The sequence below is a fragment of the Indicator indicator genome, chromosome 30, assembly GCF_027791375.1.
Source record: "Indicator indicator isolate 239-I01 chromosome 30, UM_Iind_1.1, whole genome shotgun sequence".
In the NCBI taxonomy this organism is placed as follows: Eukaryota; Metazoa; Chordata; class Aves; order Piciformes; family Indicatoridae; genus Indicator; species Indicator indicator.
Window position 1 is genome coordinate 11,341,361 of NC_072039.1, and position 258,278 is coordinate 11,599,638.

The 258,278-nt window shown below is 57.3% G+C and overlaps 11 protein-coding genes across 14 annotated transcripts in view; 5 read left to right on the top strand and 6 right to left on the bottom strand.

Moving 5' to 3' along the window:
* The window catches only part of GAS2L2 (growth arrest specific 2 like 2), a 5,086-nt gene extending 780 nt beyond the window's left edge, over nt 1–4,306 (bottom strand). Inside the window, exons 1-6 of the mRNA XM_054394235.1 lie at nt 3,949–4,306; nt 3,061–3,299; nt 2,460–2,567; nt 1,817–1,913; nt 1,154–1,427; nt 1–415 (exon numbers count right to left, since the gene is read on the bottom strand). The exon at nt 1–415 is cut by the window's left edge and continues 780 nt beyond it. Of these exons, the coding sequence (XP_054250210.1) occupies nt 1–415; nt 1,154–1,427; nt 1,817–1,913; nt 2,460–2,567; nt 3,061–3,299; nt 3,949–4,306 (1,491 nt within the window). The remainder of the gene's footprint in view (nt 416–1,153; nt 1,428–1,816; nt 1,914–2,459; nt 2,568–3,060; nt 3,300–3,948) is intronic.
* Nucleotides 4,307–7,368: 3,062 nt separating this feature from the next.
* On the bottom strand, nt 7,369–8,970 carry LOC128976848 (basic proline-rich protein-like; the record flags this gene model as incomplete). Its single annotated transcript, XM_054394236.1, has 1 exon — nt 7,369–8,970. A coding segment is annotated over exon 1 (1,602 nt), but the record flags the coding sequence as incomplete, so codon positions are not given.
* A 5,294-nt stretch (nt 8,971–14,264) lies between these two features.
* Nucleotides 14,265–31,722, bottom strand: MMP28 (matrix metallopeptidase 28). Its single transcript, XM_054394335.1, has 8 exons — nt 31,702–31,722; nt 28,442–28,521; nt 26,617–26,780; nt 21,094–21,315; nt 18,615–18,860; nt 18,056–18,205; nt 16,797–16,964; nt 14,265–14,659 (listed from the first exon to the last, which is right to left on the bottom strand). The coding sequence occupies exons 1-8, from the start codon at nt 31,720–31,722 to the stop codon at nt 14,265–14,267; spliced, it is 1,446 nt and encodes a 481-aa protein (XP_054250310.1).
* A 15,448-nt stretch (nt 31,723–47,170) lies between these two features.
* Nucleotides 47,171–74,807, bottom strand: TAF15 (TATA-box binding protein associated factor 15). Its single transcript, XM_054394237.1, has 17 exons — nt 74,804–74,807; nt 73,706–73,742; nt 72,216–72,264; nt 71,483–71,485; nt 70,962–71,052; nt 70,766–70,883; nt 66,863–67,146; nt 65,914–66,028; nt 56,823–56,857; nt 55,977–56,009; nt 54,536–54,645; nt 53,848–53,977; nt 49,457–49,546; nt 48,133–48,217; nt 47,955–48,040; nt 47,764–47,866; nt 47,171–47,264 (listed from the first exon to the last, which is right to left on the bottom strand). Exons 1-17 carry the CDS (start codon nt 74,805–74,807, stop codon nt 47,225–47,227), a joined length of 1,413 nt encoding a protein of 470 aa, XP_054250212.1. The 3' UTR covers nt 47,171–47,224.
* An 8,451-nt stretch (nt 74,808–83,258) lies between these two features.
* Nucleotides 83,259–92,181, top strand: RHBDD2 (rhomboid domain containing 2). The gene is given in 6 exon segments (XM_054394414.1): nt 83,259–83,267; nt 83,269–83,500; nt 84,636–85,037; nt 86,066–86,216; nt 91,767–91,877; nt 91,920–92,181. Coding segments are annotated over 6 exon segments (1,167 nt in total).
* Nucleotides 92,182–114,083: 21,902 nt separating this feature from the next.
* On the top strand, nt 114,084–140,911 carry LOC128977004 (NADPH--cytochrome P450 reductase). 3 transcript variants are annotated; one of them, XM_054394445.1, is made up of 16 exons: nt 114,084–114,254; nt 120,845–120,854; nt 122,497–122,540; nt 123,774–123,902; nt 126,508–126,657; nt 128,800–128,924; nt 130,463–130,552; nt 131,697–131,795; nt 132,992–133,108; nt 134,353–134,471; nt 136,608–136,789; nt 137,271–137,420; nt 138,428–138,695; nt 139,220–139,365; nt 139,604–139,689; nt 140,767–140,911. In XM_054394445.1, exons 1-16 carry the CDS (start codon nt 114,084–114,086, stop codon nt 140,909–140,911), a joined length of 2,031 nt encoding a protein of 676 aa, XP_054250420.1. The 3 variants fall into 3 exon arrangements, with proteins under 3 accessions (XP_054250420.1, XP_054250419.1, XP_054250421.1); XM_054394444.1 differs by lacking the exon at nt 120,845–120,854 and having other exon boundaries at nt 114,084–114,256; nt 122,492–122,540; XM_054394446.1 differs by lacking the exons at nt 120,845–120,854; nt 137,271–137,420 and having other exon boundaries at nt 114,084–114,256; nt 122,492–122,540.
* A 2,034-nt stretch (nt 140,912–142,945) lies between these two features.
* TMEM120A (transmembrane protein 120A) lies at nt 142,946–153,577 on the bottom strand. The gene is made up of 12 exons (XM_054394447.1): nt 153,503–153,577; nt 150,821–150,939; nt 150,279–150,395; nt 149,796–149,855; nt 148,346–148,441; nt 147,549–147,638; nt 146,976–147,041; nt 146,244–146,305; nt 145,215–145,307; nt 143,998–144,062; nt 143,331–143,399; nt 142,946–143,237 (listed from the first exon to the last, which is right to left on the bottom strand). Exons 1-12 carry the CDS (start codon nt 153,575–153,577, stop codon nt 143,124–143,126), a joined length of 1,026 nt encoding a protein of 341 aa, XP_054250422.1. The 3' UTR covers nt 142,946–143,123.
* Nucleotides 153,578–156,909: 3,332 nt separating this feature from the next.
* On the bottom strand, nt 156,910–177,319 carry STYXL1 (serine/threonine/tyrosine interacting like 1). Its single transcript, XM_054394238.1, has 9 exons — nt 177,220–177,319; nt 174,738–174,799; nt 173,284–173,410; nt 172,359–172,412; nt 169,320–169,465; nt 167,745–167,890; nt 166,449–166,543; nt 162,580–162,689; nt 156,910–157,041 (listed from the first exon to the last, which is right to left on the bottom strand). Exons 1-9 carry the CDS (start codon nt 177,317–177,319, stop codon nt 156,910–156,912), a joined length of 972 nt encoding a protein of 323 aa, XP_054250213.1.
* A 250-nt stretch (nt 177,320–177,569) lies between these two features.
* On the top strand, nt 177,570–190,838 carry MDH2 (malate dehydrogenase 2). 2 transcript variants are annotated; one of them, XM_054394216.1, is made up of 9 exons: nt 177,570–177,641; nt 181,410–181,578; nt 182,909–182,992; nt 184,696–184,805; nt 186,060–186,185; nt 186,794–186,871; nt 187,816–187,915; nt 188,333–188,484; nt 190,545–190,838. In XM_054394216.1, exons 1-9 carry the CDS (start codon nt 177,579–177,581, stop codon nt 190,674–190,676), a joined length of 1,014 nt encoding a protein of 337 aa, XP_054250191.1. In that variant the 5' UTR covers nt 177,570–177,578; the 3' UTR covers nt 190,677–190,838. The 2 variants fall into 2 exon arrangements, with proteins under 2 accessions (XP_054250191.1, XP_054250192.1); XM_054394217.1 differs by lacking the exon at nt 186,060–186,185.
* Nucleotides 190,839–208,831: 17,993 nt separating this feature from the next.
* Nucleotides 208,832–237,327, top strand: SRRM3 (serine/arginine repetitive matrix 3). Its single transcript, XM_054394408.1, has 14 exons — nt 208,832–209,055; nt 214,551–214,652; nt 221,687–221,821; nt 221,911–221,991; nt 222,362–222,391; nt 222,771–222,839; nt 223,364–223,399; nt 223,918–223,968; nt 224,073–224,174; nt 224,768–224,942; nt 232,914–233,233; nt 234,037–234,264; nt 234,501–234,638; nt 237,111–237,327. Exons 1-14 carry the CDS (start codon nt 208,832–208,834, stop codon nt 237,325–237,327), a joined length of 1,908 nt encoding a protein of 635 aa, XP_054250383.1.
* A 4,101-nt stretch (nt 237,328–241,428) lies between these two features.
* Nucleotides 241,429–243,986, top strand: HSPB1 (heat shock protein family B (small) member 1). Its single transcript, XM_054394369.1, has 3 exons — nt 241,429–241,789; nt 242,875–242,938; nt 243,649–243,986. The coding sequence occupies exons 1-3, from the start codon at nt 241,429–241,431 to the stop codon at nt 243,806–243,808; spliced, it is 585 nt and encodes a 194-aa protein (XP_054250344.1). The 3' UTR covers nt 243,809–243,986.
* The last annotated feature ends 14,292 nt before the right edge of the window (nt 243,987–258,278 follow it).

Consider the following 258,278-nt stretch of genomic DNA (forward strand, 5'->3'; position numbering starts at 1 on the left):
CCTGCTCCCCTCCCGCCGGCTTTTCTGGCTCTGTGAATCTCCCTGCCGTGAGGAGGGGGCACAGACCTTGATGGGGCTGGGGGCACGGGCTGGCACCGCAGCGGGGACTCCCCGTTCCTGTGGCCTGGCAGCCACTGCAGACACTTTGCCTCCTTGCTGGGTGCTTTTTGATAGCGCTGGAGTCAGTTGGGTGCTGAGTGCCACGGCCCTGCCCCTTGTCGGTGTCACAGGGGTTTTCCCTGGGGTGGCCCCAGGCGTCGCCCTGGGGACCCTCGTGCTGTTCTGCGTGCTGGGGGCCAGGCGGGAAGGGGTGGGTGCCCGGGTGGGTGCCTGCCCTATCACCCTGTGGGCAGGGGAGCTGGGTCGAATGGGTGACCTGGATGGTGCTGGCTGCCGGCCTGTAGACTCCCGTGTCCTGCAAAGAGAGAGCAGAGAGGGTCTGAGGGGCTGCTGTGTTCCCCCATCCAGCCTGGTGCTGAGCAATGCCAGAAGGGAAGGAAAATAACCAGGGATGCAAGGAAAACTGCTCTGAAATCAGATGGTTTGGAGCATGAAGAATCTCTACATCAGCAGTGTGAGCAGCAGGACAAGGGAGGGGATTCTGCCCCTCTGTTCTGCTCTCATGAGATCCCACCTGGAGCACAACAGCCAGATCTGGTGCCCCCAGCACAAGGAGGACATAGAACTGCTGGAGAGGGTCCAGAGGAGGCCATGAAGAGGATCAGAGGGCTGGAGAACTTCCCCTATGGGAACAGGCTGGGAGAGTTGGGACTGTTCAGCCTGGAGAAGAGAAGGCTGCAGGGAGACCTTAGAGCAGACTTCCAGTGCCTGAAGGGGCTCCAGGAGAGCTGGGGAGGGACTTTTGACAAGGGCTGGGAGTGACAGGATGAGGGACAATGGCTTTGAGCTGGGAGAGGGGAGATTGAGACTGGAGATGAGGAAGAAATTCTTGAGAGAGAATGTAGGGAGACACTGGCACAGGTTGCCCAGGGAGGCTGTGGCTGTCCCCTCCTTGGAGGTGTTCAAGGCCAGGCTGGATGAGGCCTTGAGCAACCTGGGCTGGTGGGAGGTGTCCCATGGCAGGGGGCTGGAACTGGATGATCTCTGAGGTCCCTTCCAACCCAACCCATTCTGTGATTCTGTGGTCACTCACCTGCCCAAAGGGACCCTCTGGCTCTGCACTGGCTCCTGGCCAGGGCTGGCACCTGATGAGTGACCCAAGCCATCTGGTGTGGGGGTGGCAGGGGCCCGGGGGCCAGGGGTGACTTTGCCCCCCCAGGTCACAGGGGGCAGGGGACTCTGCGAGCGGCTGACCAGCAGCGAGGGCCGCGGGGGTCCGCGGGTGGCTGCCCTAGGGGCTGGGCACAGCCAGACCTCGTGTTGCACTTGCTGCTGGGGGATCCTGCTCCTCCAGGCCTGCTTGTGAGCTGTGGGGAAAGGCGGGGGGAAAGGCAGCTCAGCTCCCGATCCACAGCCACTCACCCCCCGGTGCAGCCCACCCAGCGCTCACCCAGCATCCAGCACCCTCGACCCGGGGCTGCTGCTGCAAATCTGCGCTCCCAGCAAAGGGCTTGTTGGGCATGGGAAGCCGGTGAGAGGGCGGAGGGGGGGGGCTCCATCCCAAAGTCTGCTGTGACCTCTAGTGGCCACCAAAGCCGAAGAGAGTTCCCCAAGCCCAGACAATGCCCAGCAAAGCAAGGAGGCATCTCGCCCCACAAGGCTCCAGTTCCTGCAAACAGCCCTGGGAGCAGCGAGCCCCGTGCGGGACCTCCCCCACCAGTTCAGCCCAGCCCAGCCGCGGGTTCTGGGGACTCACAGAGCGAGGTGCAGCGGCAGGGGTCGTGCTTGTCCAGGTAGTGCTCCAGCGTGTCCCAGCCGCCCCCGACCCGCACCATGACGTGTTCCCGCAGGATCTGCTCGGGATGCCGTGTGCCGTCAGGGCGCGGGGTGCACCCACGGCACCCTCACCTCTTTTTAAGCAGCCTGGGGGTGCCACGTTCAGATAGGCTCCAACAGCCGTAGGCTTGCCCTAAGTGCCACCAGGCCTTCCAAGGGACAGCTTGGTCCCCAGCTGAGCTTCCCCGAGGCAGGGAAGGTGTCAGCTCCCGCTGCCATCCCGACAAGCAGGTTTCATCATCCCAAGGAGGTGGGGGGAGCCTTTGGAAAATCCCTCTGCATCACCATGTGCTGAGCCCTTTGGGAAGGCCAGGGCTAGGGACAGATCCAGGCAGGGACAGAGCATCCCAATGTTCCCACTGCCGGGTCCAGCTTGGCTCTGGTTTGGCACGGGACAGCAGGTTTTGTCCTGGAGTCATCCATACAGCATACCACGGAGCCAAGCTGCCCTGCTGTGGGATGAGGCAAAACACCTCTGGGGATGGATGATGGCAGAGGCTTGGTGGCAGCAGAGCAGGATCCCTGCTGCCCGTGCCCCAAGGGCAGGGGTGGAGGAGGCTCACCCGGACAAAGATGAGGCTGTCAGAGTCTCCAATGCGGTATTTGCCGTCAGATATCTTGACCATGGGGAACTGCACAGGGCAGGTACAGCGACTCACTAGGTGCTGGACCTGCGGGCAGGAGGGATGGGTTCTGACTAGGGCAAAGGTCCTGGGGTGGCCATTCCATCTCCATCTCTAGCTGCATTCCCATCTCCATCTCTACCCCCATCTTTATTTCTAGCTCTGTCTCTGTCTCTGTCCCTATCCCTATCCCTATTTATATCTCCATCCTCATCTCTATTTCTATCCCTATCCCTCTCTCCATCTATATCTCCATCCTCATCTCCATTTCCATTTCCATCCCCATCCCCATCCCTATCCCCCTCCCTCTCCCTATCCCTCTCCCTATCCCCCTCCCTCTCCCTATCCCCATCTATATCTCCATCCTCATTTCCATTTTGATCCCTATCCCTATCTGTATCCCTATCCCTCTCTCCCTCCTCACCTCCATTTCCAATCACATCCCTATCCCTATCCCCATCATCATCCCCATTCTCACCTCCATCCCCATTACCATCTCCCTTACCCCCCCATGCCCACCCTGCCCCCTGCCCCTCTGTACCATCTGGTCGAGGTTGTGGAGGTCCCGGGGCTTCCTGGTGGGCCGGGGCAGGGAGGTGTCTGTGGGGGGCAGGGCCAGCTCCTGGCGCATCTCCTCCTCGATCTCCTCCTCCATCTGCACCAGGGTTGGGGCACGCATGCCGAAGCGGGCAGCCCGGCGTGCCAGCTCCAGCAGGCACAGCACGAAGTTCTTCTCGTTCTTCCTCAGTACCAAGTCCTCTGTCTCGAACATCAGAACGTCTGGGGCAGGACAGGGCTGGGCTGAGCCAGGGCAGGCATGTGGGTATGGGCACAAAGGGGACATGGGGCACAGGTGGAGGCAAAACCCAGCCAAAGGGATGTCACTCCCCAGAGCCATCCCCTGGGATTAAGGTTGGGTCCGACGTGAGCTGGGGTCATTTAGTGGAGGAAGAGGGAAGGCCCTTGGACATCTACAGGCAAAGGCAGCACAGCTCTCTGACAGCAGCCCAAAGCCACACACCCTGGTGGCTGGCTGTGCTGAGGCCCTGCCCACAGCCTTCCAGACACCCGCTGGTGGTGGGGACAGGGTGACAGACTCTGCTTGGGGTCAGGACCACTCCTGACGTCCTTTCAGCTGACATCATGCCACGCATGGCAGGGTCAGGCTGCAGCAAGTCCCCTGCCCACATCCAACCCCTAGCCCACATTTGCACCCAAGCAAACGTGCCCACCATGTGCCACACTCTGTGGAGCTGCTGCTGAGCCTGGAGGAGCTTGTGCAAGAAATCCCAGTTCAGGGAATTCTTGTGTGCATGGCACTGCCCAGTGCTGGGGTGGCACCAGCTTTGGGGGATGCATGGGAAGGCACATGGAGTGATGCCAGGAACAGCTGGAGGGGAATTGCCCAGAGAGGCACCCAGCATCCTACCTTGAATGTCCATCTCCTTCCTGCACCACTGGATGAAGTTGGAGATGTTGTCCCTGGCCTGGAAGGTGCCCGGCTGTGCCGTGAGGTTGCAGGTGACACCGGCGGTGGGCAGGGGGAGGTGGCAAGCCACGTCTGGGCAGGCACGGGCGAACTCCCCGGCCACGTGGGTGACGTTGTTGGCATGGGAGCAGAGCACGGCCCCCGTCTCCAGCACCTCCATGAAGGTGCCCACCTCGATGTCCAGGTCGTACATCTCCTTCAGCCACTCTGCCAAGTCCTCCTTCATGGCGTAGAGGTACTGCTGGCTGGACTGGTAGGGACGGATGCTGCGCACCGCCGTGCCCGGCGTGCCCCACATTGTGCCATAAGACTGGGAGGAGATCGAGGGAGCTGATGAGGGACGGGGGCGAAGGGGACACGGGGAGCTGCTGTGCCCAGCAGCCACACTCACCCGGTGCCACTCGCTCGCTGCCCTCCGGCGCGGTGCCGCCGTCCTGCTGCAGGGAACCCTTCTGGGGTCCGAGGGCTGTAAGCCAGGCGGGGAGCGGAGCTCGCCCTCCCGGGCACTGGGTGTTCTGTTTCCTTCCAGGCGCTGTTCCCCTCTCCTTGGTGACAAGGGACGGGCTACCAACACTCCCCATTAACCCTTCAGCACCTGCAACCTTGCTCCTTCCCCGGCCACCCCAGCAGTCCCCGGCTCTGGGGCAGGAGGGGGTTACAGAGCAGCTCATCAGCATCCCGAATTGCTCACAGCCCCAAAAGAGGGGGATTTGTCCCCTCCTCACCACCCCTGCACCTACCTCACCACAGGGGGGTGACCTGGGGGTCCTACAAGATGCAGCTCCAGGGCTCGGGACCCCTCAGTTGCAGGCCTGAGGCAGCCACCTTTCCACACCCATTTTACCGGCTCGGATACTCTGCCGAGATGCCCCCGCACGCTGTGCAAGCCCAGACCACAATGAGGAGTCCCACCTGAGCATGCTGCCCCAGCAGAGCTTCCACCTCCCTGGCTGCGGTGTCCAGAGGGACGGTGAGAGGAAGGGGATGATGTTCAGAGCAGTTCCAACATCCCCTGCCCTCCCCCTGAGCAGCGCTGGGAGCTAAAAAAACAAATCCCAAGGTGAGAGTTTCCACCGGGATCAGGGCAGAGATCCCTTTAAGAGAGCTGCTCCTGTTTGTGGTGGAACTGTTAAAGTCCTCAGCTCAGCTGTTCTTGAGGGTTCCTGTGCAACCAAGAAACGTCCCAGCAAAGAGAGCTGGAGGAGTCGGAAGAGGCTGAAGGGCTGCGAGACGTAGAAGGTATCAGCAGAGACAGCTCTGCCATCGCCTGCTGTGCAGTTCACACCAAGACAAGGCCCCAGGAGCTGGTCTGCGAGACCATCAGCCCCGGACCCTCATGCTTTGCCCACCAACTCCTCCTCCACCAACTCCTCCTCCAGCAGCTCCTCCTCCAGCAGCTCCTCCCACCCCCAGCCCCGGGGCAGCACTCCCAAGGGAACACCTTGTGCTGCTCGCCGGCATCCCAGCACCTTCACTCAGCCTCATCGCTTTCTTTCACCTCCTGGTCAAAACGTCAGTGGCAGCCCAGGGAATCGTGGAATGGCAGACTGGGGTAGGCGGGAAGGGACTTTGAAAGCTCATCCAGTCCAACCCCCTGCAGTCAGCAGGGCACAGCTGCAAGCGGAGCAGGTTGCACAGAGCCCCAAACAGCCTGAGCTGAGTGTTTGCTGTAAAACCTCTCCCTCGGCTGTAAATCACTGCACCCAAAGACAGGCTCATCCCCTGATCCCTCTGTGGGGAACAAATGGCTCTTGTCAGCTCCAAAGGCTGGGGGCCAGAGCATGTCCCCACAAGGACCCTGCTCCTTGGGAGCTCCTATTGCTCAGGGGCTTGAGACTCCCAGCCCTGCAGTTTGTGAAGTGTCAGAGCTCAGCCCAAGCTCTGAGGAGAGGCAGCCCAAGCTCTGAGGAGAGGCAGCAGCTCTACCTGCAAATCACAGCACGAAGCCCCCAGCCCTGGCCCAGCCTCTTGCTGAGAAAGAAAGAAAGAAAGAAAGTAAAAACAGGGAGTGGGAGGCATTTGCACCCCCACATTTGGGGGGGAGGTGTCTCTTCCCAGCACTCCCTTGCAAACTTCTTCCTGAACTGCACATGACAATGACTCCAGGAGCTGATCTCCATGGATGATGTGACTCCAAGAGCTGATCCCCAGGGATGGTGTGACTCCAGGAGCTGATCCCTAGGGATAGGGTGACTCCAGGAGCTGATCCTCAGGGATGGTGTGACTCCAGGAGCTGGGACTTTAAGAGAATAACCACAGAGGTGGGTGGGCACTATTGGGAATGTTGGAGACTTCCTCCCTAGGCCAGGGCTTGTGGGGCTGCCCCAGCACCCAGCAAATCCACCCAGGGCCTGCCCACACCTTGGGACTGAACCAGAGCCTCTCATGGGCCAGGAGGGGCTTCCTGCTGTGTCAAGAGACTCTGACCTCTCCCTGGAGCCAGCTGCTGATGCTCACTGCTGATCATGGCCCAGCTGTGGCATTTTGGGGGAGGAGGTGCAAGAATCCCAGCAATTCCCCTGGGCTGGGCAAATGCCTGGCAGGCTGGCCAGAGGAGTCTGACCCTGGCAGGAGAAAAGGGGGGGGGGGGGGGGGGGGGGGGGGGGGGGGGGGGGGGGGGGGGGGGGGGGGGGGGGGGGGGGGGGGTGGGGGGGGGGGGGGGGGGGGGGGGGGGGGAGGGGGGGGGGGGGGGGGGGGGGGGGGGGGGGGGGGGGGGGGGGGGGGGGGGGGGGGGGGGGGGGGGGGGGGGGGGGGGGGGGGGGGGGGGGGGGGGGGGGGGGGGGGGGGGGGGGGGGGGGGGGGGGGGGGGGGGGGGGGTGGGGGGGGGGGGGGGGGGGGGGGGGGGGGGGGGGGGGGGAGGGGGGGGGGGGGGGGGGGGGGGGGGGGGGGGGGGGGGGGGGGGGGGGGGGGGGGGGGGGGGGGGGGGGGGGGGGGGGGGGGGGGGGGGGGGGGGGGGGGGGGGGGGGGGGGGGGGGGGGGGGGGGGGGGGGGGGGGGGGGGGGGGGGGGGGGGGGGGGGGGGGGGGGGGGGGGGGGGGGGGGGGGGGGTGGGGGGGGGGGGGGGGGGGGGGGGGGGGGGGGGGGGGGGGGGGGGGGGGGGGGGGGGGGGGGGGGGGGGGGGGGGGGGGGGGGGGGGGGGGGGGGGGAGGGGGGGGGGGGGGGGGGGGGGGGGGGGGGGGGGGGGGGGGGGGGGGGGGGGGGGGGGGGGGGGGGGGGGGGGGGGGGGTGGGGGGGGGGGGGGGGGGGGGGGGGGGGGGGGGGGGGGGGGGGGGGGGGGGGTGGGGGGGGGGGGGGGGGGGGGGGGGGGGGGGGGGGGGGGGGGGGGGGGGGGGGGGGGGGGGGGGGGGGGGGGGGGGGGGGGGGGGGGGGGGGGGGGGGGGTGGGGGGGGGGGGGGGGGGGGGGGGGGGGGGGGGGGGGGGGGGGGGGGGGGGGGGGGGGGGGGGGGGGGGGGGGGGGGGGAGGGGGGGGGGGGGGGGGGGGGGGGGGGGGGGGGGGGGGGGGGGGGGGGGGGGGGGGGGGGGGGGGGGGGGGGGGGGGGGGGGGGGGGGGGGGGGGGGGGGGGGGGGGGGGGGGGGGGGGGGGGGGGGGGGGGGGGGGGGGGGGGGGGGGGGGGGGGGGGGGGGGGGGGGGGGGGGGGGGGGGGGGGGGGGGGGGGGGGGGGGGGGGGGGGGGGGGGGGGGGGGTGGGGGGGGGGGGGGGGGGGGGGGGGGGGGGGGGGGGGGGGGGGGGGGGGGGGGGGGGGGGGGGGGGAGGGGGGGGGGGGGGGGGGGGGGGGGGGGGGGGGGGGGGGGGGGGGGGGGGGGGGGGGGTGGGGGGGGGGGGGGGGGGGGGGGGGGGGGGGGGGGGGGGGCGGGGGGGGGGGGGGGGGGGGGGGGGGGGGGGGGGGGGGGGGGGGGGGGGGGGGGGGGGGGGGGGGGGGGGGGGGGGGGGGGGGGGGGGGGGGGGGGGGGGGGGGGGGGGGGGGGGGGGGGGGGGGGGGGGGGGGGGGGGGGGGGGGGGGGGGGGGGGGGGGGGGGGGGGGGGGGGGAGGGGGGGGGGGGGGGGGGGGGGGGGGGGGGGGGGGGGGGGGGGGGGGGGGGGGGGGGGGGGGGGGGGGGGGGGGGGGGGGGGGGGAGGGGGGGGGGGGGGGGGGGGGGGGGGGGGGGGGGGGGGGGGGGGGGGGGGGGGGGGGGGGGGGGGGGGGGTGGGGGGGGGGGGGGGGGGGGGGGGGGGGGGGGGGGGGGGGGGGGGGGGGGGGGGGGGGGGGGGGGGGGGGGGGGGGGGGGGGGGGGGGGGGGGGGGGGGGGGGGGGGGGGGGGGGGGGGGGGGGTGGGGGGGGGGGGGGGGGGGGGGGGGGGGGGGGGGGGGGGGGGGGGGGGGGGGGGGGGGGGGGGGGAGGGGGGGGGGCGGGGGGGGGGGGGGGGGGGGGGGGGGGGGGGGGGGGGGGGGGGGGGGGGGGGGGGGGGGGGGGGGGGGGGGGGGGGGGGGGGGGGGGGGGGGGGGGGGGGGGGGGGGGGGGGGGGGGGGGGGGGGGGGGGGGGGGGGGGGGGGGGGGGGGGGGGGGGGGGGGGGGGGGGGGGGGGGTGGGGGGGGGGGGGGGGGGGGGGGGGGGGGGGGTGGGGGGGGGGGGGGGGGGGGGGGGGGGGGGGGGGGGGGGGGGGGGGGGGGGGGGGGGGGGGGGGGGGGGGGGGGGGGGGGGGGGGGGGGGAGGGGGGGGGGGGGGGGGGGGGGGGGGGGGGGGGGGGGGGGGGGGGGGGGGGGGGGGGGGGGGGGGGGGGGGGGGGGGGGGGGGGGGGGGGGGGGGGGGGGGGGTGGGGGGGGGGGGGGGGGGGGGGGGGGGGGGGGGGGGGGGGGGGGGGGGGGGGGGGGGGGGGGGGGGGGGGGGGGGGGGGGGGGGGGGGGGGGGGGGGGGGGGGGGGGGGGGGGGGGGGGGGGACCCTTGCAAGATTTCCAGCCTGGGCACCCAAGTGGGGCTGACTGCATGGCTCAGGGTGTGACTCCATCCCTCACCAGCCCCATCCATCCCCCACCAGCCCCATCCATCCCCCCCCCAGCCCCATCCATCCCCCACTAGCCCCATCCAGCCCCCCACCAGCCCCATCCATCCTCCACTAGCCCCATCTAGCCCCCCTCAGCCCCATCCATCCTCCCCCAGCGCCACCCAGCCCCCCCCCAGCCCCATCCAGCCCCATCCAGCACCCCCCAGCCCTATCCAGCACCCTCCAGCCCCGTCCAGCCCCCCCCAGCCCCATCCAGCCCCCATCATGCTACAGGTCCCTCAGCCAGCAGCTGCCAAGGGCCCTGGAGAGATGCAGCTCTTGGCAGGGATGTGAGTGTGGACAGAGGCAGGACCAAGCTCCACCAACACTGGGAGCCTGTGCAGGCAGCAGGGGCAGGGTGTCCCAGTGTGTTGTGACATGAAGGAAAGCCAACAGGAGCAGCAGGGAACGGTTTGGGTGCTCCCTGTCCCACAGGAGGCAAGGACCCACCTTCACACACCATGATGGGCTGGGCTGGAGGTGGAGGCCTGGAGGACCCCATCAGCATGAATTCACCCTGGGGTAAAAAGGTATTACTGTATCCCAGGGGGTGGAGGAATCCTCAGTAATTTGGGATGAAGCAGGGAAGAGACTTCCCATGTTTTCAGCCCCATCAATGAGTTTTCAGTGGGATCTATTCCCCCACAGGGACAATGGCCTGAAACCAGAGCAGGGGAGATTTAGATTGGACATTAGAAAGAAGTCCTCCTTGCTGTGAGGGTGGGGAGACACTGGAACAGGTTGCCCAGAGAAGCTGCAGCCCTGGAGGTGTTCAAGGCCAGGTTGGATGAGGCTCTGAGCAACCTGGGCTGGTGGGAGGTGTCCCTGCCCATGGCAGGGGGTTGGAGCTGGATCACAGTCTCACAGGATATCAGAGGTTGGAAGGGACCTCCAGAGATCATCCAGTCCAACCCCCCCTGCCAGAGCAGGATCACTGAGGGTTGTCTGCACAGGAATGCATCCAGGTGGGGTTGGAAAGGCTCCAGAGAAGGAGACTCCACAACCCCCCTGGGCAGCCTGCTCCAGGGCTCTGTCACCCTCACTGGAAAGAAGTTTCTCCTCATGTTGAGCTGAAATCTTCTCTGTTCAAGTCTGAACTCATTGTTCCTTGTCCTGTAATGTGCACCACCCAAAAGAGCCTGGCCCCCTCCGCTTGACCCCCACCCCTCAGCTATTGATAGACATTGATCAGATCCCTCTCAGCCTTCTCTTCTCCACACTAAACAGCCCCAGGGCTCTCAGTCTCTCTTCACAGGGGAGATGCTCAAGTCCCCTAAGCATCCTCCTGGCTCTCCCATGGACTCTCTCCAGCAGGTCTCTGTCTCTCTTGAACTGGGGAGTCCCAAACTGGACACAGGATTGCAGCTGTGGTCTCAGCAGGGCAGAGGAGAGGGGAAGAAGAACTTCCCTAGCCCTGCTGGATTCACCCATGATGCATCCCAGGATCCCACTGGCTCTCTTTAAGGTCCCTTCCAACCCAACCCATTCTGTGATTCTATGATTTGATCCAGGCCAAATTCAGCTCCAGCCCCCAACAGCCTCCCCCCACCTTAAATCCATCCCTCCCAGGAAACAGGAGATGGACTTTAAAATAAAACCACAACAGTGTGACATGAAAAGAAGCAAAACCCTCAACACACCTTATCTAGAGGCTCCTTTTATTTGCCATCAGATCTCCAAGCCCATGGGACTCTCATGGAGCAACATCACCACATTGTCACTCAGCTCAGACCACAAGGGATGTGGCCTGGTCTCTTTGGTAACAGAGAAAGTCCCCTGAGATTCTGAGCCAGGAGCTGAAGTCCCCAGGTCAGTGTTGCTGCAGGAAGGGCTCCCTCACAGACACCATGACCAAGGCACAGAACTGCTTCTGGTGGCTCTTGGCACAGCACTCCAGGGTGCAAATGCCTCCCACTCCCTGTTTTTACTTTCTTTCTTTCTTTCTTTCTTTCTTTCTTTCTTTCTTTCTTTCTTTCTTCTTTCTTTCTTTCTTTCTTTCTTTCTTTCTTTCTTTCTTTCTTTCTTTCTTTCTTTCTTTCTTTCTTTCTTTCTTTCTTTCTTTCTTTCTTTCTTTCTTTCTTTTCTTTCTTTCTTTCTTTCTTCTTTCTTTCTTTCTTTCTTTCTTTCTTTCTTTCTTTCTTTCTTTCTTTCTTTCTTTCTTTCTTTCTTTCTTTCTTTCTTTCTTTCTTTCTTTTCTTTCTTTCTTTCTTTCTTTCTTTCTTTCTTTTCTTTCTTTCTTTCTTTCTTTCTTTCTTTCTTTCTTTCTTTCTTTCTTTCTTTCCTTTCTTTCTTTCTTTCTTCTTTCTTTCTTTCTTTCTTTCTTTCTTTCTTTCTTTCTTTCTTTCTTTTCTTTCTTTCTTTCTTTCTTTCTTTCTTTCTTTTCTTTCTTTCTTTCTTTCTTTCTTTCTTTCTTTCTTTCTTTCTTTCTTTCTTTCTTTCTTTCTTTCTTTCTTTCTTTCTTTCTTTCTTTCTTTCTTTCTTTCTTTCTTTCTTTCTTTCTTTCTTTCTTTCTTTCTTTCTTTCTTTCTTTCTTTCTTTCTTTCTTTCTCAGCAAGAGGCTGGGCCAGGGCTGGGGGCTTCGTGCTGTGATTTGCAGGTAGAGCTGCTGCCTCTCCTCAGAGCTTGGGCTGAGCTCTGACACTTCACAAACTGCAGGGCTGGGAGTCTCAAGCCCTTGAGCAATAGGAGCTCCCAAGGAGCAGGGTCCTTGTGGGGACATGCTCTGGCCCCCAGCCTTTGGAGCTGACAAGAGCCATTTGTTCCCCACAGAGGGATCAGGGGATGAGCCTGTCTTTGGGTGCAGTGATTTACAGCCGAGGGAGAGGTTTTACAGCAAACACTCAGCTCAGGCTGTTTGGGGCTCTGTGCAACCTCAACCTGCTCCGCTTGCAGCTGTGCCCTGCTGACTGCAGGGGGTTGGACTGGATGAGCTTTCAGGGTCCCTTCCCGCCCACCCCAGTCTGCCATTCCACGATTCCCTGGGCTGCCACTGACGTTTTGACCAGGAGGTGAAAGAAAGCGATGAGGCTGAGTGAAGGTGCTGGGATGCCGGGGAGCAGCACAAGGTGTTCCCTTGGGAGTGCTGCCCCGGGGCTGGGGGTGGGAGGAGCTGCTGGAGGAGGAGCCGCTGGAGGAGGAGTTGGTGGGCAAAGCATGAGGGTCCGGGGCTGATGGTCTCGCAGACCAGCTCCTGGGGCCTTGTCTTGGTGTGAACTGCACAGCAGGCGATGGCAGAGCTGTCTCTGCTGATACCTTCTACGTCTCGCAGCGCTTCAGCCTCTTCCTCCTCCACCGATTTGTTCCCCACAGAGGGATAGAAAGAAGAGCCACCTACACCCACTGCTGGGCTCCAGGTCCTGGGGGAGCCACCAGCAAAGCAGCAGCCCCCTCCCCAGGTCCCCCCTCCCCACCCCCAGCATGGTGAAAATCCCCACAGGTCTCAAATTTTTAGCAGGCTGAGCCCTGTCCGGGGCAGCACCAAGCTCAGGGAGCCAGCACTGCTGGCAGAGGTGAGGGGTGGCTGAGTGCACAGCAGCCAGCAGCCTTTCCAGACGGGGAACCTGCCCGGGGAAAGGAATGAGGAGCATGCAGCAGAGCTGTCCTGGGGAGCCTGCATGCATGGACATGTCTGTCTGTCCTGCCACCTTCTCCTCTTCCCCACCTCCCCCACGACTTTGTCAAACCTGTTCATCCAACTGTGCCAGAGGGGCACAGGACTCAAGAATGTGTTGATCTCATCTCTTGCAGAGACAGAGCAGAGGGCAGATACTTTCTCTGCACACAGGAAAGGTGGATAGGTGAGCACAACCCTTCTTAGACACTGTAGAAGCCCCTCCCAGCCTTCCCCAACCCAGCAGAAAGCCAAGCTGCAATGCTCCTGCTGCCCTCCAGCTGCACAGCACAATTCCACAGCTGGACCTCCCCAAGCCCCTCACCCAAAAGGGGCTCCTGAACCAAACCCTTCTGCTTACCCCCCCCCCCCCCGCCCCCAAATCCCACGGTCTTGGTGTCTCGACCTGGGGCCTCATCAGAGAGCTGGGCTGAGAACACAGCCAAGCAAAGCACCTGCAGGGGATGGGGTCCTCTGTGTGCCAGCCACCCAAGCATGGGGCAAGGGAGGAGGCAGGAACAGGAGCTGTGTGCACACAGTGGGGGCAAAGCTCAACAGGGACCTCTATTTCTGTCCAAATGTCTCTTATATTTTCATTTTAACCAGGAAACATTCTCAGTCTTGTGTCCAGGTGGCCAAGAAGGTCACCAGCATCCTGGCTTGGATCAGCAATGGTGTGGCCAGCAGGAGCAGGGAAGTGATTGTGCTCCTGAACTCAGCACTCCTGAGGCTGCATCTCAAATCCTGGGTTCAGTTTTGGGTACCTCACTCCAAGAAGGACACTGAGGAGCTGGAGCAGCTCCAGAGGAGGGCAACAAAGCTGGAGAAGGGTCTGGAGAACAGGGCTGGGGAGGAGCAGCTGAGGGAGCTGGGGGTGTTCAGTGTGGAGAAGAGGAGGCTGAGAGGAGAACTCATTGCTCTCTGCAGCTCCCTGAGAGGAGGCTGGAGCCAGGTGGGGACTGGGCTCTGCTCCCTAGTAACAAGTGACAGGATGGGAGGAAACGGCCTCAAGTTTTGCCAGGGAAGGTTTAGGTTGGACATGAGGAACAAGTTCTTCCCCTTGAGGGCTGTCCAGGCCTGGCCCAGGCTGCCCAGGGCAGTGGTGGAGTCTCCATCCCTGGAGGGGTTTCCAAGCTATGTAGCTGTGGTGCTGAGGGCCATGGTTGAGTGGTGCCCTGGCAGTGCTGGGTTCATGGCTGGACTCAATGATCTTGGAGGTCTCTTCCAAACCAATTCCATGATTCTGTTCTGTGATTCCAAACCAACCAAGGCACTTCTTTCCCTGGTGGCCGCAGCAGCTGAAGCCCCCATGAACACCAGTCCCAGGCTGGAGACATCTGTGTGTCCATCTCCTGAGCATTCAACAAGCAAGGGGGAAGGGGATGGCTCATGGCTTGCATCAGTTTTTGTGCCCTTTGTGTGCCAAAGCAGGAGGCAGCTGGGCTGGCAGCTGCCCAGTGCCGGCTGCATCCCTGCTGCACCAGGGCATCGCTCCACCAACCACCACGGCTCCAGCTCCACCCTGCAGGTCCCTGCTGACCCCCACCCAGACAGAATCCAGAGCCCAGCACAGAGGGGTGTGGGCAGTGCAGGGCCAGGGGGGGCTCAGCCACCCCAGCACGCTCTGCTCAGAAGAGGACCTGCCCGGCGTTGGCATCCCAGCAGCCCATCCAGGGCAGCTGGGCAGCCCATTTGCCAGTGGCCACCACCCGCAGCTTTGCCCGGTCGAACTGCCAGTACTGATCGTCCCGGAAGAAGTAGAGGAAGCCGTCGCGGCGGGTGAGGGCCCCCGCGGTGCCCGGGGGCAGGCCCTGCCAGTCTCGCAGGCTGCGCGGGTAGTAGGGCTCCACGCTGAGGGTCTCCTCGCTCACCACGAAGTACTTGGAGCCTTTGAAGAGGACCAGGCGCCGCAGCTGCTGGAAATAGAGGACGGTGTCGGGGTGCCGCGGCAGCCCGCGGGCGCTGCACTTCTGCGGGAAGCCTGGCTCCAGCCTGGAGCCTCTGTAGCACCAGCAGCGCCCACCTGGGGGGAGCAGGGCAGAGGGTTAGCGACCATCCTGGCAGGGACCCCTCCAGGATCAGCGCCAGAAGACAGAGGACTCTGCCATGGAGCCAGCCTCACACAGGGGCACAATCCCTGCCCTGCTCCTGCTGCCCACACCATTGCTGATCCAGGACAGGCTGCTGGTGACCTTCTTGCCCACCTGGGCACTCCCTGGCTCATCTTCAGCCACTGCTGATCAACAGACCCAGGTCCTTCTCTGCCAGGCAGTTTCCAGCCACTCTGCCCCCAGCCTGGAGCCTGCCTGGGGTTGTTGTGACCCAAGGGCAGGACCCAGCACTTGGCCTCGTTGAACCTCATCCCACTGCCCTTGGCACATCCATCCAGCCTCCCACCTTGCCTCGACAGGATGAATGCCATGGAGCAGGAACAAGGAACACTGCACCACACTGCCTCATCTTCAGCTGCTGTCAGCCAGTACCCCCCAGGTCCTTTTCCACCTTGGTGTCATCTCCAGACTTACTGAGGGTGCCTCAATTCCCCCACCCCAGATCACTGCTAAAGACATTGGCCCCAGCCCTGAGGAACACCACTGGTGACCATCACCAGCTTGAGTTAACTCCACTCCTCACCACTCTTTGGGCTCCACCATCAGCCACTTTTTCACCCAACCCAGCATGTGCCTGGCCCTCCAAACTTCCCTCTTGCTCCTGCTGGGTGAATGGGACAGACAGACACAGACCTGCTGGGCTGGGACGGGCAGGAGAGGCAGCACAGCAGCAGGACCTGCCACCAGGGTGGGCAGAGCCCTGTCCCCACGAGGCAGGCAGACAAAAGCCTCTTTCTACTCACGAGCCACAGCCAAACCCAGCCCTGGGGAGCAGCCGAGGGCAGGGGAGGGAGAGGGGCTGTTGGCCCCCACCCAGGCACAGGAACAAAGCCCCTTTCTGAGGAGCCACCAACTGCTTTCCATTAAGTTGGTGCTGACCCTGGCAGCCTTGGCTGCCTGGTTTGACCTTCCTATACCAGTCTGGCTGTGACATTTCATCTCCCTGAGGAGCTCAGCCACAGCACAGGGAACCATGAGAGAGCCATGAGGGAACCATGTGAGCCATGAAAACATGACCTCATCTCAGCTCCCTTCTGGCCACAGGCCAGCAGGGAGCAATTCCTACCACAGAGTCCAAAGGGTTTGATGCCTCTGGGTCTGTTTTCAAGCACAGGTGAGCTCTGCTGTCCTGGGTGGGCTGCTGGGGAAGCAGACATCAGGGCAGGATGCAGCTGCTGGGGTGATAAACCCAAGGTCATACAGAACCCAGCATGGAGAGGTTGGAAGGGACCTCTGGAGCTCATCCAGTCCAAGCCCTGCTCCAGCAGGGCACCCACAGCAGCTTGCCCAGGAGCACAATGCCCAGGGGGGTTGGAAGCTCTCCACACAAGGACACTCCACAACCTCTCTGGCAGCCTGATCCAGGCCTCCAGCACCCTCACAACAAACAACTTTCTCCTCCTCTTCAAACAGAGCCTCCAGGGTTCCACTTTGTGCCCTTTGTTGCCTCTTGTCCTGTCCCTGGGCACCACTGAGCAGAGTCTGGCCCCAGCCTCTTGCCCCCACAGCTCCTTTAGCTCTTGCTGAGCATTGCTCAGCTCCCTCTGGGGCTGCTCTTCTGCAGGCTCTCAGCCCCAGGGCTCTCAGCCTTTGCTCCTCACAGAGCTGCTCCAGGCCCCTCAGCATCTTCAGAGCCCCAAACTGGGGAGCCCGGAAATGGACCCAGGACTCCAGCTGTGACCTCCCACAGTAGAGGGGCAGGATACCCTCCCTTGCCCTGCTGGCCACACTCTTCTCCATGCACCCCAGGACCCCATTGGCCTTCTTGGCCACCAGGGCACATTGCTGCCTCATGGGGAACTTGTCCCCCCCCAGCACTCCCAGCTCCTTCTCCTTGGAGCTGCTTCCCAGCAGGTTCCCCCTCCCCTGTCCTGCTGCAGGAGGTTGTTCCTCCCCAGGGCCAGGACCCTGCACTTGCTCTTGGTGACATCATGAAGTTCCTCTCCACCCAGCTCTGCAGCCCACCCAGATCAGGGGTCCTGCAGGTTTGACCATCCTGTAGGGGTGTTGGCAACCCAAGGACTGCTGAGCTGCCCATGTCTCACCCACCTTTGAAGAAGTAGAACTTGCCACTGAGCTGGGACCAGGTGGCGGCATCGATGCTGGCAGGGAGGCCAGGCCAGCGGCTCTCCAGGCGCTGCGGGTCACTGGCATTGCCACTCGCTGGCACCACCCAGACGTGGCTGCCCTTGAAGATGTAGAGGGTGTGATCTGCATCTGCAGGGCAGAGGGAAGGGTGAGAAACCTCATCCCACCTCCCAGCCAGTGCTCCTTGGCTTTCCTCTCCTCCCATCACAGCTCCACAGGGCTTCAGGGATGCTCAGATTTTGGAGGATCCCTTCTGGCTCTGCAGCCACCTCAGCTGTCAGAATCCACAGAATCATGGAATGGGTTGGGTGGGAAGGGACCTCTCAAGACCATCCAGTCCAGCCCCCTGCAGTCAGCAGGGACATCCCCAACCAAAGCAGGTTGCTCACAGCCCCACACAACCTGACCTGCACTGCTGCCAGCCATGGGGCAGCTCTCACCTCTCTGGGCAGCCTGGGCCAGGCTCTCCTCACCCTCAGGGTCAAACATTTCTCCTTCTCTCCACTCTCAATCTCCCTCTTTGAGTTCAAACCATTCCCCCTTGGCCTGTCACAACAGACTCTGCTCAAAGCCTGTCCCCAGCTTTCTGATCTCCCCTTGAAGCACTGAAAGGCTACCAGAAGGTCTCTGTGGAGCCTTCTCTTCTCCAGGCTGAACAACCTCATTCATTGCCTCCACTCCAGCCTGGAGAGGACAAAAGCTGACCACAGCTCCTGCTCAAGGCCTGTCTTCCATAGCTGAGTTCCTGCAGCAAACAAGCCTTGCCACAGGCCAAGTTTTAGGCTGCTTTGCCCTCTCACAAGCCATTGCTGTGTCCTCTGCAGCAGTAATGTGGTGGTGATGCCACCAGCCCCAGAAGCACACATGGGGCTGGGCACCAGCCTGACCCATGGAGCTTACCAGCACAGGCAGCTGCAACAGGGGGTGAGTGGCATGGAGGCATGATCTGGGAGAGGGTTGCACTCACCAGCACCCAGCAGCACCCAGCAGCACCCAGCAGCACTCAGCAGCACCCAGCAGCACTCAGCAGCACTCAGCAGCACCCAGCATCACCCAGCAGCACCCAGCAGCACCCAGCAGCACTCCCCAGCAGCACCCAGTAGCACTCAACAACATTCAGCAGCACCCAGCATCACCCAGTAGCACCCAGCAGCACTCAGCATCACTCAGCAACACCCAACAGCACCCAGCATCACTCACCAGCACCCAGGGGCACCCACCAGCAGTTATGGCATCAAAGAAGGAGTGGCAGTAATAGGCACTGAGGCTCCCCTGCTGCTGGTCTGCGCCGTAAGGACCTGAGCTCCAGTCCTGGAAGTGAGTGAAGACCTTTCCCGGGAGCTGGATGGCTGAGCCCTTGGAAGGCTTCCCTGGCATGGAACAAGGATTGGTGAGTCATGGAGACAGGGCAGGGAAACAGCCTTCCCAAGAGCTCTATGTGAGCACAGGGCTGAGGAGCTGTCCCAGAGCTCCAAACACTCCTGTCCCACTGTCTGGCTCCTCTCCCCCTCTACGTGGTGGTGGCAAAGACCCCTTGGTACCACCAAAAAGCAAACAAGCAAGCAGTTAGCCAAGTCTTCCTTGCCCTGGAGGACTTGGTGCCCATCTCTACATGCTCTACCACATCTCTTGCCCATCCACAAAGAGGTGGGGCCCATGCCCACCATGTCCCTTGCATACAGTCTTCTCCCCTTGCAGAAACCATCCCTGCTCCTCACTCTCCACCCCAAGGAACAGCCCTGGAGGAACCAAGGAATACCCAGAGAAGCTCAGGCTCACCATACAGGTTCTGGACAGCCAAGATGTCATCCCAGCTGAGGACAAAGTCCTTGCCGAGCTTCTTGTAGTAGGGGGACATCAGGGCACTCTTGGCAGGGGAGTGCTGGAGCCCCAGGGTGTGGCCAACCTCGTGAGCCACCACCACGAAGAGGTTTCGTCCTTTGCCGCTGCGCAGGGACCAGCGCTCGGCGCTGTCGAAGTGAGCCTCCCCCCGGCGCGGGAAGAAGGCATGAGCCAGGGCACCTCCTGGGGACACAAGAGCCATCAGGGACAATGGGGTAGGACAGGACCTCAGCCACGAGCTGAGGGCTGGGACAGCAGCTCTGGTGGTGTTTAAACATGCAGCCGCTGTAGCTCTTTGGGAAGCCTCCTGAGGAAGAACAGTAGCTCCCTGTCAGCAACTATCGCCTGCAGCAGGTGAAACCCAAACCAGTTCTGCCTTCTCCTGAGGCTGCCAGGAGCTCAGGAGCTGCTTTGTAGTTCATGCATTTGGTTTCTTGCTGGGCTCAGACCAAGGATTGAAGGCACTGCAGTGACTCGTGATGGGCAAAAAGGTCAAGAAAGGCAATCTGGGCTTGGCTGGTAGTGGCCAAACAGAAAGGCTGAGGTGGGAGGAAAGAGCTCAGGTTTGGAGGATGCTGTCAGGGTGTCCTCCTCAAAGGTCATCAGTGTGAGCCTATACTGAGGATCTCAGCCACCTCACTGGAAGATCTCAGAGTTTGGAAAGAGGAGCCCAAATCAGAAAGCAAACTGGGTAACAGATTTGCAGATTGCTTTGGGTTGTAAGGGACTTTCAAAGGTCATCTAGACCAAGCCCCCTGCAGTGAGATCCCCAACTAGATCAGGCTGCCCAGGGCCTCATCAAGTCTAATTTTGAATATCTCCAGGAATGGGACCTCAACCCTGGACAACCTGTTCCAATGTCCCACTCTCACTCTAAAGAATTTCTTCCTACTCTCCGGTTTCAATCTCCCCTTCCAGGTCTAAAGCCATTGTCCCTCATCCTGTCACTGCAAGCCCTTGTCAAAAGTCCTTCCCTGAGCTTCCTGTAGGTCCCCTTCAGGTAGTGGAAGGTCGCTCTTAGGTCTCCCCAGAGCCTTCTCCAGGCTGCACAGCCCCAACTCTCTCATCCTGTCCACACAGGGGAAGTTCTCCAGCCCTCTGATCATCTTGGTGGCCCTCCTCTGGCCCCACTCCAGCAGATCCACATCAGAGGGACAGCTGGGTGTGATGGTTTGAAACCGTCTTTTAAATTTTTCTTCTCAGAGTTCAAGCAGAGAAAGCTAAAGAATGTCAATAAGTCACTACTGGGTGTGAGAAGGCAAAAATAATGATTGTTCTGAACACTTCCATTGGAGAGATAGAAATGTTTAAGAACCACTTCTCAAAACAGAGTTGGGGCAGTCGGAGTGGGGAGTTTGCTTCCTTGCTGGGCTGTCTGGCTGCTGCTTCTTCTCTTCTGGCTGGAGATAACACACTGACCTTGGTGAGCTAAGTTAACAACCTCTTTGCTTTTAGCTAACTCTGCTTTCTGCCAGGGGGGCCTGGGGGGAGGAGACCCCCCCTGGGAGAGAGCCCCCTTGGGAAAGTCCCCTTTGGGGGGGTGTGATGGTTTGAAACTGTCTTTTTAATTTTTCCTTGCAAAGTTCAAAACAGAGAGAGTGAAAGAATGTAAATAAGTCACTATTGGGTGTAAGAAAGCAAAATAACGATTGTTCTAAACACTTCCATTGGATAGATAGAAATGTTTAAGAACTATTACCCAAAACAAAGTAGGCACTCTGCACATTCTGCGTTCGGCAGTGGGGGCAGTTGCTGGGCTGTCTGGCTGCTGTTTCTTCTTCTCTTCTGGCTGAAGATAACACACTGACCTTGGCAGCTAAGTTAACAATTTCTCTGCTTTAACTAACTCTGCTTCTCTGTCCAGGGGGGTCTGGGGGGGAAGCTCCTGGGAGAGAGAGGCCCCTTTGGGAGGGTCCCCTTGGGGGGAAGCAAAGGGAGCTTGGTTGTGCTTTTCTGTTGATTGTATATATTTGTGAATGTTGTGAATTTTGTATATTTGTACATATTCATTGCATTTCATCATAGATTGTAGATTCTGCTTGTAAATACAGCTTTCATTTGCTTCCAGACTGGGCTAGCCTGGTTATTGTCGGTGGGGGGGGATTTCAGCTCACACTGACACAGGGGGAAGCAAAGGGAGCTTGGTTGTTGCTTTTCTGTTGATTGTATCTATTTGTAAATGTTGTGAATTGTGTCTATTTGTACAGATCCATTGCATTGCATCATAGGTTGTAGATCTGCTGGTCAATACAGCTTGCATTTGCTTCCAGCCTGGGCTAGCCTGGGTATTGTCAGTGGGGGGGATTTCAGCTCACGCTGATACACTGGGGCAGAGCCTCACCTCCATCACCCCCAGCCCAGGGGATTAGAGCCCAGGTGGTAGAAGAGAAGCTTACGAGGGGGAAGCGACCAGCACCTGGTCCGTCGAAGGCGTTGCCGCGGCCGTCGTTGTGGTCGCCGTGGAAGAAGGTGAGGCGGATGTCCGCGGGGCCGTCCCACACCTCCCAGAAGAGCAGGGCTGAGACGTTGCTCCAGAGCTGGAAGGCAGCCCTGACGGCCAGGCGCAGCTCGTGCTGCGGCAGGTACGGCGGCCAGTTCACCAGCCGGTAGCTCAGCTGCCTCTTGTGCCACCTGCCCCCTGCAACAGGGGCACCCTCAGCACCACAGTGGAGTGTGCTCTCCCACACTCCCTGCCCTCCCACACCCAGAACAATCGGCTGGAGGAAGGCTTCCACAGGATCACAGAATGTCAGGGGCTGGAAGGCACCTCCAGAGATCACCCAGGCCAAGCCCGCTGCCAGAGCAGGGTCACGCAGAGCAGCTCACACAGGAACACATCCAGGTGGGTCTTGGATGTCTCCAGAGAGGGAGACTCCACAACCCCCCTGGGCAGCCTGTTCCAGTGTTCTGTCACAGTATCATAGTCTCACAGGATATGAGAGGTTGGAAGGGACCTCCAGAGATCATCAGGCCCAAGCCCCCTGCCAGAGCAGCATCACCCAGGGTAGTCTGCACAGGAATGCATCCAGGTGGGGTTGGAAAGGCTCCAGAGAAGGAGACTCCACAACCTCCCTGAGCAGCCTGCTCCAGGGCTCTGTCACCCTCACTGGAAAGAAGTTTCTCCTCATGGTGAGCTGAAATCTTCTATGTTCTAGTTTGAACCTCTTGTTCCTTGTCTTATCACTGTGCACCACCCAAAAGAGCCTGGCCCCCTCCTCCTGACACCCACCCCTCAGATATTGATAGACATTGATCAGATCCCCTCTCAGCCTTCTCTTCTCCAGACTAAACAGCCCCAGGGCTCTCAGTCTCTCTTCACAGGGGAGCTGCTCAAGTCCCCTAAGCATCCTCATGGCTCTCCCATGGACTCTCTCCAGCAGGTCTCTGTCTCTCTTGAACTGGGGAGCCCCAAACTGGACACAGGATTGCAGCTGTGGTCTCAGCAGGGCAGAGTAGAGAGGTAGAAGAACTTCCCCAGCCCTGCTGGACTCACCCTTGATGCACCCCAGGATCCCATTGGCTCTCTTGGCCACCAGAGCACATTGTTGTTCCATGGAGAACACGTCACCCTCACAGGGAAAAAAATCTTTCCTCCTGTTTCCATGGAGCTTCCTCTGCCTCAGCTTCCACCCCTGTCCCTTGTGCTGGCATTGGGCATCACCCAGCAGAGCCTGGCTCCAGCCTCTGGGCACTCCCCCTGCACATCTTTATCACCAGCAATGAGGTCACCTCTCAGGCTCCTCCTCTCCAAGCTAAAGAGCCCTCAGCTCCCTCAGGCTCTCCTCATGAGGAAGATCTTCCACTGCTTTCATCATTTTTGTGGCTCTGTGAAGTTCCCTGAGGTCCTTCTTGAACTTAGGGGCCCAATCTAGGACACAATCTTCCAGATGTGGCCTGACCAAGGCAGAGTAGAAGAGGAGGAGAACCTCTCTTGACCTACTGCCCACAGCCCTTCTAATCCACCCCAGGATACCATTGACCTTCTTGGCCACCAGAGCACATTGCTGGCTCATAGACATTGATCAGATCCCCTCTCAGTCTCCTCTTCTCCAGACTAAACAGCCCCAGGGCTCTCAGCCTGGGCCAGGTCTCCTGCTCAGAGGCTGCCCAGAGAGGTTGTGGATGCCAGCTTCACAGCCAGATGATGCAGCCCAAGAACTGGCTTTCAGGGAGAGACAGCAAAGCCACCTCTGAAAACAAGTGGCCAAAGGCAGGGTGGGAAGGGCTGGTTCCTCTGGCTGGTGCCAGCAGCTGCTCCCTTTGGTACCTCTGCACCTTCTGCAACAAGCTGCAGGGACACCAGAGCCTGGGACCACAGAAGGTGTGTGTGCAGGGCTGGGGCTCCCCAGCACCCAAGGCTCCCCTGGGGAGAGGGTCTTCTCCCTGTCTCCCCTGACTTCCCTCTCTCAGCCCCAGCCTTGGCTGGCTCCACAGGAGATCTCTTTTCTGTCTCTGTAGATCAGAAGGCAGCAGGTAGGGAGCCAAGGGGAGGCCCAGGAGCTCCCCAGGGGCAGGGTTGTCTTTCTGCTGGTTTGAAGGACACCCTGAGCACTTCTGCCTGCAGATGCTGCTGCCTGGCAGCCCAGCTGCTCACCATTCATTTTAGAAGTGACCTTTACCAGCACCAAAGATCTCACTGCCCAGAGCACCCCTGAAAGCTCTTCCAGACACTCAGTGCCACCAGGGCAGATGGTGACAGTGAAGGGGACAAGCCCATGAGAGCTTCCCACACTCCCCACCCTCCTCTCACCACACAAATGTACTAAGCTGTGTGTTCCTGCAGCTGTTGCAGCATCACAGCCCCCTCCTCCTCCTCTTCCACCTCCTCCTCCTCCTCCTGTTCCTCCTCCTCCTCCTCCTTCTTCTCCTCCTCCTCCTCCTCCGGCACCCCTTGGCAGCTGTGGGAACCCTGGGGCCCCATGATTACATCTGGCCAGGGGCATCCAAGCTCTGGGGCCGCTCTGGGGAGATGCAGGTGCCAGAGCTGGTGCCAAGGCGTGGGAGCAGGGACAGCCCTGCAGTGGTGTGCCTGCTGCAGATGTGCTGGAAACAGGGGGAACAGAGCCAGCAGCATGCAGGGGCTCACTGCTCCGGGGCTGAGCCAAGCTGCTGGCAGACATCCTGCCCCATCCCAATCTCATCCCATCCCATCCCAATCTCATCCCATCACATCCCATCCCAATCCCATCCTATCCCATCCCAACCTCACCCTATTCCATCCTATCCCATCCTATCCCATCCCTTCCCTTCCCATCCCATCCCACCTCTGTTTCCTTCTCCCCTCTTTCTGAGCAGCCCCTGGCAGAGCTGTTCCCTCTCCTGGGGGCAGCAGCAGCTCCCTCTGCTCCTCAGTGCAGCCACAGCCTCCAGCTCCAGAGGGTCACAACTGCATTGCCACCAGTCAGGACAACCTCACATGGCAAAGGCTGAATCCCTCTGGGGTGGCTGTGCCCCAGGATCACAAAATCACAGACACAGTGCTGCAGATGTCTGGAGTCACAGATTGGGCTGAGTGGGAAGGGACCTCTCCAGGCCATCCAGTCCCACCCCCTGCAGGCAGCAGGGACATCCCCAACCAGAGCAGGTTGCTCACAGCCCCACACAACCTGACCTGCACTGTTGCCAGCCATGGGGCAGCTCTCACCTCTCTGGGCAGCCTGGGCCAGGCTCTCCCCACCCTCAGGGTCAAACATTTCTCCTTCTCTCCACTCTCAATCTCCCTCTTTGAGTTCAAACCATCCCCCCTTGGCCTGTCCCAACAGAACCTGCTCAGAAGTCTGTCCCCAGCTTTCTGATCTCCCCTTTCAGCACTGCAAGGCCACCAGAAGGTCTCCCTGGAGCTTTCTCCTCTCCAGGCTGCCCAAGCCCAACTCTCTCAGCCTGGCCTCACAGCAGAAGGCTTCCAGCCCTCCCTGCATTGCTGTGGCCTCCTTTGGTCCTGCTCCAACAGGTCTCTGCCTGTGCTGTGTCTGGATGGATGAGACCAGCAGGTAGGGGCAGAGCTTCTGCACTGGAGGGGGGTGGATGGCACCAGTGGGCAGGGCTGGGTGAGGCAGTTGTGGTTGGCTCTCAGGAAAAGCACAGATGGGCACTGCAGCCACTGAGCTCATGGAGTTCCCAAGGGAAATTCCAGGATGCTGGCTGCCCAAAACTCTCTGGCTGAGGACAGCAGAACTCTCAACCACCTTGGGGACAAGGCAGGAAGTCCTCTTCCCAACACCCTCCACTGCAGCCCCTCTTATATCCCCACAGACCTGGTCCCCAAACCCCTCCAGAGAGCAGAAAGCTTTGGGCTTTGCCTGCAGCAGGGAGGTTTTGTTTAGGGGCACAGGCAGGGGTGGATGCCCAGACCCCATCCCACAGAGGGAGCTGATCTCCACTGCTCTGGGACTAGCCCTGGGAGCAGCTGGAGGGATGCCCTCCCCAGCCACCACTGCTGTTGGAAGCAAAGCTCCTCCAGGGCTGGCATTTGCCCAGGTGCTGGGGGCTGAGCATACCTGGAGCTGGTGAGGTGGCAGCCCTGGTGGCTGCCCAGGGAAGCTCTGGCTGGCAGAGGGGTGGGGAATTGGACAGCAAAGCACTTGGCTGGCTCAGCTGCAGCAGCTTCCTGCTTTCTGGAGGATAAACAGCCAGCAGAGCCTTCCTGGCTGGTGCCACCCAACTGCAGGCACTGATATGGCCTTGCTGCCATCCCCTCTGCCTGCTGCTGCTGGCTGCTGTGTGGGAACTGCTGGCACCACAACACTGGTACTGCATGGAGCCCTTTCCAGCCTGGGCTTGTTGCTGCTGGGCTTCTCTTGCTACCCACAGACCACAATGCCCAAGAAGGAGCCTTCTGAGCCACAGGGCACAGGCTACCTCTTTGCCCATCTCCTGCTCCCAGAGAGGTCAGGGATTGGCAGAGGCTGCCCAGGGAGGTGGTGGAGTCCCCATCCCTGGAGGTGCTGCAGAAAGGTGTGGCCATGGTGGTGCTGGGTTGGTGGTTGGACTGGGTGATCTCAGAGGCCTTTTCCAGCTGAAACAGTTCTGTGATTCCATGATCACCCTCCTGCCTGGGGCACAGCAGACCCTCTGCCCAGGCTGGAGCCTGCCAGGGCACTGTGTGCATGTCAGGGCTCTGCAAGGGAAGCCAGGGACAGGAGGGGGACACTGAGGCTGTATTCTGGAGCTGTCCCCTGGGGTCATCCATCACCAGCCCTTCCAGATGCAGACAGGCTGACAGAGCACAGAGCCCTTTCTTAATCTCCCCTTCATTTTTCCCATGTCCTAAGAGCAGCTGGCCCCAGCCCTCTTGCTCTCTAGGAATCCAGTTACTCATCTCAGGCCCAGGAGGCAGCTCGTGAGGGACAAGAGGCCCAACCCTGGACACACAGGAGCAAGAGAGGCTGCTTAGAATCACAGAATGGTTTAGGTTGGAAGGGACCTTAAATTTAGATCTCCCAGTTCCAACCCCTGCCACAGGCAGGGACACCTCCCACGAGAGCAGGTTGCTGGAGGCAGCCAGCAGCAGCAGGGTTGGTGGTTACTGCTGCATGACTAAGATACACTAAAAGTCTCAAGGCTTAGCAGAAAATGGAGATGACCTTCCTGTGTGCCAGCCCCTGCCCTCCAGATCATGCAACCAGGGCTCTGTCCAGGACCTAACAGCATCCTGGCAGATGTCCTTTCTCCCTCGACAGCAGTAACCCCCCGTGAAGAGCTGAGCTCCCCCAGGAGTGGGAGCTGCATCTCCCTCCCCACTGCTGACTTCCAGCCACACCACTGAAAATAAAGCAGCTTAAAAATAAAGCAGTGCACAGCCCAGGCGGGTCCTGGGGTGGGCACTGTGCCAGCAGGGCTGCACTTCCCACCCACAGCAGCATCTCCAGGAGCCAGGATGGGGGGAGCTGGGCCATCAGCACCCCAGAGCCCCCCTGGGCTGCCCGGGGTGGGTGCTCACCGTGGTGCGTGGTGCGCCTGCGGCGCGGGGCGGAGCCTGCCCGCCCTGCCTGGCCAGCCTGGCTCTCCCCATCGCCGGTGCCACACCGTGGCAGAGCCATCTGATGGAGCGTGGGGGCGTCCAGCACCCCGCTGGGGGGCAGGTGGGTGACCTGCTGGAAAGCCCTGGAAAAGGGAAGGGAGACATCAGCAACCCACAGCTTCCCCGGGGGGTTGGGTGGTGTCTGTGCTGAGTGCTTCACAGAGTCACTGATTGCATCGGGTAGGAAAGGACCCTCCAAGGTCATCCTGTCCAACCCTCCTGCAGGCAGCAGGGACATCTCCAGCTAGAGCCCAGAGAGCCAAGCAGAGCCTGGGCTGCATCAGGAGAAGTGTGGCCAGCAGGGCCAGGGAGGGGATTCTCCCCCTCTGCTCTACTCTGCTGAGACCCCACCTGGAGTACTGCATCCAGTTCTGGAGCCTCTGTTACAAGAGGGATATGGACATGGGGGAAGGTGTCCAGAGAAGGGCCACCAGGATGAGCAGAGGGCTGGAGCTGCTCTGCTATGAGGACAGACTTTTGAGGGTGTCAGGGAGTGATAGGACTGGGGGGGATGGAACAAAGCTGGAAGTGGGGAGATTCAGGCTGGATGTGAGGAAGAAGTTCTTCCCCATGAGAGTGGTGAGAGCCTGGAATGGGTTGTGCAGGGAGGTGGTTGAGGCCCCATCCCTGGAGGTGTTTGCAGCCAGGCTGGATGAGGCTGTGGCCAGCCTGATGTAGTGTGAGGTGTCCCTGCCCATGGCAGGGGGGTTGGAACTGGCTGATCCCTTGTGATCCCTTCCAACCCTGACTGATTCTATGATTCCATGATTCTAGAGCAGGTTGCCCAGGGCCACATCAAGTCTGATCTTGAATGTCTCCAGGGATGGGGCCTCAACCACCTCCCTGGGCAGCCTGTTCCAGTGTCTCACCACCCTCACTGTGCAGAACTTCCTCCTGATGTCCAACCTAAATCTGCCCTGCTCCAGTTTCAAACCATTGCCTCTCATCCCCACAGGCCTTTGGAAACAGTCCCTGCCCAGCCTTCTTCTAGGTCCCCTGCAGATATTGAAATGCTGCTCTAAGGTTTCCCTGGAGCCTTCTCTTCTTCAGGTTGAACAAACCCTACTGTCCCAGCCTGTCTTCATAGGAGAGCTGCTCCAGCCCTCAGATCATCTTAGTGGCCTCCTCTGGACCTGCTTCACAGCAGACCTGTGTCCCTCTTGTACTGGGGGGTCCCATAGCTGGATACAGGACTGGCAGAGGTGTCACCAGAGCAGTCTGACCTGAGCCATTCTTATCACCCAGCCAGCTCCATGCACACAGGGAATGCAGCTGGGTGATGAGACAAGGAGGATTTGGCTCTGAAGCCACATCTGACCAGCATCCCAGCTCCTAGCAGGGTAAAAGGAGACAGGAGAGCTTAAAAAATGCCTTTCCCAGTATTTAACTTTAACTTTGCATGGGGTCAGGCCAGGGATGCTCCCAGAGCCAGAGGGATCTCATTAGGAGGATTCCAAGCAGAGGTTGGCAGCTTGGCCACCCCTGACACCTCCCAGCAGTCCCCAACCTCGGCCTCACCAAAAATATTATTGCAAGGGGAGCACAGGGCCATAAAAGGCAAATAAAGCAGCACATGAGGAGCAGGGCTGCCAGCAGCCAGCTGGGTATGGAGCAGTTGTGCTTCCTCACTGCACCGTGTGAGAGAGAGAACCTCTGGATGCAAAAATCCTCCCCAAGCACCAGCAGCTTCCCCACAGCCAGAGCTGCTGGCTTGCTGCTGGGGTTTTCAATCAAAGACTCCTACCTCAGGGCCTGGGTGAACTCAGCAGGGCTGTGTGTGCCAGGCCCCAGCTCACTGAAGTATCCATATTTCTCCAGGAACAGCTGCAGGGAGAGACAGGGAAGAGCAGCTCAGAACACAGGCAGGAGTTTGCACTTCTTGGCTTGGGAGGGGTTGGTGGGGGTAATATAGAAAAAGGAGATGAGGTTGGAAACAGCACAGCAAAGCCAGGGCTGTGCAGTAATTCCCAGTTCTGCTTTCCCTGACACCAGCCACAGTGGGTGCTCTATGTTTGTGTTGTGGGACTTGGGCAAAGCTCCTCCAGGCTCATCCTTTTTTTTTTGGTGGCTCTTGAGGTTTTGGCCACGACATGATGGAGATGCAGGAGGAAATGTTGCTATCAACAGATCCAAAAAAACCCTGCTGCCATGTCACCTGCAGCCAGAGGCTGCCAAAGCCACTCCAACCGGCTGGGATGGATGGAGGCAGTGATTAAAACAAAGGCCAAAGTGCTGCGGGACACAAGCAGGGTGGGGTCAGATGGGGTCAGGCTGCAGCCTCCCCCCCTCCCCACGCAGGATGTGCTGCTGCAAAGTGGAGACACTCCGGGGGCAATCTGCTCTGCCAAGCCATTCTTCTTCTTATCGGCCACGTCCACGGACAGGGATCGTGGCTCTGAACTTGCTCCAACACGTAAATTGCATGTTAAAGAAAATAAACGGCTTCCCTCTGCCCAGCCCGGCCCCGGCTCTCCCAGAAGTTCATAGCCAGGGTCTAGGAATGCTCCACACCCTCCTTCCCCGCCCCAGGCACAGGGGACAAGAGACAAACAGCCGCTCGGCATCCTGTCAGAGCGACGGAGCCGGGGTTAAAGGCATCGGCAAGAAAAAGTGAAAGCGGCTGCTTTGCTTCCCACATCCCCAAGGGGAGCTGGGCTGAGCACCGGGAATGCCGTGGACTGCCCTGGGGCAGGGAGAAGGGATTGGTGTTAACCTGAGTTTAGCGCTCGATTCACACACACCCCAGCATCCTTTCCGGGCATGGGCAGCGCTGAGCCCCTCCCGGGCATGGGCAGCGCTGAGCCCATTCCGGGCATGGGCAGCCCTGTGCCCCTCCCGGGCATGTGCAGCGCTGAGCCCCTCCCGGGCATGGGCAGCCCTGTGCCCCTCCCGGGCATGGGCAGCGCCGAGCCCCTCCCGGGAATGGGCAGCGCCGAGCCCCTCCCGGGCATGGGCAGCGCCGAGCCCCTCCCGGGCATGGGCAGCCCTGAGCCCCTCCCGGGCATGGGCAGCGCTGAGCCCCTCCCGGGCATGGGCAGCCCTGTGCCCCTCCCGGGCATGTGCAGCGCTGAGCCAGCCGCACGTTGCTGGTTGCCTGGTGGGGACTGGGAATTGTTTCTCGATGTGGCAGCCCCAGGGTGCACGAGGAATCTCTCCCTGTCTTCCTCCAGCCCAAATCCTTCTCTTGCCATTGGCCTTCACCTCACCCCCAAACATGCCATCCTCTGTCCTGCCACCTCCCCAAGTGCAGGGTGGGCATTTCCACAGGCTCTCTGCCCACTGCTCACCCCTTTGGAAGCTCTCCCTACCCCCTTCCCAAGCCTCATTTCTCCAGCGATGCAGCTGATCTCCTTTCTCCAGGGAGGATTCCCTCCTGGCTGCAGCACGGCGAGGACCGGCACAGCTTCCTGCCGGGACACGCTCTGCATCCAGCCCCAGCCAAACGCTTCTGTCCTGTTTCCCATCAAACACAGCTCCCAGCTGCCTGCCTGGGCTGGAGCCTGCAGCATCAGACTGCAGCCTGAGCATGGCCAGAGCCACCCAGACACACACACAGGTCCCAGTGAGCCTGCATTAACCAGGCATGAGGGCATCAGCTGGGCAAGCTGCAGCACCTCTGCCCAGGGAGGGACCCTACAGCCTGGGCATGCCATCTCCAGAGCCATACAGGGATCATTGTCCCTTTCCATGGGCACCGGGGGGCAAAACACAGGGATGCTCACACAGGGGAGGGCAGTACAAGGATGGGGGAGCCTCCTGGGGACAGGGTGGCAGAGAGGTTTGGTAGCCCTGAGGGGCAGTCAGGAGAGGAGGAGGCATCTGGCTGTCTTTGACAGCTGTTGTGTTTTCAGAGTGCTCTCCTCCAGGGTTAGAAAATCACCAGCTACAAGTATGGAGGGGGTGGGAGGGTGACAGTCCCCAACCATTACATCACCACAGACTAATGTCAGCTACAAAGCACCCAGAAAGCCCCAACCCATGGCACAGCCCAAAACCTTTTCTACCACAGTTTTGCTTTCACTCAGCTTCTAAAACATAACAACTCGAAGCTCCTTCCTCCCATAACCTAACCAAATTCCATTCTTAAAGCATGGAAATGGTTTTTCCCCACCATGATCTCACAAAGGTTTGAAATCAACCCCATCTGGACCAGGCAGGCTGCACAGCAGCGAGCAGGAGCTACCACGGCAGCTGCTCTTGAGCAGCACCAAAATGTTCCCATTGGCTTGGGAATTCCTGCCTGGATCTCCTTGAGCTCTGCAAGCCCAAGCAGAGCAGCAGTTGCCCTGTAGTTCCCAGCTCGTGTCATGGAGTTCTCACACACAGGCCCCAGCTCCCAGCTGCCAAACATGCAGGAGAAATGTTATTCCATGTCCTAGACAGGGATATTGTGAGCTCCAGGTGAGGCTAGATCTGGAAATACAGAGCTAGAGCTGAGGGGTGTGCTGAGCCTCCCCTGCACGAGGGATTTATCCTTGCTCCCCTTGCAGCAGAGCATACAAAGCCCCTTGGACCAGAGGATTTCAGGGTGGCAGGGGAGCCCAAGAGCCCTCTGCCATGGTGCCCTGTGCCCAAACCAGCGCTCAAGACCCCTCCCAGCACTGCCTGTGCCCTGCACACCCCCAGAGACCAGCCAGGCTCTGGCAGGGCTGGCTGGAAGCTGGCACCAGCCTGATAAACCTCTGCAGAGGCTGGGAAAACCCCCTCCCTCCTGCCCCAGATAGGGAAATGCTCTGCTCCATACAATGGGGAAAGAAAAACAGCAGGAAACCAAGAGCTGAGCACCGACATGAAATATGCCCTGCTCTGCTCTGGGGGGAAGGGGAAAGGTCTGGCTGCCCCAGAGCCAGTGCTGGGGCAGGAAAGCCCTGGGGGGGCTGCATGAGGGACAGGGGGAGGAGAGCTTGAGGGAGGTGGAGAGGCCCTTTTCACCTCAGGGCTCTGACAAGGAGCTGGTCACAACTTGGAAATCATCTCTGCTGAGAGCTAGAGCCAAGGAAACACCTTGTCCTCAACCACAGGCATCCCAAGTGGAAGAGAGCCAACAGTAAACACAATCAGACCTCCCTCTCTGGAAACAGGGATAACAAAGTACAGAGGCAGCAGGCTCCAGTCCTGCCCTGCTCCAGACACTCAGCTCCTGGCACATTTCCACCACTTAAGTACCAGAGAAGCTTCATGCTGGGTTCCCAATGACCACAGTCAGCTCTGCTCTGACTGGACAAAAATCCCATGTTTCCCCTCTATCCCATCCCATCCCATCCCATCCCATCCCATCCCATCCCATCCCATCCCATCCCATCCCATGGTGGGCAGGAGTCCTGTGCAGCCAATACAGAGGATGCCATCCACAAGCTGCACCTCCAAGGTCTTCTGTTTTGAATCAGAAAATGACAGCATCTCAAGTGGGTCCTTCATGACCACCAGCCTCAGCTCCATCCTGCATCATTTCACCACTGAGATGGACACAGGGGAAGCCAGGCTCTGGCTTTCCAGCCTCAGTTTCCCCTCAAGGCACAGACACAAGGAGAGCTGAGCCCTGAGCAGGTTTTGGCTTGCTGCAGAATGAGTGGAGCTCCTCCTGCCCATCAGGTCCCCCAGGAGCTGCCTGCAGAAGATGCCAAGGCATTTAGCACAGCTTGTTTGCCTGGGCTCTCCCAAGCCACATTCCTGCCTGCAGGAACAAAGCCCTGGGCAGAGCCCTTGTGTCTTTTGTCCAGGTGTATGGATGGGTGTCTGAATAAAGAACACAGAGACACCCAAGAAGGGACTTTGGCAGGTACTTGGTTGGCCAACAAACACAGCAGCTAGTCCTGCACCTTAATGATGGAGGCCCCTCTGGCTGCTGTGCTGCTCCCCTGCTGTGCCCCATCCTGAAGGAGTCTCCTCTCCCACCTTAAATCTACTTTAGCTGGAAGATGATAATTTCCAGGTAAAGATGTGGGGCTGGGGAAATGCTGTTCCCAGCAGCTTTTAAGCTCCTCTACTCCTCAACCTTGAGCAGAGAAGTTCTGCAGGCCAGGTCCCATCCAGAGGGACCTGGACAGGCTGGAGAGGTGGGCACAAGCCAACCTCATGAGGTTCAACAAGACCAAGTGCAGGGTCCTGCAGCTGGGTCAGGGCAATCCCAAGCACAAACACAGGCTGGGCAGGGACTGGCTGGAGAGCAGCCCTGAGGAGAGGGACTTGGGGGTGCTGGGGGAGGAGAAGCTCAACAGGAGCCAGCAGTGAGCACTTGCAGCCCAGAGAGCCAAGCAGAGCCTGGGCTGCATCAGGAGAAGTGTGGCCAGCAGGGCCAGGGAGGGGATTCTCCCCCTCTGCTCCACTCTGGTGAGACCCCACCTGGAGTACTGCATCCAGTTCTGGAGCCTCTGTTACAAGAGGGATATGGACATGGGGGAAGGTGTCCAGAGAAGGGCCACCAGGATGAGCAGAGGGCTGGAGCTGCTCTGCTATGTGGAGAAACTGAGAGAGTTGGGGCTGTTCAGTCTGGAGAAGAGAAGGCTCTGAGGTGACCTTCTTGTGGCCTTCCAGGATCTGAAGGGGGCTCCAAGAAAGCTGGGGAGGGACTTTTTAGGCTATCAGGGAGTGACAGGACTGGGGGGAATGGAACCAAGCTGGAAGTGGGGAGATTCAGAGTGGATGTGAGGAAGAAGTTCTTCCCCATGAGAGTGGTGAGAGCCTGGAATGGGTTGTGCAGGGAGGTGGTTGAGGCTCCATCCCTGGAGGTGTTTGCAGCCAGGCTGGATGAGGCTGTGGCCAACCTGCTGTAGTGTGAGGTGTCCCTGGCCATGGCAGGGGGGTTGGAACTGGCTGAGCCTTGAGGTCCCTTCCAACCCTGACTGATTCTATGACTCTAAGTAAACCCACTCCCAGTTTCAGTATCACAGATCTGCAGGATGCTGAACTGGAGCTAGATCATAGACATCACAGACCATGGATCACAGATCACAGAATCACCTGGTTGGAAACAGACCTTAAGATCCTTGAGTCCAACCATAACCTAACATCTCCCTGTACACAACTCTTACACCGTGGCCCTGAGCTCCTCATCCAATCAGCTTTTAACCCCCTCTAGGGATGAACACTCCACCATTGCCCTGGGCAGCCTGGGCCAGAGCCTGATGACCTTTTGGGTGAAGAAATTTTTCCTAATATCCAACCTGAACCTCCCTTGGAACAACCTGAGGTCATTTGTCCTCTCACTTGTTACCTGGGAGAAGAGCCCAACCCCCACCTGGCTGCAACCTCCTTTCAGGCAGCTGGAGAGAGCAATGAGGTCTCCATTCAGCCTCCTTTTCTCCAGACTAAACCACCCCAGTTCCTGCAGCTGCTCCTCACAGGATTTGTGTTCAAGATGATTCACCAGCTTCATTGCCCTTCTCTGGACCTGCTCCAGCTCCTCAATGTCCTTCTTGGAGTGAGGAGCCCAAAACTGAAGCCAAGATTCAAGGTTTGGCCTCCCCAGTGCCCAACACAGAGGCACAATCCCTGCCCTGCTCCTGCTGCCCACACCATTGCTGATCCAGGCCAGGCTCTGGTGACCTTCTTGCCCACCTGGGCACTCCCTGGCTCAGCTTCAGCTGCTGGCAACCAGCACCCCCAGGTCCTTTTACCCCAGGCAGTTTCCAGGCACTCTGCCCCCAGCCTGGAGCCTTCCTGGGGTGGTTGTGACCCAAGGGCAGGACCCAGCCCTTGGCCTTGTTGAACCTCCTCCCATTGGCCTTGGCACATCCATCCAGCCTCCCCCCCTGCCCCAACAGGATGGATGCCATGGGGCAGGAACAAGAAACTGCATCAGGTGAAAGGAAGCAGACATCAGGGAACACTCTGGGCTTGGTGCTGCCTGCTGTGGGGCTGGTGGATGGCTCTGGTTGTGTGTTAATGACAGTGGTTAGCTTGGTGTGGTGGGGTTGTGAGCTCTGGGTGAGCAGTTGGACCTGATGAACTCAAAGGTCTCTTTCTCTCAGCAATTCTATGGTTCTAGTAAATGTCTCCTGCACTTGAACCCAGCTCACAGCTTTGCCCTAGCACCTTGGGTAGCTGTGGGTTACTCCCCCCAGCCTCAGCTGCAGCAGCACCCAAGCTCCCTGAGCACAACCTGAAGCACCTGGGGGAAACACTGAGCTTGGCCAAAGCTTCCCCTGCAGATAGCAGAGCAGCTGAACCAGTCTGGTCTTGCAGCCTGGTTGTGCTCTCATGGCTGAGGAGAGAGAGGAAATGAGGAGCTGGGCTTGGCCCTCGCCGGGATGGGGAGCAGGGCTGGTGGTACCATGCCAGTGGTGCTGGGGGCAGGGGCCAGGAGGGAAGTGGCACTGCCCAGGCTGCCAGGGCTCCTGGGGCTCTCCAGGGCAGCCCAGGGTGCTCAGATCTGCTGCCACATGCCTGCTGTCAGCAGCGACTCAGAGCCATGATCTCATCCCAGGTGTTACCCCAGCACTGCCTGCAGGGTGACAGCTCTTGAGTCATCCCTCCTCTTCCTCCTCCTCTCCCCCACTCCTTGAATCATCACAGAATCACCTGGTTGGAAAAGACCTAAAGGTGACTGAGTCAGTGGTGGAGTCAGCATCCCTGGAGGTGTTCAAGCAGCCTGTGGACCTGGCACTTAGGGACTTAGTGCTGACCCTTCAGTGCTGGGTCAGGGGCTGGACTGGCTGAGCTCTGAGCTCTCTTCCAAGCAGATGTTTGCTGTGATCCTGTGATTGAGTCCAGCCATACCCTAACACCTCCAGAATGAACAATGCCACTTCCCTCAGCTGCTCCTCACAGGACTTGTGTTCAAGAACCCTCACCAGCCTTGTTGCCCTTCTCTGGGCATGCCCCAGCACCCCAATGGCCTTGGAGTGAGGAGCCCAAAACTGAACCCAGTACTCACCAGTGCCCAGTTCACGGGGACAATCCCTGCCCTGCTCCTGCTGCCCACACCATTGCTGATCCAGGCCAGGATGCTGGTGGCCTTCTTGGCTGCTTGGGCACACCCTGGCTCATCTTCAGGTGCTGTCAACCAGCACCTCCAAATGCCTCTCACCCAAGCTACTTTCCAGCCACTCTGCCCCAAGCCTGGAGCATTCACAGGGCAGCTGTGAGTCAAATGCAGGACCCAGCACTTGGCTGGTACTTGCACTGCCCTGCTGAGGCTGAACAGCAGCAGTTTTTCCCAGGAGAAGGTTTTCTTCCTCTTACTTCAATCAGAGTGGGTGTCCTGGGACACAGGGGTGCCCCACCACAGGCTGGTGGAACCCCAAGTCCCTTGCTCCAGCCAGGCTGCACTCAGCATCCCAACTGGCTGCCTGCTTCCTAGGGAGCTCATCCAGACACTGAAGCACTTCTCAGCTCAAACACAGCTCAGAGCCTCTGCTGAGCCCTTGGGTTGCTGAGGAGGAAAAGTCAGAGGGCACTGCAGGAGAGGTAGAAGGGCAGGACAGGAGAAAAAAACATCCAGAATAAACCCAAGCTGTGAGTGCCTCAAGCCCTCAGCCTCACTCTCCATTTCCAATCCCCACTCTTCTCAGATTTCATCCAATTTTTCTCCCCATCACAGCAGACCTATGGCTTCTCACTCAAACCACTACAGGGGCTTCATTGTCCTTTATTTTCTTGGCACCAGCAATGCTCCCTTAGCCACCACAGGGACAGGTCCCACATGCCACACATCTTACACCATTCCCCCGGGACCAGGGAGAGTAGGACACTGCCACACACCCAGCCCTGGCCCAGCCAGGCCTGCCAAGCAATGGGCTGGCTACCATCAAACCTTCTCCCGTCTGGAGCCTGCAGATAATAAGATGATTTCACAGACAAATGGTTCAACTTAAACTTCCAAACTTTTCTCCTTTTTATTTCCCCCCCCCCCCCCCCCCCGCCACCCCGCCTTGGACCTGCAGCTGATGGAAATGCAGTGAAAACCAGGGCACGAGCCAGGGAAAGAGCCCAACTGGATGTGTTCTCAGACTCCTGCATCTAAGTTTACACAACTCATTGTTGCTCACTCTGGCTGCTTTAAAAGCAATTTAAAAAAGCTTTAGAAGCCAAGGCTGGCAGTGCTCTGCAAGCCACAAGTTACCAGAGCGGATGTGATGGGAGGGTTTCAGTGTCCTCTAAAAGGAAAATTCACTGCTCAGTTCAGCTAGGCAAGGTTTCCTACCCCAGGTACGTTCACAGAATCCCAGAATCCCAGCATGGAGGGGTTGGAAAGCACCTCTGGAGCTCATCCAGTCCAAGCCCTGCTCCAGCAGGGCACCCACAGCAGCTTGCCCAGCAGCACAATGCCCAGGGGGGGTTGGAAGCTCTCCACACAAGGACACTCCACAACCTCTCTGGCCAGCCTGCTCCAGGCCTCCAGCACCCTCACAACAAACAACTTTCTCCTCCTCTTCACATGCAACCTCCTGGCTTCCACTTTGTGCCCCTTGCTGCCCCTTGGCCTGGCCCTGGGCACCACTGAGCAGAGCCTGGCCCCAGCCTCTTGCCCCCCACAGCTCCTTTAGCTCTTGCTGAGCATTGCTCAGCTCCCCTCTGGGGCTGCTCTTCTGCAGGCTCTCAGCCCCAGGGCTCTCAGCCTTTGCTCCTCACAGAGCTGCTCCAGGCCCCTCAGCAGCTTTGCAGCCTCCCCTGCACTCTCTCCAGCACTTCTCTGTCTCTCTTCAACTGGGGAGCCCACAACTGGACCCAGCACTCCTGATGTGATCTCTCTAGGGCAGAGCAGAGGGGCAGGAGAACCTCCCTTGCCCTGCTGGCCACACTCTTCTCCATGCACCCCAGGACCCCATTGGCCTTCTTGGCCACCAGGGCACATTGCTGCCTCATGGGGAACTTGTCCCCCCCCCAGCACTCCCAGCTCCTTCTCCTTGGAGCTGCTTCCCAGCAGGTCCCCCCTCCCCTGTCCTGCTGCAGGAGGTTGTTCCTCCCTAGGGCCAGGACCCTGCACTTGCCCTTGGTGAACTCCATGAGGTTCCCTCTGCCCAACTCTGCAGCCTGGCCAGGTGATGAAGACAATTCCATGAGGGCACATTTTACAGTCATACAGTGACAGGACCAAGGGTGATGGCTTCAAACTGGAACAAGCTGGATTTATATTGGATCTTAGGAAGCAATTCTTCCCCATGAGGATGGTGAGGCACTGGCACAGGTTGCCCAGGGAGGTTGTGGAGTCTCCAAGGCTGGAGGTGTTCAAGGCCAGGTTGGATGAGGACTTGAGCATCCTGGGCTGGTGGGAGGTGTCCCTGCCCATGGCAGGAGCTTGGAATTGGATGAGCTTTGAGGTCCCTTCCAACTCAACCCATTCTGTTATTCTATGAAATCCAAAGAGCAGCAATGGGTACAGCCTGGTGAGAGGCAGGGCAGAGGAAGGCTGCTGGCCTCTCCTGACCTGCTGGGAGCTGGGGAGGTGTTCTGGTGCAAGAATTGTTGTAAGGCAGGGGAATTGCAGGGGGGGCTGTGGGGACACACCCTGGCACCAGCAGACATGGGTACAGAGCTGTGCCACCCTGCACACACCTGTGGCACACAGGGCTCAGCCTTGCCATCTGTGGGCACACACCTCTGCCATGCACACTGGATGTGAACCCCCCAGGCACTCATGGGCACGCCCCTAGGGTGTGAATGTACCTTAGGGACATGCACACACCCCTGGCATGGGCACACCTACAGCATGGGCACACAGCTATAGCAGGGGCACACATCTCTGGCACACACACAGAGAAAGCAATGGCAGAGGGACACCCATGGCACATCCCCCCTCTGTGGCACAGGCACACCGGGGCACACCCGGGGCTCACTCACCCCGCGAGTGCCGGTCGCAGGCCGGCGGGTGGCAGCTCCCGGTCCCTCCCCGCTCCCGTTCCCGTTCCGTTTCTGTTCCCGGTGCCATTCCCGGTCCTACCTCCGCCTTCCGACGCTGCCTCCCGACCGGTCCAAGCTGCGCGGCGGTCAGCAGCCCCAGCGCCAGGGCTGCCCTCAGCGCCGTGCCCGCCCGCGGCCCCATCGCCGCCTCCGCTCCGCTCCGCTCGGCACCGGCTGGGCACCGGCACGGCTCAGCTCTGCTTTCCCCGCCCCAGCCCCGGCCCCGGGGGCGGCCCCGTCCCGCCCTAGCCCCAGCCCCAGCCCCGACTGAGGGGAGGGCTCTGGCGCGCCGGGAGCTGACCCTGCCCCGAGGACGGAGCTCGCAGCGCCCCGGTGCCCCCTGCCTGCCCCATCCCTGGCACCACTGCAGGTCAGGTTGTTTGGGGGCTCTGAGCAACCTGCTCCGGTTGCAGATGTCCCTGCTGAGCGCAGGGGGTTGGACTGAATGACCCTTAAAGGTCCCCACCCAGCCCAGTCCGCGGCTCTCCCTGCCGCGCATCCTTTGTGCCTTCTCCATCCCCTTTCCCAGCAGGGCGATGCCTCCTCCCTCCAGTTCCCTCCTCCACACGCACACAGTTGGTGAGTGAGAAGAAAGAGAGCTTCAGACAAGTGACAGCTGTACCGTGGGGACAAATTCCCCGTGGGATCTTCAGCCCCCCACAGTCCCAGCCCCACCCCACGCCTTGGAGAAAGGCTGCCCAGGGGCTCCTCAGCACACAGGGCAGCACCGAGGGTGGATCCTTATCCTTGGTCTCTTTCCTCTGCAGCATCCCTGCCCTGCTCCCAGGCCGGCTGGGCACCACCACCTCACCCACCCAGCACAGAGCAGGACGTGCATGGTGGCCATGTCAGGATATGTCCCACTGTGAGCATCATCCCTGCAGCTGGATGGGGAGCAGAGCACCAGTCCCAGCACCAGTGAGGGTACTGGGACAACCCCTTGCTAGTGGGAGCACCCAGGCTGGGGCTCTGCTTAGTTTGAAGCTAGGGGCAAGAGAATCAGAGAATCATGGAATGGTTTGGGTTGGAAGGGGCCTTCAAGATCATCCAGTTCCAACCCACTGCCATGGGACACCAGCCCAGCTTGCTCAAGGCCTCATCCAGCCTGGCCTTGAACACCTCCAGGGAGGAGGCATCCACAGCCTCCCTGGGCAACCTGTGCCAGTGTCTCCCCACCCTCACTGCAAAGAATTTCTTCCTCATCTCCACTCTCAATCTCCCCTCTCCCAGCTCAAAGCCATTGTCCCTCATCCTGTCGCTTCCAGCCCCTGCCAAAAGTCCCTCCCCAGCTCTCCTGGAACCCCTTCAGGTACTGGAAGGTTGCTATTAGGTCTCACCAGAGCCTTCTCTTCTCCAGGCTGAACAGCTCCAGCTCTCTCAGTCTGTACCCATAGCAGAGGTGCTCCAGCCCTCTGATCATCAAGAAGAATAAAGCAAGCCTAGGACCTCCTAAACCTGCACTCACTGTTGATCCAGACCAGAGGGATGAGAGCTTGGACACAGGAGTCCCTCTGACAGCAGCCAGCAGCACCCACCAGCAGTGCAGGCAGCTGGACAATGCCCACTCCCTCCACGGGTCTGCTGAAAACCACCCCACATGTATGAGCTGCTCTTCATCCTCCACACTCTTGAGTTTTACACAGCTCAGGGCTGCTGTTTGCACTGTTGTGTTTGAATATCCCTCCCTGAGCTGGGACTCAGTCACCCAGGGACAGCAAGGGGCTGTTGCCACTCCAGGCACCAGGACCCACCTGTGCCAGCACTGCAGCTGGCATGCAGCTGATGGCCTTGTGGTCACCAGTGACAAGTTACCAGCTCTGTTCCCTCCCTGTTGTATTTTGTTTGGCTGTTTTGTTTTCATCTGTCTAAAGCCAAAGGATGTTTGGATTCTGCTTCAGTTTGGGGGGGGGAGGGTGGAAATAGGATGTGACTCCTGTCTGCTTTTGTTTCCATGCCAGCTTGAGCCACTCACTGCTTTTAAAGCTCACAGGCCTCTTCCTCTCCTTTTGAATTGTGCCAAAAGCTGCACTTCCAGCAGCAGCTTGCAGGGATCAGGGATCAGGGATCAGGGAATGCAGGCAGGATTTGAAGGAGGCACAGAGAAACAAAGAAGTGGCTGAACCACGGGGAGTACAATACCCACGGGAGAAATGGTGAGGGATGGCTGGGCCAGGAAGGGCTGCCTGGGGGCTGCTGGGAGGGCACAGTGGGCACTGGCAGGCCATGAGGGGCTGGTGCCCAGGGAATGCCCAGCCTTGCTGCACAGCCCCACAGGGCCAGGCAGGGGTCAGCCCAGTGCTTCCTCTCCAAACAAGAGCAGCTCTGTCTGCAGGCTCTGGTGTTTGGGTCGTAGCTAGGAAGCGACCGATCCATCTGCTCTTCCACTTAAGATTATGGATGATGAGAAAGTGGCTGGCTGGGCTCCAGGAGGAGCAGGAAACTCCCTCCTCTGCTCATTGCAATGCGGGGAAGAGGCTGGGAGGGCACCTGCAGCCCCCAGAGCAGCTGACTTCCCGACCTGGCGCTTCCCAGAGCTGTTGCTGCTGTGTTAGCCCTTGGGGGTTTGGGCATCAACAAGAGCAAGGGCAAAGTCCTGCAGCTGGGTCAGAGCAATCCCAGGCACTGATATAGGCCGGGCAGGGACTGGCTTGAGAGCAGCCCTGAGGAGAGGGACTTGGGGGTGCTGGGGGAGGAGAAGCTCAACAGGAGCCAGCAGTGAGCACTTGCAGCCCAGAGAGCCAAGCAGAGCCTGGGCTGCAGCAGGAGAAGTGTGGCCAGCAGGGCAAGGGAGGTGATTCTCCCCCTCTGCTCAGCTCTAGTGAGACCACACCTGGAGCTCTGTGTTCAGTTGTGGAGCCTCTATTACAGGAAGGATCTGGAGGTGCTGGAAGGTGTCCAGAGAAGGGCCACGAGCATGAGCAGAGGGCTGAGCTGCTCTGCTATGGAGACAGACTGAGAGAGTTGGGGCTGTTCAGCCTGGAGAAGAGAAGGCTCCAAGGTGACCTTCTTGTGGCCCTTCAGGATCTGAAGGGGGCTCCAAGAAAGCTGGGGAGGGACTTTTTAGGCTATCAGGGAGTGACAGGACTGGGGGGAATGGAACAAAGCTGGAAGTGGGGAGATTCAGACTGGATGTTGGAAAGAAATTCTTCCCAAGGAGGGTGGTGAGAGACTGGCACAGGTTGCCCAGGGAGGTGGTGGAAGCCTCATCCCTGGAGGTGTTTAAGGCCAGGCTGGATGTGGCTGTGAGCAACCTGCTGTGGTGTGAGGTGTCCCTGCCCATGGCAGGGGGGTTGGAACTGGCTGAGCCTTGAGGTCCCTTCCAACCCTGACAATTCTGTGATTCTGATCCAGGTAGAGCCCAGCCCTGGAGGTGCCAAAGCATCATTCTCTGCAGTTTTGGATCAGGATGTTTGTCCAACTGCTGCAATCAGATTGATGTCAGGAACTGAAAGCTGGCCTGGGGAAAGGTGAGCAGATTTCCAGCTCTGTCAGCTTTGGTTCAAAGCTCAGAAGTGGAGCAGAGAAAGAGTCTGAGTCCTTGGAACTTTTCCCCAAAATTGAAAGCTGGGAAGTTCAGCCTGCAGCAAAGAGCTGACAAAGAGTTACTGAGAAAGCCTGATGAATGAATCCATCCCAGCTCTGAACATTCCTCATTTCTTGGGTTTCTAAACAAACTCCTATCTCAGCACAAAGCTGGGTGGAAGTGCTGAGCTGCTGGAGGGCAGGGAAGCTCTGCAGAGGGACCTGGCCAGGCTGGATCCATGGCTGAGGCCAATGGGATGAGGTTCAACGAGGCCAAGGGCTGGGTCCTGACCCTGGGTCACAACAACCCCAGGAAGGCTCCAGGCTGGGGGCTGAGTGCCTGGAAACTGCCTGGGGAAAAAGGACCTGGGGGTGCTGGTTGCCAGCAGCTGAAGCTGAGCCAGGGAGTGCCCAGGTGGGCAAGAAGGTCACCAGAGCCTGGCCTGGATCAGCAATGGTGTGGGCAGCAGGAGCAGGGCAGGGATTGTCCTCCTGTACTGGGCACTGGTGAGGCCACACTTTGAGTCCTGGGTTCAGTTTTGGGCTCCTCACTCCTAAAAGGACATTGAGGAGCTGGAGCAGGTTCAGAGAAGAGCAAGGAAGCTGGGGAGGGGTCTGGAGAACAGGGCTGGGGAGGAGCAGCTGAGGGAGCTGGGGGTGTTTAGAAGAGGAGGCTGAGAGGAGAACTCATTGCTCTCTACAGCTCCCTGAGAGTTGGTGGAGGCCAGGTGGGGATTGGGCTCTTCTCCCAAGGAACAAGAGGAACAGGACAAGAGGAAATGGCATCAAGTGGCACCAAGGGAGTGCCACTAGGATGGGAAACCCAGAAGGGTTGTCCAGGCCTGGCCCAGACTGCCCAGGGCAGTGGTGGAGTCCCCATCCCTGGAGGGGTTTCAAAGCCATGGAGATGTGGTGCTGAGGGCCATGGCTTGGTGGTGCCTGGGCAGTGCTGGGTTCATGCTTGGACTCTATGATCTCTGTGGTCCTTTCCAGCATTAATGATTGTATGTCCCTTGAATGTGACCCAAAAGGTCTCACTGCTGTCAGCCAGCTTGAATCCTAAACCCTTTCCAACCATTTGGGAGATCCAGAGGCTGCCATGAGCACATTCACCTGAAAACAGCAGGGAGTCTGGAATGGGGCAGGGCTGTGTGTGGACAGCAGAGCTGTGCAGAGCTGCTGAGCACTCCAGGTCCAGCTGAACCCCCAGCAAAGTGCTGGCAGAGGTGAGCTCCAAGAGTTTATAAATCAAGGTTGTGAAACTTCCCTTCAGTGACGTGGGCTCTCTGGGAGCAGCTCTGTGTTTACCCCAGCTGATAAGCAAATAGCAACACCATGACTCCTGCATGGCAGCTTCTGCCCAGGCTGGATGCAAGCTACAAGAGCTGCCAGTTCCAACCCTTGGATGCTTTGCTCCAAGAACATGTTCAGGTTGTTCCCTTTCACCCACTCGAGACACAGCCTTTGGAGAGCAGCCATTCTTCAAATAGCTGCTGCTCAGCAGCAGTTGCAGCAGCTGGGGAGCAGCAGGGTGGCTCCCCAGGTGCCACCTTGTGCCATGCTGAATGTCCAGAGGCACCTGGGCAGGCTGGAGAGGTGGCTGAGGAGAACCTCATGAGGGTCAACAAGACAAAGTTCAAGGTACAGCACCTGAGTGTGGCCTATCCTAGGTACCAGTCCAGGCTGGGGGATGAGGAGATAGAGAGCAGCCCTGGGGGAAAGGACTTGGGGTGCTGGGGGGTGAGAAGCTGGCCAGGAGCCAGCAATGGGCACCTGCAACCCAGAAGGCCAAGGGCAGCCTGGGCTGCATCCAAAGCAGTGTGGCCAGAGCTGGAGAGAGAGGATCCTGCCCCTCTGCTCTGCTCTGGGGAAACCTCACCTGCAGGGCTGGGTCCAGATCTGGGGCCCCCAGCACAAGAAGGACATGGACCTGATGGAGTGTGTCCAGAGGAGGCCATGAAGATGATCAGAGGCTGGAGCACCTCTGCTGTGAGGATAGGCTGAGAGAGTTGGGGCTGTTCAGCCTGGAGAAGAGAAGGCTGCAGGGAGACCTCGGAGCAGCCTTCCAATACCTAAAGAGGCTCCAGGAGAGCTGGGGAGGGACTTTGGACAAGGGCTGGGAGTGACAGGATGAGGGACAATGGCTTTGAGCTGGGAGAGAGGAGACTGAGACTGGAGATGGGGAAGAAATTCTTTGCAGTGTGTGTGGTGAGACACTGGCACAGGTTGCCCAGGGAGGTTGTGGCTGTCCCCTCCCTGGAGGTGTTCAAGGCCAGGCTGGATGAGGCCTTGAGCAACCTGTGCTGGTGGGAGGTGTCCCTGCCCATGGCAGGGGGGTTGGAGCTGGATGATTCTAAGGTCTCTTCCAACCCAGCCCATTCTGTGATTCCATGATTTTTTTTCTTTTCTTTGAGAGGCCATGGCCATGGTCCAGCTGTGTCCAGCTATCCCCACTGTAGCTACAGCCCTCAGGGACTTGCAGTATTATACCCAGCAGAGCACTGGCTGTCCAGATGTTCTCCCCTGGAGCTCGTGGTGAACAGGCAGCAGCTGACGGTGGCAGTGCTTCCTTCCCACCAAGCCACCTCTGCACCCTGCAGAGCCCCAGTCCCAGGAGAAGTGATAATGAACTTCTCACATCCCTTCAAACCTTGGCCTCAGAGCTGAATCCAAACCACTTACAACATCTACAGAGCCTTGGCTGCAGCTACCTCACAGAGGAGCCACAACACTTACTTAGAGAATCAGGGAAGGATTGGGGTTAGAAAAGCCCTCGAAGATATTTGGCCACCTCAAAGATTTTTGGCCACAGAATTAGAGAATTGTTTAGGTTGAAAATGCCCTTGAAGATCATTGAGCCCAACATCAACCCAGCACCACCATGGCCTCCAAACCATGGCCCCAGGTGCCATGGCCACGCCTTTCTGCAACACCTCCAGGGACAGGGACTCCACCACCTCCCTGGGCAGCCTGTGCCAATCCCTGACCACACTTGAAGCAAAGAAATTTTTCCTTATCTCCAACTTAACCCTCCCCTGGCACAATTTCAGGCCATTTCTTCTCCTTCTATCTCCTGATCCTAGGGAGCAGAGCCCAACCCCCACCTGGCTCCAGCCTCCTCTCAGGGAGCTGTAGAGAGCAATGAGTTCTCCTCTCAGCCTCCTCTTCTCCAGGCTGAACACTCTCAGTTCCCTCAGCTGCTCCCCCCCAGCCCTGTTCTCCAGACCCTTCCCAGCTTTTTTGCCCTTCTCTGGACCTGCTCCAGCTCCTCAGTGTCCTTTTAGGAGTGAGGGACCAAAACTGAACCCAGGATTCAATGTGTGGCCAGTGCAGAGGGATGATCCCTGCCCTGACTGCTGTCACCCAGTGACTGCTGTCACCCAGTGCCAAAGCAGCAGTTCAGAGGCACAGCAATGTGTAGCACACTACAGTTTGTTTTTTTTCTGAGCCATCCCAGCTCAGTTTTTAAGCTGGCCTGGCCTGCACACTGCTCAGTCCTTGGAGCAGAACACTGCTGCCATCTGCCTGCTCCTGCTGAAGGAGCATGAGCCAAGGCACAGGACAGCAGGCAACCAGGATTCCAGGAGCAGAGACAAGTCTGGGACAGAGGGTGTGGAGAGCAAGCAGGCTCAGCCCCCACTGACCACAGACTGCTGCCAACAGGCTCAGAGCAGCAGGGGCACCCCAAGCAACCCTTTTACTACTTAGGTCTCAGGATGCATCAGGCTGGAAGGGACCCTCAGAAGTCCTCTTGTCCAATCCTCTTGCAGGCAGCAGGGACATCTCCTACTAGAGCAGGGTGCCTAGGGCCACATCAAGTTTGACCTTGTATATTTCCAGGGATGAGGCCTCAGCCACATCTCTGGGCAACCTGTTCCAGTGTCTCCCCACCCTGGTTGTACAGAGATCTTCCTGATGGCCAACCTGAATCTCCCTGCTCCAGTTTCAAACCATTGTCCCTCATCCTGTCACCACAGCCCTTCTGAACAGTACCTGCCCAGCCTTCCTCTAGGTCCCCTTCAGCTATTGAAAGGCAGCTCTAAGGTGTCCCCAGAGCTTTCTCTTCTCCCTGGGCACCCTGTGCCAGTGTCTCCCCACCCTCACTGTAAGAATTTCTTCCTCATCTCCAGTCTCAATCTCCCCTCTCCCACCTCAAATCCATTGCCCCTCATCCTGTCACTCCTAGCCCTTCTCAAAAGTCCCTCCTCAGCTCTCATGGAGCCCCTTCAGGTACTGGAAGGCTACTCCAAGGTCTCCCTGAAGCCTTCTCTTCTCCAGGCTGAACAGCCCCAACTCTCCCAGCCTGTTCCCATAGGGGAAGTTTTCCAGCCCTCTGATCCTCTTCATGGCCTCCTCTGGACCCACTCCAGCAGGTCTGTGTCTCACTTCTATTGGGGGTCCCATATCTGGCCCCAGCCCTGCAGGTGAGGTCTCCCCAGAGCAGAGCAGAGGGGCAGGGTCTCCTCTCTCCCGCTCTGGCCACACTGCTTTGGATGCAGCCCAGGCTGCCCTTGGCCTTCTGGGCTGCAGGTGCCCATTGCTGTCTCCTGGCCAGCTTCTCACCCCCCAGCACCTCCAAGACCTTTTCTGCAGGGCTGCTCTCTATCTCCTCCTCCCAGCCTGGACTGGTTCTGAGAGTTGGCTCAGCCTGGCTGCAGGACCTTGCAACTTTGCCTTACTGAACCTCAGGAGGCTCTCCTGAGCTCCCTTCTGCAGCCTGTCTAGGCCACAGTATAACAGGGAATGTGCAAGGGGAGGCCTGCAACTGAAGGAACTGTGACCCAGCAAGATTTCACAAATAAAACAGTCAGCATTTATTGTTGTATTACAAAACACTTCATAGTTTGGCAATATTTTACAGTTTATCCTTTTTTCTTCTTAGGGCCTGTTGAAAAGGTATGAAGGGGAGAGGAGGAGGTAGGGAGAGGAGGGGGAAGAAGGAAGAAAAGAGGAGAATGTTGAAATGGAGATTAAATTTCAATGTCTTGGTTAAAAAACAATCCTCCCATACCCTCCCATACCCCCAGTCCCTCCCAGCAAAATAAAAATCTAGTCACTCAATTCCCACTATCTGAAGAGGCCATGGGTGAAGCTGCAGGCAAAACTCTGTCAATTTCACTATCAAACCATCAAGAAGACAAACCAAAACAATTCACAGTGGTCTTCAGTATGGTCTGTTGCGTTGGTCGTTCCTGAAATCATTTCTGCAAGGGAACAAACAGCAAGTCACAAAGAGTTCCTGCAGTGGAAAGAACATCTCCACCCCAGCTCACAGGATCACAGTACATTAGAGGTTGGAAGGGACCTCCAGAGATCATCCAGTCCAACCCCCTGCCAGAGCAGAGTAGTCTGCACAGGAATGCATCCAGGTGGGTTTGGAAAGTCTCCAGAGAAAGAGACTCTACAACCCCCCTGGGCAGCCTGCTCCAGGGCTCTGTCACCCTCACTGGAAAGGGTTCTCCTCATGTTGAGCTGAAATCTTCTATGCTCAAGCCTGACCCTGTTGTTTCTTGGCTTATTACTGTGCTCTGCAGGCAGCCTTCCCCCAGAACGCTCCAAACCCACCACACTCAACAGACAACCTCTGCCCTGGCAGCTCCTGTCTGCGGGCAGTGCTTTCACAGCACAGAGCACACACACAACACTCTTTTCCTCTGGTCCCTATGGATTCCACAGCCAAGCAAGGGCAAAGCCACCACTCACCTTCCTCCCATCTTCCCCCCATAGCCACCTCCCCGGTCGCCGCCTCTGCCGCCGCGCCCTCGGTAGCCTCTTTCTCCTCCATAGCCACCTCTGCCACGGAAATCTGGAGGGACATGGAAAGCCAACACATCAACCAGGTGCTTCAAAGCTGCAGGTGTCACTTGAGAAGAGACACAGCTTTTTAAACACACCTCCTGAGGGACGGGAATCCTCCGGTCTGGGCTCACCACACTGGTTGCAGGAGTTCCTGCGAGCGAAGTTCATGTTGGCGCAGGACCTAGGGGAGAGAGGAGGGACCCAGGCTCAGCTGCTTAGGGAGCTCAGAGAGACACCCATCAAACACCCCTGCCCAGTGACAATGACACTCACGGGTTAGGACAAACCCAATCACCATTTTTGGGTTCCCCACTTCTACCCTGGAAGCCTCCACCTCTTCCGTAGCCACCTCGTGAACCTGTAGAGAAAATCAGAAGGACAATAAAGGAAGTGTCCAGGACCTGCACATCAGAAACATTCAACAGGGACTGTCACGAGGCACAGACTGCTCAGAGTCTGTAAGGTAAAGATCTCCCCACTGGGCAAGCCTCTGAGACCACATAAGGAGCTCTGAAAGCAGCAGGGACAAGAAAAAGGGCCCTCTGCAGAATTCAGAAGTCAGGACTTGGCCAAGTGAGCCCTGGGCAGCCACCAGAAGGTTCAACCACCACCAAACCTCCACAGCTTTGAGGATCTGAAGCTCCTGTGTCTGCCCAGCTGCAATCCATGTTCATATGGACAGGGTTACAACTGAGGCAGAGGAGGAGAACTGAGGAGGAAGAAGAGCAGGTGGTGGCTCCAACACATCTTTAAAAGTCTTCTTCATCAGGAAAAGGGAACGTGATCTGCTGGAATTGCCACAGGGTGAACACAAAGCTCTCTGTGTGTGTGCTAATAACATTGCAGCAAGATGTAGCCATCTGTAACATCAATCAGATGTGGCTAGATAAAAAAATAAATCACCCCCAAAACAAGATCTGTGTGGATTAAAGCCAGGCTGCAGCTGCCCCTAGGCTGAGGGCCACCACAGCTCTGCCTTTCTGCAGCAAGAACTTGGGCACCACTTGAAGCTCTTGAAGAATCATTTTTAATTAGCCTGCAAACTGTCTTAAGAACTGAAATCTGCTGACAGCCACCACACAGAGCTTGCTTCTGTTCAGTGTAATTCATAAGCAGTGGGCCACTGGCAAAGCAAAAGGAGCAGGGAGCTCAATCTCTGTTTAATGAAAGGTGCCAGACAAGGGACTGCTGCTCTGTCTGGGGCAGCTCAGCAATCCCCCCTGCTTGGTACCCTTGTGGACACAGCTCAAGGCTTTGCTGCAAGAAGCAGCCAGCCACTGGAAACTCTAACCTAGGGTTGTGGCACCTGCACAGCCTCAGCACCACCATCACACTCTTTAAATGCAAGCTGGGGCAGTGCTGGAGGCTCTCCAGATGCAAAGCAAACCAGAAAGGCTGTGCTGTGCCCCAAGAGATGCCGGATTTCAGGTTGCTTCACTTGATCCAATCCGTATTGCTCCCTTGCATGGCAGCATCCCCCAGGCCCAGACACTCTGAGGAATCACTGCTTCAGAAGCAGCTTCCCTGCTCCCAAGCAGCACCAGTGCAAAAGCATCAAGCTGTGCAAACCCAACAAGTCCCCAGGCTTCAGTCCCACCTCGACGGCCACCACCTCCGCCTCCTCTCATGAACTCAGGCCTCCTGGTGGCAAAAGACACTTTGATAACGTTGCCATTGAATTCTTTTCCTGTGAGAGGATGGGGAGAGAGAAAGAGAAGGATCACAGAATTAACCAGGTTGGAAAGGATCTCTGAGATCATCAAGTTCAACCTCTCACCCAACACCATCCAATTAGCTAAGCCACAGCACTAAGTGCCTCATCCAGGCTGTTTTTAAACACCTGCAGGGATGGTGACTCCACCACCTCCCCAGGCTATTCCATTCCAATGGCCAACCTCTCCTTCTGGGAGGAATTTCTTCCTCACATCCAGCCCAAACCTCCCCTGGAGCAGCTTGAGACTGTGTCCTCTCCTGTCACTGTGTACCTGGGAGAAGAGCCCAACCCCCACCTGGCTACAACCTCCCTTCAGGTAGTTGTAGACAGCAATGAGGTCTGCCCTGAGCCTCCTCTTCTCCAGGCTAAACACCCCCAGCTCCCTCAGCCTCTCCTCATGGGGCTGTGCTCCAGACCCCTCCCCAGCCTTGTTGCTCTTCTCTGGACACCTTCCAGCACCTCAACATCTTTCTTAACCTGAGGGCCCCAGAACTGGACACAGCACTCAAGCTGTGGCCTCAGCAGCACTGAGCACAGGGCAGGATGACTTCCCTACTCCTGCTGCCCACTCTGCTCCTGATCCAGGCCAGGATGTCATTGGCCTTCTTGGCCACCTGGGCACATTGCTCAATACAGCTTCAGCAACACAGCCAGCTGAGAAGAGGAGTGACTTGCACATGCAGACTGCAGAGAAAGCTCCTAAGGCACCAGAGGCTGCAGAGTTTAACAGCAATGCTGCAAATGTGAGCTGGCAAACACTGAGGCACTTGCTGGGCTCTGCAGACTCAGATGTTTCTCTTAGCTTAAACACAGTTTGTAACCTGCAATTTAATAAACACCTCAAAGATTTTTGGCCATAGAATCACAGAATTCTTTGGATTGGGAAAGGCCTCTAAGATCATCCAGTCCAACCATCAACCCAGCACCACCATGGCCACCAAACCATGTCCCCAAGTGCCATGGCCACACCTTTCTGCAGCACCTCCAGGGATGGGGACTCCACCACCTCCCTGGGCAGCCTGTGCCAATCCCTGACCGCTCTGGAAGCAGGAGATGGGCAAAGAGGTAGCCTGTGCCCTGTGGCTCAGAAGGCTCCTTCTTGGGCATTGTGGTCTGTGGGTAGCAAGAGAAGCCCAGCAGCAACAAGCCCAGGCTGGAAAGGGCTCCATGCAGCCTGGATCTAGATGTGAACTTAGAATCATAGAATGGTTTGGGTGGGAAGGGACCTCCAAAGCTCATCCAGTCCAACCCCCCTGCAGTCAGAGGGACATCCTGCACTAGATCAGGATGCTTAGAGCCTTGTCCAGCCTCACCTTCAACATCTCGAGGGATGGGGCTTCAGCTACCTCCCTGAGCAACCTGTTGCAGAGTTCCATCAGCCTCCTGGTGCAGAACTTGTTCCTCATATCCAACCTCAATCCTGCTCTGCTCTCATTTCAGACCATTGCCTCTCACCCTGTCCCTGCAGGCCTTTGGGAACAGTTCCTCTGCAGCCTTCTTGTAGCCCCTTCAGGTACTGGAAGGCTGCTCTGAGGTCTCCCTGGAGCCTTCTCTTCTCCAGGCTGAACACCCCCAGCTCCTTCAGCTTGTCCCCATAGCAGAGGTGCTCCATCCCCCTGATCATTTTCATGTCCCTCCTCTGGACCCAGCCCAGCAGCTCCAAGTCCTTCCTGTGCTGGGGGCCCCAGATCTGGACACAGCACTGCAGGTGAGGTCTCCTCAGAGGCCAGGGCGGGATCCCCTCTCTCCATCTCTGGCCACACTGCTTTTGCCTGGCACATGGATTAAGCAGTTTGGATGTTGGAACTCTGCCTGTTCACCCCCCAGGGCAGCTCTTTTGTAATTCAACAGGCAGGAGAAAATGAAAACACTCCCAGAACAGGTGACAAACATGAAATGCTTCAATAGGCAGTGCCAGTTCCTGGCCACGAGGTTCATCATGGGGCACACAGCAGTGTCTGTGTGCCTGACACAGCTGAATTTGCTTCACCCTCCTGCATAACAGTCATTTTGCATTTCATTAACAGAACCCAAAGCACCAAACAGCCAGCTCAGGCTTTTTATCCCTGATGCCACACCAGATGCCAGCTATGCCCTTCTGTTCCTGCCCAGTATAGTTCTCTGAAGACAACAAGGTCCCAGCAGCAGGCACCTCTCCCCTGTCTCAGGTGACCACTACAAAGCCTGATCTCCTCTCTGGCTGAGTGGATGAGGGGCAAGCTGTGGATGTTGTTCACCTGGACTTCAGTAAAGCCTCTCTCATCATCAGCATCCTGCTGAAGCTGGCTGCTCATGGTTTGGCTGGGTGGATGCTTTGCTGGAGGAACACTGCCAATGGCCAGGCCCAAAGAGCCTGGAGTCAGCTCCAGCAGCTGGCTGCTCACCAGGGGTGTTCCCCAGGGCTCAGTGCTGGGATCAGTTCTGTTTAATGTCTTTATCAGTGGTCTGGGTGGGGGGATTGAGGCACCCTCAGTTTGCAGATGACACTGAGTCAAGAGTGGCCTCCTGCTTGAGGGTCAGGAGGCTCCACAGAGGGACCTGGGCAGGTCAGTGGGATGAGGTTCAACAAGGCCAAGGGCTGGGCTCTGACCTTGGGTCACAACAACCCCAGGAAGGCTCCAGGCTGAGGGCAGTGGCTCAAAACTGTCTGGTTGAAAAGGACCTGGGGGTGCTGGGTGACAGCAGCTGAAGCTGAGCCAGGGAGTGCCCAGGTGGACAAGAAGGTCACCAGTAGCCTGGCCTGGATCAGCAATGGTGTGGGCAGCAGGAGCAGGGCAGGGATTGTCCCCAGACTGGGCACTGGGGAAGCCACAGCTTGAGTCCTGGGTTCAGTTTTGGGCTCCTCACTCCAAGAAGGACATTGAGGAGCTGGAGCAGGTCCAGAGAAGAGCAATAAAGCTGGTGGAAGATCTGGAGAACAGGGCAGGAGCAGCTGAGGGACCTGGGGGTGTTCAGCCTGGACAAAAGGAGGCTGAGGGGAGACCTCACTGCTCTCTACAAATCCCTGAAAGGAGGCTGGAGCCAGTAATAAATGACAGGACAAGAGGAAATGGCCTCAAGATGCCCCAGGGGAGGTTTAGGTTGAACATGAGGAACAATTTCTTCCCCTTGAGGGTTGTCAAGGCCTGGCCCAGGCTGCCCAGAGCAGCCCCTGGTGGAGTCCCCTGGAGGGACTGAAAAGCCATGGAGATGTGGTGCTGAGGGCCATGGTTTAGTGGTGCCCTGGCAGTGCTGGAGTAACAGTTGGACTTGATGATCTGAAAGTTCTCTTGCCACCGAAACAACTGTAGGATTCTGAAGGAGTATCCCTGTATTTCCTGCATCAAGTCTGAAGAGTTTTACATCAGTGTGTGCCTGGGATCTGCCTTCTCAGCCACTGAACCACTGAACCCATGATGTAGAATCACAGAATCCCAGAATCAGTCAGGGTTGGAAGGGACCTCAAGGATCAGCCAGTTCCAACCCCCCTGCCATGGCCAGGGACACCTCACACCACAGCAGGCTGGCCAGAGCCTCATCCAGCCTGGCTGCAAACACCTCCAGGGATGGAGCCTCAACCACCTCCCTGCACAACCCATTCCAGGCTCTCACCACTCTCATGGGGAAGAACTTCTTCCTCACATCCAATCTGAATCTCCCCACTTCCAGCTTTATTCAATCCCCCCCAGTCCTGTCACTCCCTGATAGCCTCAAAAGTCCCTCCCCAGCTTTCCTGGAGCCCCCTTCAGATCCTGGAAGGCCACAAGAAGGTCACCTCAGAGCCTTCTCTTCTCCAGACTGAACAACCCCAACTCTCTCAGTCTGTCTTCACAGGAGAGCAGCTCCAGCCTTCTGATCATCCTCATGGCCCTTCTCTGGACACCTTCCAGCATGTCCATAGCCCTCTTGTAACAGAGGCTCCAGAACTGGACACAGTACTCCAGTACAACAATCTTGTTCTTCACTGCCTACACCCAAAGCACTTGGCACAGGGTTGCCATAACCACTGCCAAGATGCCACCACAGCCCCAGCAGCAGCAGCAGTGCCACTGCAGGAAATCCCTCCAGCTGCCAGCCCAGATGACAGCTCTGCTGGGCTGAACAGCTCGAGACTGTCCCGAGTGACACCAACACCCTCTGTCAGGCTTTGTGCTGTACCTGCTGCTCCACCAAAGGTGAGGGAAAGCCAGCACACACTCAATAGCCAGCCAAGAAGTGGCTTAAGGTTACTGATTTGCTTCTTGCAGTGCTTGTTTGAGTGCTAAATAAGCAGAAGAGGAGGTTTGCTCACCCACCATCAAACCAGTCAATCGCTGCCTTGGCAGAGGGAGGGTCATCAAAGGACACTGTGGCTTCTCCCTTTGGTTTGCCAGTGTCCTTATCTGTGTAAAGGTTGATCATGGGCTTCCCAGTCTTCTTGTTGGTCTGAAAAGAAAGGTTGGACACTTGGCACAGGGGAGCTACTGGTAAAGGAACTTCAGAGCTTCAACTTTAACTGTACTATTAGAAGGAAGATTCAGAGCTGGCCTGCAGAAACAGGAGCTTTGGACTGAAAAGCAGAGTGGCTGCTCTCTGTGAAGTAAGGATGGGCTCAGCTTTGACAATGGCAGGAAGGCCTCACTTGGAATTGCAGAGCCAGAAGCAGCAGCTGCACAACACAGAGGCACAGCTGCTGAAGGACGAGGGTGGCACAAGGGACAGAGAGTCAGTGCTGAGGGTTACAAAAACTGAAGAAGAGACAGGGAACAATCCAAACATCACTAGAGACAGGGAGCAATCTAAACAGCACTAGAGACCTTTTACAGTGAGAGGTTTCACACCAGAGACAGCTCACAAATGAGCTGCCCTCTGGGAAGCCAGATAACCACATTAGCTGCTGCTGCTGGGGAGCCAGAGCGAGGCCCTGCCTGCAGCAACAGCACTGCCTCTGCCAGGGCTCTGCCAGGGCTCTGCCTCTCACCAGGGCTCCCTCGGGCCACATACCTTTATGATGCCAATCTGTTTGAAATAGTCTGCCACCTGGTCTGTTGAAACATCCTCTCCAAGTCCTTGCACGAAGATGGTGTTGTTGTCAGAGTTGTCAGACTCTGAGTCTGTGAAGAAACAAACCACCTTTGTTTGTTTGCTTGTTTGTTGTTTGTTTGCTTGTTTGTTTGTTTGCTTTGCTGCAGGGTGCAGCAACAGAAGCAACAGCTCAAGCTCAGGTCCCAGCAGTGGGGCCTTGAATCCCACAGACCTCTTGCAGGCAGCACAGTACTGAACACCATCAGGTTCAACAGGGCATGCACAGCACCTTCAGGTGGGGCAGGACATCAGAGAGCAAACACCTCCTCAGTAGCTGCCTGCTGCACACTCAGTTTGTCCATGCAGTCAGGACACCCCAACCCAGCAAGGGGGCAACCACAGAATGGGTTGGGTTGGAAGGGAGCTCCAAAGCTCATTTAGCCCAGCTCCCAGTGTGGGACAGCAAGACCCAGCAGAGACTTTGCCTACCAAGGCAGGGAGAGCCTGGATCTAGATGTGAACTTAGAATCATGGAATGGGTTGGGTTGGAAGGGAGCTCCAAAGCCCATTTAGCCCAACTTCCCTGCAGTCAGCAGGGACATCCTCCACTAGAGCAGGCTGCTCAGAGCCTTGTTGAGCCTGACCTTGACTACCTCCAGGCATGGAGCCTTAACTACCTCCCTGGGCAAGCTGTTAACTCCACTTTAGAAGATGGCAGTGAAAGCAGCTGCTTGGCTCAAGCAGCTTCAAAGCTCATCAGCAAATTCTTGCTGCATGAAAAGGCATCCACAAATCCACACACACTTGAGTAAAGTGGATTCCTCTCAAGGAAGATGAGCTTTAGCTAAGTTTCTTTTGAGCCATGGGAATCCTAGAATCACAGAGTGTTAGGGGTTGGAAGGGACCTCTGGAGATCATCCAGTCCAACCCCTCTGCCAGAGCAGGGTCACCCAGGGCAGCTCACAGAGGAACACATCCAGGTGGGTTTTGAATGTCTCCAGAGAAAAAGACTCCACAACCTCTCTGGGCAGCCTGCTCCAGCCCTCCAGCACTCTCACACCAAACAACTTTCTTCTCCTGCTCAGATGGAACCTCCTGGGTTCCAGTTTGTGCTGTTGCCCCTTGTCCTGTCTCTGGGCACCACCAAAAAGGGCCTGGCACTAGATGATCTTTGAGGTCCCTTCCAACCTGGTATTCTATGAATCTATGAATCTTGACCCCCACCCTTCAGATATTTACAGACATTGATCAGATGCCCTCCCAGCCTTCTCTTCTCCAGACTGAACAGCCCCAGGGCTCTCAGTCTTGCTTCACAGCAGAGAGAGGGAACTGCAGCCACATCCCCCCCTCTAGTCATGCATTTTAAAACCAGTGACCTCAGAGCCTCAACCCACTCCCACCCACTGCTTTGTTTCCTTACCAGCATCTGATCTGGGTCCATAGTCCCTCTGACCTACGAAACAGAGGGGTGAAAAAAAAAAAAAACCCAAAACAAAAAACCAAAACAGAACAAACCCAAAACAAACAAAAAAAAAGAGAAAAAACTCTTTTCAGCAAAAGGTTTTTCAAAGTGCTCATTTTAGAAACATCATTTCAAGTCTGTCTGCAATGCAGCTAAGATCTAAAACATTCACCAGGGCTTTAGAGAACTGATCTAGATTAAAACATCCAACAGAAGGTGTCTGTAGGACCTTAACTTGGTGATCTGTCTTTTTTAGCTTGCAGCACGTGGCAGCTGCCACACTTGATGCCATGCTGGTGTTGCCCATGCTGGTTGGTTGAGCACCCAGCAGTTTCCCACTTTTGGTTTGGTTTTTGCTTTGGTTTTGTTTGTTTGTTTTTGTTGTTGTTGTGTTTTTTTTTTTAACCTCTAGCACCTTTCTAAAGCAGCATTTTGTAACCAAAACATAACAAAAGGAAAGTAAAGAAGACAAACAGAATCCAGGTGCAGGGCATTGGCTGCACAGATTTCATGCAATTTGACAAAGCAGAAATCCAGCTTCTTGCTACCAATTTGGTTGTGGTCAAAAGCTCAGCAAAAGACACCACAAGGCTTTCTATCTAGGAAAGGTCTAACAAGATATTGGTGGCTTTCTTTTTCTTTCTTTTTTTTCTTCTCTTTTTTTTTCCTTTTCTTTTTTCTTTCTTTTCCCTTTTTTCTTTTTTCTTTTTTTTTTTCATTTTTTCCTTTTTTTTTTTTTTTTTTTTTTGGCCTTAGCTTTATAAAGAATTTCCACTGAAACATTTGTGGATACTCAGCACTTACCACCGTAATTTTTGAAGCCACCACGGTCACCACCACTGCAGAGGAAAAATTGAAGAAATGATTTCTTCCTTAAGTCTCTACATGCTGAGCCCAAGGCTCCATCTACAGTTAACTGATCACAAGTTGAGAGTTACTGGCTGGCAGAGCCTCAAGCACCATCTCTAGGCTCTCCCTCACTGCTCCCTTCGTGGGCCCACAGTACCTTACATGGGTGTGAGGAACCTCTCAGGGTGCTGCACGGGAGAAGAGAAGCCCTAAGGAGGGTTTGAAACTCACCCCCACACATGGCATTACCTCAAGCCTCCTTCCCATCATAGAATCATGGAATGGGTTGGGTTGGAAGGGACCTCCAGAGGTCATCAAGGCCAACTCCCCTGGCAGGCAGCAGGGACATCCTCCACTGGATCAGGTTGCTCAGAGCCTTGTCCAGCCTCACCTTCAATATCTCCAGAGATGGAGCCTCAACCACCTCCCTGAGCCTCAACCACCTCAACCACCTATTGCAGAGTTCCAGCAGCCTCCTGGTGCAGAACTTCCTCACATCCAATCTCAATCTGCTCTTCTGAGCCAAAATGAGTGCTGCTGAAACTTGGGGCTTAAACCAGGAACCTGCTTCTCACGCAGATTAAGAGGCTTTCATTAGAGAAGTAATTGCTGCTTTGGGATAATTCATGCTTTAGTTCTTTCCTGGAGGTAAGAGGAGCAGGAGTTCCTTAATCTCATTTGTTATGCATTTCTCCAAGGGGAAAAGTGAGCAGGCTGAGCCATTCTCTGAGCAAGGGGCTGGGGGGAGCTGCTGCAGGGGTAGGAGGGGGCATTAGAGAGAAGGAAGGTGTGGGGGGCTGTGGGGTGTATGTGAGCTTCAAAAGCAGAGGCTGTGCAGTTTTATGTCATTCATTCTGCAGCCTGTGGCACAAAATGCAGACCAGGTTAAGAGATAACAGACATCAACTTTCAGAGGTTAGAAGGGGGTTTGAAACAGGACTCTGTGCCTCAGGCATCTGCAGGAAAACAAACCCTCAGTCCTTGCAAGGGACATACAGAATCACAGAAACATTCAGGCTGGAAAAGACCCTCAGGGTCACCAAGTCCAACCCAAAACTCTGCTCCACAAGGGTCACCCCTAAACCATACCCCCAAGCATCACATCCAAACCACCTTCAAACACATCCAAGCTTGGTGACTCAACCACCTCCCTGGGCAGCACATTTCAATGCCTGACCACTCTTGCTGGGAATAAATTTTGACTCATGTCCAGTCTAAACCTCCCCTGGTGCAGTCTGAGGCCATTCCCTCTTCTATCACTAATTACCTGTGAGAAGAGACCAGCAGCAGCCTCTCCACAACCTCCTTTCAGGCAGCTGGAGAGAGCAAGGAGGTCTCCCCTCAGCCTCCTCTTCTCCAAACTCACCATCCCCAGCTCCTTCAGTTGCTCTTCATCAGATTTGTTCTCCAGGCCCTTCACAGCTCCCCTGCCCTCCTCTGCCCTGGCTCCAGCACCTCCACATCTCTCTTGTGTTGAGGTGCCCAAAACTGGGCACAACACTCAAGGTGTGGCCTCACCAGAGCCAAGTCCCAGGGGACAATCCCCTCCCTGCTCCTGCTGGACACAGCATTGCTGATCCCAGCCAGGATGCCTTTGGCTTTCTTGGCCACCTGGGCACACTGCTGGCTCCTATTCAGCTGCTTTTCCATGAGCACCCCCAGGTCCCTTTCTGCCAGCAGCTTTGCAGCCACACTGCCCCAGTCCTGCAGCATTGCTTGGGGTTGTTGTGACTCAAGTGCAGGACCTGGCACTTGGCCTGGTTGAAGCTCCTCCTGTTAATGTTGGCCATGGCTCCAATCTATCCAAGTCCCTCTGCAGAGCCTCCCTACCCTCATGAAGATCAACACTCCACCTAACTTGTCCTCTGCCAACTTACTGCTGACACACTCTGTGTCTTTATCAAGGTCATCAATAAAGATGTTGAAGAGAAGTGGTCCCAACACTGAGCCCTGAGGAACATCACTTGTGACTGGCCACCAGCTGGATTTAACTCCATTGAGCACCACCCTTTGGGCCCAGCGAGCCAGGGCTTTATCCAGCAGAGTGTGGTAGCACCAAGGGGACCTGGTAGCACCAAGGAGGACTTTCCACACCAGCATTTGCAATTGCACTCATGTTTGAGCAGGAGGTCATCAGCCCTCAAAGCCTGCAGGCAAAGCACAACCACTGCATGCTCCAGAAAGGCAGCAGCAAAGCCTCACAAAGTGTCTCCTGCTGCCATGTGCTGCTGCCTGCCTGCCCTCCTCTGCATGGGGGGCACAGCTGCTACCTGCAAACTGGGCAGCTCCACCTCATCCTGAAAGCTTCCCCCTCAGCCAGTCTAAGGCCAGAGCCTGCAGCTGCTGTGCCAGCAAGCAGACCCTTCACCAAAGTGCTTCTTGTCCAGCAGTCACTCCAGGCTTTGTGGAGGAGGCACAAAGGTGGGGCACAAGCAACCCAGGAAAAGGCATGGAGATAAAATGAGGGAGTGAAGTTCTCTGGTGCTCTGTGTGTCTGTTTTCTCTTACACCAAGTGCAAAGTCATGGAGCTGCTTGCTGAACACTGAGGAGATCAAACCTGCCCCAAGTGTGGGACAAGAAAGAACCACAGAATGGAGGGGGCTGGAAGGGACCTCCAGAGATCACTGAGTCCAACCCCCCTGCTAAAGCAGGACCACCTAGGGCAGGTCACACAGGAACACATCCAGGTGAGTTTGGAATCTCTGCAGAGAAAGAGCAGCCTGGGCAGTCCCTGGGCAGCCTGCTCCAGGGACTCCAGCACCCTCACAGTGAAGGAATTCGAGCAGTGTGTGGACCTGGTGCTCAAGGATGTGGTTTAGTGTGGACCCTTCAGGGCTGGGTGGAGGGTTGGATGAGCTTTGAGGTCTCTTCCAATCAGATATAGTCTGTGATTCTGTGACTGTTAAGGTGGACTTTCCTGTGAGTTTATGTCCATCGCCCCCCATCTTCTCACTGTGCCCCAAGATTTAATTAGTTTTTAAATGACTGTCTGTAGAAACCTGGATTTGCTTCATTCAGCATCTTACCTTCTGCTTAAGTCTCACACTGGGTTGGCCAACCCAACCCAGCCCTCCAGCACATCACTGACAGGTACTTTGATGGTAGTTTAATGCTTCCCTCCACTTTAATTCCCATTTCATCTGTAATTTATAAAGCTGTGGTGTGTGACCTGCCTGAGATTGCTGGGCAAAACCCCTGAGATACCCAGGAGGAGGCTTGTGGATGCAGTGCAGCAAGGGAAGCCAGACAGAAACTGCCTGCAAGCAGCTGAGGCCCCAGTCTCAGATTTACCCTTCACTGAGACTTGAATTTTGGGGCTCAACCTCAGCCACTGAATTAGTTTTGTGGTCACAGAATGTGCAGAGAACAGAATTGGGGAGTTCCCAGCCTATGGCTTTCCCAGCCCAGGTACAAGGGTGACCAGATGGAGTTTGGGCTTGTAACATCCTGGGCTGGACCCGTGAAAAGGGAGCTAAAAATTCAGCAATGCCACCAACAAAGATAAGCAAAGACTGAACTGCAAAGAGCCAGAATGTGCAGGGGGCACCATCCACAGGGACAGAAACTTACTGCTCTGAGAGAAATGTCACCAGGAGCTCTTTTCTCCTATGCTGGGATACGTTTCAACATCACTGCCTCAAGTGCAAATGGAGTTTGTAGGATCAGAGAATTGTGTAGCTTGGAAAAGACCTCTGGGATCATTCAAGTGCAACCATTAACCCAACCCCACCATGGGCACTACACCATAGCCCCAAGTGCCATGGCCACACCGTTCTTGGACACCTCCAGGGATGGGGACTCCACCACCTCCCTGGGCAGCCTGTTCCAATCCCTGACCACTCTTGAAGCAAAGAAGTTTTTCCTCATCTCCAAACTAAACCTCCCCTGATACAATTTCAGGCCATTTCCTCTCCTTCTAGCACCTGATCCTAGGAAAAAGAGACCAATCCCCACCTCACTGCAACCTCCTCTCAGGGAGCTGTAGAAAGCAATGAGGTCTCCTCTCAGCCTCCTCTTCTCCACACTAAACACCCCCAGCTCCCTCAGCTGCTCCTCCCCAGCTCTTTTCTCCAGACCATTCCCTAGCTTTGATGCCCTTAGTTCATCTGAACCCTGCCTGCTTCAGCTGGGAAAACTCCTGAAATGCCAGGCACAGCTAGAGATGGAGAGCTGAAGGTGACAGAGACAAGGAGCACACTTTAACATAGTGATCAGATGTTGGCAGAGGCAGCCCCAAGAATTCAGGAAGCAAAGTTCACCTCCAACACACATCTCCATCCCAAGCATGTGGGAGGCACACGTCAGGAGGTATTTTTGCAAACAAGAACAGAATGCTTGGTGCACCAATGAAGCCCTGACAGATGGCTGGGGAGGTTTTGCTGCCTCTGTTTCTTTGCCTCTTCATGTTTTCTGACGTCTGTGGAAGGCTAAGCTCAAACATCTACAGCACAAACCAAAATACTCAACTCTGAACACAAACTGCACTGCTGTAGAAGCCACAGGCACCGAGTTGGGAGTTTCTTGAGAGCACCAAAACTCAATTCCCACTCAATAGCAATCTAACAGTTGAGCTGCAGAGGTGACTTTTGGTTATAGATCATTAACACCTGATCCACCTAAAAGGGAAACTAAAAGACCCCAAAGATCTGTGCTGAGCAAAGCCCTCAGTGCAGTGGTAAATCCTTGCCCAAACTGGATCTGTGCAGCTCTGCCAGCACCGACTGCAGGAGCAGCTGCAAAGGCAAAGCCTCTCCCATTTCATCCCCAGACACTGAGAGGGCAGTGCCACAGGGACCAGCTGCCTGAATGGCTTCCCAAGGGGAGAGAAACAAAGCTGCTTTGGTTTGCCACTGCACTGCACAGGGGTTTGGAAGGGACCTCTGGAGCTCATCCAGGCCAACCCCACTCCTAAAGCAGGGCACCCACAGCAGCTTGCCCAGCAGCACAATGCCCAGGGGGGGTTGGAAGCTCTCCACACAAGGACACTCCACAACCTCTCTGGCCAGCCTGCTCCAGGCCTCCAGCACCCTCACAACAAACAACTTTCTCCTCCTCTTCACATGCAACCTCCTGGCTTTCACTTTGTGCCCTCTGCCCCTTGTGCTGTCCCTGGGCACCACTGAGCAGAGTCTGGCCCCAGCCTCTTGCCCCCCACAGCTCCTTTAGCTCTTGCTGAGCATTGCTCAGCTCCCCTCTGGGGCTGCTCTTCTGCAGGCTCTCAGCCCCAGGGCTCTCAGCCTTTGCTCCTCACAGAGCTGCTCCAGGCCCCTCAGCAGCTTTGCAGCCTCCCCTGCACTCTCTCCAGCACTTCCCTGTCTCTCTTGAACTGGGGAGCCCAGTACAGGACACAACAGATGTCCAGTTACCATTTACATGCTTAACAGAAACAATTTAGTCCCACAGCCACAATGAGCAGTGACCTCCTCACCTTCCAGATGAGGATTCTTACCAAAAAGCTGGATTCTAAAAGGAAAGAATTCTCAAGACCTGCTGTACCTGCTTCCTAACCAAAAGAGCTCCAAGATGAGCTCCAAGCTCTAATATGAGACTGAAGAACAAAGAAGAGATTTTGCTTCTGAGTCAAAATACAAATGAAGGAGTTCATTCTTTTCTTTTAAGCTTCAGAATGGAAAATTCCATCCAAGGCCCCAAAGATGCAATTCCAAACCATTAAAAACTAATCTGAAGAATCATTCTGAAACCTGAGTAAGAGTAAGAAGTGAACATCTGATGCTTAAGGAAAGGATTCTCCTCTATCATGGCATCATCATCAGGGAATTGGAGCAGCCATTGCTCAAAAGATGTTTTCTTCTCAGTGCTGCATGATGAGGGAACTGAGGCACTCTCAGTCAGTTTGCAGATGACACCAAGCAGTGTGGCAGTGTTGATCTGGTGGAGGGTAGGGAGGCTCTGCAGAGGGATCTGGCCAGGCTGTATCAATTGTCTGAGGCCAGTGGGATGAGGTTCAACAAGGCCAAGTGCTGGATCCTGACCTTGGGTCACAACCACCTTAGGAAGGCTGGGGGCAGAGTGCCTGGAAACAGCCTGGGGGTGTTGGTTGACAGCAGCTGAAGAAGGCCACCAGCAGCCTGGCCTGGATCAGCAATGGTATGGCCAGCAGGAGCAGGGCAGGGAGTGTCCCCTGGACTGGGCACTGGTGAAGCCACACTTCGAGTACTGGGTTCAGTTTGGGGCCCTCACCCCAAGAATGACATTGAAGGGCTGGAGCAGGTCCAGGGAAGAGGAAGGAAGCTGGGGAAGGGTCTGGAGAACAGGGCTGGGGAGAAGCAGCTGAGGGAGCTGGGGTTGCTCATCCTGGAGGAGGCTGAGGGAAGGCCTTCTGGCTCTCTACATCCCCCTAAAGGAGGCTGCAGTGAGGTAGGGGTTGGTCTCTTCTCCCTAATATAGGGCGATAGGAAAGGAAATGGCCTGAAATTGTGTCAGGGGAGGTTTAGGTGAAGACGAGGGAAAATTCCTTTGCTGCCAAAAGTGGTCAGGGATTGGAACAGGCTGCCCAGGGAGGTGGTGGAGTCACCATCCCTGGAGGTGTTCAAGAGATGTGGGGACATGGTTCAATGGTGGGTTGAGTTGATGGTTGGACTGGATGATCTTAGAGGCCTTTTCCAACCCCAGCAAGTCTGTGATCCTCTTGACTTTGCACAGGCAGGAAGCAAAAGCAGTGCTGAAAGCGTTTTGCAGCCCAGCCAGGTCACTCCAGCTCTCACCATACCAGCTCACCCCTCAGCATTACCAGTTGTATTTGAATACCTTTATAAACATACTTCAAAAGAAACCAGAGCTCTCAAAACTCGAAAATGCTCATTTGATGCTGCCCCAAGGCCTGCAGGATAATATTTTGCTCTTAGAGGCCTCTTTGCAGGGTAAGCTTGCACAAGCCAATGCCACTCGGAAGAACCTCGCAGGAGAGCTGCAGAGATCCATTCCCTGCACTTTCAAGGCAGACATTAAATATTTTTTTGGGGTAGTGTGAAGGAACAATGTTGTGTATGTGTTGCTACAACTCCTGTACACCTTCTCTGCTAATCACTCTAAGTGGTTGAGGCTCCATCCCTGGAGACATTCAAGGTCCAACTCGATGTGGCCCTGAGCAGTCCGATCTAGTTGGAGGTGAGCCTGCTGAGTGCAGGGGGTTTGGACAAGGTGACCTTTGAAGGTCCCTTCCAATCCCATGCAATCTACGAGTCTGAAACACCTCAGAGGCAGACCTCTCCCTCCCAAGGACACTGGAAGCCTGCACAAACATGTGGGACACTGGAGCCTCAGGCAGAGTTCCACTGCACACAGCTCTACAGGCTGCATCCCTGCCCAGAAGCAGACAGACCTCCCAGGAACTGCCTCCACACTTTGCTGTCTGTCCTCCCCCATTTCTCCACCTCCATTATTCTTCCTTTTCAACCCAGTGCAGTGCTATTATCCACATGGATCTGTGAGCAGCATTTTCCTTACCCTTTGGAAAAACATGGGAAGAGGCTTTATTTTCACAGACAGAAACTGAGCTTACTTCAGCTTGCCAAGAGAGGAGATTGTTTCAAAGTAATTAAATCTACCACAAGTGTGGCTTTGGAAGCTCACATTCATTCCTCTGACTGGAAAGGGCTCAGCTCTAACTTTCTTTTTTATCCTAGGCATGTGGAAAACCCTCATTCAGGTAGAAAAGCTGATTTTAAAATAAGTTTTAATTGAAAATTAACTTAGAAGTTAACCCCCAGGAACAGACAAAACTAGAAAAGATATTAACATAGATATTAAAGATATTAATAAATAGAGAAAATATATAAAATAACCAATAATTAGCTTTTGTAATTGTAATTAGGAGGGATGGGGTCCACCTACATTTTGATGATCAAGTCCAATTTGGGACCACATGAGGAGCAGGCAAGTTTTAAATAGGGTTTGAAAGAAATCCTTACAGAGTCTTACTACACTGTTGGGTTATTTGATTTAAATTAGATCAAATAATTAATTAAGGTTCTTCACCTGGAGTTCTAGAACTGCCTAGAGAAGGGTAAGTGGTACTGAGGAGCAACAATTCAAAGCTCACTGCAAGTTTCTCACTTTGCATCAGTGAGGACTCCACAGGCCCAAGCACCTCACAGAGGTCCATCAGTGAGGACTCCACAGGCCCAAGCACCTCACAGAGGTCCATCAGTGAGGACTCCACAGGCCCAAGCACCTCACAGAGGTCCATCAGTGAGGACTCCACAGGCCCAAGCACCTCACAGAGGTCTATCAGTGAGGACTCCACAGGCCCAAGCACATCATAGAGATCCATCAGTGAGGTCTCCACAGCCCAAGCATCTCACACAGGTATATAAAGAGAAGCCAACTGTGGTAGTTTATTAAGAAATAATAATGTTACCAGCCCTAATGCAATAGGAATTAATAAGCAAAGGACCCAGGCTCTCAGACCATCATCTGCACAATATTTTGGGGATGAATTTGCTGGCATAAAAGGTAACAGAATTGTTAGCCCTGAAATCTACCTAAAGGAAACCTGTTTAGACTGTCAGCTAAGCCAGTAGTGAAAGTGGACTCTGATGGCCTGCACAAACCAGTACAGCACAACTGCTGTTCTTATTAAATGACTCCTGAATCATTTAGAAAGCAGAAAGGCAATTAGGCAACCTCAGGGCAATGGAAAGTCAAAATCATTCCCTGCTCAACTGTTGGCTACCTGAGCTAGGAAGTTTACAAAACTCAGCCCCTGGCTGCTGGATCTCCTGTCACAGGCTTTAAAATACCTTATTGCAAAGGCTGGGCTCAGGCAGGTATTGCATTGCAACTCCTGTAAAGAAGCTCATCTGAGCAAAGGCCTGCTCTCAATCTGCCTGAAGCTAAAAGCTTTTCCCTGGCAAAAGGCACTTCTGTGCAGTGCAGAAAGGTTTAGTTTTAGAAACCTTCCAGGTTGGGAAATCTAAATCTGAACGACATCAAGAACAGGCACGGAGTAACCAAAAAGGAAAAGCAGCTAAGTAGGAAGAAAGGAGGGTAAGGAAGTGCAGGCAGTGGAAAGAGCTCACTTACCTATATCCAGACATATGACCTCTTCCATCCATGTCATAGCCCCCTCTACCTCCTCCCTGTGACCCGCCATAGCCTCTATTATCTTCTCCATACCTACTCTTTTCACGACGATCATCTGGAGGAAGGAGTGAAACAGAACAAAAGGTGAGCAAACTGCACTGCAAGCTGCAGTGCAAAGAGCAGTGCAGTGCCCATTCCCACCCTGCCTACCACTTATCCTCCCCCCTCAAGCCTGCCAGGTGAATGTGGAAAGCATCAACCCCTGAATCTCTCTTATGTTCTCTAGGACACAAAGTAATAAAGCAAAGTTTGGGCTTTTCCCTGCTCTCTGCCTTGGCTTCCAGAGCCAGGAGGTGCGCAAGGATGTCAAAGCTCTGTGCATTCATCACACTCCACTTTCCAAACAGGTCTGCTCTAAGATACAGTTTGCATTCTACTTCCATGTAGCCTTTCCAGGTTGGAAAAAGACAGAACTGGAAACAGGACAAGGAAGGGGAATGTGGGTTGTGTGAAGCTGCTGCAAAATAAGGACTGATCTTAACCTTCTCATTTCCTTCCCTCTCGGAATTCACCCACACAGCACAGAGCTGGAGTGTCAAAGGCAAGAAGCTCTTGATGACTGATCAAGACACGTCAGCCTCGTGCAGGGAGAAGGTTGAAAACAACTTAGGAGACAATTCCAGGCTCTGCAGAACACAGTGGGCATGGAATCTGCACAGCTGCCTCCAACAGATGCAAAGTGACAGTTTTGGGACCCCAACAGTTTTTCATCTCTGCATAATGTTTTGGAAGTCTTACACAAATAAAACATCCCCCAAGGAATACCAACATGGAAAAAGGGTTTTAGCTGTGCAGCAGCTCAGCTGTCTGTGGAAGGAAACCCAACCATTTCACAGCCTTTCTGCCCAACTTGATTCCCCCAACGCTGCCTTCAAGCTGTGCACTTTACCTTGGCTGCCGTGGCTATAGCTTCCCTTCTGAGACTGGTAGGACTGCTGGGAGTGGCCATAGGAGCTTTGGTGCTGGTTATAGCCTGACTTTTGGTCATAGGAGCCCTGGTGGCCGTAGCCTGACTGCTGGTCATAGGAGCTTTGGTGGCCATAGCCCGACTGCTGGTCATAGGAGCTTGACTGCTGGTCATAAGAGTCTTGGTTCTGTCCATAGCTTGACTGCTGGTCATAAGAGCTTTGGTGCTGACCATAGTTTGACTTTTGTTCATAAGAGCCTCTTCCACTTAAAACAAACAGAATTTGTATTAATACCAAGATGTTCACAGCAGAGAGAGCAAAACAATGGCTGGACATGCAGGACAATGCCAGCACTTCCTAGGCTGTCACCTCCCAGTCACCACTGGCACAGGGATATGAGAAGGGCAACAAAGCTGAGGAAGGGTCTGGAGAACAGAGCTGGTGAGGAACAGCTGAGGGACCTGGGGGTGTTTGGTCTGGAGAAAAGAAAGCTGAAGGGAGACCTCATTGCTCTCTACAACTCCCTGAAAGGACAATACAGAGAGGTTGGTGCTGGTCTCTTCTCACAAGTAATTAGTGACAGAACAAGAGGGAATAGCTTCAAGATGCACCAGGGGAGGTTTAGGCTGGACATCAGGAAAATTTTTTTTCTCCTGCAAGAGTTGTCAGGCGTTGGAACAGGCTGCCCAGGGAGGTGGTGGAGTCACCAACCCTGGAGAGGTTTAAAGGTCATTTAGATGTGGTGCTTGGAGATTTGGTTTAGTGGTGAACTTGGCAGAGTAGAGTCAATGCTTGGTCCTGATGATCTCAAGGCTCTTTTCCAACCTGAATGAGTCTATGAATCTTAACTCTTCTTCAACTACTAACAACTCTCATAGCAACCAGGAGGAAATCTCACCCACACCACAGCCACCTTGGCTACCTCAGTGTCCAAGGTAGAAACAAAAGCATTCAGCAAACCTGGCTATAGGAGAGCCAGCTCCAGCTGGGTTAACTCTTCCATAGCAAGACATGGTTGAGGAGAAACAAATCACAGCCAGGAAGCACTGCCTGGTACTCAGACTTTTGTTTTCCCCCTGGGTACTCAGTTGTGGCTTAGCTGTATACATTTTTTTAGTGACTGAAGCTAATCCCTGGCCTCTGCCACCCTTTCTTTTCTTCCTCCTCCCTGCTCTACCCTTTTTCAAAAGGTGAAGCACAACATTTTCCCCTCTCCACTCTTTGGCAATCTTATTTGCTAGGCAAAATGCCTCAGAAAAACAACCCAAAGAGAAAACAAATATCTAAGAGCCCACAGAAAGCTTCCACCAGCTTCTCAAGGCACTCTAAGATGAAATCCATTGAGTCCAAGCAACCCCAAAACATCCCATCCACTGCCTGGTCTGCTCTCTTCCAGTTCTAGCCTTGATCTTAGCTTTAGTGTGCCTAATCCCAGTGGCAAAGAGCTTGAGAGGATAATTTTAATATCCTCACTTCAAAAGAAGTAAGCTCCACTTGAGCTCTCCCACCACCACCACTGTGGAGAGCATCCACTGGTTTTCCTTCCTTCCCTCTCTTAGGATGTGACAGCTGCAGTTTGGTGTTCATCCTCTTCAAAGCTGCTATCATTTAATTTCTCCTTCCTTCTTACAACCACACATGGAAAAGTTTCCCTCCAGTGCCTCTTAATCATGGTCTTGAGCAAACCCAACATGTTGGACACTCCATGCTCTGTGGCATTTAAAAGACTGAGGCACTTGGGGCTGTTTAGTCTGGAGAAGAGAAGGCTAAAAGGGGACCTTATGATGGCTACAGATACCTGAAGGGTGGCTGTCAGGAGGATGGAGCCAGGCTCACAGTGGTACCCAGTGAGAGCACAAGGGGCAAGGGATGTCAACTCAGTCACAGGAAGTTCCACCTCAACTTGAGGACAAACTTCTTTCCTGTGAGGATGCCAGAGGCCTGGAACAGGCTGCCCAGAGAGGTTGTGGAGTCTCCTTGTGTGGAGAGATTCCAAACCCATCTGGATGTGTTTCTGTGTGACATGCCCTGGGTGATCCTGCTTTGCAGGGGAGCTGGGACTCAATCTCTGAAGGCCCCTTCCAACCCCTAGCATTCTGTGATTCTGTAGCTTTGCACAGCTCTAATAACTGCTCAGAAAATGAAGCAAAGCAAAACCTATCACGTGCCTGCCTTCCATGGCTGTGAAAGACACTCCCAGGACAGCAGCACCTTCTGCTGCCAGGTCAGCCCTTGCCTGTTTGAGATGGTTTGTTCTAACAACTACAAACCCAGGAACCCAGTGCAGGTTTGGTAAACCCAGATCCTTTTATCAGCTTGCAAAAGGAACACAAACCCACTTGGACCTTGGACATAAAGGGGAGGGTTTGTTCATGACTGTATTTAAAGAGGCCACTGCCCTAAGGTGAGCAGTAACCTTGGGCTGCGTGCAGGGAGCTTGTAAATGAGATAATTGAGGTGTTCCAGTGCCAAGTGGCCTCCTAAGTCCTTAAGGGAAGTGGGGCTGCATGTCCTAACCTGCTTGCCATGCTGTGCCACTAAACCCCCTGAATGTGATTGGAGGACAACAGCACTTCACTAAAAACCCCACCTGCAGCAGCAGGATGTGCTGCATCAGAGTGCAGCAGGCACACTGCAGTCACTGCTGGGGATATGAAAACCTGGTGTGTGGAGAGCCCTGCTGAGCTGGGGAAGGAAAAGAAATCTCACAAATGACAGCTGATAGATTCATAGAATCACAGAATGGGTTGGGTTGGAAGGGCCCTTAAAGGTCATCCAGTTCCAACCCCCCTGCCATGGGCAGGGACACCTCCCACCAGCCCAGCTTGCTCAAGGCCTCACATCCAGCCTGGCCTTGAACACCTCCAGGGAGGGGACAGCCACAGCCTCCCTGGGCAACCTGTGCCAGTCTCTCCCCACCCTCACTGTAATAATTTCTTCCTCATCTCCAGTCTCAGTCTCCCCTCTCCCAGCTCAAGGCCATTGTCCCTCATCCTGTCACTCCCAGCTCTTGTCCAAAGTCCCTCCCCAGCTCTCCTGGAGCCCCCTCAGGCACTGGAAGGCTGCTCTGAGGTCTCTCTGGAGCCTTCTCCTCTCCAGGCTGAACAGCCCCAACTCTCCCAGCCTGTCCCCATAGGGGAAGTACTCCAGCCTGTGATCAGCTTCATAGCCCTACCCTGGACTCAGTTTGATGTCCCCTTCATGCCGGGGGCATCAGAATCAGGCCTTGAATAGTTCTGAGTCCTTTCTTCTTCTTCCACCAAGAAAAGCCATCCTGAGTCAGGTAAGAAGTCTGCACATCTAGGAACTCCCTTGCTACCATTAATTGAAGTTAATAAAGGGGCACTAGGAGTTTATAGAGAAGAATCTGGTTGGAGATGTTCTCAATGCATCTTTTTTCTTACCAAGGTCATTTTCATTTCACTAACCAAACACTTCCTGAAGTGTATCTACCCACACAGACCAGCTTGAAAACAACTGCATCCAGCCTTCTTAGAGAAAGAGTCACAGAATGGGTTGGGCTGGAAAGGACCTTCAACATCATCCAGTTCCAACTCCCTGCCATGGACAGGGACACCTCCCACCAGCCCAGGCTGCTCAAGGCCTCATCCAGCCTGAGCCTGAACACCTCCAGGGAGGGGATATCCAGAATTCCTCTGGGCAACCTGTTCCAGTGTCTGACCACCCTAAGAGCAGAGAACTAAGGAAGTGTTCTTCCCTTACCCCCTTTTCTTTCAGGCATTAGAAATGTCTGAAGAATGTGGATGATGTTCAGATGTTTGTCCTTTTGTTTAGCAGTGACAGCAGGTTTCTTACAGCTCCAGGTAAGGATGTGCACCCACCAGGCAGTACTTTAGAGATACTCTGAATGTGAGCTTCCTTACCCTCTGGAGGACCCTTTCTGCTGCCCATGACTGCCATAAGACTGCTGGTTGTAGGAGCTCTGATTCTGATTTTCATAACCAGATTCATCATCATAGCCCTGGGAGTCTTGTCCATAGCCTGCAAAGTGAGGAAGAGGACTTTCAGTAAGCATCTACCTTTTCATGACTGCCAATGAATGTACCAAGCTAGCCAAACCTGTTTGGTTCTGTCCATAGCTCCCATGGTAGCTGCCATAGTTCTGTCCATAGGAGGAGTTGTCTCCACTCTGCCCATATCCAGAGTATCCCTGCAAATTCAACAGCATGCTCAGGTCAGGGCAACCTCCACAGCAGGAGCAACTTCCCCTTTGCTAGACAAGGCTGCAACCAGGACAGCTGAGAATGGACCTCTCCTGACCCAGAGTGATGACCCAGGAACAAACAGTGCTGCTCAAAGAACATCTGCTGTGCTCCCTAGGGGCCAGCACTGGGGCCAGTCTTGGTCAGCATCTTCATCAATCACCTGGATGGAAGGGACAATGTCCCCTCAGCCAGTTTGCTGATGGCACCAGACTGGGAGCAGTGGCTGACAGCCCTCAGGCTGTGCTGCCATTCAGCCTGACCAGCACAGGCTGCAGAGTTGGGCAGAGGGAACCTCATGGAGTTCACCAAGGGCAAGTGCAGGGTCCTGGCCCTGGGGAGGAACAACCTCCTGCAGCAGGACAGGGGAGGGGGAACCTGCTGGGAAGCAGCTGCAAGGAGAAGGAGCTGGGAGTGCTGGGGGGGGACAAGTTCCCCATGAGGCAGCAATGTGCCCTGCTGGCCAAGAAGGCCAATGGGGTCCTGGGGTGCATGGAGAAGAGTGTGGGCAGCAGGGCAAGGGAGGTTCTCCTGCCCCTCTACTCTGCCCTAGGGAGGCCACATCTGGAGTGCTGGGTCCAGTTCTGAGCTCCTCAGTTGAAGAGAGACAGAGAAGTGCTGGAGAGAGTGCAGGGGAGGCTGCAAAGCTGCTGAGGGGCCTGGAGCAGCTCCGTGAGGAGCAAAGGCTGAGAGCCCTGGGGCTGAGAGCCTGCAGAAGAGCAGCCCCAGAGGGCAGCTGAGCAATGCTCAGCAAGAGCTAAAGGAGCTGTGGGTAGGGGGCAAGAGGCTGGGGCCAGACTCTGCTCAGTGGTGCCCAGGGCCAGGCCAAGGGGCAGCAAGGGGCACAAAGTGGAAGCCAGGAGGTTGCATGTGAAGAGGAGGAGAAAGTTGTTTGTTGTGAGGGTGCTGGAGGCCTGGAGCAGGCTGCCCAGAGAGGTTGTGGAGTGTCCTTGTGTGGAGAGCTTCCAACCCCCCCTGGGCATTGTGCTGCTGGGCAAGCTGCTGTGGGTGCCCTGCTTGAGCAGAGCTTGGCCTGGATGATCTCCAGAGGTCCCTTCCAGCCCTTCCATGCTGGGATTCTGTGAGGGACAATGATGGTTTTTCACCTTACCTGTGTCTGTCCATAGCTCTGACTGCTCTGACTCCCATAGGAGGAATAGCTGCAAGAGAAAAATGCATTTAGGAAATGTTTCCAGGGCCCTCCATAAGGGTAGGGGACTAAAGGAATTTCTGGTGCTCATTCTGAGTTTCTTTTCATTCCAAAATAGATGTTTAATCCAATCCTGTTCTTCAGGTATGGTACAACCACTCAGCAAACTAATGGCTACCACAGCTGGCTGTCAGAAGGCAGAAGAGCTTGGGTTTATTTCTGCTCTGTTTTAAGTGTGACTTCAAGGTCCAGGGAAGTTAAGCTTCCTGCAGTTTGACAGATCCCTCAGAATCACAGAAAACTTTATGGAATGAACCCAAGGCATCTGTATATTCTTACAAGTTAATGTTATTTCAGCCACTTAGTGTCAACTTGGTATTTGTTTGGCTATTCCACAGTAAAATCAGCATCCAAACCCACACTGCCTTTGTACTCCTCATTATTCTGCCACCTGAAGACTCCATCAACTGACAGCAGAACCCTGTGCTGCAACTTGAGCAGCCTGGGCTAGTGGGAGGTGTCCCTGCCCATGGTAAGGGGTTGGAACTGGATGATATTTAAGCTCCCTTCCAATCCAAACCATTCCATGAACCTCTGAACTCACACTCTGATAGAAATTCAGCCTCACACAGTGCTGCATGCACAGAACCTTCTGCCTTTCATGATCACAGGCAGCATTAGATGTCATTTGGATCCTTCCATAAAGGAAGGATTGAAATAAATACAACCCCCCCAAAAAATGCAGCTATTTTATGAGCTGGCTTTTAAATGTCACAGTTCTGAACAGTTATTGTAACAGGTTTTGATAAAAAGTTCCCTCCAGTGGGAAGATAAAATGGAAAATAATTTTTACATCGATGTGGTCCATCATCTGTACATCTGTGTGACCTTCAGTTGCAGAAGGACAGATTTAGGGTGGATGTGAGGAACAAGTTCTGCACCAGGAGGCTGCTGGAACACTGTAACAGTTTGCCCAGGGAGGTGGTTGAGCCTCCATCCATGGAGATATTGAAGGTGAGGCTGGACAAGGCTCTGAGCAACCTGATCTGGTGGAAGATGTCCCTGCTGACTGCAGGGGGTTTGGGCTGGATGAGCTTTGGAGGTCCATTCCAATCCAAAGAATTGTATGATTCTATGATCTTAGCTTGGCAGATGCAAAGTCAGTGCAGGGAGGACCCTACCAAAGCTCTCACTCTTCAAAGCTGTCATTTCCATTTGAACCTTGTTGCCTTCCCTTCAGAAACAAACATTTTTCCCCTGGTTCAGAAGGCATCCCAAGCTTTCAAGCTTTCTGCACTTGTACCTCTAGAACAACATCAACTCTTCATCATTCCTCAAGATTCAAACCCCATGCTGGGACTCCTAAATGCTTCCCCACCCCCACCCCCTTTTTTTTTTTTCTGGATGATTTAGTTGCTAACAGCAAAAAAATAAACCTCACAGATACATACCTCTGCTGGCCCCCAGACTGACTGTAACTTCCAGAATCTAGAAAAAGAAGAAAATCACACTGAGAGCTTCCACATGACACTTTAGACCTCTGCTCATTGTCCAAAGGAAATCTTTGGGGAGAGGGAGAAAGGTTCAAGCCCGGTGGAGAAGGGAGCTGCTTCCCCTGCAGAATGGGGCAGCTTCCTCTTCATTAAAACAGGAGAAAACACTAAGAGTAGAAAGAGAAGCAGAGGGAACACAACACAGGTGTCACCACTCTGAACTCCCTACAGGTCCAGGCTGGGAGAGTTGGGGCTGTTCAGCCTGGAGAAGAAAAGGCTCCAGAGAGACCTCAGAGCAGCCTTCCAGTACCTGAAGGGCTCCAGGAGAGCTGGGGAGGGACTTTGGACAAGGGCTGGGAGTGACAGGATGAGGGACAATGGCTTTGAGCTGGGAGAGGGGAGACTGAGACTGGAGATGAGGAAGAAATTCTTTGCAGTGAGGGTGGGGAGAGACTGGCACAGGTTGCCCAGGGAGGCTGTGGCTGTCCCCTCCCTGGAGGTGTCCAAGGCCAGGCTGGATGAGACCTTGAGGAAGCTGTGCTGGTGGGAGGTGTCCCTGCCCATGGCAGGGGGCTGGGACTGGATGATGTTGAAAGTCCTTTCCAACCCAACCCGTTCTGTGATTCTATGACTGTTACTTTTGAATGTTCCTTTCAAGGCATCTCCTCAAATATTCAGATGGCAAACCTCTTCTAATGGCTATTGACCACTGTGCCATCATCAATGAGCAGAATGCAGCAGATGAATTAATTAACCAGGCCTAATTAGGCCAGTCCCATTGAACCCCTTCCTGGGACACCCTGGGAAATCTCTGTCTAGTAAAGGGCACAGAGAGATTGGAAATTTAAAACCAGGGGTAGAGGAACCACAACATTTCCCTTCTCCCACACTGCAAAAGAAGAAACACTGCTGATGGCTGAAAACATTCAGAATGCTTTGAGCTTATCACTGAGAAGGAAAAATAGACTCATCCCCACAGCAGCTGGCCAGGCAGGAATAATCAATATCATTTCCAATGAATGCAAACATCAAATCTCACAGAAATGGATTCCTGACCCATGCTGGAAAAACAGAGATTTCAAAATAGGTCCTCAAACTTGAAAAAAAAAAAAAAAACAAACAAACACAAACAGCAGCACAGAACACAGCAGCACTGCTCCATGAGCCTGGGACCCTCCAGAGCTCACACTGACATCAGCAGGCTCAGCAGCAGCACTCCTGGAGCTGCTCTACAGCTCACCTCAGATTCCAGAATCCCACCATGGAAAAGCCCTCTGGAGCTCATCCAGTCCAACCCCCTGCTCCAGCAGGGCACCCACAGCAGCTTGCCCAGGAGCACAATGCCCAGGGGGGGTTGGAAGCTCTCCACACAAGGACACTCCACAACCTCTCTGGCCAGCCTGCTCCAGGCCTCCAGCACCCTCACAACAAACAACTTTCTCCTCCTCTTCACATGCAACCTCCTGGCTTCCACTTTGTGCCCCTTGCTGCCCCTTGTGCTGGCCCTGGGCACCACTGAGCAGAGTCTGGCCCCAGCCTGTTGCCCCCCACAGCTCCTTTAGCTCTTGCTGAGCATTGCTCAGCTCCCCTCTGGGGCTGCTCTTCTGCAGGCTCTCAGCCCCAGGGCTCTCAGCCTTTGCTCCTCACAGAGCTGCTCCAGGCCCCTCAGCAGCTTTGCAGCCTCCCCTGCACTCTCTCCAGCACTTCTCTGTCTCTCTTCAACTCAGCAGCCCTGAACTGTTGCCAGTACTGCACATGTGGCCTGAACAGAGCAGAGTAGAAGTGGAGGAAAACCTCTCTCAACCTGCTGGTCACTCTCCATGCACCCACCAGCTCCATCACCACAGGGGCTCTGTCAATCCCAGTTCCTAGGCAGGATTTTCAATTCCTCTTGACGGTTTTGATTCAAATTCCCACGTTCCTGTCAAAACCCCAACACCTCCTTCCCTTCCCTGCCAGCCTCACCGCTGCTGGCACTCTGGGTAACAGCCCTGTAATTTTCCTGCTCCTTTCAAACCACCTCAAGAGCCTGTACAAATATTGTGGTGCTGTGGTCTGATCCAAACCATCAGGAACCTCCCTGGGTTCAGTCCTTCCCCCATGCTCTCTCTCCCCTCTACATACAGAAGTGACTTAAAAGCTGAAACCATGAATGGATGACCCTGCAGGGTGATGTCCTCGATTATGAACCACTGCAACCATTTTCCAATCAAAACACACATCAAAGGGTCATTGTCCCTGCTTCCAAAGCCAGCCTGCCAGTGCTTACCACAGACACTTAACCACCTGCACACACACTGCAGGCTGAGAGCTGCATCCAAGCTGTGGGGCCCTGAAGCAGCATCTTCATACAATCACAGAATGGGTTGGGTTGGAAGGGACCTTCAACATCATCCAGTTCCAGCCCCCTGTCATGGGCAGGGACACCTCCCAGCAGGTTGCTCAGGGCAGCACCCAGCCTGGCCTTCAACATCTCCAGGGATGAGGCTTCCACCACCTCCCTGGGTAGCTTGTGCCAGTGTCTCCCCCCACAGGCACTGTAAGAATTTCTTCCTCATCTCCAGTCTCAATCTCCCCTCTCCCAGCTCAAAGCCATTGTCTCTCATCCTGTCACTCCCAGCCCTTGTCCAAAGTCCTTCCCCAGCTCTCTTGGAACCCCTTCAGGTACTGGAAGGCTGCTCTGAGCTATCCCAGAAGCCTTCTCTCCTCCAGGATGAACAACCTCAACTCTCCCAGCCTGTCCCCAGCCCTCTGATCATCTCCATGGCCTCCTCTGGACCCTCTCCAGCAGCTCCAGGTCCTTGTGCTGGGGGCCCCAGAACTGGAGGCAGTGCTGCAGGTGGGGTGTGAGCAGAGCAGAGCAGAGGGGCAGAATCCCCTCCCTGTGCTGCTGCTCTCCCTGCTCTGGATGCAGCTCAGCACTCAGCTGCCTGCTGGGCTGCCAGGGACCATTGCTGGCTCCTGGGGAGTCTGTCACCAACTGACACCCCCAAGGCCTTCTCCTCCAGACTGTTCTCAAACCACTCCTTGCCCAGCCTGGATTTGTGCTTGGGATTGCCCTGACCAGGGTGTAGAACCTGGCACTTGGCCTTTTTAATGATAAGTATCTCCACAAAGCAACACAAAGCATCATCCTGCAAGAGGAACACTGACCAGAAGCTAAGAGAAGGTGAAGTGAAAATTGCTGTCCCTCAAGAGTCCATACTGAGACTAATGTGTTCAATATCCTTCTCAGTGCCAGTGCAGAATTGAGGCACCCTCAGCAAGTCTGCAGATGACACCAAGCTGAGTAGAGAGGCTGACACAGCTGGGGATGGGATTCATCCAGAGGGACAGGAAGATGTTCAAGTGGGGTTGTGAGAACCTCATGAGATTCAACGAGGCCAAGTGCAAGACCATGGGTCAGGGCAATCCCCAGTATGCATCCAGGCTGGGGATGAAGGGCTGGAAATAACATGCAGTGCTCCAGGCTGGGGTTTTAGAGACAGGAAAGTTGCCTGGATGAAAAGGAGCTGGGGGTGTTCCTTGACAGCCATTTGAAGAAGAGCCAGCAGTGTGCCCAGGTGGCCAAGAAGGCCACCAGCATCCTGGTCTGGCTCAGCAATGGTGTGGCCAGCAGGACCAGGGCAGGGATCATGCCCCTGTGCTCAGCACTGGTGAGGCTGCACCTCAAATCCTGAGTTGTTTTGAGGCCTTCATGACATGAAGAACATTGAGGGGCTGGAGCAGGTCCAGAGAAGGGCAACAAAGCTGGGGAAGAGCAGCTGAGGGAATTGGGGGTGTTTAGTGTGAAGAGAAGACACCTTCTGGATCCCTACAACTCCCTGAAAACAGGTTGAAGCCAGGTGGGGGTTGGTCTCTTCTCCCTAGGATCAGGTGCTAAGAGGAGAGGAAATGGCCTGAAATTGTGTCAGGAGAGGGTTAGGTTGGAGATTAGGAAAAATTTCTTTGCTGCAAGAGTGGTCAGGGACTGAAACAGACTGCCCAGGGAGGTGGTGGAGTTCCCATCCCTGGAGGTGTTCAAGAAACCTGTGGCCATGGCACTTGGGGCCATGGTTTGGTGGCCATGGTGGGGTTGGGTTGATGTTGGACTGGAATATCTTGAAGGCCTTTTACAGCTAAGACAATACTATGACTTTTCCCATGCTTTGTTGGACCTCTTAGACTACAGGCTTCTGATCAATTGATTTTGGTGGGCTCAATGGAGACAAGAGCTGGTAAGCATTTTCAGAAAATAAACTCAGAGTTTTTTCTGGACTCCCTGGGCATAGAGATATCTCAATGTTAAAAAACAGCAGGGAAGAACTTCTGATGAATGAATTGGTGCACAGCAGACTGGTCAGCTTACGACTGTAATGCAAGGAGAGGTCCTCACATTAAAGGATGAGTGGAGAGGAACCTCATGAAGCTCACCAAGAGCAAGTGCAGGGTCCTGGCCCTGGGGAGGAACAACCTCCTGCAGCAGGACAGGGGAGGGGGGACCTGCTGGGAAGTAGCTCCAAGGAGAAGGACCTGGGAGTGCTGGGAAACAGCAAGTTCCCCATGAGGCAGCAAAGTACCCTGGTGGCCAAGAAGGTCAATAAGGTCCTGGGGTGCATGAAGAGGAGGGTAGCCAGCAGTCTGAAAGAGGTTCTCCTCCTCTGCTCGGTCCTCATGAGGCCACATCAGGAGTGCTGGGTCCAGTTCTGGGCTCCCCAGTTGAAGAGAGACAGAGAAGTGCTGGAGAGAGTGCAGGGGAGGCTGCAAAGCTGCTGAGGGGCCTGGAGCAGCTCTGTGAGGAGCAAAGGCTGAGAGCCCTGGGGCTGAGAGCCTGCAGAAGAGCAGCCCCAGAGGGGAGCTGAGCAATGCTCAGCAAGAGCTAAAGGAGCTGTGGGGGGCAAGAGGCTGGGGCCAGACTCTGCTCAATGGTGCCCAGGGACAGGCCAAGGGGCAACAAGGGGCACAAAGTGGAAGCCAGGAGGTTGCATGTGAAGAGGAGGAGAAAGTTGTTTGTTGTGAGGGTGCTGGAGGCCTGGAGCAGGCTGCCCAGAGAGGTTGTGGAGTGTCCTTGTGTGGAGAGCTTTCAACCCCCCCTGGGCATTGTGCTGCTGGGCAAGCTGCTGTGGGTGCCCTGCTGGAGCAGGGGGTTGGACTGGATCATCTCCAGAAGTCCATTCAACCCCACCATGCTGAGCTTCAGCGATTCCTTGAACACATCTTGCCTTGGTTTGATTCTCCATCATTCATGTATGACATGCAAGAGAACACTACAGCAGCTCAGCCCTACCAAAACATGGCTCACCCTACAAAGCTCTTCCCTCTCCCATCCCAGGTACACCACCTCCCCACAGAGCCACAGGGGCATCACTGCTGGAACCAAAATGCTTTTACCTCAAATGGCACAAAGAAAACAGCAACACAACATGCTCCCAGAAGCCCCAGCAGAAGATGGGCTGTGTCAAGCTGTCTGGGACAGCAGGCACTGTCTCCATACTCCACTAAAGAACTCCCTTGGGCAAAGAACCACAGCGGGTGCATTTGTAAGGCCACAGCAGGGGGGCTGTAAACCACCACCTTCCCTCAGCAGGGTGGGGCTGGTAGAGCAGAATTCAGAGCAGATGGGACACATAGGTGGGTCCTGATCTGGGGGGGCAGGGAGGGTATGACCCATGGGAGGGGGTTGTTTGCATTCCATGGGGAGTGCTCACCCAGAGGCAAAGCAGAAGAACCCTGCTGCAGGGAGTGGAAGGACAAAAGGCAGGTTCACATCTCACACACAGGGGAGGGTGGGGACAGATATGGGGGGCCCACACTGGGGAATGAGGATGACCAAAAAGGGGGGGTTTACAGCTTACAACAGGAGGTACCTGAGCCAAAGGGGGGCCTGCACTGGGAGATATGAACCAAAGTGGGGTTCACATTTCACATCAGGAGGGTACAGGACCTATAGTGGAGACCAACAGAGGGGAACGACCATGACCCCAAAGGTGGGAGATTGCATCTGACACTGATGGGTTCACACGACCAAAGGGTAGATCCACACAGGGGAAGGACCATGGCACCCACTGGGGAGTCCCGACCCAAAGCGAGGGCCCTCACTGGGAGTGATGAACCCAAACGGGGGGCACACGACTCAAAGCGGAGGACAGCACCAGCAGGCATAAAGCACATTAGGGTCCACGTCCCACCCCGGGAGAGGGCGGCACAACCCAAAGGGAGGCTCCCACACGCAGGGGACCCAGCGGGTGACTCCAAAGAGACTCTGGACCCTCGCCCCTGCCCCACCGCCGCACGGGGGGCGGGGCCGGCTTAGCCACGCCCAAACCACAACGGGGCGTGGCCGAGCTCGCGGCAGGGGGGGCGTGGTCAGGCCCGGAGGGGGCGCGGCTCCCCTCCCCCTCAGCGGGCGGCAAGAGGCGAGGGGGGCGTGTGAGGGGGGAACGGCAACGTCTCTCCCCTCTCCCCTAACATGGCCGCGGCCTTTTCCACCCCGGCGTTCGCCCACCCTCCCGCGCCCACCGCAACGCGGCGTTTGACTAACGGGGAAAAGCAGAGCCGCCGCGAGGGCCCCCCTCAGCCCAGCGGGGCCGGGAAGCACCTACCCGAAGCCATGGCGGCCGCCGCCCGGGCTGAGGGGACACAGAGGCAGGGACCCACCGAGCGCCGAGCCGGCCGCGCGCGCACTGAGCCCCCGCAGCTCGCGCGGACTGCGGGGCCCGGCAGCCAATCAGCGTGCGCGGCGCCTACCACCTGCGTACAGAAAGCGGGGGAGCGAGCAGGGTCGTACCAAGGGACGGCGGAGGGAGGGGGGAAGGTTGGATCGAGGCGCGGAGGGTGCTCGGCGCAGTGTGGGGGAGATAGGTAGAGGAGCTGTGCAAGGAGGAGGGGAAGGGATTAAACGATTAAATTAGTTGAGTTAATTAACGCACAGCATGGTCGGCCTGCAGAGGTGGAACCGGGGCGAGGGGGGGGGAGGCGCTGCTACACCAGCATCCTCTCTGCTTCCATATCGACTCCCCACTTCTGCATCGCCATTTGGGCTGGAAAGTGTTCACCACGCAAACCCTACAGCGGCCGCGGAGGAGAGGCCTTGTCCCTTTCCAGACGTGAAAAGAATCGGGGAATTCTAGATTGGTTTGGCCTTTCCAGACCATCCAGTCCAGCCCCCTGGAGGTGCTTAAGAAAAGGCTGGATGAGGCAGTTTGTGCCGTGGTCTAGTTGATTAGTTAGGGTTAGGTGATCAGTTGGACTTGATGATCTTGGAGGTCTCTTCCAACCTGGCTGCTTCTGTGATTCTGACATCCCCAACCAGAGCAGGTTGCTCACAGCCCCACACAACCTGACCTGCACTGCTGCCAGCCATGGGGCAGCTCCCACCTCTCTGGGCAGCCTGGGCCAGACTCTCCCCACCCTCAGTATCAAACATTTCTCCTTATCTCCACTCTCAGTCTCCCTCTTTGAGTTCAAACCATTCCCCCTTGGCCTGTCACAACAGGCCCTGATGAAAAGTCTGTCCACAGCTTTCTGATCTCCCCCTTAAGACCTGAAAGGCCACCAGAAGGTCTCCCTGGAGCCTTCTCCAGGCTGAATAACTCCAACTCTCTTAGCCTGGCCTCACAGCAGAGGGCTTCTAGCTCTCACATCGTTGCTGTGGCCTCCCCTGGCCCTGCTGCAACAGGTCTGTGTCCTTCTTGGGCACTAGAGTTGGATAATTAGAGTTAAAGAAAGCATCCAAAATCTGGACCCAAAAAGAGATTTTCCCACGGGTTCTGTTTCTTAAAAAGCCAAATACTGACTTGGTGAATGGCTTTCTAAAAGAAGGGATCATCCTTAGAGCCACTGCTCTGAACAAAAGACATGAGGAATGAACTGAAACAGCAGCAGAAGCAACATCAGTGATTCAATCTGGTTGGGTTTTAGGGGTTCTATTTTTTGTTTCAGATCAAGCTGCCTTCTTTGAGAGCTGGGAAGTTAGCAGCAGCACAGTTTGTGTCTGGTGAAAGCCTGTGAGTGCACCAGCTGGAGAAACGGCGAGCGCTGCGAGGTTTTACCCTGCTCCATTGACAAAGGCACTGCAGAGAATTCTCTGATTTTAGCTGGATTGTGCAGATTTGCACATAAGTGGGGCCTGTCTTTCCCTCCTCGGCAAATCCCACTGCCACAGCCTAAAATAAATTTCTGCAAAACAAGCAGCGTCTGGAATTATCAGTTTAAGAAAGGAGAAATCGAGCTCGCAGCCCTTTTGTTTCTCTTTGAACAAACTTCCACCTCCTCCAGCTGTGATACCTCCTCCTGAGCCCTCCTGTGTGTGCAGCAACCTGGGCCCTCTCACAAAGGCAGCATCGGGATTAGGGCAAATCCCAAACAATGCTCTGTAGCCAGGGGCAGGGCAGGGGAGGTGGGGGGAGGTAGAGCCCGCAGTGCCTTTGCATTCCTTGGAGACTGAAGGATTCTCATACATGGAAAATGGCTTTGAGACAGTGACAAGCTCACTGGTGTGTTTGCCTGACGATTGATCTGTGCTGTGTTCTCCTCTTGCTTTTGAAACACTTTGAAGCTGGTGTAGGGAAAAGATGCAAAGGATGCTGGCTGCCCAACCCTCTGCTTATCGCCTTGGGCTAGAAGAGATCACAGTTGCTTCAAACTCTTTCCTCATGTTGCAGAATCAGAGGAGGTGGGGGAAGATGCTGTTCTTCACATCTTTCCTATGTAGAGGAGTCCTCATGGATCTCGCATTAGACTTGATCCAGCAGCCAGTGACTGGGGTCATGTGTGGAGGAGGAGCTGGTGTCAGGGAAATAATTCTGTGTAGCTGTCTATGACAAATGGAGGTGGGTCCAAGCACCTGGAACTGGGCAATGCCAGGCACATCCTCTGCTCACTGCTGGGGACTTCCCACCACCCTTGGAGCAAAGGCTCTGTTTCTGCCTGCTTCTCCATTTTTTTTCTCTGTGCCACTCTCCTCACACAGAGGCTTTTCAGAGTGAGGGGCTCCTGTGCTGAAGCACCCCTCCATCTGTCATCTCTCTTCAGGCCAAGGTGTACAATAGTGTAAGCAAACAGCAAAGCTAAAGCCATTTCATCAAGTTTAGCCTGGTTTGTAATGCACTGTCACAAAGTCTTTGGGCAACCCTCCATTTGTTCTGGCCTGGGCTGGTGGCTGTGGCTCCGGTGCAGATCCTCCTCACCTCTTCTATCTGTCACACCAGAAGGAAAATGCTTGGCCCTTCCAAGCAGCTTAACCCCGGGAGACAGCAGCGGGGTGTGGACAAGGATGTTCGAGGCCTTCCCTGCTCGGTGGGGAGCAGACAGGGATGTTCGAGGCCTTCCCTGCTCAGTGGCGCCTCCATCCTCCCGGCCTCGCTGGGACTGGGTAAAGGGCTGGGACTGGCCCAGCCTGGGGGAGAGCTGCCAGCCACAGCTCACCCCTCTCCCCAGGGAGATTGTTCACTTCTGAAAAGGGCGGGGAGGAAGTAATAAAAAATACAAAAGGCGGGCCTCCCCCACCCCCCTACACCGCCCGCCCGTCGCCATGGTAACGGGGCCGCCGCAGCGCCTCGCGTTGCCGTGGCAACCGCGCAGGCCTTCCGGTGGTGGCCGGAAGCGGGCGGTGCGCGGCGGCAGCCATGGCGGCGGGGCTGAGGCCGCCGCCGGTCGCGACCGTCCTCATGCTGCTGCTGTCGATCGGTGTCTCCGCGCCTGGGCTGCTGCGGGGTCCGGCCACCGCCCGCTCCGCCGCCTCGCTGCGGGCCGCTGACCTGCATGCGGGGGAAGGTGAGCGGGGGCCGCCGCGGCCCTCCGTCTCTCCCCGCCCCGGCAGCCCCCCGCTTCTGGCCTCCCTCGAATCCCGCACCGAGCTTTTGCTTCCGCCCTCTTCAGGCCTTCCCCGTGTCCTCTCCTGAATGCCCTAAGCCTCCTCATCCTCGGCCCCCAAACCTCGCACCGAGCCTTTGCTTCTCTCCTCTCTGGACCTTCCCCGTGGCCTGCCCTGGACGCCTTTGCTCCCCCTGTCCTGAGCTCTCCTTCTGGGCACTTCCTCAGTCCCTCACCCAGCCCTCTGCTCCCTCTGCGGGCCTTGCCTCCAGACACCCGCAGTGCTCCTGGCTTCCTCTTCTCTGGGCACTTCCATGATCTGCATCGAGCGTGCCGAGCACCTATCAGCCCCCCAGCATGGGGCTGCTCCCCTCTCAGCCCCCATCTCTGGCCCTGGACACCACACAGAGCAGGGTTATGCTGCTAGAACTTGAGGCATTTGCTTCCCTCAGGCCCTGGGACATTCCCAGGATGATTTTTATCACGCTTCTAATTACCATCTTCCTGCTCACCCCCATTCAGTGATTTCTTTCACAGCCCAGTGGTCTGTGCTGGTGGTCAGCTCCACCACCTCACAGGTCTCCAGCAGAGCAGGCAGGTTGTGCTGATTTACTCAGCTGCTATTTTTCCAGGCTATTGGAGGAGGTGGAGGGACTCTTGGCCTCAATGAGAGCCCAGAGTGCCTGGGAGCACTCCTGGGTTCTAATAACCTCCATGTGTTTGTTTTTGTTTTGTTTTTTTTTTTTTTTTTGGTGAGAAAAACCAGCCTTCCAGCAGTGTAAGAAGTGTTTTGAGCAAATTGGTTACCCTCACACTCATTCTTTTTGTGTGTGTGTCTCTTTTAATGAGACTGAAGTTTACTTCAGACCCAGCTCCTTTTTTCCAGGCAGCTTCCCAGGAAGCAGCAGGAGCCAGTCCATCTGGCTTCTTGTAACTGCCTTCGGTTGGTTCTGCCTGGTTTGAAAGGCCCTGAGCTCCTTCTCTTCTACACCAAGCTGTTAATGAGTCCCATCAGCTCCCTCCCCCTCTGCTCCAGGGCATCCCTGTAGCTCGTTCACAGGAGGTCGCTGCTTGCCTCATGTGCTGCTGTGCTCAGTTCACAGGCTGCTCACCTACATCTTCCTCTATGAAGACCTGGCATCCCTGGCCTGTGGTGCTGTTATCATCTGGTACTTTGCTGGCAGCTTTGAGAAGCACGTTGGCACGGTGAAGCACTGCTTCCTCACCAGCGCCTTCGCCGTCCTCGCCGCCCTCCTCTACCTCCTGCTCGAGGCCTTTGTGTCGAGGCTGTCAGAGGTGGAAGATGCCAAAGGGTTCATGCCTGTGGCCTTTGCAACCTTGGGGGTGTCCACCACCCGCTCCCGGATGAAGAGGGCTCTGCTGTTCGGGGTTCAAGTTCCGGTGGTGCTGGTGCCCTGGTTCCTGCTCTGCTTGGTGTGGTTTGTCCCCAGCTCTTCTCTGCTGAGTAACCTGTGTGGGCTCCTGGCAGGGGCAGCCTGTATCCTCTCCCTGCACAAACCCTGACTGGAGTGGGATCACTGAATGGGTTGGGTTGGGAAGGACCCAATTCCAAACCCCCTGCCATGGGCAGGGACACCTCCCACCAGCCCGGGTTGCTCATCCAACCTGACCTTGAATGCCTCCAGGGAGGGGACATCCACAGCCTCCCTGGGCAACCTGTTCCGGTCTCCCCACCCTCACTTTCAAGAGTTTCTTCCCAACCTCCAGTCTCAATTTGCCCTCTTCCAGCTCAAAGCCATTGTCCCTCATCCTGTCACCCCAAGCCTTTGTCAAATGTCCATCCCCAGCTCTCCCTCTTCAGGTACTGGAAAGCTGCTCTAAGGTCTCCTTGGAGCCTTCTCCAGGCTGAACAGACCCAACTCTGATCATCTTTTGGCCTCCTCTGGACTGACTCCAACAGTCCCATACCCTCCTTGTGTTGGGTGCCCCAGAGCTGGATGCAGTACTCCAGGAGAGGTCTCAGCAGAGCAGAGGGGCAGGCTCCCCTCCCTTGTCCTGCTGACCACACTGCTTTTGATGCAGCCCATGCCACGTGTGCCTCTTTGGGCTGCCAGTGCATGCTGCCAGCTCCTGCCAGGCACCTCATCACCCAGCACCCTCAAGTCCTCTGCAGGGCTGCTCTCAATCCACTTATCACCCAGCCTGGATTTGTGGTTGGCATTGTCCTGACCCAGGTGGGATGCTGGTTCATGACAGGGAGGCTGTGCTCTGGGTCCCATTGCTTTTATGCTGATGGTGTTTCCTGGGCTCTTGCTCTGCAGTCAACTCTCACCAGCTTTGCCTCATCACACCCCACTTTGGTTTTCACCTCCTGCTTCCATTTTTGCCCTCAGTGCACACAGGGAACATGGGGCTGAGAAGGGAGATGTTCTGTGAAGGTGATGCTGGGGAGAACAGGGAGAATTCTCCAGGGGAAGGAAGGGGTTTGTGGCCAGGGGGGACTGTGTGGCTGTGTTAGAAATGAGTGTGCTTTGTGTGTAGTCCTTAACGTGCTGCTGACCTCAGATGGCCTTGGCTACTGCTCCTGCTTGGATTTCCCAGAGCCAGTGGCCTCCAAGCTGGACCAGATGTTGCCTTTCAGCCTGCTGAGGAGGATACCAGGACTGAGATACATCCCAGGGTCCTCAGCAGAGAGAAGAGCCTTTGAAAGCTGCAAGTAAGTACAGGAGTTGCTGGGAAATGTGCTGCAGGGGAATTTTGAGGCCTAAGTGGAGGCCTAAATTGCCTTTAAAAACTGTATTGTGCCTGTCCTGCTCATACCTGGGTGTCAGGGGGAGCAGAGTGACATCCCTGTGACTGACACACTCACACACTAACTCAGCCAGGGCTTGCAGTGAAAGCTAAGCTGAGGTGAAACTCATCTGCTGCAAGGGTGTGAAGGGATTGCAGCTCAGCTGCCAGGAACCTTGAGCTGCACAGTTCTGCCCTAGCACTGGGATTTATGGCATTTGATCCTGGCTGAGTGGTTCCCTGAGGCATGATCTTTATCATGATCTTTACGGTTCTCTGCTCCACCTCACCTCCCAGGAATGCTGTGAAGTGAGCTGTCTCCAAATCTCTGCAGGAGCAGAGCTTGGTGAGTTAAAGATGTGCCTTGCCAAGCTGAGTGTAGAGCTCTCAGTGCACATTTGCAGTGTCAAGGCAAGCTTGCTTTGCCCAAAAGAAACCCTGAGGCCTGTGGCTGATGTTCAGGAGTGGTTTTAAATTGGTGTCTGTCACAAGCCTGGAGAACAGGAAATGCAGGTCAGTTTTTTTCCCCCTGGTCTAAGATGTGTTTTCAGTTTCCCAGAAGAAAGATAGTTCACAAAATCACACAGAATGGTAAGGGTTGGAAGGGATCTCTGGAGATCATTCAGTCCAACCCCCCTGCCAAGGCAGATTCACCTAGAGAAGGGCACACAGGAACACATAAAGGCAGGTTTTGAAAGTCATCAGAGACAGAGGCTCCACAGCCTCTCTGGGCAGCCTGTTTCAGTGCTCTCTCACCCTTAAATTAGAAAAGTTCCTCCTCATGTTTAGATGGAGCTTCCTATGTTCAAGTTTGTGCCCATTACCCCTTGTCCTGTCACTGGGTGCTACTGAATAAAGCCTGGTCCCACCCTCCTGACAGCCACCCTTTTAGTATTTGTAAGCATTGATGACATTTCCCCCTCAGGCTGCTCTCTTCCAGACTAAGCAGCCCAAATTCTCTCAGTCTTTCCTCATCAGAGATGTTCCAGGGCCCTCAGCATCTTACTGTGTCCAGTTCTGGGCTCCTCAATTTAAGGACAATGAGATGCTTGAATGTGTCCAGAGAAGGGTAACGAGGCTGGGGAGGGGTCTGGAGCACAGCCCTGTGAGGAGAGGCTGAGGGAGCTGGGGGTGTTCAGCCTGGAGAAGAGGAGGCTCAGGGCAGACCTCATTGCTGTCTACAACTACCTGAAGGGAGGTTGTAGCCAGGTGGGGGTTGGGCTCTGCTCCCAGGCACCCAGCACCAGAACAAGAGGACACAGTCTCAAACTGTGCCAGGGGAAGTTTAGGCTGGAGGTGAGGAGAAAGTTCTTCACAGAGAGAGTGGTTGGCCATGGGAATGTGCTGCCCAGGGAGGTGGTGGAGTCACCATCCCTGGAGGTGTTGCAGAAAAAGCTTGGATGTGGCACTTGGAGCCAGGGTTTAGCTGTCAGGAGGTGTTAGGGATTAGGTAGTAGGTTGGACTTGATGATCTCTGAGGTCTTTTCCAACCTGGTTGAATCTGTGATTCTGTGGTCTTTGTAGCCCTTTGCTGTATTCTCTCCTGTCCTTCTTGAACCAGGGAGCCAACACTCTGGCCTCACCAGAGCAGAGTAGAGGTGGGGGAGAACTTCCCTTGCCCTGCTGGCCACATTCTTCTTAATACATTCCAGGAGACCATTTGCCTTCTGGGCCAGCAGGGCACTTGCTGGCTCATGGTCACCCTGTAGCAGTTTTCTACTAAGGGTTAAGCTCTGTATTGTTTTAGCTATCAACTCATCCTAAAGCTTCTTAGAAGTGAGATCATTCCCAAGTGTTTGCTCACCCATGGGGAAACTATGGAACAAACTCTTCCTGCAGCAGGGGCATACCCCAGATCCCTTGGGACACTCAGACCCAGAGTGCCTGCAGGGGAGGCTGGACAGATCCACCACAATTCCTGGTTTTCCTTGCTGCCCTCTGTGTCACTGCTGCTTTGGGGAAGAGGCTGAGCTTGTGTCTGCTTCAGCCTCTTGTGCACAGCAGCACAGCTGGGTCTCCACACCTGCTTTCTGTAGGTGAGGTGACACAAAGAGGTGGCTGAGAGGTGTTCACATAAACATTTGTCTGACAAGCAGGGTGTGGGAAGGTGTTTCTAGGATGTTTCCTTTGCTGCAGCTAAATTTTTATGTCTCAGTCTCAGGCACAAATTCTCTAGGTGCTAAGATTTTGATCCTTATTCCCAAGTAAGAGCTCTCTGTGGTTTGTGCCTTAACACGTTTCCATCAGATTTCAGGTATTAAGTTGCCACCAAACATTTCTACAAGCTCCAGCCTTTGGCACCCTATTTGTGCCCACAATAAAAAGCCCCAAACCAAACAAAAAAAAAAACCCAAACAAAACTCAAACCCACATCCCCCAAAAAATCCCAAGCCCAACCCCCCTGGAAAGAGGTGCTGGGAATGTGGTGGTCATGGTCTTCAGGGAGCTTGTCTTGGTTAGCAGCACCCATCTCAGGGGGGTGTGTGGGCTGGGCAGTACTCCTGAAGCCCCAGGGGCTTTTGGCTTCTAGGCAGATTGCCTCTGTCTTGGTGTTTGGCTGGGCTGAGTCATTCCTTCTGTTTCTAGCCCATTCATAGCATCACAGAATTGTTTCAGTTGGAAAAGCCCTCTAGGATCCCCCAGTCCAACCATCAACCCAGCACCACCATGGCCATTAAACCATGTCCCCAGGTGCCATGGCCACAGGTTTCTGGAACACCTTTATTCACAGCTCACAGGAGGTTAGGGGTTGGAAGGGACCTTGGAGATCTTTGAGTCCAACCCCCTGCCAGAGCAGCATAGAATCCAGCACAGGTCACACAGGAATGCATCCACACAGGGCTGACAGAGCTCCAGAGAAGGAGACTCTACAACCTCTCTGGGCAGCCTGCTCCAGTGCTCTGTGACCCTCACAGTGAAGAAGTTCCTCCTCATGTTGAGGTGGAACCTCCTGTCCTGGAGTTTATCTCCATTGCCCCTTGCAGAGCCTGTCCCTGTCCCTGTCCTTTCCTTCCTGAGCCCCAGCCCTCAGATATTTACAGACATTGATCAGATCCCCTCTCAGCCTTCTCCTCTCCAGGCTAAAGAGCCCCAGGGCTCTCAGCCTTTCCTCATAAGGCACATTGGTGGGGACTCCACCACCTCCCTGGGCAGCCTGTGCAAATCCCTGACCACTCTTGCAGCAAAGAAAATTTTCCTCATCTCCAACCTAACCCTCCCCTGGCACAAGTTCAGGCCATTTCCTCTCCTAGCACCTGAGACTAGGGAGAAGAGACCAACTCCCACCTCACTGCAACCTCTTTTCAGGGAGCTGTAGAGAGCAATGAGGTCTCCTCTCAGCTTCCTCTTCTCCAGCTCCCTCAGTTGCTCCTCCCCAGCCCTGTTTTCCAGACCCTTCCCCAGTATGCCACTCTTTCCTTCTTCCCTTTCCACTCCAGACCCTTCACTCTTCTCACACCAAGGGCCTTTAAAGCTTTGTGATCACAGAATCATAGAATCAACCAGGTTGGAAGAGACCTCCAAGATCATCAAGTCCAACCAATCACCCAACCCTAACTAATCAACCAGACCATGGCACCAAGTGCCTCATCCAGTCTCTTAAACACCCCCAGGGACATCAACACCACCACCTCCCTGGGCAGCACATCCCAATGGCAAATCTCTCTCTGTGAAGAACTTCCTCCTAACATCCAGCCTAGACCTCCCCTGGCACAGCTTGAGACTGTGTCCCCTCCTTCTGCTGCTGGGTGCCTGGGAGAAGAGCCCAACCCCCACCTGGCTACAACCTCCCTTCAGGTAGTTGTAGACAGCAATGAGGTCTGCCCTGAGCCTCCTCTTCTCCAGGCTGAACACCCCCAGCTCCCTCAGCCTCTCCTCACAGGGCTGTGCCCCAGACCCCTCCCCAGCCTTCTTGCCCTTCTCTGGACACCTTCCAGCACCTCAACATCTCTCTTGAATTGAGGGCCCCAGATCTGGCCCCTTGGTTGCTGTGACTTCTCCTGATCCCTCAGCAGATGTGGGGTTTGGTGAGGGCAGGGAGGACAAGCAGGCAAATCTTAAAGTGTGTAGCACTTTGACCTGGGTATTCCCTGCACAAAGGGACTTGGGGTCAAGGATCGTTTGCAGCTCTACTTTTACCTAGAAAGGTTGGAGCAGATGATCTTGGGGTCCCTTCCAACCTGGCTTTCTGTGATTCTGTGAGCCACACTCCTTCACTGGGCATGAATCAGACCCTTCCCCAGCTTTGTTGCCCTTCTCTGGACCTGCTCCAGCTCCTCAATGTCCTTCTTGGAGTGAGGGCTCAAAAACTGACCCCAGGATTTGAGGTGTGGCCTCACAGTGCCACTGGACTGGGGTACAGTCATGTACAAATGTACTCCTCATGCTCCACCACATCCATGGGCTCCACAGAGGACTCCTGGAATCACCCTGTGCTCTGCACTCCCTGTTTCAGTGCCATCAGCCAGCACAAGATGCACCTGGAAGAAAACCCAAGAGCTTTCCTGGTACAATGTCAGGTTCTCCAGGGGAGAGCAAACTCCCATTTAGAATCATGGAATTGTCAGGGTTGGAAGGGAACTCAAGGCTCAGCCAGTTCCAACCCCCTGCCATGGGCAGGGACACCTCACACTACAGCAGGTTGCTCACAGCCACATCAGAGCCTGGCTGCAAAAACCTCCAGGGATGGAGCCTCAACCACCTCCCTGGGCAACCTGTGCCAGTCTCTCACCACCCTCCTGGGAAAGAATTTCTTCCCAACATCCAATCTGAATCTACCCATTTCTAGTTTTGCTCCATGCCCCCCAGTCCTATCACTCCCTGACACCCTCAAAAGTCCCTCCCCAGCTTTCTTGTATCCCCCTTCAGATCTTGGAAGGCCACAAGAAGGTCTCCTCAGAGCCTTCTCTTCTCCAGACTGAACAGCCCCAACTCTCTCAGTCTGTCCTCATAGCAGAGCAGCTCCAGCCCTCTGCTCATCCTTGTGACTCTTGTCTGGACACATTCCAGCACCTCCAGGTCTTTCCAGTAACAGAGGCTCCAGAACTGGATGCAGTACTCCAGGTGTGGTCTCACCAGAATGGAGCAGAGGGGGAGAATCCCCTCCCTGGCCCTGCTGGCCACACTTCTCTTGCTTCAGCCCAGGCTCTGGTTGACTCTCTGGGCTGCAAGTGCTCACTGCTGGCTCCTGTTGAGCTTCTTTCCTACCAGCACCCCCAAGTCCTTTTCTTCAGGGCTGCTCTCAAGCCAGTATCTCCCAGGGGCCCAGCCTGTATCTGCCCTGGGGGGCTGCTTGTCCTGTTTTCACTCAAGTGCTGCTTATCATCAGAGCTTCTCTTGTTGTAGTGAATCTCTGATGGATTGCAGTGACCTTTCTGAGCACTGGCCAGGAGGAAATCTGCCCCTGGGGCTCTCCCAACACTAATGGGGCAATGCCAGTTCTGGGCTCTGTGTAACCTTCTGTTTTCTTCCTGCCCAGGCTGATGCCCACGCCCGGCACCTACCCCACCCAGAGCTATCACTGCTCCTCGCCTCCAGCTCTTCCTGCTTCCCAGGTGCAGCATCCCAGTGCCCAGAGACAGGGCTTTCAGCACAGCTCTGCTGCAGGGTACAGCTCTGCTGCAGGGTACAGCCCTGCTCTGGGGCAGAAGGCATCTCAGCAGCCCCATGCTGCAGGACACAGCCTGGCTGGAGCCACCCTGAGCAGTGCTGGAGCCTACCCTGGGCAGTGCTGCCAGCTGGCTGGCTTCCCTCCACAACAGCACCTGTGCCCACCTCAGCCACAGACACCCACAGGCCTGGGCCTCCTGGCTGGGGTTCAGCAGGTGTCAGGCTGCCCAGCAGCCACAGTGGCTTCTGTTCCAGCAGAAGTGTCCAGAGTCCAGGTGTACTGACCCTCCAGAAAGCAGTGGGACTCTCAGGTGGGACCACTGTGTAGTGCTAAACTGCAGCAGCTGCTCCATCACTCAGTGACCCCTCCCCAGAAAAGAGGGATCAGGAAAAGGAGAAGATAGAACCAAAGAATCACAGATTTGTTTCTGTTGGAAGAGACCTCCAGGATCATCCAGTCCAGCCATCAACCCAACACCACCATGGCCCCAAGGGCCATGGCCACACATTCCTGGAACACCTCCAGGGCTGGGGACTCCACCACCTCCCTGGGCAGCCTGTGCCAATCCCTGACCACTCTTGCAGCAAAGAAATTTTTCCTAATCTCCAACCTAAACCTTCCCTGGCACACTTTCAGGCCAGACACTCATGTGGTGAAAAGAAAATGGATTTAATGAAACAGCCAAACTAATCCCAATCTGGAGTACAAAAAGTAAGCCAAATAAATGTGCAGTGGTCACAACAATCAGGAAAGCAGAGTGCTGACTGAGCCCCTCCAGGGATGTGGGAAAGCAGGAGAACCTTCTGTCCTCAGCAGACTTCACAGAAGGCAGCTTGGCAGGGGCTGGAAGGGACCTCTGCAGGTCACCCACTCCAACCTCCCTGCTCCAGCAGGGCACCCACAGCAGCTTGCCCAGGAGCACAATGCCCAGGGGGGGTTGGAAGCTCTCCACACAAGGACACTCCACAACCTCTCTGGCCAGCCTGCTCCAGGCCTCCAGCACCCTCACAACAAACAACTTTCTCCTCCTCTTCACATGCAACCTCCTGGCTTCCACTTTGTGCCCCTTGCTGCCCCTTGGCCTGGCCCTGGGCACCACTGAGCAGAGTCTGGCCCCAGCCTCTTGCCCCCCACAGCTCCTTTAGCTCTTGCTGAGCATTGAGCAGATCCTCCCTGGGGCTGCTCTTCTGCAGGCTCTCAGCCTTTGGGGTCCTGTGGCTTAGACCTCAGCTGCACATCAGTTACAAGCTCTGCTCACAAAGGTGCCCCTTTGGGGGCTTTCTCCAGGAGAACACAGCAGCTTGGAAACCAGCCTGGAGCTGGTGGCCTGCTCCATCTCATCCCTCATTGCTGCAGTCCTGCATGGGATCACAAAGGGACTTGGTTTCCTGGTTTCTCCTGGTTTTCCTGACAGCAGTTGCCTTGTTGTGTGGTCAGTGCAGAGCAGGGCCAGGCTAAGAGGCTTGTTTGGAACCCTAAAGAATGTTTTCAATGCTAGGAAAGAAATGCCCCAGGTTGGCATTTGACATGTTGACTCTCCTCTGTCTTAGCACCTTGATGTTGCCTCCTTGTGAGATCCTCATCTCCACCCCTAGGAATTTTCTCACTGGTTTTCCCAGAAGGGTGGTGAGGACTGGCAGCAATCACAGGTGGTGGTCACCTCCACTCTGTCAGCTGGGAACTCAACCTCCAAGGCCAACTACTGAGCCTCCTGCTTTGCTTTCAGGTGGGGAGCTGGAGCACGTCCTTAGGGGGGGTGGGCTGGATGCCATGGGGGCTGTGGGGCAGGCTGTGGGTGCCTGGTGGCAAGGACAAGGACACACACTGGGCATGAATGGTGCTGCCTGGTGAGGCTGGAAGTGGGATATTTTTTGACTCTTATTCACGGATCTGGTCAGAGATTGGCTCTCCCTGCAGAGCTGTCCAAGGCATGGCATGTTCCCAGGGCAGGAGCTTCAGGGCTTTGCAGCAGGAGGGGAAGCTCTGGCCTGTGAGAGTCACTGTAGGGTCACTTTTGGGGCAGAGTGGCTGAAAACTGCCCACCAGAGAAAGACCTGGGGGTGTTGGTTGACAGCTGAAGATGAGCCAGTGTGTGCCCAGGTGGCCAAGAAGGACACCAGCAGCCTGGCCTGGATCAGCAATGGTGTGGTGAGCAGGGCAGGGATCATCCTCCTGGAGCAGGCACTGGTGAGGCCACATCTCAAATCCTGGGTTCAGTTTTGGGTCCCTCACTCCCAGAAGGACATTGAGGGCTGGAGCAGGTCCAGAGAAAGCAGTGAAGCTGGGGAAGGGTCTGGAGAGCAGGGCTGGGGAGGAGCAGCTGAGGGGGCTGGGGGTGTTAAGCCTGGAGAAGAGGAGGCTGAGAGGAGACCTCATTGCTCTCTGCATCTCCCTGAGAGGAGGCTGGAGCCAGGTGGGGGTTGGGCTCTGCTCCCTAGTACCAAGCTACAGGACAAGAGGAAATGGCCTCAAATTTTGCCAGGGGAGGTTTAGGTTGGACATGAGGAACAATTTCTCCCCCTTGAGGGTTGTCAAGGCCTGGCCCAGGCTGCCCAGGGCAGTGATGGAGTTCCCATCCCTGGAGGGGTTTCAAAGCTGTGTAGCTGTGGTGCTGAGTGCCATGGTTTTGTGGTGCCCTGGCAGTGCTGGGTTAAGGGTTGGACTCCATGATCTGAAAGGTTTCTTCCAACCAAAAGAAATCTGTGATTCTATCTCCCTGGGGCTAAAATGCATCCACCACTTGCAATGTGTCATTCCTGTATTCAGTGGCCTTCAGAGAGATGTTTGCAAGGATAAAGATGACTTCTAGCAAGGTCTGTTCCTTGCCTTTCCTGAGGGCAGCTGTTTCCCAGCAAAATGCTGTCCTATAAATCAGCTGAGGACCTTCAGCTACCCCAGCAGTGGAATCCAACCAGGTCCCAGGGTCCCCAGAGCTGGTGGCAAACTCAGAACTCCTTGCCTAGGGAAAGGAAGTTGCTGGGAGGGGTGGAAGGGGTCAGGACGAGACATTTGAAGGTTGAAAAGAGGAATTCAATTTGTAAGGGGGGAGGTGAAACTCCTCAGCTCCTTGGGCTTTGGCCCTTGGCTTAGCTGCCAGCACCGCTTCGGATTACAGTCTGCAATACCAACACATGGCCTTGGAGGGGAGGCAGAGACTCGCAGTTTCTGAAGGAAAAAAGGAAAATAAATCTGTAGCCACCAGTTCCGTGGGATGGCTGCCCTGAGGAACAGGATGTCCCTGCAGCTTTGTTGTTTTGTGCTTTTGGTGTTTCCAACAACGCTGGCACTGCTTTGGAGGTCAGGATTATTGCATCTGTCCCTGGGGCAGGGTGCTCCATGAGTCCAGAAAGCTTAGGAGGTCACTGCAGAGTGATAGGAGTCTGGGAGCAAGCACTGGGAGCTGAGCTGCCCTTTCTCCTGCTGTGACATCCCAGTCCTGCTGCAGGATGGACGCTGTGGGAGAGCCTGGCTCCTTCCCCTCTACTCTTCCACAACCACTGTGGTGTGAGATAAAAGTCAGGGGCACATGGGGAAGCAGGAACAACTCTGAGCTCCCTCACCAGCCCAGCTGGGAGCAAGGACAGGTCACACAGCCTGGGGAGGCTTGACAGGACACACTGATGTTGGAGGAAATATGGATCTGCATTCACTGTGCTGCTGCTCACTGATCTGCAGCAAAGCACACCCAGGAGGTGTGCAAGGCCAGGCTGGATGAGGCCCTGAGCAACCTGGCCTGGTGGGAGGTGTCCCTGCCAATGGCAGGGTGGTTGGAACTGGATGAGCTTTAAGGTCCCTTCCAACTGAAGCCATTCCATGATTCTGTGATTCCCCTGCCTTGGGTCCAGGTGAGCTGTGCCAGGGCCATGGCGCTGCCAAGCACCACCTCTAAGGCTGTCCCAGGGGGTCACAGCTTCTTTGCCAGCACTGTGGAGGCTCCAAGCTCAGCCCCAGCCTGTGCCAGGGGGGAAGGAGAGCTGCAGATCTGTGAGCTCATCCTGCCCTGTGTGGAGGTGAAGCACCAACACAGCAGGTTCCCTGCAGGTGGTTCAGGCTGGCTGTGATGAGAGCCCAGCGGGAAGCAGGCCAGAATCTGCTGTGCCATAACTCCTGCCCCTGCTCTGGGCACCCAATGGGCTGGAGGTGACCCCAAACCATGAACCAGCTCTGTCCTGCTGTCCCCTCAGGGCTGGTGCAGGCAGGTCTTGGCCACTGTGATCTTTAACCCACAGCCATTCACCCCATGAGGATGGTGACCAACCAAGGTTACCCCAAGGAGCTCCTGCAGGGTCAATCCTAGAGCCAGTGTGGGTGGCAGCGGTGCCCAGGCAGCCCTGCACCCTGAGCCCTCTGTTTGGATGCCATCATGAAAGTGTCTGCAGGCCTGGGCATCACTGCCCCAAAACTGGTGCTTTCCAGGTATGTGTCCCCTCCCTGCACCCTTCCTGGCCCCTTGGGTGCCTGCTGGCCCCAGCTCAGCCAGCACAGACTTTGTACCTTCCCTGAGGGTTTTATTGATTGAAGTGAGCGTCACCACCGTGATAGGGACAGGACCATGACCTCGGATGTGCCAGCTCCAGGCAAGCCAAGGGCGAGCAACCAGCCCTGGGGTGACCCCAGGCACAATCATAGAACCGGAGAATTGTTTCAGCTGAAAGAGACCTTGAAGGTCATCCAGTCCAACCCTCAACCCAACACCACTGTGCCCATTAAGCCATCTCCCCAAGTGCCATGGCCACAGGTTTCTTGAACACCTCCAGGGATGGGGACTCCACCACCTCCCTGGGCAGCCTTTTCTATGATGTTGGGGTCCTGGCATGGGGCAGCTGTGGGGCTGCTCAGCAGGTGCTGGGGCAAGCTGTGCTCCTGCCTTTGGCTACGTAGGGCTTGGTGGAGCTGTGAGCCAGCCTCACAAAGAAAGCAGAGAGGACAACACCAGTCCCCCTCTGCCCACAGGAGCTGTGCTGTGGCAGTTTAGTGAAACCTCTCCCATTGGGACCACTGGGGCCAGAGCTGCTTGTGCAAGTCCCCCACAGCAGCAGCAGCATGAGGGTTGTGAGAAAGGCCTCCTGAAAGCATCTGCCTCGTTGGGCTCAATGAGGAGCATTCACTCGCTGTCAGCTGGCCAGCGGAGCAGCCCCACATCACCCACAGCTGGGTGCCAGCCTCCATCCCGGGCACCTCCAGCCCACTGTGGGCCCTGCTCTGGGAAGTGGCCTCAGGAGGTCTGGGAGCTCCCACACCTCTACCATGTGTACCTGGGCACTGTACACAGCCACAGCTGGAGGTCCTGGCTCTGGGGGTCCTGGTCAGACAGGGCCTGTGGCCACAGCTGCTTCACACTCTGACCACACTGTGACCCCAAACCTGACCCTGCCTTGACACCAAACCCAGACCCCACTGTGACCCCCACACCTGACCCTGCCTTGACCCCAGACTATGACTCAGTGACCCCAAAGCTGACTCTACCTTATCCCCATTCCTGACTCCACCTTGATCCCAGTGCTGGTCCCAGTCCCGCCCCCTCACCTACAATGTTGGCCCCAACCTTAATCCCACCCCAACCTGGACCCCCAAGCTTCAGCCTAGACCCCCAAGCTTGACCCAACCCTGATCCCTCCACCTTGACCTTTCAGCTACCCTTGACTCCAGCTTACCCCCTCTGTGCCCTCTGATCCCCCAGCCTTGACCACCCTGCACCCCATCCTACCCCGACCTCTACCCCAAGCCTCCTCCCCGGGCTCCTCCTGGGCTCTCCTCCCCGCTGCTCCTTTGCCTTTACTGCCGCCCATGGCCGGGCGCGGCGGGGCCGTACCAAGCGCAGTCGCAGGGGGGGGGTCGCCACGGACGGGCGCTCTCTCAGCCCATTGGCGGGCGGCGGGGGCGGAGCGTGTCCCCCCCTCGCCTGTGCCCGAGTGGTGGCGGCCGCCCTACGTGCCGGCCGCGCCGGGCTGCGGGGCCGCCAGCAGCGTCCGGGGGACTGTGCCGAGCTGGGTGCTGCGGAGCGCCGGAGCCTGGGGTTCGTCCTTGGCGGCTGAGTGGGGCACGGGGCCCCTGAGCATGAGGCCGGGCCTGGGGATCTTCTCTGGGTGGGGGGAACTTGGGCCTGGGGTCTCCTGTGGGTGAGGGGAGCTTGGGCCTGGGGGTCTCCCGTGGGTAAGTTGAAGGCCGGGCTCGGGGTTCCCCTGTGGGTGAGAGGAGTTTGGCCTAGGGGTCCCCTGGAGGCGAGAGGAGCCCGGGCCTGGGCAGGTCTCAGTGGCTGATGAAAGATTGGCCAAGGAGTCCCTTGTGGTTGAAAGGGAGCTTCGCCCGCGGGTGCACCTTATGGCTGAGGGAGCAGCAGGGCCGAAGGGCCCCTGCGGGTGAGGGGCCGGGCGGGGGTCCTCTGTGATGGCTGAGGGGTGGCCGAGCTCGGCTGTCAGAGCCCTGCGTGATGGACAGGGGAGGGCTGGCATCCCTTGAGAGGGGCGCTGGGGTGAGTCAGCCTCCTGTTATATGGGGGGGACTGGGGTGCTGGGGGGAGGGGGTGTTGGGAGTGGTCCCCTCTGCTGTATGGACAGAGGTTGGTGTGATTGCTCCCCCTGTGATTTGAGGGGGACTGGGGTAACTAAGCCCCCAGTTATTTCGGGTAGGGTCTGGTGGCACAGGGTCCCCTGTTACTGGGGTAACTGTGGTGACTAGGGTGCCATGTGGGGGGGGCTGGGGTGTTATTTGGGGGCCGTGAGGAGGTGCCCCATTGTGCTTGAGTCTCCAGGGGCTGTGGGGTTGGGAGTAGCCAACACCCGGGCAGCAGAGTCCCCCACCATGGAGCTGAGGAAGGGATGCAAGGCAGGGTGGGCAGCCTGGGAGGTGGAGGGGTGCTCCAGGGTGCTGTCTCCCCATCTTCCACAGTGCCGTGGCTGGTTAAAAGCTTTCAGTGAACTGATTTGCCTGGCTCTTCCCTGCAGAACTGCATGGTTTGTTCTTCTGCCTGGTTCTCTTTGTAGGCTTCTGGGCTGTTGAGAGGCTTTTTGCCCTTGTCTTTTCCCCATGGAATTGCTTTGGAGAGTGTGGTTACTCCCTTAGGGAATGTGCTTGTTGAAGGAAATAACGGAAAACCCCTTCCTTGGGAATACAAAAGCTGGCAGGGGTGGACACACTAGGACTGTAGTGTTGAGAGTTAGTTACTCAGCAGCGTGGGATTGCTTCTTGGGAAGTTGTCTGGCTCACAAGAGTAAGCATGGCTGGTGCAGCTCACAGTGTGCTTTGCTCTGCCAGTGTTGAGACTGTGGCTTAGCTTGAGTTGGCTCTGAGTGAAAAGAAAGAGTAATGCTTAGAGGGATGCATGGAGAGGAGAGAGATCACTGAGGTCTCCTGCCTGGTTTCAGTCTTGAAAACTGGATTGGGTTTGTACTTCTACAGCTGTTTTAAAGCATCTGTCCAGCTGAGGAGCTGGAAAAGCACCGGGAAGGTTCAATTCTTTTTCAATTCAATTTAGATAATTCTGAAGTGGGACAGTTTTAGTGTTAGTGGAAGTTGTAGTACTTCCACTTTCTGGGCTGTCCAGAGAAGGGCCATAAGAATGATCAGAGGCCTGGCAGCCCTGCATATGAGGAAAGGCTGAGAGGGAGGGATTTATTCAGCCTTGAGAAGGCTTAGGGGAGACCTTATTGTCATGGACCAGCACATGAAGGGTGGCTACCAGCAGGATGGAGACTCCCTTTTCACTGGGAGTGCCATGGAAGAGACAAGGAGGGATGGGGACAAGTCTGCTGGGGAGATTCCCATTGGTCTCCAGAAGAAAATGTTTCCCTATGAGAAGAGTCAGAGACAGGAATCCTCTCCCAAGGGAAGCAGTGGAGTCCCCTACATTGGACAGCTTGCAAGCTCACCTTGCCAGGGTGCTGGGCCAGCTCGTTGCAACTCTGCTGTCACATAGAAAGGTTGCACCAGATGGTCCTCAGGGTCCCTTCCAACCTGGCATCCTGTGATTGCACAGTGCTTGGTGTGAAGCCTGGTGAGGAGCTGTGTGCTTTAATGCAGGAGTGGGGTGCACTGTGCACACATCCCCTTGGTGAGGCAGAAGGGGATCCTCTAGGATTCCTTCCTGGCAGGGATGGTTTCCTTGCCCAGCTCACCCGCAGCAGAAGCAGCCTGTGGAGCTGTGGCCAGGCTGAAATCCTCTTAGATCTTTGCCTTCTCCTGGGGCTGTTTGTGACACAGCCATGAAAACATTCCTGTGAGCAATCCTGGTGAGCTGCTCTGCACACTCAAAGCGAACCCACAGGTTCATCTGCTGCAGAGGAGGAAATGGGAGTTTGCTCTCCCCTGGAGAACCTGACATTGTACCAGGAAAGCTCTTGGGTTTTCCTCCAGGTGCATCTTGTGCTGGCTGATGGCACTGAAACAGGGAGTGCAGAGCACAGGGTGATTCCAGGAGTCCTCTGTGGAGCCCATGGATGTGGTGGAGCATGAGGAGTACATTTGTACATGACTGTACCCCAGTCCAGTGGCACTGTGAGGCCACACCTCAAATCCTGGGGTCAGTTTTTGAGCCCTCACTCCAAGAAGGACATTGAGGAGCTGGAGCAGGTCCAGAGAAGGACCTGGGGAAGGGTCTGGAGAAGAGGGCTGGGGAGGAGCAGCTGAGGGTGCTGGGGTTGTTCAGTGTGGAGAAGAGGAGGCTGAGAGGAGACCTTCTGGCTCTCTACACCCCCCTGAAAGGAGGCTGGAGCCAGGTGGGGGTAGGTCTCTTCTCCCAAGGAGCAAGTGACAGGATAAGAGGAAATGGCCTCAAGTTTTGCCAGGGGAGATTTAGGTTGGACTTGAGAAAAAATTTCTTCCCCCAAATGGTTGTCAAAGCCTGTCCCAGGCTGCCCAGGGCAGTGGTGGAGTCCCCATCCCTGAGGAGGTTTCAAAGCCTTGGAGATGTGGTGCTGAGGGCCATGGTTGAGTGGTGCCCTGGCAGTGCTGGGTTCAAGGCTGGACTCTGTGATCTGGAAGATCTCTTTCAACCAAAGCAATTCTATGATAGCAGCACTAAAGCTGTCACAGCAGAGTGCTTTCTCTTAATCTTCTAGTTTGAAAGCCTGGAAAGTCAGGAGGAGAGTGGGCAGGAAGCAGGAGGCTGTCACTGGGCTGGCTTCACCCCAGGTTAATGAGTGCTGCCCTGATTGTGCCAGTTAAGCCTTCTGCTTTGTCATCACTTTGCCTGCTCTTCAATCAGTAATCCCCCGGGTGGTGCCTTTGAAGTAGCAGGGTTGGGCAAGTGAGGGCCTTCTCCAACTTCTCTTGTTCTTCCAGAGCAGCTGGAGCTCAGCAGGGCCACAGGACCGAAGCTCCTTGCCTGGCCTCGAGGGAGGCTTTCCCTGCTGCTCACCACCCTTCCTGCTGGAGCTCTGGGGCCCATCAGTGCTTGCTTGCAGAGCCATAGGTGCAAGGTAACCTCTTGCTGCTGAGTGTGGAGCACCTGTGGGTGCAGGTGGGTTTGGGGAGGGAGGCTGAGTGGCCAGGAGCTGGCAGTGATGGTTTCCTTAGCCAGCTCACCCACAGCTCTGCAGCTGTGTCCAGGCTGAACCTGTGTGATCTTGACTCTCTCCTTTGCCTGCTCCAGCCAAGATATGAAGGACTAAGGAAAAGGCTTCCCTGCTCTGTGCCCCTGCCATCTGCTCTCCATCCCTCTGGTATAAAATCTCCCCACCTGGCAGTCACCTGTGCTGGCACTGACCTTTGTTCTGCTTCCTGATGTGGGCTCTGCTGCCTCTCAAAGAACAGCTCCCAGAGCTTACATAATTTGCTTGCCCAACCTGCACGTTGGAGCCTCATGAGCAGGTTACACTACCCAGGCTCTCCCTGGGCTGAGTCACAGGCCCTGCACTGACAGAGGCACCTCTGCCAGCACTGGGCTTTCAGGCTGAAATTTCATCTGTGAGTACAAATAATTAGAGTGTTGCTAATCTCCTACTGCTTCTCCCCACGTAAACATTCCAATCAATTGTGTGCTGCTGATCTCCCACGGAACCCAGAAAGAAGGGAGGAGGAGCACTTGGGTCTCTGGAGGCTCCTCTAGGGCCTGCCAGCTTAGAGCACAGAATCACCTGGATGGCAAAGACCTTAAGATCTTAAGTCCAACCATACCCCACCACCAACTGTACACAACTGCTAGACCATGGCCCTAAGCTCTTCATCTAAAGGGCTCTTAAACCCCTCCAGGGTTGGGGACTCCACCACACAATGGCCCTTTTGGTGAAGAGGTTTCTTCTAATGTCCAACCTAAACCTCCCCCAGGACAACTTGAGGCCATTTCCTCTTGTCCATCACTTGCTCCTCAGGAGAAGAGCCCAACCCCCACCTCAGTGCAGCCTCCTCTCAGGGAGCTGTGGAGAGCAATGAGGTCTCCCCTCAGACTCTTCTTCTCCAGGCTCAACAAACCCCAGTTCCTTCAGTTGCTCCTCCCCAGCCCTGTTCTCCAGACCCTTGCCCAGATTGGTTGCCCTTCTCTAGAACTGCTCCAGCCACTCAATGTCCTTCTTGGAGTGAGGGGCTCAAAACTGAACCCAGTACTCGAGATGTGGCCTCACCAGTGCCCAGTACAGGGGGATAATCCCAGTCCTGGACCTGCTCACCACACTCTTGCTGATGCTGATGGCCTTCTTGGCCATCTGGGCACACTGCAGGCTCATCTTCAGCCACTGTTGGCCAGCATCCCCAGGTCATTTTCAACTGGGCAGTTTCCAGGCACTCTGCCCCCAGCCTGGAGCTTTTGTGGGGTTGTTGTGAGCCAGGTGCAGGACCCAGCCCATGGCCTGTGAAGCCTCCTATCCTCCAGCAGATCAACACTGCTGCCCACACTCCATTCTTAGGTCTCATGGCAGGTGGAGGCACAGAAGTGGCTGTTAACTCAGCAACAACACCTGCTCCCTCCCAAAGAATAACCCTAGAACTGTGACTAATTCTGCTTTTGGTTCTCACTGTGTGGAGTAAGAGATGGGGAGGTTAGGAAATAAAGATGGGCTTGGACTTTTCTCCCTGGAAAACCTAACTCTGGCAGTACATGTGCTGGGAAGGGTTAGTAAAGGTTTAGTAACCAGCCTGGGGAGTTGGTAGGACTCTCTGGTGCTGGCAAGTAGGCCAAATCTTGCTGCACAGTGCCTTGTGAAATGCATTCTCTTGCCTAGCTTTCATGGGTCACTGCTGGCTTCTCTCCTAACTCCAGGCTTTGGAGGGGCTGGTTGATAAAAAGCCTGCAAGGGTTGTGCAAGGCCTGGTTGTGTAACAGGGCTGGATGCAGAACTGAGCTAACCTCCTCATGGGGAAGAAAAATCTGGGGTCAAGTGTCCTTGGGCTCCCCAAGTCAAGAGAGAGAGGGAACTACTGGAGAGTGTCCAGCAGGGCCTCTGAGGTTGCTGAAGGGATTGAACATCTGTGTGATGAGGAAAGGCTGAGAGCCCTGGGGATGTTTAGTCTGGAAAAGAGCAGCTTGAGAGGGGATCTTATGAATGTTTGTAAGTATCTGAGGGGTGGGGGCAAGAAGAGGGGTCCAGGCTCTTTCAGAGGTGTCCTGGGGTAGGACAAGGGGAACAGGCACAAAGTGGAAGCCAGGAGGTTCCACATGAAGAGGAGGAGAAAGTTGTTTGGTGTGAGGGTGCTGGAGGCCTGGAGCAGGCTGCCCGGAGAGGTTGTGGAGTCTCCTTCTCTAGAGACTTTCAAGACCCATCTGGACACATTCTGGGTGATGCTGCTTGGCAGGGGGGTTGGGCTCCATCTCTGGACATCCCTTTTAGCCCCTTCCATTCTGTGATCCTCTGCTTATGTTGACCATGCTGGGGTGGGAGTGGGAAGCTGGAGAGCTGCAGTCTTCACAACTTGGGGGCAGCCTTTCAGCCTGTGACCCTGCTTACTCCCTGCCTGCCTTGTCCCTTGCTGACACAGGGATGTCCACTTGGCTGCTGCTGTGATCTGGGCTCTGCTGGTGCAGGGGCTGGGAGTGACTGCAGAGGGCTGGGCAGGGTCACTGCCTGCATTTCCCAGGTGCTCAAAGAAGTGAAGCACAGCTCAGGTTGCCTTACCCAGGAGGGTCATGGGGGGGACTGCTCACACCTCTAGCAGGGCAGAGGTAGAGCCTGGCTCTGGGAGCTGGGCACAGCTCTTTCTGGGTTGCACACATTGCAAAGGTGGAGCAGCAACACTGCCTGCCCTTACAGCAACATAGGAGTTGGGCTTGTGATGCCCCAAGAGCACTCACATCCTCAGAGGGAATCTACCTGATAAATACAAAAATGTCTGGTTTTCTGCAATCTCCTGAACATCCTGACTGGAGCTCTTCACAGCTCCTAAACCTTGCAGATATCTTTAACAATCTGCCTCTGATGCTCTTCCAGCTATGAGTTTCAAAGCAAACTTCCCAAAGAGGAACAGCATGGGAGGGGTTTGCTGTCCAGACTCTTCCTAGTAGGAGAGGTCACAGTCTGTTGCCACTAACTCCATCCATGGTGCTCCCTCCCTGTAGAGGCTGCAGGCAAAGTCATACCAACCCTCAACAAAGGCAGGCAAGGGATGGACAAACTGCCTGGGGTCAGGCTTGCTTGCAGGAGGGTGGTGTTCTCTGAGCTTCCACCTGTGGCTGCCTTGGGGACAGAGGAGGCTGCTGGATAAAAAAAACCCAACACATATTGGCCTCTTGAGCTTCAAACATCTTCAGCAGGACCTGAGCCATGCAGATCCACATGCCTGAGTGGCTTGCTCCTGAGAGGGTGCAGCACAGCCCAGTGAGCAGTCAGCTTGACTGAGTGGTGACCCTGCAGTCTTGTCCCAGCCCTCACATTTGGCTGCTCCTGGCTTTGACAAGGCATTGGCACAGCTGGGTGAAAACCTGGCTGATGGTGGGGCCTGAAGAGTGGTGGGGAATGGAGTTAACTCCAGTTGGCAACTGGTCCCCAGTGGTGTTCCCCAGGGCTCAGCACTGGGACCAGTTTTCCTTAATCTCTTTGTCAGTGATCTGGGTGAGGGGGATCCAGGTCCCCTCAGTCAGTTTGCAGAGGACACCAAGCTGGCAGCTGTGTTGATCTGCTGGAGGGTGGGAGGCCAAGTGCTGGGTCCTGCACCTGGGTCACAACCACCCCACAAAGGCTCCAGCCTGGGGGCAGTGGGGAAGGACATGAGAGTGCTGGCCAGCAGTGGCTGAAGATGAGCCTGCAGTGTGGCCAAGAAGGCCACCAGCATCCTGGCCTGGATCAGCAAGAGTGTGGTGAGCAGGTCCAGGGCAGGGATTGTGCCCTGTACTGGGCACTGGTGAGGCCACACCTCAAACCCTGGGTTCAGTTTTGGGTTCCTCACTCCAAGAAGGACATTGAGGAGATGGAGCAGGTCCAGAGAAAGCAGCAAAGCTGGGGAAGGGTCTGGAGAACAGGGCTGGGGAGGAGCAGCTGAGGGAGCTGGGGATGGTGTTGAGCCTGGAGAAGAAGAGGCTGAGAGGAGACCTCATTGCTCTCTGCATCTCCCTGAGAGGAGCCTGGAGCCAGGTGGGGGTTGGGCTCTTCTCCCTAGGAGCAAGTGATGGACAAGAGGAAATGGCCTCCAGTTGTGCCAGGAGAGGTTTAGATTGGGCATGAGGAACAATTTCTTCCCCTTGAGGGTTGTCCAGGCCTGGCCCAGGCTGCATTAGGCAGTGGTGGAGTCCTCATCCCTGGTGGGGTTTCAAAGCTGTGTAGCTGTGGTGCTGAGTGCCATGGTTTGGTGGTGCCCTGGCAGTGCTGGGTTCAAGGCTGGACTCCAGTGCTCTGAGAGGTCTTTTCCATCCCTAACCATTCTGGCAGTCTCTGAGTACCAGCAATGCTGAGGCCTTTGTTGCACATTCAGCTGGTGCTTGCAGCCCATGCACTCATCCTGTCCCTCCTCAGAGGGCTGGTCAGCAGGGGCTTCTCCTCAGCTGCTCCTCTCAGGTTGTTTGTGCTCTCATCCTGCACAGGTGTTTTTCTGGGTTGGGAAGGAAGGTGTCCATGTGCCTCAAGGCAGGGAGAGCCCCACGGGCTGCAGCCTTCTGTCTGGTGATCTGGTGTGCACATTCAGTACCTCTGGCTTTGCTCTAAGGCAGCTTAGCAGATCAGGAGTCGTTTTTGTGTTGGGTAATACTCCAAGCCCTTTGGTGTCCTGGGAGCCTGCAGAGCCCCACCTTGGTGCAGCCCTAGGGCAGGGCTCTTTTGTGTCTTGGTGAAACTCTTCCTCTCCTTGCTGCTCTCTGCCCTGCCTCCTACAGCTGCTCTGCTGTCCTTGAATAGGACCAGAAGCCACCACAGTGTGCCAGAGGGAGCTCAGCTATGCTGCATTCCCAGCTCCAGCCCCAGTGCTGTGCACTCCACAGCTCTCTCATGACTAAAATAGAAGCTCTGCTGATGTCTGAGCTGTGTGTCAAGGTCTGGCTAGCAGAGACCTTGCTCAGAATCATTTGTTCTGTTCAACCAAAACCCAGCTTTGGGTTGGATGTGTTTGTGTTAATGTGCTGCAGCCAACTTCCCTCTTTAGATTGGGGGTTCTGAGGGCAGCAGGAGGCTCATGGGCAGTCACTTCCCCATCCTTGTGTGACTCTGCAGCTTTCCACTTATCTTTCCTAACTGGAAGTTGTGGAAAGTGCTGGGTTGGTTTTATTTTTTTTAAGGAAGTGATATGGAAGTGACTTCATCACCTGGCCAGGCTGCAGAGTTGGGCAGAGGGAACCTCATGGAGTTCACCAAGGGCAAGTGCAGGGTCCTGGCCCTGGGGAGGAACAACCTCCTGCAGCAGGACAGGGGAGGGGGGACCTGCTGGGAAGCAGCTCCAAGGAGAAGGAGCTGGGAGTGCTGGGGGGGGACAAGTTCCCCATGAGGCAGCAATGTGCCCTGGTGGCCAAGAAGGCCAATGGGGTCCTGGGGTGCATGGAGAAGAGTGTGGGCAGCAGGGCAAGGGAGGTTCTCCTGCCCCTCTGCTCTGCCCTGGGGAGGCCACATCTGGAGTGCTGGGTCCAGTTGTGGGCTCCCCAGTTGAAGAGAGACAGAGAAGTGCTGGAGAGAGTGCAGGGGAGGCTGCAAAGCTGCTGAGGGGCCTGGAGCAGCTCTGTGAGGAGCAAAGGCTGAGAGCCCTGGGGCTGAGAGCCTGCAGAAGAGCAGCCCCAGAGGGGAGCTGAGCAATGCTCAGCAAGAGCTAAAGGAGCTGTGGGGGGCAAGAGGCTGGGGCCAGACTCTGCTCAGTGGTGCCCAGGGGCAGCAAGGGGCACAAAGTGGAAGCCAGGAGGTTGCATGTGAAGAGGAGGAGAAAGTTGTTTGTTGTGAGGGTGCTGGAGGCCTGGAGCAGGCTGGCCAGAGAGGTTGTGGAGTGTCCTTGTGTGGAGAGCTTCCAACCCCCCCTGGGCATTGTGCTCCTGGGCAAGCTGCTGTGGGTGCCCTGCTGGAGCAGGGCTTGGACTGGATGATCCCCAGAGGTCCCTTCCAGCCCCTGCTGTGCTGTGGTTCTGTGTAGTGCTGGGTGTAGCAGTGAGCCTCACACACAGTGCAGTCTGACCTGGCTGTCAGGCACTGCTGGGAGCCAGCCCTGGCTCACTGCTCCTTGTCTCCACTGCTGTGTGCAGTGACCATCCTGTTCCACAGCCAGCACTGATGTGGCTGCTCAAGCTGAGGCTGATGGCTGAGGAAGCCATGGAGTCTCCTTTCCCCCCCAGGAGTGCAGGAACTCACCTGCAGGATGATGCCACCCAAAGCAGGGAGCCTGTATGGACCAGACCTGGCATGGGCACTCTCCTGGCTAGAGCAAAGGCCTCTCTGTGAGGGCAGATGGCATCTCTGCAGGGCAGTGCCATGGGGAAAGGCTGGTCCAGGGGCTGTGGAAGGCACTGTGGAAAAAACCTGGAGCTGGGCACCAGCTTCAGCAGGCTCCTGGTTTGGAGAGGACCACTCTTCCTGCCAGGTCTTTTACTAAAAAGGAGGTGGGGGGGGAAGGAGCTGATTTGAGACTAGTCTGAGACTCACCAAGGCTGGTAACTGGCACAGGCTGCTGCCAGCTGAATTCCCCCTGCTGGGTTGCATCCCTACCCAAAGAGGAGATGTGGTTTTGCCCCAGGTGTCCCCTGGCCTAGTCTTGCACACTCTCAGGCAGGAAGGTTCCCTGCAGTGGGGTTGAGAGGAGGCCAGGCAGAGCCATCCCCACGGCAGCCCTGCTCTGCTGCTGCCCCTGGGGCTTCTCTTCCTGACACTGTCAGTGACCTGCCTGCCTCCTGTCTGCAGTGGGTGAAAGCAGCAGGCCCTTGGCTGGTCACAAGACTGCCTTCCTCTTTGTGAGCAAGCCTCTGCCCTCTTCCTTCTCCTCTGCCACCACCACCTCCAGAGCCATGGGACCTTGCCACAGCCTCCTCCGGTGCTGCCCTCTGCACGACCTCCTGAGGAGTGGTTTTCTTCTCCTCTTCCCAGGTGCTTTGGTTGGGTGTTAAGTCTGTTTCTTGTTTATTTTACTCTTGTTTCTCTAGCTTGGGCTACAAAGAGGAGGCCTTTCCATGTGCTTTGGCTGCTCATTTCCATGCTCTGTCTTCCCTCCTTCCTGGAGCTGTTTTCTAGGGCTGTGCCCTGATGCCACTGGAAATAACTGGTTTAGAACTCAGGGGTTGGTATGATTGATTTAATTTTTTTTTTTCTGGGCTGCTACTTACAGTCTCAAGCTGCACCAGGGGAGGTTTAGGCTGGAGGTGAGGAGAAAGTTCTTCACAGAGAGAGTTGTTAGAGGTTGGAATGTGCTGCCCAGGGAGGTGGTGGAGTCACCATCCCTGGAGGTGTTCAAGAGGGGACTGGAGGTGGCACTTGGTGCCATGGTTTAGTAGTCATGAGGTTTAGGGTGACAGGTTGGACTTGGATGACCCTTGAGGGCTTTTCCAACCTTATTGATTCTGTGATTCTGGGGGCTGGTCATGTCCCTGACCTGTGTTGTACCACAGTGCTGTACAAGGGTGGTCAGCACAAGAGAAGGGGCAGGCCAGGCCTGTGGTGGGGAGGGGGATCTGCTGGTGGGTGACTTGGGAATTCAGCTTGGTACCTCTGAGTTGCAAAGGTGGCTGTGACAGATCGTGAGGATCAATGGGCTGGGACAACAGGACTGATCCAGGCTGGGGGTGAAGGACTTGGGGATGCTGAGGGAGGTGCAGAGCTGGACAGGAGGCAGCACTGAGTGCTGCCAGCCCAGCCCCAGCCTGTCCTGATCCCCAGCAGCAGGGGCAGGGAGGGGATTCTGCCCCTCTGCTGTGCTCTGCTGAGGCCCCCTGCAGTGCTGGGGCAGCTCTGGAGTGCTCAGCACAGCACAGGGAGCTGAGCTTGGGGGCTGCTTGGTGCTGCTCAGCTGGATTCTGGGGATTGGTCACTGGGAGGTGGGAGCAGTGAGCAGGCCTGGGCTCTGCTGGCTCAGCAGGACCTCCTTCTCCTTTCCTCTCCTGTCAGCTGGGCTTGGACACTCATTTTTGGGGCAAGAGTCATAGGCTGCAGACCTGATCTGCATTCACAGGAATGCACTGGGTTGGAAGGGACCCTCCATGGTCATCTTGTCCAACCCCCCTGCAGGCAGCAGGGACATCTCCAGCTGGATCAGGCTGCTCAGGGCCCTGCCAGGTTTGCCCTTGAATGTCTCCAGGGCTGGAGTCTCTACCACTTACCTGGGCAACCTGTTCCAGTGTCTCACCACCCTCACTGTGCAGAACTTCCTCCTGATGTCCACCCTAACTCTGCCCTGCCCCGGTTTCAAACCCTTGCCCCTCACCCTGTCCCCACAGGCCCTCTGAACAGTCCCTCCCCAGCCTTGCTGTAGGTCCCCTTCAAGCATTTAAATGCTGCTCTAAGGTCTCCCTGGAGCCTTCTCCAGGCTGAACAGCTCCAACTCCCTCAGCCTGTCCCCATAGGGGAGGTTCTTCAGCCCTCTGGTCACCTTGGTGGCCTCTTCTGGACCTGCTCTAGCAGTTCCATGTCCCATCATCACACAGCCCATCACCAAAGTTCAGGCAGTTCTTGTCTGGAGAACATCTGCTGCCTTCAGGGCTCTAGGGCAGTGTGTGACCTTTATGGAATCCCAGACTGGGTTGGGTGGGAAGGGACCTTTCAAGCTCATCCAGACCAACCCCCTGCAGTCAGCAGGGACATCCCCAACCAGAGCAGGTTGCTCACAGCCCCACACAACCTGACCTGGATGGATTCCAGGGATGAGGCAGCTCCCACCTGCTGGACTGCTCTCCAGCTCTTCATCCCCCAGCCTGGATAGATACTGCAGGTTGCTCCAACCCAGCTGCATGAGTTTCACACAGCCCCACTGCTCCAGCATGTCCAGGTCCCTGGTGGCTCCCATCCTGCTGGTGTGCCAGCCACTCCACACAGCTTGGGGTCATCTGCAGCTTCTGCTGTGGAGCTTTGTGAATGGAGAGAGGAGACCAGGCCAGCCCCCTGGCCGTGCAGCAGGCCCTAAGCCTCCAGCAGTGGTGCTCTTCCCTCTGCCTGTGGGGGTGAGGAGGTGGTTCAGCTGCTCCTGCAGCTGCAGGCTTCTCCTTTGAAGTCCTGGAGAGCCTCAGTGTGGTGAAGGCCAGGAGATAGCACAGCCTCCTCCCCCACATCTGCCCATGCTGCATTCCTGGGAGCTTCCTTCCTGAGGGTGTCTCTCCAAGGCATCTCTGCCTGGGAGAGCAGACCACCTCTGGAGGCTTGAGGAAGCCAACCCCCTGCAGCTGCTGCTTGCCTCCTTGCCCTAGGAGGACAGAAGTGCTGCTGGTGTGGGCACAGCAGTGACCTGCTGCTGCAGACACCTTGCAGAGGAGCCCACCAGCTCCTGCCCTGTGTCAGGGCAGGTGGGGAAGATCCACATCTGAGCTGCCTGGGGGTGGGGTGGGGGTGGTGTTGTGGGGCCAGGTGCACAGAGCCTCAGTGTGTTCCATCTTGGGCTGGCTGCCACTCACCTAAGACATCTGGAGCTTGAGCACTCATCCATGTGGTGCTTGGTGTTGCTGTGTCCTGTGTTAGGAGGCTTTCCCTGGGCATGGTGCTGTTGAGGTTCCACCTCAACATGAGGAGGAATTTCTTCAGTGTGAGGGTCACAGAGCACTGGAACAGGCTGCCCAGAGAGGCTGTGGAGTCTCCTCCTCTGGAGACTTTCAAGCCCCATCTGGATGTGTTCCTGTGTGACCTGTGCTGGATTCTGTGGTCCTGCTCTGGCAGGGGGTTGGACTGGAAGATCTCCAGAGGCCCCTTCCAGCCCCTGTGAGGCTGTGAGTGGTGCTTTGGTGCTCAGAGGGAAGGAGTGCAGCTCCTGCCCCAAACCAAATCAGCCTTGGGGTTTTCTGTCTCCTCCTGGGCAAAGGTTTGCCATTACCTCACCTGCCATGGGAGAGGGCTGGTCAAGGGAAGGGGGTGAAAGAGAGGCCACTGCTGAGGACAGACAGACTGCCATGGCCATTGCTGCCCTGTAGCAGTGGAACTGGCCACCCTGCTGCAGTCTGAGCAAGGGGAGCTGGCACTGGACAAAATGTACCCTGCAGTGTTGGAGATGTTTGTCCAGGCAGCTGCATTTGGGGGGCAGCAGAAGGGCTGGGGCTGTGCTGTGTGAGCAGCAGCTGAGGCTGCCTGGGCAGTCATTGACCAGCAGCCAGCCCTCAGGGGTTCTGTGCCCTGAGACTAGAGATGAGCAAGCCCCCAAGAACCAAAGCCAGAGGATGATGTGCTGGCAGCTTCTGGCTGAGACCTGCAGATGAGCTGGGGTGGCAGTGAGGAGGAGAAGAGCTTGCAGTTAAAACTTCTGGGGTTCCCTCAGGAGTGAAGGCAAGAAATGAGCAACATTCCACCCCCCACCAGGGCATTCCTTTGGTGTCTGTTGCTGGAACAGCTCCTTGGAATTGAATGAGGAGGAGAAGAGGTCCCTGCTGGGAGCTGTGCCTTGTTGGCAGCTAAGCTCTGGCTGTGGAGGCTTTCACCAACAGTTTAGTCTACAGCTGTACAGAAATAGCCCCCAGCTGTTGCTTGGCACAGAGAGCCAGTGGGGGAAAGGCTGTCTGCAAGGAAGGGAGGACAGGGTGACCTGCCTGGTGGGAGGAGTGGTCAGTTTGCTCCTCTGCAGTCGCATCACTCACATTTTTCTTCCCACCCCCTGCTTTGTGTCATCTCTGGAAGCTTTGCAGTGGTGTTTTAGTGCCCTCCATAGCAAACTCTAAATGAAAATTCTTGTGGGGTTGGGAACTTTTGGGTGCAGAAGTACCCAGGAGCTCACCCATGATCACTGCCAGGTGGCTGTGGACTTCTCCTTGCTCCACAGGGCTGATCTGAGCTGGTGACCTGTGGCAGAGCACTTGCTGTTCTCTGGAGCTGGGCTTTTTCTTTGGGGGGGGGGGTAACACCAAGGCAGGATTCTTTGCTGAAGGCCTTGCCCTGTCTCCCTTTGTAGCACTCCCTCAGCATCACCTTCCCTTCCTTCCCAGCTCCTGACTGCAGCAGCAGAACCTTCAGCCTCAACCAGTTCTCAGCCCAGGCACAGCTTGGAGTTTGCTGCTCCTCCTTCAGCCCCCAGCAGGGCTGGCTGGGAGCTCTTCCCCAGCAGGTACAGCTCTGCTGCAGAGGTTAACTCCCCTCCTGGCTCAGCCCTGGGATGTGTCCTCTCTCTCTCTCTCTCTGGTGGCACCCTTGCAGCTCTGAGTCGCTTTCTGTGTGCAGGTCCACAGTCTCCTGGCTTGGCAGGATGCCCAAGTAGAAGAAGAGAGTCTCCTTTGCCCCTCCACGTGGATTTTGGAGCTCTTTATCTGTTTGCTTGGGCAGAGGGCAGCCCTGTGTGTTGGGGAGATAATGTGGGCATCTGCACTGGGGAGAGAGCAGCAGGAGGGAAGGAGCAGTGATTGGTGGCTCCCCAGAGAAGGGCAGGGGCCACAGGGATCCTTGAGCACTTGAGAGCTGGATGCTTATCCTTGCAATTCCAGGCACTCTGGGTGAGCACCAGGTCACTTAAACTCTGCCTTGGCAAATGGAAAGGAGCAATGGAAGGAGACAGAAGTGGGAAGCCAGAGGCCCCCAGAGAGGGAATGGGAAATCAGAAGTCTCCATCACTGGTGTTGTGGTGACCTGATGTGGGATGCTCACAGAACCACTGTGCCATGGTCCTGCTGTGTGGTTCACAAGCACAGCAGCAGGCCCTGGGCAACCTTGTGGGGCAGAGGGAGAAAGCCCCAGAAGTGTGGGGAGAGTGGAAGAGTGGAATCTCCTCCCAGTGCCAGCCCAGGGGCTGTGTGGTGAGTAAGGGCTGGCTGTGAGTCCCTGCTGGGATTGGGGGGCACTGGTAGGAGCCACACTGGGCTCCCTGGCTGGAACCTGGGGCTGCTCTGATGGTGCTGGCAAAGGAAGAGCAGAAATCACTTCTGGGATGCAGAGGGAAGGGCATGGTGGGACAGGGAGATACCTTGGGACACAAAAGGATCTCACAGAATCACCTGGTGGGAAAAGACCTTAAGGTCATTGAGTCTAACCATAATCAAACATCTCCCTGTGTACAACTCTTAGACCATGGCCTTAAGCTCCTCATCCAAACAGGTCTGAAACCCCTTCAGGGATGGGGACTCCACCACTGCCCCACTGGGGCAGTGGTGGAGTCCCCATCCCTGAAGGGGTTTCAGGCAGCCTGGGGAAGTGCCTGATGACCCTTTCTGTGAAGAAAATTTCCCTAATATCCAACCCAAACCTCCCCTGCTGCAACTTGAGGCCATGCCCTCTTGTCCTGTCTCTTGATATTAGGGAGAAGAGACCAACTCCTGCCTCACTCCAACCTCCTCTCAGGGAGTTGTAGAGCCAGAAGGTCTCCCCTCAGCCTGAAGAAAAGGAGGAGGCTGAACACCCCCAGCTCCCTCAGCTGCTCCTCCCCAGCCCTGTTCTCCAGACCCTTCCCCAGCTTTCATGCCTTTCTCTGGACCTGCTCCAGCTCCTCAATGTCCTTCTTGGAGTCAGGAACCCAAACCTGAACCCAGCACTTGAGGTGTGGCCTCACCAGTGCCCAGTCCAGAGGCACAATCACTCCCCAGCAGCTCCGTGGTGCAAAGCCTCTCTCCAAGGAGCCTCTGAGCTCCCTCTGCTCCTAGCACTGAGAGTGTGCAGCGAGGAGCAGACCGAGCAGTGCCCAAGGCTGTGGTGTGGCACTGTGTGCCTGCTGGTGTTGACTCCTTTGTCCTTGCTCACAGTGCCTCTGACCACCATGGGGGATGCCATGGAAGCCAGCAGCCCTGCCAGCAGCACAGCCCAGCAGGAGTCCCTGGTCAGCATGACAGATGTGTTCCTCATCTCCCTCATCGTTGGCCTCTTCACCTACTGGATGTTCTTCCGCAAGAAAAAGGAGGAAGTCCCAGAGCTGCCCAAGATGCAGACAGTGTAAGTGACAGCTCCTGGGCAGCGTGCTGGGGACTGGCTGGGGCTTTCTGTCCTGCTCTTAGAATCATGGAATGATTGGGGGTGGAAGGGACCTCCAAAGCTCATCCAGTCCAACCCCCCTGCAGTCAGACATCCTCCACTAGATCAGGTTGCTCAGAGCCTTGTCCAGCCTCACCTTCAGTATTTCCAGGGATGGGGCCACAACCACCTCCCTGGGCAACCTGTTGCAGAGTTCCAGCAGCCTCCTGGTGCAGAACTTGTTTCTCACATCCAATCTCAATCTGCTCTGCTCTCATTTCAAACCATTGTCCCTTGTCCTGTCCCTGCAGGCCTTTGGGAACAGTCCCTCTGCAGCCTTCTTGTAGCCCCTTAGGCACTGGAAGGCTGCTCTGAGGTCTCCTTAGAGCCTTCTCTTCTCCACTGGGCTGAGCAGCCCCAGCTCCCTCAGCCTGTCCCCACAGCATTGGTGCTCCAGCCCTCTGATCATCTTTGTGGCCTCCTCTGGACCCTTGCCATGAGCTCCATGTCCTTCTGGTGCTGGGGTCCCATATCTGGCCCCAGCCCTGCAGGTGAGGTTTCCCTAGAGCAGAGGGGCAGGATCCTCTCTCTCCAGCTCTGGCCACACTGCTTTGGATGCAGCCCAGGCTGCCCTTGGCCTTCTGGGCTGCAGGTGCCCATTGCTGGCTCCTGGCCAGCTTCTCACCCCCAGCACCCCCAAGTCCTTTCCCCCAGGGCTGCTCTCAATCTCCTCCTCCCTCAGCCTGGATTGATAATGAGGATTGCTCTGACAGGTGCAGGACCCTGCACTTGCTCTTGTTGAACCTCATGAGGTTCACCTGGGCACCACCTCTCCAGCTCGTCCATGGTGGCTCCTTGGATTATAGGAGGCCTCCAAGTGAGGGCACTTGATCCCAAAGTGCATTTCTGTCCCCTCCCGTTTCTGTGTTCACCGAGCTGTGCAGAACTCCCTGGCGTGGAGCCAGGCTGCAGTTCTGCCTCAGCCCACAGTGTGGCCCACAGCAGAGCTTCCCCTTCCCACGCAGAGCCTCTGGCTGTGTTTCAGAACTCTTCAGGGTAGCCTTGGCTGCTCTCTGTGTTTTCTGTTAAAAGCTGTGTTGAAAACTGGAGAAAGGTGGCAAGCTCTTGAGCAGATTTCCTGTTGGGAATCTCTTCTACCCTTCGCTTTAGAGAGAAGAAACAGTCTTGGGGCATAGCTCTGGAGCAGGAGCTGCTTGGCAGCTCTTGTGCAACTTGCTCAATACCACATTACCACAGCAGCAGGAGACTGGATTTGGAGAGGGAGAGGTCCTTGTTCCACCCTGTCTTCTGCAAAGAGCTTAGGCCTGGGAGCAGGTTGTGTTGGTGGAGATCTTGGGTGCGATTAGTTCCTTGTCTTGGTCACACCCCAAGCCTGACATCAGCTTTCTGCTGGGCTTTATAGCTCATTCCATGTCCTTTTGGGGCACTGGTGAGAGGCTTGAAAGCCCCTAAAATGAAACCCTAAGGAGGGGTTGAAAGCCCCTAAAATGAAGCCTAAGGAGGGGTTGAAAGCTCCTAAAATGAAGCCTAATGAGGGGGTTGAAGCCACTGCAACAGAGACCAAAGGTCTCCTGGGATCTGCTCCCTGTGTGTTTGCACAGTGAAAGTGAGCCTCAGCCTAGCCCTGTGCTCTGCATTAGCCTTTTGCAGAAGGTAACCACACAAGGTCAACCCTTTGGGTCTGTGCTGGCTGCAGAGTCACTGCAGGTCCTCCCCAGTCCTGAGAGGTTGGTTGTGAGGCCATGAGGAGGAATCACAGAACTTTGTGGGGTGGAAGGGACCTTGAAAGTCCAACCCCAGGGCAGGCCACACAGGAACACATCCAGAGGGATTTGGAAAGTCTCCAAAGGAAACTCCACAACCTCTCTGGGCAGCCTGCTCCAGGGCTCCAACACCCTCACAGTGACAATGACTCAGTCCAAGGGTGTTTGACACAGCTGCTCGTGGGCCAGTAGGGACTGGGAGCACACAACATTCCCTCACTGGCCTGCAAATTCCCTCTGATCTTCCTGGATGGGGTTGGCTTTGGGATGTGTCTTTGCTTCCACACCAGGAAAAAGCTCCTTGGCCTGTCAGAGTGTTCCTGGTTGATAGAAACTCAGAAGGGCAGGGGTTGGAAGGGACCTCAAGAGATGCAGTGCAAGCCCCTGCCAGAGCAGGGTCACCCAGAGCAGGGTCACCCAGGGCAGGCCACACAGGAACACATCCAGAGGGGTTTGGAAAGGCTCCAGAGAAGGAGACTCCACAACCTCTCTGGGCAGCCTGCTCCAGGACTCTGTCACCCTCACAGTGACAAAGTTTTCCCTTCTGTTCCCATGGCACCTCCTCTGCTCCAGCTTGCCCCCAGTGCCCCTTGTGCTGTCCTTGGCCATCCCTGAGCAGAGCCTGGCTCCAGCCCTGCACATCTTGATCCCCAGCAATGAGGGCAGCCCTCAGGCTCCTCTGCTCCAAGCCCCAGCTCCCTCAGCCTGGCCTCACAGGAGATGTTCCACTGCCTGCAGCAGCTCTGTGGCTCTGTGCTGGACTCTGTCAAGCAGTTCCCTGAGGTCCTTCTTGAACTGAGAGGCCCAGAACTGGACACAATATTCCAATCTTTTACCCAACACCTCCATGACCACTAGACCATGTCTCACAAGTGCCACATCTACTTGTTTCTTGAACACCTCCAGGGATGGGAACTCCACCACCTCCCTGGGCAACCTGTTCCAATCCCTGATCACTCTTGCAGGACAGAAAATTTTCCTAATCTCCAACCTAACCCTCCCCTGGCACAATTTCAGGCCATTGCCTCTCATCCTGTCGTTAATTACTTGGTAGAAGAGGCCAACACCAGCCTCACCCCAGCCTCCTTTCAGGGAGTTGTAGAGATCAATAAGGTCTCCTCTCAGCCTCCTCTTCTTCAGGCTGAATAACCCCAGCTCCCTCAGACTCTCCTCATAAGCTGTGCTCTCTCATTGCCCTTCTCTGGACCTGCTCCAGCCCCTCAAATGTCCTTCTCATGCTGTCGTGCCCAGGACTGAACCCAGGATTTGAGGTGTGGCCTCCCCAGTACTGAGCAGAGGAGGACAATCCCTGCCCTGCTCCTGCTGCCCACCACACCATTGCTGATCCAAGCCAGGCTGCTGGTGGCCTTCTTGCCCACGCCCTGCCTCATCTTCAGCTGCTGGCAATCAGCACTCCCAGGTCCTCCTCCATCAGGCAGTTTCCAGCCACTCTGCCCCCAGCCTGGAGCCTTCATGGGGTGGTTGTGACCAAAGTTTTGGCTTTGAGCAGCACCTGCCAGGACTGATAACCAGCAGAGAGCTGTAGTTGCAGCAGGCCTTGTGTGACACAACTGCAGTTTGGAAGAGTGACATCCAGGCAGGTGAAGTGCAAGAGGAGGCTCTGAAGGAGTTTCTTCCTCTACATTAAGCCTGACCCTGCCTCTGTCCTGTGAGCTGGTGGTGCTCTGTCCTCCCAGACAGCCTCCTCCTGCAGCCTTGGCTGTCTTCTTTTGTGGGACACTTGGAACCAGGAAGGAAACAAGTGGAGGAAAACAAGCAGCCACAGGTTTCCTTCCCTCCTGTCACCCTTGAGTCTGGGGTGGAGTTTCCTTTGTGATGAATAAGCAAAGCAGCAAGATCCAGGATCAGGCTGTTGGCCACTGCCTGCAGCTGGCTGGCTGCAGCTGCTGGTCCATGGGCAGGCAGGGAAGCTGCCCCAGATCCTCCAAGGCAGAGAGGCCTTGGTGGGGCTGTCTCCAGCTGAAGTGGAGAGCCTTGACCTTAAAGAGATGTTGCTTTTCTTCAACACATTCCCTGCCTTGACTCACCAAGCTGTCCTGAACTGCTTCTTCTGGTGGCATTGGGGGGACCTGGGGACTGTTTCAGTTGTGTCACTTTGGCCCCCAACTTGAGCCTGGGAGGAGTGGAGGATGGGAGGTGCTGAGCAGCCCTTTGGACGTGGCCTGGGGGCTGCTGCTTCAATGGCTTTGCTTGTGATGTGGTGGGAGAGTGCAAACAGCACCTCCAGCCCGAGCACAGCACCTCAGGGCCCTCCTAGGGTCTTTGGGAGCCACCACTGAGCAGCAGCAGTGATCAGCCTTGGTCAAACCACATCAGCTGAGCAGGGGCAGCAAAGGAGAGGAGAACCTGCTGCCAGTTGCCCTTGATGGTGGAAGAAGAGATGCATGGTCAAAATCCCCTCTTCTGGATGCCACCTGGGCTGGGTTCCACCAGCCTGCATGGCCCAGGAGTGGTCATGTTCTTGCCCCAACACCATGTCTGTGGGCTCAGCCACAGCTCTTTGCTGCTCTCCTGCCTGAAGTCCCAGAGAAGGGGCAGAGCTCAACATCTGCAGAGGTTTCCCTTGCAGGAGATGTGCTGTGGCTGTGTTGTGCAAGCCCAAGGATGTGGGGCAGGCTGGGGTGCCACTGCCTGAGCATTTCTTGGCATTTTGACCATTTCCAGCCTTAATTGAAACCACCAGAGCCTTCCCACAGCCTGCTCTGCAGATGTCATCAGGCAGCTGGGCTCTCAGTCACCACCCAGCCACGGCCACCGTGCTTCCTCCAAAGGCAGTGCTGGGGAATGCAGCACCTCCTCTGCCTGCTTCTCAGTCACAGATGCCTGCCCTTTCTTGCCTGCTCTGGAGTCCTGCAGACTCCACTCCTGGGCAGAAGCAGGAGTGGCAGCCACTGGCCTGCTGGGTGACACCCCCTTCCCTTCTCTTCCCTTCCCCCTACCCCCATCTTCAACTGTTTGGGGCTTATCTCCCTTCTGCAGCTCCAGAGAATCCCATTCCCTGGCATTTGTCAGGCTTCCTGTGGCAGGAATTGCTTCAGCTCCTCACCCTGATTAGCTCCCTCACTGCCTCTGTGTGCGTGTGAGGGGGAGACCATCTCTAATTTAATTAACTGGGAGCCTGGAGAGAACAAACTGCTGTGAGCTGCTCCTGCCGTGGCACTGCCATAGTTACCCCTGGCGTCTGGAATCGCTTCCTTCAGCCTTCCCACACCACAGCAGCTCTCAAAGCAGCTGTGGTATAAACAGTTTCCAAGGGAACCGGCCCGGGGGAGGGCTTTGTGTCCCGTCCCCCTGCTCCACACGGATGGGAGAGGGCCTTGAGCTTGGAGGATCCTGGGAGCTTTCATTCTCCACTCCTAATTCCTTTCTGCCACCGCTGCCAGATGTTGGAGCTCCTCGGGACTGTGCAGCTCCGCTGGGGAACTGCCAGAGCCCCACCAGGAGGATGTGAGCAGACAGCAGCGCTGCTGCTTTGACCCTGGCCGGGGCCTTTTGTGCCGGCTCTCTTCTCCTTAACAAAAGGCTGGTGCTTGGCTTTGATGCCCAGGAGGGGCAGAATGGGAAGGCCTCTGAGTGTGTTGCTCCAGAGCTGAGTTAGCTCCATCCCCCCTCACCTCCCGGTGCAGACACACGGCTGGGACTCTTTGTCTGCCTCTCCCTGCCCGGACCATGGGCTGTGCGTACTCGGCCCCGCGGGAAGAGGCTGCTCTGGCCAGGTGAGTTCATCTGCTTGGCCTGAGGGGGTCCCTGCTGCTGCTGCCTCACAGCTGGGTGGAGAGAAGGGTGGCCTCTGCCTGCTGCAGCAGGAGGAGAAGGAAGGGGAGAGAGGCTCTGCCCAGAGCAGGCTGCTCCAGAGGAGACCCTGCTGTCCGTGCTGCTGTCTCTGCAGCGCCCAGGCTGCGTCCTCACTGCTGGATGGAGATGAGCTTTTGGGAGCAGAGCCCTGGGCATGGGAGCTTTCTGAAGGAGAGAGGTTCAGCTGAGGTGGGCACTCTCATGTTGCTGAGTTGTTTGGAACTTCCTTCTGGCTCCCTTCTTTCTTCTGAATCCAAAATGACAGAGCCCTGGGAGTTGCTCACTGTGGGCTCCCCCCAAGGGTACCCAATCTGTCCAAGCTAAAGCCTTGCTCCCACAGTGGAGTTACCTCCTTTCCTCCACCCCTCACTTTTTCTGACTCCCTTAGTCACTGCCCTGAGCTATCTGTGCCATGAGACCTTTCTCACAAGCTCTCATCTAAGTCTTGTTGGCTGAGCAGTGCCAGTCAGTGTCCTTTTTCTGTCTTTGGGGCACTTTTTGCAGCTCAGATTTTCAAGCCCCCTTGCTGAAGCAGTTTCAGGTTCTTGTGTAGCCTTCTTCAAAAGCCAGCCTCATTATTTCTTCCATGTCTGAACCACACACTGCTCCCCACCACAACACTTCAGTGCAGCCTTGCCTCCTTTGAAAGCAGACAAACTCCTTGTGCTGCTCCCTTTTTTCTCCCAAAGGGAGCTTGCTGAAAGGATCTAAGACTCTTTTTCCCCCCCCTCCTTTAAAAGTGTTTTATTTAGCAGTTGACCCAACAGCTGCTTTAATTGGATCTCATTGGCAGAGGGCAGTAAACCAAAGAGCTTCATGAGGGAGCCAAAAGCTAAGTGAGAGCTGAGTCCTGTGAGCAGCCTGGGGGGCAGCTCTCCTAAGCCCCCATCCTGGCAGCAGTGTGGGCAGGGTTGGGGCTGCTCTTGAGCTCCTTGTGGTATCCCAAGAAGGGACCCAGCAATGCTGGGAGACTGTTAACTGCTGAGAGAGCCAAGTGGGAGGTGCAAAGCAGCTCTCCTGGGAGCACAGCCTTGGGTAGCATATTGGGGTGGGGTTTGCTCCTCTTCCGTGCATGCTGTACCAGCCTGGTGGTGCCAGGAGATGGCAGGCACTGCTCTGGAGCCCCATGGTGCCTTTGGGTGGAAAGGGGGAGCTTGGAGGCATGCAGGGCTGGACAGCCCCCACCCTGTGCTCTGCAAATGCCTCTGCACATCCACAGAGATTCCTCCCTCTGGGCTGCAGAGTTTAGGAAACTCTTAGTTTAGTGCACATTCTCACATGGGCCAGAGCCAAAGGCATTTGTTTGCTGCCTGGAGAAGGCTTCTCTCTTCCCACAGGAGACCCAGCCTTGCATTCCTCCATTGTGAAAGAGAAACAGGAATGGGTCCCACGTTCCTCCTCCCCTCTGCTGAAGCTTCAGCAGGGAAGGCAGCAAGTCAGCTCCTGGAACTTGTCCTCCTGCTTTGGGGAGACCCCAGAACCTAAGTGGACTTGTGAGAGTCCCCAGGGCTGGGCTGCTGTCACCCTGTGACACCATGGGTGTGCTTGGGATGGCAAAGCTCTTCTGGCTCCCTCCCTAACAGAGAGGCCAGAGTGGTGTCAGCCTCCTCTTTGGTGCTCCTGGCACTGCTGTGGTTTGTGCTTCATCTGAGCTGCAGAAAGCTGCCTCTGTGCCAGAGATCCATGCTGGGGACACAGATCCTGGCCTGGGAATGGGCCCTGGGGACCTGGACAGGCAGCTGAGGCTCCATGGGTCTGACCAGCTGGGTCTGTCGGCTCCACAGGGCTCTGGGACTCATAGAACCTTAGAAGTGCTGAGTTTGGAAGAGGCCTTTGAGATCATCACATCCAACCACTCACCCAGAGCTCACAGTGCCACCACTGCCACCAAACCATATCCATGTGGCTTTTAAACCCCTCCAGGAATGGTGACTCCCCCACCTCCCTGGGCAGCCTGGGCTGGTGCCTGAGAACCCTTTCTGGGAAGAAACTGTTCCCATTATCCAGCCTGAACCTCCCTGGCACAACTTGAGGCTCGCTCTTCTTGTCCTGTCACTTGCTGCATGTGAGAAGAGACCTTGCTCCAGCCTCCTTTGAGATGGTTGCAGGAGGACTTGTCCCTGGCAGATGTTTCTGGTTTTTAGCCCTATCTGAGTTTGAGCTTGGGGAATCCACTCTGAGGGGCATGGCTCAGGACCCATTCCCTGCCTGTCCACTGTGGTGGGGGAAGCAGGGAGCTCTCCATTCCCTTCTCTCCTACCATGGCTTGGCTTCAGATTTCACTGGAAGCCTCCTCTGGGAGATCCTTGTAACCCCTGAGCTGTGAAACTTCTCAGAGCAGTTGCCAGAGTGAAGGTTTCCTGCCAGCCAAGGCCCAGTGCCTGGGCTTTATCCTTGGGAGGATTCAGTGGTGGAGGTGAGGCAGGGGCTCAGCCTTTCCTCTCTGCTCTGAGCTCCTGCTCCTTGTCTGTGTGCAAAGAAGCCCTGAGCTGGGCAATGGGCAACCCCCCACCCCTTTGGGCAGTTTGTCTGAGGTCCACTTTTCCCTCATTTGCTTATTCCCGGTACTTAAGGAATGAATGTGCTCATCTGAAAGGGGCTTCCTCCTGTCTTTCAGAGCAGCTCCAGTGAGGGACAGCAGCTTCATTGAGAAGATGAAGAAGACGGTAAGCTTCCTGCCTTGGCTCTGGGGGGTGCTGGGAAGGCTCCTGGCCTTCCAGGGTTCCAGCTGTCAGCAGGGGAGACTGGTTTGGATAGAGACAGGTCTGCTGCAGGGAGCATCCAGAGGAAGGCTGTGTGGGTTGGCAGGAGCAGCTCTTTTGAGCTATGCCAGGGAGGTGTTCTTAGAGGAAAAAAATGAAAGTAAAAATTTGGTGCAGTAGAAGAAGTGTAAGGCAGGTTCAGAGTCAGGAGAGGAGTGGCAGAGACTTCAGAGTCAATGGCTGGCTGCTGTTTGTTAGTCTGTCTGGGTGGTTGGTTCCCAAAGAGGCTCACTCTGGAATGGCAATTGCTGTACACAGACCTGGCAGCTTGTGCCTCGCTCGACTGGGCACCAGGGGAAGCAGAGGGAGAAGCAAGGCCTGGGTCTGTTTTCCATTCTGCTTCAAAGCAGCTGGCTGGCAGCCGGGCAGGAGCTCAGTGCTCTGCATTGACCCCAAGCCTAGGTTGCTCTGCTTCCTCATCCAAGGAGCTCTCTGCCTAGACACAAGCTTAGGCAGGTTTCCTTCCTCAACCAGGGAGCTCCCTGTCTGGACATAAGCCTACACAGCTCTGCTTCCTCAACCAGAGAGTTCCCTGCCTGGACACAAGCTTAGGCAGCTCTGCTTCCTCATCCAAGGAGTTCCCTGCCTGGACATAAGCCTAGACAGCTCTGCTTCCTCATCCAAGGAATTCCCTGCCTGGACCCAAGCTTAGGCAGCTGTTTCCTCATCCAAGGAGTTCCCTGCCTGGACACAAGCTTAGGCAGGTTTCCTTCCTCAATCAGGGAGTTCCCTGCCTGGATACAAGCTTAGGCAGCTCTGCTTCCTCATCCAGGGTGTTCCCTGCCTGGACACAGCAGTGCTTCCCCATCCAGGGAGTTTTCCTGTTCCCAGGAGCTACCATAGCCTACAGGCTGAGAATCAGTCTGAAGGGTTTGCTCTTTGCTGTGGGTTTTCCCTGAGTCACTCCTCTGAGACTGACAAGAAGCAGGTTGTCCACAGCTCAGCCTCGAGTCTGCTGCTGCAAACCCACCTGCAGTCCTGTGCAGCTGCAGCCCCTTGCTCGCCTTTATGCTGCAGCCCAGGCACCCAATCCCAGGTGGTTTCTGACAGGATGGGCTTCACCCTGCCTTTCCCCAGGGCAGCTGTGAGTGCACCCCAAGGCATCTCTGCCTCACAGGGGCTTCTCCTTCTCTGCAGGGGAGGAACATTGTGGTGTTCTACGGCTCCCAGACGGGCACAGCAGAGGAGTTTGCCAACCGCCTGTCCAAGGATGCACATCGCTACGGCATGCGGGGCATGGCCGCCGACCCCGAGGAGTATGACCTGGTAAGGAGCCATGGAGGCAGCCTGCAGACACCCAGAGAGGGACAGTGCCCCTTTTAGGAGTGTCACTGAGGGGATAAAAAAAAAAAATCAGCCTGAGAGGTGAGCTTGGTGCTTAGAATCCTAGAACAGAATGCTGGAATTGTTTGTGGTTGGAAGAGACCTTTCGGATCATTGAGTCAAACACTGAACCCAGCACTGCCAGGGCACCACTCAACCATGGCCCTCAGCACCACATCTCCACTGCTTTGAAACCACTCCAGGGATGGGGACTCCACCACTGCCCTGGGCAGCCTTGACAACCCTTTTGGGGGAAAGATTGTTTTTCGTGTCCAACCTAGACCTATCCTGGGGTAACTTGAGGACATGTCCTCTTGTCCTGTTGCTTGTTCTTTGGGAGAGGAGTCCAACCCCCACCTGGCTCCAATCTCTTCTCAGGGAGTTATAGAGAGCAACGACGTCTCCCCTCAGCCTCCTTTTCTCCAGACTAAACACCTGCCAAGTCCCTCAGCTGTTCTTCCCCAGCCCTGTTCTCCAGACCCCTCAACAGCTTTGTTGCCCTTCTCTGGACTCACTCCAGCCCCTCAGTGTCCTTGGAGTGAGGGACACTGGCATTCTGCAGATGTGGAGTGAACACTGCAGCATGACTGAAAGAGGAAGGCAGCCTGGAACGTTTGGGAACTGTGAGTCATCCATTGGCAGCATAAAACTTGCTCCATATTCCTGCTGCAGCCAGCATTGGGCCCACACTGCCACACTCTTGCCATTGTTATTTGGTGTTCTCCAGAGTGACCAACAACTCCTGGTCCCTTAAAGTATTCTGTTGAAAACCAACCCCACAGGAAAAGCAATGGGAAGTGTTGACTTGCAGTCCAGTGAAGGTGCTCAGCTTTGTTTCTTCTGCCATTTTGGGTGGGTTTGGCCTTTTCCAATCCTTTTGTGATCAGCTGTTTGATATGGTGGTTGGACTGAGAAATTCATTGAGGCATAGAATGGGTTAGGTTGGAAGAGACCTTAAAACTCATCCAATTCCAACCCCCTGCCGTGGACAGGAACACCTCCCACCAGCCCAGGTTGCTCAAGGCTGCATCCAACCTGGCCTTGAACACCTCCAAGGAAGGGGCATCCACCACCTCCCTGGACAACCTGTGCCAGTGTCTCCCCACCCTCACTTGAAAGAATTTTTTCCTTATCTCCAGTCTCAATCTGGCCTCCTCGAGCTTCAATCCATTATTGTTTATTCATTAGTATTATTTATTAGTAGTGCAGCCCCAGCAGCGTAGATCCAGCAGCGTAGATCCAGCAGCGCAGCCCTAGCAGTGCAGATCCAGCAGTGTAGCTCCAGCAGCGCAGCCCTAGCAGCACAGCCCTAGCAGTGCAGATCCAGCAGTGCAGCCCTAGCAGTGCAGATCCAGCAGCGCAGCCCTAGCAGCGTATCTCCAGCAGCGTAGCTCCAGCAGCACAGCCCTAGCAGCGTAGCTCCAGCAGCACAGCCCTAGCAGCGTAGCTCCAGCAGCGTAGCTCCAGCAGCGTAGCTCCAGCAGCTTAGCTCCAGCAGCGCAGCCCTAGCAGCGCAGCCCTAGCAGCGCAGCCCTAGCAGTGTAGCTCCAGCAGCGTAGCTCCAGCAGCGCAGCCCTAGCAGCGCAGCCCTAGCAGCGTAGCTCCAGCAGCACAGCCCTAGCAGCGTAGCTCCAGCAGTGCAGATCCAGCAGCGCAGCCCTAGCAGCATAGCTCCAGCAGCGTAGCTCCAGCAGCGCAGCCCTAGCAGCACAGCCCTAGCAGCGTAGCTCCAGCAGCGTAGCTCCAGCAGCACAGCCCTAGCAGCGTAGCTCCAGCAGTGCAGATCCAGCAGCGTAGCCCTTGCAGCACAGCCCTAGCAGCGTAGCTCCAGCAGTGCAGATCCAGCAGCGTAGCCCTTGCAGCACAGCCCTAGCAGCGTAGCTCCAGCAGCGTAGCTCCAGCAGCGCAGCCCTAGCAGCACAGCCCTAGCAGCGTAGCTCCAGCAGCGTAGCTCCAGCAGCACAGCCCTAGCAGCGTAGCTCCAGCAGTGCAGATCCAGCAGCGTAGCCCTTGCAGCACAGCCCTAGCAGCGTAGCTCCAGCAGCGTAGCTCCAGCAGCGCAGCCCTAGCAGCACAGCCCTAGCAGCGTAGCTCCAGCAGCGTAGCTCCAGCAGCGCAGCCCTAGCAGCGTAGATCCAGCAGCGTAGCTCAAGCAGTGCAGCCCTAGCAGCGCAGCTCCAGCAGCGCAGCCCTAGCAGCATAGCTCCAGCAGCGTAGTTCCAGCAGCCCAGCCTTAGCAGCATAGCTCCAGCAGCGCAGCCCTAGCAGTGCAGCCCTAGCAGTGTAGATCCAGCAGCGTAGCTCCAGCAGCGCAGCCCTAGCAGCGTAGCTCCAGCAGCGTAGATCCAGCAGCGCAGCCCTAGCAGTGTAGATCCATCAGCGCCGCCCCAGCAGTGCAGCTCCAGTTACAATTATGATAATGACCCCAGAGGTCTGTTCCAACCCAAACAACTCCATGGTTTCACTCTGTGGTGCAAGCAGGCGCAGGCTTGCCCCAGTAACCACCTGGTGGGATCCGTGAAGGTGTATCCTTGCACTATGCTTGCAGTCAGACCTGAGTCGCCTGTCGGAGATCGACAAGTCCCTGGCTGTGTTCTGCATGGCCACCTACGGCGAGGGCGACCCCACCGACAACGCTCAGGACTTCTACGACTGGCTGCAGGAGGCTGACGCCGACCTCTCGGGGCTCCGCTTTGCTGTAAGTGCCTCAGGCCCACCCTGGGCGGGAAGGAGGCCTCCCCAGTGCCTGAACATGGCTTGGTGCCGTGGTTGAAACTTTTCCCAGGGTCAAAAGCCCAAACGGAACAGATTTAGATTGCTTCCCCTTCTCCCTTTTTTTTTTTTTTTCCCCTAGTAGGGTGAAAGCAAATTAGACAGGAGAGAGGTAAAAATCACAAAAAGAAACGGTCTGGCATCGGGTCAGGAAGTAAAAAAGGTAATTTTAGCAAAATATATCTAGTGTTCAAGTAGCAGGGAAGGTTACAAAGGGTAAATAGAGAAGTAGCCAGGCCCAGCTGGCATTGGATTCCCTTGAGGTAATGTAGATGCTGTTTGGATGCAGTCCTTAGAGGTCTAGAAGCAGCATGGAGGCAGACCACGAGGGAACTCAGGAAGCAGGAGCAGCAGAGACCTTTTGTGGAGCAGGCAAGGCAGGGGAAAGAGAAAGAACCAAGCAAATGGCTCCCCTTAAATAGGCCTTGCTGGACAGGAAGGGGCAGTGGAATAGACCTTTAACCCAGGGACCTCTCCCCCTGGGAGGGGGAAACCCTAATCTCTCTCTGCCCACCTGGATCAGGTTTCTTTTGTCCACTTGGAGGCTGGGTTCTTTTCAGCCCCCTCCAGGGATATCTGTAACCTGGCACACTTGGGCAAAGGCTCAACCAGATGGCTGTGCCTGTGGTGGGTGCAGGCCCTGCTGTCTTTCTCCTCCAGCTTCAGGAGTGCTTGCAAACATCTCTCTGGGGGGTTCTAAATGCAGGCTGCTCTCTCCACTCCCCAAGCCCCAGGGGTTTGCTGGTTTCAAATGCAAGGTCTGTAAATGGCTACAAATGTGGTGGGTTTAGGGGTTACCCCCCCTAACATAAATCTGGAGAATTACCCCCAGGATCATAGGATGTTAGGGGTTGGAAGAGACCTTCAAAGATCATCCAGTCCAACCCTCCTGCCAGAGCAGGACCATAGAATCCAGCACAGGTCACACAGGAACACATCCAGACAGGGCTGGAAAGGCTCCAGGGAAGGAGACTCCACAACCTCTCTGGGCAGCCTGTTCCAGTGCTCTGTGACCCTCACAGTGAAGAAGTTCCTCCTCATGTTGAACTGGAACCTCCTGTGCTGGAGTTTCTATCCACTGCCCCTTGTCCTATCCCAGGGTGCAACTGAGCAGAGCCTGTCCCCTCCCTCTTGACCCCCAGCCCTATTCTTGTTTTTGCAGTTAGGAACTAGGCAAAAGTTCCACCTTCAAACCATAACAGGTCTGTAAATGGTTACAGGCTGCTGCTGCTCTTCAGCAGCTAATTGAGCAGCCCTGGGCCAGTTCTTCTCCTGCAGATTAAATGACTTGGAGCAGGGTGTAGCTGTGTCCTTGTGCTGAGCTGATTAATTGGCTGAGGAATAAGCAGCTCACCTAAAGCCTGCCCAAGTTCCTTAGGCAGCAGAATGATTGCAAATGAGGAGAAGATCCACTGCTGGAGATGTTGAGCTGCTCTCTGTAAAGTGGTGAGCAAACATTTGCTGAGCAGTTTGTGGGCCACAAGGCACAGCCATGAGCCTGCAGGCAGCCTGGACTTCTACTGGTCCCTGAAGGAGATGGTGCAGGCAGCTCTTGTCTCATAGAACTCCGGACTGGTTTGGGTGCAAAGGGACTTTTGAGGTCACCTGGTTCAACCCCCTGCCGTCAGCAGGGACATCCCCAACCAGAGCAGGTTGCTCACAGCCCCACACAACCTGACCTGCACTGCTGCCAGCCATGGGGCAGCTCTCACCTCTCTGGGCATCCTGGGCCAGGCTCTCCCCACCCTCAGGGTCAAACATTTCTCCTTTCTCTCCAGTGTCAATCTCCTTCTCTGAGTTCAAACCATCCCCCCTTGGCCTGTCCCCACAGGCCCTGCTCAAAGCTCTCTGCATCCTCTTGCCACACCTGAGGCCAGTCTCAAGGGAGGTGGCTGTGCCTCCTGACCAGACCTTCTCCACCAGCAGATTCTTACTCAAGGTCCACAAAGAGCTGCTGAGGAGCTGGGAGAGGTCTTGCTGTCTTTCTTCAACATCCTTTGCTGGGTGACACTGGCCAGAGGATGCCAGCTGGGTGGGAAAAGTCCAACTCATCAGTGTTGCCTTGCAGGTCTTTGGGCTGGGGAACAAGACCTATGAGCACTTCAATGCCATGGGGAAGTATGTGGACAAGAGGCTGGAGGAGCTGGGAGCCCAGCGGATCTTTGACCTGGGGATGGGAGATGATGATGGCAAGTGAGTAGCTTGGCCTGAAGGGGTGCTCAGAGCTGGCTCAGGTGTTGTGCAAGGCACCTGGGCAGGGGCTTGGCTCTGCTGCTGACAAACAAACTCTGCAGGGCCAGTTGTAGGAGCTGATGGGTCTCTGAGCGTGTGCTGCCTGCTCTCTGCCACAGCTGCATCCCTGTGCACTTCGAGTATCCTGGGGGGTCCTGTGTCTGGGAGACTCCACAGCAGCTTTCAGTGACCACAGTTAGACAGTGGAGGAGCCCTCTGGCAGCCCCCCCAGCCCTCTGGCAGCCCCCCCAGCCCTCTGGCAGCCCCCCCTCAGCCCTCTGGCAGCTCCCCCCCCAGCCCTCTGGCAGCCCCCCCAGCCCTCTGGCAGCTCCCCCCCCAGCCCTCTGGCAGCTCCCCCCCCAGCCCTCTGGCAGCCCCCCCTCAGCCCTCTGGCAGCTCCCCCCCCAGCCCTCTGGCAGCCCCCCCAGCCCTCTGGCAGCTCCCCCCCCAGCCCTCTGGCAGCCCCCCCTCAGCCCTCTGGCAGCTCCCCCCCAGCCCTCTGGCAGCTCCCCCCTCAGCCCTCTGGCAGCTCCCCCAGCCCTCTGGCAGCCCCTCCTCAGCCCTCTGGCAGCTCCCCCCTCAGCCCTCTGGCAGCTCCCCCCTCAGCCCTCTGGCAGCCCCCCCCCTCAGCCCTCTGGCAGCCCCCCCCCCCAGCCCTCTGGCAGCCCCCCCAGCCCTCTGGCAGCCCCCCCTCAGCCCTCTGGCAGCTCCCCCCCCAGCCCTCTGGCAGCCCCCCCAGCCCTCTGGCAGCTCCCCCCCCAGCCCTCTGGCAGCCCCCCCTCAGCCCTCTGGCAGCTCCCCCCCCAGCCCTCTGGCAGCTCCCCCCTCAGCCCTCTGGCAGCTCCCCCAGCCCTCTGGCAGCCCCTCCTCAGCCCTCTGGCAGCTCCCCCCTCAGCCCTCTGGCAGCCCCCCCCCTCAGCCCTCTGGCAGCCCCCTCAGCCCTCTGGCAGCCCCCTCAGCCCTCTGGCAGCCCCCCAGCCCTTGCTTTGCTGCTGGCCCAGCATGTGTGGGTAAACTGGTTTATGGTGGGAGGCAGCAATCTTCCAACTCAGACAACAGTTTTGTTTGGGGGTTTTTGGTCCTCTCTCTGCTCACCTGAGCAGCCTGTGGGTAGCAGCAGCTTAACTGAGAAAGGAGTTCAGCCTGTGGCCTTACCTCCAGTTGCTGCAAGGTCTGATGAGAGGGAGGTGCTGTGTGGGGGAGGCTCTGGGCTCTGAAAAAGGAAGGTGACCTGGATTGGGCAAGGGGAGCTGAGCAGGTTAAGGATCTTGGCAGACCTGGGTGCAGCAACAGTTCCCTTCCAGCCACTCAGTGCTCTGCAGATGCTCTTCTGGTGATCTGTGGGCACACAAACATATCCAAACTGCCTGCACCCAAGGGCAAGGGCTTTTTCCCATGGTGAAGGTGCAAGTCCACAGGGATCTGAGATGATTTCTCTGGGAATGTCCCTTTGCTTCCCCTTGGGCAGGATTATTGAATCTCTGTTTTTCCCTGGCTAGCTTGGAAGAAGACTTCATCACCTGGAGAGAGCAGTTCTGGCCAGCAGTGTGTGAGCACTTTGGGGTGGAGGCTACAGGAGAGGAGTCCAGGTGGGTACAGGAGCAGGTTCCTCTGGGTGCCACAGGGACTGACCACCTCTGGCTGGTGGCTGTGCCATCACCCCTGAGCTGCTGTCCCCTCCCCTGTGCACTGCTCCCCTCCCAGAGCTGAGAGGGCACCTGTGAAGTGGAGCTCTGAGCAGGGCTGTCTGGGATGAGCCTGTCCTGGGGCAAGCTTGAGCCCAGCTCTGGATTTCTGGTCTGAATTGGGGTGTGCTGGGCCTGGCTCTTGTCTGGGGGTGGCTGTGCTGGGTCTGGCTCCTGTCTGGGGTGGCTGTGCTGGGTCTGGCTCTTGTCTGGGGGTGGCTGTGCTGGGTCTGGCTCCTCTGGGGGTGGCTGTGCTGGGCCTGGCTCTTGTCTGGGGGTGGCTGTGCTGGGTCTGGCTCCTCTGGGGGTGGCTGTGCTGGGTCTGGCTCCTGTCTGGGGTGGCTGTGCTGGGTCTGGCTCCTGTCTGGGGTGGCTGTGCTGGGTCTGGCTCCTGTCTGGGGGTGGCTGTGCTGGGTCTGGCTCCTGTCTGGGGTGGCTGTGCTGGGCCTGGCTCCTGTCTGGGGTGGCTGTGCTGGGTCTGGCTCCTGTCTGGGGGTGGCTGTGCTGGGCCTGGCTCCTGTCTGGGGGTGGCTGTGCTGGGTCTGGCTCCTGTCTGGGGTGGCTGTGCTGGGCCTGGCTCCTGTCTGGGGGTGGCTGTGCTGGGCCTGGCTCCTGTCTGGGGTGGCTGTGCTGGGCCTGGCTCCTGTCTGGGGTGGCTGTGCTGGGCCTGGCTCCTGTCTGGGGGTGGCTGTGCTGGGCCTGGCTCCTGTCTGGGGTGGCTGTGCTGGGCCTGGCTCCTGTCTGGGGTGGCTGTGCTGGGTCTGGCTCCTGTCTGGGGTGGCTGTGCTGGGCCTGGCTCCTCTGGGGGTGGCTGTACTGGGTCTGGCTCTTCTGGGGGTGGCTGTGCTGGGCTGTAATGCTCCCCATGAAGGCTTCTTTTTCAGTTTGGGCTTTCTGTGTGGTCTGTCTGCTCCCTGCTGTCTCGGGAGGGGCGAAGGGGTGGCAAGCTGCATTTGGTTTTGCCCTGCAGCAGAGGATGGTTCCAGCTGTACCTTGCAACTTGCAGTTTGAGTGTTTTTCCTCTCTCCTCTCTCCCCTCCTCCTGCAGCATCCGTCAGTACGAGCTGGTGGTGCACAGTGATGTGAACATGGCCAAGGTGTACACGGGGGAGATGGGCAGGCTCAAGAGCTACGAGAACCAGAAGCCGTAAGTGCCAAGCTGGCCTGGGCAGCCTCTGCCCACCACACACCCTTCATGTTCCCAACAGCAGCCTGGCTGTGGGCAGCGCAGCCATGGGGCAGATCTCCTCTGGAGAAGTGGGCTCAGACCTCCACTGGGACTCTCAGGGATTCTCCACTGGGACTCTCAGGGGTTCCCCACTGGGGAGAGGGTGGCTGTGTCCATACTGCTGCTTGGCTGCCACACTGGCAGCATCTGAGGTCTGGTAGAGCCTTTCCTCATCCTGGATGGTTGCTTGTCCTGGAGCTCTATAAATTAATTCCAGCCTGAAATATTTGTTTGAGATCATGGGACAGTCCCTTTGATCCACTTGTGTATCCCATGCTCTTGGTGGGACAGAAGAGGAGAAATGATCTGGGCTTAGAAGAGAAATGCTGCAGCCCCTGTCCTGGGCTGCATTGAGAGAAGTGTGAGCAGCAGGACAGGGAGGGGATTCTGTCCCTCTGCTCTGCTGAGACCCCACCTGGAGCACTGCATCCAGTTCTGGTGCCTCCAACACTAGGAGGACATGGAGCTGTTGGAGAGGGTCCAGAGGAGGCCACAAAGATGATCAGCAGCTGGAGAACCTCTGCTGTGGGGACAGGCTGGGAGGGTTGGGGCTGTTCAGCCTGGAGAAGAGAAGGCTCCAGGGAGACCTTAGAGCAGCCTTCCAGTACCTAAAGGGGCTCCAGGAGAGCTGGGGAGGGACTTGTGACAAGGGCTGGGAGTGACAGGATGAGGGACAATGGCTTTGAGCTGGGAGAGGGGAGACTGAGACTGGAGATGAGGAAGAAATTCTTTGCAGTGAGGGTGGGGAGAGACTGGCACAGGTTGCCCAGAGAGGCTGTGGATGCTTCATCCCTCGAGGTGTTCAGGGTCAGGCTGCTTGAGGCCTTGAGCAACCTGGGCTGGATGGAGGTGTCCCTGCCCATGGCAGGGGGCTGGGACTGGCTGATGTTGAAGGTCCCTTCCAACCCAGCCCATTCTGTGACTGCTCTGTTTCTGGGGGCAGCAGCAGGATGGTTGCTTGCTTTGTGCCCTGGTGTGCTTCAGAACATGAACCAGGCCAGGCCTGGGCTCAAATCCTGGGAGCCTGCTCCAGAGCAGAGTGAAGAAGCCTGGATAGGAGCAGCTCCATGAGCCTGCAGAGGAGTAACCCAGAGGGTCCTTGTCCTTCCTTCCAGACCCTTTGATGCCAAGAACCCCTTCCTGGCCCAGGTCACGGAGAACCGCAAGCTGAACGAGGGTGGGGAGAGACACCTCATGCACCTGGAGCTGGATATCTCCAATTCCAAGATCAGGTAGTGTCCCAGGGGATGCTGCTGCTCTCTTCTGGCAGCAGTCTGCATCAGGAGCAAGGAGCAAGGCTGTGGCCCTGGCCTCTCCCAGCACTCAGAAGGGGACCTTGCTCTCATGATTACTCAGCACTACCTCTGAAGGTCTATACCACAGAGCAGGTATCCACTGTGAGGGCTTTCTCCCAGCTCTGGCCATGCCAGCTGGCTGCTCTGGTCCCTCCAGAGCTGGCTGCACACACTGGTCCTACCTGGGCAGTCCCAGCTGCCAGAGTTCCCTAGGAGTCATTCAAAAAATGAGGAGGGAGATGAGCTCAGAGAGGGGAGAGCTGGGAGTGGTCATGCCTGGGTTTGCTCAGCTTGGGTGGCAAACACAGGGTGGGTAAAGCCCTGTGCTTAAAGCCCTCTTGCTGGCTTCAGTTCCTCTGTGTGTGCCCATGAGAGGACCACAAATCCAGGTGGCTTCACAAAATGTGTCCAGTGAAGGGCCATGAGGATGAGCAGAGGGCTGGAGCTCCTCTGCTATGGAGACAGACTGAGAGAGTTGAGGCTGTTCAGTCTGGAGAGGAGAAGGCTCCAAGGAGACCTTCTTGTGGCCTTTCAGGATCTGAAGGGGGCTCCAAGAAAGCTGGGGAGGGACTTTTGAGGGTGTCAGGGAGTGATAGGACTGGGGGGATGAAGCAAAACTGGAAGTGGGGAGATTCAGATTGGACATTAGGAAGAAATTCTTCCCCAGGAGGGTGGTGAGAGACTGGCAGAGGTTGCCCAGGGAGGTGGTGGAAGCCTCATCCCTGGAGGTTTTTGCAGCCAGGCTGGAGGTGGCTGTGAGCAACCTGCTGTAGTGTGAGGTGTCCCTGCCCATGGCAGGGGGGTTGGAACTGGCTGAGCCTTGAGGTCCCTTTCAACCCTGACAATTCTAAGATTCTATGAAACTGAGCACTGCAGAGGCTTTGGGCAGCTTTGCTCCTTGCCTGTCTTGCCCTGGAAGTCTGGCCTGGCTAAAGGCTGTGCCCAAACTGCTGTTAGCTGGGAGGTCCCCTGGGAAAGACTTGATTCCTGAAGCCAGTATCCCACAGTGGTCCCTTCTGCTGTCACTGCTGGCTCTTTGGGGTCCCTGATAGTGCAGGGGCTGTGAAGCAGCTCAGATCTCAGTGTTCTCCTTGCACCAGCCTGCTTGTCCTCTCACTGGGCAGCAGTGGGCAAGCAGCAGTGTTGGTGTTTCATCTGCTCTGCTCCTGCTCCCATGCCAGGTATGAGTCTGGAGACCACGTGGCAGTGTACCCAGCCAATGACTCTTCTCTGGTCAACCAGATTGGGGAGATCTTGGGCACAGATCTGGACACCATCATGTCCCTGAACAATCTGGATGGTGAGTATGGCTCTGCCCTGTTGAGGCTGCATCTGGAATATTGTGTCCAGTTCTGGGCCCCTCAGTTCAAGAAGGACCTCAGGGAACTGCTTGAGAGAGTCCAGCACAGAGCCACAGAGCTGCTGCAGGCAGTGGAACATCTCCTGTGAGGCCAGGCTGAGGGAGCTGGGGCTTGGAGCAGAGGAGCCTGAAGGCTGCCCTCATTGCTGGGGATCAAGATGTGCAGGGCTGGAGCCAGGCTCTGCTCAGGGATGGCCAAGGACAGCACAAGGGGCACTGGGGGCAAGCTGGAGCAGAGGAGGTGCCATGGGAACAGAAGGGAAAACTTTGTCACTGTGAGGGTGAGAGAGCCTGGAGCAGGCTGCCCAGAGAGGTTGTGGAGTCTCCTTCTCTGGAGCCTTTCCAAACCCCTCTGGATGTGTTCCTGTGTGAGCTGCCCTGGGTGACCCTGCTCTGGCAGGGGGCTTGGACTGGATGATCTCCAGAGGTCCCTTCCAACCCATTCTGTGGTTTTGTGATCACCCCAGAGCATCAGCAGTTCTTCAGCCATGGCCTGTGTCTTCTCTGGCAGAGCTGGAGACAGATAACCCTCAGGTGCCATTGGGCACCTCCAGGCACTCAGAGCTGTGCCATGGCCATGCCAAATGCAGTGCCACTGCAGCAGTGGCACAGAGGTTGCGTGCTGAGAGCCAGCTGGAGGGGGTCAGTTGTGAAATGCCCTTGGTGTGCCCATCCCACAATAAATGATGGACCAGCACCCCCCTAATGAGAGAGCATCAGCCCCCCAGGGCATCCTCCTGCCACCCTTGTGTCTGAGGTCCTTGGAGAGGCACAGGCCTGGGGCCTGAGCTGCCAGGAGGGGGCACCTGTGCTGGTACAGAGAGCTGCTCTTGGGCACTGTGCCCAGCAGTGCCTGCCTATGGCAGGTGGGAGGTGGCAGCTGTAGCCTATCTTGCTCCTGAAGCAGCACAGCCTGACCTGAGGCATTGGAAGTGCTGGCTCAGCAGCCAAGAGCTCCTGGTTTCCAGAGGACAAGTGGCTGCAGTATACTGTGGCCCCCTGGGCAGTGTCCTGTGTTGGCAGGCCTCAGACTGTCATGGAACCAGCTTGCTTTGGGTTGGAAGAGACCTTTGAGACCACTGAGTCCAACCATGAACCTGTCCCTGCCAGCTCACCACCAAACCATGGCCCTCAGCACCACATCTCCAGGGTTTTGAAACCCCTCCAGGGATGGGGACTGCACCACTGCCCTGGGCAGCCTGGGCCAGGCCTAGACAGCCCTCAAGGGGAAGAAATTTTCTTCATATCCAACCTAAAACCCCCCTGGCAGAATCTGAGGCCATTTCCCCTTACCTTGTCACTTGTTCTTTGGAAGAAGAGCCCAGCCCCCACCTCACTCCAACCTCCTCTCAGGAGCTGTAGAGAGCAATGAGTTCTCCTCGCAGCCTCCTCTTCTCCAGGCTGAACACCCCCAGCTCCCTCAGCTGCTCCTCCCCAGCCCTGTTCTCCAGTCCCTTCCCCAGCTGTGTTGCCTTTCTCTGGACCTGCTTCATCCCCTCAATATCCTTCTTAGAGTGGAGGGCCCAGAACTGCACCCAGGATTTGATCTGCAGCCTCACCAGTGCCCAGTCCAGGGGCACAATCCCTGCCCTGCTGCCCACACCATTGCTCACCCACCCCTCTCATTCCTATTCCTCATGGACCACTTAATTTTCTGAGCTGAGTGGCTCCAGCCTTGGCTGCTGGTGCTTTACCTGTCCCAGGGAAGCTCTGAGCACACCTGCCCCTGGCCAGAGGAGACTAAGGCCACTTTGAGGGCAGGTCTGCAGGGGGTGTGTGTGAAGTGTGTGAGGTGAAATGAGCCCTGGGGAGCAGCCCTCCAGGGTGGCCTCAGAGTGCCTGGGGGTAGGGTTGGGGAGCAGGGGGTGTCCTTTGTGAGTGAGCTGTCAGGCAGCATCTGTGAAACACAGAATGAGCAGCTGGGAGACAAGTGCCTGGAGAGGGAGCTGCCCTGGGGCTGCCCTCCTGCCCCCAGCTCTCACACCCTGCACCTGGCTGCTGGCGCAGACTCCAGCGTCACGGCACAAGACTGCTGCTTGCTGATGGTTTGGCTTTGTTCCTCTCCCTCTTTTCCAGAGGAATCCAACAAGAAGCATCCCTTCCCCTGCCCCACCTCCTACCGTACAGCCCTGACCTACTACCTGGACATCACCAACCCTCCCCGCACCAACGTGCTCTACGAGCTGGCGCAGTACGCCTCGGACGAGGGCGAGCAGGAGCGGCTGCGCAGGATGGCCTCCTCCTCTGCAGAGGGCAAGGTGGGGCCTCTGCCCTCCCCAGCCAGCCTCAGGGGCCAGCTGCCTGCTGCAGACCCCCACAAAGGCTGCAGGACGTGTTGGGCACTGGGTGCACAGAGGGGGTGTTTGCCAGCTGGGCCCTTCCACTGAGGTGGGGTCCAGCTGGGTGTTGGAGATCCACGGAGGGCTCCAGGACTTGTTGGGCACTGAGTGTACAGAGCTGAGGGGGTATTTGCCAACCAAGTCCTTCCCAGTGAGCCTGCTGGGTCCAGCTGGGTGCTGGAGTCCCCCAGGAGGGCTCCAGGACTTGTTGGGCACTGGGTGCACAGAACTGAGGGGGTGTTTGCCAGCTGGGCCCTTCCAGTGAGGCTGCTGGGTCCAGCTGGGTGCTGGAGTCCCCCAGGAGGGCCCAGGCCTTGCTTGGCACCGGGTACAGAAAGCTGAGGGGGTGTTTGCCAGCCAGGTAAGGCAGCTGTGCCACCTGTGCCCTCCTTGCCCACAGGCCCTGTACCTCAGCTGGGTGGTGGAGGCCCGGAGGAACATCTTGGCCATCCTGCAGGACATGCCCTCGCTGCACCCCCCCATCGATCACCTGTGCGAGCTGCTGCCCCGCCTGCAGGCACGCTACTACTCCATCGCCTCCTCCTCCAAGGTGAGCCCCCTGCAGGGGCACTGAGCTGCTGGGACCCCCAGCTGCAGCTCCTCACCGCTCACAGCTGTGGGAACTTGCCCTGCTGATGCTTTCTGTGAGGTTGTGACTTTGGTTAGCTCAGACTTGAGCCATCCCAGCTCCTCGTGGTCCCATGGTGCAGTCAGATGCCTCCTGCTCCAAGCACTCTCCTCTTTGCTCCTAGGCCTTGCTTTCAGGGCTTGGAAACAAGGTGGCCTTTAGGGGGTGGAGCAAAATTCATCCTTTGCTTTGTGCCTGAAGCCCTAAGGAGCTGGCAGTACTATAGGAAGCTCAGTGGTCCTGCAATGAGTTGGGCACAAGACAGAAGCTCCACGTGGGTCATGCTGAGAGGTTTGAACTGCCAGGGGAGGAATAGCTGTTCCAGTGCTAACACTGGGGTAAGAGTGTGTGCAGTGCTGGGCTCCCCAGTTCAAGAGAGACAGGGAAGTGCTGGAGAGAGTGCAGGAGAGGCTGCAAAGCTGCTGAGGGGCCTGGAGCAGCTCTGTGAGGAGCAAAGGCTGAGAGCCCTGGGGCTGAGAGCCTGCAGAAGAGCAGCCCCAGAGGGGAGCTGAGCAATGCTCAGCAAGAGCTAAAGGAGCTGTGGGGGGCAAGAGGCTGGGGCCAGACTCTGCTCAGTGGTGCCCAGGGCCAGGCCAAGGGGCAGCAAGGGGCACAAAGTGGAAGCCAGGAGGTTGCATGTGAAGAGGAGGAGAAAGTTGTTTGTTGTGAGGGTGCTGGAGGCCTGGAGCAGGCTGGCCAGAGAGGTTGTGGAGTGTCCTTGTGTGGAGAGCTTCCAACCCCCCCTGGGCATTGTGCTCCTGGGCAAGCTGCTGTGGGTGCCCTGCTTGAGCAGAGCTTGGACTGGATGAGCTCCAGAGCCCTCCAGCCCTTCCAGCCCCACCATGCCAGGGTTCTGGGCTTAGGTTACACTTCTTCCCATCCCTGAGCACAAGGGGCTGTGTTTTGGCAGCACTGTCCCTTGCCTGCAGGTTCATCCCAACTCCATCCACATCTGCGCCGTGACGGTAGAGTACGAGACCAAGACAGGGAGGCTGAACAGAGGGGTGGCCACCAGCTGGCTGAGGAACAAGGTGCCCAGGGGGAGTGGGAGCAGCTCCCTGGTGCCCATGTACGTCAGGAAGTCGCAGTTCCGCCTGCCCTTCAAGCCCAGCACTGCTGTCATCATGGTGGGGCCTGGCACCGGCATCGCCCCCTTCATCGGCTTCATCCAGGAGCGTGCCTGGCTCAAGCAGCAAGGTGAGTGCCCAGGGCCAGCCCCGAGCTGCAGCTGCTCTGCAGGGCTCTTGGGTGCCTCCTGGGTGCAGCTTGTGCCACTCACAGCTTGCCAAAAGCAGAGGTGGAGGAGCAGGGGGAGCTGAGTGGCTTTGACCAGCACAAGGATGCTTTGTCGTCCTCTTGGCCCCAGAGGGTGTTAGGGAGGGGGAAGGCAGATCTGAACCAGTTCTGACCTCTGCCACCACATCTCCAAACCATGTTTCTTTGGTGGCAGAGGCTTAGAACCAGGACCCTGAGTGTTTGGAGATGTGTGACAGGGGTAAGAACCAGCAGCCTGGCTCTTTGGGGATGTGGTGGCAGAGGTCAGAAGCAGGCCCCTGGCTGCCCAGCTTCAACTCCTTTCTAAAGCCTGTGGGTGGGTGCTGCTGGGTTCCTCCTGTGAGCAGCAGCAGTGGTGCAGCCTGGCTGCCCCAGGCTGGCAGGGCAGGGCAGGGCAGGGGCGAGGGCAGGGCTGGGAGGTGCTGATGGCTCTGTGTGCCCTGCAGGCAAGGAGGTGGGCGAGACAGTGCTGTACTACGGCTGCCGCCACGAGCGCCAGGACTACCTGTACCGCCAGGAGCTCGCCCGCTTCCAGCAGGAGGGGGTCCTCACCCAGCTCCACGTGGCCTTCTCCAGGGACCAGGCTGAGAAGGTACCACTCAGGTTCCCCAGCCACTTGCATACGTTGCCCACAACCAAAAAGACCCCAGGGGCTGGAGCTTGCCAGCCTGGAGCCCGTGGCGCCTGGCATCTCCGCGTGGCATCTTGTGGAGCCACAAGCAGGGGCTTGGCTCCCCCCCTGGCTGGGGCTTGGCTCCCCCCCTGGCTGTGGCTTGGTGGTGGGGGGGTCCTGCTCCTCTCTCCTCACCCCACCTTGTTGTTCCTGCCAGGTTTATGTCCAGCACTTACTGAAGAAGAACAAGGAAAACATCTGGAAGCTGCTGAACGAGGGCAACGCTCATATCTACGTGTGTGGGTAGGTCTGAGGGCAGGGCAGGGACCCTGGGGACACTTCCCTGTGCTAAGGAAATCCAGTGGGGCTCACTTCACCCATCTGTGGTCCCTGGAGGGGTCACACTGTCCTTGTTTGAGGGGAGGGCCAGGCAGAGAAGCTGGGGTGAGAGAAGCATCCATGTCAGGGGGCTGAGTGCTGCTCACAGGGCTCAGCACTGGGACCAGTTCTCTTTGACATCTTCATCAGGGTGAGAGGATCAAGGCAGCCTCAGGCAGTTTGCAGATGACACCAGGCTGGGCAGCAGTATTGATCTGCTGGAGGCTCTGCAGAGGGATCTGGCCAGGCTGGATCCATGGCAGAGGCCAGTGGGATGAGGTTCAACAAGGCCAAGGGCTGGGTCCTGACCTGGGGTCACAACAACCTGGGGGTAGAGTGGCTGGAAACTGCCTGGGGGAAAAGGACCTGGGGGTGTTGGTGGACAGCAGCTGAAGATGAGCCAGGGAGTGCCCAGGTGGGCAAGGAGGTCACCAGCAGCCTGGTCTGGATCAGCAATGGTGTGGGCAGCAGGAGCAGGGCAGGGTTCAGTTTGGGGTCCTCATTCCAAGAAGGACATCCAGGGGCTGGAGCAGGTCCAGAGAAAGGTAACACAGGTGGAGAACAGGGCTGGGGAGGAGCAGCTGAGGGACCTGGGGGTGTTCAGACTGGAGAAGAGGCTGAAGGGAGACCTCATTGCTCTCTACAGCTCCCTGGAAGGAGCTTGCAGTGAGGTTGGGGTTGGTTCTCTTCTGAAGGAACAAGTGACCAGCCTCAAGAGGAAATGGCCTCAAGTTTTGCCAGGGGAGGTTTAGGTTGGACATGAGGAACAATTTCTTCCCCTTGAGGGCTGTCCAGGCCTGGCCCAGGCTGCACTGGGCAGTGGTGCAGTCCCCATCCCCGGAGGGGTTTCAGAGCTGTGGAGATGTGGTGCTGAGGGCTGTGCTGGCGCAGTGCTGGGTTCAGGGCTGGACTCGGATGCCCCTGAAGGTCTCCTCCAAGGCAGAGAGTGTGAGTCCGGCTGTGGGCCCTGGGCTGTCCGTGCTGAGCGTGGCTCCCCGGCAGGGACGCTCGGAACATGGCTCGGGACGTGCAGAACACCTTCTGCGAGATCGTGGCCGAGCTGGGCAGCATCAGCCAGCCCCAGGCCGTGGACTACGTCAAGAAGCTGATGACCAAGGGCCGCTACTCCCAGGACGTCTGGAGCTAGGAGTGGGGCTGGCAGGGCTGGGGAGGGAAGGGTTCCAGGGGAGGAAAGTGCCTGCTGGCCGCTGCGCTGCCAGCAACCCTCCCCAGCCCACAGCTACCCCAGAGTCACTCCCAACCCCTCCTGGGCCACGGCACCCCCGGGCAGGTTCTGTACCCTGAGGTGTGGAAAGGGTTGAGAGGGGCAGGGGGGTAGCGTCCAGGAATTTTGGTGCTTCTGGCACCCCAGGGAGCAGCACCTCGTGGCACCAGCGTTTGCCTTGAGGCCAGGGCCAGAGCTGCTGTGGGACAGGAGGGTTGGATGGTGCTAGGGGCAGCCCTGGGGTCCCTCCCTGCACACGAGGTGGTGCCTTAGACCCCGGGCTGGAGCCCAGCCTGGCCTGGGGACAGCCACAGGGTGGAGGAGCCAGCAGCCCCCAGCACTGGGGGTTTGGGGTGAGGGCATCGTGGGAGCTGCCCTGGTCTCCCTCACACCCTGTGTGCCCTTTGGCTAAGGGGCACAGAGCTGCCTTGTGCCACCAGCACCCCACAGCCCCCACCCCACTCCTGTCCCCACTGCCCACCTTTGCTGCAGGGCTTCTCTGCCCTCCAGAAGAGCCCTGTCCTGGGGGGCCCTGCCCACTCCCTGGGGGTCCTTGCAGCTGGCACCCCCTGTGCCCAGCCCCTCCTCATGCTGTCTGCTCTCATTTTTTAAATACTGTTTTTATTTTACCATCTTTGTGATTCAATCATGGGGGGGAGCTCAGCACCCTGCAGGCTCTCCAGTGACTGTAAATTATTTAAATACATTTGCCCTTGGAATACAAGAAGTGGCTTCTGTGGCTTCCTTCCTGCCCTCGCTGCTGGGGATGAGCAGCAGTGGCTGCTAACTGGGAGGGAACTGGTGGCAGCTCTGGGCTTAGTCTGAGCCCTGGCAGGGTAGAGGGGATGGCAGCAGGGGACAGCTGGCTCTGGCCTGGGGCACAGAATCACAGAATGGTAGGGGCTGGAAGGGACTTCTTGAACTCAAGTCAACTCCCCTGCAGGGTCACCCAGGAACATGTCCAGGTGGCTTTGCAAGCTCTCCACACAAGGAGACTCCACAGCCTCTCTGGGCAGCCTGCTCCAGGCCTCCAGCACCCTCCCAGCAAAGAGGCTTCTCCTCAGATGCTGAGGTGGAACTTGCTGGGTTCCAGCTTGTACCCAGTTGTTCCCTGTCCTGTGACTGGGCACCACCCAAAAGAGCCTGGCCCCTTCATCTTGGCACCCCCCTCAGCTCTTACAATGATCAGGTTCCCTCTCAGCCTTCTCCCACAACTCAACAGCCCCAGGGCCCTCACTCTTTCCTCTTAGGAGAGAGAGTTCCTGGTGGTGGTGCAGAGCTTCTCCTCCCCTGCTCTGCAGGGGCACTGGGGGCCTGCTGGGCTCTGCTTGGCTCATTCTTGACCCTGGCATGGGGCTGTGCTGGCCAGGGGGTGCCAAGGGAGGGAGCTCACAGCTCTGCCCTTCCACCCCTGCTGCACTCTGCCCTGCTGTGGGGCACTGAGAGGGCTTCTCTCCCCTCCCTGGCACTGCCAGCTGAGCCCAAGCACAGGGCAGAGCATGCTCTGGGAGCACCCCAGGGCCTGAGGCAGCCCTTGCCCTTTATTTTTGTAGCCAGAGATGCAAGACCAGAGTCTGTGCAGCTCCAGGGTGAAGCCCAGGGCAGGCTCCTGGTGCTCCTACCCCTCTGTGCCACAGCTCCTCCACCCCAGCCCCTGTGCCTCCAAGGCACCCTGAGAGCCAGCACAGCCTGAGCTGTCCTGAGAGCAGGGAGGGCTGTGGGGGCAGCCAGGGGAGTGACTGCTCCCAGCCCAGGAGTGCTGAGGGCCTCCCTCTGCACCCAGGAGCTGCCCTGCCTGCAGGGCTGGGGAGAGCCTTGACCACCCCCAGGAGCTGTGTGAGATGAAACTATCCCAGCAAAGGTCTGCAGGGCAGCAGGAAGGGGAGCAGCTGTCCCTGGCCTCCTGCTCTGCTGGAGGAGGGAGGCAGAGGGGGCAGGGGAGCTGCAGGGTGCTCCTGACTCCAAGTGAGGGACTCAGGCACGGATCCAGCACCTCTGACCACGCCAACAGCTCTATTTGTGAGCAGCCCCAAGCTCCGTCCCAGCCCCGGGGGGACAGCAGAGTCCGGACGGCAGCGAGGGGCCAGGAGGTGGAGCCGGTGTGGAGAAAGTCCTGGGCTCCACCCTGCCCCCTTCAGTTCTGCTTCGTGTCCTTGTTCTTGTTCTGAATCTTCTGGTGCACCACACGCAGCGTGGTGAAGAAGTTGCCCAGGAAGAGGATGAGGAAGGGGAGGCCACACATGAGGACCTGTGGGACCCCAGAGGCACAAGTCAGCAGGAGGGGCCTGGCTGGGGGGCTCCCCCTCCCCAGGGCAGCTGCCTGGCACCCCCCAGCCCTTACCTGCCACTCCTTGCACTCGGGGTGCTGCAGCATGTTGAAGAGGGTGATGGCATTGTAGAGCTGCCAGAACTGCAGGAGAGAGGGCAGGTGAGGGGGGGATGGCCTCCAGAGCTGGGGCTCACCCTGCTGCCCCCCAGGCACAAACCCCATGCAGAGCCCCTGTGAGGCCAGGGTGCAGTGAAACCCCCTCCAGGCATGGGGCCAGAGGGACCCCAGTGGGGACATCTCCCCCTTGCTTCCCACCTCCTGGAGCCCAGCAGCCAGGAGGATGCCTCAGCCCAGCCTACTGCTTCTGGCCATGGCCTCAGGGATCTGACCAAGGCTGAAAGGGACCTGCAGCAGCTCAGGAGCTGAAGCTCAGGAAGGGTTTTGGGAAGGTTCTGGAAGGGTTCTCTGAGCCAGCCCCTCTGCTGTATTTCACTCCTCACTTGAGCACCTGGCAGACCCCCAGCAGCACCCCCCAGGGCTTCCCCAACAAGTTGTGGAGGTGGCAGCTGGAGGAAGGCAGCAGCCCCACACTGCTGAACACATTTCCCTGCCCCTGGCATCAGCAGCACATGGCCACAGCAGCCTGGGGGCACCTGGGTGGTGCCCAAGCTGCCTGGTGCTGCATGAGCTGCCCCAGGCCAGGGCTCCTGCAGCTCCCCCAGGGTCAGTGCACACTCACATGCCCAAAGAAGAGGAAGGGAAGCAGGAAGGTGAGGCCTCTCCACATCCAGGACTGGAAGCCCTCTGCCAAGGATGAAGGATTTTGTCAGGGCCCAGAAAGTGCAGGCTGGGGACCAGCTGGAGCCCAGCTCCTGAGGATGTGGCCAGGCAGGTTCAGAGGCAACCCTGTGCCTGGCCAAGTCCTGCCTGGCTACCACAGCCCTGCTGGGGGCACAGGGGCTGGGCAGGGATGCCCAGTGCCCACCCAACTGGAGCAGGGATTCCCAATGCTCACCCAACTGGAGCAGGGATTCCCAATGCTCACCTAACTGGGGCAGGGGTTCCCAATGCTCACCTAACTGGGGCAGGGGTTCCCAATGCTCACCCAACTGGAGCAGGGATTCCCAGTGCTCACCCAACTGGAGCAGGGGTTCCCAGTGCTCACCTAACTGGAGCAGGGATTCCCAGTGCTCACCCAACTGGGACAGGGGTTCCCAGTGCTCACCTAACTGGGGCAGGGGTTCCCAGTGCTCACCTAACTGGGGCAGGGGTTCCCAGTGCTCACCTAACTGGGACAGGGATTCCCAGTGCTCACCTAACTGGGACAGGGGTTCCCAGTGCTCACCCAGCTGGGACAGGGATTCCCAATGCTCACCTAACTGGGACAGGGATTCCCAGTGCTCACCTAACTGGGACAGGGGTTCCCAGTGCTCACCCAACTGGGGCAGGGGTTCCCAGTGCTCACCTAACTGGGACAGGGGTTCCCAGTGCTCACCCAACTGGGGCAGGGGTTCCCAGTGCTCACCCAGCTGGGACAGGGCCTCTGGAGCTGTGGAGGAGCTTCCCTCCCCCATGGCCACTGTCCCCCAACCCCAGCACTCAGCATCACAGGGGCTGGAGAGCTGCAGCCTACAGGCTCCTGGGGACTTGTCACAGCTGAAGGAGCTTCCTGCAGGAAGCTCAGATGCCAGGAGCCACCTCCATGGCTATCCTGCATCCCAAGGGAGCCAGCTGGTGGTCCCAGGAGCACACCCAGCCTGGAGGGTGCTGCTGCTGACAGCTGCTGCTGGGGCACTGCCCTTGCAGCTGCCACCCATAAAGCACAGCCAGAGCACCCTCAGAACACAAACTCCTCTGCCAGCTCCAGTGAGCCAGGCAGCAGCCTGCTGAGGGCAGGGAGGCTGGCAGCAGCCCCAGGTGCAGGGGGAGGAGCAGGAAGGGAAGGCAGAGGCTTACCCACGGTCAGGTCCATGTTGTGCCTCTCGCCCAGCGCCCGCAGGCGGTACAGACACCCACTCTGGTAATAGTACTGCAGGAACTGCACCAGGCCTGCAGGGACAGGGCTCTGCTCACCACCACCTCCCTGAAGGGCTGGCTGGGAAGGGGCCTTCAACATCAGCCAGTCCCAACCCCCTGCCACCAGCCCAGCTTGCTCAAGGCCTCATCCAGCCTGGCCTTCAACACCTCCAGGCAGGAGGCATCCCCAGCCTCCCTGGGCAACCTGTGCCAGTCTCTCCCCACCCTCACTGCAAAGAATTTCTTCCTCATCTCCAGTCTCAGTCTCCCCTCTCCCAGCTCAAAGCCATTGTCTCTCATCCTGTCACTCCCAGCCCTTGTCCAAAGTCCCTCCCCAGCTCTCCTGGAGCCCTTCAGGTACTGGAAGGTTGCTCTAAGGTCTCCCTGGAGCCTTTTCTTCTCCAGGCTGAACAGTCCCAACTCTCCCAGCCTGTCCCCATAGGGGAGGTTCTGCAGCCCTCTGATCATCTCCATGGCCTCCTCTGGACCCTCTCCAGCAGCTCCAGGTCCTTCTTGTGCTGGGGGCCCCAGAGCTGGCTGCAGTGCTGCAGGTGGGGTCTGAGCAGAGCAGAGCAGAGGGGCAGAATCCCCTCCCTGTGCTGCTGCTCTCCCTGCTCTGGATGCAGCTCAGCACACAGCTGCCTGCTGGGCTGCCAGGGACCACTGCTGGCTCCTAGGGAGTCTATCACCAACTGACACCCCCAAGGCCTTCTCCTCAAGGCTGCTCTTGAGCCACTCCTCACCCAGCCTGGATTTGTGCTTGGGATTGCCCTAACCCAGGTGCAGGACCTTGCCCTTGGCAAGGCATCTCCTACCCAGGCACCATCTCCTGCCTCAGCTCTGAGATGACTGCACACAAGGGCAGGGCAGAGGCCAAGGAGAAACCCAGGAGAGCTGTGAGCAGCTGCAGATGGTTCTCCACATGTCACAGGCACAGGGACCATCACCCAGGCACACAGCAGCACTTACTCTGGTACATGGAGAAGGAGAGGAACTGGTTCCTGAACATCTGGTACATGAGTCCATCCGGCCTGGGAAGAGAGGCAGCTGCTGGGGCTGGGGCTGGCAGCCAGCCCTGCCTGCCCCACTGGGCACCACTGCCTCCCCCCAGCTCCCACCAAGCAGAGCACTGAGGTGGTCCTCCCACAGGAACTGCAAGGCAGGGGATGGTGTTGGACAGAATCACAGAATGCCAGGGGGGTGGAAGGGGCCTCCTGAGAGCATGGAGTCCAACCCCCCTGCAAAGCAGGACCCTGAGCACAGGTCACACAGGAAGGTGTCCAGGCAGGGCTGGAAGCTCTCCACACAAGGACACTCCACAACCTCTCTGGGCAGCCTGCTCCAGGCCTCCAGCACCCTCACACCAAAGAAGTTTTTCCTCATCTTGAGGTGGAGCTTCCTGTGACTGAGTTGATGTCCACTGCCCCTCACCCTCTCCCTGGGTGCCACTGAAAGGAGCCTGGCTGCACCCTCCTGACAGCCACCCTGCATAAGGTTCCCCTCAGCCTTCCCAGCCCAGGGAGCCTGCCTGCTGCACAGAGCTGCTGAGGGGCTGGAGAGCAACGTGTGGAGTTGGTTGTTAGGCCACAACATCCACAGAGCAGAACAATAACCATGGAGCAGGGCAGGGAGGACCTCTGAGTCTGAGCTGGCCACAGCCCAGGGACTCTGCAGCCAAGAAGTGGAGAGGTGCAGACTCACCAGGTCAGCAAGACCCCTGAGAGGAAGGTGGAGACGTAGTGATGGAACACCCACCAGCCTTTGATTCTGGAAGGCAGACCACAGAAGAGCCTCCTGAGCATGGGCAAGACCCAAGGAGGCAGCAGGAGAGCAGAGCCCAGCACCAGCCACCCCCAGCCCCCCAGGCAAGGTGAGGAGCAGGGCTGGATATGAAACTGCTGTGCATGGAGCAGGACCCAGCAGCTCTGGCCAGGGCAGCAGCCAGGAGCTGGGGCTCCTCCAGCTGCTGCTCCACACTCCCTCTCCACACTCCCTCTCCACCTCCCCTCTCCACCTCCCCTCTCCACACTCCCTCTCCACCTCCCCTCTCCACCTCCCCTCTCCACCCTCCCTCTCCACCTCCCCTCCCCACCTCCCATCACCACCTCCCCTCTCCACCTCCCCTGCACAGGGATCTCCTCCTGCCCTGTGCTGCAGCTCAGTGCCAGGGTTTGCTGCAGCCCCTGAGCAGGAGGGAGCTGCTCCCCTGGGGAGTGTGGAGCTGTGAGGAGGGTGCCAGCTGCTGAGGCTCACAGGGCAGGGCCCAGGGCTCACTTGGATCCATTGTTGATCAGGATGCTCTCCCGGATGGTGAGGGTGCAGTAGTACCACACCAGCAGGAAGTTGAAGACAGCATCTGTCACCCTGGGGGGGCAGAGGGAGGGCTGAAGGTGGCAGCACAGCCACTGCCATGTGCTGAGGGCACAGGCACCAAGACAGCCAACAGCCTGTGGGCAGGGAGCCCCTGGCCCCCCCAACACCCACCCAGGCCACAGCCAGACCACAGCAGCCACAAAAGCAGAGCTGGAGGGCTGGAGCTGCTCTGCTGTGAGGAGAGTTGGGGTTGTGCCAGGCTGGAGAGGAGAAGGCTCCCAGGAGACCTTCTTGTGGCCTTTCAGGATCTGAAGGGGGCTCCAAGAAAGCTGGGGAGGGACTTTGGAGGGTGTCAGGGAGACATAGGACTGGGGGGAATGGAATAAAGCTGGAAGTGGGGAGATTCAGATTGGATGTTAGGAAGAAATTCTTCCCCATGAGGGTGGTGAGACACTGGCACAGGTTGCCCAGGGAGGTGGTGGAAGCCTCATCCCTGGAGGTGTTTGCAGCCAGGCTGGATGTGGCTGTGAGCAACCTGCTGTGGTGTGAGGTGTCCCTGCCCATGGCAGGGGGGTTGGAGCTGGCTGAGCCTTGAGCTCCCTTCCAACCCTGAGTCCATGAAAGGCCTCCCTGCCCCCAGGGCAGTGGCCACATCATGTGTCAGGACCTCCTGCCCAGCTCAGGAGCTTTCAAGACAGGCAAGGAGGACACAGGAAGCCTGGGAGGAGATCTCTGCCTGGCATCCAAGCCAGACTCACCTGGAGTTGAAGAGGAACCGACAGGAGAAGGAGATAATGAGTAAGATGATGGTGAGGTAGAGCTTGAACTTCTCATACTCATCTTTGTATGCAAACCTGCAGGGGAGCACAGGGACAGGCTCAGAGCAAGGTGGCTGCTGGAGGTGTGTCCTGTCCCACCCAGCTGGGCAAGAGTGACAGTGGAGACCTCTGGGACAAGGCTGAGAGAGTTGGGCTTGGGCAGCCTGGAGAAGAGAAGGCTCCAGGGAGACCTTCTGGTGGCCTTGCAGGGCTTCAAGGGGAGATCAGAAAGCTGGGGACAGACTTTTGAGCAGGACCTGCTGGGACAGGCCAAGGGGGGATGGTTTGACCTCAAAGAGGGAGATTGAGAGTGGAGAGAAGAGAGAAATGTTTGACTCTGAGGGTGGGGAGAGCCTGGCCCAGGCTGCCCAGAGAGGTGGGAGCTGCCCCATGGCTGGCAGCAGTGCAGGTCAGGTTGTGTGGGGCTGTGAGCAACCTGCTCTGGTTGGGGATGTCCCTGCTGGCTGCAGGGGGTGGGACTGGATGGTCCCCACTGAAGGCAGTCTGGGATTCCATGCTCCAGAGCAACCTCCAGCCCTGAGAGGCCAGCACCAGGCTGCTGTCACCCAGGGGAGACAGCTTCAAAGGCTCCAGCCCCTGCCAGCCTGGGCAGCCTGCTGCCTGCTCAGCCCTTCAAAGGGAAGCACTGAGGGGGGCAGCTCTGCACGGGCACCCCTGGGGTGTTCCTGCCCAGCATGGAGGGACCCTTGTGGGCCAAACCCAAGGTAAGGGCAGAGGAAAGGCCTCCAGGGGCTGTGAGCCTGCACCTGCTGAAGGCTCTGCCACAGGGGAAGCCTGGACAGGGACCCTCTGCAGCTGCTCAGAGCTGAGGCTGCAGCTGGCAGCAAGGTGGAGGACTGGGCAGGGTCTGGGAACAGGAAGGGACACTCTGGGAAGGGAACCTGTGCCAGGAAGGTGGCAGCAGCCCTGCCATGGCCTGGGGCAGCTGCTCTGTGCTCGTGTGTGGGAGGCAGGGGGGGACAGGGGGAGGCAGAGGGGGACAGGGAGGAGGCAGGGGGAGAGAGGGGGGAGAGGGGGGGAGAGGCAGCTGGGGGCAAGCAGGGACAGGGGAGAGGCAGGGGGGAGGCAAGAGGAAGCAGGGGGGTGGGGGGACAGAGGGGGCAGGGAGGAGGCAGGGGGGTGCAAGGAGGGTGCAGAGGAGAGCAGGGGGGTGCCAGGGGGGTGCAGAGGGGGGCAGGGGGTGCAGGGAGGTGCCAGGGGGGTGCAGAGGGGGGCAGAGGGTGCAGGGAGGTGCTAGAGGGGTGCAGACGGGGATGCAGGGGGGTGCCAGGGGGGTGCAGGGGGGGGGCAGGAGGGTGCAGAGGGGGGCAGAGGGGTGCCAGGGGGGTAGAGGGGGGTGCCAGGGGGTGCAGAGGGGCAGGGGCCATACTTGGCCTGCTGGCTGAGCAGTGTCACGTTCACGTTCCCCAGCACCAGACTCAGGTACAGCCTGCAGAGAGAGCACAGCAGTCAGGGCCTGCCTGGCAGCTGGCACAGGGGCTGGGCACTGCTGTCCCCTTCTGCTGCCACTGCCAAGGCTGGGAAGGAGCCCCCAGCTGCTTCCCAGCCAGAGCTGCCAGGCAGTGTGAGTGGCAGGACTGGCACTGCTCCAAGGGGCAGGGGGAGGGGAGGCTGAGCAGTGCCCCCAGCTCCCGTGGGCACCGGGGGGGGTCTCCAGGGCTCCCTGCCATGCACTGCTTCCCTTTAAAGGGCAGGTGAAGGACACCAGCAAGCAGAGAGGGGGATGAGGGCAGCAGAGGCTCAGTCTGGCTCCTGCCCAGGCGTCCTCCTGTGCCAGGGTGACAGCAGGTTACAGGCACAGGGACACAGAGGGTGGGTGTGGGGCTGCAGCTGGCAGCAGGGTGCCCCTTACCCATTCTTCTTTGGCAGGTAGGCCTCCATCTCAAAGAAAACATTCTGCCTCTCTTTGATCAGGTTCTGGGTCTCCTTGATGGACTCCTTCTGCTCAGGGCTCATGGGGCCTTTGCATCTGGGGAGGACACAGAGGTGCTGGCTTCAGGAGGGTCCCTGCCACACAGCCCTGTCCCTGCTGGCACTCAAGGGGTGGACAAGGGCACCCCAAGGGCTGGGAGGATGGACTGGAGGCAAGGCCATGACCCCAGCTGCAGGGTGAGCTCCTGTGCCAGGCTGGGAGAGAGAGGAGGTGAGGAGGGAGGAGGCTGCTCAGCACTGAGGCAGGACAAAGGCAGCTTTGTGCAGGAGGGGACAAGTGACTGCAGAGCCCTGAGCTGCAACTGGGCACAGGGCAGGGCAGGGGAGGGGGAAGCTGAGGGGGTCCAGACCTCCTCTTTGCCACCAGTCACAAGGTTTGTGTTAGAGACAGAGCCCTGAGGTGAGCTCCAGCACCCTGCCCTGGCTGCCCTCCTGCCCCACCCCCTGCAGGCCATCTCTCACTTTTTGAGGGACAGGGACAGCTCCTTCAGTCTCTTCTTCTGCCGTGCAATGGAGCTGGAGATCCCATCCTGGAGCTTGGTTAACTCCTCCAGCTTCTGCTTGTAGAGCTTGTGATTGTCCTGGGGAGCAGAGACCAGCATGGCTCCAGCTGCCTGCCCACCCAGCCCTGGCCTCAGGTGCCCTGAGGAAGAACTGTCCCTAAGGGCACCTGCACAGCAGCTGGGCATGGCAGGAGCTGCAGGAGGCCACAGCCTGCAGCTGGCCCTGCTTCCACGAGGGGAGAAGCAGCTGTGGGGGATACCCATCACCAACCCTGGGGCCTGTCCTCACACGTGGCTCATGCCTCACCCACCTCCAGCTGCAGGTTCTGGAAGTCCAGAACATGGCCCCAGGCCAGGGATGCTCCTGTGGTTGACAAACCATTGACCATGGTAAGGAATCCCAGAATCCCAGCATGGAGGGGTTGGAAGGGAGCTCTGGAGCTCATCCAGTCCAAGCCCTGCTCAAGCAGGGCACCCACAGCAGCTTGCCCAGGAGCACAATGCCCAGGGGGGGCTGGAAGCTCTCCACACAAGGACACTCCACAACCTCTCTGGCCAGCCTGCTCCAGGCCTCCAGCACCCTCACAACAAACAACTTTCTCCTCCTCTTCACATGCAACCTCCTGGCTTCCACTTTGTGCCCCTTGCTGCCCCTTGTGCTGGCCCTGGGCACCACTGAGCAGAGTCTGGCCCCAGCCTCTTGCCCCCCACAGCTCCTTTAGCTCTTGCTGAGCATTGCTCAGCTCCCCTCTGGGGCTGCTCTTCTGCAGGCTCTCAGCCCCAGGGCTCTCAGCCTTTGCTCCTCACAGAGCTGCTCCAGGCCCCTCAGCAGCTTTGCAGCCTCCCCTGCACTCTCTCCAGCACTTCTCTGTCTCTCTTCAACTGGGGAGCCCACAACTGGACCCAGCACTCAAGCGATGAACTGACTGGGGAACAGCAGATGGCAAACACTGAGGAAAGGTTGTTGCTGGGGCCAGGGCTAGAGCTGAAGGCCAGGGCCATGCAGGAGCAGTGGCTCTGACTGCTGGGACAGGAGGAGAAGCTCTCTCTGCCCGGAGGTTCCTGCAGCACCTGCCCCTGTCGGGACTGCTGCCTCTGGGGCTCCATCCTGAGCCCCTGCAGGGAGCTGGCAGGAGCTGGCTGCAGAGGCTGAGCCTGCAGCAGGGCTGTGGCTCCTCCTGCAGCAGTGACCCAGCCACAGCTGGGCAAGGGGAGATGCCACTCTTGTGCCAGGCAATAGAGCCTCTTGTGTGACTCTTCCTAGTGCAGCCTCAGCTCGGCCCTGGGCAGCCCAGACGCCTCCTCCCCGGGGAATTAAAGGCTGCTTGCAGCAACCCTTGGACCAGGCCATGGTGCAGCATGTTGGAACCTCCTCAGCTCTTATCGAGCTCCTTATCAGCAGCTTTCAGCTGCTCCCCAAGGAGAAAGGTGAAAGCCAGATGCAGAGGAGGGAAACAGCTCCTTCTGCCCCCAGTGCCAGGCAGCTGCAGGGCAGGAACGGGGCCGGATGGCCCTGGGTCCCCCAGCAGGGATTTATGGCTCTGCACCCTCGCAAGGTCGTTCCCTGTGTGATCCCTGGAGTCACCTCCTTGCCCTGCTCTGTGAGCAAGTGGTTGTTGTGCCAGCTGCCCTCACCATGCCAGGGTCTGAGCAGCACACTGGGTGCCAGCCTGGGTGAGCAGCAGGTTTGCAAAGGGCAGGGCTGGCACCGTGCGGCTGCCCACAGGGTTCAGGGCAGGCCATGCCACACATCCACCCAAGGGCTGTGGAGCAAGAGGAGGTTTCTCAAAGCCTCCCTTGCCCCACAGCTGGGTACAGCTGCGATGTGTCTGCAACAGCCTCAGCTTTGCCCTGCTCCCTGGGGGCACAGAGGGGGAAAGGGAACTGCTGCAGGCTGATCCCAACCGCAGCAGCAGATGCTTGGCCAACCTTCTCCCGGGGTGACCCAGGCATGAGCTGAACCCTGCCCACTCCTTCCCCAGCTCTGGGGATTACACAGCGCGAGAGGAAGCTCCTCCAGCACCAGTCACCTTCCCAGCACACAGCCCCTGGTGGGTGCCAGGGCACCGGGGCAAGGGGGCCCAGGGTGGAGAGGGGCAAGTGGCCAGGACAGGGCACCTCGATTCCCAGCTGCCTGCGCCGCCAGGCTGGCTTTGAGCCTGCTGGCACCGGGCTGAGAGGAGCAATGAGGAGGGCAAAGAAGCATCTGCAGACCCTGTGCCAGGCCGGGCCGTGCCAAGCACCCTGTGCCCGAGGTGACATCTCTGTGTCACCTCCGCTGCCACAGCCACGGCCAGGTCGGCGGCAGGGTGGCTAAGGGGTGAGCCCCGGAGGGCCCTGCCAAGCCCAGTGCCCAGGCACGGCTCCCCGGTGGTGCCCGGTGCAGCCCCGGCATCCTCTGCCCGCGGCCCGGCCGTGAGCCGTGCCCGAGAGCCGGGGCACAGCGGGCAGAGCGCCGGACTCCGGGCAGAGACACCCAGGTGCCCGCCTCGGGTACGCTTCCCGGGCACCCTTCGCCGCCTCCCCGCAGCTTCCCCCGCCGCCGGCAGCAGCCGCGGGGCCGCCCGGCCCGGCGGGAGGGGGCCGCGGGTCAGCCGCTGCCCGGCGGCCGTTAGCGGTCGCCGGTTCCCCGTCCCGGTACCTGGATGCGCTGGAAGCCGTCCTGCAGCTCCTCCCACTCCCGCCGGCACTCGGCGGCCGAGCTGCCGCCGGCCATGGCGGCGATGGCGGCGGGGACGGCCCGGGCCCGGCTGGCGGCAAGGGGCGGCCGCCGCCTCCCGCCCGTTTCCGGCACGGCCCGGCGGGGGCGGGGCCCTCCGGTTCCCGGGGCAGCGGCAGCGGAGCGGAGCGGGGCGGGGCGGGGCGGGGCGGGACGGCCGCCGGGGGATTGGCCTGGAACCGCCCACGGCAGGGCTGGGGTTTGCGGGGCCGGAGCGCACCGAGCTGGTTGCGAAAGGGGAAAGCTCCAAATGAGAGAGCAGCGAAGTGGTTTGGGTGGGGGAGACCTTGGAGAGCACCGAGCCCAGCGCTGAACCCAGTACGGAACCCAGGTCTGAACCCAGTACAGAACCCATCTCTGAACCCAACCCTGAACCCAGTACGGAACCCAGCTCTGAACCCAGTACAGAACCCATCTCTGAACCCAACCCTGAACCCAGTACGGAACCCAGCTCTGAACCCAGTACAGAACCCATCTCTGAACCCAACCCTGAACCCAGTACGGAACCCAGCTCTGAACCTAGTACAGAACCCATCTCTGAACCCAACCCTGAACCCAGTACGGAACCCAGCTCTGAACCCAGTACAGAACCCATCTCTGAACCCAGCTCTGAACCCAGTACAGAACCCAGCTCTGAACCCAGCTCTGAACCCAACCCTGAACCCAGTACAGAACCCATCTCTGAACCCAGCTCTGAACCTAGTACAGAACCCAGTACAGAACCCATCTCTGAACCCAACCCTGAACCCAGTACAGAACCCATCTCTGAACCCGGCCCTGAACCTAGTACAGAACCCAGCCCTGAACCCAGCCCTGAACCTAGTACAGAACCCAGCTCTGAACCCAGCCCTGAACCCAGCTCTGAACCCAGCTCTGAACCCAGTACAGAACCCAGCCCTGAACCCAGCCCTGAACCCAGCCCTGAACCTAGTACAGAACCCAGCTCTGAACCCATCTCTGAACCCAGCCCTGAACCCAGTCCTGAACCCAGCCCTGAACCCAGTTCTGAACCCAGCCCTGAACCCAGCCCTGAACCTAGTACAGAACCCAGTACAGAACCCATCTCTGAACCCAGCCCAGAACCCATCTCTGAACCCAGCCCTGAACCCAGCTCTGAACCCAGCTCTGAACCTAGTACAGAACCCAGTTCTGAACCCAGCCCTGAACCCAGCCCTGAACCTAGTACAGAACCCAGTTCTGAACCCAGCCCTGAACCCAGCTCTGAACCTAGTACAGAACCCAGTTCTGAACCCAGCCCTGAACCCAGCCCGGACCACAGCCCTGCACCCAGCACTGCCAGGGCACCACTCAACCATGGCCCTCAGCACCACCTCTCCACAGCTTGGAAACCTCTCCAGGGATAGGGACTGCACCACTGCCCTGGGCAGCTTGGGCCAGGCCTGGCCAACCCTCAAGGGGAAGAAATTGTTCCTCATGTCCAACCTAAACCTTCCCTGAGGCAACCTGAGGTCGTTTGTTCTTGGCCTGTTGCTTTTTTGGCAAAGGAATTGTAAGGGCAGGGACCTGTTGGGGAGGGCAGGAGGAGGTCACAGCAATGCTGGCAGGGCTGGAAGCTCTCTGCTGTGAGGCCAGGCTGAGAGAGTTGGGCTTGGGCAGCCTGGAGAAGGCTCCAGGGAGAGCTTCTGGTGGCCTTTCAGTGCTGCAAGGGGAGATCAGAAAGCTAGGGACAGACTTTTGAGCAGTGCCTGTTGGGACAGGCCAAGGGGGGATGGTTTGAACTCAAAGAGGGAGATTGAGAGTGGAGAGAAGGAGAAATGTTTGACCCTGAGGGTGGGGAGAGCCTGGCCCAGGCTGCCCAGAGAGGTGGGAGCTGCCCCATGGCTGGCAGCAGTGCAGGTCAGGTTGTGTGGGGCTGTGAGCAACCTGCTCTGGTTGGGGATCTGACTGCAGGGGGCTGGACTGGGTGAGTTTTACAGGTCCCTTCCCACCCAACCCAGTCTGGGATTCTGTGATTCTGATTGTATCTAGTGAGTAGAGACCATCCCCCCCCGGCTCCAGCCTCCTCTCAGGGAGCTGGAGAGAGCAATGAGGTCTCCCCTCAGCCTCCTCTTCTCCAGGCTGAACACCCCCAGCTCCCTCAGCTGCTCCTCCCCAGCCCTGTTCTCCAGACCCTTCCCCAGCTTCCTTGCCCTTCTCTGGACACACTGCAGCCCCTCAAAGAGCAGTGCTGCTCTGGGAGGGCTGGAGCAGCCCTGCTGTGAAAGATGAGGGAACAGACCAGAGGTTCATGACCACTGCCAGGCCCCACAGAAAACCCCCTCATGTGTGTCCTGCTGGAGCTGACCCTCTGGAGAGCCCTGAGGGGGCCAGAGCACAGAGCATGGCCCCAGCCTGCACCCCACAGCCTCCCTGCCTCCCCCATCCCCAATCACAGCCCTCAGGTGGCCACTGCTGCCCCAAGCCTGGCCCAGCATGGAGCACAGAGACAGCCAGGGAGCGTTTCCTGTGGTGTTTTATTTCATGATGTCAAATGTGAGGAGTTCCCAGCGTGGCAGGAGAGGACAGGACTGGGTTTGGGTGTCACACAGCAGCACTGGTGGATGTTGATGAGGGCTGAGCCATGCTGAGAGGTTTGGCTGTTGTAGCAGAATGGGACCCGTGGGAAGGCTGCTGTCACTCACCAAGCCAGCCAGCAGGGCTGTGAGAGGCCAAGTCCTGTCTGTGGGCAGCTGAGAAGCACCCAGCCCAGAGAGTACAGGGACAAGGCCTCCCCAAAGTGACACCTTCTACAGCATGGAGGAGATCCCAAATGGCTCCAAAACTTCACCCACATGGAGCTCAAGAGGAAGTTGCTCTCATGTTAAGATCTCTTTTCAAGGAACCTTCTACCTGGATGCTCATACAAAGCAGGGCCAGGAAGCACTGCTCCTGGCTGGGTGCTCTCATGGCTGGGTGCTCTCTGGCTGGGTGCTCTCTGGCTGGGTGCTCTCCTGGCTGGGTGCTCTCTGGCTGGGTGCTCTCTGACTCGGTTCTCTCCTGGCTGGGTGCTCTCTGGCTGGGTGCTCTCCTAGCTGGGTGCTCTCTGACTCGGTGCTCTCCTGGCTGGGTTCTCTCCTGGCTGGGTTGCTCTCTGGCTGGGTGCTCTCTGGCTGGGTGCTCTCCTGGCTGGGTGCTCTCTGGCTGGGTGCTCTCTGACTCGGTTCTCTCCTGGCTGGGTGCTCTCTGGCTGGGTGCTCTCCTGGCTGGGTGCTCTCTGGCTGGGTGCTCTCTGGCTGGGTGCTCTCCTGGCTGGGTGCTCTCTGGCTGGGTGCTCTCTGACTCGGTTCTCTCCTGGCTGGGTGCTCTCTGGCTGGGTGCTCTCCTGGCTGTCAGTACTTGGGTTCAGACACATCTGTGATCCTGGTGCCATAGATTTGGGTCTCCCAGGCTGAGAGCTGCTCCACAAAGCCCCGGTGAGGCCTGGCGTTGGTTTTGCATTTCAGAACATGGTTCCAGGCTCGCTGTGAACAGAGGGAGAGCAAAGCAGGGTTGGGAACTGGAGCTGAAAGTGAATCTGGGGGTGTGCCATGGAAGCAGAACATGATGGGTGGCACAGCTTTGCATTAACTGCCAGTGTGGGACAGCAAGAGCCTGCAGAGGAGACTTTGCCTACCAAGGCAGGGACAGCCTGGATCTAGATGTGAACTTAGAACCATGGAATGGGTTGGGGTGGAAGGGTCTTCCAAAGCTCATCCAGTCCAACCCCCTGCACTCAGCAGGGACATCCTCCACCAGATCAGGTTGCTCAGAGCCTTGTCCAGCCTCACCTTCAATATCTCCATTAGTGAGGCCTCAACCACCTCCCTGGGCAGCCTGTTGCAGTGTTCCAGCAGCCTCCTGGTGCAGAACTTGTTCCTCACATCCAATCTCAGTCTGCTCTGCTCTCATTTCAAACCATTGGCCCTGGTCCTGTCCCTTGCCCTGTGCCTCCCAGCTGTGGAGCAGTTCCTCTGCAGCCTTTTTGCAGGACCCCTTCAGGTCCTGGGAGGATGCTCTAAGGTCTCCCTGGAGCCTTCTCTTCTCCAGGCTGAACACCCCCAGCTCCCTCAGCCTGTCCCCATAGCAGAGGTGCTCCAACCTCTGATCATCTTCATGGCCTCCTCTGGACCCACTCCAGCAGGTCTGTGTCTCACTTCTATTGGGGGTCCCATATCTGGCCCCAGCCCTGCAGGTGAGGTCTCCCCAGAGCAGAGCAGAGGGGCAGGATCCTCTCTCTCCAGCTCTGGCCACACTGCTTTGGATGCAGCCCAGGCTGCCCTTGGCCTTCTGGGCTGCAGGTGCCCATTGCTGGCTCCTGGCCAGCTTCTCCCCCCCAGCACCCCAAGTCCTTTCCCCCAGGGCTGCTCTCAATCTCCTCCTCCCTCAGCCTGGATCAATACTGAGGATTGCTCTGACAGGTGCAGGACCCTGCACTTGCTCTTGTTGAACCTCATGAGGTCCACCTGGGCACCACCTCTCCAGCTTGTCCAGGACCTTCTGGATGAGTTCCCATCCCTCTAGCCTGTGGACAGCACCACTCAGCTTGGAGTCACCAGCACCACTCAGCTTGGAGTCATCAGCACCACTCAGCTTGGTGTCATCAGCACCACTCAGCTTGGAGTCACCAGCACCACTCAGCTTGGTGTCACCAGCACCACTCAGCTTGGAGTCACCAGCACCACTCAGCTTGGAGTCATCAGCACCACTCAGCTTGGAGTCACCAGCACCACTCAGCTTGGAGTCATCAGCACCACTCAGCTTGGTGTCACCAGCACCACTCAGCTTGGTGTCACCAGCACCACTCAGCTTGGTGTCATCAGCACCACTCAGCTTGGTGCCATCAGCACCACTCAGCTTGGTGTCATCAGCACCACTCAGCTTGGTGTCATCAGCACCACTCAGCTTGGAGTCATCAGCACCACTCAGCTTGGAGTCACCAGCACCACTCAGCTTGGAGTCACCAGCACCACTCAGCTTGGTGTCACCAGCACCACTCAGCTTGGAGTCACCAGCACCACTCAGCTTGGTGTCATCAGCACCACTCAGCTTGGTGTCACCAGCACCACTCAGCTTGGAGTCACCAGCACCACTCAGCTTGGTGTCATCAGCACCACTCAGCTTGGAGTCATCAGCACCACTCAGCTTGGAGTCACCAGCACCACTCAGCTTGGTGTCACCAGCACCACTCAGCTTGGAGTCCTCAGGACCACTCAGCTTGGAGTCACCAGCACCACTCAGCTTGGTGTCACCAGCACCACTCAGCTTGGTGCCATCAGCACCACTCAGCTTGGTGTCACCAGCACCACTCAGCTTGGTGCCATCTGCAGTCTTGCTGGGGGTGCCCTGACCCCACTGCCTACAGCACTGATGAAAGCAGGATCAGCAGAGGGCTAAACAGGACTTCAGAGAGGCCTGCAACTACCTTCAGGCTCTGCTCCCCTGCTCCAGGACTGCTTTCACTGCCTGGCAGTTACTTTGTGTTATTTCATCCTGACACCCTGACCCAATCCTGGGTTTTCTGCCCCAAAATGCTCTTTCTGCCATGGGTGCTGAGTGAGGCAGTGAGGTGTCAGCTGCTGACAGGCAACCAGCAAAGCTGGGTGTGACCTGCCCTGGTCACAGCTGTGACTCTGCAGTTATCCCACTGCATTCATTACAGCCAGCTTAATGAGCTGTTCATCAGGAGCTGTGCTGCACACAGGGCAGGTGCAGCAGTGGCACTGTGCTTGTCTGCAGCTGCCTCCCCGGCCTTGCCCAGCAGCATTCATCTCCCAGCTCCATCTCCATGCTCGGGGATTGCTTAAGCCTAACCAGACCAAAGGTCAGGAGGGAGTGCTCCATGGGTTTGGTTTTTCTAATCTCAGTGATCTCCCAGGCAGATCCTCCAATACTTACTTCTCCAGGTGCTCCTTGGGGATGTCTCTAGTTCCCCACACCCCAACTGATCCCTCACTTCCTGACTGCTGACAGGCTGAGGAGCTGCAGGTCCCAGATCTGCCCTTGCTGTGTCTGCATCTTCCAGAGAGCCAGAGAGCCACTGACTGCTTTGGGTGGGAAGGGACCTTTGAAGCTCATCCAGTCCCACCCCCTGCAGCCAGCAGGGACATCCCCAACCAGAGCAGGTTGCTCACAGCCCCACACAACCTGACCTGCACTGCTGCCAGCCATGGGGCAGCTCTCACCTCTCTGGGCAGCCTGGGCCAGGCTCTCCCCACCCTCAGGGTCAAACATTTCTCCTTCTCTCCATTCTCAATCTCCCTCTTTGAGTTCAAACCATTCCCCCTTGTCCTGTCCCAACAAGCACTGCTCAAAAGTCTGTCCCCAGCTTTCTGATCTCCCCTTTCAGCCCTGCAAGGCCACCAGAAGGTCTCCCTGGAGCCTTCTCTTCTCCAGGCTGCCCAAGCCCAACTCTCTCAGCCTGGCCTCACAGCAGAGAGCTTCCAGCCCTGCCAGCATTGCTGTGACCTCCTCTGACCCTGCTCCAACAGTGCCCCAGCACTGCAGGGGGCTCTCAACAGAGCACAGCAGAGGGGCAGAATCCCCTCCCTGCCCCTGCTGCCCACACTGCTGGGGCTCAGCCCAGGACAGGCTGGGGCTGGGCTGGCAGTGCTCAGTGCCAGCTCCTGTCCAGCTCTTCACCCCCAGCACCCCCAAGTCCTTCTCCACAGGGCTGCTCCATCCCCAACCTGGATGGATACTGGGGGTTGTCCCCAGGACAGGACCTTGCCCTTGACCTTGTTGTGCCTGATGAGGTTCACACAACCACACTCCTTGAGCTTGTCCAGGTCCCTCTGGATGGATCCTATCTCTTTGTGTCAACTGAAGCTCTCAGCCTGGTGCCACCTGCTGAGGGTGAACTCAATCCCTCTGTGTCACTGATGAAGAGGTTAAAGAGCACTGGTCCCAGTACAGACACCTGGGGCACATGGAAGCTTTCAAAGATCTTTGTCCAGACTGCCTGAGGGATCACACAGGAATCTGTTGCCTTGCTTTTTTCTGCAAGGAACAACCTCACCTGCCAGGCTAATCCCTCAGGAAGGTTTTGCCCAGCCAGCAGTGAGCAAGCACTGCCTGGGTGAGCCACAGCTCAGCACTGCCCTGCCAGCCTTCCCTTCTCCTTCTCTTGGCACTTGGTAAAGTGCTGAGACCAACCTGCTGACACCAACTAGGAGATACTGCAAGGATCAGCCTTGACTTTTGCACTGCTTTGTGAGCAGCAGAGGCAAGCAGGAGCAGAGGAGCAGCAGTGTCTGCAGCCCTGCTGGCAGCCTCAGCCTGCAGTTCCCTGCTGGCAGCCAGCAACAGGAAGAGATTTGCCCTTCTGCTGCAAATGTTTGCACAAAATCAGTGCAATGACAGAGGCCCAGCTTGTGTGAAGCTTGGATCAGCCAATCCTCTGGAGATCCCAGAGGAGAAAACACTTCCCAAACCAGGACAAGGTTGCCCAAGGAGGCTGGGGATGTCCCCTCCCTGGAGGTGTTGAAGGCCAGGCTGGATGAGGCCTGTGCTGGTGGGAGGTGTCCCTGCCCATGGCAGGGGGCTGGAACTGGAGGAGCTTTAAGGCCCTTTCCAGCTCAAACCATTCTGTGAATCTCTGAATCCCTCCTGGGCCCATTCCAGAGGTCTCCAGGGTCTGTCAGTGGGAGGGGGCTGCTTCTGGAGAAATCAGGTAGGAGTTCAGCAGAGTGCTGATGCTGAAGTCAGTGGTAAACCAGAGCCCTGCAAGCTCTGCATTCTGGATTTCCCCTGGTGTTAAGTGTTGAGATTAACTCCAGCAGCTTCCAGTTACTCTCTTCCTCAGCTGCAGGAGAGCAGAGATGCTGAGTTCTGTAAGCACAGCTTCAGGTTTTACAGCCCCACAATTAAGCAGGGAAATGCAAGAGCACCAGAGGTCAGGACCTGGGGATCATGCCTAAGCTACCTCCTGCAATCTCATCTGTTTGTTACCTTCTCAGCTGAGGTAGTCTGCAGGAAATCACCTTCTGCCCCTCTGCTGTGCTCTGCTGAGACCTCACCTGCAGTGCTGGGGCAGCTCTGGAGTCCTCAGCACAGCACAGACAGGGACCTGTTGGAGAGGGGCCAGAGGAGGCCACAGCAGTGCTGAGAGGGCTGGAAGCCCTCTGCTGGGAGGCCAGGCTGAGAGGGTTGGGCTTGGTCAGCTTGGAGAAGGCCCTGGAGAGACCTTCTGGTGGCCTTTCAGTATTTGAAGGGGGCTACAGGAGAGCTGGAGAGGAACTTTTCAGAAAGGCATGGAATGACAGGACAAGAGGTGATGGCTTCAAGCTGGAAGAACCTCGATTTAGATTAGACATTAGAATCATGGTAGGAAGGGACCTCAAGGCTCAGCCAGTTCCAACCCCCCTGCCATGGGCAGGGACACCTCACACTACAGCAGGCTGGCCACAGCCTCATCCAGCCTGGCTGCAAACACCTCCAGGGATGGAGCCTCAACCACCTCCCTGGGCAACCCATTCCAGGCTCTCACCACTCTCATGGGGAAGAACTTCTTCCTAACATCCAATCTGAATCTCCCCACTTCTAGTTTTACTCCATTCCCCCCAGTCCTATCACTCCCTGATAGCCTCAAAAGTCCCTCCCCAGCTTTCTTGGAGCCCCCTTCAGATCCTGGAAGGCCACAAGAAGGTCACCTCAGAGCCTTCTCTTCTCCAGACTGAACAACCCCAACTCTCTCAGTCTGTCCTCACAGGAGAGCAGCTCCAGCCCTCTGATCATCCTGGTGGCCCTTCTCTGGACACCTTCCAGAGCAATCCTTCCCCATGAGGGTGGTGAGGCACTGGAACAGGTTGCCCAGAGAAGTTGTGGAGGCTCAGGGCCAGGCTGGATGAGGCCTTGAGGAACCTGGGCTGGTGGGAGGTGTCCCTTGCCCATGGCAGGGAAATGGAACTGGAGGAGCTTTAAGGTCCCTTCCAACCCAACCCAACCCATTCTATGACAGAGTGCTGAGGCTTCAGGACCAGAGCCAAGCTGCAGTGCCTGTGGGCAGTGAGCTGCTGAGGTACCTGCAGGGAGAAGTGGCAGGAGTGCATCAGGTAGGCCATGGCCACGGTGCTGCTGCGGCTGATCCCCAGGCTGGAGAACACCAACACTGCTCCATGAGCCAGCTGAGCATCTGGGGAGAGAGAGGACAGCCACAGATCACAGCCATGAAAGGACAGCCACTCCATGCAAGAGAGATGTTGAGGTGCTGGAAGGTGTCCAGAGAAGGGTAACGAGGCTGGGGAGAGGTCTGGAGCACAACCCTGTGAGGAGAGGCTGAGGGAGCTGGGGGTGTTCAGCCTGGAGAAGAGGAGGCTCAGGGCAGACCTCATTGCTGTCTACAACTACCTGAAGGGAGGTTGGAGCCAGGTGGGGGTTGGGCTCTTCTCCCAGGCAAGCAGCAGCAGAACAAGAGGACACAGTCTCAAGCTGTGCCAGGGGAAGTTTAGGTTCAAGGAGAAAGTTCTTCACAGAAAGAGCAATTGTCCATGGGATGTGCTGCCCAGGGAGGTGGTGGAGTCACCATCCCTGGAGGTGTTCAAAAAAGGATTGGCTGTGGCACTTGGAGCCAGGGTTTAGTTAGTCCTGAGGTGCTGGGTGATAGGTTGGACTTGATGAGCTCTGAGGTCCTTTCCAACCTGGCTGATTCTATGATTCTATGATTGTATGACCATGCCCAGCCTGCTGTGGTCAGCATCACAGCAGCTACACAAACTCCTCCCTCAAAGCTTCAAAGGGTTGAACCCAAGCCTAAGTTCTGTACCATGAGGGTGGTGGAGCACTGCAGCAGGTTGCCCAGGGAGGGAGCTGAGATATTCAAGGTGAGGCTCAACAAGGCAAGGGGGAACCTGAGCTCGTGAATGAGGGATCCAAACCCTGGAATGAGGGATCCAAACCCAGGAGTGAGGGATCCAAACCCAGGAGTGAGGGAGCCAAACCCAGGAATGAGGGATCCAAACCCAGGAATGAGGGAGCCAAACCCTGGAATGAGGGATCCAAACCCAGGAATGAGGGATCCAAACCCAGGAATGAGGGATCCAAACCCAGGAGTGAGGGATCCAAACCCAGGAATGAGGGATCCACACCCAGGAGTGAGGGATCCAAACCCTGGAATGAGGGATCCAAACCCAGGAGTGAGGGATCGAAACCCAGGAGTGAGGGAGCCAAACCCAGGAGTGAGGGATCCAAACCCAGGAGTGAGGGAGCCAAACCCAGGAGTGAGGGATCCACACCCAGGAGTGAGGGAGCCAAACCCAGGAGTGAGGGATCCAAACCCAGGAGTGAGGGAGCCAAACCCAGGAATGAGGGATCCAAACCCAGGAGTGAGGGAGCCAAACCCAGCAATGTGGGACCCAAGCTTAGGAGTGAGGAACCTGAGCTCATGAACAGGTTCTTTACTCTGAGGGTGGTGGAACACTGGAACAGGTTGCCCAAGGAGGTGGTTGGGGCCCATCCCTGGAGACATTCAAGGTGAGGCTCAAGAGGGCTCTGGGCAACCTGAGCTAGTGGAGGATGTCCCTGCTGAGTGCAGAGGGGATTAGACTGGATGAGCTTTGGAGCTCCCTTCCAACCCAAACCATCCTCTATGATTCCAAGTGTTGTACATTCAGGCTGGAGCAATCAGCTCTCAAACTGGAGGTGCTTTGGTTCCAATCCCTCACCCCTCCTGGGGATCACCAGCAGGAGGCAAGGACACAGCAGGGAGGGCTCTGGTTTTGTGATGGTTTTATGATGAGTACTTTGCAGTGAAGATTGCTGTGGTCAGCAAACTCCCTTCCTACCAAAGCCAAGCTCAGGGATGATGTCAGTTGCTCCTCACCATATTAACTCTGCTCCCTCTGCCTAGAAGGCTACAGATTTTATTAATAACCTTTGGAAGTCTTCCCCTGTCCCTGCAAAGCAGGCAGCATGACTTCATCTTCTTAGAGCATCCTCAAAGCCTCTTTTTGTTTTCAGTGGTGTGGAGTTTTGTTGGGTTTTGATTCATTTTTTTCCCCAAGCACTGAACCAGGGTTTTCTAACTTCTTTCTACCAGGAGATTCTAATTCTGTGCTAAAGCCTGAGGAGAAATGGCCTCCTGCCTACAGACACCTGTCAGGAGGATGTCCCAACTCCTCTCAGAGTACTTGGAGAGCTTTAGGCCATACCCATTCCAGTTTAAGTCACCTACTCTAGACTGTAAACAGCTGGGGTATGAAGTCATCCTTTCTAATCACAGAATCACAGCACCACAGAATGTTAGGGGCTGGAAGGGACCTCTGGAGATCATCCAGTCCAAGCCCCCTGCCAGGGCAGGGTCACCCAGGGCAGCTCACACAGAAACACATCCAGAGGGGTTTGGAAAGGCTCCAGAGGAGACTCCACAACCTCTCTGGGCAGCCTGCTCCAGGACTCTGTCACCCTCACAGTGACAAAGTTTTCCCTTCTGTTCCCATGGCACCTCCTCTGCTCCAGCTTGCCCCCAGTGCCCCTTGTGCTGTCCTTGGCCATCCCTGAGCAGAGCCTGGCTCCAGCCCTGCACATCTTGATCCCCAGCAATGAGGGCAGCCCTCAGGCTCCTCTGCTCCAAGCCCCAGCTCCCTCAGCCTGGCCTCACAGGAGATGTTCCACTGCCTGCAGCAGCTCTGTGGCTCTGGGCTGGACTCTCTCAAGCAGTTCCCTGAGGTCCTTCTTGAACTGAGGGGCCCAGAACTGGACACAATATTCCAGATGTGGCCTCAGCAGGGCAGAGCAGAGGTCCTGCACTTGGACTATAAGGTCTGTGGGGACAGGATGGTCTTTCACTTTTGGGCCTGTACAACACTCAGCTCAGCAGGGCCTTGTTCTGCAGCAGGGGTTTTAAGTGAAACAGCCTGGTTGGACACCATCAGAGGAGGAAGCTGCAGGAGCTGTGCCTGCTCTGCTGCTGCCTGCACTGAGCTGCAGGGTTTTTCTTGCTCTCTCTGATGTAATCAGCTGAAGGCAGGTTTGTGCTGCCCAACCTGAAAGTCTTCCTAGACCCTGTTGTGAGTCCATACTGCAAATGACAAAGCTACCTCTGGAGGCAGGTTCCTAATGCCTGTCAGACTCCTGCTCACATAAACCTCTGGTGGTCAAAGATTTGGGCTGGAAGGAGGCAAAGGGTTGTATGTAGGGGGCTGGAGCACCTCTCCTATGAGGACAGGCTGGGAGAGTTGGGGCTGCTCAGTCTGGAGAAGAGAAGGCTCCAGGGAGACCTTAGAGCAGCATTCCAGTACCTGAAGGGGCTACAAGAAGGCTGCAGAGGGACTGTTCCCAAAGGCCTGCAGGGACAGGACCAGGGGCAATGGTTTGAAATGAGAGCAGAGCAGATTGAGATTGGATGTGAGGAACAAGTTCTGCACCAGGAGGCTGCTGGAACACTGCAACAGATTGCCCAGGGAGGTGGTTGTGGCCCCATCCCTGGAGATATTGCAGGTCAGGCTGGACAATACTCTGAGCAACCTGATCCAGTGGAGGATGTTGTTTGGACTGGATGAGCTTTGGAGGCCCCTTCCAGCCCAAACCATTCTATGATTCTATTTGAGAACTAAGGAGTGGGAGGAAATCCTGTGCAGCCCTGGCACACATCCTGCAGCAAGGCCTTGTCAGGTCAGGTGGGAAGCTCAGTGTCAGTGAGGTGTTAAGAGTGAGCAGAACTCCCTTGCAGAGCCTGGCTCAGGCAGGTGCTCTGCCAAACCTCCTTTCTGTCCATCAGGCTTGGGGAGTGAGGCAGCTCTGCTATCTGTTAGGTGTGGGCTTGCTTGGGAGGATCCTGAGCTGCAAAGATTCCAACCCTCCTGTCTGAGCTTCCTGCTCAGGCAATTGCAGTCACTCCCAACTGATATCCCAGAGTGAGCAAGGTGTCAGGAATTCCCCCTCAGGCAGAACTCACCTATGAAATGACAAATGGTGGCAAAGGAAGAAAAGAGATTTGCTTCAAGTGAGTCTGGAACAGCTATGTGGAGATGTTTGTCACCTTCTGCCAACCTGGAAAAGAGCAGGCAACATCACCTGGGCCAGAGGAGCAGCTTGGAAAGCTGTGTTTGTTGGAGCTGAGCTGCTGAGTAGGTTTGTTGTCACCCAGGAGGCTCTCATCATGGTCATCATCAACACTAGGGCAAGGGATTTGTTTTGGTGGGACAGAGAGCTGCTGGCCACACAGAATTAGTTTAATTGCTGAGTTCCCATTCCACCTGGGAGCAGCATCTTCACTACAGCTTCCTTCAGCTCAGAGCTCAATGGAAACAGATGAGCTGACAGCAGGAGAGCCTTCAGTGTGTGTGCTGGCAGCCTGGTGGACATAGCCCTCACCTCCCTTCAGGTAGCTTTCCATGACCACATCCTCCTCCCCCCATGAGCCCTCAACTCAGAGCAAGAGCCTGGTGAGGAATTTCTGAGATGTTCACATCCCAGCAGGACATGCAGAGGACACCAGAAGATTACCCACAGTGCAGAGACCTTTGGTGTTCTCCTCTGGAGCCAAAGGCATGAGATAGATCTGCTGGGACTCATGCAACTGGATCTGTTGCATGCTTTAGAGTAGAGATTAGGAAGAAATTGGAGAGACATTGGAACAGGTTACCCAGGGAGGCTGTGGATGCTCCTCCCTGGAGGTGTTCAAGGCCAGGCTGGATGAGGCCTTGAGCATCTGTGCTTGGTGGGAGGTGTCCCTGCCCATGGTAGGGGGTTGGAACTGGCTGAGCTTTAAGGTCCCTTCCAACCCAACCCAGGCTCTGGATCTATGAAGCTGTGCTTTGTGTTGGACATCACCTTGAGAAAGGCCACAGGGTTTGTCCCTGGCAGAAATGGCATTTCCAGCATGGCTACAGACTGTGCTGGATGGTCAGGGCCAGAAAGGTGACCATCAGGGATTTAGCTTGCCACTGAAGTGCTTGCAGGATTTTGCTCTGAAAGCCATTCAGAGCTGTAAGCAACTTCCAAAGGATGGTGGCATGTGAGAGACTTCATCTCACCTAATCCAGCCATGGCCAAGGGCTGCAGGATTGCATTGCTGCTCTGCTAGCTCTGGAGGCTAGAAAAATGAGCAGGAAACAACACTCAGGTCTGCAGTGAACCAGGGAGTTGTCCTGGAACTTCCTGGGCACTGGCTCCTCTGTGTGCTGTGCCACCTCCCTTCCTTCACAGGCAGAGGCACTCCTGAGGGCACACCTCAGGCTGTTTAACTTACAGTGCTGCAGGCTGCTCAGAGAGGTTGACTTGTGCTTTGATCTTCAGATCCTTTAGGATTTGTTGCTCACAGGCCTGCTTGAAGTTGCCCAGATATAATTTCCCAGGCAGTATTTCTACAGGGTATGGCTGGAAGTTGTCTAGCTCCTGTTGGAGAAACACCAGGGGCTCACTTTAGTGTGAATTCACTCCTGAAAGCTTGGTGAGGTCCTAAACAGAAGGCATCAAGAACTGAACCTGCACTTAGCCAACAGCCCTGGACACATTCTGGTGTAATGATTCAGTCAGTCAGTGAGGGTGGGGAGACACTGGCACAGGTTGCCCAGGGAGGCTGTGGCTGTCCCCTCCCTGGAGGTGTTCAAGGCCAGGCTGGATGAGGCCTTGAGCAAGCTGTGCTGGTGGGAGGTGTCCCTGCCCATGGCAGGGGGCTGGCACTGGATGATCTTGAAGGTCCCTTCCAGCCCAACCCATTCCATGACTTTCTGAGTGTTGAGGTCTCTGCTAGATTTAGTGAGAATCATTAAAAACATTGCTGTCATTGGGGCAGTACTTGAAACAAATTCCAGCTGAACAGGAAGCAGAAAAGGAAGAGACCTCTGGAGCTCATCCAGTCCAAGCCCTGCTCCAGCAGGGCACCCACAGCAGCTTGCCCAGGAGCACAATGCCCAGGGGGGGTTGGAAGCTCTCCACACAAGGACACTCCACAACCTCTCTGGCCAGCCTGCTCCAGGCCTCCAGCACCCTCACAACAAACAACTTTCTCCTCCTCTTCACATGCAACCTCCTGGCTTCCACTTTGTGCCCTTTGCTGCCCCTTGTGCTGGCCCTGGGCACCACTGAGCAGAGTCTGGCCCCAGCCTCTTGCCCCCCACAGCTCCTTTAGCTCTTGCTGAGCATTGCTCAGCTCCCCTCTGGGGCTGCTCTTCTGCAGGCTCTCAGCCCCAGGGCTCTCAGCCTTTGCTCCTCACAGAGCTGCTCTGCTGTCCAGCACTCTCTAAAGCTATCCTAGATGTGAGGAGAAGGTTATTGCTTCTCAGAAACTGAGCAGATCAATGTTTGTAGGTGAAACCAATCAAGCAGGATACCAGCAGAGGGCTGTTCCCTCCCTGGGCCTGCTGAAACAATGTACCAGATCCATTGGGATCCTTCCCAATGGAAAACTCTACAGGCATGGATCCCAGTGCTTGGTAGGAACTCTGCTTCTGTCTGAAACACCTCCTGTGTGCCATGCCAGACCACCACTTGGGAGAGAGGAACCTGCTTCTTTTGGTCACTTGCTGCTCTTTAGTTATCTGTAGTCTCCAGAGGGGCAGTCTGGGGTTATCAGAGCAACCTCCCCAGGCTGCTTTTATCAGCTTGCTGCTTTCATGCAATAGAGAAGGGGGGAAAGGTGAAGTGTGGCTATAAGAGCAGTAGTGGGGAGGCCCAGGGCAAGTAGACTCACTCCAATTACAGCTGATTGCTTTGAAACTCCTTTCAACTGAGCTTCACACCACCAGTTCACCCCAACCCATGAGCCAGCAGCAGTTGAATTTGAATGCTAATGTCTTCTACTTGCAAATGGGTCTCCTCTCACCTGAGGCATCCACAACATCTTCTGAGTCCTCAGGAAATGGTAGCAGGCTGAGAACCTTCTGTATCCTCCCCTCAGCACCAGCACTGGGTGTGGAGTGAAGAGCTCCAAGCCCTGGGCATGCTGGAGGGCAGCTCCTTCCCCAGCAGCTGAGGAGATCCAAAAGCCAGGGCAGGTTCAGAGAGTCTCCACCTGCACTGGGGGTTAGCTCTGTCCCACTGACACCAACTGCAAAGTCCCTTCCATTTCAACCAGTGGCCTGTAGGCAGCTGCCTTAGAAGCCAGGCTGACTCTTCAGCTGCTGCTGCAAGCAACAGTTAGGGAGCCAGGCCTGGGGTTTTGGAGCTTAAGAACATATTCAACAGATGGAAAACCAAAGACCAGGGAATCCCACCATAGTGGGGGCTGGAAGTGACCTCTGGAGACCAGGGCACCCACAGCAGCTTGCCCAGGAGCACAATGCCCAGGGGGGGTTGGAAGCTCTCCACACAAGGACACTCCACAACCTCTCTGGCCAGCCTGCTCCAGGCCTCCAGCACCCTCACACCAAGGGAGTTTTTCCTCATTGTGCTGCTTTTCTCCTCTTGTCCTGAGGATGTATTCCTCTCTTGGTTGCTTTTGTAGCTCTAGATAAGGTATTTTCCCCTCCCCATTATCCCTGGGGAAATGCTGGGAGTTAGTCTACTCTGATGAGACCACACCTGGAGCTCTGCATCCAGTTCTGGAGCCTCTGTTACAAGAAGGATCTGGAGGTGCTGGAAGGTGTCCAGAGAAGGGCCATGAGGATGAGCAGAGGGCTGGAGCTGCTCTGCTATGAGGACAGACTGAGAGAGTTGGGGTTGTGCAGTCTGGAGAAGAGAAGGCTCTGAGGTGACCTTCTTGTGGCCTTCCAGGATCTGAAGGGGGCTCCAAGAAAGCTGGGGAGGGACTTTTGAGGCTGCCAGGGAGTGATAGGACTGGGGGGGATGGAGCAAAACTAGAAATGGGGAGATTTAGATTGGATGCTAGGAAGAAATTCTTCCCCATGAGGGTGGTGAGAGACTGGCACAGGTTGCCCAGGGAGGTGGTGGAAGCCTCATCCCTGGAGGTTTTTGCAGCCAGGCTGGATGTGGCTGTGAGCAACCTGCTGTGGTGTGAGGTGTCCCTGCCCATGGCAGGGGGGTTGGAACTGGCTGAGCCAAGCTTGAGGCCCCTTCCAACCCTGACAATTCTATGGTTCTAGAATACTGTGCTATTATGTCCTTAAGTCCAATATTTTTAATTTTCTGGGATCCTTTTTCTTTAGGCAACAGAGGAAAGGATCACAAATCATTTGGGTTGCTAAAGCCCTCTGAGCTCATCCAGTCCAACCATTCTCCAACTCTACCAAGGCTGGGGCTAAATCATGGCTCTCAGCACCACATCTCTGTGGCTTTCCAACACCTCCAGGGATGGGCATTCAACCACCTCCCTGGGCAGCCTGTTCCAGTCTTTGAGAGCCCTTTCAGGGAAGAATTTTCTTCTAATGTCCAACCTAAACCTCCCCTGGGACAACTTGAGGCCATTTCCTGTTGTCTGTCACTTGTTCTGTGGGAGAGAGACACTCCTCTGCCTGGCCCCAGCCTCCTCTCAGGAGCTGTAGAGAGCAATCAGGTCTCATCTCAGTCTCCTCCAGGCCAAACACTCCCAGCTCCCTCAGCTGCTCCTCCCCAGCCCTGTTCTCTAGACCAGGAGAACAGCTTCTTTTCCCTTCTCTGGACCTGCTCCAGCTCCTCAATCTCCTTCTGGGAGTGAGGAGCCCAAACCTGAACCCAGAACTCATGATGTGTCCTCACCAGTGCCCAGCACAGGAGGACAATCCCTGCCCTGCTCCTGCTGCCCACACCATTGCTGATCCAGGCCAGGCTCTGGTGACCTCCTTGCCCACTTGGGCACTCCCTGGCTCCTCTTCAGGTGTTGTCAACCAACACCCCCAGGTCCTTTTCCCCCAGGCAGTTTCCAGCCACTTTGCCCCAAGCCTGGAGCCTTCCTGGGGTGGTTGTGACCTAAGTGCAGGTGCTTGTGACTGAAGGCAGAGGTGTCATAAGCATTTTAATCCTCCCCTCAGTCAAGGACATGATGTGAGATGGCTGCTCCCCCTCCTTCTCCCAAGGACCTGGAGCTGCTGGAGCAGGTTGGGAGGAGGCCACAAAGATGATCAGAGGGCTGGAGAACCTCCCTTATGGAGAGAGGCTGAGCGAGTTGAGGCTGTTCAGCCTGGAGAAGAGAAGGCTCCAGAGAGACCTCAGAGCAGCCTTGCAGTACCTGAAGGGGCTCCAGGAGAGCTGGGGAGGGACTTTGGACAAGGGCTGGGAGTGACAGGATGAGGGACAATGGCTTTGAGCTGGGAGAGGGGAGACTGAGACTGGAGATGAGGAAGAAATTCTTTGCAGTGAGGGTGGGGAGACACTGGAACAGGTTGCCCAGGGAGGTTGTGGCTACTTCCTGGCCTGGAGATGTTGAAGGCCAGGCTGGATGAGGCCTTGAAGCAACCTGTGCTGCTGGGAGGTGTCCCTGCCCATGGCAGGGGGTTGGAACTGGATGATTTTGAAGGTCCCTTCCAACCCAACCCGTTCTGTGACTCTATGAAGCCCTCTTGCCTCCAGCTGTGTCTGCTTTTGACCAGCACAATGGAAAACCACTTTGGATCCTTCACAGCCTCCCCTGCTGCTGCCTCCTCACTGAGTCTTTATGAACCCCTTGCTTTGTTCACTCCCAGCTTTTGCTCTTAACAAAATGATGTCAATCTCTGCTAAAACTACAGTGACCTCTGTAAAGCTCCCAGGAGCCAACCCAGCCCTCAGGAGTGGTTGTGCCCCCAGCAGATCTCCTTGCCAAAGGATGTGTGAAAACCAAACACTTCCATGGGTCAGGGAAGGCTCAACAATAAGATGGAAAAGTTTCCAGCACTTCACATCTCTCAGTGAACTGCATCAAATCACTCCCCCCCTGTCACAGGCAGGTCTTGTTGAATGTGACAATGTGAAAAAGCCTTTTGTAGCCCTCAGAGAAGGAAGGACTGACTCTGGGAGCACATGGAACCCGAGCTGGGCTTTGCAGTCTCTGGAGCACTGCTCCCTGAAAGGCAAACGTTGGGCAAGCCCCAAAGCAGTGACCTGTGGACAAAGACAGAACTCATTCCTCATGTGTGACAAAGAGCTTCAGAGGGATCAGTGCACACATAGGGAACCAGGCCTGCCAGGAGTGGGTTTTGGAAGCCTAAGAACATATTCAACAGATGGAAAACCCAGAAGCATAGCACAGATCCCAGAATCTCAGCATGGAGGAGTTGGAAGGGACCTCTGGAGATCACCCAGTCCAAGCCCTGCTCCAGCACATCACCCACAGCAGCTTGCCCAGGAGCACAATGCCCAGGGGGGGTTGGAAGCTCTCCACACAAGGACACTCCACAACCTCTCTGGCCAGCCTGCTCCAGGCCTCCAGCACCCTCACAACAAACAACTTTCTCCTCCTCTTCACATGCAACCTCCTGGCTTCCACTTTGTGCCCCTTGCTGCCCCTTGGCCTGTCCCTGGGCACCACTGAGCAGAGTCTGGCCCCAGCCTCTTGCCCCCCACAGCTCCTTTAGCTCTTGCTGAGCATTGCTCAGCTCCCCTCTGGGGCTGCTCTTCTGCAGGCTCTCAGCCCCAGGGCTCTCAGCCTTTGCTCCTCACAGAGCTGCTCCAGGCCCCTCAGCAGCTTTGCAGCCTCCCCTGCACTCTCTCCAGCACTTCTCTGTCTCCCTTGAACTGGGGAGCCCAGAACTGGACCCAGCACTCCAGGTGTTGTCTCCCTAGGGCAGGGGGGGAGGAGATCCCCAGATATTTGGGTTTTCAAATCAAGCTGGGTTAAATCTGCTTCTCTTCCAATAAGTTCATTAACATTAAATGAGGAATGGCAGCAACATCTGTGCAGCAGTGAGGCCTTCCCTGGCAGGGGTCACACATACCTTTTTCTTTCTCCTCTTCCTCATGGTCACAGCAGTCCAAGGAGCTGGTCTCACAGTCATACACCACACAGTATCTGACACACCTCAGCTCCTCTGAATCTGGTACCAGATACTCTCCTGTGGGACTCTGCAAAAATCACAGAGGGATTGTGTCAGGAGCACAGCTCCACTCTTCTGTGGCATCAGAACTGCTGACATCTTGCTGCAGTAGCTCTGCAGCATGGGTTTGGGGCTATGCCTGGCCTTGGTGCTGAAGAACTCCAGCTGGTGGATGTTCATCAGTGCTGTTCCCCAGGGCTCAGCCTTGGGACCAGTTCTCTTTAATGTCTTTATCAATGACCTGGTTGAGGGGGTTAAGGCACCCTCAGTTTGCAGATGGCACCAAGCTGGAGTGGGTGTGTTGAGCTGCTGGAGGACAGGAAGGCTCTACAGAGGGATCTGGACAGGCTGAGGCCAATGGGATGAGGTTCAACAAAGTCAAGTGCTGGGCCTTGACCTTGACTCACAACAACCCCATGAATGCTCCAGGCTGGGGGCAGTGGCTGGAAACTGCCTGGTGGAAAAGGACCTGGGGGTGCTGATCAAGAGTGGTTGAAGCTGAGCCAGGGAGTGCCCAGGTGGGCAAGAAGGTCACCAGAGCCTGGCCTGGATCAGCAATGGTGTGGGCAGCAGGAGCAGGGCAGGGATTGTGCCCCTGTACAAGCACTGGTGAGGCCACAGGTTGTGTAATGGGTTCACTTTTGGGCTCCTCACTCCAAGAAGGACATTGAGGGCTGGAGCAGCTCTAGAGAGGAGCAACGAAGCTGGGGAAGGGTCTGAAGAAGAGGGCTGGGAAGGAGCAGCTGAGGGACATTTTCCCTAGGATCAGGTGTCAGAAGGAGAGGAAATGGCCTGAGGGTTAGGGTTAGGGTTAGATTGGAGGTGAGGAAAAATTTCTTTGCTGCAAGAGTGGTCAGGGATTGGCACAGGCTGCCCAGGGAGGTGGTGGAGTCCCCATCCTGGGAGGTGAGTTCAAGAAACCTGTGGCCATGGCACCTGGGGCCATGGTTCAATGACCATGGTGGTGTTGGGTTGGTGGCTGGACTGGCTGAGCTGAGAGGCCTTCTCCACCCCAGACAATCCTGTGACTGAGCAGCAGTGACGCAAACCACACTGGGTAGCTTCAACAGCCACAGAGGTGATGGTGCCAGGACTGCCCCTTGAGAGGCAAGGCCACAGAGTCTGTGCTCTTGTGCAATGTTTTCCTGCTGTGCAGCTCCATGTGCCAACCTTTGGGCCACTGAACCCACCTTTGCTTAGTGACAGAGCACACCCCCCCCAGTGGCAGGAATGGAATATGGTTGAAACAAGAAGGGGGGAAGTTGGGGCACGGCCTGGGGGGAGGTGAAACCTATTTGGGGTGACTACTGATTGCTAAATCCAGGGGTGGTTGACACAGAGGACAAGCTCCTCACCTGCAGGATCCTGCGAGCTGTCACAATGTGGCTCTCGGCGTACTCACGCTGACTGCGGGCATCTGAAACAGCCAGCAAGAGACAGCCCTTGGCTGGATGCATGTCTTAAAGGTAAGAAACCCTCGTGGTGATCCAGCCAGGGGCAGCACAGGCACTGAGAGTCTAACCTGGAGAAAAGGAGGCTGAGGGGAGACCTTCTGGCTCTCTACAGCTGCCTGAAAGGTTGGAGTCAGGTGGGGGTTGGGCTCTTCTCCATAGAATCAGTCAGGGTTGGAAGGGACCACAAGGCTCAGCCAGTTCCAACCCCCCTGCCATGGGCAGGGACACCTCACACTACAGCAGGCTGGCCACAGCCTCATCCAGCCTGGCCTTAAACACCTCCAGGGATGGAGCCTCAACCACCTCCCTGGGCAACCTGTGCCAGTCTCTCACCACCCTCATGGGGAAGAATTTCTTTCCAACACCCAGTCTGAATCTCCCCACTTCCAGCTTTGTTCCATTCCCCCCAGTCCTGTCACTCCCTGATAGCCTCAAAAGTCCCTCCCCAGCTTTCTTGGAGCCCCCTTCAGATCCTGGAAGGCCACAAGAAGGTCTCCTTGGAGCCTTCTCTTCTCCAGACTGAACAGCCCCAACTCTCTCAGTCTGTCCTCATAGCAGAGCAGCTCCAGCCTTCTGATCATCCTCATGGCCCTTCTCTGGACACCTTCCAGCATGTCCATATCCCTCTTGTAATAGAGGCTCCAGAACTGGATGCAGTACTCCAGGTGGGGTCTCAGCAGAGTGGAGCAGAGGGGGAGAATCCCCTCCCTGGCCCTGCTGGCCACACTTCTCCTGCTGCAGCCCAGGCTCTGCTTGGCTCTCTGGGCTGCAAGTGCTCACTGCTGGCTCCTGGTGAGCTTCTCATCCCCAGCACCCCCAAGTCCCTCCCCTCAGGGCTGCTTTCCAGCCAGTATTTGTGCTTGGGATTGCCTCGACCCAGCTGCAGGACCTTGCCCTTGGTCTTGTTGAACCTCATGAGGTTGGCTTGTGCTCACCTCTCCAGCCTGTCAAGTGACAAGATGAGAGTATCAAGTATCAAGTGACAGGATGAGAGGAAATGGCCTCAGGTCACCCCAGGGGAGGTTTAGATCAGACAATGAGGAACGATTTTGTTCCCAACAGGGTTGTCAAGACCTGGAACAGGCTGCCCAGGGCAGTGGTGGAGCCCCCATCCCTAGTGGGGTCCCAAAGCTATGGAGATGTGGTGCTGAGGGCCATGGGTTGGTGGTGAGCTGGCAGTGCTGGGTTAAGGCTTGGACTGGATGATCTTAAAGGTCTCTTCCAACCACAATGATTCCATGGTTCTGTGATTCTCTAGCAAGAAAGAGATTATTTCTTTTTTAGAAACTGGGACTTCCTGATGTGTATGTAACAAACATCAGCACTGACATAAGTCTATGTGCCTACAAAAGCTGCCAGCATCTTTGGCCTTGACCCAAATGTGGTACAGCACCAGTCCCATGCTCCATTCTGCTCTGCCCTGTGGCATAGCCTACCCCCCAATCACTGAGTCTGCTCTGACACCTTGAGGTCCAGCACCTCTGCCTCTGTGCTGCCCCAGGAATGGGAAGTGGGAGACTGGAGATATCCCAACCCCACTCCTAAACTGGCTGACTCCTTTGCCAAAACATTTAACAGAATTGCACTGTAATGTTGCACCCTTTGAGGGGTATTGGCACTATGCAAGATGCAAATGCTTTGTGCAATGGTCAAGGAATCCTGTCCACCTCTAAAACCCCTGGGAGCAGTAGAGGAGAGGGTGGATCACTAGGATGGAGCACAGCAGGGAGGGCTGGAGCAGGACCAAGTCATGGCATCTCAAAGTGGATAGAACCACAGAATTGTTTGGGTTGGAAAAAACATTTTAGACCAGTGGTTTTCCTGTAACTCCTAAATTCTGGATAATTTAGGATAATAGAAAGACCTTCTGGTGGCCTCTCAGTACTTAAAAGGGATGATGAGAAAGCTGGGGACAGAGTTTTAAGTAGGGCCAGTTGTGACAGGCCAAGGGGTGATGGTTTAAACTAAAAGAGGGAGATTCAGACTGGAGAGAAGGAAGAAAATTTTACCCTGAGGGTGGTGAGACCCTGGCTCAAGTTGCCCAGAGAGGTGGGAGATGCCCCATCCCTGGAACCATTGCAGGTCAGGTTGTTAGGGGTTCTGAGCATCCAGCTCTGGTTGGGGATGTCCCTACTGACTGCAGGAGGCTTGGATTAGATGGCCTTGAAAAGTCCCACCCAAACCAGCCTGATTCTATGATAAGTTTAGGCATGAGTGAAAAACTTCAACTGCAAGTCGCCAGCAATTCCAGGAAGTAATGTGTGCCCGCCCTTGTGTGCTGGACCCCACAAAGCCCGCAGCTGCCCACCGGTGCCTGGTGTCATGCCACTACCCAGCGCAGTTCCTGGGCCCGGCCGAGGCAGGCCACAAGCCGTGGGCTTACCCAGCAGGCAGAGGTAGTTGGGCTCCGCCAGCCGGGAGACACGCCGGTACTGGTTGAGGAGGTTGTAGAGGTAGCTGGGCTCGCACAGCTCTATCCCCATCCTGCTGCAATCACCAGCCGTGCGACTGTCACCGAATGTGTTCCCCGCAGCCCCGGCCGGCCGCCGTGCCCAGGCCTGAAGCTGGCTGCCCGGTTGCTAGGGACGCGCAGCGGTAGCTAGGGGTGACGTCACCGCAGATCTCGCGAGACTTGCGGGTGCCGGCGGGAGGAGGCGGTGGCGGCGAAGTATCGCGGGAGGGGCGAGCCGTCTCGCGCAGGCGCCGCGCGCTGGAGGTCGTTGGAGTCACGGAGCTCGAGCCATGCTGTCCCGTGTCGCGCGCCCCTCCGCCGCCCTGCGCCGTGGCCTGGCCACCAGCGCCCAGGTACGGCCCCGGCCCCGCGCCCCGCCCCGCGCCCCGCGCCCGGCCCCGCCCCGCCCCGCGCCCCGCGCCCGGCCCCCAGCCCGGCCTGCCAGGAGGGGCTGCGGCAGTGAGGGGGCGGTGAGGGGAAGTGGGGTCACTGCGGGGGTGCTGTGGCTCAGGCCCTGCAGCTGGGATCGGCCTTCGCCAGACCGGCCTGGGCTGGGGCGCCACAGCCGTGCCTTCAGAGACAGCTTCTGAGGGCATCCGCTCTCAAAGCGTGTGGCTGTGGCACTCGGGGACATCAGCTGCTGGCATGGTGGTGTTGGCTTGGCAGCGGACTCGGTGATCCTCGGAGGGGTTTCCGATTGTACCGCCCGTGATTCCGTGGTTCTCAATGCTGATCAATAGCTGAAGGCTGGAGGGGCAAGAGGATGGGGCCAGACTTGTCAGTGGTGCCCAGAGACAGCACAAGGGGCACAAAACTGGAGCCCGGGAGGTTCCATCTGAACAGCAGGAGAAGCTTCTTTAGTCTTGAGAAGAGAAGCCTGAGAGGGCATCTTACTAATGTCTATAAATATCTGAGGGGTGGGTGTGAAGATGAAGGAGCCAGGCTCCTCAGTTCTGCCCAGTAATAGGACAAGGAACAGCAGGTATAAGGAAAAGTTGTGTGGTGTGAGGGTGCTGGAGGCCTGGAGCAGGCTGCCCAGAGAGGTTGTGGAGTGTCCTTGTGTGGAGAGCTTCCAACCCCCCCTGGGCATTGTGCTCCTGGGCAAGCTGCTGTGGGTGCCCTGCTGGAGCAGGGCTTGGACTGGATGCTCCCCAAAGGTCCATTCCAACCCCTCCATGATGGGGTTCTGGGGTATTTGAGGTCTCTCATTCCATCTACAGTGCTGGGAATGGCAGGAGATGTCCTAATGCTCCTAGGGTTGGTCTGTGTGTGTTGGTGCTGCCCTTCCTAAGGGAGGTGAGACTAATTCAGTGAATCTGTTGGGGTGCAGTGGATGACGTGCAAGTTTCCTTGCTGCTTCCTTCCCCTACTGAAAACATGTCCCTGCTTAAAAAACCTCTTGAGAATTAACACTCCTGATTGGGGTTTAGCAGTAATCCTTCATGTGCTGAAATCCAGTGGGCATGGCTGGTGCTGCCAGGAGAGGAGGGCTGCTGCTGCTGCTGTGGTGGGTCCATAGAGACTGACCTCTGCCTTCTCATGTAAGTAGCTCCCTGTGGCAGATGTCAGGGTGATGATTGTAGCTTTACGAGAGTCATGGAATCCTTTGGAAGAGACCTTTAAAACCATGGAAGAGACCTTTAAAATCAAATCCAACCATGAACCCAGCACTGCCAGGGCACCACTGAACCATGGCCCTCAGCACCACATCTCTGTGTCTTTGAAACCCTTCCAGGGATGGGGATTCCACCACTGCCCTGGGCAGCCTGGACCAGGTCCTGGCAACGCTTTTGTGGCCGAAATTGTTCCTCATGTCCAACCTAAACCTCCCCTGGGGCAATTTGAGGCCATTTCTTCTCATCCTGTCACTTGATACCATGGAGAAGAGAGCAACCCCCACCTGTCTCTGACCTGCTTTCAGGCAGTTGTAGAGAGCCAGAAGGTCTCCCCTCAGCCTCCTTTTCTGCTGACAAACCCCAGGACAGTGTTGGGCATGGGCACCAGTAAGAGAGGCTTGTCTAATCATTCTGGTAATCCTTCTGTTGATTACCAGTGAGCTTTTGATCTCCTACTCTCAGCCCTGTTGTAAATGGGGGGCAGAGCAGTGACTAATGCCAGACTTTGCTTCCCCTTGGAGAGCAAAAATTCAGAGCTGAGGTGAGGCTGATCAAGCTCCTGGGTAGATTATTTCTTGTCATAGCTGCAGGTCCCTGCATGAACAGCTTAATGACTGTGCTGTTGTGGCTTTCTCTGGTAGGACAGGGGGATGGAGAAGGTCATGAGCAGCAGTAATTGTGTTAGATCCCTGCAGCAGCTTCTGGTTCTCCAACACTTGGGCAGAGAACTGCGTTTTAACATTAGCCTGGACTTCACAGATTGCATGGGGTTGGAAGAGACCCTCCAAGGGCATCTTGTCCAACCCCCCTGCAGTCAGCAGGGACACCTCCAATTAGAGCAGGCTGCCCAGGGCCACGCTGAGTCTGATCTTGAATGTCTCCAGGGACCAGTCCTCCACCACCTCCCTGGACAACCTGTTCCAGTGTCTCACCAGCCTCACTGTGAACTTCCTCCTGATGTCCAAGCCTAAACCTGCCCTGCTCCAGTTTCAAACCACTGCTCCTATCCCCACAGCCCCTTCTGAACAGTCCCTCCCCAGCCTGCCTGGAGGTCCCCTTCAGGTACTGAAATGCTGCTCTAAGGTCTGTCCAGAGCCTCCTCACATCCAGGCTGAACAGTCCCAACTCTCCCAGCCTGTCCCCACAGCAGAGCTTCTCCAGCCCTCTGATCATCTTCATGGCCTTCTCTGGAGCCACTCCATCAAGTCCATGTCCTTCTTGTATTGGGGGTCCCCAGAGCTGGGCACAGTATTCCAGGTTAGATCTACTGCAGAGCAGAGGGGCAGGATCCTCTCTCTCCATCTCTGGCCATGCTGCTTTGGGTGCAGCCCAGGCTGCCCTTGGCCTTCTGGGCTGGGAGTGCTCATTGCTGGCTCCTGGCCAGCTTCTCAGCCACCAGCACTTCCCCAGGCTGAACAGCCCCAGCTCTCAGCTGTGTTCCCAGGGAGTGGTTATTGTGTTCCTTGTAGTGAAATGTCTTGATTCCCCCAAAGGGAAGGCAGTGTTCCTGGAGAGTGGAGGTGAGACCTAGGAAAAGGCAGTCAGGTTTTGCCTTAGGTCAGACTTGGCTCCACAGGGCAGCAGGTGTCAGTCTCGGGCAGATGTTTCCATCTGAAGAAAGGGATCACATCCAGAGAGGGCAGGAAAGCCCTGGGTCTGGAGAAGAGTTCTGGTGAGGAGCAGCTGAGGGAGCTGGGGGTGTTCAGCCTGGAGAAGAGGAGGCTGAGAGGAGACCTCATTGCTCTATACAGCTCCCTGAGAGGAGCCTGGAGCCAGGTGGGGGTTGGGCTCTTCTCACTAGGATCAAGTTACAGGAGGAGAAGAAACAGCCTGAGGTTGCCCCAGGGGAGGTTCAGGTTGAACATGAGGAACAATTTCTTCCCCATGAGGGTTGTCCAGGCCTGGCCCAGGCTGCCCAGGGCAGTGGTGCAGTCCCCATCCCTGGAGGGGTTGCAGAGCTGTGTGGATGTGGTGCTGAGGGCCATGGTTGAGTGGAGACCTGGCAGTGCTGGGTGCAGGGTTGGACTTGGGGGTGTGGGGCTCAGGGTTGGACCTGGGGGTGTAGGGCTCAGGGTTGGACCTGGGGGTGTAGGGCTCAGGGTTGGAGCTGCTGCAGGAGGTCTTCTCAGCCTTGATGACTCTCTGGTCCTTGTGGTGACCCTGCCTGGCTGTGGTGACCCTGCCTGGCTGTGGTGACCCTGCCTGGCTCTGGTGACCCTGCCTGGCTCTGGTGACCCTGCCTGGCTCTGGTGACCCTGCCTGGTTGTGCTTCCCTGTTCAGCTTCAGCTTGCCAAAGAACATTTTCCTCTCTAACCCTGGGGGTCAGTGGGAGGCTGTCGTGGTGACCACTTCCTGTGGGCTAGGGCAATCAGGTGGATAAAAAAACCATTGAGAAATGGAACTAAAAGTAAAGAAAAGGTGGTGAAATCCCCAGGGTCACTGCTGCAGCAGCTACCACAGCCACTCCTCAGGGTTTTTCTTCTTTTTTTTTCTTTCCTCCTCAGAACAATGCCAAGGTGGCAGTGCTGGGTGCCTCAGGGGGCATTGGGCAGCCTCTCTCCCTGCTCCTGAAGAACAGTCCCCTGGTGACCAAGCTCAGCCTCTATGACATTGCCCACACTCCAGGGGTGGCTGCTGACCTCAGCCACATCGAGACCAGATCCAGTGTTAAAGGTACTGCTGCAGACTCTCTGATCTGAAAGGGCCTCTTGGGTGTCTCTGAGTGTTCTGAGAGGTCCTCTTGGGTGTCTCTGAGTGTTCTGAGAGGTCCTCTTGGGTGTCTCTGAGTGTTCTGAGAGGTCCTCTTGGGTGTCTCTGAGTGTTCTGAGAGGTCCTCTTGGGTGTCTGAGTGTTCTGAGAGGTCCTCTTGGGTGTCTGAGTGTTCTGAGAGGTCCTCTTGGGTGTCTGAGTGTTCTGAGAGGTCCTCTTGGGTGTCTGAGTGTTCTGAGAGGTCCTCTTGGGTGTCTCTGAGTGTTCTGAGAGGTCCTCTTGGGTGCTTCTGAGTGTTCTGAGAGGTCCTCTTGGGTGCTTCTGAGTGTTCTGAGAGGTCCTCTTGGGTGTCTGAGTGTTCTGAGAGGTCCTCTTGGGTGTCTGAGTGTTCCAAGTGGCTCCTTTTGGGTACCTCTGCCACTTGTAGATGCCCCTAACTTGTGAGAGGAACCTTCACACCACCCTGGTGTCCATCTCAGTAGCTTCTTCTCCAGCAGTGCCTGACTACTGAAGGTGTAGTTGATGAAGCTGTCATGTATGGAGATGGAGACTGGAGATGAGGAAGAAATTCTTTGCAGTGAGGGTGGGGAGAGACTGGCACAGGTTGCCCAGGGAGTCTGTGGCTGTCCCCTCCCTGGAGGTGTTCCAGGCCAGGCTGGATGAGGCCTTGAGCAAGCTGGGCTGGTGGGAGGTGTCCCTGCCCATGGCAGGGGGTTGGAACTGGATGAGCTTTGAGGTCCCTTCCAACCCAACCCAGTCTGTGATTCCCTGAGAGTGGTCTGTGGGGCACTGCTGAAGGGGGTCTGCAAGGCAGGAAACCTGCAGCCAGATCATCCCAGAAGGGAGCTTGAGCCTTGAAATGTAAATGCTTGGCTGCAAACAGACAACTCCTGGGTGAGGGATTCTTGGAGCTGCTCTCCTGAAGAGGCCCAAACCCAACCTGATCTTCATTTTCTCTGAAGATCACCAAAAGGTTCCCTTTTGCTGCAGCTCTTTGGGGGCACTGCCTGTGGTGCCAAGCTAGGGTTTGGGCAGAGCAAATCCACAGAGCAGGAGGAGCTGGGGATGGTTGAGGGCAGGGGAATGTGGGATTCCCACCACTCTCACTCTTGAGGTTAGAAACAAGGCTAAAACAAACCTCAATTAGGAGCCCTCCATGATTCTCTTGCTTTGCTCTGCAGCATAAATCTGAATCAAAAGAGGAACTGGGTGCCTCTGGGTGTAGTTTTGTACTCCAAAATTTTGGATATTTAATATCTGGCAAGAACATCATAACCTGAGTGTCTCATTCCAGGCTTCATGGGACCTGAGCAACTGCCTGAGTGCCTGAAGGGCTGTGATGTTGTTGTAATTCCTGCTGGAGTGCCCAGAAAGCCAGGTATGGCCTCCTGAAAAGCTCCCAGGGCTTCACTGAGGTTTCTCTCTGCAGATCTGGTGCTCAGCAGAGCTGTGCTTGGTGCTTTGTGGTGCTCTGAAAGCCAACCTGGGCTACCAGTGCTCAGTTCATGGCACTGAGCTGTAGTTTGGGGTTGGTAGCAGGCAACTTGTTGAGGTTCTCTCTTGGATTCTCACTAAAGAGACCTCAGAGCAGCCTTCCAGTCCCTGAAGGGGCTCCAGGAGAGCTGGGGAGGGACTTTTGGCAAGGGCTGGAAGTGACAGGATGAGGGACAATGGCTTTGAGCTGAGAGAGAGGAGACTGAGACTGGAGAAATTCTTTACAGTGAGGGTGGGGAGACACTGGCACAGGTTGCCCAGGGAGGTTGTGGCTGCCTCCTGCCTGGAGGTGTTCAAGGCCAGGCTGGATGAGGCCTTGAGCAAGCTGGGCTGCTGGGAGGTGTCCCTGCCCATGGCAGGGGGTTGGAACTGGATGAGCTTTGAGGTCCCTTCCAACCCAACCCATTCTGTGAGTCTGAACTGATGACTCTCAGCTCTGCTGCTGGGGTTCTGGCTGGGGCTGCTTGCTGGCTGCAGCAGCTGGGGAGCCAGGCCTGGTGGGATGGGATTGAGGTGGGGTGAGGAGGCCTGGGAAGGCCCTGGGTTAGTGGGGAGGTGTCCCTGCCCATGGCAGGGGGCTGGAATTGGATGATCTAAAGATGATCCCTTCCAACCCAAACCCTTCTGTGAATCTTTGAATCATAAAATGTGCTGAAATGGTTTCTGGAGGTGCTGTGTAGGGGTGAGGTGCAAACATTTTTCATGCTCATGATCCCAAATCTCCCTCAGTGTTTTGTGTGTCCAGAGCAATGCCCTAGTGAAAAAACAAACAAACAAACAAATGGTTCTTTGTTTCAGCCATGTCCTCAGCAGGACAAAACAAGGCTTTTGGTTTGCATTGGTTGTGTGATCACTTCTCAGTCATTCTCTGAATGAATGCTGATGAAGCTTCCTAGAATTTCTCTACCTCCTCCATTTTCATCTTTGCAGCCTCCCCTGCACTCTCTCCAGCACTTCTCTGTCTCTCTTCAACTGGGGAGCCCACAACTGGACCCAGCACTCCAGATGTGGCCTCCCTAGGGCAGAGCAGAGGGGCAGGAGAACCTCCCTTGCCCTGCTGCCCACACTCTTCTCCATGCACCCCAGAACCCCATTGGCCTTCTTGGCCACCAGGGCACATTGCTGCCTCATGGGGAACTTGTTCCCCCCCAGCACTCCCAGCTCCTTCTCCTTGCAGCTGCTTCCCAGCAGGTCCCCCCTCCCCTGTCCTGCTGCAGGAGGTTGTTCCTCCCCAGGGCCAGGACCCTGCACTTGCCCTTGGTGAACTCCATGAGGTTCCCTCTGCCCAACTCTGCAGCCTGTGCAGGTCTGGCTGAATGGCAGCACAGCCTGAGGGCTGTCAGCCTCTGCTCCCAGTCTGGTGCCATCAGCAGACTGGCTGAGGGGAGGCTCTGTGCCTTCATCCAGGTGATTGATGAAGATGTTGCCCAAGGCTGGCCCCTGGGGAAGAGGGATTGTGCAGCTGGAGGATGTTCCCTGTAGAAATGAAACCAGCAGCTGACCAGGTGTATCTCAGGAGCAGAGTTCTGGTCTGTCCTGGCCCTGGGGTGCCTGTGGCTGACCTGCAGTCTCGTGGCTGTGTTTCAGGCATGACTCGTGATGACCTCTTCAACACCAACGCCAGCATTGTCGCCACCCTGACATCTGCCTGTGCACAGCACTGTCCAGAGGCCATGATCTGCATCATCTCTAACCCAGTAAGTGCTTTCTGGGCACCTTCACACTGGGCAGGAGAAACAATCCAGGCTGGGAATACTGCAGGCAGCTGTGACTTCCTCTGAGTCTTGACCAGGGTCTTGAAGGTCGTGCTGGAAAGAACTCAAAGCCTTGTTCAGCCTGGAGAGCAAAAGGCTCCAGGGAGACCTTAGAGCAGCCTTCCAGTATCTGAAGGGGGCTGCAAGAGGGCTGCAGAGGGATTGTTTGCAAAGGCCTGCAGGGACAAGATGAGGGACAATGGTTTGAAATGAGAGCAGAGCAGATTGAGATTGGATGTGAGGAACAAGTTCTGCAGCAAGGAGACTGCTGTAACACTGCAACAGGCTGCCCAGGGTCTGACAGCCTTCAGGCTGTGCTGCCATTCAGCCAGACCTGCACAGGCTGCAGAGCTGGGCAGAGGGAACCTCATGGAGTTCACCAAGGGCAAGTGCAGGGTCCTGGCCCTGGAGAGGAACAACCTCCTGCAGCAGGACAGGGAAGGGGGACCTGCTGGGAAGCAGCTCCAAGGAGAAGGAGCTGGGAGTGCTGGGGGGGGACAAGTTCCCCATGAGGCAGCAATGTGCCCTGGTGGCCAAGAAGGCCAATGGGGTCCTGGGGTGCATGGAGAAGAGTGTGGGCAGCAGGGCAAGGGAGGTTCTCCTCCCTCAGTGAGGCCACATCTGGAGTGCTGGGTCCAGTTGTGGGCTCCCCAGTTGAAGAGAGACAGAGAAGTGCTGGAGAGAGTGCAGGGGAGGCTGCAAAGCTGCTGAGGGGCCTGGAGCAGCTCTGTGAGGAGCAAAGGCTGAGAGCCCTGGGGCTGAGAGCCTGCAGAAGAGCAGCCCCAGAGGGGAGCTGAGCAATGCTCAGCAAGAGCTAAAGGAGCTGTGGGGGGCAAGAGGCTGGGGCCAGACTCTGCTCAGTGGTGCCCAGGGCCAGCACAAGGGGCAGCAAGGGGCACAAAGTGGAAGCCAGGAGGCTGCATGTGAAGAGGAGGAGAAAGTTGTTTGTTGTGAGGGTGCTGGAGGCCTGGAGCAGGCTGGCCAGAGAGGTTGTGGAGTGTCCTTGTGTGGAGAGCTTCCAACCCCCCCTGGGCATTGTGCTCCTGGGCAAGCTGCTGTGGGTGCCCTGCTGGAGCAGGGGGTTGAGCTCCAGAGGTCCCTTCCAACCCCTCCATGCTGGGGTTCTGGGTTTGTGTGGCCCTGTCCTGTTGGGCTGGTGTGTTGGCACCAGTGAGCAGCTGGCTGCTGTTGCTGCAGGTGAACTCAACCATCCCAATCACCTCAGAAGTCTTCAAGAAGCATGGAGTCTACAACCCCAAAAAAATCTTCGGCGTCACCACGTTGGACATTGTCCGAGCCAACACCTTTGTGGCTGAGCTCAAGGTGGGTCATGGCAGCAGCAGCTGAGGGGGATATGCTGTGCTGTGCTCATTAGAGATACCCAAAGTGCTTTTTGGGTCACTGCTGAGAGCCCAGAGAGCTTGGAATTCCTGTGGGGCTGCAGGCAGGGGCAGCCATTCCCAGTTCCCATTGCCTGCAGGAGCCTGGGGATAAGGTTTCTGCAGAATGTGCCTCAGCAGGCTGTGACCTTTCCTGCAGACAGCTTGTCCCCTGCCAGCAATATCTGTGCTCCCCTGAGCTCTGCTGGCATCTGCAGCCCTGCTGGTGGCACCAGAGCAGAGGGTTGGGCTGGGGCCTGTCTGCAAGCCCAACTGCTGCTTGTCACAGGGTGTTTGGCCACCTAGCAGGGCTGTGCCAGCTTCCTGCTCTTCACAGCCCTGCTGGAGGCTGTGCTGGAGCTGCTCTTCACCTCCACTGGCATTAACAACATCCTGGAATCATCCTCTGGAGCTGGCTTTGGCCCTGGAGTGTAGCTGCCCCTGGGTTACAGATGTGCCCAAAGCCCTTGGGCTGGAGGTGAAGTGTGGTGGCCTGGAAGGTTTTCCTTGTCCATGTGCTTCAGGAGCTGGAAAGTTTCCTTTTTCCTTTAGGGCTTAGATCCAGCTCAAGTCACTGTCCCAGTTATTGGTGGCCATGCTGGGAAGACCATCATCCCTCTGATCTCTCAGGTAGGTCACAGCTGCTCGGGGGCCCTGCTGTAGCAGGAGGGCTTGGAGTGCATGATCTGAGGTCCCTTCCAACCCCCAGCATGCTGGGACTGGGGGACTCAATCAAAGTGAGGAAAGCTCTGCTCTAAGTGGGAATGAAATATCCTTCACAGGACATTCTGAGGGACAAAGTGGAAGAGCTTTGGAGCAGCTCAGAGGGTGCTGAGAGGCTGCTTTGGTTAGACAGGACAGACAGCAGTGTTAGACAGGACAGACAGCTGCATGTAGGTTCAGTACCTTTCCCAACACTGCTGGCAGCCTGCATCCTCCACAAGGCTCTTGACTTCCATGATGCCACAGTGACCAAGGGGTTTGGTGACATTCTGCAGCTCCTCAGGCCTGCTGCAGGCAACCAGCAACAGAGCAAGAGGACAGAGCCTCAAGCTGTGCAAGGGGAAGTTTAGGCTTGATCTTAGAAAGAAGTTCTTCACAGAAAGAGAGGTTGCCCATTGGGATGGGCTGCCCAGGGAGGTGGTGGGATCCCTGGAGGGGTTTAAGAGAAGCCTGGATGAGGCACTTGGTGCCATGGTCTGGTTGGTTAGGTAGGGTTGGGTGATCAGCTGGACTTGATGATCATGGAGGTCTCTTCCAACCTGGTTGATTCTGTGATTCTCCATCTGCCTGTTGCTGAGGGTCACACAGCAGCAAACATGGCATAGCCCTGGGCTTGCTGGAGAGCTGTGGCTTGTCCCTGGGCCAGTGAAGCAGGACTGGGGTCCTGTCACAGCTCAGTGTGGTGGCCACTTGCAGCTGATGGTTTTGCCACACAGTCTGTGAGCTGGGGGAGGGAAGTCTCCCTGCTGAGAACTGTTCAGACAACTCTTGAACAGTGCAAGGAGCATCTCGGGGGTGGCCTTAGCTGAATCCAAGGGTGCCTGAGAGTTAACTTCTACCTTCCATTCCAGTGCACACCAAAAGTGGACTTCCCTCAGGATCAACTGGTGAAGCTGACAGGGAGGATTCAAGAAGCTGGCACTGAAGTTGTCCAAGCTAAAGCAGGAGCAGGTTGGTTCTACAGCTTGCAGGCAGCTCCTGTTGGGCAGCTGGGGGGGTGCAGTCCTCTCCAGCTCAGCTGGACTTCCAGCTGGGGTGCAGAATTCTGAGCTGCTGCTTGGCAGAGCTGCTCTGCCACGTCAGCACTGCCTGAGCTGTGGTGCTGGAAGGGGCTCAGTGTGTAGGTAAAGCAAATGAACTGATCCCATGCTGGGGGGAGCTTTCAGAGGGCTCTTCTCTGTCACACTGAGAGATTTCTTCCTATAAATCTGCTCAGCCAAGGAGCCTGCAGCTGGCCAAGAGCCAGGGTGGAGCTGGCCAGGAGGTGAAGTCAGTGAGGCTGCAGCTCTGTGGAAGTCTCAGGGTGGCAGCCCTCTGATGCAGAGGGAAATCTGAACTCTCAGAGGGATCACTGGGCTCCTTCTGCAGGCTCTGCCACCCTCTCCATGGCCTACGCTGGTGCTCGCTTCGCCTTCTCCCTGCTGGAAGCCATGAAGGGGAAGCAGGGGGTCGTGGAGTGCTCCTTTGTGAAGTCAGAGGAGACAGAGAGCCCTTACTTCTCCACACCTCTGCTGCTGGGGGTAAGTGCTGGGAAGGCTGCAGCCAGGGCTTGAGCCTAGAGGCTTTCATTGGGGATTTTGGGTCCGGCCAATTGCTGAAGTGAGCAGCAGAGCATCTCTCCAGTTCTGGAGTGTTTGGTGTGTTCAGTGAGAGCTGGCTGCAGAGTTGGGCAGAGGGAACCTCATGGAGTTCACCAAGGGCAAGTGCAGGGTCCTGGCCCTGGGGAGGAACAACCTCCTGCAGCAGGACAGGGGAGGGGGGACCTGCTGGGAAGCAGCTGCAAGGAGAAGGAGCTGGGAGTGCTGGGGGGGGACAAGTTCCCCATGAGGCAGCAATGTGCCCTGGTGGCCAAGAAGGCCAATGGGGTCCTGGGGTGCATGGAGAGGAGTGTGGCCAGCAGGGCAAGGGAGGTGCTCCTGCCCCTCTGCTCTGCTCCAGTGAGGCCACATCTGGAGTGCTGGGTCCAGTTGTGGGCTCCCCAGTTGAAGAGAGACAGAGAAGTGCTGGAGAGAGTGCAGGGGAGGCTGCAAAGCTGCTGAGGGGCCTGGAGCAGCTCTGTGAGGAGCAAAGGCTGAGAGCCCTGGGGCTGAGAGCCTGCAGAAGAGCAGCCCCAGAGTGGGCAAGAGGCTGGAGCCAGTCAGTGGTGCCCAAGGGACAAGAGGCAGCAAGTGGCACAAAGTGGAAGCCAGGAGGTTGCATGTGAAGAGGAGGAGAAAGTTGTTTGTTGTGAGGGTGCTGGAGGCCTGGAGCAGGCTGGCCAGAGAGGCTGTGGAGTGTCCTTGTGTGGAGAGCTTCCAACCCCCCCTGGGCATTGTGCTCCTGGGCAAGCTGCTGTGGGGGCCCTGCTGGAGCAGGGCTTGGACTGGGTGAGCTCCAGAGGTCCCTTCCAACCACACTGTGCTGAGGGTCTGGAACATGGACCTCATGCTCTTGAGGGATGCTGCTGCTTTTATCTGCTCTTAGACTGCAGGTCAGTGAGCAGCCAGAGGCTCAGCCCAGGCTTAGGAGGTCACACTTGCCTCAAGCCAGCTCCTGCTTACAAAGGGCTTTGCTGTCATTACCCAGAGTCAGCACTGCTGTCTCCTCTGCTTCCTCTGCTGCAAGCAAATCCCCCAGAGCTGGAGGCACACAGGGAGCTGCAGCATGGATTAGGATTAGCAGATTGCTTTCAGGACCTCTGCTGAACTCAGACAGAAGTGTTCCTTTTGTCACCTTTCCCCTCTGGGAGGAGTGCCAAACGGGGAAGCTGCAGCCCTGTGCTGGCTGCTGGGGGGCAGGGGATGGTGGAAGCTGGCTGGTGAGGGAGTGGAGGTGGAAGGGGTTAGGGGAAGGGGTTGGGATGTAGGCATGAGATCATGAAACCCTAGGGGTGCAGCTCTGGAGCAGCTTCAGCCCATGAGACAGTGACTAGTGATGGGCATGTGCCAAGGGGGAGAGATTCTCCTGCCCATGGTTGGTCCCTAGATGGGAAGAGGCCACATCCCTGGAGATGTTCAGGTTGGACAAGCCCTTGAGCAACCTTGGCTGGTGGGAGCTGTCCCTGCCCATGGCAGGGGGTGGGAACTGGCTGATCTTTTAAGGTCCCTTCACCCCAACCCATTCCATGGCTCTGTGAAGGAGCAGCTCTCAGTCTCCTCTGGAAGGAGCTGCTGGGGCAGCTTCGAGCTTGTGAACAGTGAGTGAGAGGCACAGAATGGTCGGGGTTGGGAGGGACCTGGAGATCACCAAGCCCAACCCCTTTGCCAGAGCAGCATCACCTAGGGCAGGTCACACAGGAATGCATCCAGGAGGCTTTGGAAGCTCTCCAGACAGACTCCACAAGCCCTCTGGGCAGCCTGCTCCGGGGCTGTGCCTCCCTCACCGTAAAGAAGCTTCTCCTCCTGCTGAGGTGGGGCCTCCTGTGCTTGTGAAGGCTGGGGAAGCTGCTGCAGACTGTCAGAGGCTTGTGAGCCTGGCTGGGAAGGGCAGGCTGGAGATGGCAGAGGGCCCAGGCTGGGTCTCCATCTCAGCTTAACCAGAGCTGGTAAGTGACTCCAGGCCGTTCGCTCCGTGGTTAATCCTTCAATCCTCTTCCCCTCAGAAAAATGGAATTGAGAAGAACCTGGGGATTGGCAAGATCACTCCCTTTGAAGAGAAGATGGTTGCAGAGGCCCTGCCTGAGCTGAAGGCTTCTGTTAAGAAAGGAGAGGATTTTGCAAAGAACTTCAAGTGAAGAGGAGTTGATGACGGAGAGGAGCTACCAACTTCCTTAATTTATTAAGGCATCATGTCCCTGTGGCTCAGATCCAGAGCTCCTGCTTGGTGGAAGTCTGCCTCTTAGCATAATGAATGTTGCCAGTGCAGAGCCTCATCATCAATAAATGGCCTCATTTTCACAGTGTCTCAGCTGGGGTGGTCCTGCCATGCTTGTCATGGGAAGGAGCTGTAGGTCTCAGCAGGGATGAAATAACCTCTGCAGGTGGGGGGGAGTGGGGTTGGGGTTGTTCAACCTGGGGAAGAGAAGGCTCAGGGGAGATCTTACAGAGGCTTTGCAGTGCCTGAAGGGGCTCCAGGAGAGCTGGGGAGGGACTTCTGACAAGGGTTGGGAGTGACAGGATGAGGGACAATGGCCTTGAGCTGGGAGAGGGGAGAGTGAGACTGGAGAGGAGGAAGAAATTGTTGAGGGTGAGCATGGGGAGACACTGGGAGGTTGCCCAGGGAGGCTGTGGATGTCCCCAAGGCCAGGCTGGATGAGGCCTTGAGCAAGCTGGGCTGGTGGAAGGTGTCCCTGGCCATGGCAGGGGGTTGGAACTGGATGAGCTTTGAGGTCCCTTCCAACCCAACCCATTCTGTGAGTCTGAACTGATGACTCTCAGCTCTGCTGCTGGGGTTCTGGCTGGGGCTGCTTGCTGGCTGCAGCAGCTGGGGAGCCAGGCCTGGTGGGATGGGATTGAGGTGGGGTGAGGAGGCCTGGGAAGGACAACTGAGTGATCCAGGAGGGGTTTTGTCAGGAGGTGGTGGTGCCTCTGTGATCTCCTGTCACCTGAACCTCTTCCACAGTGTGTGGCAGTGGAGTTGCCTCCATCCCTGGAGGTCTTCAAACCATCCCTGGGAGTGTTCAAGAAACGTGTGGCCATGGCACTTGGGGCCATGGTTTAATGGCCATGGGGGTGTTGGCTTGCTGGTTGGATTTGATGGCCTTAGAGGTCTTTTCCAACCCAAACAATGCTCTGAAAGAGTGAGCAGAAGGTTGGAGTGGTTGGAAGGTGCCTGCTGCTCTGAGGACACAACTCCTTTCTAGTTAGGAACAAAAGCCTTGGAGTGGCAGCTCCATAAATTCCTTCTTACATTTATCCTCTTGTGAATGTGAAATGAGAAGTCTGCATGACAGCAGTGCTGGTGCCTTCTGGAGCTGCCTTCTTTGAAGGGCAGCTTTAATGAAGGAAGCTGCTCCTTTGCTCCTCCCCTGTGCTCTGGGGGCTGTTTGAATTGCTCTGATCCAGACCTGGGAGCTGAGCAGACTTTGTGGTGATCAGATGGAGGGAATGCCAGAGCCCAGCACCTCTGTTCCAATTCTTCCCACAGAGAGTGGTGAAATACTGGAACAGGTTGGCCAGAGAGGTGGTGGAGGCCCCATCCCTGGAGGCTTTCAAGGGACAAACTTGGCTCTGTGCAACCTGCTCTAGTTGGAGGTGTCCCTGCTGACTGCAGGGGGGTTGGACAAGATGACCTTGGAGGGTCCCTTCCTACCCAAACCATTCTATGATTCTCTGGAGGAGCAGGTTTGAGTGAGAGAAGCTTCTCATAAGGAAGATGCCTAAAGGTAGTAGCTGCTGTTTGGTCACTGCATTGTTGCCTCCCTCCCACTTGCATCCTCAGTCTCCTCTGGGCTATCTGAACCTGGCAGTCCTGGTGGGCACCAATGGGACAGCAATGTGCTCTTGTGGCCAGGAAGGCCAAAGGGATCCTGGAGTTGTCCTCCTCTGCCCTGCCCTGGTGAGACCTCACCTGGAATACTGCATCCAATTCTGGGCTCCCCAGTTCAGGAGGGACAGGGATCTGCTGGAGAGAGTCCAAGGGGGGGCTCCAAGGATGCTGAAGGGCCTGGAGCACTGCCTGGGGAGGAGAGGCTGAGAGCCCTGGGGCTGTGCAGGCTGGAGAGGAGAAGGCTGAGAGGGATCTGATCAATGTCTATAAACATCTGAGGGCTGGGGGTCAGGAAGGAAGGGACAGGGACAGCCTCTGCTCAGCTGCACCCTGGGATAGGACAAGGGGCAATGGAGATAAACTCCAGCACAGGAGGTTCCACCTCAACATGAGGAGGAACTTCTTCACTGTGAGGCTCACAGAGCCCTGGAGCAGGCTGCCCAGAGAGGTTGTGGAGTCTCCTTCTCTGGAGCCTTTCCAGCCCCATCTGGATGTGTTCCTGTGTGACCTGTGCTGGATTCTATGGTCCTGCTCTGGCAGAGGGGTTGGACTGGATGATCTCCAGAGGTCCCTTCCAACCCCTGACATCCTGTGAGCTGTGACCTGGGGGTTTTATTTGAATCCATCATTCTGAAGGGGATCCCACAGTTGTGACACTGCTGAAGATGGTGCTTGGCTCTTCTTCTGCCCTGTGGGACATGGAGGCAGGGAGGGGGACATCCAGCACAGCTCTTGACACTTCCATCTCCTCAGCAGTGCAGTGAGGTAGGGCTTGGGTTCCTCACAGGAGCAGTAATGAAATGGAAGCGTTGGCAAGGCGGTACCCAGCAGGCTTGGAGCAGAGTGATTATTAGATGGTATTAATAGAATTAAAGATTAAAGGTGGTGCTGGAGGGGGGCAGGGGAGGCTGGCAGAGCTGGAGGACACAGGAGGAGTGATTGGCCAGACCAGTAAATGCACTGGGCAGTGTTCAAGCAGTAAATGGGACGTGTGTGGCAGAGGTTCATCGATTCACAGGCTGGGCTGGGTTGGAAGGGACCTTTGGGATCATCCAGTTCCAACCCCCTGCCATGGGCAGGGACACCTCCCACCAGCACAGGTAGCTCAAGGCCTCATCCAGCCTGGCCTTGAACACCTCCAGGGATGAGGCATCCACAGCTTCCCTCAGCAACCTGTTCCAGTGCCTCCCCAACCTCACTGCAAAGAATTTCTTCCTCATCTCCAGTATCAATCTCCCCTCTCCCATCTCAAGGCCATTGTCCCTCATCCTTTCACTCCCAGCCCTTGTCAAAAGTTTCTCCTCAGGTCTCCTGGAACCCCTTCAGGTACTGGAAGGCTGCTCTGAGGTCTTCCTGGAGCCTTCTCCAGACTGAAGCAGGCTGCAGGGGTCTTGCAGGCCTGTGAGTAGCTTTGTGCCCAGAGCTGGGCAGCCTGGGTTAGTGGTCAGTGGGCTGTAGCCACCTGCCAGGGCTGGTGGTCTGCACCCCAGCCTGCTCTGCCCAGGTGGGCAGAACAACAAGAAGCTGCTGAGCAGGTGGCTGAGGGTTGGAGGGTTTTAGGTGCTGAGGGTGGTGGTGTGCCTGAAGTGATCCTTGGTCTTGTGTCAGCAGCCCAGGTCCAGTGAGGCTGGGGAGCTGCAGGGACAAGCAGAAAGCTTTGCTTCCAGCAAAGTCAGGACCTGGGGACAGCAGGGCAAGAGGAGCTGAGGTGCAAGAGGATTATGGCTCAGCACCTGCTGACATGCAGGTTCTTCAGAGGCTCCTTCAAATCCCCTTCATGCTCACACCGTCCCTTCCCCTTCAGCAGGGTTTGGGGGTTCAGTCTGCTGGGCTTTGTTCCACCCAATCCCATGGCTTCTGCTTGGAGCTGTGGCTGTTCCCTGTGCCTGGAAATCTGCTCTCCTTCTGGGAAGAGAGATGAGGCTCCCTGCTTTCTAGGAGGACATTGGATGAAAATGAGACAAGAGCTTGGCTGGCTGTGATCTGCTGGGAGGTAACAGTCACTGTGAGGGCTGGAGATGGCTCATGAGTAGGTTTGGGACATCCCATCCTTTCTCTTCCTTCTCAGCAGATTCCCCAGAGGAGGAAAGCACCTGAGGTGCTCCCTGCCTTCAGGAGAAGGAGGAGATGCCTGAATGTTCCCAGATAAGCCAATGCTTTGCCCTGGAAGTTGTTTCCTGTCTCTAGTGAGGGCTGTGACCTTCATCCCCTGCCCTGCCAGCTGCTGTGGCTGCCTGGCTGAGCCATGGTGCCAGCAGCCCTTGGCTCTTGCCTCCCCTGAAGGTAACCAGGCTGCTGTGACCTGCTCTGAGCTGCTCAGGGCTCTGGGGTTTCATCCTGTTCCCTCAGCAGACTTTGTCTCCATGGTCCTTTAAACATCTCAGATCTTCCATCAGAGCTCTGGGGATGTGCAGGGAGCTGCTTCCTCCTCAGGCAGCTCAGCTCCATGCCACAGCCCAGATGTCCCATCCAGGGCAGCTGTGGGGTAAGTGGTAAAGCAAAGGTGCTGCAGTGGCCAGATGCCAGGGCTCTGGGTCCCACCTGCTGCTGGGGCTGCGTGAGGAGTGGAGAGGGAGAGACAAGCAAATGGTGAATGACACAGCTCAGGGCTGTCAGTGTCACCACCTTGGTGTCCCTGGGGGGGCTTCAGGAGGAGTGAGCACAGGGGCAGGCTGGCAGCCCTCTCTCCATCCTTTCCTGGGAGCAGACTTTCCTCCTGACTCTCTCAGTCTATGGAGACAAAGCTGAGAGAGTTGGGGTTGTTCAGTCTGGAGAAGGCTCCAAGGAGACCTTCTTGTGGCCTTCCAGGATCTGAAGGGGGCTCCAAGAAAGCTGGGGAGGGACTTTTGAGGGTGTCAGGGAGACATAGGACTGGGGGGAATGGAGCAAAACTAGAAGTGGGGAGATTCAGATTGGATGTTATGAAGAAGTTCTTCCCCAGGAGGGTGGTGAGAGACTGGCACAGGTTGCCCAGGGAGGTGGTGGAAGCCTCATCCCTGGAGGTTTTTGCAGCCAGGCTGGATGTGGCTGTGAGCAACCTGCTGTGGTGTGAGGTGTCCCTGCCCATGGCAGGGGGTTGGCACTGGATGATCTTTGAGGTCCCTTCCAACCCTGACAGTTCTATGATTCTGTGACTCTTGAAAGGTTTGGGGCAGGGGTACAGACCTGAGCCCCATCCCACCTCGGGAGGGCTCTGGGTGGTGGGAGCCAGGAGGTGGCAGCAGCAGCTTGCCTTGGGGTAGGGCTGGTAGCCCTTGCAGCCTGGGGACATGTGGGGGTGATGCTCAGGAGGAGCAGGAGCAGGGCAAACGACAGAGGGAAGGCAGCTGGGTGCAGCCCTGCTGGGCAGAGCTGGCAGCATTCCCAGCTCCGGGGAGGGAGCAAAACCAGAGGGGCTGGAGGCACCTGGCAGAGGAGCTGCTGTCCCCCTTCAGCCTTGGCTTGCTGTGGCTGGTGGGTCACAGCAGCCTTGGTGTGGCTGATTTTTGGGAGGTTTCAGGCCTTTTTCAGCAGCTCCTGGCTGGCAGAGCCACCTCAAGCCTGCTTCCACTGGGGCAGGTCCAACGTCCCACCGGGTGTGGCCAAGCTCATACAAAACCCTCCTGTGGTGAGGCAGCCTGGGCTGGGCTCTGCTGTCCAGAGAGCTCCCGAGCTGGGGAGATGGTGAATGGGGAGGGGGAAATGCACCCTGGAGGGATCAGACACCTCTGGGCTTCAGCCAGGGCAAGTGCAGGGTCCTGGCCCTGGGGAGGAACAACCTCCTGCAGCAGGACAGGGGAGGGGGGACCTGCTGGGAAGCAGCTGCAAGGAGAAGGAGCTGGGAGTGCTGGGGGGGGACAAGTTCCCCATGAGGCAGCAATGTGCCCTGGTGGCCAAGAAGGCCAATGGGGTCCTGGGGTGCATGGAGAAGAGTGTGGCCAGCAGGGCAAGGGAGGTTCTCCTGCCTCTCTGCTCTGCCTTAGGAAGGCCACATCTGGAGTACTGGGTCCAGTTGTGGGCTCCCCAGTTGAAGAGAGACAGAGAAGTGCTGGAGAGAGTGCAGGGGAGGCTGCAAAGCTGCTGAGGGGCCTGGAGCAGCTCTGTGAGGAGCAAAGGCTGAGAGCCCTGGGGCTGAGAGCCTGCAGAAGAGCAGCCCCAGAGGGGAGCTGAGCAATGCTCAGCAAGAGCTAAAGGAGCTGTGGGGGGCAAGAGGCTGGGGCCAGACTCTGCTCAGTGGTGCCCAGGGCCAGCACAAGGGGCAACAAGGGGCACAAAGTGGAAGCCAGGAGGTTGCATGTGAAGAGGAGGAGAAAGTTGTTTGTTGTGAGGGTGCTGGAGGCCTGGAGCAGGCTGGCCAGAGAGGTTGTGGAGTGTCCTTGTGTGGAGAGCTTCCAACCCCCCCTGGGCATTGTGCTCCTGGGCAAGCTGCTGTGGGTGCCCTGCTGGAGCAGGGCTTGGACTGGATGATGTCCAGAGGTCCCTTCCAACCCCTCCATGCTGGGGTTCTGTGTTTCTGTCGAAGGCTGTGCTGTGAGCAGAAATCCCCTGATGGGTGGTTTGCGGCAGCCTCTCCCTCTCCTCTCAGGGGAGCCATGGGCAGTGTGAAATCTCCACCTTTGCATTCCCTGCTCCTCACTCACTGTCATGCCCTCCAGCTCTTGCTCTTCCCTTGGGGTGCCTCTGTGCAGATCTGGAGCATCTCAGCCTTTGCTCCTCATAGAGCTGCTCCAGGCCCCTCAGCAGCTTTGCAGCCTCCCCTGCACTCTCTCCAGCAGTTGTCTGTCTGTCTTGAACTGGGGAGCCCAGAACTGGACCCAGGACTCCAGATGTGGCCTCCCCAGGGCAGAGCAGAGGGGGAGGAGAACCTCCTGTGTGAGGCTGAAGGGTTTGTTTGCCTCTGGTGGAAACCTGTCCATGAAGGAGACCAAAGGAGCTGCTCTTCCTCAGCCATGGGAGCAGATGGCTGGATAATGACTGCGGCCCCATTAGCATGCAGGGGCTGGGTTTTGCTTGCCTGTTGGGAGGGGTTAAGGTGCCCAGGCTGAGCTCTGCCCCTCCTCTGCCCATATCTGGCACCTGCTGGCCATGGGAGCTCCTCAGGGGTGCTGGGGCAGAGCAGTGGTGTCACAGAAGAGACTGTGGGAGCTGCTCATGGGGGAGGAGACAGAGCAGGAGTGGTGGCCAGCAGTGGGGCAGCCTCTGCTTGGCATCTCCTCTGCTGGTGCTGCTGTGGGAGGGCAGCCCCTGGGTCTGTAGAAGCCAAGGCTGTGTGGGGCGAGGACTGCTCACAGGCCCTCAGGGCTGGAGGGCAGCAATGGTTTGTTCCTTCCTTCCATGCTTGTTTCCCCTGTGAGGCAGGAGGTGCCAGGGGGAAAGCAGTGAGTGGCAGCTCCTGGGTGAGCTGAGGAAGGCAGGTGGCAGGACGTGGGGCAGCACGGTGTGAGGGTACAAAGTGGGCTTGCAGAGTGGCTGGATGGATCCACAGGGAAGGAAACTCCCTGCTGAGGGCTGGGAGGCTCAGGGAGCTCTGGGGAAGCAGGGGGAGACCCAACAAACCCAGCCCAGCAGCCAGCAGGGCAAGCCTGGATCACTGTGAGCCTCTAGGCCACGATCAGATGCCCAAAGTCACCCTTGGGCACCCCCATGGCCATTCAGGTGCCCTGTCCTGAGCCCACCCTGGGCTCTCAGAGGGTGATGGTACCCTCAGCCTCCTCCCCTTCATGCTTTGCTCTGCTCCCCCTGCCTGCTGGAGCCTCCTTGCTGGCTCTGGGGGGGCGAGGACACGAGGAAGGCTCAGTGGGGCTGTGATCAGGGCTCTCAGTGGTGCCAGCCATGTGCTGCCCGCTCAGCACAGCCTCTGCCGGCCGCCTGCCTCCTGCAGCGGGAGCTGCCTGCTGGAGATGTCAAAGCTCAGGATGGATCCTTGCAATTAGGCTCTGTGCTGCTGCCTGCCTCCTTTGATCTCCTTTAATTATTTATCACCTTCCCCTCCACCTCCTTTTCTTCTTTTCCCCCTCCTCTCCCTCCCAAATCCAGGATTTCTTTCAAGTGATTATTTTCTTCCTCTCCCCCCCTGAGCCGTGCCCAGCTGTGCCTGTGTGCTGGCAATTACCATCCCCTCTCCCTGCTCCTTCCTTCTCTCCCCTTTTGTTCTGTGCCACATCATCCCTTCACACCTGCACCCCAGCTCCCTGCCTGCCTGGCAGAGTTTTCTTCCAGCTTTGCCCCCCCCCCCCCCTTTTTTTTTTTTCCCACCCCTGGATGGCTTTTGCCTTTCTTCTTCCCATTCCAGAGATGGTCCTGGCTGGGTTTACCTCCAGGGCCAGCTTTCTGCCTGGGACCCTGCCCCCTGGGCTAGGACCCTGCCCCCTGGGTTGGGACCTGCCCCTCTGGGCTGGGCTGTATTGGATTTCTCATTGCTATTTCCTACACAGCCTGGCCCCTGCAGGCCCTGGGAACCTCATGGATCTGCTGCCCTCCATGCCAGGGCCTCCTCACACTGGTTTTGCTGCTGTGAGGGGAGCCTGACCACATCCCCCCCATCCCCTTTGTTTCCCAGGGCCTGATGCATTATTCAGCACTGTGGATGCTGGAAGGGAATGGTGCTGCAAAGGGCAGGGGGTCCCCCTCAGGACCCTGGGTTTCATAGATTCACAGAATGGGTTGGGTTGGAAGGGACCTTCAAGCTCAGCCAGTTCCAACCCCCCTGCCATGGGCAGGGACACCTCCCACCAGCCCAGGTAGCTCAAGGCCTCATCCAGCCTGGCCTTGAACACCTCCAGGCAGGAGCCATCCACAGCCTCCCTGGGCAACCTGTGCCACTCCCTCCCCACCCTCACTGTAAAACAATTTCTTCCTCATCTTCTGCAGTCTCAGTCTCCCCTCTTCCAGCTCAAAGCCATTGCCCTCGTCCCCATCACAGGCTGTTTTTCCCCTCCTGCATTAAGCCAGGAGATGCCCTGACCATGCAGGAGGCTTCTCCTAGAAGGTGGCATCTGCTCTAGTCCCAGGAGGATGTGGCAGGGACAAAGGCAGGAGCAGGGGGAGGTAGAAGTAGCCTTGGGGATGCTCCAGGGATGAAAACAAAGCTCCCCCAGCCAGTCCCACACGGTTGCAGTTTGATAGAGATGGTCCTACATGTGGCCAAGTCCTTGTTTAGGTAGTCCCTACAATAACAGCTTGGAGAGGCTGGAGCCTGAGCTCAGCCCCTCTGCCACCCCAGGTGACCTCCTCCTGGCTCTGGTGTGTGCATGCTCAGGCATCCTGGCCACGGGGAGGGCACAGACATCTCACCTGCCCCGGGTGGCTGCAGCATGGTGCTGGCATGGAGCAGCTCTCTGGGGAGTCTCCATGGTGTCCCCAGGGACACTGCTGGAGCTTCCCTCCAGCCTTGGCAAGCTGCCAGGTTCTAAGGACAGGAAGCTTGATGGGTGATGGATGTGGGATGTGGAGCAGCTAGTGGGAAACAACCCACTGCTGGGAACCACTGCAGGACAGGGGGACCTGATGGGAAGCAGCTCCAAGGAGAAGGAGCTGGGAGTGCTGTGGGACAACAAGTTCCCCATGAGGCAGCAATGTGCCCTGGTGGCCAAGAAGGCCAATGGGGTCCTGGGGTGCATGGAGAAGAGTGTGGCCAGCAGGGCAAGGGAGGTTCTCCTGCCCCTCTGCTCTGCCTTAGGGAGGCCACATCTGGAGTGCTGGGTCCAGTTCTGGGCTCCCCAGTTGAAGAGAGACAGAGAAGTGCTGGAGAGAGTGCAGGGGAGGCTGCAAAGCTGCTGAGGGGCCTGGAGCAGCTCTGTGAGGAGCAAAGGCTGAGAGCCCTGGGGCTGAGAGCCTGCAGAAGAGCAGCCCCAGAGGGGAGCTGAGCAATGCTCAGCAAGAGCTAAAGGAGCTGTGGGGGGCAAGAGGCTGGGGCCAGACTCTGCTCAGTGGTGCCCAGGGCCAGGCCAAGGGGCAGCAAGGGGCACAAAGTGGAAGCCAGGAGGTTGCATGTGAAGAGGAGGAGAAAGTTGTTTGTTGTGAGGGTGCTGGAGGCCTGGAGCAGGCTGGCCAGAGAGGTTGTGGAGTGTCCTTGTGTGGAGAGCTTCCAACCCCCCCTGGGCATTGTGCTCCTGGGCAAGCTGCTGTGGGTGCCCTGCTTGAGCTTGGTCTGGATGATCTCCAGAAGTCCCTTGATGATCCCAGAGGTTACCATGGAATTTTGAGATCTGTGAACCCCAAATGTGTGTTTAATCCTCATCCTGCTCACACCCTCCTCTCTCTCTGCAACTATGCACTGTCCCTCCCAGCTAGACCTCTCCCTGTGACCTGCTGTCACCTCACAGGGATGAGAAGGAAGGTGGTGGTCGGCAGCTCTGCCCCTGGTGAGGGGGGCTCTGTGTTGGGGGCGCTGTGTGGCGTGTGAGGGTCTCTGTCAGGACGACCTCTGCAGGGTGAGGGGGGCTCTGTGTCGGGGGGCTCTGTGGGGTGTGAGGGACTCTGTGTTGGGGGGAGCTCTGCAGGGTGAGAGGGACTCTGTGTCGGGGGTGCCCCAGGGCGTGCGGAATGCTCTGTGTGGTGCGGAGGGTCTGGGGCCGGGGGACTCCTCAGGGTACGGGGGGCGCTGGGGTAGGCGGCTGAGGGCGCTCTGGGGCTGTTCTTTTGCCCTCCGGCCGGCAGGTGGCGCTATGCAGAAGGAATGCCGCGCTGTCCCGGCGGGCCGCGGCTCTGTGTCGCGGAGCTGTCCAGCACTTCAGGAGGGGCCGCGCCGGGAGCCGCGCCGGGAGGGGCCGGGCCGAGCCGAGCCGGGCCGAGAGGGACCGAGCGGGGCCGAACGCGGCTGAACGGGGCGGTAGAGGCCGGTGGCGGCGGCTCCGGACCGGGCCAGGCCCGGCGGGGCGACGGGGCGAGGTGAGGCGCGGCGCGGCCGGGCCCGGGCCTGGCTGGCCGGTCGGCCCCGGGCGGGGGTGGGCCCAGGGTGTGGAGGCGAACGGGGAGACCCCAAAGGCACACGGGGAGGGGCGGTGAGAGATGCAGGTGGCTGGGGACGCGCCGGGGGACAGGAGAGACAGGGGGTGCGGGGGCTCCAATGGTCCCTGACGGAAAAAGGGGGCCGAGGACCCCAAGGGGTGGGGAGGATCTGCTCCGCTCCTCAGGGACCGGCACTGGGGTCTCGGAAGTGATGGGGAGGGGGAGGTTCCGCTGCTCCTCAGGGGGCAGTGGATCGGAGTCTCCAAAGGAATTTGGGCAGCTGGGGCTGAGCAAGGGGGTGCTGAGCTCGGTGGGCGCTGGGGTGGCTGAAGACACGGCGGTGGGCGGAGGGGACGTCCCCTGGCCTTGATGCTCCTAGGGGTGTGGATGGGCTGAGGAGCCTGGAGGTGAGATGCTTTTTTGGGGCACAGAGGTCCCTCTAAGGACCTGGATGTGTTGGGTGCTCCCTCGTGCAGGGGGGCTGGCTGGGGGGCACCCCGTGTGCCTCTGCCCCGTGCTGTGGGGGACAGGCTGGGATGGGGGCCACAAGTCACCCCTTTTCCACTGGGCAGGCTGGGACAGCCATGAGTCCCCCAACAGACAGCTGTGGGGTGCAGGTGGGAGACGAGGACGAGCTAAGCGCTCCTAAAGCCCTCTGCGTGCTCCGCCGCCCCCCGGGCCGTGCTGGGGAGGGGGCTGTGGCTGAGGGGAGATTTCAAACCCTGCAGGTGTTGCATGGGGCAGGAGGGGGCGGCCGGCAGCCTCTGCGGCCGCTTTGCATCGGCAGCGCTTTCTGCTGCTCCTTCCCAGGTCTGGGAGGGATTTTCCCCAAGGGGGTTTGGGCTGTGCCGCGTAGGGGGCTGGTTGTGAGGGGTTGTGCCACAGAGCAGGGGGAGCAGGTGGCTGCCAGGGTTTCTTCATCGCTCCTGGAGTGGAGATTTCCGAGCGGGGATGTTTCTTGGCTTGTCTGCCGTAGGAGAGTCACTTGGGGGCTGCCAGCATTTGGGGTGTCTCAGGTTGATGGCAAACACCAAGGACCATCTCTTGGGGTGCAGGTGCTCGTGCCCCAGCTGGTCTCCCTGCCCTGGAATGAGGGTTGGGTTCTGGCAGAAGCATGAGGACACCCCCAGTGTCTTTGGGGGACAGGAGCTCATGGTGCTTGTGCCCAAGCACACCATGCCCTGGCTTTGTCCCTCTTTGCCAGCACAGCCTCGTATGATGCCACCCTCTGCATCCTCCTTCACCCCCCCCCCCCCCCCCTTTGCCCTGCATCCCACCTTCCTTCGTGCCCCAGGGACTCCTCCTGGCAACACCTGCAGGGATAAGGGGGAGGTTTCAGAGCCAGAGGTTGGGCAGCTTTCAGTCTTTGGTCCACACTGGGGATGGTGTGTGGGGGCTGTGCCAGGCAGGCAGAGGGGCACACGGCTCCTGGTGCCAAGGAAATGGTGCTTGGCTGCCAGGCCAAGGGTCTGCTGCCTTGGGGGCTGGATCCAGCTGCAGATGGATGCACAGCAGAAGGTCCTGGGAGCTGCAGGAGCCGGAAGCAGAAGATGCTCACCCCCACATCTCTGGGCAGGGGATGCCTGCAGGGTGCAGGTCACCCCGTGGGCTTCTTCCTGGCTGCTGGCTGTGGGGGACCCTGATCCCAAGAGCTCTTCCTGCTCCTCCTCCTCCTCCTCCTGCCGGGCTCCCGGCTCCCGTTTTCCCGGCCAGGTGGCCCGTGGCTTATATAATGTGCTCAAGCCCCGGAATAGCTCCTCCCGTTACACAACCGCCCAGCCAGCCACACAGGGGGGGATCCCCGGCAGGACTCCCCCCGTGCAAGCCAGGACCCACCCCCAGCCAGTACCCACAGCACTCTGCCCTGGGGGGGTGACTCACCGGGCTCGTACCCCCATTGGGGAAGGTGACCCCATTGTGACAGTCACCCCCCTGCTCCTCCCTCTGCTCAGAAGCTGCTTTCATTATTCCCCTCCCTCCTCCGAGGTGGGGCTGGGCCATGGGGACTGCTGGGTCTCCTCCTGCTGCAAGGCCCCAAGGATGCAAAACCTGGGGGGCTGCTTGTCCTCCCCCCTCCCCCCTCCATCCTCTTCCCTTATTTAAGCACCTCCTGGTGGGGGAAGGTCTGGCAGGGCAGCGAGCCCCCGAGTCCTGCCTGCTGGGGCTGCTGTGGGTCCCTTGGCCAGCCGTCAGCAGCTGCTGGTGGGATTGAGGAGAGCACGGCCAGGGTGCCTCTGGGGTGGGAGGGGTCCCACAGGGGTATACAGCACGAGGAGGTTGCTGCTCTCACTTGGATTTTCTCTTCCATTTCTTCATCCCTGGCTCAGGAATGTGATCACCGTGGGGGGGTCCCCTGGGGTCGGTCCCTGTCGTGGTGTGACCCTCTTCCCACCAAAGCTGGGAGCAGAGCTCACTCAGTCCAGCACCCCGGAGGGTTCAGGCTCACAGGGGGGCTTTGGCCATGGCATTTTGGGGGCAGGAGCAGAGCCCAGCTCCTCACCCCCTCCACTGGGCCCTTTCAGCTGGAGCTTCTCCTAGGGGAGCTGATGGATCTCCACTGCCCACACCCCTGCGTGGTACCTGGACAATGTGGGGGGGCAGGGGGGGGTCTGGTCACACCCCTGGCTCCCTCCTCCCTACATCCCCAAGCTGGGAAGAAGCCTGGTTGCTTAGCAACTGTTTAGCTTCTCCAGCAGCCTCCTCAGCCAGTTAAAACACAGAGGTCTGTGTCTGGAGTGCACAGAGAGGGACATGCAGCAGCAGCAGCAGAGAGCCCTCCCCTGCCTCCTTCTCCTCCCCTCCTCCTCTGCCACCCCCACTCCTTCATGAGCTGCTGGAAGCTCTGCAAGGTGTCCCAGTGTGGGTGGAAGGATGCTTTGGGCTCAGGGGAATGGGGATGCAGGGGCCAGGATGGGATGGGGGTTACCAACCCCTCCCCTTGGGCAGGGTCCCCAGCAGCCTCCCTCCTTCCCTCCCTCCCACTGGCCACACTTTCAAAGCCAATTTTGCCCTTTTTTTTTTGTGCTGCTGAGGGCTGAGTGAGGGCTCTGGGCACCTGGGGCCAGGGAAGAACAGCTCTGGAGAAGGTCAGGACAATTCACAGCAGCAGCCTTGGGCTGCTCCTCCCTCTGATCCCAGCCAGGTGGTCAGAGGAGGCCAGCTTGTCCCCAGCAGGTGCCTTGTCCCCATTGTCACCAGAGGCAGGGCTGCCTCCCTTTTCCACCCAGGGCTTTGCTGCCAACCTCTGCTGCTCTGGCAGGTTTGGGCCTAAAAAAGTCCTTTTCCCCCTGTCCACTGGCATGGGCAGGGAGAGACCTGGCTGTACAGGCTTTGGGGACAGGGTGGGGACTTCAGCAGGTGTTGGTGTGACCTGGTGAGACCCCAGTGGGGAGGAGAACCACAGGGGGACAACTCCTCTCACCCTCTCTGGTGGGGTTGGAGAGTCCTCACCTCAGCTCTGCTTGTTTGGTCCCACCTCTGGCACGCTTGGTGCATGAGTGGTCCAGGGAGCTGCCATCCTGGCATCACCTCCTGCATCCTGGGCTCACCCCTGCATCCATGCCCACATCCCTGCACACTCTCTCTTGGCCTGGCTGGTGCAGCTGGGTGTGGTGAGGATTGGTTGTGCACTCACCACAGGTGGCTTTAAGGAGCTCTGGTCTGGCAGGAGGAAGGTGCCCAGGCACCGTTGCAGCCATTCCCTGCCCAGGGGGAGATGCCAGGAGAGCACCCAGGCACCACCCCTGCTGCCAGCTCCACAACCTGCACCATGGCCTGGCAGGGAGGGAGGGATGGGTGGAGGGAAGGATGGATGGAGGAAAGTATGAAGGGATGGATGGATGGGTGGAGGGAGAGAGGGAGGAAAGGATGGAGGGAGGGAAGGAAGGAGGGATGGATGGAGGGAAGGATGGAGGGAGGGAGGAAAGGATGGAGGGAGGGAAGGAAGGAGGGATGGATGGAGGGAAGGATGGAGGGAGGGAGGGATGGATGGGTAGAGGGAGGGATGGATGGATGGGTAGAGGGAGGGATGGATGGAGGGAGGGAGGAAAGGATGGGTGGAAGGAAGGAGGGATGGATGAATGGATGGATGAATGGGTGGATGAAGGGAGGGAGGGATTGAGGGAGGGAGGGTAAAAAGGAATGAGGGATGGATGGATGGAGGGATGGATGGAGGGATGCCTCCATGGTGCTGAGGGCATGGCCAGCAGCTGTGTGGTGCCTGCAGCAGGGGTTTGAGCAGTCAGCTGGGCAGGGGCTGCTGTCTGGACCAGCAAAGGCAATGGCAGAAGCACTCTGGTGCAGTAAACCTCTGTGGTGCTCATTTTCCTTTTTCTTCTTTCCCTTTGGGATGGAGCTCTGAGGCCCTGAGCTTCTCTCTAGAGCCCAGCCTGGAATCCCTCAGCTTCCACTGGAAGCCCAGGCTGGAGCCCTTGAGCTTCCCTTCAGAGCCCAGACTGGACAGCCCCAGGGCTGGGACAGAGGGACAAGGTCCCAGGGCCACCCCATCTCAGCCCTCAGTGGTGGGGCTTGGTTCAGAGCTTGACAGGCAAGCAGCAGCCCCAGAGCTCACCAGGATGGTGAGGCTGACCCCTGCACCCTGAGCTGCTGGGGCCTGTCCTGGGGGCCTGTCCTGGCACAGCACAGTGTGGCTGTCCTTCTGTCCCCCATCTTCCTTCTCCAGCTCCATCCTTCATCTTCATCGTCCATCTCCATCCTTCATCTTCCTCCTCCATCTCCATCCTTCATCTTCCTCCTCCATCTCCATTCTCCATCTTCCTTCTCCAGCTCCATCCTTCATCTTCCTCCTCCATCTCCATCCTTCATCTTCATCGTCCATCTCCATCCTTCATCTTCCTCCTCCATCTCCATCTTCCTTCTGCATCTCCATCCTTCTTCTTCCTTCTCCATCTCCATCCTTCATCTTCGTCCTCCATCTCCCTCCTCCCTCTCCATCTCCCTCCTTCCTCTCCATCTTCCTCCTCCATCTCTATCCTTCTTCTTCCTCCTCCATCTCCATCCTCCATCTCCCTCCTCCCTTTCCATCTCCCTCCTCCCTTTTCATCTCCCTCCTCCCTCTCCATCTCCCTCCTTCCTCTCCATCTTCCTCCTCAATCTCTATCCTTCTTCCTCCTCCATCTCTATCCTTCTTCCTCCTCCATCTCCATCCTTCTTCTTCCTCCTCTATCTCCATCCTCCATCTCCCTCCTCCCTCTCCATCTCCCTCCTTCCTCTCCATCTTCCTCCTCCATCTCTATCCTTCTTCTTCCTCCTCAATCTCCATCCTCCGTCTTCCTCCTCCCTCTCCGTCTTCCTCCTCCCTCTCCATCCTCCATCTTGCTCCTCATCTTCCTCATCACCCCTCTCCTCCAACCCCTAACCTCAACTTCCATCCCCATCATCCATCCTCATTCTCCATCCCCATCTTCATTCTCACCCCCATCCTCTCCTTCTCCAAGCCTCTCTGTGGTTGAAGTTTTCCCAGTGAGGAGCTTCCCCCATTCCCAAATTGTCTTCCTGGGTTTTGCCTTCATGCGCTGGTGGGAGGAAGAGGAAGGGATGCCCCTAAGCCAGGATTCTCTGCAGCAGCTCTCCCATCTCTGGCTTGGGACATGAAGGAGTGAGGGTTGGGGATCCCCCCCCCAGGCAGGGAGAGCCAAGTGTGGGGGGTCCTGTGGGTCAGAATGTGGGTGCTGAGGGACCCTCAGGTGGCTCCAACAGGGACAGGGATCCAGGGAATGCAGAGTCCTGGCTGGCTCCTGCTCCAGCAGCAGCATCTCCTGTGCCTGTGCAGACACCAAGGCTGCAGGCCCCTCCCTGCTGTAATAATGGGAGGGGGAAGGGGAAAAAAAGGCCTTGAAATGAAGCTGTCAGCTGCTGGCATCCCCAGGCAGCCACTGGCAGAGGGCCAGCTGGGGATGTCCCTTGAGGATGCCACAAGGTGGGAAGATGCCTTCCTGCTAGGCTGGGACCCCCAACCAGCCCAGGGAGGGCTCTGAGGCTTTTTCCCTCCTCAAGCAGCTTTTTCCCTCCTCATCCTCAAAGCCTCTGATGAGCAGTCTCCCTTCCCAGGCTGCTCTGTCCCACCTGGCATGGCCATGGAAAGCTCTGACCCCACTGGCACATCCCACTGGAGCCCTGTGGGGCAGACCTTGCTCCATCCTCTTCTGGGCTGTTGAATCTCTCATGGCCTGGCCCAGGGTTCATCCCCATCCACCTTGGGCAGTGTGTGGCAGACCCCCTGGGCATCATGGGCAAGGGGTGGCTGCTGCCCAAGTAGACAACAACATGCAGGCCAAATCCATCCTTTGGAAAGCCTCTCCAATAGGGAAAGCATCCCAGGGTGGTGGCTGCTGCCCAAAGCTGTGTCTCCAAGCCTAAAGCCAGGCTGGAGAGGGAGGGAGGATGCTCTACCTTCACCCCAGTCTGCTGATGGCACCAGACTGGGAGCAGTGGCTGACAGCCCTCAGGCTGTGCTGCCATTCAGCCAGACCTGCACAGGCTGCAGAGCTGGGCAGAGGGAACCTCATGGAGTTCACCAAGGGCAAGTGCAGGGTCCTGGCCCTGGGGAGGAACAACCTCCTGCAGCAGGCCAGGGGAGGGGGAACCTGCTGGGAAGCAGCTCCAAGGAGAAGGAGCTGGGAGTGCTGGGGGGAGACAAGTTCCCCATGAGGCAGCAATGTGCCCTGGTGGCCAAGAAGGCCAATGGGGTCCTGGGGTGCATGGAGAAGAGTGTGGCCAGCAGGGCAAGGGAGGTTCTCCCTCACCTGCCCCTCTGCTCTGCCCTGGGGAGGCAACATCAGGAGTGCTGGGTCCAGTTCAGGGCTGCTGAGTTGAAGAGAGACAGAGAAGTGCTGGAGAGAGTGCAGGGGAGGCTGCAAAGCTGCTGAGGGGCCTGGAGCAGCTCTGTGAGGAGCAAAGGCTGAGAGCCCTGGGGCTGAGAGCCTGCAGAAGAGCAGCCCCAGAGGGGAGCTGAGCAATGCTCAGCAAGAGCTAAAGGAGCTGTGGGGGGCAAGAGGCTGGGGCCAGACTCTGCTCAGTGGTGCCCAGGGCCAGGCCAAGGGGCAGCAAGGGGCACAAAGTGGAAGCCAGGAGGTTGCATGTGAAGAGGAGGAGAAAGTTGTTTGTTGTGAGGGTGCTGGAGGCCTGGAGCAGGCTGGCCAGAGAGGTTGTGGAGTGTCCTTGTGTGGAGAGCTTCCAACCCCCCCTGGGCATTGTGCTGCTGGGCAAGCTGCTGTGGGTGCCCTGCTGGAGCAGGGGGTTGGACTGGATGAGCTCCAGAGGTCCCTTCCAGGCCTGTTCCAGCTTCTTAGATTCTGGGATTCTGTGAAGGTTGCTGGCAGAAGACCCAGATCTGTCTCACTGCCCCCACCAGCCTGCTGTGCCCTCCCCTCTTTCAAGACAAATCTTCTGTGCAGCTCCTGGCAAAGAGCTGTCAGGGTGGTGGGGTGCGAGGGAAAAGCCAGAGCAGGAACTGACCCTCAGCCCTTCCTGTCCCTCGCAGGCGCTGCTGGCAGCGAGGCCACCCAGGGCACCATGGCTCTCTACAACAATGGGGCTGATGTGCCTTCTCCCCAGGAGGCCTCCAACGGCTTCTCCCAGCCCGGGGCCTCGGGCTCCTGGCACAAGGGGGAGGAGGAGGTGCGTCTGGTGGAGCCCAGCCTGGTGAAGAAGGCTCACCGGGAGATCCTGGACCACGAGCGCAAGCGGCGCGTGGAGCTGAAGTGCATGGAGCTGCAGGAGATGATGGAGGAGCAGGGGTGAGTGCAGGCTGGACATGGAGCCCAGGCCTTGGCAGCCTCTTGTCTTCCTTGCTCCTTGCTCTCCACCTTTTCCCTCTCTAGAGAAACACCTCTGTGTCCTCAGCTGGAAGGAACTCCACCCCGGGGTGGATTGGACAGACCTGGGCTGGTGGCTTGGGTTGTGACTCTGAATGCCTCCAGGAGACACAGAGCTAGGAGGGTGTCCCACACAGGTGTTGGAGGCTCACCTCTAGATGTCTCCAGAAGACAGAGCTAGGAGTGTGTCCCACACAGGTCTTGGAGGCTCATTCTGACCCCTCCAGGAGACACAGAACTAGGAGGGTGTCCCACACAGGTCTTGGAGGCTCATTCTGAGCCCTCCAGGAGACACAGAGCTAGGAGTGTGTCCCACACAGGTGTTGGAGGCTCACTCTGACCTCTTCCCTTGGAGCCCTGGGCTCCCAGCTTGTGCTGGGCCAGCTGAGGCAGGCAGGAGGAGCAAGATGCTCACAGGTGCCACCCAGCCTGTGCCCTGCACTCCTGGCATGGCAGGAGGTCCATCTCTGGCTCTCGTGTTGGGGAGATGGAGAGCTGGGGTTCAGCCCCAGGTGGGGGTGCTTTGGTGCTTCAGTTCCTCCTGCCTCCTTCTCCCAGTTTTGGGGTGAAAGAATCCCCCTTGAGCACTACAAGCTGCTACTCAGCCTTTGCTCTCCCCTGGGGAAGAAAAGGGCCAGGAGGAAACCCAAGGGTCTGGAGAGCATCCCTGCCTAGGTGAGCAGGAGGGACTGGGGGCCAGTGAGGGCAGCCTGATCCCCACCAGCCCCATGGCCATGCTGAAGCTGTGCCATTGCTCCACCACCAGCTGAGCAGCCTGATGGCCCCAACAGCTCACTAATCCCTGATGGGTGCAGCAGATTCCTGACCACAGGAGGGGAGATGGAGACTTGGTTCTCCTCCTACTCTACTCTGCCCTAGGGAGGCCACATCTGGAGTGCTGGGTCCAGTTCTGGGCTCCCCAGTTGAAGAGAGACAGAGAAGTGCTGGAGAGAGTCCAGGGGAGGCTGCAGAGCTGCTGAGGGGCCTGGAGCAGCTCTGTGAGGAGCAAAGGCTGAGAGCCCTGGGGCTGAGAGCCTGCAGAAGAGCAGCCCCAGAGGGGAGCTGAGCAATGCTCAGCAAGAGCTAAAGGAGCTGTGGGGGGCAAGAGGCTGGGGCCAGGCTCTTGTCAGTGGTGCCCAGGGCCAGGCCAAGGGGCAGCAAGGGGCACAAAGTGGAAGCCAGGAGGTTGCATGTGAAGAGGAGGAGAAAGTTGTTTGTTGTGAGGGTGCTGGAGGCCTGGAGCAGGCTGGCCAGAGAGGTTGTGGAGTGTCCTTGTGTGGAGAGCTTCCAACCCCCCCTGGGCATTGTGCTCCTGGGCAAGCTGCTGTGGGTGCCCTGCTGGAGCAGGGCTTGGGCTGGATGATCTCCAGAGGTCCCTTCCAGCCCAACCATTCTGTGATTCTCTGACTGCTGTTGGCTGGGGAGGAGGCAAATGGATTGAGGGAAGGCTTGGCCAAGGCTTTCATTCAGAGCCTGAGCTAGCAGGAGATTGTCTCAGGCAGGCTGCAGTGCTGGCTGTGCCTAATTGCTGCTTGCAATAGCTGAGGCTGGCCCCATGCCGTGGGGAGCCCACAGCCTCCTGCCAGGCTCCTGTGCCAGGCTCCTGTGCCCTACTCAGCCTCTTACTACTATCACTGCTGCAGTGGGTACTGGCAGTGCTGCTCTGGGTGTTGTTGTGGTTGCTGTAATTGCCTGGGCTGTTATTAGGGCTATTAATAAAGCTATTAATAATGATATTAATAACAGCACTGACTGCCAGAGAGCCAAACCACATCATAACCACAGGCAGCTTGGTGAATACCCCCCCACACAGAGGGGGTTCTGGGCTGGGAGGGTTACACAGGAACCACTTTGCATCCCTGAGGTGCCCAGGTTGAGGGCCACATCCTGCCCATGGCCTTGGGGGAGTTTCTGGGCCCATGAGGTGGCTGGGGGTGACAGCAGGGGGGGCGAGGGACTGTTGAGTGTGGGAGCTTCAGTTCAGCCCCCAAAGCAAGCCCAAGGCCACTTCTACCTCCCTTTGCTCCTGGCTTTGTCCCTGTCCTGTCCTCCCAGGAGCAGAGCAGATGCCACCTCTTAGGAGAAGCCTCCTGCATGGCCAGGGGAATCTCCTGGTCTAATGCAGGAGGGAGAAAACAGCCTGTGATGGGGATGAGGGCAATGGCTATGAGCTGGGAGAGAGGAGATTGAGACTGGAGATGAGGAAGAAATTCTTGAGAGTGAGGGTGGGGAGACACTGGCACAGGTTGCCCAGGGAGGCTGTGGATGTGCCCTCCCTGGAGGTGTTCAAGGCCAGGCTGAATGAGGCCTTGAGCAGCCTGGGCTGGTGGGAGGTGTCCCTGCCCAAGGCAGGGGGTTAGGACTGGATGATTTTGAGGGTCCCTTCCAACCCAGCCCATTCTGTGAGATTTAGCAGGGATTGGAGCATTCCCTTCTGTCCTCCCTGAGCATGGAAGGCTCCTCCTGCCTGCCTGTGTCCCTGCTCCAGGCTGCCTGTGCCTTTCTCCCTGCCTGCAGCCTGGATTTCTTGCCTGGAAGAGAAGCCTCAGAGACATTTCTGGCCTTCCCAAACCCATCTCCTGTGTTTGCACAAAGTTCAGCTCTCTCCAGCAGGGTTCTGAGCACTGCTGGGGGGTGCAGGAGAGAAGGGGATGGGGTGGGAGTTGCTCCTGCCTCCAGCACAGGGGTGCTGGCTGCAGGGGAGGCTTCCTCCCTCCTTCCCCTGTGTGGAGCCCAGCCTTGGTGGCCCATCTGTCACCTCCTGGCTGGCCTGGTGTCCCTTCTCCAGGAGCACTGGCTGCATGTGTAATGTGCTGCAGCAACTGCTGCCCTTCTTGGGCAGACATCTTCCTGCTGCTGCTGGCTGGCACCCATGCAGTGCCCCAGAGGCTCTGTCCTCGGGGAGTGGGGGGAGAGGGTGGCCACACTCTGCCTGCCTGGGGCCACCACCATCCAGGGCAGGGTGCAGAGCAGCATTTGGGGGTGCTGCCTGCTTCTCTGAGCTCAGCCAGGGTGCAGGGCCAAGGGAAGCTGCCTCTGTGCCCTCCTCCTGCAGCAGTCCTGGTGCGTGAGGAGTTAATGAGCCCTGTGGAGCCCAACTCGTTAATGTTAATTAACCAGCTCGTTAATATTAATTATCTTCTTCTCCTGTTCCCATTCATGGGCACTGCAGAGGGGGTGGGGGTGCTGCCACGTGCCCCTCTGTACCCAGGGGGCACCCAAAGGCACCCAGGGGCACGTAGGGACATGCAGAATGCCACAAGGGGCATCCCAATCCCCAGCAAGTGCTCTGTGAGGTGCCAGCCCCGGGGACTGCCAGGCTGTGGCAGGCAGTTTCCTGGTGATGCTGATGGGATGTGAGGGCAGGGGTGGGCCAGGGACACACAGAGAGCCTCGACCCCAGCCCTTCCCAGAGTGGTGGTGACCTGGGACATCCCTTTGCCCTGTCCCCAGGGGTGATGATTCGATGGTGGTCTCTCCAAGGAGACCTCCCTGTGGCCTTCCAGGATCTGAAGGGGGCTCCAAGAAAGCTGGGGAGGGAGTTTTGAGGGTGTCAGGGAGTGATAGGACTGGGGGAAATGGAGCAAAACTAGAAATGGGGAGATGCAGATTGGATGTTAGGAAGAAATTCTTCCCCAGGAGGGTGGTGAGACACTGGCACAGGTTGCCCAGGGAGGTGGTGGAAGCCTCATCCCTGGAGGTTTTTGCAGCCAGGCTGGAGGTGGCTGTGAGCAACCTGCTGTGGTGTGAGGTGTCCCTGCCCATGGCAGGGGGGTTGGAACTGGCTGAGCCTTGAGGTCCCTTCCAACCCTGACAATTCCCTGATTCTCTGATGCTGGGATCACCGCTGGTGCCTCCACCCCGTGCCTCCGTTGGGATGTGTTTGGAGGAGAGGATGCCCTTGGGCAGCCACGGGGATGTGGCACAGGGTTGCCCACCCGGCTCTGTCACCCCTCTACCCCCTGGGGACAGCTCGGGGACAGCTGGGGCAGGGAGCTTTGCCGCGGCTAGGCTCGGGTGCCAGGGACAGAGTGATTAGTGTCTGGTTAATGACCCTGCAGCGGCCTGAGTCAGCGAGCAGCCAGCGAGCCGCCAGCGAGCAGCCTTGGTGCAGAGCCGGCGCCGCTGCCAGCCCCGCCGCAGCCTGGGGACGAGGCAGGGAGGCTCCCAACGGGACCAGCGGTGCCAGGCACACAGCCTGCCGCCACTGCCTGCCACGCTGGCACCGCTGGGCAGGTTTGCTGGGCAGCTTTGCCGGGCATGTGCCCCAAAACGTGAGGCAGGGTGCAGGAAATGGCAACCTGATGGGCAGCCTCTTCTTTCAGCCCTTCCTGAGTGCCTTTCCTCTGCCTAGCTGCTGCTGGGGGAGAGGGGAGGAGGGCACCGAGGGTGGTGGCAGGGGACTAAGCAGGAGGACCTGCTCTCCTCCAGGCCTCAATGACTGGCACCATGCCACCTCTCAGCCTCTCCTCCCCAGGCAGTGCTCCAGTCCCTTCATCATCCTCGTGCCCTCCGTTGGACTCTCTCTAGCAGATCCCTGTCTGAGGCCTCTGGGGCCACAGCAGAGTCCTGCAGCAGGGCAGGAAGAATAAACTGCAGCAGGACAGGTTGGGAGGGGATCTGCTGGAGAGCAGCCCCAAGGAGAAGGACCTGGGAGTGGGGGTGGAGAACAAGTTCTGCATGGGACAGCAATGTGCCCTGGGGGCTAAGAAGGCCAAAGGGGTCCTGGGGGGCATTCAGAGGAGTGTGGCCAGCAGAGCCAGGGAGGGTCTCCTCCCACTCTACTCTGCCCTGGTGAGGCCACACCTGGAATACTGCATCCAATTCTGAGCTCCCCAGTTCAGGAGGGACAGGGATCTGCTGGAGAGAGTCCAAGGGAGGGCTCCAAGGATGCTGAAGGGCCTGGAGCACTGCCTGGGGAGGAGAGGCTGAGAGCCCTGGGGCTGTGCAGGCTGGAGAGGAGAAGGCTGAGAGGGATCTGATCAATGTCTATAAACATCTGAGGGCTGGGGGTCAGGAAGGAAGGGACAGGGACAGCCTCTGCTCACTTGTGCCCTGGGATAGGACAAGGGGCAATGGAGAAACTCCAGCACAGGAGGTTCCACCTCAACATGAGGAGGAACTTCTTCACTGTGAGGCTCACAGAGCACTGGAACAGGCTGCCCAGAGAGGTTGTGGAGTCTCCTTCTCTGGAGACTTTCCAGCCCCATCTGGATGTGTTCCTGTGTGACCTGTGCTGCATTCTATGGTCCTGCTCTGGCAGAGGGGTTGGACTGGAAGATCTCCAGGGGTCCCTTCCAGCCCCTAACATCCTGTGAGCTGTGATGTGGCTCCCAAATGTATGGAGGTGCTCAGCAGCCCCCTGGGGAGCCCACAGCCCAGCCATGGCAGCACTGACCACGTCTTTGCCCACCCAGGTACTCTGAAGAGGAGATCCGGCAGAAGGTGGGGACCTTCCGGCAGATGCTGATGGAGAAGGAAGGTGTCCTCACCAGGGAGGACCAGCACGGCCGCCAAGTGTGAGTCAGGCACTGCCACCTGGGCACAGCTCTGGGGCCCGGATGGATGGAGGGGTGGGGGGAAGGATGGATGGATGGATGGAATGATGGAGGGATGGATGGATGGATGAATGGATGGATGGAGAGATGGATGGATGGATGGATGGATGGATGGATGGATGGATGGATGGAGAGATGGATGGATGGAGAGATGGATGGATGGATGGATGGATGGAATGATGGATGGATGGATGGATGGATGGAGAGATGGATGGATGGATGGATGGAGAGATGGATGGATGGATGGATGGAGAGATGGATGGACGGATGGATGGAGAGATGGATGGTTGGTTCAATTGTTGGGTGGTTGGGTGAACGGTTCATTGGATGAATGGTTGGGTGGTTGGTTGCTTTGATGGTTCTTTGGTTGTTAGGATGGATGAATGGTTGGGTGGTTGGTTGGTTTGATGGTTCTTTGGTTGTCAGGATGGATGAATGGTTGGGTGGTTGGTTGTTTTGATGGTTCTTTGGTTGTCAGGATGGATGAATGGTTGGGTGGTTGGTTGTTTTGATGGTTCTTTGGTTGTCAGGATGGATGAATGGTTGGGTGCTTGGTTTATGTTCTGGTCAGTATTTGCCTCTGGAGAGGCTGGAGGTTATCCTGCAGTGGTCCTTTGGAGACCTCAGGGTGCTGTACAGAGGTCACTATTGCAATGATCCTGTGCCAGATGGTGAAACCAAAGTGCAGAAGGTCAGGACACTTGGCTTTCCTCACCTCTGCCTGCTCCTGCCTCTTTGGGTCACCTCTCCTGCTCTTCCCAGAGGAGCTTCAGCCAGGCAAGGGCAGTGGTTTCCAGTCCTTGTCCATCATGCAAAATGCTCCTCCCGTGGAGCTCAGCTCAGCTGCTCCTGGTTGGCAGGTTGGGTGCTGTGCTGTGGCCCCAGAAGTCTTAGTGTTGCAGTAATGATCCCTGATAATAGGAATGAAGTCTGTTCCCAGGGGCTCAGGCTGGATGGGCAGGACTTGAGCTCGCTCCTCACCTTGGCAGACCCAGAGCTGTGCCTCCATCAGGCTGCTGTGACCCCCCCAGGAGCCCTGCAGAAGAAGCTTCTCCAAGGAGCTCCTACCCCGTGTCACCTCCTCCTAGTCCCCCGGGGTGGCAGGGAGAGGTTGCTTCTGCCCCAGCTTAGGTATCCAAAGCACTTAAGCCCTGCTGGGGACATGCCACTGCCTCCTCCTGCCCTGTGCAGGATTGTCCCCACCCTGGCTTGGTGGTGACTGAGCTGCCTGATAAATGTCTGAATGCCCCAGCAGGCTGGCTCGGTGTGCAGCATCCCTCAGCTGGAATCCAGGTCACCTGGGACAGGAATAGCTGCTGCAGGTTCACTGAATATTCATGCTTCAGGAGGGGCAGGCAGCTGCAGCCAAGGGAGGCAGGAGGAGGAGGAGGAGAGCCTTCCTCCCACCCTTCCACCAGGCAGAGAAGGCCACAGCTCGGCTGTGGGCCCAGCCGTGGGGCAGCAGGAAGCGGTCAGGGTCCTCCTCCAGGCAGGAAAATCCAAGGCATGGGGAGCAGCAACCTGCCCAGGCCAGCAGCCAGCATCAAGCCCAAGGTGCTAACAAGTGCCCTTTGCCCCTGGGGCCAGGAGTCATCTCCAGGCCACCTTCTCCAGCAGGCTCCTTGGGGCTGGTGCTGTAAGGAGCACATGGGAGGCTGGAGGTGCTTTAAGGCTGCTCAGGCAGCTCCTGACTGTCACCTTTGTGGGCTCACTTTTGCCAGAGGAAGGGTAATCAGTGGAGATTAGCCTGGGGGCTATAAATAACGGAGCTGAGCTGGGAGGAGCAGTCTGAGAGCAGAGGAGAGCAAAGCTGGAGCTGCTGGGTCCAAAGGAGGTGGCTCTTGAGGCAGCCTGAGCTGCTGATGTCCCTGTCAGAGGATGTCCTGGGGGCAAGAGGCTGGTTGAAGAGGGGAGTGAAATGAACTCTCACTTTGACAGCAGCTGAAGATGAGCCTCTGGGTGCTCAGGTGGCCAAAAAGGTCACCAGCAGCCTGGCCTGGATCAGGCACAGTGTGACCAGCAGGAGCAGGGCAGGGATTGTGCCCTGTACTGGGCACTGGTGAGGCCACATCTCAAGTACTGGGTTCAGTTTTGGGGCCCTCACTCCAAGAAGGACATTGAGGAGCTGGAACAGGTCCAGAGAAGAGCAACAAAGGTGGGGAAGGGTCTGGAGAAGAGGGCTGGGGAGGAGCAGCTGAGGGAGCTGGGGGTGTTCAGCCTGGAGAAGAGGAGGCTGTGAGGAGACCTCATTGCTCTCTACAGCTCCCTGAGAGGAGGCTGGAGCCAGGTGGGGGTTGGGCTCTTCTCACATGCAACAAGTGACAGGATGAGAGAAAATGACTTCAAGTTGTGCCAGAGGAGTTTCAGGTTGGAGATCAGGAACAATTTCTTTCCAGAAAGGGTTCTCAGGCACTGGCCCAGGCTGCCCAGGGAGGTGGTGGAGTCCTCATCCCTGGAGGGGTTTAAAATCCAGATGGCTGTGGTGCTGAGGGCTGTGGTGCAGTGGCTTAGCAGCAGTGGTGTGGCTGTGAGCTCTGGGTGAGTGCTTGGACTGGATGAGCTCTGAGGTCTCTGCCAACCTCATCAGTTCCATGGTTCTGAGGATCCACAACCCTGATTGCAGCTGGGAAGGTGCTCAACAAAACACCTCATGGGCTGCTCCTGCTCCTGCTCCTGCTCCTGCTCCTGCTCCTGCTCCTGCTCCAGCTCCAGCTCCAGCACCTCTCTGGACTTGCAGGGCTTGGTGGTTGGCTGCTGGCACTGTGAGTCTGGACCAGCTGCTCTCCTTCCACAGCAGCTGAGACAGCCCAGCCTCAGCTGCAGAACTCCCAGGGGGAAAACTGAGGCAGCCAGCAGAGGTGTGAGCACCTGAGCCCCCTCTGCACTCCTGCAGCTCCCCTCCCCTCGTGTGCACAGCCTGGTGACACTGCCAGGTCCCCACAGACTCACTGCTTGATGGCCAGGCTGGTGGCACTGAGAGCCAACTGCAGCATGTGCTGGGCAGGGGTAATTAGGGCAGCAGTAGCCTGTCCTGAGCTGCTGGGCACAGCTAATGAGGGAGCTGCTGGCAGCAGGCTCTGGCACAGAGTGCAGAGCCCAGCAGGGAATGATCCCACTCCTCTCCTCTGCTCTTTTGTCCCCCTGGCCATGCTTGGGTGAGAGGCTGCTCCAGCCCTTGGGGCACGGCCAGGGCAGTTGGAGAGGGCCCAGGAGTGCAGAAGGAAGCTTGAGACCTGCCTGGGTGATCATGGTGGGCAGGGAGGATGCTGCCTCAGTGTGGTTCTGCTCCAAATCATTGCTGCAGCACCAGAACAAGAGGACACAGTCTCAAGCTGTGCCAGGGCAAGTTTAGGCTTGAAGTGAGGAGAAAATTCTTCCCAGAAAGAGTAATTGGCCACTGGAATGTGCTGCCCAGGGAGGTGGTGGAGTCACCATCCCTGGAGGTGTTCAGAAAAAGCTTGGATGTGGCACTTGGAGCCAGGGTTTAGCTGTCAGGAGGTGTTAGGTAGTAGGTTGGACTTGATGATCTCTGAGGTCTTTTCCACCCTGGTTGATTCTGTGATTCTGTGATTGGGTTAAGCAGCCCAGGGATGCCCACACATGCCAGGGATCTGGAGCTGGGAGCTCAGCTGGGCTGCCAAGGGACTTGGTTCCATGGAGCTGTGCTGCTCCACCAGCAGCCCCAGCAAGGCTGGGAAGGGCAGAGGAGTCCTCACTGGGATTCTGAAGGCAAATCTCACAGATTGCATTGGGTTGGAAGGGAGCCTCCAAGGGCATCTTGTCCAACCCCCCTGCAGTCAGCAGGGACCTCACACTAGAGCTGCCCAGGGCCACGCTGAGTCTGATCTTGAATGTCTCCAGGGACCAGTCCTCCACCACCTCCCTGGGCAGCCTGTTCCAGTGTCTCACCAGCCTCACTGTGAACTTCCTCCTGATGTCCAACTCTGCCCTGCTCCAGATTCAAACTGCTGCCCCTTGTCCTGTCACCACAGGCCCTTTAACCAGCCAGCAACCACAGAGGAGCACAGGAGCACAGGGTGTTAGGGGTTGGAAGGGGCCTCTGGAGATCTTCCAGTCCAACCCCCTGCCAGAGTAGGACCATAGAATCCAGCACAGGTCACACAGGAACACATCCAGACAGGGCTGGAAAGGCTCCAGAGAAGGAGACTCCACAACCTCTCTGGGCAGCCTGTTCTGGGAGCCTCACAGCCCCTGCCCAGCCTTCCTGCAGGTCCCCTTCAGATATCTCCCCTAGAAGCAAGTGCCTGGGCTGGTGTGATGCTGAGCACCCCCCAGGCATGGCCCATCCCTTACAGGGCCCTCCAGAGCCCCTGGATGGCTGTGACCCTCCCGTGCTGACTTGTCTGACATCCCTGAGTACAAACAAGAGGCTCCCACTGGGGTCTGATGCTGCTTCTGGGGCTGATGGCTCAGGAGGACCAGAGGGGTGGGAGGTAGCAGGGAGAGGCTGGACAAGGCCTCCTGGGTGCCTCCAGCCTTGCCCAGTCCAGCTGCTGGGCCTCTGCCAAGCCCTGCCCTCAGCCCTGGTAGTCAATGGCAACCTCCTGCAGGTTTCCATGGCAGCAGGAAAAAATTAATGCTGGCAAAGTCCCTCAGGAGGGAGAGGAGACCCTGCTGGCTCCAGGCCTGATGTCCTTCTACTCCACCTCACCTGGCCTGGGGGAGGACATCACCCAGCACCTGCTTGAAGCTCCAGTGCTGAGGCAGTGGCACACTGGGGTGCTGGCCTCAAAGCCTGGCTCATCCCAGGCAGCTCCTGGAGGTGGGTGGACAATCACCTGAATCCTGCCAGCTTCCTGCCAGCTCCTTACCCTCATCCAGCCCTGCAGCATGCCCAGGCTGACCCCAGCCTTGGGCAGTGACAGGAGGGGCTCTGAGTGATGCCAGGGCTGGATCCTGCAGGGAAATGTTGTCCCCAGCCCCATGGTGTCCCTGTGCCAGCCCAGCTGGGATTTCTTCGGGGACAGGAGCCCCAAGAACACCCCAAGCATCCCAGAATCTCAGAATTGTGTGGATTGGAAAAGACCTTAAAGACCATCAAGTGCAATCATCAGCCTGACACCAAGTTCTTGACTAAAGCAGGTCCCTCAGCACCACATCTACACAACTCTTAACCCCTCCAAGGGTGGTGACTCCACCACCTGCCTGGGCAGCCTGGGCAGTGCCTGAGAATCCTTAATGGGAAGAAATTGTTTTTAATGTCCAACCTGAACCTCCCCTGGGGCAGCTTGAGGCCATTCCCTCTTGTCTAACACCTGTTTCTTGGGAGAAGACCCCAACCCCCACCTGGCTCCAGCCTCCTTCCAGGAAGCTGTAGAGAGCAATGAGGTCTCCTCTCAGCCTCCTCTTCTCCACACTGAACACCCCCAGCTCCCTCAGCTGCTCCTCCCCAGCCCTGTTCTCCAGACCCTTGCCCAGCTCTGTTGCCTTTCTCTGGACCCTCTCCAGCCTCTCAATGTCTTTCTTGGAGTGAGGAGCCCAAAACTGACCCCAGGATTCAAGGTGTGGCCTCACCAGTGCTGAGTACTGGAGGACAATCCCATCCCTAGACCTGCTGGCCACAATGTGCCTGATCCAGGCCAGGATACCATTGGCCTTCCTGGCCACCTGGTCACACCCTGGCTCATCTTCAGCTGGCCATCAATCACCACCCTCAGGTCCCTCTCCAGCAAGCAGCTCTCCAGCCTGTAAGGTTGCACAGGGTTGTTGTGGCCCAAGTGCAGCACTACACCTTGTTTAATCTCATCCCATTGGCCTCAGACCATCAATCCAGACTGCATACCCTAGGAGACCCCAGGAAGACTCCCACCACAGGGCTTTTCCTGCCTGGGGACCTCAAGTGCTGTGACCTAACCAAGATCCCCTGGGGATGCAGTGGCAGAGGGCATGTCCCTAGCACCTGTAGTTGCAGCTGAGCTGCCCCAGGCTCCCCCTTCAGCTGCTCTGGTGGAAGATGGAGAGCCCAGAAATAACCCTGAGTGTCCTCCTTGGGCAGTGTGTTCAAGAACCACCATGGGGAAGATGGGATCACAGCTCACAGGATGTTAGGGGTTGGAAGAGACCTCTGGAGATCTTCCAGTCCAACCCCTCTGCCAGAGCAGGACCACAGAATGCAGCACAGGTCACACAGGAACACATCCAGATGGGGCTGGAAAGTCTCCAGAGAAGGAGACTCCACAACCTCTCTGGGCAGCCTGTTCCAGTGCTCTGTGACCCTCACACTGAAGAAGTTCCTCCTCATGGTGAGGTGGAACCTCCTGTGCTGGAGTTTATCTCCATTGCCCCTTGTCCTATGCCAGGGTGCAACTGAGCAGAATCTGTCCCTGTTCCTTCCTTCCTGACCCCCAGCCCTCAGCTATTGATAGACATTGATCAGATCCCTCTCAGCCTTCTCCTCTCCAGACTGCACAGCCCCAGGGCTCTCAGCCTCTCCTCACCAGGCAGTGCTCCAGGCCCTTCAGCATCCTTGGAGCCCTCCCTTGGACTCTCTCCAGCAGATCCCTGTCCCTGTTGAACTGGGGAGCCCAGAACTGGATGCAATATTCCAGGTGTGGCCTCAGCAGGGCAGAGCAGAGTGGGAGGAGAACCTCCCTGGCTCTGCTGGCCACACTCCTCTGAATGCCCCCCAGGACCCCATTGGCCTTCTTGGCCCCAGGGCACATTGCTGTGCCATGCAGAACTTGTTACCCACCCCCACTCCCAGGTCCTTCTCCTTGGGGCTGCTCTCCAGCAGATCTCCTCCCAACCTGTCCTGCTGCAGTTTATTCTTCCTGCCCAGGTGCAGGACTCTGCACTCATCCTTGCTGAACCTCCTTAGGTTCCTCTCTGCCCAGCTCTCAGCCTCTCCAAGTCCCACTGAATGGCCACAGAGCCTTCAGGTGTCTCAGCCAAGGGGAGGAGTACCTGGGCTGCTCTGGTGGGAGATGGGGACTGGGGGGAGCCCCGAGTTAACCCTGGGTGTCCTCCTTGGGCAGTGTGATCGAGAACCACCACGGGGAGGACGGGGAGGAGTACGTGGTGGAGTACGGCGACTACGGCGAGGGCTGCCTGCTGCAGTGCGACTGCTCGGCCGAGTGCTACCGGGAGGACAGCAGCCACCGCGAGTACAGGTGCGGGGCACAGCCTGGCCAGGCGGCCACCCTTTCCCCACCCCTTCCCCACCCCACCCCGACCCGACCCCTGCTGCTTTCTCCCGCAGGCTGAAACGGCGCTCGAGCAGCTCCACCTCTCCTCCACCCAAGAAGAAAAAGAAAAAGAAATCTGGGCACCGCCGGAGCCGGTGAGTCCCCAGCTGCCCCCGTGCTGTCCCCAGTCCCAGGAGGGCAGCTCTTCTCCCACCTCAGCCCTTCCCCAGGCTCCACCGGGGAAAGTCTCCCCTCTTTGGGGTGCAAAACACCCCCAGAAGTGCATCCTGAAGAGGTGCAACCTGTCTGCATGCACCGATGGTGCAACACACACACACGTACAGCACCGTGGGACTCACCACCAGCCCATCCAGCTGCATGCACTGCTGGGACCTTGCCCTGCCCTTGCTGGGAAGGAGCTGGATGCCACAGGGCACAGCACTGGGCAGAGGGTCTGGTTCTGTCTACCCACTGGCCAGGATGCTGTCCCTAATGTCCCTTTCTTCTCTGCCTTCCCCATGGCAGCAAAAAGAGGAAACCTGGCTCGGAGCGCAGGTGAGTGCTCACCAGGCTGGGGGGCTGGGGGACCCCACAGCAGGCATGCAAGGCCATGGGGCATGGGCTAGCCTCCACCACCCACTCCCCATCTCTGCAGTCCCAGAGGGAATTGGCCACCCCATCTCCTGCTGGAGGCTGTGGAGCCCACAGGTCAGCAGTGAGCCCCAGCAGGATTCAGGGGCTCCAGCTCCAAAGTCCCCCAGAGCCCTTTGTGTCCTCCACCCCAAATCCCTCCAGGGAATCTCTTCCATGCTGTCTCCATGAATTCCATGAGTGGTCCTGGGGAAGCAGGGTGCTGAGGGGACACTGGGCCACTGGGAATGGGGGAGTCCCTTGCTCCCCAGTCAAGGGCACCCACTTTCCCCCTCACCCTCAGCTGCGACAGCTCCTCACCCATCCGCAAGGAAAAGAAAAAGAAGGCTGGAAAGAAACACAGACGTGACAGGTAGGGTGGACACCACGCTGGGCTGGGGACAGTGGGGCTGGCTGGGGACAGTGGAAATGGCTGAGGACAGTGGGGCTGGCTGGGGACAGTGGAAATAGCTGAGGACAGTGGGGCTGGCTGGGGACAGTGGAGGCGGTTGGGGACTGTAGGGCTGGTTGGGGACAATGGAACTGGCTGAGGACAGTGAGGCTGGTTGAGGGCAGTGGGGCTGGTTTGTGACGGTGCAACTGGCTGAGGACAGTGGGGTTGGTTGGGGACAGTGGGGCTGGCTGAGGACAGTGGGGCTGGCTGGGGACACTGAGGCTGGTTGTTGGCTGCCCAGACCCTAGGGTTCGAGTGGGATGGGGGCAAGAACAGGACTGGTTGCTGACAGCTCTTCATGGGGCCTGCAGCTCCTCACAGCAGCTGTCACCTGCCCCATCCAGCAGCCATGCCCTGTCCTTGGCCCCTGTCCCCTGGGGCTGCCTTCCCCTCGCTCCCCACCAGGAGCCTGCCTCCATCACTGCCTCCTCTTCATCCCCCAGGTCTGAGTCAGGGTCACGGAAGAGGAGAAGACACAGGTGAGAGTGACAGCTGCCAGGAGCCAGCCCAGTGCCACCAGCCCTGGCTGCCAGCTTTCCCCCTGCCCTCTTGCTGTCCCCATCCCCTCTGCCCACCGGGATGGACCCATCAGAGCAGTGGCTGTGAGCATGGGCTGCCTGTGTGCTGTCCCTCTCTCCTTTGCCTGGTGGGTGTCCTCTTCACCCCAGTGGGGTACCACTGGGCATTCTCCACCGCTGGAGGCGACACAGAGTCACTCTGTGTGACTGTGGGGTCCCACACAGCCCCCAGATGTCCCCCTGGGGTGAAGGGATGACACTCAGTAGCTGTGGCAAGCCCCGAAGCCCTCCCCCCCCATCCCCCCCAAGTCCAATGAGGATCCCTGCTCGGGTTTGAAGCTCAGTGGAGCCCAGCTCCAGGCAGCTCCACCCCCATCACTGCTTCCACAGCCTGGGTGGCTCTGGGGGGGGAGGGGCAGAGAAGCACCCCCGGGTGCTGCCCCCAACTGTTAGCTTTGCATCTCTGGGGTCTCCTGCAGGTCTCGAAGCCCCAAGAACAAACGGAAAGAGAGAAACAAAGAGCGCAAGAGGTGAGGGGCCGGGTCTCTAGGGGGGGAGCAGGGCTCTGTCCCCCCCTGTCCCCCACCCTGTGGTGGCTCAGCTGCCCCTCGGCCCCCGGCCACCCTCTCTGCAGGTCCCGCAGCGAGTCCCCGGGCTGGCGCTCGCACCGGCGCAGCTCCTGCAGCTCCCACAGCGCCTCCCTCTCCTCCGACAGCAGCTCCAAGTCCCCTGGCAGGTAGGGGCAAGCCCAGGACCCATGCCCACCACCCGCCCCCGTGATGGGACCCTTGCGGGAAGAGGTCAGGGAGATGGGTGGCAGAGGTGTCCCTGGGATGGGGATTGTTAAGGATGGAGGACTGGAAAGCAGGTGACAGAGATGTCCCCATGCTGGTGACTCTTGGGGATGAAGGGCAGGGAGGTGAGTGACAGAGACGTTCCCATGCTGCTGACCCTTGGGGATGGAAGGCAAGGATGCAGGTGACAGAGGTGTCCCTGGGATGAGAAGCCTTGGGGATGGAGGGCAGGGAGGTGGGTGGCAGAGGTGTCCCTGGGACGGGAGCCATTGTGGGTGGAGGGCAGGGAGGCAGGTGGCAGAGATGTCCCCATGATGGGGACTGCTAGAGGTAGAAAGCAGGGAGATGGGTGGCAGAGCTGTCCCCCGATGTGAGTGGAAGGCAGAGAAGTGGGTGGCAGAAGCGTCCCCGTGGTGAGAGCCTTTGTGGCACAGAAGGCAAGGATGCCAGAGGTGTCCCTGGGATGAGAACCCTCGGGGACGGAGGGCAGGTGCCGCTGGGCTGGGGCCGTATGCTGAGGGTGCTATGCCCGCAGGCTGAGCCCCAAGCGCCGGCAGGATGCCCCCAAGGGCAGCAGCGCCCGCTCCAGCCGCAGCCCCTCCTCGCCCTCGCCCCGCCGCTCGGCCTCGCCGCACCAGAACGGGCACAAGGGCAGCAGCGCCCAGAACGGCCGCCACAGCCTCGGCGCCGCCCTCCCGGAGCCCGCGGATGTACGTAGGCTTCTCTTGGATCACCCTTGGCTTCCCTCCCTTCCCTCCTCCTCCTTCTCCTCCCTCTGCAGGACTCCCCGGACCCCGGCTCTCCTCCTGTCCCCTCGTTCCCTGCTCGTTCGGCTTCCCCCTCGCCCGGTCGGGGCACAAGGGGGAGATGTGGGGTGCAGGAGGCACTCTGCCAACCCAGCCCCCATCAGCCTTCTGCTGGGTGCAGGGCTCCAGTCCCCATCAGCCTTGTGCTGGGTGCAGGATTTCAGCCCCCATCAGCCTTCTGCTGGGTGCAGGGCTCCAGTCCCCATCAGCCTTGTGCTGGGTGCAGGACTCCAGCCCCCATCAGCCTTGTGCTGGGTGCAGGATTCCAGTCCCCATCAGCCTTGTGCTGGGTGCAGGATTTCAGCCCCCATCAGCCTTGTGCTGGGTGCAGGGCTCCAGTCCCCATCAGCCTTGTGCTGGGTGCAGGGCTCCAGTCCCCATCAGCCTTGTGCTGGGTGCAGGGCTCCAGTCCCCATCAGCCTTGTGCTGGGTGCAGGATTTCAGCCCCCATCAGCCTTGTGCTGGGTGCAGGATTCCAGCCCCCATCAGCCTTGTGCTGGGTGCAGGATTTCAGCCCCCATCAGCCTTGTGCTGGGTGCAGGGCTCCAGCCCATCACCTGGGGGCAAAGTCATCCATCCCCCAGAGCCCACCCATCACTGCAGATGGCACCCCCAGGGAATGATGGCTTGGCAGGCCAGTGTCACCTGCCAGGGTCACCAGTGGGTTCAGCACCTCCTGGGGAGTGAATTGAACCCAGAGAGCCAAGGAATGGGTAAGGCTGGAAAATTCTCCTTTTCCCACCAGTCTCACCCCTCCCCAGCACCAAGGTGCCAGCACCAGTGCTCAGGACCCCAGAACCCAGTCTGGAGACTGGTGTTAAGCCAGAGCAGGGCTTGGGGAGGGTTTGGTGCTGGGTGCTCAGAGTTTTGGAACTCAAGGTCCCCCCCACAGTGTGTGACATTGGGGCTAAAAGTCTCCCTGGCTCTGCCTTGGTGTCCTGGGGTCCTGGTGAAGCCTGAGGGGCTGCTCCTGGCACTGAGTGGGTCAAAGCCCCAAACCCAGCAGGACTAGTGGGTCAGCCCCAGTTTAACCAGTGCCAGTGTGGCCAGGAGCCCGCTCCAGCTAGCAGGGGGCTGGAGGCAGGGCTGAGTGAAGGCAGTGTGCTGGGGGACCCCACTAATGGGGGACTCGTGTCCCTGCTTGCTTCAGGGGACTTTATCCCTACAGGCAAGGTGCTGCAGGGATGCTCCTGGGCTGGCAGCACCCAGCACTGACACCCTCACACCTGCAGGGCCAGGGGCATCCCAGAAAATGAGGCCAGGAGCCCCCCACCCTATATCCACATCTTCTTTGCCCTCCCCAGTACCAGCCCAGCACCTTGCCCACCTCTGGGGGCACCTCCTCTGCTTTCTTCTTCCCTGTGGTTTTGGCTGGGGCAGAGTGTGTGTGTGTATGGGGGAGGGAGGGGAAGTTTGGGTGCCAAGGGGGTTGCCCACCAACCCCCCAGGCACCCAGCTCACCCTGCTCTCCCCCTGCCCAGCACCCCCAGCACCCAGCATCGCCCAGGCTGCCGAGCTCCCTCGGCTCCCCGGCACCAGTGGGACTTGTCTCGACAACTTCCTCTCTCTCTCTTTCTTTCTTTCTTTCTTTCTTTCTTTCTTTCTTTCTTTCTTTCTCTTCTTTCTCTCTCTGGTTTCTAGTTTTTGGGTTTTCCTTTTCTTTTTAATCCCATCTGTGTTTTTCTTTAGCCTCCCATTTGACACAAACCCAAACGGTAATATACACTTCCATTTCTTGCTCAAGCAGAAGCAGGGATGAGGGGGAGGGAAGGGCAATGAAATGTGCTGGTTTTTTTCTCCCCCCACCCCCCTTCCCCTCCCCCTCCTTATTTCAGTTTTCCTTTCTCATGGTTTCTTTTCTTTTTCCCTTGTGCTGTACAGAAATGCAAACGATCTCTCTCTTTCTCTTTCTTTCTTTCTCTCTCTCATTATTTTTTTCCCATCCCCCTTTCCCCCCTGTTGTCGTGGTGCTGTTCTAGAACTTTTTTGGCTTTTGTGTGTGTTAATGTGGAGAAGAAGAAGGACAAACAAAAAGCAGCTGTGTTTTCTGAGCGTTCCCCAGCGCTGAGCGTTGTGTTTCCATCCCCTGTGTTCTCAACAAGGAATTTAAAAGGGAAGAGAACCCAGCAGCTCTGCACCCAATTCCACGCCCCCTTGAATTAGCTCCTGCCCCTTGGCCTCCCCTGCTGCCCTGGGGATGCTATTCCTCCTCGGCTGCAGGATGAGGCCTTTGGGTACTGTGTTATCTGCCCCCCCCCCCAAGCCGAGCACCCTGTGGCCATCCCACCCCTGCGCACCTGCATTCTGCATCCCAGCAGGGTGGGTGCTGAGCATCCTTGATACCCAACCCCCTCACCACAAGTGCTCCTAGACTCAGCTGAGCACCCTGCAGCCATCCTGTCCCTGGGTGCCCACATCCTGCATCCAGGCAGGATGGATGCTGAGCATCCTTGGTACCCAACTCCCACCCCAAATGGTCTGGACTCGGCTGACCATCCTGTAGCCATCCCAGCAGGATGGGTGCTGAGCATCCTTGGTGCCCAGTTTCCCACCTCAAACACTCTGGACTCAGCTGATCACCCTGCAGCTATCCCGCCTCTGGGTGGCCTCATCCTGCATCCCAGCAGGATGGGTGCTGAGCATCCTCATCCCTGACTCCCCCAAAAGCTATGGACTCAGCCCGTCCCCTGGGTGAGTCGTGCCCCCTCAGCACCCCCGGACGAAGAGGTGTACCTGGGTGTTGCACAATGTTCCCTTCCCTTTTAAATCCCCTCTCCCATTTCCATCCATCCTTGTTGCCTCCCCCAGCTTTCCTCCTGGCTCCTTTCTCCTCCTCCCCCCCTCCACACCCTCTCCAACCCCTCTTCCTCTCTGCTTTCCTTTGGCCGCCCCCCGCAACCCACCTCCCACCTGCCCACATCCCACCTCCACCCACCCCCTTTCCCTGCATGCCGCCGGGGGTGGGGTGGGGCTGGGGTGGGTGCTCCGCCGCGTTCCGTAGAGCCTTTTTGAACCACCGACACGCAGCCGGGTGACAGCCACCGAGCAAACCTCCACCCCCGGGGGCCACCCCTGCTTGGCCAGCGGCCACGACCTTGCCATTCAACCTCCCCCTGCCCTCCCCCCCAAACCCGGGGCGATTAAAGGCCGTTTCCTCCTGAGCGCCGAAGCCGAGTGGTGGAAGCAAGGAGGGGTTTTAGCGAGGGGTGGGGAGCGCCGTACTAAAAGCGTCCTTGTCTCTCTCCCGTTCTGCCCTCCACCCGCGGAGATTATTCTTTTTTTTTTCTTTTTTCCTTTTTTTTTTTTGTTTTTCTTTTTGTGATTTTTTTTGTTCTTTTTGGTTGTGGTTTTTTGTTGTTGTTTTGTTGGTTTTGATTCTCGCTTTCCCGTCACTGCCAATTCCGAAGGTAGGTATTTTGTCCACCTCTGCACGTTCACTTCTGCAGATGAGCCTGTTGAAAAGCACCGTAGCTTGATTTAATGTTCTTTTTTTTTTCTCTTCCTTCCTTTCTCTTTCTCTCTCTCTCCTTCTTTATTTCTCGCTCTTCCTTCTCCACCTCTCTCATTTTGTCTCTTTTTTTTTTTTTTTGGTGGCTATATATGAGTTTTTGGGTCTGTTTGGTCTCCCTGGGTAGCTGCAAAACTATGCTCTTCTCTTCCTCTTCTGATTTTCTTTCTTTCTCTTTCTTTCCTTCTTTCTTTCCTTCTTTCTTTCCTTCTTTCTTTCTTTCTTTCTTTCTTTCTTTCTTTCTTTCTTTCTTTCTTTCTTTCTTTCTTTCTTTCTTTCTTTCTTCTTTCTTTCTTTCTTTCTTTCTTTCTTTCTTTCTTTCTTTCTTTCTTTCTTTCTTTCTTTCTTCTTTCTTTCTTTCTTTCTTTCTTTCTTTCTTTCTTTCTTTCTTTCTTTCTTTCTTTCTTTCTTTCTTTCTTCTTTCTTTCTTCTTTCTTATTTTCTTTCTTTCTTTCTTTCTTTTTCTTTCTTCTTCTTTCTTTCTTTCTTTCTTTCTTCTTTCTTTCTTTCTTTCTTTCTTTCTTTCTTTCTTTCTTTCTTTCTTTCTTTCTTTCTTTCTTTCTTTCTTTCTCTTTCTTTCTTTCTTTCTTTCTTTCTTTCTTTCTTTCTTTCTTTCTTTCTTTCTTTCTTTCTTTCTTTCTTTCTTTCTTTCTTTCTTTCTTTCTTTCTTTCTTTCTTTCTTTCTTTCTTTCTTTCTTCCTTTCTTTCTTCCTTTCTTTCTTCCTTTCTTCCTTTCTTTCTTGCTTTCTCTTTCTTTTTCTTTCTAACACCCTGTCCACGTATTGCTTTTTCTTTCTTGCCCCCCCCCCCCCCTTTTTTTTTTCTCTCCCCATCTCCTCATGCTGTCAGTAGAATGCATTTCTGTGTCTTCCAGGCCCTCCAAGTTGTGTTTCCAGCCAAAGGTTGGGGCTGGTTGCTCCCTTTGAGCCACCCCCACTACAGAACAAGGCAAACAGAGTTAGGGAGAAATAAAGGCAGGGGCCAGAGCCCCGGGGTGGGAGCAGCAGCAGATCCTGGGCTCAGCACAGGTCAGGGTGGATGGATGGGTGAGAAATGAAGTTGGGTTTAGCCCTTCCTCAGGCTGTGGTGGACAAAAATAAAGTGACACAGGAAAATTATTGAGGGCTGGCCAGGTTGAGATGTTCAGCATTCACTGAGATGCCCCAACAGGGCCTGGGCATTCTGGACCCTGAGGGGCAGGAGATGGTGTCACAGCTCAGACCATCCCAGCTCCAACCATCCCAGCTTGGGCTGTCCCACCTCCAGCCATCCCAGCCCCACAATTCCCCAGAGAGGGTTTTCCCCTTTTGGCCAGGCCTTTTCCCATTTGGACTCATTTGGGATGCTGTTCCTTTTGCCACCTTCCTGCACACCTGGGCAGGAGACCCCTGTGGCCCTGCCCCAGGGCTCAGGAGAGCACCCTGCAGCCAGGGCAGTATCTAAATGCCACCCTGGGAAAGAGGAACCCCTTTCCTCTGTTCTTCATCCTCATCTTCTTCATCTCTGCTTTCATTATTGCCCTGCTTGGATGCTGGCTCAGCTGAACCCCACGTTCCAGGCCTGCCATAGCCCCTCAGAGTGGTCTGTGTCCCCTGGGCAGGGCTGGCTGTCATCTCCAGCCTCCCCCCATTCACACCAGGAACAGATTGTTCAGTAAAAACCCCAAATCCCCCCTATTTTGCCTCCAGCTTGCTGAAAGGGTTGGCTTATCTGTGGGGACAAGGAGGTGATGGGGGCCAGCCACCTGCAGGGTGTGGAGTGGTTTGTATGACCCCCACACATACTTTGGGATGCTTGGGGATGTGGTGGCCTCGTGTCCCTTTGAAGCATCTTAGCTGTGGTCCCCAGCTCCCACCCAGCATCTCGCCCACTTCTCTTTTTGGGGGTAAAAACTGTCATTTAAGACACAGTGGAGTGGGATGAGAGAACCTCATCCTCCAGGATTAACCCACCAGGTGTGTCAGGGGCAAGGGGGCTTGCAGGGAATTGGGGTCACCAGACCCCAGTTTAACCCCAGGTGTGGTGGCACAATCCCAACACCACCTCAGTCCCCTGAACCCTGTTAGATGCCAGGCTCAGCACTGCTCCGGGCAGGATTTACCCCTCCAGGGATGCTCAGGGACCTGGCACTGGGCTGTCAGCTGGGATTTTCCAGCTCAACCCGGGGCTGCTGGTGCAAGAACCACTTCCACCTATCTTTTTGTTCCAGTGGTGTTGGCAAAGATAGGGAACAAACCCCAGGCAGTGGCTGGGGCTCAGAGGAGCTCAGCTGCCGGGAAGCCGCTGCTGGACCCCGGGGGGCAGGCAAAACCTCTCCCCGCCCCCCGCTTTCAGCAGCCCAAGGTTTTGCCCCCTCGTGGTAGAAGGGAGTCGGTTTGTTTTATTTCTCCTCTCTCTGGCTCTGTCTCTGTCTCTCCTCCTTCTCTCCTGCTCTTTTCTTTCTCTCTTGCATTTTTGTGAATCTAATGATGCACTTATATTGCCCCGCTTTTCCCTTCTCTTCATACCTTACCTACTAAAGGAGGAAATGCCACTTTTTTGGTAAGTGGATGTTAACCAAGAGGGACTTAAAACAAACAAACAAACAAACAAATGAGAAAAAAAATATAATAATAATAATAATAATAAATCGAAAATATATAACGGAGGAAAATAAAAAAAATAAAATTTAAAAAAAATTAAAAAGAAAAAGAGGAAAGAGAGAGAAAGGATGCAGAAAGCAAAGTCTGTGTTGAGTGCTTGATGAGGACTTAGCAGTTCCCTGCAGAGTCACTGCTCACAGCTGGCTGCGTGGCCCAGGACGAGCTCAGAGACGTTCGTTTATCTCAGTGACGAGGACATTTGTGAAGTTTTGCTTTGGTTTTGTTGGTTTTAATTTATTTTTAAAATTTTTTTTCATTGTTACCTTTCTTTTTTTTCCCCCCTTCTCAGTTGAGTTAGACGGTTTGTGGTTTTTTTTGCCCCTACTTGCCCCCTCCTTCTTTCTTGGTTGGCTTTCTTTTCACTTTCTCACCCTTCACCCTCACCTCCCTGCCTCGTCCCCATCCCTTCTCATCCTCACTCTGTGCTGTTCTTCTCGTTCCCTGCCTGGAGCTCCAGACTCTCCTCCCTGTGCCCCCCTGCATCACAACATATTTCTCCATATCTGTGCATGCAGCCCCATCGCCCCCAGCCCACCCCCATCCCCTTGGCTCAGCCTGATTTACTCTCCCTGCTCCTCCCTCTCCACCATCCCTCCTCTCATCTTTTCTCCCACCCATTTCCCTCCCTTCTTTGGGGTTTTTCCCCCTTTTCCCTCTCATCTTTTCTCCCACCCATTTCCCTCCCTTCTTTGGGGTTTTTCCCCCTTTTCCCTCTCATCTTTTCTCCCCCTCATTTCCTCCCTTCTTTGGGGTTTTTCCCCCTTTTCCCTCTCATCTTTTCTCCCCCTTATTTCCTCCCTTCTTTTGGGGTTTTCCCCCTTTTCCTTCTCATCTTTTCTCCCCCTCATTTCCTCCCTTCTTTGGGGTTTTCCCCCTTTTCCCTCTCATCTTTTCTCCCCCTCATTTCCTCCCTTCTTTTGGGGTTTTCCCCCTTTTCCTTCTCATCTTTTCTCCCCCCCATTTCCCTGCCTTCTTTGGGGTTTTTCCCCCTTTTCCCTCTCATCTTTTCTCCCCCTCATTTCCCTCCCTTCCTTTGGGTTTTTCCCCCTTTTCCTTCTCATCTTTTCTCCTCCCCATTTCCCTCCCTTCCTTTGGGTTTTTCCCTCTTTTCCCTCTCATCTCTTCTCCCCCCCATTTCCCTTCCTTCGTTTGGGTTTTGCCCCCTTTTCCCTTCCCCTTTCTTGGGGCAGGTGGGTGCTGGGGGTTTGCTTTCTCCCCTCTCCAGGTGTTTTTTTTGGGGAGGGGGGGGAGGAGGGGTGTGTGTGTTTGTTTCTTTCCCATCAAGCTCTCCCTCCCCAGCAACTTTGGAGGGGGTGTTCTTGGATTTCAGTTTGGTTTGTTTGTTTACTTATTTATTTGCTTATTTATTTATTCAGGCTCTCAGCCCACCCTCCCCACCTCCACCTTTTCTGTTGGGTTGTTTTTTTTGGTTTTTTTTTTTGTTTGTTTGTTTTTGTTCGTTTGTTTGATTTCCATTCTTTTCTTTGGCGTTTTGCATGCGGAGGTTTGCATGACCCACGTTGTGAGGGGCGAGAGGAAGGAGCAGAGTAGCGTCTGTGTAGCCTGCCTTACGCGGTGTGCCTTGACGTTGTGAGCCGCGCCCCGGCCACGCTGCCCCCGTTAAACCCTTGTCTCCTTCTCTCTTCTCTTCTTCCCCTCTCCTCCGTCTTTTCCCCCCACCCCTCCTTCTCTCTCTCTTTCTCTCTCTCTCCCCTCCTTTGCCAGAGGCCGGCCTCGGCGTCCCCTTCTCCGCGGGCCCACTCCAGGACGGAGCCGGCGTCCCCTCGTCCCCGTGGGGGCCGCCACGGTGCCCGCAGCCCCCGCTCGCCCACGCCGGAGAGGGCCAAGCACGGCCACCGGCACCGCTCCCGCAGCGCCTCGCCGCCACCCAGACACCGCGGCCAGAGCAAGGGGCGGCCGCCGGCCCCCCGGGAGCCCCCCGCGGCTGCGCTCAGCCCCCCCGGCTACAGCAGTGACTCGGAGGGCTCTGCCGGCTCCCACCCGCCGCTCGGCCCTGACAGGAACCACGGAGGCCATGCCAAGAAGTAAGGGGTCTCTGGGGTGGGGTCGTGGGGGCCCTAGTGGGGCGTGGGAGATGGTCACAGATGTTGGGGTGCAATGCGCGGGGAGCAACCTGGTACCACCCAGCCAAAGCTCTGGGGACTGAGCTGGAGAGCAGGCTGGGGTCAAGGAATGGGGAGGGGGTTGGAGATGAAAGGGACAGAGATGCTCAAAGGATGGGGACAGGAATGAGGACAGGGATGAGGATTGGGGTAGGGCCAGAGATGGGGACAGGGATGGGGATGAAGATAGGCAATGAAGATAGAGATGGTCATGGGGTTGGGGACAGGTAATGTGGATGGGAATGGGGATGAGGACAGGGATGCTTAAGTGCTGGGGGTGAGGACAGAGATGCAGATGGAGATGGGGATAGGAATGGGATTGGGAATGAGGACAGGAATGGGGTGGGAAGGGGAATGAAGGTGGGTGTGGGAATGGGAACAGGGCTTGGGACGGAAATAGGGATGGGAGCAGAGAATGGGGATGGGAACGGGAATATGGGTGGGGATCGGGTTGGGGACAGGGATGGGAATAGGGAAGAGCTGCAGTGGGTCAATGCCAGGGCACTGTGGGGAAGGCCCCCGCAGGGCACTGTCCTAGCTGAACACAGGATCCCGAGGGATGTGTCCCGTGCTTTACAACCAGGGGTGCAGCCCAGCCAGACACTGGGGTCACAGAGGTGTGCCCGCTGCGCCCTCAGGGGAACCTGGGTGCAGGGCTGCCACGGGGACACCCTGCCAGCCGCGGTGGGCGAGGTGAGAGGAGGTGCTGCGCTCTGCCTTGGCAGGGTGAAGGAGAGGCACCAGCGGGGCCGGCCCAACAGCAGCTCGGAGTCGTCAGCCAAGCACTCTCGGCACGCCTCGGAGCGCAGGAAGAGTCCCTCGCCCAGCCCGGGCCCCCGCAGCAGCTCCTGGAGCTCCAGCGGCTCCCTCTCCAAGTCCCGCTCCCGCTCCCGGGAGAAGCGGGCAGGACGCAGCCGCTCCCGCTCGCCCTCGCCCAAAAAACCTGCCAGCAGGTCAGCCCCGGGGGGCACGGCGGGGTGAGGGGCACCGGCGATGGGCTCAGAGGGCATCCGCGGCTGAGGGTGGTCCTGGCTTCCCTGGGGCTTGGGGAGGGGGTTACAGGTACCGGTGGCACTGGAAGCATCGGCCCGGGGTGGAGCTGTGCCACTCGGTGCACAGGCTGTCCCTGCAGCCCACCCCGGACCCCCGACCCACTCCCCTGGTGCTTTTCCTGCTCCTCGTGGTGCAGAGAGAAGGACAACGAGCCCCGAACACGCCACGGGGAGCCGGATCCCGCCCGCGCCCGGCGCCGCTCCCGCAGCTACTCCCCCATCAGGAAAAGGAGGAGAGACTCCCCCAGCTTCATGGAGCCCAGGAGGATCACCAGGTGGGTCCTCAACAGCGGGGAGGCCTCTGGCATGGCCACTGACACGGGCAGGGACTGAGCTCCGCTTCCAGCCAGCCATGATGGATGGTAGATGGATGGATGGAGAGATGGATGGACTGGATGGAGGGATTGGATGGATGGATGGATGAATGGATGGATGGATGGATGGATGGATGGATGGATGGATGGATGGATGGATGGATTGATGGACGGAGGGATGGATGGAAGGATGGATGGATGGATGGAAGGATGGATGGATGGAAGGATGGATGGATGGATGGATGAAGGGATGGATGGATGGATGAAGGGATGGATGGATGCATGAAGGAATGAATGGATGAAGGGATGAAGGGATGAAGGGGTGGATGAAGGGATGGATGGGTGGATGAAGGAATGGATGGATGAAGGGATGAAGGGATGGATGGATGGATGGATGGATGGATGGATGGATGGATGAAGGGATGGATGGATGAAGGGATGGATGGATGGATGGATGGATGGATGGATGGAGGGATGGATGGATGAAGGGATGGATGGATGGATGGATGGATGGATGGATAGAGGGTTGGATGGATGAAGGGATGGATGGACAAATATACAGATGGATGGATGGACAGACAGGTGAAAGGACAGAGAAAGAGATGAGGAGCCCAGTGGCCAGCCAGCTAGCCCTGAGGATGACAGCTGTGCCAATCACCTGCCTCAGTCTGACGGGTAACCAGGCTGCCACCCACGTTACAACCTTTGGATCTCTTCCCACTGTGAGGCACAAACTCAAGAATTCCCTTTAACAGGCCTGTGCACATCCCAGCAAGACAAAGGGCTGCCAGCCTGTCCCTGCCCTGCTCTCCAAAAGCTGGTTTCTCCTCCTCAAGCTGCTGTTGTCTCAGGCTCTGGGCAGTGTTTCCTGACAGAGGGAACAGCCCCTGCATATCTAGCAGCTCGTTAGCATGCAGCTGGCAGCCAGCTGAGATTGCTCCTTCCTGACCTATTTGTCTCTCCTGCTATCTACTGAGAGACCAAGCTGTGGGGTGGAGGGGCTGGGTGTGCAGGAATCAGCTCTGGCACCCCTGTGGGAGGGAGTTGGTTTTGCCTACGCTGGGCTGAAGCTGTCCAGGAGGGAGGACAAGAGAAATCACTGCTCAGCCTGTGGGTCAGAGCTTCCCAAAGCCCTTCCTGACATAAAGAGCATGGGCTGGGAAAGCTGCCCCCAGTCCAGAGGAGAAGTTCTCAGCCAGGTACCACCTGCTGGTTATGCATCCCTCCTGCTCCAGCCCACAGCTGGATTTTGCTGGGATGTCCTCAGGAAGGTGACTGGACTCAGCTGCAGGACATGGTCCCCATCCCTGTCATCCATCCCTGGAATGGGTGGGGACAGCAGACCCAGCTCTGCTTGGGGCTCAGGAGGAGCAGAGCCACTTCTGCCAGGCTTGGAGGATGCTGCAGTGAAAGGGCAGCCACAGAAAAAAAACCACCCCCAGCCCCCCCTTATCCTGCCCTGTAGCCCAGCCAGGAGCCCCAGGGCTTTTCCTCACCCTCCTGCCCTGTCCCCAGCCCATGTCACCCCCTGCCACCCCGGGTCCATCACCATGTGGTCCTGCCTCAGTGATGCCAACTTCTCCTTTTCCATTTCATCCCAAGGTCCCTCTCGGAGAGCATCGCCGCCAGCCTGGCTCCCAGGGTAACCTCCCCCCTTCCTCCTCCTCCTCTTCCTCCTGGACCTCTCTGTGTCTTCTCACCCCCTTAGGTGCCCTCAGCACCCAAGCACCTCCGGGCTGGGCCTGTGTCTCTCATCAGCCTCACTAACACCGGGAGGGGACAAGGGAGCAGGGGGCTGGCTCCTGCACCGGCTCCATGTGCTACTGCCAGCAGAGTCTCCCCCAGCCCCGTGCTCTCCACGTCCCTCCTCATCCTCAGGCTCCAGCAGGCCTCAGCTCACCTCTCACTAATCCTCAACCTCTCTTTTTCAGCAGCTTTCACTCTCTGGTGTCTGGGGCACACAAAAGCCACATTAACCTGCTCACTTTCTGCCCTCGCCGCTGCCTAATCCAGGACTAACACCCCCGGGGGGGCTGGGGAGGAGGAAAGGGTTGGAGAGGGGGTGAGGGATGTTAGAAAGACATTCCTGAGAGTGAGGGTGGTGAGGCACTGGCACAGGTTGCCCAGGGAGGTTGTGGATGCCCTCTCCCTGGAGGTGTTCAAGGCCAGGCTGGATGAGGCCTTGAGCAACCTGGGCTGGTGGGAGGTGTCCCTGCCCATGGCAGGGGGTTGGAACTGGCTGAGCTTGAAGGTCCCTTCCAACCCAACCCATTCCACGATTCTATGCTGGGTGACCTCATCCTGACACCTCGCAGCTGCTCTGAGCCTCACGGGGATGCTCGGCTGTGCTGGGAGCAGCCGGCGGCAGCCCCCTTCCCCCATTCCCTGGGCTGCCTCCAGTGCCCCGCCTCAGTTTCCCTTTTCCCTCCGCAGCGCTCGGAAGCGGCCCATCCCCTACTACCGGCCCAGCCCCTCGTCCTCCAGCTCGCTGAGCTCCTGCTCCTACAGCCGCAGCCGCAGCCGCAGCTATGCCAGCTCCAGCTCCAGCCGCAGCCGCAGCCGGACTCGCAGCCCCCCCAGCCGCTCCCGCAGCCCCAGCCGCAGCCCCAGCTACAACAGCCGCAGCAGCTCCGAGAGCCTCGGCTTCTGAGCCCCTCCCACACCCCACCAGCACCCGGCCGCAGCCTCCCCATCCTCCGGACTGTGGCCCACCCACACTCGTCCCACCCCCCAGATGCCACCTGCACCCCCTCGCCCAGGAAGGATAGGGACCTCTGGGGAGGTGGCAGAGAGCCGGGGGCTGCCTGGCGTGGAGCTGGCAGCAGGGAAAAGTGGGGACCCAAAACTCAACTGAGTCTTTGCATCGCCTGGGAGGGACTGATCATCCCCCCCTGCCCTCCCGCCCCTTCCTGGGGTGTTTTGGGGGTGGGGATGGGGGAGGGCAGGATTTCTTCTTCTTGGGGAGGGGTGGGAGGGTGGGATGGAGTGGGCCAGCATAGAGCAAGGGAACAAACTGCTCAGCAGAGACCTTGGGGTGGGGGGGTAACTGGGGACATCTCCCCCCCAGGAATCCTCTCATTAGAGGTGGCTGGGGACCCCCTGTGCTTTTCTGGGGGGTTGATTTCACTTTTTTTAGCACAAGTGTATCCTTGTGGGGGGCAGAGGGGAGGAGGGGCAGGAAGGGGCTTCTTCAGCACAGGCTTGGCTGGAGTGTGTGATGCCAGCCCCGGCTACCCCCTGCAGATGTGTCCCCAGGGTGTCCCCAGGGTGTCTCCAGGGGACAAGGGGCACCACGAACCGTTTTGGGCCTCCCCCAGATCCAACTAGGCGCTGAGCCACGGATGAACAAAATCAAGCAACACCGGGGTGGGGGTCACCTCAGCAGGTTTGATGCTGCTCGTCCTGGCTGTGGAGCCAGCCCTGGCACGCACTCATCCCACCCGATTGTGGTGGGGACCAAGCTGTCACCCCCAGGAAGAGAGAGTGCTGCGCTGAGGGGGTACGGTGGTGATTTTCCACCCCTGGGGCCACATCCAACCGACCTCCGGCTTCGGCACGTCCTACCCCACCCTGGGCGGCAGCCCCGGGCGCCTCCGGCCGGGGGCCAGCGGCAGCTCTTTAGTGGTCATTATGGAGCAGAGGCAGGGGGGGCTTGGCCTGTGCAAGACTCTGCTGATTCTCCAAAAAAGAAAGCCCCCCCCGGGCACCAAGGGCAATCCCGGGGGGCTTCATCCCCTCGGCTCCAGGTTTTCCAGGCGGCTGGAGCAGGACGCTGGGGCTGAGCCTGGCTGGGTGGGAGGGCAGCTGCTGGATTAACCTGTGGCCCCCGCATGAAAGGCTGGGCTTTGGCAGGCCTGCCTGGCACTGCCTGCCAGCCAGCTGGGGCTGGGGAGGGCATCCTTTGGGCTCCAGCTTGGCTGCCGATGTGAAGGTCTCCTTAGCCAGCAGCCTGATGAGCCAGAGGTGCTGGGAGGGCACAGATGTGAGCAGAGCAGCTCCAGGGTCATCTCCCAAACCCAACACCCAAACCTCAGCTGTGGGCTGAGGGTTCACCGGCCCTTGGAGAAACACCTCCAGGAACTGGGGCAGGCTGGCTGCCAGCCTCTGGGTGTCCCACCCAGCCCCTGCTCCGCTGGCAAAGCCACCACTCGCCCTCTGTGGTGCCCATTAGAAATGGGGTGAACAGGTAAGGAGGGGACATGCCAGTGGCTCTCTGCAACCCAGCTTGTCCCCATGTGCCAGCCCCAGGCAGGGTGGCAGCTCTGGTTGTGACCCTGACAGGAGGAGGAGGAGGAGGTGAAGGGTCCTGCTCCCCGCCCCCAAGCGTGGGGAGATGAAGGGCACCAATGCCCCCCCCCCAGCACCCCTACGAACCCCTGAGCTGTGCGCTCCCAAACCTAACCCCCCCCGCCCCGCCTCTGTCCTTTCCATCCCCCCCACGGGGAAGCTCCGACTGGCCAAGGGAGCCCCAAAACCCTGCTGGGAGAGGGGAGGGAGCCTTGCAAACATCCAACCCCAAGCCAGGGGCGGGAGGATCTTCTGCCAGCGGCCGCAGCCCTGCAGCAGCACCATCACCACTCCCCCTAACCCCCCGAAGAGCCGAGGCGGCGCCGGCGGGGCCCAGCCAGCACATCAGGGAAATTTTCCAGTCTTCCTCTTTTACAGCCTCTGGCTCCTGCCGCGGAGGGAGCAAACTGGAACAAATCCTCTGTAGGAATTCTTCAGTGTTTTCCTCTCGCGCGTGCGCTCTCTCCTCTCTGCGGGTCGTGAGTACAGCTGTAGATGCCGTGAGCTGGTTCGACTCTAATAAAACACTCCGTATCTATTGGAAAGGAACCTGCGGCCGCCCGGCCCTTCCTTCGCGGCTGGCTCAGCCCTGGCCAGCTCCCTGCGGAGCCATCCTCCTCTTCCTCCCCTCCCACCCCGGCGCCTGGATTGCTCTGTCCCGGTCCGTAGGGCTCTGGACCTGTGGTGTCCATCCCTGGCTCCATTTGGGCTCTGGGCACCAGTTCTGTGTCTGACTCCCCCAGAGTCCTGCTACGGGGTGGGAGGAACCGTCTGGGGAGGTTCCACTGCAGCCCTCATGGCTCCCTGCAGCCTTCCCTGTGTCCTTCCCATTGGCCTGGAGCTCTCCCATCCTATCTCTCCTGCATCCCTCCTAACATCTCTCCCAGCATCCATTACATCCATCCTGCACCTATCTCATTCATCCCTGCATCCTCCTATCCCTCCCTGCATCCCTGTCTGCATCTCTCCCATCCCACCCTACATCCCTCCCACCGCGTCCTGAATCCCTCCCATCCTTCTCAGCATCCCCCAACTCCTCCTGGCATCCCTTCCCTCATGCCTGCCATCCCACCCCTACATTCCTGCCTGCAGCCCTGTGTCCTTTCCATCCCTCCTACATCCCTCCTTGCATCCCTCCCACCCCTTGCTGCTTCCCTCCCTTCAGGGATGCATCCTCCCTTTATCCCTTCATCCCTCCCTTTATCCCTTCATCCCTCCCTTTATTCCTTCATCCCTCCCCTCCCTCCCATTTTCCCACCTCCCTCCCCACCTCTTCACCTCCACAGTCACTGCAGCTTCTCGCCCCTCCCTGGCTCCCTCTGGCCTGTGCCAGCCCAGCAGGATGAAGCCCTGGGCATGGTGCTGGCACCCACTGCAGCCCCGGGTTGGGGGCCATCCCCAAATCCCTTGCTGTGCCCCCCTCCCCTCTCATATTGTGTCCCCATCTGTGCCCCACAAGAGGGCTGCCAGGGTCACACATTGCTGTGCTGGGCAGGTCTCAGACACTGCCCAGATACTGGGGCTGGGCACAGACAGAGCTCAGCCCAGGAGGAAGGAACTTCCTGCCCCCAACCAGGGGCTGCCAGGGTTGCTGGACCTCTAGAAGAGCCCTTCTGAGAGGGTCCTGCTTCATCCAGAACCCCCTAGACCTCCAAACCCCGCCAGTGGCCTGGCCCCACCAGCTCTATCACAAGGTCCCATCAGCCTCCATTGATGACACTGGGCCCCAACACATGCTGTAAACTCTCCTCAAGCCCTACTGGTCCACTGGCCTCCATCAGCTTCATCAGCCTCTACCAGTCTCCACCAACCCTCCCACTGTGCCCCAGTAAGATTCGTCAGCCCCCATCAAGCCCTACTGGTCCCATTGGTGTCTATCATCCCTGCAAGCCTCAGAGACCCCTGCCCAAGCCTTGGGTCCTGGAGTAGCTCACCCCAGCTTGCTGCTGGGGGTTCCCCACCACGACACCAAGCCCTGGGGCCCGGGAGGGTGCTGGGAGGGTGCCAGGAGGGTGCCGTGGGGCTGGGGGTGCCCAGAAGCTTCTGGCAGGTGGGTGACGCCATGGGCACGGGGCCGGGCACGGCTCTGCACTGAGTCATCCCCAGCCAGGTGCTGGCCCAGCCCCAGCCTGGGATGGTTCCGTGGGCCAGAAATGGCAGCGGGGGGTGGAGGGGGGAGTGGAACTGGGAGCAGCTCCAGGGCCCATCCATCACTCCCAACAGCGCAGACCGGGACCGGCTCCAGGGCGGCAGACACCTCCTTGGCGGGGGGGACCCTGGGGAGTGCCAGCCCCGTCCCAGCGCGGCTGCGTGCGGCCGGCCCACGGCCGGGGGAAGCTTCTGGTGCCTTGGGCAGGGCCCTGCCGCCACTTCCATTAATAGGCAGCTGAGCGCTCCGCTAAAAATAGTGCCGCGGCCGCCTCATAAGTGGCCCTCGGACACCCCCCCGGCAGCCCCGCGCACCATGGCCGAGCGCCGCGTCCCCTTCACCTTCCTGCGCAGCCCCAGCTGGGATCCCTTCCGCGACTGGTACCATGGCAGCCGCCTCTTCGACCAGTCCTTCGGCATGCCCCACATCCCCGAGGACTGGTACAAGTGGCCGAGCGGCAGCGCCTGGCCAGGCTATTTCCGCCTGCTGCCCCGCGACAGTGCCCTGATGCCCAGCCCGGGCTCGCCCTACGGCCCCCTGCTCAGCCGCCAGCTCAGCAGCGGCATCTCCGAGATCCGTCAGACCGCCGACAGCTGGAAGGTCACCTTGGATGTCAACCACTTTGCGCCCGAAGAGCTGGTGGTGAAGACCAAGGATAACATTGTGGAGATCACCGGTAAGGTGCTGGGGATGGGGGCTCGGTGGGGATGGGGGCTCGGGAAGTTGTTGTGGTGGAAAGGGTGGGGTAAGAGATGTGAAAGGATGAGAGGATGAGGAGGAGAATGGAGGAGAAGAGAGGAAGAGAGGAAAAGGGAGACGGAGAGGGAGAGGGAGAGGAGAGGAGAGGAGAGGAGAGGAGAGGAGAGGAGAGGAGAGGAGAGGAGAGGAGAGGAGAGGAGAGGAGAGGAGAGGAGAGGAGAGGAGAGGAGAGGAGAGGAGAGGAGAGGAGAGGAGAGGAGAGGAGAGGAGAGGAGAGGAGAGGAGAGGAGAGGAGAGGAGAAAGGAGGAAAGGAAAAAGGAGATGAAGGGGACAAGAAAGAAGAAAGGAGGAGCTGGAGGGGACAGCAAGAGGAAAAAGAGAAGGGACAAAGCAAGGCAAAGAGCAAGGTTCACTACTGCAAGCTCAGCCTTGGGGTGCTTTCATGCTGCATAGGGTGAAGAGACAGCCCCTGCCCCCCCAGCCCCATGTATCGACCCCTTGCTGCTGTTCCAGTCAGGATATGGGGAGAGATTCCCCAGCTGTGAGCTACAGAAGGCCCAGGGTGTGCCCGTGGGTCCCTAGCCCTGCAGTGCCCCTGGTTCTCCCCCACAGCTCCCTGGGCAGCTCAGCTCCAGACGTGGTGACAAAACCCAGACCCCATGGCCCGGGGCCAGCAGTGTGAGTCATGCCCAGCCAGGGGGCTCTGCGTGGGGCAGGGGCAGCTCCCCAGCCAGCAGGATTTGGGGAGCAGCCCCAGGGACAGGCCAGGCTCAACCTCCAGCCCCACCGAGCTGGGGAGGCAAAACAGGAGAGGGCAACAGCCCCTCGGCCACTGCTGGCTCCTGGCACCACGCTTCGTTCCCCTGGAGTTTGGGGGGATGCTCCCCAAGTGGCCCCACTGCTCCTGGTCCCCCACAGCTGCTCCGTGATGCCATTAAGGCAAAGACACCCAGGCCAGGCAGGACACGATGCCAGGACGTGGCAGGGTGGACTCTGGGCACAGAGACCTTCCCAGCCCACTGCCTGCCCTGCCAACGCCGCCGAGTCTTGGTTCCCTGCAGGCAAACACGAGGAGAAGCAGGACGAGCACGGCTTCATCTCCAGGTGCTTCACCAGGAAGTACACGTGAGTGCCAGCCGGGCACAGGGCAGCTCCACGCCCTGCCCCTGGGCACCTCTGCCCACCTGCCCAGCCAGCCCCTCCGACGGCTGCGCTGCAGATGCCATGCCCTGAACGGGGAGTGGCACTTGGGGGCTGAGAGTCTGCTGTGGTCACAGCATTGCACCTGCTGGGGGCGGGGTGGTGGGGGGTGGGTGTAGGGAGGGTGGTGGTGGGGGGTGGGTGGTGGGGTGGTGGGTGCGTGGGGGTGGGTGGATGTGGGGGGGCGTGGGGGGTGGTGGTGGGGGGGGTGGGTGGTGGGGGTGGTGGGGGGTGGGTGTGGGGGTGGGTGCGTGGGGGTGGGGGGGATGAGTGTTGGTGTGTGGGTGCATGGGGGTGGGTGCCTGGGTTTGAAGGGGGGTGGGTGCATGGGGGGTGGTGGCATGGGGAGTGGGTGTGTGTGAGGTGGAGTGGGGTGGTGGGTGCATGGGGGGAGGGTGCATAGGGGGTGGGAAGGGAGTGGGTGCATGTGGGGTGGATGTTGGTGTGTGGGGGGTGGGTGCATGGGGGGTGGATTCATGGGGAGTGGGGGCATAGGGGGTGCATGGGGGTGGGTGGGTGCATGAAGGGTGGGTGCGTGGGGGGTGGATGTGTGGAGGGTGGGTGCGTGGGGGGGTGGGGGTGTGAGGTGGTGATAGCTGCAGCCTTGTCCCCCTTCCTCCCCCTGCCCCCACCAGCCTGCCCCCCGGCGTGGAGGCCACGGCCGTGCGGTCGTCGCTGTCCCCCGACGGGATGCTGACGGTGGAGGCGCCGCTGCCCAAGCCTGCCCTGCAGTCTGCCGAGATCACCATCCCGGTCACCGTCGAGAGCCAAGCCAAGGAGCCCGCCAAGAAGTAGACGGTGGTGAGGAGGAGGAGGAGGAGGAGAAGCTTCTGCCCCACCGCATGAGGGCATCCTTACCCCCACCCCCCAGCTCACAGCCCCCTTTTTATCGCCTGTTTTGTACCGGCCCTGTCCCCAAATGCCTCCAGGAGATGTGGAGGAGCCCAGAGCTGGCAGGAATAAAAGAGCTGAAAAGAAACTTGTCCCTGTGCCCTCTCACAGTGCCCAGGGACCCCCGGGACACCAGGGCAGGACCACACTGTGGGCATCAGCTGGGCAGGACCAGGGCACTGGGATGGGGCTGCCTGAGGCCAGAGGGATGGATGCAGAGCTCAGCATCCTGGCCTCTGCGTGCCAGGGCTCCACAGCCTGGGGCTTGGGGGGCTCCACAGCCTGGAGTCTGGGGGCTCCACAGCCTGGGTCTTGGGGGGCTCCACAGCCTGGGGTTTGGGGGCTCCACAGCCTGGGGCTTGGGGGGCTCCACAGCCTGGAGTCTGGGGGCTCCACAGCCTGGGTCTTGGGGGCTCCACAGCCTGGGTCTTGGGAGGCTCCACAGCCTGGGACTTTGGGGGCTCCACAGCCTGGGGCTTGGGGGGCTCCACAGCCTGGGACTTTGGGGGCTCCAGAGCCTGGGGCTTGGGGGGCTCCAGAGCCTGGGGCTTGAGGGGCTCCACAACCTGGGGCTTGGGGGGCTCCAGAGCCTGGGGCTTGGGGGGCTCCACAGCCTGGGGCTTGGGGGTCTCTACAGCCTGGGACTTGTGGGGCTCCACAGCCTGGGGTTTGGGGGGCTCCACAGCCTGGGACTTGTGGGGCTACAGAGCCTGGGGCTTGGGGGGGCTCCACAGCCTGGGGCTTGGGGAGCTCCACAGCTTGGGGCTTGAGGGTCTCTACAACCTGTGGCTTGTGGGGCTCCACAGCCTGGGGCTTGGGGGTCTCTACAGCCTGGGACTTGTGGGGCTCCACAACCTGGGGTTTGGGGGGCTCCTCAGCCTGGGGCTTGGGGGGCTCCTCAGCCTGGGGCTTGTGGGGCTCCACAGCCTGGGGCTTGGGGGGCTCCACAGTCTGTGGCTTGGGGGGCTCCAGACCCTGTGGCTTGAAGGCTGCACAGCCTGGGGCTTGAGGGCTTCACAGCCTGGGGCTTGGGGAGCTCCACAGCCTGGGACTTTGGGGGCTCCACAGCCTGGGGCTTGGGGGTCTCTACAACCTGTGGCTTGGGGGGCACCACAGCCTGGGGTTTGGGGGCTCCACAGCCTGGGGCTTGGGGGCCTCCACAGCCTGGGGTTTGGGGGGCTCCACAGCCTGGGGCTTGTGGGGCTCCACAGCCTGGGGTTTGGGGGGCTCCACAGCCTGGGGTTTGGGGGGCTCCACAGCCTGGGGCTTGGGGGCCTCCACAGCCTGGGGCTTGTGGGGCTCCACAGCCTGGGGTTTGGGGGGCTCCACAGCCTGAGGTTTGGGGGGCTCCACAGCCTGGGATTTGGGGGGCTCCACAGCCTGGGGTTTGGGGGGCTCCACAGCCTGGGGTTTGGGGGGCTCCACAGCCTGGGGTTTGGGGGGCTCCACAGCCTGGGCTTTGTCATCCTGAGTTCTCCCACCCCGAGTCTCCCTATCTTGGCTGTCCCACGTGCCAGGTCTCCTGCATCTCAGCTCTCCCCAGCCCAGCCTTCAGCACCTCATGTTTCTACAGCCTGGGTCTCCACAGCCTCAGGTCCCCACACGTTGGGCTTCCACTTGCCAGGTCTCCACCGTTCCTGTCTCAGCAGCTCAGTTTTCCACACCCAGAGCTCCCAAACAGCCTTTCAACACCCCAGGTCCCCCACACCTCCTGCCTCAGCCCCCGCCCTGCTCTCCCTGCCTCTCACACCCTGCGACTCTGACATCCCAGGGCCCCAAAATTCTGCCTCTCCCCAGCCCCTACCCCAGCCTCCAAAATTCTGGGTCTCAGCACCCCAGACCTGAAGGTTTTGGTTCTCAGCACCCCAGACCTGAACCTTTTGGGTCTCAGCACCCCAGACCTGAACCTTTTGGGTCTCAGCACCCCAGACCTGAACAGTTTGGGTCTCAGCACCCCAGACATGAACCTTTTGGGTCTCAGCACCCCAGAACTGAACCTCTTGGGTCTCAACATCCCAGACCTGAATGTTTTGGGTCTCAGCACCCTGGCCTCACCCGTTTGGGTCTCTGTGTCCCTGCAGAACAAACACACCCTGCAGCAGCTGGCCCCGTGCCCCCCGTGCCCCCGTGCCCAGCCCTAGATGGCGGAGGCCGGGCCGGCAGCCGCTGCGTTCCTGCTGCTAATCCTCCTGAGTCATCCTGCAGGCAGGGCTGACCCGGGAGGAATCCTGCAGCTGCGGGGCCCCCTCGGAGCCTGGGGGGGCTGCTTGTGTCCCCCAGCCCCTGCTCCCCTCGCCCCAGCCCCTCGCCCTCAGCACCCCTGGGTGTGATGAGTCTGGCAGGGCTCAGGCATCGTGCCTGGGAGGGGGGGAGGTGCTGGGTGTCAGCTCCTGCTGCTGAGGGTCACTCGGGTGCTTGGGGGGGTCACTCGTGTCCTTTGGGGGGGTCACTCGTGTCTTTGGAGGGTCACTCGGGTGCTTGGAGGGTCACTCGTGTCCTTTGGGGGGGTCACTCGTGTCTTTGGAGGGTCACTCATGTGCTTGGGGGTCACTCGTGTCCTTTGGGGGGGTCACTCGTGTCTTTGGAGGGTCACTCGTGTGCTTGGGGGTCACTCGTGTCCTTTGCGGGGGTCACTCGTGTCTTTGGAGGGTCACTCATGTGCTTGGGGGGGTCACTCATGTCTTTAGGGGGGTCACTCGTGTATTTGGGGGGTCACTCGTGTGCTCGGGGGGGGTCACTCATGTCTTTGGGGGGGTCAGTCATGTGCTTGGGGGGATCACTCATGTCTTTGAGGGGTCACTGGTGTCTTTGGGGGGGTCACTCGTGCTTGGGGGGGGTCACACGTGTGTTTGGGGGGGGGGTCACTCGTGTTCTCTGGGGGGTCATTCATATCCTTTGGGGGGGTCACTCATGTTCTCTGGGGATCACTGGTGTGTTTGGGGGGGTCACACGTGTGTTTGGGGGGGGTCACTCGTTCTCTGGGGGTCACTGGTGTGTTTGGGGGGGGCCACTCGTGTCCTTTGGGGGGGTAACTCATGTTCTTGGGGGGGTCACTGGTGTGTTTGGGGGGGGCCACTCGTGTCCTTTGGGGGGGTAACTCATGTTCTTGGGGGGTCACTCGTGTCTTTGGGGGGTCGCTCATGTTCTTGGAGGGGTCACTCGTGTGTTTGTGCCCCCTCCCCGTGTGTCACGTGGGGGCTGTGTGCTCACAGCAACCAGAGCCATGCAGGTGGTTGCCATAGCAAGCAGCAGCTGCTGGCAGCCTGGTCCTGGCAGGGTGCTGAGCGCCACCCTCGCCCTGCCCAGCCCCACAGCTCTTGGCTGGGGTCGGTGCCATGAGCTTGGCACTCCTGGGTTGTGCCAGGCAGGGGCTGTGCCCACTCCCCAGCCCCTCTGTCAGCCCTGGGCACATGGAACATCTCAGGTCAGGGCTAAATCCTGCCCGGTGAGTGGTGCCCACTGGCTCAAACCCTTTCTGGTGGATTTCTGGGGGGCACACACTACCACACCCCCCCCCCCCCCCTTCCCCAGTTCCATCCACACCCCTCCAGACAGGCACTGCCATGCCCAGGGCACCTGGGGGGTGAGGGGGGGGTGTCTGTGTCCCTCTCCAGATGGGGACAGTGTGGGGAGGGGGAGAGCAGTGTGGGGAGGGGGAGAGCAGTGTGGGGCTGACCCTGTGCTGTGCCAGGCACAGCTGGGCAGGGGCAGCTTCCATGACACCCCTGGGGAGCCCAGGGGCCATCAGCCACCTTTGTGTCCCCAAGAGAAGCAGCTCCCCAAGGCACAGCCCCATGCCCTCTGCTGTGCCCATGCCGGTGGGTGCCATGTGGGGCACAGCCCACGGGGGCTCTTTGCCTCCCAAAACACCACCCTGGGTGGCGGGCTAGAGGTCTGCCAGCATGTGTGGGTGCTGGGAAGGGCTGTGGGGTGTCCCTCCCTGCGTGTGAGGGGTGCTGGGGCAGCCCCCAGCCCCTCTGTGCCAGCCGGCAGGGGTCAGTGCCAGCCCCTCTGGCAGGGCTGTCCTTGCTGTGCCCCCCCTGCCCGGGTGGCTCACAGGAGCATGAGTCAGGGCCCAGTTTCGGTTCCTGGTTTCCAAGTGAGGGGAATATTTTTACAGCGTGAGTCACCGCGGCTCCCAGCGGCAATCCAGCCAGGAGGGCAGGGAAGGAGGGCAGGGAAGGAGGGCAGGAGGCACCAACACCCCCCCCACGCCCTCCTCACACCCTGCCCAGACCTGCAGCCCTGCCCAGCCCCGCAGAGTGCCCTCCTCTGGGAACCATCAGTCCCTGAGGAACAATCAACCCTTGGTGACAATCAACCCCTGGGGAATAATCAACCCCTGGTGACAACCAACCCCTGGGGAACCATCAGCCCTAGGGGAACAATCAAGTCCTGGTGACAATCAACCCTGGGGAACCATCAGCCCCCAGGGAACAAGCAACCCTGGGGAACAGTCCACCCCTGGGGAATCATCAACCCCTGGGGAACCATCAACCCCTGGGGAACCATCAGCCCCCAGAGAACAAGCAGCCCCTGGGGAACAATCCACCCCTGGGGAATCATCAACCCCTGGGGAATCATCAACCCCCGGGGAATCATCAGCCCCTGGGGAACCATCAGCCCCCAGGGAACAATCCACCCCTGGGGAACCATCAACCCCTGGGGAATCATCAGCCCCTGGGGAACCATCAGCCCCTGGTGGACAATCAACCCCTGGGGAACCATCAACCCCTGGTGGACAATCAAGCCCTGGGGAGCCATCAGGCCCTGGTGGACAATCAGCTCCTGGGGAACCATAAACCCCTGGTGGACAATCAAGCCCTGGGGAGCCATCAACCACTGGGATGCGGCCCCAGGATGCTGGGAGGAGGCTGTTTGCCATTAGAGCTCCACAGGGCAGCCCAGGAGTGAGAGACCCCAGCCCAGCAGTGAGGATTTGTGCTCAGTTTGGGGCCACTCACTCCAAGAAGGACATTGAGGGCTGGAGCAGGTCCAGAGAAGAGCAACAGAGCTGGGGAAGGGTCTGGAGAAGAGGGCTGGTGAGGAGCAGCTGAGGGAGCTGGAGGTGTGCAGCCTGGAGAAGAGGAGGCTGAGAGGAGACCTCATTGCTCTCTGCAGCTCCCTGAGAGGAGGCTGGAGCCAGGTGGGGGTTGGGCTCTTGTCACATGAAGTAGCAGGACAAGGTGAAATGACCTCAAGTTGTGCAAGGGGAGGTTCAGGTTGGAGATCAGGAACAATTTCTTCCCAGAAAGGGTTCTCAGGCACTGGCCCAGGCTGCCCAGGGAGGTGGTGGAGTCCCCATCCCTGGAGGGGTTTAAAATGCAGATGGCTGTGGTGCTGAGGGCTGTGGTGCAGTGGCTTAGCAGCAGTGGTGTGGCTGTGAGCTCTGGGAGAGTGTCTGGTCAGGATGAGCTCAGAGGTCTCTGCCAAACTCACCAGCTCTGATCCGGTGACTCTGTCACCCAAGCCCAGGTGTGAAGGACCCAAAGCCAGCAGTAAGGGATCCAAACCCAGGAGTGAGGAACCTGAGCTCGTTAATGAGGGATCCAAAGCCAGGAATGAGGGATCCAAACCCAGAGATGACCCAAGACTGAGGGATCCAAGCCTAGGATTGAGGACCCTGAGCTCATGAATGAGGGCTCCAAACCCAGAAATGAGAGATCCAAACCCAGAAGTGAGGGACCCAAGCTTAGGGTTGAGGACCCAGAGGTCATGAATGAGAGATCCAAATCCAGAAATGAGGGATCCAAACCCAGGAGTGAAGGTTCCAAACCCAGAACTGGGGGATCCGAGCTCAGGATTGAGGACTCTGAGCTCATGAATGAGAGATCCAACCCCAGGTATGAGGGCTCCAAACTCAGGAGTGAAGGCTCCAATCCCAGAGATGAGGGATCCAATCCCAGGAGTGAGGGATCCAAACCCAGGAGTGAGGGATCCAATCCCAGCAGTGAGGGATCCAATCCCAGCAGTGAGGGATCCAAACCCAGGAGTGAGGTCTCCAAATCTAGGACTGGGGGATCCAAGCTTAGGAATGAGGACCCTGAGCTCATGAATGAGAGATCCAAACCCAGAGATGAGAGATCCAAACCCAGAGATGAGGGATCCAAACCCAGAGATGAGAGATCCAAACCCAGAGATGAGAGATCCAAACCCAGAGATGAGGGATTGAAGTTTAGGATTGAGGACCCTGAGCTCATGAACGAGAGATCCAAACCCAGAGATGAGGGCTCCAAACCCAGAGATGAGAGATCCAAACCCAGAGATGAGAAATCCAAACCCAGAGATGAGGGATCCAAACCCAGAGATGAGAAATCCAAACCCAGAGATGAGGGATCCAAACCCAGAGATGAGAAATCCAAACCCAGAGATGAGAGATCCAAACCCAGAGATGAGGGATCCAAACCCAGAGATGAGAGATCCAAACCCAGAGATGAGGGATTGAAGTTTAGGATTGAGGACCCTGAGCTCATGAACGAGAGATCCAAACCCGGAGATGAGGGCTCCAAACCCAAGACTGAGGGCTCCAAACCCAGGAGTGAGGGCTCCAAACCCAAGACTGAGGGATCCAAACCCAGGAGTGAGGGATCCAAAGCCAGGACTGAGGGATTGAAGCTTAGGATTGAGGACCCTGAGCTCATGAACGAGAGATCCAAACCCGGAGATGAGGGCTCCAAACCCAAGACTGAGGGCTCCAAACCCAGGAGTGAGGGCTCCAAACCCAAGACTGAGGGATCCAAACCCAGGAGTGAGGGATCCAAACCCAAGACTGAGGGCTCCAAACCCAAGACTGAGGGCTCCAAACCCAGGAGTGAGGGCTCCAAACCCAAGACTGAGGGATCCAAACCCAGGAGTGAGGGCTCCAAACCCAAGACTGAGGGATCCAAACCCAGGAGGGCTCCAAACCCAAGACTGAGGGCTCCAAACCCAGGAGTGAGGGCTCCAAACCCAAGACTGAGGGCTCCAAACCCAGGAGTGAGGGCTCCAAACCCAAGACTGAGGGATCCAAACCCAGGAGTGAGGGATCCAAACCCAAGACTGAGGGCTCCAAACCCAAGACTGAGGGCTCCAAACCCAGGAGTGAGGGCTCCAAACCCAAGACTGAGGGATCCAAACCCAGGAGTGAGGGCTCCAAACCCAAGACTGAGGGATCCAAACCCAGGAGGGCTCCAAACCCAAGACTGAGGGATCCAAACCCAGGAGGGCTCCAAACCCAAGACTGAGGGATCCAAGCTCCCTCAGCCCCTCCCCCTTGCCCTGGGCACCCTCCCCCGGAGGCGGTGAGGCCGCAGCAGCTCCGCCATCGGATCTGGTAAGTTTTATTTTGCTCAATGTACGACGGCTACATAATGACTCACATCCATGATTATTCCATCACTGAGGAAAACAAAACAAAAAACAAACCCAAAACAAACCCCCCCCCAACCAACCAACCACCACCAACAAAAAAAAAAACACCCACCCCCCCCAAAAAAGAAAAAAGAACTAAAACCCCACAACCAAACTGTTAAGGATGGTCCGTGTGTGTGTGTGTGTGTGTGTGTGTGTGTGAAAGAATTCCTTAGGGAAACACGGAGCTGGAGGGTAGGGGGAGAGGGGGGAAAAGAAAAAAAAGAAAGGAAAACCAAACAAAAAGCAAAAATAGGACCTTAAAAAGAGTTTTTCACTGCGTAACATGACGAGAAGCACAAACAAAGGCTCATTCAAAGAACACAGTCATTGTTCTCCTACACTGTAATAGTTATAATTTCACCATGACGAACACCAGACATTAAGGTTAAGCTACCACTGGTGTTTTCTTGTAATTTTTTTTTTTGGTCTTTTTCTCTTTTTTTTAAATTTTTTTTCCTTTTTTTGAATTTTTTTAAATTTTTTTGTAATGATTTACTTCTTGTCTCGGAAAAAAAAAAAAAAAAAGAAAACTAAAATTCGATCTAGAATTGCAAAAGTCACTACTACAGCAACACCCAGAACAGATCAGTTTTGTGGTACAATCACTAGAAGTTGGTAAAAAAGAGGAGGGGGAGGGAAAAAGGGGGAAGAGGGGAAAAAAAAAAATAAATGGAGACCTCCCTCCCCGGCCTGGGGGGGAAGGAAAAAATCAAAAGAAACCCAAAGACAAACCAAATAAATGAATAAACCCCAAAACAGTAACAGAAATCCAACCAAAAAGGAAAAAAAAAAAAACAAACCCAAACAACCCCCCCAAAAGCCAAATAAATTAAACAAATAAACAACCCAACAAGAAAATAACAAAAATCCCAACCCCCCCCAGAAAAACAAAGCCCAAAGAAAAAAAAAAACCAAAAAAGGAAAAAAAAAAACCCCATTCAAGGGAAAAAAAACAGCAAAAAAGCCAAATAAATTAAAATCCAACCAACCAACCCCCCCCAAAAATAAAAAAAAACCCCAAATAAATAATTTAAAAAAAAAAAAACTCCACAAAAAAGCCAATTAAACACTCCCCCACCCCAAAAAAACCAGGGGAAAAAAAAGTAAAATAAATTAGTAAAATACACCCCCTCAAAAAAGGCAAATAAATGTAAAAAAAAAACAACCCCCTCTCAAAAGCCAAATACATTTTAAAAGACCTCAATCCCCCCCAAGCCAAATAAATTCAAAAAACAGCCCCTTGAGCCACATAAATACAACAAAACCCCCAAAACCTGCACAAAAAACAAAATAATAAAGAAAAAACAACCCAAAACCTACCCAAAAAGCAAAAAAAAAAAAAAACAACCCTACCCAAAAAGTCAAATAAATTTAAAAAATACAAAACCTATCCAAAAAGCCAAAAAAAACCCCAAACAAACACCCAAAACCTCCTCAAAAAGCCAAATAAATAAAAACCTCAAAATCTACCCAAAAGGCCAAATAAATTAAAAAAAAACAACAAAAATTACCCAAAAGCCAATTAAAATAAAACCCAACCCAAAACCTACCCAAAAAGCCAAATAAATAAAACCCAAACAGCCCAAAACCTCCCCAAATGAAAAAAAACACCCTCAACCCAAAACCTACCCAAAAATCCAAATAAAAGATAAAACATCAAACCCAACCCCCCACCAAAGCCAATAAATAAAAACAAAACAAAAAATTAAAAAAAAAAAACACAAAAAACCCAAAAATAATTAAATAAAAATAAATTCAAAAACAACCCCCCCAAAAAAAGCAAAAAAAGGTCCAAATAAATTATATATTAAAAAGAAAAAAAATTGTTTATATAAGAAAAGAAAAAAAAAGAGAGAGAGAACATTTTGAGGACTAATTGTTTTTTTTTTCTCTTTTCTTTTGTTTTTTTTTTTTTTTTTTGTTTGTCCTAGGAATACAGAACACCTACAGGCTTAAGTTAATAAATTTTTTTTGTTGGTTTTTTTCGTGTGTTTTACTTTTTTTGTTGTTGTTTTCAAGCTACTGTATAGAAATTACGACACCAGCATGCAGAATATTGTTACCAAGAAGAGTTAATGGAGCAGTACTCATATTCCCAACTGGAGACAGGGATCACAGGGCAAGTGCATCTCTTCCAAAGGAACCAAAAGAATAAAAACAAAACACCAAAAAAAAAAAAAGAGGAAAAAACAAAACAAAACAAAACCAAACCCCATACCCATTCAAAGCTGCTTTAAAAATCACACCCCTGACTGCCCCTTCCCCTCCTCCCCCCTACATCCCTCCCCACCTCCCCCTTTTCCCTCTTCCCTCCCTCCCCACCCTCTTGTGCCATCCTCATCTCTTTCTCTTTCTCTCTCCTGCCTTCAAAAGTTTCCACAAGCAGCCAAGAGTGAAAAGCTGAGAAGTGATTTGAAACCAACCCTCCCTCCCCCTCCCAAAAAAGAAAACCCAACACCAAAAAAGGGGGTTTGTAATTCCAGTAAATTGCTTCTGGGTGACACAGCACGGGGGACACACACACACACACCCCCCCCACACACTGCTTGGGGGGACAGGAGGGGTGGCCAGAGGGAGGGGAGAAGCCCAAAGCTCCCCTGCTGCCTGCAGCTGCTCGCCCTGGGGTGCTGCACACTGGGCACTGGTGGGCAAGGCTTGGGCAAGGCTCAGCTCATGAAGGTTATCTCCAGGTGAGCTCTGCCAGCACCATCAAGACATGTCTGGAGGTCAAGAAGCAGCCTGGGTAAGGCTCCACTCATGAGGGTATCTCTGCCAGCATCACCAGGACATGTCTGGAGGCCAAAAAAACAACCTGGCAAAGGCTCCACTCATGAAGGTATCTCCAAAAGAGCTCTGCCAGCATCACCAGGACATGTCTAGAGGCCAAGAAGCAGCCTGGGCAAGACTCTACTAATGAAGGTTATCTCCAGAAGAACTCTGCCAGTATCACCAAGACATGTCTGGAGGTCAAGAAGTAACCTGGGTAAGGCTCCACCCGTGAAAGCATCTCTGCCAGCATCACCAGGACATGTCTGGAGCACCAGCTTGGGCTCCCCTTGCTTGCACCCTGAGGAAGCTGCAGGGATGGGGCAGGAGCAATGTGCCCCTGCCAAGCCGAGGGCACCGTGTGGCACCACAGTGTGCCAGCTGTGGGCTGCCTGGCCAGGGGGCCAGAGGGAGCCTGTTCCCAACAAACCAAACCAAAGCACAAGAACCATGCACCAGTGCCACTGCTCCTGAGGGCTGGAGGCCACAGGGGCAGAGCTTCAGGTGAGAAGCCACAGGGGCAGAGCTTCAGGTGGGAAACTACAGGGGCAGAGCTTCAGGTGAGAAGCCACAGGGGCAGAGCTCCAGGTGGGAAGCCACAGGGACAGAGCTTCAGGTGGGAAGCTACAGGGGCAGAGCTTCAGGTGAGAAGCCACAGGGGGACAGGTCCAGGTGGGAAGCCACAGGGGCAGAGCTTCAGGTGGGAAGTCACAGGGGCAGAGCTCCAGGTGGGAAGTCACAGGGGCAGAGCTTCAGGTGAGAAGCCACAGGGGCAGAGCTCCAGGTGGGAAGTCACAGGGGCAGAGCTTCAGGTGGGAAGCCACAGGGACAGAGCTTCAGGTGGGAAGCCACAGGGGCAGAGCTCCAGGTGGGAAATTACAGGGGCAGAGCTCCAGGTGAGAAGCCACAGGGGCAGAGCTCCAGGTGGGAAGTCACAGGGACAGAGCTTCAGGTGGGAAGCTACAGGGGCAGAGCTTCAGGTGAGAAGCCACAGGGGGACAGGTCCAGGTGGGAAGCCACAGGGGCAGAGCTTCAGGTGGGAAGCCACAGGGGCACAGCTCCAGGTGGGAAGCCACAGGGGCAGAGCTTCAGGTGGGAAGCTACAGGGGCAGAGCTTCAGGTGGGATGCTGCAGGGGCACAGCTTTGACTGGGAAGCCACACAGGGCAGGGCACCCTGCCAGCCACAGAGCAGCCAGTGAACCTCCACCAACCAAAAGCTAACTGGATTCAAACTGGGGTAAATATTCCCTGCTAAGCAACTGTGGTGTCCCTCTGCCACCCTCCTGCCAGATCAGCTGGGCTTGGGGAAAGGCTTTTGCTAAGAGAAAGAAGTTGCTGGGCTGCCTGATGGGCACTAGAAATGGTTATGGTTGCAGCTCTTCCCTGAGGGATTTCTCTACCACATCAGCTTCTGAGCTCCTGAAGTTCACTCATTACACCACAGAGCTTCCCCAGGGAGGAAGAAGGTGGTGTGGGGAGGGGAAACCCAACCCCCAGAGGCACCCACCTCCCCTGGTGACAAACAAGGGAGCCTGGGGACCGGAGGAGATCTGCTGCCAAAGCTCATGGCAGAGGGGGAGAAAGTCAGGCAGAGGGCAAGGATGGCAGTGCAATCCCTGAGGAAGCAGCTGTGGCACCTTCAAAACCAGGATGGGCTTTGGAAATACCAAACACAGGACGTGGCATACAGACCTGAATGCTCCTTTTTTGGGTTTTGTCTCTTTTTTTAATATTTTGTGTGTGTGTGTGGTTTTATTACTAATTTTTATTACTATTTTTAATTACTATTTTTAATTACTGTTTTAATTACTATTTTAAAATTATTATTTATTATTTCAGTGGCCTTTTATTAACCTTTGAAACATTTTCCCCTTTTGCCTTCCCCCCCTCCCCTAATTCAGGTCTTAAACCTTTTTAATTTAATTTAATTTTATTTTATTGGAGGTTTTTATGCTGTGGACTTTAAAATAGTTGTAAACAGCTACTAGCAGAGCACCTCTTAGAAGGACCATAAAAAAAAAAACAAACACCACAAACTAGAGCAGCTTTGTTGGGTTTTTTTTTGGGGGGAGGGGATGTTCCTGGGGTGGGTTTCTTGCCTTGGGTGACAAAAGGACAGCTAAAGGCAGCCCACAGGCAAAGGCTGGGTGTGGAGGCAAGCTGAGGGAACTAGCAAGAGGAAAATCCAAACTCAGAGAGGGAAAATGGAAACTCAGTATGAGACAGGGAAAAAAAAAAAACCAAGAGAGACAGGGAAAACAAAACTCACTAGAGACAGGGAAAACAAAATCCTCTAGGAAGAGGGGGAAAAAACCCAAAACCCAGGAGAGACAGGGAAAACAAAATCCACTAGAAGAAGGAAAAAACAAAATCCACGAGAAAGAGGAAAAACCAAAACCCACTAGAAAGAGGAAAAAAACAAAATACACTAGGAACAGGAGAAAACCAAAACTGACTAGAAAGAGGAGAAAAAAAATCACTAGAAACAGGGAAAACAAAACTCACTAGAGACAGGAAACGAAAATCCACTGGAGACAGGAAAAACAAAACCCACAAGGGACAGGAGACCAAAATCCATTAGGAACAGGGAAAACAAAATCCATTAGGAACAGGGAAAACAAAACTCTCTAGAAACAGAGAAAACAAAACTCTCTAGAAACAGAGAAAACAAAACCCACTAGGGGCAGGAAAAATAAAACCTGTTAGGAACAGGGAAAACAAAATACACTAGAGACAGGGAAAAAAAAAAAACCACCAGAAACAGGAAAAAACAAAACCCAATAGAAACAGGGAAAACAGAACCCACTGGAGACAGGAAAAACAAAACCCACTGGAGACAGGGAAAAAAACAAACCCACTAGAAACAGGGAAAACAAAACTCACTAGAGACAGGGAAAGCAAAACCTACTAGAAACAGGGAAAACAAAACTCACTAGAGACAGGGAAAGCAAAACCCACAAAAGACAGGAAAAATAAAATCCACTAAAACCAGGAAAACAACAACACAAAGCCCAAGAGAAAGAGGAAAAACCAAACCCAATGGAAAGAGGAAAAGCAAAACCCGTAAGAGGCAGGAACCCCCAAATCCACTGGAAACAGGGAAACCAAAACTCACTAGGAACAGGGGAAAAATCCCCAAAATCCACTAGAAACAGGGAAAAACCCAAAGCCAGAGCCTGACCCAAAGGCTTGATGCTGTACTTCCCAGCAGCTACCCTCAAGAAATCACAGGAGTAAGAAAACAAACAAAAAGAAAAACCCAAACCCCAAAACCTCTCCCAAAAAAAAAAGACCAAGATTGGCTGGGTGTGGCCTCAATTCTTTAGTTGAATTTTTGTTTGTTTGTTTTTCTTTTTAATTCCATTTGGGAATTTTTTGTTTTGTTTTGTTTTGTTTTGTTTTGTTTTTTAGGCTGGGCGCTAACAGGGGTGGATAGAGATGCCCTGCCAGGAGGAGGTGGTGGTGGTGGTGGGGTAGGGACACACAGCACTGGCAGTGAAGAAACAAAAGGGACAAAGCCTTACTGGAACCACAGAACTCCTTGGGTTTGGTGGTGTTGGTTTTGTTATTTTTTTTTTTTTTCTCATTTGTGTTTTGGTTTGCTTTTTGAGATTCCTTCACTTCCAATCGAGGGCTTTTCCATCCAGGCAGATTCAGACTCCCAAACCAAACCAACCAACCAAAAAAAACCAAAAACCAAAAACCAAAAAACCCACCCTTTTTTTTCCTTCTTTTTCCTTTTTTTTTTTTTTTCTTCTTTTTTTTTTTCCCTTCTTTATCTTTTCTTCTTTTTTGGTCTTTTTTTTTTTGTCTTTTTTTGTCTTTTTTTCCCTTCCTTTTTTTTTTCTTTTTTTTCCTTTTTTCTCATTTTTTTCCTTTCTTTTTCTTCCTTTTCTTTTTTCCTTTCTTTTTTTTTCCTTTTTTCCCCCCTTTCTTTCTTTCTGTGGTTTTTTGTTTGTTTGTTTTGTTTTGGGGTTTTTTTGTTTTGTTTTGTTTTGATTTCTAGCAATAATAAAGTTTAAATTAAAGACAGCTCCACTTGGATTAATAAATCTACAGAACAGTCCATATGCCAGTGAGGCTGCTAAATTCCATACCAGCACAGCCACAGCCTGACTTCCACTAGTGGTGTTTTGGCAAAAAAATGTCAACGAGGCAATCAAGGAGAAGTCGTGGGGTAAGGAGGGGGGAGGGGAGGGTCGGGGAGGGGGTGGG

Bases quoted from the DNA above. Each gene is read 5' to 3' on its own strand.
- MMP28 (XM_054394335.1), bottom strand. From the start codon at position 31,722: ATGCCTGTGGTTGAGGACAAG. The intron at 28,522-31,701 runs GTGTTTCCTTGG...CTCTCCCTGCAG, and splicing joins TGCCTGTGGTTGAGGACAAG to CTGTTCCTGGAGAAATATGG. The intron at 21,316-26,616 runs GTGAGCACCCAC...CCCCTGTTGCAG, and splicing joins CAGGCGCACCACGCACCACG to GGGGCAGGTGGCACAAGAGG.
- TAF15 (XM_054394237.1), bottom strand. The intron at 56,010-56,822 runs GTAAGTGCTGAG...TCTGTTTCGTAG, and splicing joins TGGCTTCAAAAATTACGGTG to GTCAGAGGGACTATGGACCC. The intron at 48,218-49,456 runs GTGGGACTGAAG...TTTTCTCTACAG, and splicing joins CGGAGGTGGTGGCCGTCGAG to GTTCACGAGGTGGCTACGGA.
- LOC128977004 (XM_054394445.1), top strand. From the start codon at position 114,084: ATGGGGGATGCCATGGAAGCCAGCAGCCCTGCCAGCAGCACAGCCCAG. The intron at 126,658-128,799 runs GTAAGTGCCTCA...GTTGCCTTGCAG, and splicing joins TCTCGGGGCTCCGCTTTGCT to GTCTTTGGGCTGGGGAACAA. The intron at 133,109-134,352 runs GTAGTGTCCCAG...CTCCCATGCCAG, and splicing joins ATCTCCAATTCCAAGATCAG to GTATGAGTCTGGAGACCACG.
- TMEM120A (XM_054394447.1), bottom strand. From the start codon at position 153,577: ATGGCCGGCGGCAGCTCGGCCGCCGAGTGCCGGCGGGAGTGGGAGGAG. The intron at 150,940-153,502 runs GTACCGGGACGG...TCTGCTCCCCAG, and splicing joins ACGGCTTCCAGCGCATCCAG to GACAATCACAAGCTCTACAA. The intron at 143,400-143,997 runs GTGAGTGTGCAC...TCTCTCCTGCAG, and splicing joins CCTTCCTCTTCTTTGGGCAT to TTCTGGCAGCTCTACAATGC.
- STYXL1 (XM_054394238.1), bottom strand. From the start codon at position 177,319: ATGGGGATAGAGCTGTGCGAGCCCAGCTACCTCTACAACCTCCTCAAC. The intron at 174,800-177,219 runs GTAAGCCCACGG...TGGCTGTTTCAG, and splicing joins CAACTACCTCTGCCTGCTGG to ATGCCCGCAGTCAGCGTGAG. The intron at 166,544-167,744 runs GTAAGTTAAACA...GCTCTTTTCCAG, and splicing joins TCTGAGCAGCCTGCAGCACT to GTTGGCAGAAGGTGACAAAC.
- MDH2 (XM_054394216.1), top strand. From the start codon at position 177,579: ATGCTGTCCCGTGTCGCGCGCCCCTCCGCCGCCCTGCGCCGTGGCCTG. The intron at 182,993-184,695 runs GTATGGCCTCCT...GCTGTGTTTCAG, and splicing joins TGGAGTGCCCAGAAAGCCAG to GCATGACTCGTGATGACCTC. The intron at 186,872-187,815 runs GTAGGTCACAGC...CTTCCATTCCAG, and splicing joins TCATCCCTCTGATCTCTCAG to TGCACACCAAAAGTGGACTT.
- SRRM3 (XM_054394408.1), top strand. From the start codon at position 208,832: ATGGCTCTCTACAACAATGGGGCTGATGTGCCTTCTCCCCAGGAGGCC. The intron at 222,840-223,363 runs GTAGGGTGGACA...TTCATCCCCCAG, and splicing joins AAGAAACACAGACGTGACAG to GTCTGAGTCAGGGTCACGGA. The intron at 234,639-237,110 runs GTGGGTCCTCAA...TTCCCTCCGCAG, and splicing joins GAGCCCAGGAGGATCACCAG to CGCTCGGAAGCGGCCCATCC.
- HSPB1 (XM_054394369.1), top strand. From the start codon at position 241,429: ATGGCCGAGCGCCGCGTCCCCTTCACCTTCCTGCGCAGCCCCAGCTGG. The intron at 241,790-242,874 runs GTAAGGTGCTGG...GGTTCCCTGCAG, and splicing joins TAACATTGTGGAGATCACCG to GCAAACACGAGGAGAAGCAG. The intron at 242,939-243,648 runs GTGAGTGCCAGC...TGCCCCCACCAG, and splicing joins TGCTTCACCAGGAAGTACAC to CCTGCCCCCCGGCGTGGAGG.